The sequence below is a fragment of the Ambystoma mexicanum genome, chromosome 11 (assembly GCF_040938575.1).
Source record: "Ambystoma mexicanum isolate Mex_15411 chromosome 11, UKY_AmexF1_1, whole genome shotgun sequence".
NCBI classification, from domain to species: domain Eukaryota; kingdom Metazoa; phylum Chordata; class Amphibia; order Caudata; family Ambystomatidae; genus Ambystoma; species Ambystoma mexicanum.
In genome coordinates this window covers 213,088,270-213,376,627 of record NC_090934.1, presented here as the reverse complement: position 1 = coordinate 213,376,627, position 288,358 = coordinate 213,088,270, and the positions used below count along the sequence as shown (strand labels likewise).

Genomic DNA, 288,358 nt, shown 5'->3' with positions numbered 1-288,358 from the left:
CTCATTCATCAAAATGCAGACAGCAGACAAATATACTTCAAAATCTCCTACCCTTCCATTTTCCACATCCTCAGAAATTGTATCTCCATCATCACCATCTGAATGGCCACCCACTTCCTAAAACTCAACCCATCAAAAATGGAATACCTCCTCATCTGCCCTCCCAGGCATAAACCAGACCTCACGCCCGATATCAAAGAACTCACTATGGTCAACCTTCCCATAGCAATAACATTTAGAGCCTCCACCAGCCCACGTGCAGGCCCGTTCTCTACACTCCCTCCGCCTCTCCCTTCTGCCTCCCGGCCCTCCCTCTGTCCCTGATTGGCTAGGTTCTTCCTTTCGTGTTAATTTGGTGTTCGTCGCTACCTGCGTGTGCTTTCTTCCAACCCAGGCAACGTGATTAGTAACTGTGCCCCCGAGATCCTCCTGAGCACTTGGTATTTTGTGTGGAAATAGCACTTAGAGCCGCCACCAGCCCGCGTGCAGGCCCATTCTCTGCGCTCCACTTGCCTCTCCACCCGCCTCCCGGCCCTCCCTCTGCCCCTGATTGGCTAGGTTCTTCCTTCCGTGTTAATTTGGTCTGGTATTCAGGTTGCATTTATAGGCCTCTCTCCCACCATATAGGTCTCTCAAATCTAGCTGTGCCTTGTTTGAAATTAGCACTGTCTGGTACGCAGGTTGCATTGATAGGCCTCTCTCCCATCATGCAGGTCTTCAAATGTAGCTGTGCCTTGTTTGAAACTGTACTGCCTGGTATTCAGGTTGCATTGATAGGCCTCTCTCCCACCATACAGGTCTCTCAAATCTAGCTGTGCCTTGTTTGAAATTTGCACTGTCTGGTACTCGGGTTGCATTGATAGTATTCTCTCCCACTATACAGGTCTCTCAAATCTAGTTGTGCCTTGTGTGAAATTGCACTGTCTGGTACTCAGGTTGCATTGATAGGCCTCTCTCCCACCATACCGGTCTCTCAAATCTAGCTGTGCCTTGTTTGAAACTGTACTGTCTGGTATTCAGGTTGCATTGATAGGCTTCTCTCCCACTATACAGGTCTCTAAAATCTAGTTGTGCCGTGTTTGCAATTGCACTGTCTGGTACTCAGGTTGCATTGATAGGCCTCTCTCCCACTATACAGGTCTCTCAAACTTAGCTGTGCCTTGTTTGAAACTGTACTGTCTGCTATTCAGGTTGCATTGATAGGCCTCTCTCCCACTATACAGGTCTCTCATGTCTAGCTGTGTCTTGTTTGAAATTGCACTGTCTGGTACTCAGGTTGCATTGATAGGCCTCTCTCCCACTATACAGGTCTCTCAGGTCTAGCTGTGACCTATCCGAATTATCTGATATTCACGTTGCATTGGTAGGCATTTTAAGTTACACCCATTAGGACAATTCTGTAGTTACTAGGTATACCCCTCTTAACACCACATAGGTGGTTCTCTGACGTGAACCTCTCCCAGGGAGACCCACATTAAGGACAGCCACTGGAATACCCCGATGATATAACCCCAGCAAATCTCCCTTGCCTTACCCGAGACAGCGACTGTACCAACCAACAATAGTAGCTGACAAGATCTCCAGCAGACTTAACCCAAACTGCCACCAGACAACTCCCGACACCCAGTACCAGACCACAAACAGATGGACCAAAGCCAAAACAACTCTGCATCAACTAACACAAATAAAGACCAACAAAAAATGCTCAAGCTCAAAATGCTGCACAAACGACTAGGACTAAAGGAAAGACAAAGAGCAGAAAGAACAAACACAACTAAACACCACCAAAGACTCACAACTGCACAACACACTCCCACAGACAGGAATGACAATCAAACCAATGCCGAGAGAAGAGTGAAATCACTCTACCTAACCCCATACCTCGTAAACAACCAGTCACCAGAACAAGCCGACCCAAAGCGCAAATCGACAACAACAACAGACAACCAAACACAACCACGCAGAAGAAGAACAGACAATGCCAGAAGCAACAAGAACATAATCGACGCAATAACACCTTACATCGCCAAAACTAGAGGAACTTCCACCCAACGCCCACTAAATTCGGAAGAAGAACCTGATGAAAAGAGAAACCCAAGACTGAACCTAGAAGAACTTTTCGACAACACAGACACATCTGTACCAACACCTCTACTAGAGAACGACCTGGAAGAAAACCTTAACACCAATCAGAGGACAACACCAACAATAAAGCACAAATCAAACCACACTTTTAAACTCCACTGCACCCTAATAAACACAAGATCCATGTCAAAACATTCAACTGAGAACTTTGACCTTCTCTGCGACAACGGCATTGACATCCTATTCATCACAGAAACATGGGTGGATGACAACTACAAAATCACACTTCAAAGCTGCCTCCCAACCAACTTCTAATGCCTTCAGCTAAACAGGAAAAATTAAAAAGGAGGCGGCCTCGCAGTAGCCTTCAAAAGACACCTGAAAATAAAAACAGACAAACTTCTCAACGTCATCAACTGTGAAACCATGGTCAAATATCTATCAGCAAACCCAAAAACGAACATCACTTTCGTTCTGGTGTACAGACCACCGATATACGATGCAACATTCGTTGACAACTTCATAGAAGCCATCACCAATTTAGCCATAAAACAAGAACATCTAATAATACTGGGGGACTTCAACTTCTGGTTTGAAGAAAAACACGCCAACTCCCAAAACTCATCAGTGGACAGCTAACAACCATGAAACTATGACAGCTGGTCAAAGGTGCAACACACTCGGCAGGAGACAACATTGACACAATCTTCCCCAAGGACAAACTCATCACCACGGCACCACAGATACAAATACTGGGAGCGACCATCTCATCATCCCCTTTGTGATCACAAAACAACCCAAGACCGCATCCATCACAAAAAGGAACTGGAAAACCATCAAAGCAAGCAACCTAATGGAACAACTGGAGATGACCAAACCCTCAACTACAGACCTAGAGCTGGCTGACCTAGACAGGAAAGCGGAACTACTCCACAAATGGATTGAGGATACAATTGAAAACATCCCCCCAGAAAAACCATTCACCACCTCAAAAAAAAGGGCGATGGCCAAATGGTTCACCCCACTACTAAGCACCATGAAAAAGGACAAGAAGATGGAATTGGAATGGAGGAAAGAATATAACCAAGACAAGAAAACTGTTCCAGAAACAAATCCGCACCTACAAGAAGGATATAAAAAAGGCAAAGAGAAGGCATTATGATCACAGAATCACCAATGCCTTTGACACACAAAAAGAAATGTTCAATATCATTAAAGAAATGAGAAACCCACCGGGCTGTGACAACACTCCAACCCCCTCAGAGAACCTCTGCAACGACTTGGCAGACCATTTCAAGAGTAAATCAGCGACATCCGGCAAATCATACAAAACAGATCAACCAACCATAACACTCAACCAACCGGACCTAAAGAAGAACCACAGCACAAACTCCAAAATGTTCCTGAAATGTTTGCAGAGGCTTTCGTCAAACTGGTTAAACACAGCAAGAAAGCAGGATCACTCATGGGTACCTGCCCCCCTGACATCCACAATTCAATCCTCGCACAAGGAACGCAATCAAAATACTACAGAAACCTCATAAATCTCTCACTCGCAAAAGGAACAGTACCAAGACCCTTCAAAGCAGCATATATCAAACCACTCATAAAAAACAAAAGTGGCGACATCGAAGACCTCTCCAACTACAGACCAATTTCAAACATTCCATACCCGGCAAATCTCCTAGAAACCTACATATACAAATTAACCTAAAACATGTAGAAAAACACCACCTGCTAGACCAAGCACAAGCCGGTTTCAGACCCGCAAGAGGAACAGAATCGGCACTACTATTCATCTGGGATGACCTAAAAACAAACACATACTCCAACACAACCTCAGCTTTGATTCTGCTCGACCTCTCCACAGCCTTCGACACAGTTAGCCATGACACCCTAACCAAAAGATGGGAAGACATAGGTATAACGTACATGGCACTACTCTGGATTAAATCATTCCTAGCAGACAGAACAGAAACTGTATGGCTAAAACCCTTCAAATCCACTCCACGAGTTAACGCCTGTGGAGTACCGCAAGGATCCTCACTATCACCACTATACTTCAACATCTACCAAAGACCAGTAATCAGAATCTTCAAAAAATACAACATTGTATGCTACAATTACACAGATGACACTCAAATAATCTAGAAAATCGAAGACACTCAAGCCGATCACCCAACCCTAATCGAGTGTCTAAAAGAAGTCTTTAACTGGATGAGCGCCAACAACTTGAAAATCAACCGAGGAAAGAAAGAAATCATGATTATATCCAATAACCAAGAGAACAAAACCTAGTTACCGTGGCCAACAGAAATGGGAACTGCGCCAACCCCATCTAAGGTAGTAAAAAATTTCGGAGTCATGATGAACAACACCCTAACCTTAGAACCACAAATAAATGCAATAGTCAAGAACTGCTTCTTCCTCCTTCACACAACTAGAAGAATCCTACCTTTCCTCTCCTTCACCCACAAAACGCTCACAATCGTCGCCCTCATCATGTCAAGAATCAACTACAAAAAAACCTCTATCTCGGGATGGCAGAATACCTCATGAAGAAACTACAACGCATCCAAAATACAGCAGCCAGACTTCTCCTCATACTATCCAGAAGAGACCACATCACACCAGCCCTAATAATACTACACTGGCTCCCAATTAAACATTGCATCACCTTCAAAACAATGTGCATAACACATAGGGCAATCAGCGGACAGGGAGCAGAATTCCTACAAAAGAAAATAACAATCTACAAGCCAACGAGACCTCTCAGATCAAGCAATGAAATGCGCATGGAACAAAAACCGTACCTCAAGAAAAAACTAGGAGGCTCCTATTTCTCTCACCTGGCTGCAAAAACCTGGAACAACATCCCGAAAGATATAAGAAACACCAAAGAACACCTACAATTCAGAAAACTACTAAAAACCTGGCTCTTCAACACCACAAATTCAAACTGAAAAACTAAAACAATCAAACAGGAAACACAAAGAACAGGATGACAGATTTTAGGATGACACTGACCAAACACCCAGAACCGACCAAGGGAAACCCCCCACATTACAAAGAGATGATGCTAGATCGAATAGGACACAAGCAACACCCCATGAAGACAGAATCAGCACCCCTAGCCAACCCTACACTACAACCTCACCCACTCCTTAAACGCTACCAGATACCATATTTGAATAAGAGTTGAGTGAATGTTAGCAGCTGCCACACTTGAACTAAGTTGTAGACATAGGCATGGACAAGGCCAGGATAGAGTTGTGAATGATGACAGTTGCCGCACCTGAAAGTAGGTGCAAGCGCTAGCACATGCCAGGCAAATAGCGCACGGTGAGCGGTAGGCTGCATGAACAGATGACTATACTGTGAATGCCAACCACTGCTAAGTCTGGATGAAGTGGCTTTGACCGACCAATGCCACATACTGACTGGAATGGGAAGGCTATCGTGGCTAGATTTGGATGGAATCATAAACACCTGCCTACCCCGCATACAGACAGGTTTTACAGAGATAGGCAAGACCAAACTTGGACACGGTTGTGAATGTGAGTGGGCGTCATGTGTGGAAGGGACTGTGGGGTGTCGGCACATCCCAGATCTTTATGGAGGTGAGGAGACGCTCGCGTGCCTCACAAAGAGAGGAAATATGGAAGTCTAGTGTTTCGCTTCCTAACAGCTATGCCAACCAACCAATCCACTAACAATTTTCAACCCTCTGCATAAACCCCTCAAACTCTGACCAAACACAACCACAAGCCTATAAATGCAATAATCCGCACAAACCTCACCACACTGCAACAACAAAACAAACCACACATAGACTTGCACAACAGTACATGACGTCTGCCGACCGGAAAACACCCCAAGCCCAGCCAACGGGGTTAACTGGGTTGAGGCTGGCACCAACAGCACATCACTGCTCTCTTGCACTTTTCCAGCTTACCTCCACTAACTCACCCACCTTCCCTTCTTTTTTTCAGAGCCGCCAGAGCACCAGGGGACGACTCAGGTGGTGATAGTGTGCGGTACAAATATTCTTTAACATTAACGTTAACATCTCCTTCTAGTTAAGTCCCTAAGCTTCACCATCAACCAGCGGCTATCCATTACAGACCACTTAGCTGCTGCCACCAAAGCATGCAACCTACAGCTACACCCCCTACGCAAGATAAGACATATCCTTCTCCTTGACAACTTTTGTACTGTGTCCAGGCTCTAGTTCTCTCCAAGCTAGACTATGGAAATGCAATCCTAGTGGTCTCCCCAACAACACCCTGGCACACCTGCCAGTTATTTAGAACACAGCAGCAAGATTCCTCCTACACCTACCCAAACACTCACATATCACCACAGCATTTTCCCAACTCCGCTTGCTAACTACACTGCAAAGATTTCCTTTCAAAGAACTGTACATCGAATTTAACGCCAAACACTGCAACCCCCCCTACGGAAATCTATCCCCCACACAAACACTTGAAAAGCCAACCAAAAATCTTCTCCACATTCGATTCTGCAAGAGAACTTGAACCCAAACCAGGCCTTCACCTAATGGGCACCCAGAGCCTGTAACGCCATCCCGCCTTACATCCACATCTACCCTTTCATTTTCACCTTCAGCAAAATTCTTAAAATGTACCACTTTCCTCTATGAAATCCAGCCAGATCTCTTCCACACTATACATTATATCTCCTGCTCTTTCTACCTTGATCTTGAAAAACACAGTACCTTCTTTTCACCTCCTCACTTTGAACTTTGTAAAGCATTTCGAAACCCTCTGAGTAGGCCGAGTGCCGTTTAAATGCTTGAATAAAATATAGTAAAGTGTGCCTGTTAGAGTGGTGTAGGAGATAATCAGAAGCACGGGGTTTTGCTGTCTTTAACTGTATGTATGCCAGAGGGAAACGTCATCAAGGATTGTCAAAGGCATGTTTGAACAGGAGTGTCTTCAGTGGTCTCCTGAATAGGAGATGATTGGCAAAGGACCTTAAGAAGATAGGGAGGTTGTTCCACAGGGATGCACCTCCAGTATTCAAAAGTCACCCACCATGTTTTTTTTTCTTAGTAAGAACTGGTACAAGGGAGAAGGAGTTGGTTGATCCTAAAGACCTGTTCGCCAATACTTGGTGATTTCTCATTGATGTATAATTGACCTCCACCCCAACAAGGTATTGCCTGTGTGCTCTGCTCATTACTTCACTCCCTTCCACACTCGTCTCGCTTTCCTCCACAGATTACTTGCTGCCCACTGTGCTCTCCCTAATGGCTTTTACCTCACTCCTTACCATCCGTTCCGCTCCAGAGAACCAAAATTGAGCTGCACGTCACTGGGTTGTGTTGCTCACTCATGCTCAGCCCGTTCCTGCCCTACCCCCCCCGAATACCTGAGTGTTCGTACAGCTGTGGTCTCAATGAGTACTCAGGTTGTTCTGCTGAGGCACTGAAAGGTGGCCAGAAAAGCCTCAGCATTCATCCAGACCATAGCCAGACTCCAACAGCTCTGAAGTTTTCTGGCAATGGGTCAGGGACAGAAAGGAAGGAGCAGGAGATTGGGTTCAAAGACCAGAAGGTGCAGATTGCAATGAAGAATGCAGCCCAATCAGACAAATAAGGAAGGGGAGGAGGACTTTGAGATCAGGGATGCAAACAGACCGCAGTCGGATACACGTAAAGCCGAGGTTTCAACTGCAAAACGAGAAGATAAGTAAACAATGGTGTTGCTTAAAGGATACCAGGAAAATGGGATTTGAAACCTATTGTCTTTCTTTTCGAAACACAAGGATGATTCTCTTCCAGATATATCAAAGAATTGGGGTTGTAAATTCTATATGCACGGAATGTGGGAAACTAGGGGGGGAGGGAAACCTAATTTTAACCCCAAACATATCTATGAGGAAAAAAAGTGTGAGTTAAGAAGGGACATGAAACTGCGACAGCTGGCAGGGAAACCAGACAGCGTGCCCTTAATAAGAAAACGAAGGCAAAGATATAGGAACTAGATTAAATCGCATAAGGCGATCATGGCTCAAAACGATGCAGAACGAATGAGGCTCTCTCGAACAAAGACTCTCGAAGTTTATGGTCTCTAGTAAATAAAACAAGTGACATCCAGAAGGCGCTTAGTGCAAGTGCGGTAACAGAGGAGGCATGGATATCCTTCTTCGGGGCCCTTTATGAGAGTTTCCCAAACCGGATTCCACCTGTCGCCCTACCCCAGACAAAAACAGTTTGGGACCTAAACATAACAAGGGCAGAAATAATAGCTCCAATTAAAAAAGCAAGTAATTCGAGAGCCCCGGGGACCCACGGCCTCTCAAACTTCATGCTTAAGCAGGCCCTTGAAGAATGGGGGGCGTTTTGCATCAGCCTTTTCACAGTGATTGGGGCCTGGGGGAGATTCCTTATTCTTGGAAACAGTCTGTGGTGATTCCCATTTTCGTGAAGGGTTCTTGGGTGGATCCAAAGAACTACCGCCTGATTGCCCTTCTTGACATTTTGGTTAAGATCTATGCAGCTTTACTCCTGTCCAGATTGAAGCGCTGGGTGACCGACTCAGGGCAATTTGACAATAGACAATCTGCATTTGTCAAGGGGGTTAGGTGCAGCCTAAATGTATTCCTATTGGGCATTCTCAAGGCAAGAGCATTTTTCAAGCGTAAGAAAATGTACATTGCCTTGGTTGACTTTGCACAAGCATTTGATAGCATAGATCGCAATTTGCTGTGGACAAAACTATCTCAAAGGAAATGCCTGTTGTACCTCCTATCCCCAATCATGGCCCTATACATGGAAACCTCAATCCAAATAGAGCTAAACTGTGAGGGACTGCTCTCTAAAGAAATGATCACCATGAAAGGTCTAAAGCAAGGCTGCCCTTTAGCATCAGACCTCTTTAAACTGTTCATATCTGACATGAAGGATACAGTGAGCGAGAAAACGTCTTACACCCCAAAAGATTAATGGCGAATCACTAGGGCGGATGCTGTACGCTGATGATCTGATCTTATTAGATCAGCCGGAGATTGGCCTGCAACGTAAACTAAATTTACTACACAAGTATGTGCAGTCCAATGGCCTTAAAATCAATGCCTCAAAATCGGCCATTCTGATTCTCCAGAATGTATGGGGAAGAAAAAAAAGAAATAGAAATTCAAAGTTCAAGTGGCGCCTTGCAAATGATGAGATCTGCCAGGCAACAAAAGTAAGGTACTTGAGCATCGAATTTATCCAAGCCTTTGTGATGCCCACAGATACTTCTACAAGCAGTAAATGTGCCCAGAATTGACATACAGTGCAGAGGCTTCACTATGGATTCCCTGGGAAATTTGGACAAAAGTGGAGGGTACCTTTTGGAGGAAAATCTCATATCTCCCTCAGTGTGTCCCAGTTTGTATAATAAAGCATGAGCTGGGCCTACGGTCCTTGTGCGCAATAGTAGTGTGGAACTCCTGTGGAACTAATGATGGGGAATTCTCTGGCTCAGTTTGATATCCTGAAAGGAAAGGAAGACAAAAGGGTAGACTGTGCTTTGGATCTGTGGTCCAAGCGATGTTCCGACATCCTCTGAAATGCAGAGATATCGATATAGTATTTAAAATCTAACACAGAGACTGCCAAAAAAAATAAAATTGGCTGAGGTATTGGATTTTGACTGAATCAACAAAAAAAATCCAAATTTGACCTATATGCCTGCATAGCTACAGAAACCAAAGCCCAAACAGGGTACCAAACTACTTGATTACATTTCCTGCTCCAACACACCGAAATGTATTTCTGAGATTTATATCTAACTTTTTCCAGACTAAGGAAGTTATCAATGCTCGCGAACAAGTGGGGGGAGATAACCTTGCATGCCGTCTATGCAGCGGGCCGAGAGAAACACTGAAACATGTGATGCTCCTTTGCCCCTGATCAAAGATTAGAGAACGAAGTACTTGGGTTCCTTTGTGGGCGCTTTTCAGACAACAAATGCTGATGATTGTTGGCTAGAATTATGTGAGGGGAACAATCTCCGTTTGATATTCGCCCCTAACAAAACTGCTGGAAGAAGTATGGTCCGAAGGTAAAAATGGCCCCGTAGATGAAGATATCCTCCGAAGAATAGTGTCTAAAAGAATACTGTATAGAGGTTGTGATAAAGATGCTGTAAACCTCCCTTTGATTACCTACCAAAAAAGTTAAGATGATCAAGGTTTTGTGATATTGTGTGTTTAGTGTTGCTAAACGCAAAGAATATTTTAAGTATCTCGATTGATTTTAATGCACGAAATCTATAACTTACTATTTGCTTTTCACTCTTTTTTTTTTCTTCTTTTTTTTTTTCTTTTGTAATTTTCTTTTTCGATTTCTTCTTTTGAAACTGTATTTTTTACGAACATGTGGTAAAGGTTTGAAATACACCATGTGCCAAATAAAAAAAATAAAAAAGTATGTACGAAATTATGCATGCCCGCATTGCCTTTCAAAGTGCAATTCACCATATCCATTCCCAGAGGTGTCGCTAGGGGGAATTTGAGGGGGCTAGAGCCCTGGGTCTTTTGGTTGTAGCTAGCCCTGAGTCCCGACAGTCCTGACATTAGCATAGCCCTGGATCTTTTGCAGACCTAGCAACACCCCTGTCCATCCCATTAACCATCACAGCCCTCAGTGTGTAAAGCACAATAGCCATCCCACCATCCACAACTGCCCTCAAACATGAGACGCATTATAGCCATTCTGCTAACCACTGCTGCTCCCATCATGTGAAGTGCCCGCAGCCATCCACTAACTACAATTGCTCCCAGCATTTAAGCACTGCAGCTAATCGGCTCATCCATAACTGCACCAGTGTATCACAGCCATTCCAAAAACCAGAATGGCCTACTGCATGTAAAGCATTATTAAAGTAACAAAGGTCAGGGTATGACCACTTCTTAGTGCGCTTAGGCCCTGATAATATATAGTGTTTGACGTGCTGCGTCACTAGAATGTTGAGGTTCAACCCTTAGCCTCACATATAATATACAGTAAGCTGGTTATATTAGTTAATTGAGCTCGCCCCTGAAATTATCATGGCACACTTTTACTTCCAAAAACAGGCATATATTCAGGGACGTCATTTCACCAAAATGCCAAGGGTAGCAGAAGTGACAGCACACGACCCTTGACCTCCCCGGTGACATCACAGAAGTGATGGAATTCAACGCGGCCGCAAGTGATATCACAGGAAGTGATGCAATTTGACCCCACCCCAAGTGACATCACAGGAAGTGATGCCATTTGAAACCACCCCAAAATGACATCACAGAAAGTGGTGGCACACAACCTTTCACCATTCGTCATCAGAGGAAGTGGCATCACATAGCATAGTTCTTCGGTACACTAAGAAAAATGTGGATACGATACCACTGTAATGTGACATACATTTCATAGAAAATCAAAGATTGTCTGGGAAAACTGCTCTTCATACTCAGAACCTATCACATGTGGAGTTCCTCAGGGAGCTTGTTTGTCCCTGGCTCTTTTTTACATCTTCTGTCGTCCTTTATGTGATCTTTTGGAATCTTCTGGGCTATACTTTACAAACTATGCCGATGACACTCAACTTGTTTTTAAGCTGAGTGGGGACCACAGAAAGGATTCCGACTTTGTTATGTCTGTCTATGACAGAATTCGAATCTGGATGAATGGAAATGGAATGTGCCTCAGTAGTGAAAAGACTGAGCTTCTCATTTTTGGCTCACCGCAAGCGAGGGAAAAACCTGGAACTGCCTATGGCAATTTTAATACTGATCAGCATCTGATAAAAACTGTCAACAGGTTGAAAACATTAGGCGTTGTAATTGAAGCCTGTTACCAATGTCGCAATAAGTGTACACTTTTACTTAAGGCTTGATTAAGCCCTATATTTCAGATAACAATTGCACTATGGCAACGCCTTGTTATTGGGCGCCAGTAAACAATGCCTGATAAAATACCAGCATATTCGGAACCATGCTGTTCGAATAATCAAGCAAAAGGCAAAATCTGGTCATGTCAGTGAGGCAAGGAGGGAACTACACTGGCTAAGGGTTGAAGACCGTGTGATGTTCATATCCATGACACTCACACACAAGTGTTTGTATGGAAAAGCTCTGGCCTACCTTAAGTCCAAAGTTGTGCCCTACATTCCAACCCGCACTCTAAGATTTGAGGCTCAAGGGCTCATTGCGACTAACCTCCACAGGATATGATATGATAGCTTATTTATAACGCACTTAATACCCAGAGGTTTCTAAGCGTGGATCCAGGGATCGAACCTGTGGTGCTGCGTGTCGTATTGCTTCCAAGGTGAGCACGTTGCTCCTGAGCTATCCTCCCGAGACAAAGGATCATCTTACAGAAGAAAATTGCACTGGCCTCCGAAATCCAGGTTAGAGTTCAAAATCGATACTTTGACTCAGAGGTGTTTGTTCGGTGAGGATCCTATTTACTTGAAAAGACGCATCAATGTTCAGAAATCTGTCTGGACCACCATATCTAAAGATCCTAAGAGATTGATATGTCCTAGATCTAAATGAGCCAAAGGGAAAGAGAGGTCTTACCCCGTGTGGGCTGCTGTAGCTTGCAACAACTGCCAACAGATCGTCGTTGCGAAGGAAATCTTCCTGCTTTTAAAAAAGCATTGAAAACATTTGTATTCTCTTAAATTGCCAATGCAGCGTTCCTTTCTCTCTTCCTTTTATTCTTTTTACGATCTGTCCTCTCTGCGCCCTGCTGCCTGCGGGCTGCGCTGCATACGAAACAAATAATAACAATAACAATAATAATATAATAAATGAGAATGGATCATCATATGTGGCATTACTATTTATTTATTGGATATTTGCAAGACACCTACACAACAAATGGTGTTTCAAGGCACCACAAGACAAAAACAAAAGTGGGGCAGAAAGATAACAATAACGGTCCTATTAGGCCTTGTGGCATTCGGATCGTGCGAGAGCAATAACAAGTGCGAGGGCGGGTGCTGGTCTGCGCGACAAGCAAAGTGCTAGGATGGGAAGGGAAGTGCAGTGTAAGAGGAGAGAGTGCAAGTGAAAAAGGGGGATGGAGGAGGGGAAGAGGGTCACAGGGGCTGTGCGGGTGGTAAGGGAAGGCCAGGAGGGCAAGTGCCTGGGATTGCAGGGGGTGAGGGTCAAAATGCTAAGTGCACAGAGGGGGGTGGACTGGGCGGGGGGGTCCCTGGTGCCCTGTAGAACTCAGAGGGAACCAGGCAGCCAGTCACTGCGGCAGACAGGGGTGTTAGCAGGGCAGAGCGAGAGGGAAGGAAGAAGAGAAAAGGAAGGTCTTGAGGAGCTTTCTGGAATTTAAGGAGCTCTAGGTCAAGCCTGAGAGGGGCAGGATGATCGCTCCAGAGGGAGACTCCTGCAGAGGAGAGAGATCTATCCCCCACACTCTGCTTAGAGAAGCATCTGATCTGCAGAGAGTTGGAGCTAGAAGGCCAAAGGGCTCCAGCAGGTAGGTATTTTGGGAGAGAGAGTTGGATGTAGTGGGGTCCCCGGGGGCAGTGAACTACCAGCAGGCCTGACCTGCAGGGAGTTCAGGAGCCTACCGGCAGCGAAATCACTGAAGCACCAGCATTGTTAACAACGGTGCCGGTTCTTCAGTAGTTCCCATTCCATGGAGTCCTATAGGACCAGTAACACAGGGATATCAGGGGCTGGTAACAGTAAGGGGAGTATGCTGGTAACCCGCCGGTAGCACCGGTGCGTTAACGGCAGACTCATAATGAGATTCATTGTCTTGAAGAGTGAGAGATCCTACTTTGAAAAGAAGCCATTCCAATTTCCAAGATGAGGACTTTGTTATTGACAGTACTTTCTTAATTTTGGACATTGATTTGATACATCCGGAATTGATCCAGGGAAAGGGGATTCAACCCTGGTTACAAGAAAGTACATTTATATCTTTGGATATAAATGTCATTTTATGAAGTATGAACAGCCAAATAAACCCTGTATGATTTTGTTGTATGTATAAGTGTGGGGAACAGAAATCCTTGGACGTTTGGTCGTTTTCCTTTAGCCTTAGTTTGATAGGTAGGGACACCCTTGTTAGATTAGGGAAAGTTAGGCGTTTGTCTCATCGTTATTGAGTAATAAAATGGCAACTTGTGAGAAAACGCTATCTACTTGTCATTTCTGAACCCTCACATTACCTTCAGCATTTTGTTCTGATTTGACAATTTACCTTCAGGGTTACCTCTCAGTAGGAGGTGTTGTGTTGTACTGTTTGCAGTTTTTTCATGAATTTCATTATTCCTGCAAAAAACAGCCAGCCGTCTCTGATATTCATCTCTTCAAAACCTGCAGCTAAGTTTAAAATGTATTTGATTAGTGCCTTGGCAAATACCGCCACCTGATCTTCTTCCTGTATCCAAATGTAAAGTATGGCTACCTTACACAACTAGGCTAAATGCAAAATATGTCGACCTTACACAATTAGGCTAAATGTAGGTCTTAACATTGCGAATCCACTGTCAACCTGCATGCTTGGAGTGACTACTGCAGGGATCTATAACCTGATGTTCTGGATGACGACGCCCTAAAGCAGTTTTGTGCTTTTTAAAATAACATATGAAAACAGTTGTACAAGCATTTCTCCAGCTGGTTTTTACACAAAGCTTTCAGAAAATAATGAAAAATACAGTTTACCAGCCAATGGGTCATTAACTTAATGCACTGATTCCACCAATGCAAGGCATGCATTGAGAAGATATAACAAATGCGTAAATATGGACAACCTTTAACATACTGTGGCCCAAAAATAGCATCTCTCGGATGACAGCATATTACAATCTATAAATGATCATTTACAGTTTATAGCGTCAAGCTGTTTTTCTTACACATGAACGGGACAATACAGTTCACCTGCAGAGTGAACGCTGTACTACCATACGTTTATGCAACCATAACTCTACGGAACAAAGCAGCCAGACAAACTCATGTTCTTACTCCAACCGTGGAACCCATTTTCTTACTCTTTCAAAGAGCTGAAATTGCTTCAAGAGGAACAAACATTAATCCTTAAATCGCTATACATCATCCAAAAGGGCCATGTTAAGAAAGGCCCTTGATATGCGGCAGCCAGCATACAGATCCACATGCCCACCAGAGACCAAAGACCAGTCTCTCAAAACCTGCTTTCCACTCCCCAGTACCACATCCACAATCATGAAGGATGCTCATTTGTGGTACTCAGTGCAAACATGTGAACACCACCATCTAGAGACATCAGAAATGGAACCTCTTCTCATTGCTTCAGCTACAAACGGAAACCCAACTTCTTGGAACACTATGGCCCTCATTATAAGTTTGCCGGACTGGCAAACTACAAGTCTGTCGGTAAGGGCAATGAACTACCAGCAGGCCCGACCTGCTGGTAGTTCTGGCCCCTACTACCGGCAGATTTTTCACTGAAGCACCAGCACTGTTACTAACAATGGGATATCCAGCGGCAGAAAAGGTAAAGCGATTCTGCCGTTAACACGCCGGTACCACTGGCGGGTTACCGGCAGACTCGTAATGAGGGCCTTATATGCCTTTAGTTAAAACTAAACTACCTCCTTGGCCCACCTCCTCACCAGGAAGGATACTGCAATATCTGGTCATTCCTGGTTGCGATTGGTCCTGATATCAATTTACAATACTTTCGTGCTTGGCGTCAATCATTGCCCTAACTTGCGGAAGTCATATCCCACTGCTAGCTTCGTATACATCGTATCCAAGCTAGAGCCAATTCTAGTTTACAGGACCCTGCTTTCGTCACTACTAAAAAAGGTAGGATGTCAACTGCTGGTTTGAGGTTTGCACCCCTCACATCAACTGCAAATTCCTGTGAATACTCAAATATTTGTTCTATACTGTTGTGCTGTTCCTGTATGACATCAAACAATCCTGCATGACATCCTTGAATGTCAGACAGCACTGTGATACGATGTCGCAATGTGAACTCCGTTTTTTTCAGTTAATCGATTTCTGATAACCAGCATCTATATGGTTCACATGCATCTACTTTTGCTTGCTTGGCCTTAACACGTACGACAGAAACAATGTGAAACACAGAGCAGACTGTACATAAATAACAATATGTTTTCGGTGGGGGGCGACAATTGGAAAGCGCATAGAGCGTAACCACTAACAGCAATATCCACAAAATGATGGAATTCCTTGAAGTAGCCCCAAGCATTTAAGGAGAGAGGGCATCCCATGCCTATGCAATCATTTCAAAAACCTGGTGGCGCTATAACCGATGAGGGGGGAAGCAAACTGCATCAAAACATTGCACACACTCAATTCTGATCTCAAGCTATAACCGATGAGGGGGAAGCAAACTGCATCGAAACATTGCACGCACTCAATTCTGATCTCAAGCTATAACCGATGAGGGGGAAGTAAACTGCATCAAAACATTGCACACACTCAATTCTGATCTCAAGCTATAACCGATGAGGGGGGAAGCAAACTGCATCAAAACATTGCACGCACTCAATTCTGATCTCAAGCTATAACCGATGAGGGGGAAGCAAACTGCATCGAAACATTGCACGCACTCAATTCTGATCTCAAGCTATAACCGATGAGGGGGAAGTAAACTGCATCAAAACATTGATCTCGAGCTATAACCGATGAGGGGGAAGCAAACTGCATCAAAACATTGCACACACTCAATTCTGATCTCAAGTTAGAAAGCAGGTCGCTTTTGGTGGAACACACCAAGCAGGTTGACCCAAACGGGGATTCAGAAAGGAGGATGCTTGCGCATGACTGTTGCCGATTGTGCAGCACATGATATGCCATCCTACAAGCCTCTCTGAAGCCTGGTCTCTCTCATGCACCTTGCCTCATGCCAGGATACATTACACCAAAAATGATGTACGTACCAGGCACCAGCTTTCCCAAACACATTGTGCAGGATTGGGATATTTATCACCCGCTATCTCTCCTTCCATCTGCCCTCCTGGCAAAAAGTTCTATGGAAGCATTTCCCAATAAGCCACGGATATACGAACACCAGTGCTCTCCATCTCCCTTGTAATTTCAGGGGTAAACTGCGAAGGCCTCGCTCTATGTTTCCGGATCCCGCGCCACTATTCTACCGCTTCAGGTTTATGTGCAAAACAAATTGAGTATGTTGTTTTCTTGTACCGATAATCAGGTCCCTGGAAGTGCCCATAAGCTGGTCTAGCAACACCCGCCTCCGAGTCTGGGCGGACATCCTGGAAGGGACTCGGGTCAAACCCGCTAATCAGAGACCAACACTGCTTGCCCCTGCGCAGTGTGCCTCGGTTTCAATTTATCCATAAACCCCCCGCCCCCACCCCATTGCATCAGTGTGATTGGAGGACACGGGTCGCAATGGATTGGATAGGGGTCGCAAGCTAAGAGGTGGGGGTTGCAACGTCTTTGCATATATACACAACAAAACAAACTGGGGGGTACAAATAATCCCAACAAAAAATATAAAACAACAGATCCATGGGAACCTGCCCCCAGGTTCCACCCTCAGAGGCCCATGCATCTATTTGGAATAGTGCTGCAGAGAAGTGCTATAGCAAGGAACTCTTATTACTGCCTAATTTGAAGAGGAACTTAAAGGTACACTACATGTTTAATTTGCATGAATTGTTGTCCTTCCTCCCTTCTCCCCTCCGCAGCTAGCAAGGTGGTCAGTGAACTTGGTGAGAGGGGAAAAGAAGCTGGGCAGTGTGGATAATATTAGTGCCATCATCACCAGACCTAAAACACTCCCCAGCCCATCTAGTGGTTAATGCCTTCAAGTCCACTCACTTTGATTTACAACCAGAAGGTGTGCTGGCGGCCACACCTCATTGCAGAGACTATACATGTTTGCCTCTCTGTCACATGACTTGGTCACACAGGGTGTGTAAGGCTGAGCCGTGCAGTGGCAACAATGTTGCAGTCAACTTCGAATGCCTTAACTGAGGTTCGCATCTCTGTCCCCAGCCCAGTCAGTGTGGTGTCTGTACCTTCAATGGCACACACCCAGCGGAGTGACGTAACTCTGCCACGTGTGCGTCATAAATGCGGCGGTCCTGGGATCGCCAGTGTGACCGTGGGGCCCGGGCGATTCACGTGCATTTTGTGTGCTGGGGGGACTCACAGGGCACCTTCTACTTTGGGGAAGAGGTTGTGAGATCGATCCGACACGCGAACCTGCATGGCTGAGGTGGTGAGGTTTCTTGAAGGTCTTTTCTCTGGAAATCCATGCCGCAGAGTCGGCGAGTTCAATGCGGACAGCCACCATTTTGCCTACACGTGGTGGAGAAGGTTGCGTCTCCCTTTGGGATTGCGCATGCACCACCCATGTCAATTTCTGGACTCCCCTTAAACAGGGGGTGATATTCAGTTGCTGGAAACTTGATTTGAAGAGATTTCTGGATTTTCTCTCTTCATTATTGATGTGAGAAGAGGGGTGAGGCTCATGGAGGTTTTGTTTTTCCTTAGTCCCATCCATCTCAATTTTTGGAAACTTTGCTTGTGTGCTGGGGAGGATCTTCCTGGCTGGTTGGACATTAGTGGAGGGGTTGCCTTTTACAGGAAGCCCGAAGGTGGAGTGTTGGCTACCATAGCACTCTCAATTTTTGGGTTCAGTCTGCTTGGAGGAGGGCCATTGTGAGTTGCAGCCCACAACTCCACGTGGGGTGCTTGTGCGCTCACCACCATGGGTGGCCAGGAGAATGGTGCAGGAGCACAGGTGCCAGCAGGGCCTAAGGCCCAAGTGAGTGCGCATGCGCCAAGACAGCAAGGGGCGCTTGCACCAATGCCTGAATTTGATGTTTCTGGGGCCTCGTTGAGCCTTAGACTGAGGTGGAGACTCTGGATAGACCATCTGGACATGTATTTGCGGGCCATGGGTGAGACTGATGATGACAGTAAGGTGGCCACGCTTCTATTCTCGACAGGCCTGGCAGTGCACAACATGTTTCATTTTCTGCAGCCAGTGGATGTATCATACGCAGAAGCCAAGAACACTTTGCGCGAACATTTCATGCCACTAGCCAACGCAGACTACAAACGTTTTGTCATGCGTAGCACCAAACAAAAAGATGATGAGTCTCTGGACACGTTCTATGGCCGTCTCCAGCAGATGTCAATATCGTGTGCCTGGGACAACGCTAAGGCCATGACCAGAACACAACTCATTCAAGGCTGTTCGTATGGCAAGCTGAGAAGGCAGGTGGTACGAGAACCTGGCCTCATGTTGCCTTGCATACTGGAGCTGGGGTGGTGACATGAAGTGTCTGAAGTGAGGGTGTCGAAAACGGATGCGGCCATTCGGTCGGGGAAGATGGGGGTGTTGGGTGCTGTGGGCCGAGGTCAAGGAGGAAGAGGTGCCCGAGTAGTGGTCAGTGAGACAGAGGGGGCAGGACTCTGGAGTTAGGCCTCAAGTGCGGATTTGATCTCCCGCACCCAGCGGAATTCCCTGTCCAAGGGAAGGCATGTGGATGCTGTGTGACACTTGATCACTGTGCCCGTATATGCAGGGCATCAGTGCCAGTGGTGGTGCACAGGAGCCGGTATGGGCAGGTTTCTTTCGGCAAAAAAGCCCACCCAACCTCTCTCAGGTGGACCAAGGGGAAGATGGACTAACTCAGGAAGTGGAGGAGGAGGACCAGGAAGAAAATATTTTCTTCATCTCCAGCGTCAGTGCACTGCGGGCCAAAACCAGAAGGCAACCGCAGTGTTTGGTACAGGTCAATGAGTCAACAGTACCTGTGGTGGTGGATACAGGGGCATCAGTGAACATAAAGACAAGAGCGCATTATGATCCCATGTTGGTGCCACCCACGCTACAGAAGCTGAGAATGTGTTTGGCATTGAGTAGCCCATTCTATTGGCTGGAGCGTTTGTGGCAAAAGTGGAGCATGGAAGGACATCCATCAAAGTTATTTTCTATGTAATAAGTGGAAGCAGCAATACTCTCCTGAGCTGTGCAGCGGCCAAAGCATTGGGCATTGTAAGGTTTGCGTATGCGGCGTATGTTGAGGATGTGCAAGGACTTCTCATGAAATACAGTAATCTGTTTGAGGGGATAGGCTGCATGACTGGCAAACCTGTGAGGCTTCACTTCGAAAAATCTATTCTGCCAATAGCACTCAAGCACCACAGAATCCCATTCCATCTGCGGGTCCAGGTGGATAAGGAGTTGGCAAATCTGGTCTCTGGACATTATAGAGAAGGTGGATAGACCTATGCCATGGGTGTCCCCTATAGTCATTGCGTGGAAGCCAAAATAGCCTGATTCGGTGAGGATCTGTGTGGATATGAGGCTCCCGAACAAGGCAATAAAGCGAGAGACACACCTCATGCCCACGATCAATTACATCATCACGGAACTGCAAGGGGCTCAGTTCTTTTCAAAACTCGACCTGCGTGCTGGCTCTCATTAAGTGGTGTTAAACCTGGACCTGAGATATATCACCACTATTACTATGCACCACGGCCTGTACCGTTACAAATGCCTACGCTTTGGTGTGTCATCAGCAGCGGAAGTGTTCCAGAACATCATCTGAGGGGCCCCAGCGGATCTGGAGGGCATTCTCAACATCAGTGATGACATTCTGGTGTTTGCTAAGACAGAGGCTGAACATATGGAACGGTTGGTGAAGACTTTGGAGCGGCTACAGGCGCTGGGGGTGATTTTCAACAAAGAGAAATGTGAATTCCTGAAGAGAAAGATCAAATTCTTCAGGTTTGTCTTCAAGGAAGGGGGTGTTCCCCCTGATCCCCAGATGGTCAAGGACATCATGAAAGCAAGGCCCCCAGAGAATTTGACTGAAGTCCGAAGCTTTCGGTGGATGGTCACCTACTGCAGCCGTTTCATCCGGAATCTGGCCTCCAGATTGGAGCCCCTGAGAAGCCTCACTAGGAAGGACTCGACATGGCAGTGGGGCCCGCTAAAACAAGCAGCGTTTTAAGATGTGAAAGGGGCACTAAAAGCAGAAGACACCATGGCGTTTTTTGATCCATCGTTGTCATCGGACGTGGTGGTGGACGCCAGCCGGTTTGGTCTGGGTGCAGTCCTTACCCAGATGGACACACAAGGCGAGATCAGACTGATTTCCTATGCGAGCAGGGCCCTGCCTGAGATGGAGCAGCGCTACTCACAGGTTGAGCATGAGGCACTGGCGGTCTTGTGGGGGAGTCGGCACTTTCAAATCTACATGCTTGGCCGGCTGGTGATGGTGGTGATTGCTATAGATTGAGGGAGAGCCCAATTACTCACTCCAATAGGGTGATCCTCTACCTTGATTTTGGGATATGAAATCTTTCATTAACAGAAAGGTAGAAGCGAGGAGTTATCAACAGTTATTCCTTCAAGAACAAACATATTCAAACTATTTTATTAAGATACAGAAAACTTTAAAATCCTCATTAGATGAGATCACAATATATAATACTTCTTAAAAAGAACTCTAAGACAACATATACAATTATATGTGACACTACAAATCTTCTGTATTAGAAGAAGCAAGAGATATAACATGAGTATATGGTTTGAGTAACTCAGAAATTGCTCTAGAAAACCAAACATAACAGCCCTGTTTTTGTAATTAATTTACAGGTTCTCATGAAAAAAGGAACAGTAGTGTTCTCATGGAAATCGAGAAACCAGTCTAAAATTTTGGACAGTGAACTGAACGAAGGGACCTAGCACACTGGTATATTCAGGTAATTTTTATGCCTAAATGTAACCCGGACAACTTAATTGTGTCCCAAGTAATATAAGCATTCTTTGCTGATACTTTGTTCCTTTTCCCGTATTTTATCAACAGTTGTACCTAATAACTAGTGAACAAGACTTCAATGAAAGAAGAATTTATAGTGATTACAACTCTATTTCTGGACATGCATACTCCTGATGAAAGTCCCATAAGAATAGAGATGACTGAAACATGTTGAGTTAATCTTTTTGAACAATAACCAAGCGTGAAAAATTGATTTGGAGATCTCATATAGATAGATGGATTCATTCCTTCACATAAAATTCCGTTTTAAACATTGGATGTATCTCAACATCTTCTTTTAATACAGAAGATTTGTAGTGTCACATATAATTGTATATGTTGTCTTAGAGTTATTTTTAAGAACTATTATATATTGCGACCTCATCTAATGAGAATTTTAAACCTTTCTGTATCTTAATAAAATTGTTTGAATACGTCATTGCTAATGGTTTGTTCTTGAAGGAATAACTGTTGATAACTCCTCGCTTCTACCTTTCTGTTAATGAAAGATGGTGGTGACGGACCACAAGCCTCTGCTTCCAATCAGGGAGGCAGGCAGGAGGTATTCCCAGAGGAGGGGGTGGGGGAAGCCTGCACATCTCAGTGACTATGTGTTAGACCCCTGAACTGGTGTGCACGGTCCACGGGCTGAGCATAAACTTGTGGGGCTGGGTGGAAAGTAAATAAATGGGGTTCTGTTAAGTTTGCAGTGGGATCGCCAGTGTGACTGTGGAGCATGGACAGTAAACACTGCGTCGCGTGTGTTTTGTGAGCTGGGGGGCGCAAAGGGCCGAATGGGCACACCGGCAACCTTTTACAGTCAGCCTCACTCCAGAAAACTTGAAATGTTATTACTTTGCAGTGCACGTAGCTGCTGCCTCGGTATAGAGGATGGCCAAAAAGACTTCAGGGGCCGAATCCGGCCAGCGGGACTTATGTTTGCTATCCCTTTGTACTTTTGGGTACAGGTGTGGCAGGGGTGAGTATGGTGAACAAAATAACAGGGTGGTTATGCCAGGGTTCAGGGGAGTGGTGGTGCCACCATATTTAAATTTTCATTACAGAACATTCCATCAAGAATGTGTGTGGTGCCGCATTGGTGGGTACTCCTTCTAACTGTTTAAGGTGGGCGGTGTCCAGATTTGTTGAAATATTTTGGTAGCCAGGTTTTCCTTTTCAGGCAAACAATAGTTGAAATCTCACAGTGGGATGAGATGTTGGTGGTTGACTGTGAGGTTAGCTACTGCATCCCCGAGGATATCTGCAAATGAGGGGTTGCTTGGGGGTTGTTCTGGAGTTTAAGAAAAGTGTGAGTTTGTACATGTGAAAGGTTGGGTGGTGTATTAAGCAGGAGTCACAGTCCAAGGAGGTGTCAGAAGATACTACTTTTGCATCAATGTGGTCTTTGTGCATATGAATGATGCATCCTCCTCTCTTGTTGGTGCAGTTGATTAACTTAATCTTGTTTTCCAGTGGGATGACTTCAAGTAATTCAACAGAGTAGTTGTCTGATAGTCAGAATTCAGTGGGATGGAGTATATCCATGTTATTTTCGTAGAGAGAGTCATGAATGTCTGTGCTGTTTTTGGATAAGGAGTTGGAGTTGATGAGTGGCCAGTTAGGTCTGTGGTGGTTATGGGTCCTTTTGGTTGGTTGTGGGATGTTTGTCTGGGTTGTGTGGAAGTTGTGGCAATGTCATTGCTAGTGGCAGCTGGTGAATTTTTTAAGTGGAGGGGAACAAATATTTCCCCCATATATGCCTTAGCGACCGAGCATAGCGAGGTAGCCCAAACGAATTTATGGGGGTTTGGGGTGGTTCTCCCACTGAGAATTATTTTTAAATAATGGGTTAAAATGGTGAATTTTCCATAATTCTTTTTTAAAAATTGGGTAAAATTAGGTAAAAAGGCTGACAGTTTGCAATTGGTTTTGTAGGGTAACTCATGAAAAAAATACAATTGATGCAAGTCACCAACATGCACAGGAGCATACCTCCACCATGTTTTCATGATGCCTTTGACATGTTTTTATACGTGCAAGTATAAAAACATGTTCACGCTGGCTGCGCCCATTCATTTCCAGACTGGCTGCACCAATATATGCCAGTATTCAGATAAAGAACATACTCATGTTCGCTTTGCGCATGATGTCAGTAATGATCCTATAAAACAATGGGCCTCATCACGAGTTGGGCGATATCTCGGCGGTATTACTACCGGGATACCGCCCGCACTAATAGCGTTACCAACACCCGGTCCGGCGCTTTTAGCACCGGATCAAGGGTTGGGCAGTAATGGGTATTCCCCATTGGACCCAATGGTGCATTTTTGGCGCAATTAGCGCACGCTAATAGCGCTACGCTAATTTCACCCGAAAATGGGAATTTATCTGGCACATTTACCCCCAGCTTGAAGCTTGGGGTAACTGCTGCCAGACTCGTGATTGGGTGGACCCTTAAATGCTGTGGTAATAGCGTTACCGCCGCATTTAAGGGCTATCGGCCAACGTGATGACCCTGAATATGTCCACGCTGGTTCTGCCAATTTATGGCAGTACCCCCACAACATACTCCTTTTACCAAAACGCCCGTCTAACTACATAATTACACTTATCATGCTTGCTTTATTGAAGATCCAAAATGATATGCCACAATGGGAAATGGCTAGACTACCTGCACCAAAATGCCAGTCCAGCCACGTAATAACAATTATCATGCTTGCTTTATCAAAGATGGCCAATACAAAATGTAATGCAACAGTAAGTAATGGCTAGACGGGCTACATTACAATGCCAGTCTAGCTACATAATAACAATGATCATGCTTAATTTATCAAAGATGCCCAATACAAAATGTTATACCATATTGAGAAATGGGTAGACCAGTTGCAAAAGAATGCCAGTCCGGCCACAAAGTAACACTTTTGATGCTTGCGTTATCACAGATGCCCTGAAAAAAATGACATATGTGCCCACTGAAGGGCCAGCGCCTCACAGTCACACATAATAATTTTAAAACATGTATGTGAATATGGGCTATGTAAAGCACTTTGGGTCAAAGCGCTACATAAATATAAAATTATTATAATCACATTCATTATGAATGTGATTGTGTGTGTGTGTGTGTGAGGCACTGGGATCCAAGGGGACATTATAGCGTTTTTTACTGGGCATACATGCAGTCCCCTAGTCAGCATTTCCAATGAACCATGCAAGGATGGGGAAGCAAAATGCCCCCAGCCTTGCATGGTTCATTGAGCATGGAGGGCTGGGGAACAGAACTGTTAAAGGGAACCCTGTTTCCCTTTGACAGGTGTCAGCCCAGCAGTGCTCCCTCAGCTGGAAAAAACAGCCTAGGGAGTGCTCAGTGTTTCGCTGGGCTGGCTCCTCGGCTCCTCCATAATGGCCGCCCCTGGCCATTGGATTTCTTATGTGCATTGAATTCCTCTATGAAGAGGCTAATGAGGTTCCTCTTTAGGATGAGATCATAGCTCTTAGTCCAGTGGATTTTGCTTCGAGGACAGTGTTGAATGGTGTGGTCGGTGGCTTGATGAACATTTCTTCAGATTGCTGGGTATCGACCAGTTGGGGGTTGTTTTTTGTGTTGTGGCTTGAACTGAGGGTCTATGTTTGATGATCGTTGATGGCAGGAGTTTCTTCTCTCTCTTTGGTGGGAGTCTAACTGCTTCAGATTGTTAACTGTGCATTTTGAGATTATGAGGTGGGCGGTCTTGCCGCAGGGTCAATGGTATCAGTGCTGCTGTTTCTTGTCGATGGTTTGGTCAGCATTTCTTGTGATATTTGCTGTCCATTTTAATTCCTGAGTGGGGAAGAGTTATGTTCTTAGCGGCCATGAGTCAGTTACGGCCCCCAAAAGAAGAACGAAACCCCAACGCTGGAATGTTCGCACAATGTGCCCATGTGCATCTATTCCATGGTAAGAAACTCCCTGCTTCCAGGAACCTTAGTACAGCCAACCGAAGTTAGGTTCTTCGCTGGAAACCCTTGTTCAGATGTCTGCAACTTCTATCTGGACTAACTTTGAAGATTCAAGTGTTTAATGACGTGGATTTAAGTTTCGAATCTACTAATCAATCCTGCCCTGATGAAGAAACCAGGGGAAGCCATTCTGTTGTAACACGGTAAAACCGCAATGGAGCACCAGAAATGTGACTGCAGCAGTTGCTTTCGTAATTCGCTTTTGTGTAAGGTGGTTTGAGCAGGACCAGAGACAGTGCCAGGTAATCTGGGTTCTGGTGGGTGAGGCACATCCAAGAGTGCTTGATTACTAAGCCGTTATCAATGTTTCTTTTCTCTTGACAGCTCCTATGACGTGGTGCCTTGAAGTTTCTCCCAGGGCTAATTCCTAAGATGACCTTGACCGGGGAGGGGGGCCCAGCCCAGTGTGTGAACTCGTGGCCCAAGATGAGACATTCCTCCACGGGTTTGGATGCACATTTTTCTAGACTCACGAGACCAGACTGTCACCTGCCGGACTAAGATCTGACATACACCTGTCTCTACTGGGACCATGCTTTCTTTAAGTCCACGCTCTGACTACCCTTGTCCTTCCACATCGAATCTCATTATTTCATCACTTTAACAGTCAAATTATGCTTTATTTAAGATTTTTTCCTTGCATGTAAAACATTTTCTAATTAAACCACTAAAATATTACCATAATTAAACATACATTAGAACAATAAACGTAGTGATACACAGTCCAGGCTATTCTTTTCATCCAACCACGGTTAGTAAACACATGCCCGGAGTGTGTCTCTGCAGTTCGTAAACATCTTGAATTCACTTTCTAGTCTTCTTATGTCTTCCTTCTGGCTAGCCTAGCAAGCTAGTACCTGCCCTGATTTGCATTGTCAAGCAGGAAGATCACCACCTTTCTTGTCTGGTAGATGGTGCTTTCCTTCTGCAGTTCTTCAACCAAGCCCCGTGTTCTCTGTGGTAGTATTGTTTGTTATTATTAACATTATATATTTGAATAGCGTGAATTTAGCTTGGGAGCAATGGGGCGTTGTACAGGTCATAAGTATTAAGGTAGCACCTTAATACTTTGAGCTAATTGGCCATCCAACCTTCACGATTCGGTCTGCCCCAGAATACCTTAGTTTTGAAACCAGGGGGCTTTCTTTTGTTGCACCTGGCTTCATTCTGGACATTATACAAGCAAACCTTTTGCATATAGATACTGGTGCTCAGGGAAAGGAGATCTTCCAGAGAGAGCTCTGGCGCCCATGTTGGTTCTAGCTGCATGCCCACTAAATAGAGTTTTAAAAAATCTCAACGCTTTCTCTATCCCTTCTGAAAGCTGTGAAAGGAGCCGCCCTTTTTAGATTTTTTAAACATACTTCCAAGAGTTGTATTCCTATGTCCAACAGCAAGTGGTTTATTCCCAGGAAATGCAGGTTCCTGGTGCTATGCTTTAGCCAGCGAGGGGCTTTGGCAGTTCTAGATTCCTAAATGTTCTCCCCTTGTTAAAGAGCTAATCAGGTGATGGAGTTTCTAATGGCAGTGCCAAACTCCACTTTACGCATTGGAACTTTTGCCAGCTGATAGTAAATTGCTAGCCTTGAAGTGGAACTTGGCTGGCCGGTCATTGATCTCAAGCAATTACCTTCCTTGGAGTTAATTTTCCCAACCAACCTGGTGCACCAGAGCTCCCTGACATGAAGCATAGCTGTGTTTGATTTCATTTTGTAGATCTGCGCAGAGTTGAACAAAGCCTTGCCTATCTGTCCTTAGCCTCAAAGCATCAAATGTCTTACCCTAAAGTTGTTTGTATTGGTGGTCCAACTCTTGCTTGGATGGAATGTTGCACCAAGTGCTTCTATGTGTATCCTTGGACAACCTCTGCATCTCCTATATGCCATGTCCTTGTGGTGTTTAGACTGAGGCTGTTTTTCATGCGATCATTGATCATGCTGCTCGTTCTTGATCACAGACCACGCTCAGTCTCCTACGGGAAGACCCCGTCGTCTGCATAAGAAGGTAGAAGTTAGTTTTCCTACTATTTTACAGGAGTTGTTTCCTTATATGTTTATTACTTGTATTGCGCTCCAGACATGAGGGTATTCAGGCGCAAGGCATAAGGATACTCACAGCTTGGTTACAACATGTAAAATACATTTAGGTATAGGTGTCTGCCAATTGGTTACATGCAGGCACATTGAGATTAAGATATATACAGGCAGGCACATTGAAAGCAGGAGTGTGTACATGCATGGTTTCACAAGGTAGGTTGGTGCATGTGTTGTGGGGAGAGGTGCTGGGCATATTCGTCAGGATGTCTGGTGGGTGACTGTGTGCAGAATGGTCAGTAGATTTCGCGATCGTTTGGGATTGTTTGGTCTTCAGAGGGACAGGCCTAGATGTCGGCATCTTTGAGCCAACTGGTGATGCTCTGGCGGAATTTCTGACCGGATTGATTGATTCTTAGAGGGGATGGTAGCGAGTTCCAGAGGAGGGCTGCTTTGACCTGGAAGCTGCTGTCTCTGATTTTGGCAAGTTTGTATCTGGGGACCTAGAGGTAGTTGGTATTGACTAGACTTGTCTAGTGATTCTTGTGGCAGGCTTCCGAGTGAGCCTGTCAGATAGGTAGCGGGGTGCTGCATTATTCAAGCATTTGTGGGTGAGATAGGCAACTTTTAGTTTTATTTTATTGTGTGTGGAGAACCAGTTGTTGGCTCTTCTAGTATTAGAGATATGTTCTCTCTTGGGGATTCCTAGGGCTGCTCTCAGCGCGTTATTTTGTAGGAGTTGGATTTTTTTAATGGTTTGTTTGTTGGCTCCTATCTATAGAGCGTTGCAGTAGTCAAGCCTGGATAGGATGAAAGCTCTGGCTAGGGTAATGCAACTGTCGTGTGACAGGAAGGCTTTAACTGCTCTAATCAACTTGCATGTATATGCCATGGACGAGGCCAAGGCACTGACCTGCTTGTTGAAGGAGAGCGTGGAATCCAAATAGAAACCCAGAGTTTTAACCTCCTTGGTGACAGTAATAATGTTATTGTCTATGTTGAAGGCTGAGTATTCGGGGTGAGCTTTTTGAGGGTTGAGGGAGTGCCCATGATGATGATCTCAGTTTTGTCATCATTCAGGCATAGACCATGGGTGGCCATCCATCCCTGGATGATGAGATATATCCTGTTCACCAAGGCCAAATCCTTGTTCTAATCACTGGTAAGCGATAGGAGAATCTGTGTGGCATCTGCATAGTTAGTGTAGGTGACACCCAGAAGGTCCAGATCATTGAAAAGGGGCTTGGTTAAGATATTGTAGAGGGTGGGTGAGACGCAAGATCCCTGGGGCACTCCACACGTGATGGGGATGGGGTTGGCTGCTGCCATAGGTGAGAAAACTCTCATAGTCCTGTTATTTAAGAACGATTGTAGCCACGCTATGGCTTCTGTGGAGAAGTGAGCTGCCGAGTCCAGGTTGTTACATAGGACCTTGTGGTCGACCAGGTCGAAGGCAGCTGATAAATCCAGGAGTAAAAGGAGGGCTGCTTTCCCTTTATCCCTGAGTTCATCTATCTGTGACTTGAGGTCTATTAAGGCTGTCTCTGTCTCGTGTTGGGGCAGAAAGCCTGATTGCCTAGTTCCTAGTAGAGAGTTAGTTTCCAGATATTTTTTCATCTGGGAGTATGCTATTTTGTCTAAGATCTTTAATAGAAAAGGTACTGTAGTAATCGGGCGGTAGTTGGTGGGTATTAGTGGATCTAGGGACTGCTTCTTCAATAGAGGAAGTACCCATGATTCTTTGAGGTTGGATGGGATGGTATTGGTTGAGAAAGAGGAGTTGATAAGTTTTGTGATAAAGGGGGCCAGGTCTCTGGCTGCATCCTGTAGCTGTTGAGCGGGGCTAGGTCGCCTTGACAATTGTTGGATTTAAGTGATAGTATAGAGTTTTCTGTTTCTTTTATGGTGACTTTGGAGAACTTAAATCTGGGGCGATTGGTAGAGTTACTTGGTTGCTCTAGGTTGATGCTAGTGGGCTTGTTGCCGGAGAGTGTGGCTTTTTTCCTGGCAATTTTTATTTGTGGTGTTGTGACTTTGTTGGCTAGAGCTTGCTGTATGTTGGAGCACCAGTGTTTGTCTTTGATGCAGTTGTCTGGCACAGGGATGGGGGCTTCTAGCTCTTTGAGGATGACAAAGAGTTATTTCGTGCTAGAGTTAGCTTGGGCAATTCTAGCATTGTAGGTTTTGCGTTTAGCTAGGATGATTTTTTTTTTGTATAAGGCTGTGATGGCGCTGAGGTTGGCTTTATTTTCAACAGATGGTTGTGTTCATAAGGATGTCTCACAATGCCTTTTTTTGTTGCATAAGGATTTTAGGTATTGGGTGTACCAGGTATTGAGATGGGCTTTGGGTTTGCTTTGTCTAAGTTTGAGTGGTGCAATAGCGTCTAGAGCTGTGGTCATGATGTGGTTGAATTCCTTGACCATAGCTTCGGGGTCCAGGTTTTCCAGGATACCGTTAAGTGTAGGGAGGATGAGGGGTAGCAGTTTGTCGCGGGTGATGTTTTTTTTTTTGTTCCGGGTGGGAATGGCAGGAGCTAGAGGTATAGATGCCAAGGTAGGTTTGGCAGTATTCAGGGTAAAGGTTATGAGGTGATGATCTGTCCAAATCTGGGGGGATATGGCGGATATAAAGGCGTTGCAGTTGTAGTCTGCTACCCAATCCAGGGTTCTGCCTTTGTTATGTGAAGGGGTGAGCACTCTCTGGGTAAATCCTTGTTCCGCTAGGATATTAGCCACATTAGATACGTGTGTGTCTTTGGGGTCGTTATAGCCCAGGTTTATGTCATCAAGTAGTAGGACTTGAGAGGAGTTTTTTAGATTATTCAAGATGATATTTGATATGTCATCTTCAAAAGTCCCAATGGGGCCTGGAGGTCTATAGATCAGGTATATCGTGAGAATTTGGGTGCTGTTTATGTTTAGTTTGGCTGTCATGACATCACATGAGTTGATTTCATTAAATTCTGTCAATTATAAGGGTGCAAGCAACAGCAGTAATATGCTTCCTTGTATTGCAGCCCAGTGCAATGTGCAATTCGGGAGTTGGTTTGCCTTTCTGCGCCTATCTCGCCAACCTTTTATGTTCTTAGACATAGCCATAATGAGCTTCAACAGGCCATCTCACACTAGGAGCTTTGGCAGTTTCAGCCACAGGACCTACCTGCATAACAAGTCAAATGGCCTGTCAAATTCATGAAATAGGTGTAGATTCTCTTCTCCGGGTCAGGGTATTGTTCAATTATCCATCTGCAGGACCATGTCAATAGTGACAAGGCCAGTCTGGAAGCCTGCTTAAATTACTAGCACCACTTGATGATATCAAGCCAATATTCTAGTTGCTGCAGGAGCCCTTTAGCATTATTGATTTGATTGATTTGATCATTTTTACATTTCTAACGATCATACCCCGTAAGGTCTGTGCAGAGTCTGCATCGGGGCACAGTTGGTAATCGATGAGTAGTGGTCGCAGACTGCATGAAATTAGAGGCTTGGTATCTGTGTATTAGATGGTGAAATTACAGAAAAAGATACGTTTTCAATTTCTTCCTAATTGTACTAATTGTAAGAGCATTATTCTTACTGTCCATATCTGGTGATGTAATAGGCATCTAGGTACTGAGTCTATTTTGAAAATTGCAGCAGAAGTTCTATCCTAGCAAGAGTCAGGACGGGACACACCATTACAGATAAATAGCATTACCCTTATGAGGAACAGTGTCTGCCACTCACTGTATCTTTGATGACCTCATTGATCAGACCATCAGTTGAAGCCTCTTTTCCTCATTTCTGGGAATGTGTAATGTTCTCCAACTTTCTCCCTGGGGGCTTCCTACTGTGCCTTATGCCTTTGCAGACTTACTTTGATTTGACTTTGACACAGCTTTGCCCAACTTCCCTCAACAAATATATTGTTACCTTATGGGTGACTCCATTCCTTTTGCTATCAAGGCCCAAAAAATTACCTGCGATTCCCTTAGCACTTTCCAGAAATTGGTTGCAAGGATCTTCTTTAAATTTGTGTCCCTTCACCCTTAGGAATTCGTTATACTCCACCTGCCGCTATGCTTTAGCTGTTCTTTTACTGCCGTTTTCCATTCTTGGCAGACACCCCCCATACCCAGGGATCTCAGAGCCCTTAAATTAAAGTGCTTATCTAGTGAAAAGAAGCTGTGCAATACTAGAACTCAGTACAGGTGGTTATGATGTCCATGAGAGACATATTGTTTCGCTAAGGATTGTAACAAATTGGTTCAAAGACCATTGATAGTAGTACGTTATTCCAGAGTTAGAGAGGGAAATCAAGAGGCATATTAAATTCTGTAGAAAGATACACTATTCATTTGTAAACATACAGTGTGCATTCTACTAATACTTGAGGAAGATGTTCCCCAAATGCAGTCTTGCAGAACAGTCAACATCCTCCAGCATTAAGTCGGTATTAGTGTTCACACCACCAATGCTTTGCCCAGTTGATTTATAACAGCATAGCTGTATTTGTTCTCTAACATACCTATGTAAATAATTGTTGGCTCTCATGACCCCCTAAATTAATCAGATTGAATGGCCTTCACAGGTCTTTAAAGGTGGTCTCAACAAGCATCTGGAAGCTACATATGCCTCCCTGACGTCTGCAAGTTTATCTAAACCTCTTTCATGCTCCAGCTTGGGGTATTGCGACTTATGTTTACCTGCAAACAACCTGACCCTGCTTTATAATAATTCATAATTGGCTCATTGTCAGCCTCTGCTTTCTTCTTCTACTCTCCTCCCACCCACACCCATACCCTTCTTAACCCTCTGAAGTGGTGAAGCTGCCACGCAGGATGGTACAAATAGCCAATTAATAAAAATGAATGAATCTCTGCCCTCATTTTCGTATTGGGACACGTTTGTTTACTTAGGCTGAGTTTTCTGCCCACAAGGGCCTGTCCCTACCCTTTCTAGACCCTGGCCTCAGCTTTTTTGCTTGTCTCTGCCTCTGCACCTGTTCACTCCTGTGAAAGACAGTTTGGAATTGATAATTGTAGGTACTCCCCTTGCACATTGCTGCATTATAATAGTGAGGAGATACTGCAAACGGCCATGTTTAAACACTATTCCTTGCTTGTGCGAGGTGAGGATTTAGTCTTTACTGCACATGTCTTTGCAATGAGGGCTCTTCGCTTAGAGTGTAGTTATGCTCGCCTTACCATCTCTCACTTCTGATGTGTTTCCCTTTTGGCATATGCAAGTGTGTTTTAGGCTCCAGCTTTCTTAGGAAAAGTGGCACTAGCAGACAGTCGTCATCATACTGTAAGTGTTCTCGCCTGCCTCAGAGCGTGTGTGAACTTTGAGGAGTATATTTACTGTCACTACATTTATAATGGTATGCTGTCCCCCCTGATAACACTATCTAACATGAAATAACGCAGCTGGTATCAAAGGCTTGTATAGTCGGGCTTTGTTCCCTGTTAGCAACATTGTTTCAGTATGATGCCTTGCCCTGTCTGGACCACCCCTTCCATTGAAATGCATTTGTTTCTTTGGATATAAGAGAACGCTGCACGGGGCGGGGGTTCTCACTTGCACCGAAGCCTCATACTGCTGTTGGTTTGTTTTTGTTCTGTTTTTGCTTTTACTTATACATTGTTCACCAATCCACCGGAATCGTCAATGGTAATTTTTCCACAAATTTGGTGCCTAGACGTCAGATTTCTGCTGCTCTGCGGCCAGGTCCAAGAGCCACCGAGCAATCTTCCCATGGGCCCAGGAGAGATGATTTCATCGGAGGGGAGGGCTGGTCAGAGCGACTGGAGACTCAAGGAGGGTGGACAGAGCAGATGCGGAAGAAAGAACCAACTGAAAAATCCTGGTTTGGTGAACACAGGTAATTGTGTCAGTGTATTGTTATGTGCTGTAATGTGCTGTTTGAAATGGGAGGGGGTAAATGTTTGTCTCCGAAATCTGAACTCTGAAATCTGTTGTGATTATCCAAGCATACAGGAGGGCAAGTAACCTGCCAGTAGAACTGTTTATCTGAATAAGGAAGAGGAAAAGCGGATGGTCACCGCAGTTTAAAAGCAGCACAACCATGCTTCCCACGGGCTTAAGAGAACATGAGACTGATGCGCTGGTCAGAGTAGAGTAGTATCGATCAGGGATAAGGAAGAATGTGTTCTGTATGAGTGCGAACAAATATTTTGGATGAGAGACCCATGGTTGTCTTGTCGAAACCTGTACCTCGATACTTGAAACCCTAAATGTGCAACTCAGTTGCGACCCTGCTTTATATTTCCCACTCTCTTCTATCCTAGTACGAGATCTGTACCAGGCTTTATTTCTACTGATTGTGTGTCTTGTCTTTGACCCTTACCTATTCATGTCTCTGAAAAAGCTGAAAACCTCTCTGCATTGTAGGTAGTGTAATGGGGATATAGGATGTGAACCAGCAGTCATCTGAAATCTGAACAACACTTGAGAGTGTCACTGAAATATCTGTATGGGGAGAGGAATGGAGGTTAGGTGGTGATACATGAGCTTATGATTAGACATGGCAGAGCGGTCAGTTAATGAGCCGTACCCACGCCGCCAGCTACGGGACACGGTAGTGTCCTGATGCAGACAGGGTTAGGAGCCGACCTGGATCCGTAGTAAGTCATACCTTGTCTTATCCCTGTGAGAATGGGTTCAGGGCAATATAGACATGGGCCACTTCCTCCTAAAGGAAGTCCATAACACACCATGTTTACTCACTATTAGCAGAAAGCAAGCAAGTACCTGGAAACACTTGTGTACAGGTGCGTTATAAATGCCATATCATATCCTAAATGGCAAAAATATACATAGAGTGAGTCACCTAGACACTTCCCCCAGAAGACACACTTGACCTTGACCGAATAATGTATCTACTCAAGGTGCTAGAAAAGAAAGACATGCGTGTACTCCAATGCCAATGGGAAGTTATCTTGATTAGTATACTGAAGCTACTAAGAGACAGACTAAGTCCAAGACAGAGGCCTTGAATGATACTCAAGAAAAGCTCTAGGAGCAAGTTAAATCCCTGAAAACCGAGTGCTCTATCCTGCAAGTACTGGCCCATAAAGCCAGGAACAAACGATTATATCCTGTGATCCAAGGGGAGCTCCAATTAAAGGAAAGTCCTGAAGATATTTTGGATATTCACAACCCTGTTGCTTTAAATGTTACACCCGAACAACAACCGGGTAGCCCAGACTCTACCCAACCTACAACCTATCATCAGTCCACCCCAATAAACCCTATGGTTGGCCTGTTCTCCCCTGAAATACAAGGTCAGATTTCTAAACTTGTTTAGCCTTCCTCAGTCATGTTTGTAGGTTTTCCCGAATTTGACTGCCAATACATGTACTGGTGCTTTCCCACCTAGACAACTTCTGCGAGGAGACGATACTTTGGTTACAGTACATGAGCCCTGGTGCGCTACTGATTTGTTAAATATTGTTAAGAGATTTCCAAAGATACGAGAAGATCCCGTGCAAGCAAAACGAGAGAGAAAATCAAGGGTTGAGCGGTGCTTGTCATCTGATGCCCTAAATTAAGCTGCTCTTGGGAACCTGTGTTGCACCCAGGTCCACCTCTTCCCATACAGGGACTCAGTCTCTAGACTACAGCACTGGGCCATTTTCTTTCCGGGTCTTTAGCCGTTTGGCATCTCAAAGAGAATTCATTTTACCCTCCTCTCCAACAACCCTGCTCCTCTGGGGGTGCCATTTTATGGCTCCTTTACAAACATCACCCTGGCATACTTTCACTCAGCTCCCCCAAAGTCACACACTCAAAAATCACTATCAAACCAGAATTAATCAGCTCTTGGGGTTCTCCTGTCTCACCATGAAAGTTTCTTGACTTTTCATGAAAGTTTCCTTTATACAAATCTGCACTCTCTGGTACTTTGTGAGGCCAGAGATTCGAATTGCCATAAGGGCCAGTTGCTAGAGAAAAAATACCTCATCCAAAGAGCATCCAGTTCCGACCAACCACTCACTCTGAGGAGAAGAGGGCTCCTCCCATCCAGGCTCACCTCCACTGCGGGGGCATTCACTAGGTGGCAGCTGACAATCATGCCCCCTGGCATCCTTCAACATTCTTTCCAGAATCACACACAAGGGTGTTTCCCCCCCCCCCTCGGGGCTTCACTTGACAGCCAGCCTCTATGAAGTAAACAACGCCCTGCGCCTTTCAGTGAGATACAAACAGCAGCCACGCGTTCACACACACAAGATCAATGTCTCCCTCACAGTGATCAAAGCACACGGTCCGCAGAAGAGGGCAGTCTCCATCTCCCCCACACCTGGGCTGGACTCTGCCCTCAAGCAGGGGGTGCCCTCCTCCTTCTCTCCTGCCAGGCGCAAGCTCTCTTCACCATCCCATCTGCGTTGGCATTTCTGCCTGGTGGTCCTTATTGGTCCCACATGTCAAAAAGCCCTGCTGACTGTGCTGAGATAGGTTATTTATAAGGCGCTTAATACCGAGGGGTTTCTAAGCGCGGACCCAGGGATCGAACCTGTGTTGCTCCGTGTCGTCTTGCTTACAAGGCGAGCACGTTGCCCCTGAGCTACCCTCCCCTGACGTGATCTGCCTGACCTTCTGCGCCATTCGCAACGCTGATGGGTCCACTGGCACTGATGGACATTTGTTGAGAGATTTTGGTGAATGTCAGATTATTTAGGGCCAAACTGTAATCTCCTTCACTCTGACTCATCCTTGACGCCGCCATCTTCCTCTGTTCTCCATCACTATCTGTTGCCCATGTCCTGGGCACTATCTTGACCTAAGATTCCACAGCTATCTTGATCCTTCTCAGGTGTGTGGCCCATTGAGATGCCCCTCGGACCATCTAGGCTTCCACTCATCCAAAGCCCCCTGCCTTATGTATTTACTGTAGACTGGCTCTGCATTTTGTAGGCACTGCCATACGGGTACAACCTGGCCATAAGATGTCAACAGCTCATACATAGTGCTAGTACATGGTGATATTAGGACAGTGCCTGGCAAATGCCTATCTAATTACCATGCAAGCGCCAAGGCTGTTGGATTTGCCAATGCTTGTTTTAAAAGGATTTCGGAGCCAGGAACAGATGCAAGGACACACATACTGTTTTTAAATCATGATGTCAAAGGTAACGTTAGTTAAGACAGTTTTCTTACATCAGGAGCTGGTTTAGCTAGTTTATAGCTGTTGTAAAGATATCACATTACAGAAGGTTGTTCAGAAAGTCAAGAGGGCAACTCCGAGATGCCAGGGAATGTGGTTGGGGTGGAGAAGGCAGTTTTTGGTGGAGACAGTCAAGTAGTAAGTGAGAATGCACATAGGGACTGTGGGATTGGTAAAAAAAAAAACTAAACAACACCCACAGGCTGTTCGTCCTTCCTCACATCTCATTCTTCCCCTGTCTTGATATGATATGATAGTCTAAGTACAGACCCGGGATCGAACCTGTGTTGCTGCTTCATCTTGCTTCCAAGATGAGCACGTTGCCCCTGTGCTATCCTCCCGTCTTCTCTTACCACGACAATAGTTTCAGCTTATACGCAGCGCTTTCTGCTCCACCTAATAACCACAACTAATAATAACTAGTTGCTCACAATGAAAGGGAGCAGGGAATAGAAAAACAAAAAAACGCAACATCCGATGAGCGTCGGTATGTGTGTGCTGACCCAGTATGGCACATCACAGTGCACATGTCTTCGTAAGAATGCAACCAGTTAAAAGTGCTGCATCATGAAGGAATATAAGGCATGTGATTCTCACTTATCTATGCACAAAAGAGAATCATACCACGGTTCAAAGGTCAGCAGCGGTATTCGTTTTTTGTATTTGCATTTGGGCAAATATAGTGTGAGCCGGGCTTGGGAGCAACAGAGCCCTGTGCACTGTTAGTTGACAATTGAAATCAATCAAAATCGCCTTATTTCAGCAGTTTAGCCATAAAAGCATAGAAATACATGCATACATGTTGACAATCGCAATACGTGTGTAAACCGGCCCCAAACGTGACGCGTTCCTGCTGTGGATCTGGGAGATCCCCACAATCATGCGTGGTTTGCTCCTGGACGGAGCGCCTGAGAGCGATAGGCGTTGCTTACGTACTCCCTGAAGTGCAGGGTCTCCAGGTCCTTACTGAACAGAAAGAACGTTGAAGCCATCCTTATTGACAGACCCAATGGCGCAGAATATTATGCATTACAAATGTGAACGTGTCGCATTATCTAATGCTTCCTAATCAGCAGTCACGCCCCACTGAGCATGATGTTGTAAACACCATGCAGAGCATTTGGTTAGACCGGTTATAAATGTCATCATAAGCAGGAATAAACGCCATCTTAGATATTAGCAGCCATATTGAAAAGTAAGGCCTAAACGCGGCGCAGCAACAAACATCACAGGCCGCGAACATCAGGAAAGGAATCGATGTGTCCCGGGCACGGATGAGAAAGGCTAGAGCCACAGAGATCCATAAACCCTTCATTCTCTTAAAAGTTGGCAGCCTTCGTGCTCTGGGAAGAATGTGCCCTGCAGGGCCACAGGAGGAGGGCTCAGCGTCTCTGTACGAGACAATCCCACGAGAAGGGTGGCACAGGCCTCCGACCCCCACCAGTCCCAGCTCAAGGCTTTTTTGCCTTCACTTCTGGGTCACGTGATTTGTGCTGGGAGGTGCGGGAGGGATGAAATGAAAGCCCTGAACGAGGGTGATATGATATAATATGGCATTTATAACACGCCTATACACAAGTGTTTCAAGACTTTGGAGAGGTGCCGGCCTGTCTGGGATTGGGTGAATTCTGTGAGTTAGTATGACCTTAGCTTTTTCCCTTGGGTCCCTGTCTGCTTGTACCAGGTGCACTGCTACATAGCTAGAGATGGATTGTTTACTTAGTACATAATTGCCAATTAGCTGCCACCTCATGACCAATGACGAATGCAGCATCACCCACGTGGACGAAGATGGACAGAAGGGTTTGGGACCAATGGCTTGGCATCCCCTATGGAGCAGACGCCCTATGTATAGTGTCTCACCAACCAGCCGCGCTGGGTTCTACTGTATGTAATGCTGTCACTGATGGCGCTATGTACCTTCTTAATGTGCTGCTCATGCAGATTTTGTCAGACTATTCGGCGGCAGAAGAGCTCTTTGCTGGTGCACTCCTATTTTTTAGGAATAAAATACTTGTTATCCTTGCAACAGGTGTCTGGGTGGTTTTTCCCTAGCGTTTTGTATCTTTTCTGGTGTGAGCGTTCAGGGGGTTTCTCACATTTGGTGACCCTGATGTGAACCCAGCGCCCCCCGCAACGACAGAGGCTTCCAGGCTGCCTCTCTGAAGGGGCTGCACCCACCTGCAGCAACCAGTCCCAAGCAGGCAACCCACAGACCTGTGCAGGAGCTGTTTTCACAGAATTCCTATCTGCTCTTTGGAGCGGGGCACACTCCTGGGAGAGTGCAGGCTGTTATTGGGACCCCCTGACGGAGGAGCTCGGGTGAATAGGCAGACGTCAGTACCCCCTTGCAAGGGATAACAATGAAGGGTATAGTGTGTGGGGGAGTGTGGTGTGCATGAGTGAAGGATGCGTGTGGTAAGGCTCGTGGCAAGATTCTGTTTGTATTGTTATTTTTTATTGATAATTTAAGAGGATTATATGGAGGAAAAGCAGGAGTGTGGGAACCTTTGCGAGTGAGGGAAGATGATTGCGCCATTTGATTTGTGTTAAGGAGATAAAAAATAGGAGTTCCGTATAATTAGTGGGCTCGGTTGAAGTAGAGTTTGTTGCTTTAGCTTGTTATTTTAGCTTGTTATTTTAGTGTAGTACAATCTTTGTGCAAAAGGTGTAGTGCAGAGGTGGGCCAGTGTCGATAGCTTGCTTTGGAAGCATGTAGTGTGATAGTGTGTGTGTGTGTGTGTGTGTTTGGGTGCGCGTGCTTGGGTGCGTGCGTGTGTGTGTGTGTGTGTGTGTGTGTGTGTGTGTGTGTGCGCATTCACGTGTGGAGAGGGGTTCAACAGAAGTGTTGACAGAGGTGATGGGGAGGCGGGGACAGTGGACTGGTAGTGACTTCGGTGATGAAAGTATTTGCACCGCATAATTGTAAAGGTTGGGGTTTTGAACGCGCAGATTGTGAGGATGGGAACCCCATTGGAGTATATGTATAGTGCATTACCATTTTACAGAGACAAGAGAGAGAAGTATCACAAACAATGGGTGGTAGAGACACAAGGGGGATGTCCCGTAGCTGGCCAGTGCAGGCCACCCATAATAGAGGGATATTGGAGCACATGAACACGTTCTTAAAGGCTAAATATAAATGTAAACATCTTCAGAAAAGGAAAGAAATATTAGATCTGTGGAAGATGATGGAGGATGTGGAAGACCCTGAATGAGTGGGTAAAAAACACTGAAGGGGTCTCCTTAGATGCAGTGTCCTTAACAACACAGGAGAACAGGGCTGCACACTCACATACAAGGCTTCACCTTCTCACCACTCGTCCAGCCACGGGGTATACAAACCCGACATATGTGCCAACCCTGGCTACTGCCCCATCTCCCTACAGATCAATGCTGAGTGCTATCCTGCCCCAGGATAATACGGTTCGGAAGGAATAAGAAGAGGCACTGGAGGCTAGACGGGTAGAATTGGCCTGATTGAGGGTGACAAAGGAAGATGGAGGAAAGCAGGGGAGTGGGTTGGATGAATGGAGGGAGGAAGACATTTTGTTCAGGTTAGATAGTACAGCTATAAAGGATGTGCACATTGAGAAGGAGGGGGTGCCGGCCGAGCGGAGAGCATGGGATACAAGACAGTGAGGTCTTACAGGGACACAGACCGAGAGTTAAAGGAAGATGAATGGGATACAATGGACGAGATTGAAGACAATGAAGGGGATGCGCAGCAGGCGCTAGATGTTGCACCACGGGTGGAATGCTTGTGGGGAGAACAGCTAAGAAATAGGTTTGGCCGGCTGGCAGAAGCAAGGAAAAAGGGAAGTGTCGGACATAAAGGAGGCAAGGGTACAGGCACCCATATGCCATTGTTGCGCAAAGGTCTAGGTAGGGTACACTATGTGCCCTGCGAGCAAATGGATAAGAATAACTTGATTAAGCTGCTCCCGCCCATTACTGGCAGAGCTGCGAAGTTGATTTATGCCTTTGAGAAACAGACAGCGGGGATCCCCTTGGCCGTGGGGTATATGACAAGCCTACTTGTTGAGATTTTGGGGGTTTAGGCTAAAGATGTATGGGTTAAAGCCGGGTATCTGAGAGTAAAGTTAGACGATGATGCACACAATGGCGCGCCCTTCAACAATGTCAGGGCTCAGGTGTGGGATACACTGTGGCAAAAGTACCCTGACATGTCAGACCTACAGTCTATCATGCAGAATACCATGGGGGACGATGAAGGCCCCACACAATACATTATGAAGGTTCAGAAGATGTGGTGCGTGGAGACGGGGACCAGTGGGACCGGTCACTTCCTTTTTTTACTATTGTTATTAAAAGGGGTTTGCCCAAGGAAGTTCAGAAGGCGCTCAACAAAATAGAAGCCAAAGGGTGCCCCGAGATTCAAATTCTAATCATACACCATTGTAAGAGAATAAAGGAGCGAGAAAAGGAAACTGCTCAAAGACTACAGGCCGAGGAAGCAAAACTAGTACAGAAAAAGGTAGCTAAAATAGCAGCTGAAGTGGTGGTGTACAGGAGGAGCCAAGTGACTCTACCGAAAGTCCCACCCCCATTTTGGTTTAATGTTGGAAACTGGAAATTGCAACATGCGCAACGCCACTGATGGTATCTATACTGTGAAGAGTCCTTCAAACAAGGTATCCATTGAGAAAACCCTATATGATGTACCCACGAAGAAATGACAGTCTTCTGAAGGAAGTTCCGGAAGAACTGTGAAGATGAATGAAAGAGAAGACTGGTGACGTCACATGAAGCGGAAATGACACACCCTGAAAAGATGCCAATGAAGAAGGTGAATAGACCTTATAGAATCTGATGGCGAAGTAAAGAGTTGAGCAACATATCATGAGCAAAATGAAGATTGCACTTGCGGAGAGCGCTGAAGAAAATGAAAAGTTGTATTATAATTGTAAAGATGCAGTAAGGCAAGTAGACTTACTAATCATGAGGCTGGCTATACGTAGTGAATAGACTGTAGGCCGTGCCACCAGAATATATATAAGTGTGTTTAGAATCTGGATGTTCCACAACTCATTTTATCAAACTTGGACCCCGTGAATAGAAGGGCTGAAAGCGTGGCGTGGAACAAGAAAACAGCTGATGCTGAAGGAAGATTCGAGAAGGCTTGTCTGGCTCAGTGTCAAGGGTTGGGGCAGCCAAGAACCTGGTTATCTATTCGGGAAAATACAATGAATGTGAGAAGCGAGCCATGGCCCTGTTGAGGTGTAATGGAAAAACACTAGAAGTGCCAGGTTTTATTCATTTAGTGGTGTTAAATGTGAAGAAGGTCTCCTGTCACATGGTCAGATGAAAATAGACCTTGGGCAAGCTACACCAAGACCAGAAGATAAGGCCATGCTCACATTCCCTTTTATTCTCAGGCACAGTGATCCTTTGCAAGGCCGAGTTCAAAGGACTAACTGAATGGCAGACCGCAGGAGTGATGATGGATGTTGGGCTAATTGGGTGGGCAGGCATGGTCAAGTCCAACCCTCCAGCACCTGGGGTACCAGCTTGCGTGCTGCTAGCGAATGGAATATTCCAGAAGGGTACAAGTGTGCCAACCAATTATAGAGGGCCACATAGCAAAGAGCCCTATGGTTTGAAAGCCAATGAAACGATGTGAATTTTTATGACACGGAAGATGACTTGCACTGGGGGTGGGCATAGGTGTCCACCTGACCTTAGAGACCCAATCACGATCCATATCCCATGGAAAGTATACTTAGATGTTCCCTTAAAGCCAATCACAAACCCCAGAAGGTTTTGCTTATTTTGCCATGTAGTATGACGTCAGTGATGATGCGTTTTTGCTATACAAGTATATTTTTTCATGTGAATCGTTGAGAGACTCGAGCAAACGTCTTTTGATGTCCGTTGTACTCCCTGTTTTAGATACTTGTTTACTTGTTAATTAAACAGCTTAATGTTTTGCCAACTTCCTGAGTCAGTCTGATTATTGATGCACGAGTAAGATCTGCATCCCCATCCATCCCAGATAGCGCTACCTCGTCCTAAAGGGCCTTCGGGTTCACTGGTATCATCAAATACGCAACGGGGGTGGCGGAACAAACCTCTGCACCTCCAGTTGTGAGAATAGCAGTGTTTTGGCCAGGATGTGGACAAGGACAGTGGGGAGCTCAACCTCAGTACCCCTATCTGGAGTGGCAGCAAGGAGGTCAGCAATGCAGGAGGGGTGGGTTCAGAAAGGGAAGAATGGGATTTGGAGGGATAGAGCTTCGTGGAGTAGGCATAGAGGCATAGGACCCTTTCAATGCTGAAGCAGCAGGAAGTGGGGGGATTTTGCAAGAGAATGTAGGAGCAAGCAGGAGACAGGATACAACCCGTATAGTAACTATTGCCCACCTCCCCAGCTGCAACCGCAGGTACAGCTACCAAGGCCAACCTCCATACCCTATGAGATACATCAGGCCTACACTAAACTACCACCACGAACCCCAGGGACAAAAGTACAGACTCCTCAGGTGACACAACCACTGATGCCCCACCAGAACACCATGTACTGAAATAACCTGCCAAAAAACGATGTAGTGCCGAACGGCACTGTTGTACCCTATTGGGGAGTGAGTGTGGTGGAGAATAACCCTTTTAGGTTCCATTACCCCAACACATATCCTGATAAGGACAACCAACAGAAAGCTATTGCGTGCCCAGTCCTGTCCTGTCCATGACAGTCCACCCTGACAAGGAACCCTTGGTGAGCACTGAGATAGGTAACAAGCAATTCATCTTCATGGTTGACACCGGTGCTACTAAATCCGGCATCAGTAAGGGAAACCTCCCACTATCAGGTGAAACTCTTGACACACAGGACTTCTGTGGGACTGTTGCCACGGTTCCCTTCACATTAGAAGTGGATATCAAAATAGGAGGAAAAGTGGTATGTGCACCCCTGTTGTATTCTGAGAGTTCCCCGATAAATTTGTTGGGGCGAGACCTATTAAGCAAATTTAACATGACAATTTCCCTCACAGACCAAGGAATAGTGTGTGCTACTCCGGGCATGTGTGTCATAGGAGCAATGGGCATACAATATGCAAGAGTAGGCATGGCAGTGGTTCAGGGTATTACATTGGACCTAGATATATTTGTGTATGGCATAACAGTGCTTCTTGTGTCAGTGCCCCAAATTGGTAAAGCTGTTGATGAGTGTCATTGGACATCATTTTCCGGTCTGTGGTAACCCCTGAATTAGTGGCAGGAACAATAATGTCTGTAGATTTACACGGCCCAGTGCTGTCGGCTAAGAGGATTGTTGTAATTGAGACTGACTCTGAGGCGTGCAAGTGGTGCACAGTGTTGTGTATTGACCCCAATGCCTCTCAGAGAAGTAACTGATGCAGATTTGTTTTAGGATTGACCAGGTGATGTTGAGATTGTGCTAGCAATTTTGATTCCCTGGGACATCATGGTGCAGTATCGAAAGGTGCAATGTCCTCTGATGGCTCTCATAGCCCCGCCCCCATTCACTGAGACAGACTTAGAGCAGGTCCCTGAGAGGCTTTGGACAACAAATGCCTATGATGTGGGTCTTTTACAAGGAGTGACCCTGGTTTGAATAACACTCAAACCAGGCACTGTGTTGCCCCGGGTGAGGCAGTATCCTTTATCAAGTGAGGCAGAGGAGGGGATATGGCACACTATCGTTGGCCTACTAAATCAGGGGATAATCGTAACATCTACCTCCCCATGCCACATGGCTATATACCCAATATAAAAAGGCAATGGGGGAGCTGGGGAATGATTCAGAATTTGCTCCCTCTTAACGACATTGTAGAGGCATAATTTCCAGTGGTCCCGAACCCTGCGACAATACTTTGTAACATCCCCAAAGAGGTGACTCACTTTACTGTGGTAGATCTTAACAATGCCCTCTTTTCTGCACCCCGACTCACAATACCTCACTACGCTTACGCATGGAGGGTGCATTTTGAACAGACAATACTGACTCAAGGGTACTGCGAGTCCCCGAGCATTTTTAACAGTATACTGCATGCTGATTTAGGCAATATTCAAGTGCCTAGTACCATTATTCATTATGTTGATGATTTACTAGTGTGCAGTATCAGCGAACACCAATGCAGGAAGGACTCTATAACACTCCTACAGCCCGAAAGGCATACAAGGTTGATGAGGTTTTATGTGATTTTACCGATAGACATTACAGAGTGGTACAATTCATTGTGGTTAAAAACTGAAAAACATAGTTTTAAAAAAATGTGGTGGGTTTCACATCCTAAACCCCCTATTTTTCCAGCCTTATAACACCACCCTAGCCCCAGCCCGAGCCATTTTAACCTCTTACCCCATTACCCTTTATATACGTATTTAATCTTTTCGTTTTTTTCCGTTTTATAGTCCGCTCTGCTATGTATCACTCTGTAATGTTTGGGATAGATTGACTGGGTACTGGTAGATAAGGCTTAATTAGAGTACTGCCTCCAGGAGGTACTCTATTTGGGTCAGTTGATATCGGGAAATGGCAAATTAATCATTCCTGATCGCACCACCTCTCTGTGTGTCACCCTGCTGCCCAATACAGTCAAGGAAATGCAAACGTTCTTGGGGCTATGCAATTATTGTAGGGCATGGATACTTGACTATGCAGCATACACCAGGCTTCTGTTACAGGACCTCAAGTAAGCACAGAAAGATAACAACAAAGTAGTATGGGTAGAGGACATGCTCACCAATTTCAATGACCTCAATGAGGTCATATCCGCTGCACCAGTGCTAGCAATCCCAGACTACACACAAGAGTTTTATTTATTCTCCCACTCCAACGAGCAACTGATGACTGTGGTGCTAACACAGAAGAGTACTATGGGCCACAAGCCATTGGCCTATTACAGTGGTATGCTAGATTCATGCAATGCCAGTTTGCATGTGAACAAGCAATTGCTGCTGCAGGATTTCCCATTGAGAAGAGCTGTACTATCGTTATGGTATGCTCCGTAACGTTGTACGTCAAGCATGCAGTTTTTGCCATTTTAGAGCATCCTGCTGGCCACACAGCGAGCATCTGCTTACAGAGTTATTCTATCAAGCCCAAACACCCACATAGTGTGCTGCAAAACCATCAACCCTGCCACCTTTAGGACAGAAATGTGCTCTGATGAAGACTTGGCCAACCATGGCTGTGTGACTTTTGAGGGAGAAGGAGATGATATTCCCAAGGCCCATGATAAACCACTCGAGGGGGCGATGTCATCTTCATTGACGGGTCAGCCACAATTGACCAGGACACTGGCTTATGGCAGACTGGTGTAGCAGTGGTTCGCCTGGTAGATGGGGAGTGAGACACTAGTACAGAAGAGATTACCAATGCATTTTTGGCTGAAGCAGCCAAACCCATAGCGCTTATTGAAGCGCTACAAGCAGCCAAGGGGTGCCACGTGACTATTTACTCAGACTCACCATATGTCACTACGACAGTGCATGCAGGCCTTGTTCGGTGGAAGAAAAGAGAGCTGATTGGTCTCCATTTCAACATGCCACATTATTAGACAAACCTATTTATGCACTATCCCAACCATCTGTAGTGGCAGTCGTAAAAAGCACTGCTCACACTAACAACACATACGAGATCTCACTCAATAACGCTGCCGCAGATGTGGCAGCAAAAATGGCAGCGTATCTTCCAGTGCCACAGGTCTCGGAGTATCCTGTATTGACACAAAACACCTAACCATTACCAACACTGTACAGTAATTGTAATTGGTTATTTGTGACATGCTTAATACTCAGAGGTTTCTAGGCAAAGCGCGGACCCGGGGATCGAACCTGTGTTCCTCTGAGTCGTCTTGCTTCCAAGGTGAGCACATTGCCCCTGAGCTATCCTCCCGGCCCTGTGCCTTACCAATCGCAGAGCTAATTGAGTTACACGGACGAACACCACAAGAAGAGAAGGAGCTTTAGGTGGAAAGGGGATGCAAACAGACCCTGACCAATTTTTTTTGTTGTGGAGGCAAGAGATATCTGGGAAAGCGGTTAAGCCACATGAGCTATTATTAGTCGCATTCGACGAGTTACACTATCTATCACACATTTCCAAGCAGCACATTGCAGCAGACATACAGGTGGGCTGGTTGGTCCCCAACCTACAGGAAAACCTAACTAAAATGGTTGTGCATTGTACTACCTGTCAAAGCTACAATATGGTGCTTACATTGAGAACAATCAGAGGCACCTGGCGCCGCCCTACTCGGCCATTCCACAAACCTTACATTGATTATGCAGACATGGGTGGAAGATGCAATGGATTGCATTACCTTATTGTGGTTGTGTGCCCCTGCTCATGATGGGTGGCGGCAAGACCTTGTACAAATCCAGATGCTAAGTGTGCCACCAAATTGTTAGTGTGGGAAGTTTTTCCTCGTTGGGGTATGTGCGATGTACTGATGTCAGATAATGGTGAGCCCTTCTTTAATGAACTCTTTAAGGAGATCTCAGCATTACTGGGCATCAAGCAATCGGATGTGCAGTATTTACCACCCCATGCTAATGGGATCGTGGAATGGATCAATGGCCTATTAAAAAGCAAGCTGTCGAAGCTGTGCACCACATTAGAGAAAAATTGGGTGCACTGTTTGCCACTTGCGTTATTCAGTTTGCTCACGGAGCCCTGCAAGGATCACCACTTATCACTCCATGAGGTGGTAATGGGGCACCACATGCATGCACCTCTCTCTCCTGTTAGACGAGCATCAAACGCTCACAGGGCTGTGTCCATTTTGGGGGAGTTGTTTCACAACTATCTGTCCACTTTAACAAAGGCCATAAAATTTGTCTCCCAACAGATGGCACCTTCCCGGACTGAGGAAGCAACCGGCACTGCAACGCACATGCTAGCAATGTCACCTTCTCTGCAGTTGTTCCCCATTGGTTGTATCTATGTTAGAAATGCTGTGCGCTGGTGCAGTGAGCCAAGATATAATGTCTCTTTTCAGGTCATATACGCCACTCACCTTGCTATTAAAGTTAAAGAGCTGTGTTATTGGGTGCATTTGTCTGATGTTCACAAAGCACCCCAAGGTCCTGAGCCCCCGCTAACATAGTGAAGTGTCACACATCTCTACCACCCTAAGCCCCCCTCAGACTTATGCCCCTTTGAAATGTATGAGGAAATATACTCCAATAACCCCTCACGTGCCCTACACAAAGTCGCTATGCATTACATTTGCACAAGGGGTGTACTACCACACTCTCCCATTCTCTCTCTCTCTCTCTCTCTCTCTCTCTCTCTCTCTCTCTCTATATATATATATATATATATATATATATATATTCCCATCACTCTCTCTGCATCTATATATTTCTGCCTCTCTCTTGTGTTAAAAACATTCATTTTCAGGTATTTTTTGGAATGCACCCAACTGGTTCTGATCATTCCATTTATAATAAGAAAAGTAACATGTATGGTACCTTGTCAAAGTTTTCCTATTCATATTTATGTGATGTGCATTATATTGATGGGTTGTTTGCCATGTCCATGTTTGTATAGGGTATTTATCTAGGATGCACTTTTATATCTGGAGGACATTTAAAAAGGGGGGGGAGTGTTAATACAAATGCTACTATTAACAGTTCTATTCACTATGTAAATATCACCAAGAGTACAGACCTAAATGTGTCCACTTTTTCTCTAACACCGTGGCCATGGATACCCATATCAATGACTAGGTCAAATGTAATAACACTGTCAATGGTACCAATGAACCCAATGCTTTTATCAGCACACGTTTTGACTCCACCAGCTTTTTTTTAATGTATATAAAAATGTTCTAGCATGTATGAAGAGGCAAGTTAAAAGGCACAAGTATCATGAGTACCGTGGACTTGGTTTAGATACAATAGAAGACGTGCACCATCCAGAACTCTCAAATAGTTAGTACACAATCATGTGCTTGGTGTGAATGAGGAGGGTGAATGGTAGTTGTTATGTGTGTTCACTGGTACACACACGTCGGGAGCCCCCAAGGTCTTAATACCACAAGAATTACCTATTTTGGAGGGTCAATGCCTAGTTCATCTGGCACTATGTAGGCTGTGAGGCACCTTCCAGGTGCAGAGTGCACGACTAGAAGTTATGGACCCTGATCAGCTGCAATACACCCACAACCCTAAAAGCATCCAGTATTTGAGAGACTATACCTAAAATTTCAAGGAGTAAAGTACGTGGCAAGCAAGTGGCAAGAAACATCTATGAGCTGCATGGCACGAGGGCTAGTGGGGTTCGGAAATTATGTGTTGGCTCGAGTGAAAAGAGCATTCACGCCATTCTGGAACTAACATATCACAAAATTGACATTGATCAAAGCAATGGAAAAACCAGTGAAAGTGCAAACGCAAGAGACTTATGAGGTATGCTTTTACAGTGAATTAGCTGTTTTCGTAGGGGCCAACCAAGGATGCAATTAAACCTTGCTTATTCCAAACCTAAAAAAAAGGCACTGCTACAGAACCAGACTTCTACTGGGTGTGTGGACGGCAGGCATTCTTGCACCTCCCGCCATCATGGAGGTGCTAGTGCTCAATGGCCACATTGCACTCAGCACTTCTGATGACCACTGAAGACCACCTAGCAGTGGGATTGAAGAACTTGCTCACCCCAACCCCAGGTCCAACAATAGGGGGTCTACCAGAAGCCTGTTGCAGCCCCCTATTTTTTGCATCTTACCTGGAAAAGAAAAGAACAAGAAGTTGCACAGAAAAAGAAGATCGAATTACCTGTCTCAAGACTCTTCTGAACTTCTCAAAGAAATACCCAATGAATACAGACTGTTTAGCAAAGAAGATACCTTTTTTGCAGCACTATTACTGCCTTGGGTTCAGATGTCTGCAAATACCAAATGGCTACAAATTTTGCATTGGGAGGTCATACAGCTGGTGAACGGCACGGAAAAAGGACTCAACAGTATCAAGGTCTAGATATGTGCAATAAGACTAATGACCCTCTAAAACCGATATGTCCTCGACCTGCTCACAATGATGGAAGGAGGGGTTTGACGCAAGACTGGAGATTCTTGCTTCAAATTCGTGCCCCCAAACAACACAGAGAATGGCTACCTGGCACAAATAATAGGAGCACTGTTAACCTCGGATCCCACATGCAAACTGAAGCTGGCATACCAAAGGATGATTGATATGATGACCTTTTCTCCTGGGCACCATCCTGGACCCCCCCCCCCCGCACTATCACTACAACTCCACTTGTCCATGAGTATTATACAGAGCACTCTGTTGATTTAACAGGTGATGGGGGATGTATATATATTTGACTTGCATTCCTGAGGAGTATGCCCAATCTGGCCAGAGCTTGCAGCACATATGCAGAGCATGGGTTCCAAAGGAAGGATCACCAGCTTACTTAGAAACTGAGAGCTTGGAGGAGGAACATTGGACATTTAATAATGGGCATAGTGGGGAGTTTGAAAGAGGGGAATGTTGGGGAGGGGCGATGACCACCCCACACCCCCAAGTGGTTAAGGATAAGGCAAAGGCTGTGAGATGTAATGTAAGAGACCTTTACACAATCACATTATTGCATGCTTTGTAGATGTAGTGCACATGCAGGAACAAACACTATCTTAGATATTAACAGCCATAGAGAAACGTAAGACCTAAACACGGAGCAGCAACAAGCATCACAGGCCGCGAACATGAGGAAAGGAATAGGTTGTACCCTGGGCACTGATGTGAAAGGCCAGAGCCGCAGAGATCCATAAACCCTTAATTGTCTTAAATGTTGGCAGCCTTTGTGCTCTAGGAAGAATGTGCCCTGCAAGGCCGGGGGAGGAGGGCAGAGCATCTCTGTATGATACAATACCCCAAAAGAAGGAGGGCACAGGCCTCCAACCCCCATCAGTCCCAACTCTACGTTATAGCACCCACATGCCTCACCTTAAGACCTCTGAATTCCAAGGTACCAGCCAGCCACAGACCACTGATCATAAACCTGTTAGACCCCTAATCGATCAAGGAAGATCAGAAATCATGGCTTTCTTGCCTTCACTTCTGGGCCACGTGATTTGTGCTGCAAGGTGCACAGAGGGACAAAATGATAGCCCAGAACCGAGGTTGAAGACCTTGGAGAGGTGCTGGCCTGTCTGGGATGGTGTTTTTTTTGAGTTAGTATGACCTCAGATGTTTCCATTGGGCCCCTGTCTGTTTGAAGCAGGTGCACTACTACATAGCGATGTATTGTTTACTTTGTACATAATTGCCAATTAGCTGCCAACTCATGACTGATGACGAATAAAGCACCACTCACATGGAAGAAGATGGACAGAAGGGCAGGGACCAATAACCTGGCATCCCCTATTGAGCAGGCGGCCTATATATAGGGTTTCAGTAAGCAGCCACGTGGGGTTCACTGATGACGCTATGCACCTTAATGTGCTGCTCGTACAGATTTTGCCAGAATGTTCGGCGGCAGCACAGCTGTTTGCTGGTGCACTCCTATTATTTAGGAATAAGATACTTGGCTTGGCCTTTCTCCCTAGCGGATTGTATTTTTCCCGGCATGAGCATTCAGGGGGTTCCCTACAGCACAATTAGTGGACTGTAGGATGTATCTGCACCTGGGAGCCTCATCACAGCATTTGAATCCTATTACCATCACCCCATTCTTGAGAGAACTACATTGGCTGCCTGTTAAGCAGCACATCTCTTTCAAACGTCGATGTTTTGGTTCTGCTCCTGCCTAAAATAGGATCCAATAGTACCATTCCACCAGAGACCTCTGGTCCGCAGGACATCTGCAACTAACGGTTCCCGCCTCCAAGTGTCATACCGGAGGCGACAGAAGAGCTTCTGTGAAGAACACTCAACATCCACCAAGCTTACTCCCCCGTTACAATTCAGGAAACATTGAAAGACCTGAGTATATATCCCTCCCTAAACTGTTCTGCCTGCACAATCCCCATTTCTCCTGCCTTGCCTTCGCAGCACCTAACAAGTTATATTATTATAAATAAAACAAATATACAAATAACCAAACAAACCATTTGCACAGGGTGGAAACATTCTTGATATGACACATTTTGGCGGCAGTGCATAAAATGTTCACCTACGTGGAAACCGCCATGTTGCGGATAATATGGGAGGTTCTGTGAGTTTTTACCACACAATTTCTCACCTGCCAATTTTCCTGCAAAACCTAGGGGGAGACCGCTGGTGCCCCATTCTATCCACCCTCCTCCCCATCCAAGATTGCCTCACCAAAAGCTACCATTTGCTTTTTTGTGGTAAAATGTAGTAAAAAAGTGTGGTACATTTGTTTTCGCTGATACTTGTTTGGTAAAAAGGATTGCTACCTTTGCAAAGGCAAGGATTTGCAATGATTGGATTTTAAGGTGCTGTTGCACAGAAGCCCACGTTGTAAATCATTTTATTTGTTTATTTATAATTGTGAATTGTTTCATGCTTTCATCAATGTTCAGCGTGTCCTGCACCATGTTGCTGCCTCAATGTAGAGGTGTCAGTGCTGTCCTCTTGGTGCGCTGATGGCAGATTCTGTCCATGGGCAAACTGCACTGTAACATATTCAACCTTTTCACCTAGAATGGCGGCCCGCATATGTAGGCCATTGACCGATATTTCCGGCAGTTTTATTTTATAGAATGTATTGTCACATAAAATGCAAATTGGCATCAGTTTACCGTGGGTGTGGACAATGCCCACTACCTTTTTATGGTAGTATTGGATAAGCAACCTCCCTCAGCAGCTAAACAGTGAAAGAAATAGTGGGTGCTCGCCCAATTTAAGGGGTGTTAGAGGTCTCTACTAGGCGAAGGTGTGCAAGGTTCCTCTTTTGTTGTATTATAAATTACCTAAATGTAGGCATTCTTGGAAATGGGGATGATTGTGAAATTAATATTACATGAGAACAGAGTTTCTTGGAGAGATGCATTAAACACCTTCATGGGTTCCATTGTGACCATAGGAAGAAGAGATGGTAACAATCAAGCCTGTTCATTCAGACCACGTTTCACTGGGGCTAAACGGTATGCCCATTATTATAATTGCTCATTTATGACTGGCTTAATACCAGGAGGGGTTTCTAAGCCGGGATCCGAACCTGTGTTGTGCTAGGCTGTTTTGCTTCCAAGACAAAGACAAACGCATTTCCACTGAGATATCCTTCCTCGCATTGTCGGCCTTGTAATGTCCAACCCTGAGTGCTTTATTAGTTTCTCATTGACAAAGCATTTCACGAAAAAGAACGCTATAGAGTGCCTATGCCCACCAATTCGGAGACACACTTGCGATGAGCACAAAGGAACTAATGACTGTGGCCTTTTCTGGTACTCTCTACTGGCACTATTGACAGATAACAGATGCTTATTGGTTGAAGGTTCCCGCTGGATGTTCCCAGTCTCTGGATGCGCTGCGACAGTCCAGGAGATGAAGAAGTGGGTCTTGTTGGTTCCTTGGGTACCTCGGATTGGTAACTGGCTGGTGTCTAGAGGTTCCATGTAATAATGTCGCCACAAAAATATCGCCATGCAAAAATATCGCCGAAAAATGGTCGTTTTTTGTGGCGACATTATTGCATGGAACCCCGCAACCCCCAAATGTTTTTTTTAAAAAAAAATAATTTTTCTTCATTTTTCGACCCTATTGCCACAAATATGGTCACCCAAATAATATCACTACGACATTTTCCCGGCGATATTATTTACGGCGACCATATATGTGGCGATATTAATACCTGATACCTGTCTACAGATACCTGGCTGCGCTGCCCGTCAGATTCTGACTTGGAAGAGTTCACTGATCAGTGGTGGTTCCTCAGGATCACTCTTCAGGACTCATTCCCAGGTTGGACAAGTTAGGAATGCACACCCCCTGTTTAAGTGGGGGCTGAGTGCAAGCCTAGCTCCTATTCAAAGGGGTGCAGCATTCAAACCTTTGGTAGCCAAACAATCACTAGATGCTGCGACATTCAACTTTTATGTGCTATTTCCTAGATTCTTTCTCCAGACGTGGATTTAAGACTGAACTCAGACCCCATTAATCAAACAGGTCAGGCCTGGTTCAGCCTCGCCCTCTAAAGCTAGCAGGAGCCATGACCATGTATGGAATAATTGACCAGTTACACCATGTAGAGGCAATCGTTAGAAGTACAAACTGTCAATTAAAAGTTCTAAGGCAAGTAGCTCCTCTAGTTACCAAAGAAAACCAGATTAAACTAGTTAGAGCCATAATACTTCCGCAATCAGATTATTGTAATGCTCTACTTAGTGGAGCCAACAATGAAAACATTAAGACATTTCTGAAAGTTAAAAATGCGGCCGTTCGAGTAGTTTATAAACTGGGCCGAAATGGAGGGAGCTGCAATGGCTCCCTGTCTCCGCACGAATATCTTTTAAAGTTTTGACAGCCTGCCATAAATGCATCTTTGGCTTTGCCCCCCAATACCTTAAAGAAAACGTAAGTACCCACAAGCCAAACAGAAATCTCTGATCGGCCCAGGCCCCCTACCTCAAAGTTGACTGAATAAAAAAATGTGGAACAACTTGCCAGAGAGTCTTTGCAAGGAGGAAGATCTCCTGGTTTTTAGAAAACTGTTAAAAACTAGACTGTTTGAATGAAAACACCTCCACACTGAATGCTATTGTTTGTTTTCCATCTGTGTAGCGCCTGGATGCACACAGGCTTTGGCGCTTAATAAATGAAATAGCATAACATAACTTGTGGGACTCAACGTTAGGCCATTGGACTCAGGAATGTACTTATGCAGGGTTTCCATATTGGGACATCCCTTAAATACAGCATGCTATGCCCTGCTATAGTCCTCAAGGGCTACCACTAACCACTGGAGCTTTTAGGGCTAGCTGTGAGAAGAGACTCACCCTGGGAACAGGGCACTTAATGGACACACTATCCTGGGGGCTTACGCCTCTCAAAGGATGATTTGGGATTTGTGACGCCTCTCAAAGGATGATTTGGGATTTGTGACGACAATGAAAATCTAAATGGGGTCTCATCAGGGGCAAAGTCAGTAAGCCAATCAGGAACAAATCAGAACATAAAGCACCAGCCTAACCCCAGAGGTACAGATTTAGACTCCAACATCAAAAACACCAACACTATGACTTCATTCCAATCTGAGCCCAACTGTCTCATGCAATTGTGAGGTCTTGGAAAGTATGAAATCTTCTCTAGAGTGAAATGGCAACTCTCCCATCACGAGGGAGGAGTTTTACAGCAATAACTGTAGAATGGCGTTAACACCAAATCCCGTGAGACGGATTGGGTGTTATCGGCCCGGGGCCCGAGTTAAAGGCCTGAGCGAAGCAAGTGCTTTCAACAAGGGCTCCCAGGCCGATAAGACCCGATCCGGCAACCCAGAGAGGATCTTAAGGCTATTACACCACGGGTTTCCAATCTTATAACCCAGGGTGTTAAGAAAAATGTATTTTCATTCAATGAACTGGAGACGCGCAGCGTCTCGTTCATTGTATGAAAATACTAGCACAAGATGGCATGAATGGGTCTGGAGGCAGGGCTCCATAAGGAGCCCCACTTCCATTTTCATGGCGTACATGGAGCGGCAACAGAATTGTGGTGTCGACGGCAGAGGGTACCGCCGCCAAAGAAAAGAGGTAAGTGGGGCAGAGCAATGGGGGGAATGGTAAAAATAAAATATAAGGCTGGGTGGGGTGGGGGAAACCAGTCTTCATGTTCCATGGAACGAAGGCTGAGATTAGCAGTTTCAGCCCACGATCCAAGGGTCCTGATAGGCTGCTTTGCTCGGGCCTTTAACTCGTGCACCAAGGGGTGATAAAAACTCGATCCATCACACCAGAGAGGGGCTTTAGACTATTAGCACTCTGGGTTTGCAGTCCAGAAATCCGGAGTGTTAATACAACTGTATTTTCATTCAACTAACAGGATGCGCGCAGCTTCCCGTTCATTGAATGAAAATACTGGCACAAGATGGCCACCATGGATCTGGAAGGCGGGGCTCCATTTCCATTTTGGCCACGGAGCGGCAACAGCGATAGCAGAGAGTGCCATCGCCACCAGAGAAAAGAGGTAAGTGGGGCAGAGGGGTGGGGGGAAAAGTAAAAATAAAATATAAGCAGGATGGGGTGGAGATGGCGGTGCGGGGGTGGGAGAAGCAGCCTTCAGGTTCCACGGAACGCGGGATGAGATTAACAGTTTCAGCCCCCGATCCAAGGAACTTGATTGGCTGCTCCACTCGCCCTGAGTGCTAATATACAGGCAGAATGTGCAGCATCACCCCTGGCCCGGATTAGCAGTCAAGACATTGGGCCTCATTACACGGTATGCGGTAACCACGGCGCTATTAGCGCCATGGTTGCCGCCGGTATTTTACTGTGTCCACCTTGGTGGATGGCGGAATATCTGCCCTACTCCAAGGTGAGCGGAGGCGGTAATTCCCATTCACCAGGGCACTTCCACATTCCCATTTTTGCCACCATATGGCTCAATGGGAATGGGGAAGGAGCTAATTACGGTACCGCAAATTGCGGTACCGTAATTAGCACCAAGGTCCCTTTGCGGGCCCGTTCCTTAATGGCTGGTAAAACCAGCCGTGGAGGTCGGGTCCCGCAAAGGGACCTCGTAGTAAGGTGGTAAGGGTTTACCGGTACCGGTGCCCTTACCGGTACCGGTAAACCCTTACCGCATTCCGTGTAATGAGGCCCATTGTAAGACTAATAGAAGGTAGCTCTTTGATCACAGTGTCTTTCCTGCCACAAGGCTATCATTCACTCATGACTGGAGGCCATGCACTGCAGTGGGTTGCATCGGGAAACAGAAGAAGGCCAATGCCTCTCCCTTGGAGAGCACACTCCTTTTCAGTGATCTTTAACTCGCTCTCAACATCCTCTGAGAAAATGTTTACTAGGAAGTCCCATAATTAGTCAGGCTGGACAGTACCAATTGGACTGGGTTCAGCTCTACGCAGCAGACAGGACAGGTCACCTGCGGAGACTATAATATTACAAAAACAAAGGTTATATCAGGTTGTTGAATTCAGCCCGCAATAACCTTTTAGTGGACCAACAGTATGAAAATGTGTAATCGTGTTTTTTTCTGAATTCATCTAGGTCCTATTTCCTGTTCTTCCACTGACTTCTCCCCACCAACTGACTCTTCTCCCTGCCCACCTGAGTCTTTCTTCACATGCATCCACTGACCACTCGCACAGTCCATCCATTGACTTCTCCCCGTGCTTTAAATGGCATCCATTGGCCCCTCTCCTCCTCTATGGATTGAACACCTCTATTTCACCCTTCACCCTTTCACCCCTCACAGTCAACTCATTCGCACGTATCCCTGTCCATCAGTTGGCCCCTCTCCCTCCCTGACCATCCATTGTCTATACTCTGTGTCCATTTAATGATCTCTAACTCTGTCCATCGATTGACTTCTCTTCATTCCCAGTCATTCACCCCAATTCATCCTATCCCTTTCTCTGTCATTCCCTTGACACGCCCATCACCCCATCAGATGTTTAAATCTTGCCATTGCAACCTGATTTCTTTGCCACAGTTACCCATTCCTAGTCCACCCACTTATAGTGGCCTAGCTTGTCCTTGCTGGGCACAGGGACCCCTCCTGAACTTTCCTTCCATAGTGTGCCCTATTGATCTTCAGTGATTTCTGCTGCCCCATGCAGTGGCAGTAGCCACATCTTCCCTTTCCCTCCACAGTGTTTCCTCTCGTCCTCTCCATCAAGAGTGACCCCTCCCTGGCTTGGATCTGTGTTATTTGGCCGTGGCATAATTCTTTGCGGCGGAAATGAGCATAGTCAATTTTGCAGCAATACCAATTTTGCCACAGCCAAAATCCACACATCTGCGCCCCCTCAACCCTAATACATCCCCACCCTCCCCCACTTACCTTTTGCTCATCCGCTTCCTACTGACCCTGCGGCGTCAGTTCAGTCCCTCTTATGTGTGTCGGATCCGACGCGGCAGGGTCCGCGTTTCTCTTTTCTTTTCCTGTCCCCCGCCTTCAATCTTCAGGAAGCAGGGGACACCCCTGCTATCCCCCAAAGTCATCAATACCGAACATGGGGAGCGGGGGACAGCCCCGTAACCCCTGCTCCCCATGTTCGGTAGTGATTATCTAATTTGAGCTATTTTAATTGATCGAATGGTACTGGTTGAATTCGGCCAGATGTACCATTCGATCAATTAAAATCTATCAAATCGGGTAATACCCCTAGCTTGTCTATACACAGACAATGCTCGCGGACCGGTCTACATACAGTGGCCTTTCCCTGGCCTATACATCCATAGTGATCCATCCTGTACTCTCAGCCACGATGATCTCTCCTGCACATCTCCCTTGCATTTGCTTTAGGAATAGGAGCGTGCTAGAGTGAGATTTGACAAGGTGCTATTTAGAGACTGACTTGTTTTCAAATGACAGTCCTGCGGTTTCAGGACAAGGCTGTCTATGGGAACGTCTATGGTAAGGGACCTCTGGTCGCCATGCGAGCCCCTTGCAGAGGGGATGTACAATTTACCCCAAAGAGAGCCAGGGTTTCGGCTTCAAGCTCGTCATCAGGAGAAGACTGGTGACGGCTTTCTTGGTCATCCATTCAATCTGATTCTCTGCTTGTGGCTATCCCAGAGACGGTCCAGTGGATGAGTATATTGACCATTCCGATACAGTCGGGCCTTTGTTGAAGATTGCGGATTTGGCAGAAGAGGGTAGGTCACCGAAGAATCTCTGGATTCAGGAACAGTGAGTACCTGAGTGCAAGGAACGTCATTACGAGTTCGGTGGTAATTGGGCAATACATTTTCCGAATTACCACCAAACTCGATTACCGTTACCGCCACTTGGTCTCGAGGATTTACTGCCGGATAACAAGTGGTGGTACGGCACTGTTAATCCACCGTTTCAAAGACCATAGGGGGATTTCTGAATTACCACCAGCAGTTATTCCGGCGGCGGCAATTCTGCCGATTTTGCCAATATTTGGCGGTAACATGGAGGAATTACCTCCAGCTTTTTCCTGGAGTAAAATCCTCTACCTTACCACCAACATAGTAGTACAGCAGTGTGGTAATGCAGTGGTAATGCGGTGGTAACAGAATTACCGCTGTATTACTGAAATATTTACCTGTACTGTCCTACTTGTAATGATGCCCCCTGATTTTTGGGGGGATGCAAATGCTTTCCCTTAACTAGAAAGGAGGATGGGGATTTTGTTATAAAATAACCCCCACGTTTTATGAATGATCAGGTGAAGGGAGACACAGAAGGGCTTCTCTTTGTAGATGGCACTGTTGAGGCAACTGAAACAGTTGTTTCCATGCTTCACACTGTAGAAAATGTGCAGTCTTCCCTCAACTGTGCTTTCCCAACTCGTGTGCGTCCGGCTTTTCCATAATGATCCAGATGGAAGGCAACTCAAGGCCCTGGATCAGAGGAATCCGGGGGTCTATGTACAGAAGCAGGCCAGCCCACGTAGCAGGCCAGCCCACGTAGCAGGCCAGCGCATGTATGTGTCTCCAGCGGAGACAGAACAAAACAGGACGGGGATCCAGGCGAGGAGATGAAGCCGTTTCAGAAGCCCGCAGGCCTTTTTCATTCTCTTTCCCCAGACATTAGAGCCAAGGGTCACATACTGCTTTTCTGGATAAATAGGTTACTTGCCTGAAAGGATCTTGGATCCTGGATACGGTGTGGGGGCATCGCATAGAGTTTGTGTTTGTTCCAAGTCTAAAGGTTCCCTGTTCTCCGTTGCAGGTCTCCTTGGCCCAGTGCCATTTGATTCATCAGGGAATTGTGCAGTTGTGGATCAACAAGGCCATATAACAGGGCACGGGGGCCAAGCGCAACTTTTTCAGCAACTTATTTTTAGAATGAAGAAAGGAGAAATCCTTACCAACGGTATTAAATCCGAGATCCCTAAATCGGTTTATCGGGTGCAGACAGTTCAAGATGGAGACAGCGGTGTTGCCGTCAATTTTCTTGTTCTCACTATGGTAAAGCTATGGAGAAAAGTGCTGATAACGCATGTGCTATGTGCCAGGACCAAAAGATTACCCATACAGGAAATGCATAATGTATGGAAACATTTGATTCATTCTTGCAGGGTCCTTTGCAGTCTGGTGTTTCACGAATAAGCTCTTTCTGTTCAAATCAGTTTAAGGATAAACAACTGTTCTGCAGTCCATTATATCTACAAGATCCAAGGGACTGATGGATCCCGCAAAGGCCTTTTGGGAGTTCGGTCTTCCCAGACAGTTGATGGTTCAGGCAGAGTTCATTCTGGGTTCCTTCAACAAGGTGGCAAACGGGTGCTCCCAGAATTGAAAGGATCCATCAGACTGGCGCCTGCAGAGGCACATCTTTCATGGAATCCGGGAAACGTGGGCCCCATTCCAGAGAAGTCTCTGTGTCCCATCTCAACTCCCAGCTGCCAGAGGTCTTCAGTTGGAAACCAGACCCAATGGCTCTAGCAAGAGATGCTTTCTCACAGGAATTGGCTTGGGAGGATAGCTTAGGGGCAACGTGCTCGCCTTGGAAGCAAGAAAACACAGAGCCACACAGGTTTGATCTCTGGGTCCGTGCTTAGAAACCTCTGGGTATTAGGCGTGTTATAAATAACCTATCATATCAATTATGTCCAGGCAGCCTGTATACCTTTCCCCCATTCTTTTTGATGCCTCATGTCCTGTAACAGGTTCAGTCACAAAAGGCAATGGTGGTTCTCGGCACTCACTTTTGGCCTTCTTTGACATGGTATCCTCGAGTGCTCGACCTGCCAGCGACTGTCCGATCATACTTCCATCTTTCTCACTGGTCCGGCAGGGGAACTTCACCTGTTGCTGTTGAACAACATTCTGATTCTCATGGCATGGCTGGTGTCAGGGATTTATTTTATTTATTTATTTATTGTGCATTTGTAAGGCGCTTATACATCAAGTAAATTGTGAGGAACTTTGGGAATGAAAGGCAAATATAACAATGAAAGAGAGAGGCGGTCCTACTAGGCCTTGCGAGCATTCAGAACATGCAAGTGCAGAGAGAGAAGGGATGAGGGAGGGGTGGGGGGTAAGTACTAGGAGTACCACAGAGGGAAGTGCTAGGGATTGGTGGGTGTCCTCAGGGATTTTACATGCCCTGCTTGTTAAACCATCCAGAGCACCTAGTACCATCCAGTTCTGTGGAACTGCCTGGAAAATCTGGGTTAGTTGGTGCCCCCCCCCCCAAGTGCACACCCCTAGGAGGCATTGGTGGCGGAGGTGATCAATTTCTGAACCCACTTTTCAGAAACATCCTCTTATCGTACAGTGACTCGTTCTGCCTTTTCAAGAATCTACACACCAAAGGGTGTTGCCCTATCCTTGAACGTACCCAGATGTCAATCCCTCCTATGGCGAAGTAGTCTGAGATTTGGGATGTTATCTTGAGTAGTCACTCTTCGAGAACATCTGTCTCTCAGATCTTTGTCTGCAAATGAGTGACCCCAATGTAGTTAGTGGCTTTCTGGGTCTCTGATATATGGTGCTTGGATCAGGAGGGCAGAGTGTGTATACCCTCGTGTGTCTCTTCTCACTTGTTGCATCATACTAAAACCTCCTAAAAAATGATTGAGTTTCCAGCTTTTCCCAAAAAGCCTCGATCGTGTGTGACTCGTCGCCCAAGGCTGTAAGAATTACTGACAGATGTTTTGCGAACTTCTGTGGATGGCATTATTTTTTCTCTCCTTTCAGAAACCTTTTGCCTTGGCTCGAAGGGTTAACGGGGTGATGAATGAAGTGTGGGTTGATGTGCATAGGTTTGAAAAAAACACTTGCTGGACTGATTGTGCACACTGTTCTTATCAGTACACGTGTATTCTAATACATATATTGGGCCTCATTAGGACCCTGGCGGATTTCGCGGTGCTAAATGCACCGCGAAGCACGGCGGAAAGCCGTCGATAGCGCCATGGGGGTTGGCGGATTTACCGCCCCATTCCGACCTTGGCGGAGCGGTAAATCCCCAATCCCCATTCTGCCCTTCCCCATTCCCATTCTTGCCCCATAGGGTATAATGGGAGTGGGGAAGGAGTTAATTACGCCACCGTAAAATACGGTGGCGTAATTAACAACGAGGTCCCGTAGCGCCATGGTTTTCTCCGCCTGGTAAAACCAGGCGGAGAAAACCTCCATGGCGCTAAGGGAACTCGTAGTACGGCGGACGGGTCCGCCGCGATTAGCGCTGGCGGAAACCCACTCCGCCAGGGTCCTAATGAGGCCCATTGTCTTGTTATAAAATCAGCAACAAATTGATTCATTGTAAGAAAGTATGAACATTGTTTACATTATCAATGTACCCTTCCAATGCAACTGTAAAGAAACGGCCACCAGGAGTTTCGCACATTACTGTGCTTAATTGCTCGATACAAATTGCATGCTCCTTTAGAGACAATTAATCTGAAAAATGGTTTATAATTCTTGACACAGATAACAGGGACGTGATTTCACCAAAATGCCAGGGGTAGTGGAAGTGACATCACACGACCCTTGACCTCTGATGACATTACAGGAAGTGAAGTAATTTGACCCTACCCCGAAGTGACATCCAGGGAAGCAATGGAACACAACCTTTCACCCCTAGACAAAAAAGGAATAGCATTGTTCCTAAGTGCACTACGAAAAATATGGTTACAATATCACTGTAATGTGATGTACATTCCATACAACAATGGATCAACATAGGTATCCTTAATATCAATGTGGATAGGCCCATATTACCAAATTACTGTGAATGCAAGCAGATGTCCAAGGCCAAATGATAATGATGTATTATAAAGCACTGATGCTTAAGTGTTTTATATAGAACAAATATACATACAATATCACCCAAACTGTGTTGGTACTCATTTATCAACCTCAGAAGGATGAACGGCTGTGTTGGCCTTGTTGGGATTCAAACCTGCAGATCACTCAGACATCACAGCAGCAAGCGCTCAACCTCCTGAGCTATCTTACCGGCTATAGCTAGCTTACCAGCTATAGTAAAATGAGCAAGTCAGAAAGAAAATTACACTGGTAACTGAGATTTAACCACAGGCCAGTTCATCTGCAAGTCTGGTGCAAAGTTGACCAAATGTCAAGCCTGCGCGGATCTACTTTTCAGGCTTCAGGGGTTGGCAAAATACATACCATTGGGAGGGTTCATAACTGTGTGTTAAAGAATTTAGAGTAGCGCAGGGAAAGCAGCGCACTCACACGGCATCCCATACTCTGGGCACTTGTTACATCCTACATGCAAACAACATGCCATGGAGATAGGAAAGATAGACACATTGCAACAAAGCATAAATTGTGGCAGAATGAAATCAAGGGTCACTTTATGTGCTATGGTCAATCATTTCTACACTCTAGACGAGCTTTTAGGCACAAGGATTTCGTCAAGTGACCGAGGGCACCGAGATGGAATGTGTTGTGATGATCGTAACAGAGACAACAGCAGAAAAAAACATGCTGTAACAACAACTTGTGAAAAGCAAAATATGTCGCCCGAAATGGATGCTTATTCTACTCTAAATGCTTTTTGGAGGTTTTTGTCTGCATTGTGAATTTGAGGTGTTTAAGAACAAACTAAGGGTCTCGTCACTAGTTGGGCGGTAGCCCTTAAATGTGGCGTAATGCTATTACTGCTGCATTTAATGGCTGGCCCTATTATGAATTGGGGGGAAAGTTTGGAGTTGTAGCTCCGGCTTTTTGCTGGAGGTAAAAATCCAGCTTTCCCCCATTTTCATCTATTTATTTTGCTATTACCACCAGCCCTAATTGCGCTGGCGCTAATAGCACCATGAAACCCACAATGAGTCCAAAGGACCCAATGGGGAATGGGAAATAACCATTAGCATGCTACTCATGATCCGGCACTAATAGCGCCCAACCGAGTAACGGTAACGCTATTTGTGCTAGCGGTATCCCGGCGGTATGAGTCTGGCAGTATCCCGGCAGTATTACCGCCGGGATACCGCCAAACTCATGATGAGGGTCTAAATCAGTGACTCACCCCCTGAAGTGTGCCTGAAATACACTATTAATGAGTCTAGCAATTATTGAATAGAATTCTAGAAAGACAAATTATTTGTTATTCCTATTCTTTCTTATTTAGGGTTACTGTTCAAAGTGATACATTTGTGGGACCCCCTGTTTTTTTAAAAGAAGCCTGAACAAGAAATCCAGCCACTCTAGGAACAAAGAGCCACATGATACTGGCCATAGCCCAGGATCTTCAATTTGTGCCACCCCTGATGACCCCAAAATGACGTCCCTGACAGATAATAATAGCAATCAAGTTGTATGAAATTCGACATAAGAGTAATTTGGCACTTCCATTTTAAATTTTGTTTACAAAGCGATTGATTGAAGTCTGTGATTAACTTCCATGAAATATGGCATAAGAATCATTTGGCATTTGCACTTCAAATTGTATTTATAAAAAGACATGTAGTAAATCAGACCTACCATACAGCAACACTTTGACATTGGTGTTGAATGAACATAGACACTGTTGTTAACAAGCTCAGGATGAGGAGCCAAAGAATAATTTTAAAGGGTTGAAACCTGGATCTTGACGTTTGGTTGATGTAGTGTTATACTAAGAAGCCAGCATCAATAACATTTCAATATTGTTGCAACTCTTATTCCATTGTGAAAAATTGTACTCCAGTTTTTGGGTGCTTAGGGCTCGATTCACAGAGCATTTCCCTATGGGATTGCGCCATTATAAAATGCTCCTGTTAATCAGGCCCTTAGTATTTTATTGTTTAGTTACAACAGTCACCCTATTATTTAACAATCTCCCTGATTTTGAAATGATTCATTTAGCTTTGTCTGTTTTTGCTCATTAAAAATTAATTCAAAACAATAAATTATACAGTTTCAAAAACAGTGACATTTGTGTTTGTACATATAATCATGGATCATAATACAGAAGAAACACATTTAAAATAAGAAAAAAGATTTCTTTTTAAATTAATTTACAATTTGGCTTCTGTGTGGGATGGTGGGGTTTATTCCAGTTGATCTTTTTCCTGACGGCCTCCTCTTGCTTTGTGAAGAAGAGGGCAATGTTCTCTCTAATTTCCAGCTTGTGTTATATTTCCAAGTAATTGGTAACATTGTTGAGGGTTTTGAACAGTTTGGAGGATTTGTATATGGCTTTCGTGCTACCTTCCTGCGGGGTACTCCTCTGGAGTGGACAAACAAGGGGGGGTCCCTGGAGTGTCTCTCTACCGGCCTATATCCCGGGTTAGAGTATCAACCAGAGTCTTTAGCTCACCATCCTTTCACAGAAGAGAAATGTCCACTACATATCAGTCTTTATCATGCCCAAGGGCAGTCCAACACCGAAATGCCAGGCAATTCGCTTCTGAACAAGAGTACCAACAGCCACCCCAGACACGTGTTTCAGCCTGGTTGGACCTCGTCAGTGAGATGGAGCTCTGCCTCACTAAGAACAGTGAGCAAGGGTTCCACGTCTGGATTACCCTAGTAATTTAGGGTGAAAAATCCAAAGCTACTTAATATGCACAAACAAGGCGGGTCTTGGGAGTGGCTCTCTACCGGCCTATATCGCAGGTTAGCGTCTCAACCAGAGTCTTTAGCTCACCATCCTTTCACAGAAAAGAAATGTCCACTACATATCAGTCTTTGTCCTCTGGAGTGGATCATGCTGGTGATTGTATCCTTGGTGTATCATTGGTGTTATACTATGTCCTTTATAGGTTTTGACCAGCTTTTTTCATTATGTTCAAATCAAGGGCAACCATGTATTTACTGCTGTGAGACTAGTATAGAGGAGGTCCCAAATACAGGCCGCACTCCAACCGTCCATTTTCAAGTACCAGGAACGTTCACACCGAGATATGTGACGTATGATCAGCAAATAAACCAGCAGAGAGCCGCAGTGGGGCTCTGTCCAGTACCTATCAGAAGAACGAAGCCTATCGAAGTACCAGTACCGAGGAAACCATGGACAGTAAGGTACCCATTGAGAAAGCCATATCAACAAATGAGATAAACCGAAGACCGCCTGAGTACAGTCCCTGAAGAAACCAAAAAGGTCCTAATGGAAGACGAATGGTGACATCACGAGAACCCAGACTGACTCACCTATAGAAGAAATGACGACCAGAAAGTAATGCAAAGAGACGAAACGCCATGAACAAGGATATCGTGAACTTAGAGTGTGAAGGAGATGTCAAATGTAAGAAGGCTAAGCTGTAAGCATGGCAACGATATTTGACCAGTTTACACGTGTACATATGCTTGGAACCGCAAGAAAGCTAAGAGAATTGTGTGGCTTGCTATGCTTAGTATAGGGATAGTGCAGCAAGCGCCACATACATATCTACCGCAAATAAAGCACTTTATATGAAGTATACTTCCACTTCGCACAAAAAGCAGAATCAACAAAAATTACTAAGGCCATTCAAGAAAAGTTTCACATTACACAAAATCAGGAGCTGAGCGGCAGAAATGAAACTTAGCAGAGGCAACTCGTGCCTAGGGAGCCAAGGTCTTATCCATCAAAATGAACGAGCAGTAGCTACAATTAACTGAAGGAAGGACCAGAATATGCTGCTTTGAAGGGGAAATATAAGAAGGCGAAGGCAGGTGGTGGGTGAACATAAAATCAAATACACAAAGTGTTGAAGAAAAGGCAAATCCACGGTGTCTGAATCACGTGACCAGCGAACGAACAGAGTAAGACCCCCACACCTACGCATGGCTGTGAGTCAGGAGAAGATAGACAGAAGATGCAGTCTTGAGGCCAACCACAGCAAAATAATTGACACATAGCTACTAAAGTGATGATTGATTAGAGGAAGGCCAGGTGAGTTCAGCGGCACCCTCACCTGGCTGACCATTCTGCGTGCTGCTAAGCAAAGTGAAAAAGTATGCATGGGGTTGGTGCCAAGTACTCTAGGGTCCTATAGTTAGTAGGACCAATGGGACGTCGTATTTTTAGTGACGTCTGCAGTAGTCATTTTTAAAGGAAGGGCTTAGATTCCCACCTGACAGTGTTTACCCAATCCCCTCACTCCGTTACCATATACAGATATAGTACCTATAGTAAAGTTACCTTTTCTGAACCAATAGAATTGCATGTCAACTTTTGAGTGTTACACATCAATGATGATGAGTTTTCAGTATAAATGTTAGGATTTTTATGAAGTTCATAGGAGTTGAAGCGAGAAGGAAGATCGCACCATTGGTGATATTCATGACTCCCCGTTTTTTGTACTTGTCATTAAACTTACTCCCTTTGCCAAATCGTTGAGTTGTCCTTATTGATTGGTGTTGAAGTATATATCTGCACCCCCATCCATCTCACGGGTGCTGCTATCTTGTCTTAAAGTGCTTCTGAGCAAACTCCGACTCTATGGCCCGGTCCGGGGTCTCGTAGCACACTTGGTAGCAGAGATTGATGGTTATCGATTAGCGATTAGACAAAGACACCCATTGACAGTCGCATAAGGTAACTCTAGGTCATCGGCAATATCGCAAGTCCTTTGCCATTCGGCTGAGTAGACCGTGAAGCACCCTGTAGACAGTGGTAGAGTAAAAATATAATCTGCAGAATGAGGTCTGAAGGGACCCCTGTTCCCCACATAACCCCTTCCCACTCCTACGGGCAGCTGAGCGGGAGAACGGCCGGAGAAGGCAATGACGAAGGCGGTGATGCTGAGCATCCAGAGAGGAAACATGCAAACGGTGAGTGAAAAAGACTAATGCTTTGCCAAAAGTGCATGCTTTAGAACAAGTGAGGGAAAAGGTAACAGAGGGAGGCGGGAAAAACAAAATATAGTCAGAAGTAGAGAAGAATGTATAATTATATATATATAGGGAAGGAAATAATGACTCAAGAATAATTAAGTAAACAGAGAGAAGATACCGGGGAGGACACCCGAGAAGAGAGAGGTTACCGGGGAGAACACCCGAGAAGTGAGAGGATTCGGCTAATTCCTATGCTTTTAATACAAGCGGCTAGAAGAAACTTGTATCCAGAGTCCCAAATAAAAGGGGAACGAATAGGCCACCACATCGACTAAAGGCGCCGTGAAAGGGATAAGTTTAAACTCCATGTCGGGGTAATTTTAGAGGCAGAGGTACATGTGACCAGCTGGAGTTCGTCTAGTCTGTTAATGTCTGTCTTGTGTGTTATTTGTTGTGACATCATAGGATGGAAAGTTTTCCTTCGAGGAACTAGCATAAAAACTGCGTGATTGCATATTTGGCATTTTGTAGAAGGTAACCTGATGTTTATTGAGCAAAATAGAAGATATCAAATGTTGTGGGAAAATCGGGATTGGAGCTTGTGGTGATTGGTGCTCGCTCATATTGTTGGAAATTGTTTAAGTCACGTAAAGCATTGACCAGTTATATATATAAGGGAAAGGGAACAGATTTAAGCATGGAAGACATAACTCCATTAGCATACATGTGCAAACAGTTGCCGAAACATGCACCCAAGCTGAAAAAGTACAGTGCAGAATGGGTTAAAGGAACCGCCCACAAAATGTTTATGCCTTGGCCATAGGGCGGGTCATTATCTAAAGCTAAAGCAATTTTGGAACTTATGACTACATACTGGCACGCCACATACACGAGCAAAATGTTAGACAAACACCTAGCTAGTCTAGAGTTGTGGAAAATGTATCAACAAGACAAGGAAGAGGAACCACCATCAGACTGGATACTTAATGTATGCACAGAGGGGGGTGTGACACCCTCGGCACCACCCACCCCGGCTGAAACAAAAATTGAGAATGATAAGGAGGAAGAGTTATACCCGCTCAGGGAACTTAAAGCAGCCACGGGGTGTAGCAACCCAGCATATGAGTCAGCTACACAAAGTAGTGACAAAACTCCAGATAAAGATAGAGATAGAGATATCACCTCCAAAGTCCCGAGGGACAAGGAGAAACACGATGACGAGAGAAGAGACCAGACACAGACAAGTACATCTCTCGACAAGGAGATAGAAGGAAAAAGATGGAACGGAAGCAAGGATAGAACTGATGAGATAGCACTCGCACAGAACGGATGGATAGGAGGGCAGATTTTATTTAAACTTGACGGCAAGGACATTGATGACTCGAAACAAAAGGAGAAGTTAGACGATGTACAGAGGAAAGAGAGGAAAAAATAAAAAGGATTGAGAGATGAAAGAATAAACAAAAGAGATAGACAGAGATGAGAACAGTTATATCGCGAAGAGCAAGAAAGGCAACGCTATCGCAAACCGAAAGCAGCCACTGAACAAGACAGACAAGAGCATCGAAGGTTAGAGGAAGAAAAAAGGATACGAGAGAAAAGAATAAAGAGAAGAAGGGATGAGGAGATCCAAAGGGCAATCGAACGTAGGGACGAAAAGAAAAAGGAGGAAGATAGGGTCAGAGAGGAAGTGAGGAAGCGCAGAGAGTTTGATGATGATATAGAACATAAGCAAAGACAGAGAGCACGTGATCTTGAATATCTGGAAAGAGAGATTAAAAAACTGGAGCCATTAGTAGACTGGGAAGACATAGAAGAATTATTTCCTGGGTACGATTCAGTACCAGGCACATCTAGAACAGATATCGAGGATGGCTTCGACACCAGAAGCATCGGAGAAACGATCAATAGGTTATATGATGAAATGGGGCTAGAACAAGAACCCATGGGGAGGGAGAAAACAAGCACCTTGGAAGCACTCAGCTTTATGACACTGAGGATGTCTCCCGAAGCAGTGGGAATAGAGAACTTTCCCTAGATAGATTGGAAATAAGCAGGAGCAAAGAGGATGCAAGAAGTTGCACAAGTTGGGGGCAGGCAATATCTGACACTGAAAGAGAGGAGCGTGAAGAAACAGAGAAGGAGAGAAGACACGAAAAGAGAGTCTCAGGAGGGAAAGGGATAAGATGGTCAGACTCTAGGGGATCTACACCGAGGGCATCAGAAATTGCCACACAGTCAGATTGGCACGAAGAGGTATCTCACGGTCAGAGGGGGGTGTCGCCACCACCCTACATGAGCCGACTAAGGTCATTGCCTTGTAGACGCAATGTAGAAATGTTTTGCCTGCAATAGACAGAAGAGCAATGAGAGAGGAGGGAGAGGACTATGCGTCCCAATTTCCGTTGCTTGAGAAAGGTGGAGCAAGACCACAATATATTCCATGGCCACACATGGATCGGGCAAACCTGAAAAACAAGCTTCCAATGTTAACATCGGGAGCCGGGAAATGGATACACGAGCTTGAAAAAATGAGGGAAGGGAAGACATTAGCTACTGGGGATATGAAAGGGATCTTAATCGCCATATTTGGTGATAGAGCAGAAGATGTGTGGACACGGGCGGGTTACCCTGGTGTGACCACAGTTAATACCGCGCATGACGGAGCTCCATTTAACAATTGCAGAGCCGCGGTATGGAAAGCACTACTAGTGCTATACCCAGATACTTCCGATATGGGAGCTATCATGACATGTAAAATGAAGGAGTCGGAAGACCCGTTAATTTACATACAGAATTTTCAAGACGACTGCGTACCCGAGACTCGGGAATCTTAGGGGAAATCTATACCCGTGTTCTACCATATATTGTGCCAAGGGCTGCCAGAACATGTACAGAAACAGCTCAAGAAATTGGTGGGAATCGAGGGCAAGCCATGGTCAGAAATACAGTTGACCATCGCACACTATTGCAGACTACTGCAAGAAAAGAATTGCAAAAAGGAAGCTGCACGAAAGGGTGAAGAGGCAAAATGAGTGCAGAAGAAATTATCAAAATATGCTCTTGAAGGAGCCATGATAACTAACACAGCTGAGTTGAGCATGCCACAAGTTAATAATCCACAGCAGAATAATCAGGGCAATACTTGGTTTTACCCCAGGGGAAGAAGATTGCGAGGGAGAGGATGGCAGAGCAATCAGGGAGGTTTACAGAATAATCAAGGGGGTTTTCAAAATATGCAAAATGGCAATCAAGATATGTCTAATGGGCAAGTGATCAGACCACCACCAGTTTGTTGGTAGTGTGGGATGACAGGGCATTTAGCATGCACATGCAGGAATCAAGGCATGATGCAGAACGGCCAAGGGATAGGAGCAGGTATGGCGAATCCACCTGCATTCTTACAGCAGGGAGTTGCACAAAATCACACAGTGCAACAACAGATGCCAGGAGCACAACAAGGCTTACAGCCTCAGAATTCGGTGAGTTTTCCACAAGGACAGTCCCAACAGTAACCGATGCAAATGTCACAGACAGTGAGCACAGGTACCCTGGTATGAGGAGTAACACTGGCGATGGGGGAAGTCCATTCGCCCAAGGTGGGAAAAAATTATATATGGACTAAGACAGCTCACTGGGAACCCTGATGTGTTCTATCCTATCAGTGACACCAGACCCTCACCGGGAACCAAGGGTGGATGTCATTATAGGGGATAAAGAATATTCCTTCTTAGTTGACACGGGTGCAACACGTTTGTGTATACGTGAAGGCACATTTTCCAAGTCCGGAGATGCTATAAATACTCAGAGTTGCACAGGAGCTCCAAGTCGTGTTCCCTTTACAAATGCACTTCCAGGAGAGTTCTCTATAGGAGAATGTGAGATGAATGTGCCTCTATTATATTCACAACAAACCCCAATAAACATTTTGGGTTGAGATCTAATGACAAAACTAAATATGACAATCTCGTTCACGGAGGAGGGCATAGTATGCTCCACTCCAGGAATGCACTATTCAAACGTATGCAAAATGATTAGAGCATATGCAGGACACACAGCCATGAGAGCCATTCCATTCAAGCCAGAAATATTTGCATATGGAATGTGCGTGCTAATGGCAGGGCTGCCAGGCCTTGCTGAAAAAAGTATGAGGACACCAGATGAATTTTTGTTCAGGCCAAGAATACCTATGCACGTGGAAAGGGGACAAGTATTTCCGTTGGTGATACACACAGCTGCAATATGAGGAAAAGTGGTTTTGATCGATGGTTATGATGATGAAGGCCAACAATGGTTCACAGTAATCGCCATTGAAGAGGGGTATAAATTAACTGATGTCACTGATGACGATCTGTTTGATGAACAAGCAGACGAAGGAGAAACAACAGTGGAGGTGAGCCTCACCTTTTGGGTGAAAATGATCAAAATAAGTGCCTCAGAGAATGATGTTAGCACAGAACCGCCCCGAATATTACAAGAATGACATGGCCAAGGTGCCTGTCTTAGTGTGGCCGACAGGACCGTATGACGTAGGCCTATTGAAAGGAGTCAGAGAATTGAAGATTAAACTGAAGCCAGGAGCAATTGTACCAAAAGCACGACAATATCCCATGTCCAGAGGGGCAGATGAAGGGATATTTAAGACAATTTCGGCTATGATGGAGCAAGGCATCTTAGTGACGTCAGAGTGATCATGCAATACTGCGGTTTACCCTATCAAAAAATCAAAAGGGGGTTGTGGAGGCTAATTCTAGATCTAAGGCACGATTCTGTCCAGCTATTGACTACATTGGCTGAGAAAGGATATAAGGTTGACAAAGCGAAGTTACAGTATTGTCAACGAGAAGTACTCTACATAGGTCAGCTGATCCCACACGAGGGAAAAGAGTTACCCCAGAAAGAGCTGAAGCAATACAAACACAGCCAAGCCACACACAGTAAAGCAGATGCAGAGTTTCTTAGGCCTTTGCAATTATGTCAGGGCATGGGTCTTCGACTACAGCTCCTATACCAAGCCATTGCTTCAGGCCCTAGATAAGGCACAAGTGACGAAAGAAAAGATTGAATGGTCTGAGACCATGGAGGAAGGATTTGCTGAGCTCAAAAGAGCCATTTGCACGGCACCAGCTTTAGGAATCCCCAATTATTCAGAGGAATTTTACCTGTTCTCACACACGAATGGCAGCGTTATGACAGCAGTACTGAAGCAGAGAACCACATTGGGGTACAAACCCCTGGCATACTATGGTGGAAATTTGGACCCAGTGATGAGAGGCCATTTTCCGTGTGAACAAAGTTTAGCTGCCACAGCGTTCATCATCAAGAAGGCTACTACCATTGTAATGGGATGCTCCATGACGTTGTTTGTTGAGCACTTGCTATTTGCTATCCTAGATAAGCCTAAAGGCACACTGACATCTCAGAGAGCTTCTACTTATGAAGTGATCATATCGAATCCCTCAATCAAGATAGTTTGATGCAAAATAGTGAACCCAGCTATGTTCATAGCAGAGCCAGTCACTGAATGAGAGCCAATACGTGACTGTGCTAATTATGAAGAATTCTATGATGAAATTCCCAGAGTGAAAGAGAATGCACTGGCAGGAGGAGAAATTATTTTCATTGACGGAACTTCGAGAATTGATCAAAACGATGGACAAAGACATACAGGCGTTGCTGTAATAAAGCACACAGCAAACTGAGAGTTTCAAGTGCTTCTAAGTGCATGAACACTGTCTCATTATTCAGCACAAGCTGCAGAATTATTGGCGTTGATACTCACGATTGAGAATCACGTGGATCAGGAAGTAACGGTGTATAGTGACTGCGCCTATGTGACGTCAACAGAGCAGGAAGGCTTAGTGATGTCAGAGTCATCATGCAATACTGCGGTTTACCCTATCAAAAAATCAAAAGGGGGGTTGTGGAGGCTAATTCAAGATCTAAGACTGATAAATGATATTGTTGAGGCCGAGTTCCCTTTAGTCCCGAACCCGGCTACAAGTCTATGTAATATACCTGTTGAGGCAAAATATTTCACGGTGATTGACTTGAAAAATGAATTTTTCTCAATCCCGTTGCACTGTGACTCACAAGATCTGATATCATTAACGTTCAGAAAGATGCATCTGAAAATCAGGAGGCTACCCTAGGGGTACTGTGAGTCTCCTTCTATCTTTAACAGAGTCCTGCACATAGACCTAAGCAATATTACATTGGAGAGTGTTGTCTTGCAATATGTGGACGACATATTAATTTGTTGCACGACAGAGGAGCAATGCAGGCACGATTCTGTCCAGCTATTGACTACATTGTCTGAGAAAGGATATAAGGTTGACAAAGTGAAATTACAGTATTGTCAACAAGAGGTACTCTACATGGGTTAGCTGATCTCACATGAGGGGAAAAGAGTTACCCCAGAAAGAGCTGAAGCAAAACTAAACACAGCCACGCCACACATGGTAAAACAGATGCAGAGTTTCTTAGGCCTTAGCAATTATGTCAGGGCATGGGTTTTCGACTACAGCTCCTACACCAAGCCATTGCTTCAGGCCCTAAAGAAGGACCAAGTGACGAAAGCAAAGATTGAATGGTCTGAGACCATGGAGGAAGGATTTGTTGATCTGAAAAGAGCCATTTGCACGGCACCAGTTTTAGGAATCCCCAATTATGCAGAGGAATGTTACCTGTTCTCACACAGGAATGGCAGCGTTATGACGGCAGTACTCACGCAGAGAACCACATTGGGGTACAAGCCCCTGACATACTATCGTGGAAATTCGGACCCAGTGATGAGAGGCCATTTTCCGTGCGAACAAAGTTTAGCTGCCACAGCGTTCGTCATCGAGAACGCTACTACCATTGTAATGGGATGCTCCATGATGTTGTTCGTTGAGCACTCGCTATTTGCTATCCTAGAGAAGCCTAAAGACACATTGACATCTCAGAGAGCTTCTGCTTATGAAGTGATCATATCGAATCCCTCAATCAAGATAGTTTGACGCAAAATAATGAACCCAGCTATGTTCATAGCAGAGCCATTCACTGAAGGAGAGCCAATACGTGACTGTGCTAATTATGAAGAATTCTATGATGAAATTCCCAGAGTGAAAGAGAATGCACTGGCAGGAGGAGAAATTATTTTGATTGACGGTTCTTCAAGAATCGATCAAAACGATGGACAAAGATATACAGGCGTTGCTGTAATGAAGCACACAGCAAACAGAGAGTTACGAGTGCTTCTCAGTGCACGAATACCGTCTCATTATTCAGCACAAGCTGCAGAATTATTGGCGTTGATACTCGCGATTGAGAATCACGTGGATCAGGAAGTAACGGTGTACAGTGACTCCGCCTATGTGACGTCAACAGTGCACACAGGCTTAGTGCGCTGGAAACAGAGGGGCTACCTCCGAACGGACGGCACGCCAGTACAGCATGCAGCCTTGTTAGACAGACTGATTAAGGCACTACAACTCCCAGTGGGCATAGCGGTCGTGAAATCCGCCGCCCACACGAAGGGGACAGATTTTATCTCACAAGGAAATCAAGCAGCAGACACGGAAGCCAAGCGTATGGCATGCAAGAATGAGACGATCATGGATATGGAAGTTATCAAATCTAATGAAAGAATGAGTGTTGCACGAAGTACACCTGAAGGTTACAACGATATGGAGCAAACACAATTGATGGAACTCCAAGGGGAGGCACCACAGGAGGAGAAAAATGTATGGAAGCAGCAAGGGTGTTCTTTAAACCGCTCTGACAGCTTGTGGTGAGAGGACAGTACTGGTAAACTAGTAATGCCGATAGCCCTGTTAAAATTAGCGCTGGAGCAGATACACTACCCAGCACACATGACAAAAGAGAACCTAGCTGCAACGCTCGTGGAAGACTGGTTCATACCGAACTTAGCGAAGCATGTTGCACTTTTTCTGGTGAACTGTATAATTTGCCAACAGTTCATACTTGCATACTTTCTCACTTTGCTTAGCAGCACGCACAATGGTCGGCCAGGTGCAGGCTGCACCTCAACTCACCTGGCATTCCTCCAATCAATCATCACTTTAGTGGCTATGTCAATTATATCGCGGTGGTTGGCCTTGAGACTGCATCTTCTGTCTATATATCTTCTCCTGGATCACAGCCATGCGTAGGCGTGGGGGTCTTGCTCTGTTCGTTCGGCTGGTCACATGATTCAGACACCGTGGATTTGCCTTTTCTTCAACACTTTGTGTATTTGATTTTATGTTCACCCACCACCTGCCTTCGCCTTCTTATCTTGCCCCTTCAAAGCAGCATATTCTGGTCCTTGCTTCAGTTAATTGTAGCTACTGCTCGTTCATTTTGGCTTTCACAATGGGTACCTTACTGTCCATCGTTCTTCTGATAGGTACTGGGCAGAGCCCCACTGCGGCTCTCTGCTGGTTTATTTGCTGATCATACGTCACTTATCTCGGTGTGAACGTTCCTGGTACTTCAAAATAGATGGTTGGAGTGCGCCCTGTATTTGGGACCTCCTCTACACCCCCCCCTCTGGGCGATTCATTGACCACTTTCACCTCCTTCTTTGGATCCATCTTCTTTGGTTCCTCTGTATTCACCTTCACTTCATCGCCTGGGTCCATTCTTCCTTCATCTTCTGGGTCTATACATGATGGTCTGAAGAAATGTCTCTTTGGAGTCCATATTTTTATGATTCCTTTTAAGCTTCCTGCTGTTCTCACGTGTTCATCTTTATTCCATGTCATCAGTTGACACTGTCCATTTGGGCTGCAGTAAACCCATCTTCCCACATAATTTCTATCTTCATCCCTATGGCTTTTTTCGCAGTTTTCTGGCATTGGGAGATTATCATCTTGATAACACAGAATCCTAGCAGTATCATCACTAACAGAGCTCCTAGAAACTTGAATGCATCTGCCCTCCATTGTGGAACCCATGAGACTAGTGATCCAAACCAGCTGGCATCATCAACTTCGTCCATCTCATCAATCATCTGGTTCTGCAGTTTTGTCAGCAAACCTATGGCTTCTGTTAGAGTTCCATTTTCCTCATCGTGAGAAGGTATAATTGTGCAACATGATTCTCTGATTTTTGCACAAACTCCTCCATCCATGGCTGTGATCATGTCAAGCACATATCTGTTCTGGAGAGTCATCAGTCGGACTGCTCTTAACTCCTCCTTGATCGCGTTGAATCCTTTATGGTTGTGTTGATGGTCTGCAGTAGCTCCTATCTGGTTATCTGCAACCATTTAGTATTTGCTAAAACTTGAAATCTTGGCATGAAAATTGTTGTGAACACTGATGAGTTGAGGCTAAATAGCCTGTGTTCATATGGGATTGCATATGGGATTGCACGAAAAGCTTCTTCTGATTTGGCCGAAAAGTAATTCTCCCTTTTCATTCGGTTCAACAGTTCCACAGATCTCTTATTCATCAGGTGAGCATCTGCTTTCGGGAAACTGTCAATGTTCAAGTCACTCTTCGGGATCACCAACGCTGGAACGTGGACATTCACTATTGTGCATATACCTCCCCAGTTTCTCGGAGTCTGATGTATGCTTTGGATGCACATGCCCAATAATGATCCATAAACACTGCAGTTTTGTGCATCATTCCTGAAGCATCAAAGATTTGTCCACAGTTCTGATTCTCTCCCATCTTCCTTGTGCCATTATTCCTGAAACACAATTTTGAGCTCTCCAGTGGTACTATCTGCAAGGGTCCTCCTCTGTCTTCGACCCATGTCAGCAGTTTTACATGCCTTGGCCATAATGGCTTGTATATCCTTTGTGAATTTTCAATTTCTTCCTTGCAGGCTCTGAGGACCATCCATGCCCTGCAAATTACTACTCCTTACTCCCATCTGTCTGGTGTTCTTGAGTTTATCCATGGACATTTAGCTTCTTGTTCACTTCCCATCTGATTTCTGCTCCTTTCACTCCAGGTTTCTTGTACCTGATCACATGATTCCTAGTATGAGCGCTGTCTCTTGTCTTTATGTCTTGAACATAATCATCTTCATCAGGATCAGTTTTTTCAGTTGCCCATTTCAGTGAAGCATCACTACCCATGAACTGGCCTCTGGTTTTGCACATTGCTACATGCGAAAGACAGTGTGCTGTCTGGACATCAATTTCTACAGCTTCGAAGATCTTGGACTTCCCCATGCAGTATGGAAGGAGTGCACAAACAAAGCATTCCCCTTCTGAACTTCGTCTTCCAACTTCCTTTATGTGTTGGTACCAAATGTTGTTTCCCAAATGTGCTGTGCTGTGCTGTCCAAGTAATCGTTTAGTTTGTTGTTGTCTCAGTGCATGCTTCTCTTGATTCTTAAAGTTTTCATGTAGTTTACTATAACTACATCCCTGAATGCATCTATATGGCTCTTTCTTACTGGAGGATTCTCAGGTATCCTGGTTTATGGTGCAGGCCTCCTCATCTGTGCCATTTGAGTCGACGGAAGTCTGGCAGTTCTTTCCTTGTTCTCATGTGTCTTTTTCTTTCTGGTTAAAAATGTCCGCATCCACTCTGGCTTGGGTTCAGTATATGGCTGTACTGTAGAACTTGTACTTGTCCCTTTAACTGGAACATATATGCTTGGCAATGTTGCCTCTGTGGGTTTATTCTTCAGCTCCTTTTGTTTCTTCTGGAGTTCAGTTTTGTCCATTTGTCTTTGCACTTCACTTATCGTGGAACTTCTCACAGTAGGCAGTCTTTTCTTCTCTACGGCTTTGAATTGTGGCTCTGCAGTCATTGACACTAGGCCTGATGTATGTGCATTCAATGTTTGCATGTGTGTGATTGTCAGTAACTGTTTCTCATTCATACTCTGCTGACCCTGTCTCCGGCCTTTTGATTTGCTTGTTACCACAAGTGTGTGTGTGTCATTGCTAATCACATCCATCTCAAGTTCACTCACTCCATTATCAGATCTCCTAGGAACTGGAATTATCATAAAGGGCCTGGGTGCTTTTGTGGGTGTCATTCGCACATCATTAGGTGGATGTACTGGGTTTGGAACGCTTCGTACACCAATAAAAAATGCAGTTCTGATCGTTAATGACAGTAAGATGATGATGAATATAATACACAAATACATTATGCCCCTGTAGTTTAGGCGGCAGCATTTACGTCCAGGCAACTGTGACCATTGCCCCTCCTGCGGGAGGACTAGAGTACTGTTCTGGACCCACATCTTGATAATCTGTAAAAATGTGTTAACTTTTAATACAAATTCTAAATAATATTGTCTCTGGATCTTGTTTGTTATATTTGTGAGCTGTAGAGCTTAAACAGTTGTCTCTCCTTGTCAGACCACTGGATTTTTCTATTAGTTCTGGAAACAGTTTTCTTGTTTAGGCTATGAGGAGTGTCAAAATCAAGCAATCATTTAACAAGTCCCTTTACTGTGCATGTTCAAAATGTATCAGCTCCTAGTCTATGCCTCTGATCTGCTTCATTCCCGAAGACATGCTGTGTCCTTGACAGTACAACAAATAAAAACAAAAATAAAACAAATGATAATGCTCTCTCGATCTGTCCCTCGGCGGAAAGTTTAAAATCTTCTCAAATAGTTCTGCTGATGGTGAGAAAGTTCTATTTGCATCACAATACCATGCAGGAGCATGCCCATCTGTGTGGAAGTTGCTGGGTCTCTGATGTATGTGAGGACGTCAACATCGATCAGTCTCCCCACAAGCTCTGGAAAATCCTCGATTAGGCGGAAGAACACATTGCTTGCCAACCTGCTGTCTTCTGGTGACAGGGACATTTGTCCTGTCGTTGCTGGAATTTGGGACTGTTTGCTTTTCACTTCACTGTGAACAGTGTCTGCAATTTCCGTTTGCGTGGAGAGCCACTTGTATAACTATGCTATTTAGGATGATGCTCAGACATTCTGTATTTGCTGGATCTCAAAGAAAAGTGAATACATCTGTCGTTCTCCCGACAAGTTCTGGACACTCTTCGATTAGGCGAAAGAACAATACATTGATAAGCTAATTCGCTTCCTTCTCCGCTTGGGACATTTGGCTTTTCCTCGCTGTACTCAGGAAGTAGGAGGAACTTCTTGGCAATCACAGTGAGCAATCCCCTTATAGTCTTTTCATTTTCAGGATCTTGAAGAAAGTCAGTGACACTGGTGAGCCTCCCCACCACTGACGGGTACGATCTTAGCACTAGATCAAAGTATGTCACCACATCTTTGGTGATGTCACTACTGTGGGACACCATAAGTGATTCCGAAAAAGGTTATTGTGCGGAAAGGGTCAGGATATTGTTTTTCTTTCCAGCTTATGTGTCCTCGATCAAAATTCCGTATGTTCTCTTTTCCTCATTAACGCTTCAGTGTGCCTCAGTCCAACGTTTAAATTCGGCAGGCTATGTTGTGGTTTATAAATGCAATTTTCTTCTTCACCCTGCAACTAGGATGCACAGAGTTTTCGTTTTTATGTCCTTATCCTCCTTTTTGCTCAGAGGAATGTCCAAAGTAAAACCACAACTTTTGCACAAAAGCTCTTTGTTTTTGCTTTGCTACTGCTCATGCGTCCTTCTTCCTCGTCATGGATCTCGTCTGCACGTGCTGTGGTTCTTCCCCGTTGTCTGTAGTCTCTTCATGCTGGGTTGCAGGCAGAGGGTCTTCTCCGATGTATGGCTTGATGTCACCCAAAAAGATCCAAGCTCTTCTTCCTTGTAGTTTTACAGCAGAGGTAGTGCAGTCTTCCACTGTAAAGGGACTGTTAAACCTTGGCTCGTCCCACCTTTTCCTCATATGGTTTTTTACCAACACGGTGTCTCCAGGGAAACTGATGGAACACAAAGTCCCTGAGCTGTGCTTTCAGTAATATCTCCTTCTGTGTTCTGTGCTGCCCTGCACCTTTTTCGTCCTCACCTTTTACGACCTCAACGCACCTGGTCCGTGCGTTGAGGTCGTAAGGAGAGGCTCCCAGTGACATGGTGCCTACATGCATTGTAGTGCAGTTGGCAGTGCAATGCTAATGCTGTGCGAGGTCTATTAACACGGTCGACTTCGGTGGTGGTGCCTGGCCGATGGTATTAGGATATTGGGATCTAGTGCATACTCTAGAGCCCAGTAGGAGTGCGTTTTTGTGGGCAATCATGCCACCAGCCGTGCCTCAGCAAAATGCCTGCAGGACATGGGTTCTGCAAAGTGATTCTGCAAAATGACACATTAATGGCATCTACGAGTGAGCATTTGGGTGCCCAAAACGACCCGTGCTGAACGAGTGCTGTCATTTATGCAAGAGAGTAGTGCGAGCCAGCATACGATGTTGCATTATCGTGCTTGCACCCCCGTATAAATATTACTGCCGAGCTTCGCACACTCATGATTGCTCATGGGGCATGGCGCCAAAGGGGTGCTGCGGTTGAGGGGCATCGCGGTGAGGCGGTCTACGGGATGTAAACCCTGTGTTAATCACGCCCTGGACTACTCTCAATCCCGGGTGCACTTTGTTGAACCATAGTTTTTCCTACCATCATTCATGATTGTGCTCTTACGTGTAGTGTTTTGCCTCATCATCACAGAGGTGGATACTTACCTTGTATTATCACTGAATAGAATCACTCTTGTCCGTTGTCTATGACTCTCGTGCTTATCAAGCGTGTTGTAAACTAATTGCAAAATCACCAAGAATTTTTTGTGTTGTTTGAAATAAATGTATATGTTCAGAACCACACAACCGCGTATAGGATCTCTCATCCTGATTATTTTTTTATATTTACACTGGTAAAGATTTCTTGAGTATCAGAGTTGCACATGCTGATTCTAGAGTTGCAAGAGTTTGATGTTGCTTCGATTGTGGCAGCTTTGTAGCATTTTGATATTTTGCTGAACTCATTTTTCAGAGAGTCGGTGGGATCCTTTAGCTAAATGAGCTGGGCTTGTCGTTTCTGAGTGCCCAGTTCCAGGAGGTCTGGGGTAAACCAAGAGTTAGAATGTCTGACTGTTTTAGATTTGTGTGGGGCTAGGGGGGCTAAGGTGTTCACTGCATTTGAGAAGATTCAGGTATAAGTTGCCACTAATGTGTTCGGGGTGGATTCGAATGGGGTCTGGAGTTCTGTGGTGTTAAGCAGGGGGAGGATTTTGTCTCTAGTGAGTGAGCTTCCACAAGCTTTGTTTTACAGCAGGAGGTAGAGGGTTAGGTGTGGCTTTGGCTTTGGAGGGCTGTGAGATGGAGAAGAGGATGGTGTGGTGGTCTGACCAAGGACAGGGAATGTTGGCACTGATGGAGATCTTGCAGATGAGAAAGGCTTAAGATTGTTCTTCAGGGTACACTTGGTTGCCATGAGGGCTTTGGTGAGAGAAAGTATTAGAAAAGTAAAGATTTGACACCTTGTTTATAAGACTCAACTTTCAGGTTGGTGGGGTGGTGTCATCGTTTTTTGGTTCTGCCGTTTTCGGGTTCCACCTAAAGATTATTGTGCCAGAAATTAAATATGATCCATCCAGAATTGGTTCATGAAGTGATATTGCTGGTTGAAACCCCAAACTTGAGGATGGCACACAGGTGTGGCCCTTTGATTTTGGACAGGTTATGGCTTTCCTATGACATCGCTTCCAGCTGTGTCAAAGGTTGTGCCTTTCGAGTGCGCTGCCTCCGCCCAACAGAAAATCTAGAAGCATGCATTTATGCACAGAGATGTAGTTTGCATTGGTAACAACATTTTATTTTATTACAAAACTTAGGATTCCTAGGAGAATGTGTGGCTTGAAGCCAAAACACTGCAAAAAGAGCAAGAAGAAAGCATGGACTCCAAACCCTGATTCCCCACTTGATCAAAGTATGACCCTGCGCAAATTATTCAACCTAACAGGTTTTATTTTCCATGACTGTAAACATTGGGATCACCTAGAAGAAATGATGTTAAGTGTTCACTAACCTAACAGCCTTACGCTTATATGGTTTAACAGACTACAGGTCTGAAGCCTTTGGCTCTTCAGGTGTTTTTGACTACAGCTCCCATGAGTGCTAACCGTTGTCTATTCAGACTAGGGCTAATGGGAGTTGAAATCCTAAACATCCAAAGGCAGCAGACCCATTGACTACAGTGTGCTTCCATATGTAATAATATTGACCATTTATGTAGTGCACACCATGGCCTAAATTGACCCTAAACTGAGCTCAATCACTGAATTGTCACTTGTGAGCCATGGTCTCTCCTATCAGAAAAGTGACATAAATTATATTCTATATTTGTAGTGGGAGTGGAGACTTGCCTAGGAAATGATAATTGTCTGGGTATTGTTTGATTCGTTCACATGTCGCACCGGATTCGCTGCAGGTGATGTTATAACAAACCCTTCCCAACTTCTCTGTAAACCAGTGGTATGCAAACATTGTCATGTTGTGCATAGCTTGAGGAAACATATGTTAATGTACAGCCTAATGTGATTCGATGATATGCAGCCGGAAGAGCGCTTTTCTAGCCGTGTACTTTTAATGAACAAAATGCATTCTGAGTTGTAGTCTTTGTTCATAATAATGATAATAATAATAATAATAATAATAATAATAATAATAATAATAATAATAATAATAATAATAATAATACATTTCAATTGAGCACATTTGACTTAAGCACTTGAAACCAATGATTTGTAAAAGAAAACCCCCAGGACTGGAAAAGTGGTATCCCATTGGTATAGACTCATCTGGTTACCCTAGCCGATAACCCACCCAATGTCCCCAGTAACAAAGAAACAAATATGCTATTGTAATCAATGTGCAATACTGCAAGTGCACATAACAAGCAAGACACATATGTAAGGTGTGTTTGTGGATGGAATCACACAACTAACACAAGTGGTCATATGGTGCAGAAGAAACAGAATTATTGCTCCAGCTTCCCCAAAGAAACTATCATTGGCAAATTAAACACTTCTGGCTTTTGTGTAGGCATAGGATAAGCATTTTCCAAGCACTGTCACATGGTATAACCCGGTCATAAAATGGGTTTAGTTGGCAAATGGTGTGAGCACATGGCCATTTAATGGCATGTCTGGCACATGCACATCTAATACCTATACAGAAGTCAAAGATTTTAGCTATGCAATTTTTAATAGGAAATCAGTGCAAGGAACAGAAGTGAGGGCCCCCATATTGCTTATAAATCAAGGGGCAAAAGTACATGTTTATGACACCAGAGCTCGTTTACAGCTGCAATTAAGCCATACACTCTCATAAGACAGCTTAGAAATAATATTGGAGCCCCAACGTTTGATGTTACTGTAGAGGAGGTGCTAGACCCCTCTCACTCATAACCTGAATGCAGACAACCTAATAAGTTGATCAATGGTTCCAGTACTGCATAAATCAGAATTATAGTGTTTTAAGGTGACATACATTTTTGGGGTCAAAATGTCCCAGGGGCTGGAGGGCGTCTCAGGTATTATACGTATCACGGATATCTAAAAATATAGTCTGAGAACTGAACAGAAATCCAGTTAAGCACAGAAGTAAATAACAAACTCTCCCTTTGATAGCTGCACAGAACATTCAGGCTAGACAGGCTCAGATAGAATCTAAGATGGATGCTGAAACAAAATGGCTTCTGGACCAGATGTTAAAATAGATGACTCATTGTGAATCCAGAATGTTCTTTGGCAGTAATTCACTGTAGGCAATTATGTGGTGGGATATATTTAGAATTTCTTGGCAGCAATTCTGACAATGATGGGTTGTGGGGCCGGTTAACAGTCTGGGAAGCTACCAATTAGACAGAACAGATGCTTAAACTTAAGCAAATATGATGAGCTCATGACATTTCCCACATTATCGCCTTCCAAGTGAAGTTAGTAGGTCTAGACAATCTGTTTCTTGGCAAGTGATGAAGGATTTATAATAAACGTCGGTAGGATCGAACACAAATTTAATTAGCCTATGTGTCAGTCAAATGAGGCTTGCCAAGAGCAGTCATGTGGGCTTGATGAGTGACAGTTAAGCCGACCAATAATAGAATAGATAGGGGTTTGCTTTTAGTTGAAGGAACCAATTAAAATGTATTCTGCAATAAAATGTAATGTTACATCAGCCTTAGAAAGGTATAACAGGCAGTTGATTCAAGAGCTTAGTGCTGCCCTTTCTGATGTCTTTGAAAGTGTAATAAAGATGACTTGTGAAACGAGCCTGGGCGTCCGTCTCCCTCCTTGTCCAGTGTCTTGTCCCTGCTGCCTGACCCACAGATGTCAAGTGCCCAGGGATGGCATTGGGCCCTCCAGCTCACTTGGCGACCACAAAGGGACCCTGAAGACTTTTTCTTCCAGGGACAAAGAATCCAGGTCTGTGCATGCTGGCAGACATGGGACGATGCCTGGGGAGTGTGGCAGGGTAAGTAGATTAATCTGCAGTGTGTCCCCACCTTACTAGAAGATGTCTCCGCATGACTGTCAGCATGTGATGATGGCGTACTTTGACACCTGTGGATTAGGGTATGTATTATGGGAGACTGTGGTAAGGAGGGGTTAAATAAACATGTATTCTGTATTTTTAAGGGGTTTGTGGTAGTGTAGAAAAGCAATGGGGTAGTTTAAGATAAGTCATAAAGTACATGAAGGTAACAGGGGTTGTTTCAGTGTGTGACGGGGAAATGTCAAAGATACTTGATAGAGTGTTAAGGAGAGACATATAGCACCTAGAAGCCTGGCAGCCCACGTTCAAGGTAACATAGTCATTTCAAAATCCAAGTGGATAAAAATAGGCTACACATAGATAGATCTGTGAAAGGAAATGACTTTAACTCCCTTTGCGGGGTATTTTAAGGGCAAGCGATAGCAGCGAGTGGCGCTGAAGAGATATCTGTTGAAGCCAGCTTGTCTGTCTGTTTGTCTGTGTTTTGTTTTGAAGATAAGTGTAAAGAAGTGACAATGAATTGTATAAAATAGAGACAGGTCAAGAAATTACATTATTTATTTAAGGAAAATTATTTGCACCGATCCAAATATGGGCAGGGATAAGTGAAACAAATAAGTAGGAGTAGGCCATTAATGAGGGCACTCAAATGTGTTATTTTTGAAATGCTATGAAGAAAGACTCAGGCAAAAAAGTGAGTTTTCAGCCAAATTGTGCGGCTGCATTGCTCCCCTGCCGCAGGCAGGGGCAGACAGATAGAGGGTTAGTTCCTGCATAGTTGACATTCTTAGCCAGCCAAGAAACTTCAAACGATAGAAATCCGTGTAGGGCTTCATGCAAACGAACAGCACAGAAGTTACAATATGAAAAAGATTAGTTGTGCTTTAAAACAGGCAGCTACACAGTTACAAAGGAAATAATTTAAGGGGGATTAATCAAATTGAAACATAAAACTGACATCAAATCCTGGTTGTTCAGCTCCAAACCAAGAGAATATGATGTATTACACATTTCCTAAGCAAAATTTCAAAGAGATATGGCTATTTGCCTCCTTGCAACGTGCGTAGCTTGGAGGAAAGCCAGCATATACAGTGAAATGTGTTTTCCGTGCTGCTGGAATGCAGCTAGAATGTCTGACTCAAGGTTGAAGAGATAACAAATGACAGACTGGTTTATGGCTGAGACAGAACAGGGATAGTTCTTTGAGTTAATCTAACGGAGGCATCTTGCGCAGGACAAACAGCAATGTGCGGTTGTTTTATTATTGAGCACACACTAAGAAGCACCCCTAAATTGTTGATTTTATGTGGGGCAAATAACCATCCCTTGTTGAGGAGGGATGGGGCATTTTAGAACGAGCATAGATCCTGGAACATGCACAGGCCAATTATGCAAACTAGAAGGAGAGAAGAAAAATATTATTTTTGTTAAAATGGTCTCCAGTGCGCTATGAAAAGAAAAGACAGATTGCAAAATGAAAACACAGAACGGTGCTTTAGGTAACCAGGATGGTGAAAATGCTGGCAATTGGTAATGGAGAGAAGGCATAGTATATGTATTGCAATACAATGTAGAGGCATGGGGTGTTATGCATGAAGGTTATAGACTATGCACCAAATATTTAGAGCACATTGGAAGGGTGCTAAGAAGGAGAACAATGATTCCCTCGCCATACACACAAGTTGAGAAAGTGATGCAGAGAGTAGAAAATGTAATTATGAGTGCAATGTACAGTAAAATGCAGGTTAGTGTATTAATGGATGACATTAAAGTAAGCACAGTGAATATTTATGGGGAATCCCAAGGATAGGCGAGACAAAAAAACACTTTGGGAATACATGGGAAATGCATGTGAAAATGAAAGAAATGTGCATTCAGCAAAAGGAAGCAGTGGTCAATGAGAGGAAGTGTTCACAAAACACTAAGGCTAAAGGTACATATAGAGCAAGTAAAGGACACAGTATATTTAAACAGTTGAATTGAGAAAACATTAGGTTGAAAAGGTATTTTTTGTAGAAGCAGACATCCTGATGGTCTAGCTTCTAAGAATAAGGAAGGCATTATTTAGGGGATTTTGTAAGAGTTGTTTAAATGAAAATATATTTATGAAAAAAGTGCAAGCAGGAAAGTGCAAGCAGGCTGAGGCCCTCACAGGGAAGGATGAGGGAAGCTTGCACAATTATTGGAGAAAGAAATAGAGATGATTAAAGATAGAATCTCTGTTATGATATGCTTACAAAAAGAGGGAGCGTGGTATACAAATGTGCTTGTTTATATTCAGGAGCACTGAATATTTGAAGCGTGCAAGCAGAGGCGTAAACAGTGGCAGTATTTCACCACAGTTTTTATCAGGGACTGTTTGAAGTAGGTACAGAAACGCAGGAAGGTGTTAGATGATGGGAAGGTATCCAGTTTATTATTCGAAAACATATTTTCGAAATGCCATTTTGTCGAAAACAAAATGGCAGAATTTTTTTTTCAAATGTTTTTATTTTTATCTTATGTTTTATTTTTGTTTCGTTAGTAAAACAAAGTGTCAATTATAAGAAAAAGCAGATTGGGGGAACCTTCCCCCATTTAAAAAATAAAATAAAAAAACATTTGAAAATTGTTTTTTTCATGCAATTTTGTGACGACACAATGACATTCGAATATATGGCGTTCAAAGAAATCACTATAAACCGATGGGAATTATCAGAAGATTGAGGGTTCTTTGGAGTTATAAATTAAGTTTTTTTGTTGATGGATTATCAGTCTCTATAGGAGAGTGTACCATGACTGATCTTTGTTATATTTGTGACAGACACCAGTTAAATATTTTGGGAAGGAAGTGGATGGCAAAACTTAACATGATGATCTTATTTACTTGATTAAGGGATAGTGTGTTCCACTTTTGGGATAAACCATTTGAACGCAGATAGATTTATATTGGCATGCAAAGGGCAAGTGGCTCTGTGAGGTGTTTAAGTAGAACCAGAGGTCTTTTTTTATCATGAGGTCAGCATTTTGTTAAACATGGTTATATTAATATTTGATGAATTTTCGTTTAGACCACGGACACCTATGGATAAAGAGGTGGGACAGATAATCCCTTTGAAATTAAAAGCAGCCATATATATATATATATTTTATTTTAGATTGGAAGAAATGAGAGTGGCTCACATGGTCGGGCTGAAGCATGAAACTGTCTCAGGCAACAATGAAAAAGTGGCCAGCAGTTGTAAATGGATATTCATTCCTTTAGTCACACACTGGGCCTCATTATAACTATGGCGGTACGGTAACAGCGGTGCCGGTAAGCTACCGGCACCGTTGCTACCGTACCGCCATAGTAAGAGTTGTACTCGCAGATGCCTGACAGCCTTCCAGGTCTGACCTGGCAGGCCGTGCAGCACCCGCGAGCACAGCTCATCAGATGCACCGGCACCGTTATTAATGGTGCCGGTGCATCCGAGCTCCCCATTCCCATTGAGCCCTATGGGGCTATGGGGCTCAAATGGGAATGGGGATCTACCGGTACCAGCACCCGCGAAAGGGCAATTATCAGGTCTGCTTAACTCAGCATGACTCGGTAATTGCCTATTCGCGGGTGCCGGACCCGGATGCAACTCCAGCGGCAGCCGTGCCGGTTTTACCGCCAGGGTTGTAATGAGGCCCAATAGTACCCAAAGGGGTGCTTTCTGTTAAAATGTAAGTAAATTGTGATATATTCGGCAACAATGGTCAAACTTACTAAATGCATAGTTAAGTAACTCATCAAACTGGTCCACATTGGCCAAAATGGTGGCCCATTTTGACTGGCCCACACTAGCATTTTACATTTTTGGAACAGGCATTGCCCTATAGGCCAGGCCGAGCCTGGCGCCTCATCCATTATGGAGGAGCTAAGGAGCCAGCCCAGTGAAACAGTGAGCACTCCCTCAGCTGCTTTTTCCAGCTGATGGAGTGCTCCTGGGCTGGCTGAACTGTCAAAGGGAAACTCTGTTTCCCTTTGACAGTTCAGTTTAGTTCCCCAGCCGCACATGCTCACTGAGCCATGCAACTGCTTGGGCGTTTTGCTTCGCCAGCATTGCATAACTCATTGAAAATTCTGGCTGGGGCACTGCATGTCTGTATGTCCGAGGAGGAGCTCCTGCGCCTCCTCGCACATACGGACAGAGCAGCCTGGAGCAGGGCATTTCAGCACCCACACGCAGGGCAATGCAGAAGGTACGTTTATGTTCATTGTTTTTATTTAACATGTGTATGGATGCGTATATGCTTATGTTATGAATGACTGTATGGTGATGGATGCTCGCGTGAATGATAGAGTGATTTCTGTATGAATGTGCAGCGCCTTGCATACACACATATTAATGTTGATGTGTTAGGCCAGTGGGGCCCAGGGGACAGGGATGGTATCTTTTTACTGGACATCTATTATAGATATTCAGTAAAAAATGTCATGCCTGCCCCCTGGGCCGCCCAGCACCAATTGCAAACTGTTTGGCTATTTACCCATTTTTTTGTTAAAAGTCTGCTCTACAATGCAACATTTTAACCCATTATTGAAAAAGAATTCACAGGGGGAAACCCCCCCCGAGTTCCCCTTATTGGTTCTGGCTCCCTCACTCTGCTTGGTCACTATGGCATTTTTGGGGGAAATAGTTATGCCCCTCCACTTAAAAAAATCACCAGCCGCCACTGGCCCTCAGACTGAGTTGGAAACGGAATGTGGGGAACCCAGGGACTATGGTGGGAGCACAATGGGCGGGAACCATGGGATAGTGGTGGGAGCAGAGTGGGGAGAGCCCAAGATGTGTGATGGGGTGGGGAGAAACCAAGGACTGGTTAGGAGTGTGATGAGGGAGCCCAGCGACTGTGATGGGAGCAGGTGGCGTTGCGCAATATATACTTTCCATTTGGCATTTCTGGGGGGTCCAGACCTGCCCAAATTTTGCTAAGGGGGGCCCCGGCCAAAAAAGTTTGAAGACCACTGGCTTAGAGAAAGTGCCAAGTGTTCTGTGGGCCAAAGGCACTTATGGTATGGATCTAGTGAAATGAACATGGGACCAAAATAAAATTAAAGGCATGCAAGGGACTATAATATGACAAATAGGAAGGTTTGTGTTGTGATTAAACTAATTATTGTAAGATAATAATAAACAGTTGGCCCTAACAGCACAGGAATAAGGAACTGAAAACTAAAAAAGATTGATGATAAATTCAGGGAGTGAAATAAAAATAAATAAATAAAGAATTAATGAATGATGGGATAGTAAAGCAGCGAAAAGCACAAATGAATAAGATATTCAGATTTATATCACAAAGAGCACAATTGAGGATGCTGGCTATAAATGAATAGTGTAGTGTATTTTAATAAAAGAGACAATGTGATTAATGAAGGGCCAAAGGGATATGGTTGGCCAAGATCGTTCTGATTATATGAGAGATCTTTTTTATAGAACTAGACCAAAGAACATTTGGGAGTAAGTAACAGAAACATTAATTTGAATGTATATGATGATGGTGATTTATGTTTTACAGACGAAATCCTTTCTTGAGCATGGGAGGAGTGTCTATATGGCCTTAGCAAGGAATAGCAAATATAATGGGAATAATCATTATATCGCGACAGAGTTAAGTATTAGTGAAACAATTAGAGTTAGAAGAAGTAAGTTTCACGCTGCAAGTGTGTGAACACAGTGTTGATCATTAATAGGAGTAAGAGGACCCAGGTAAGTACAGAAAAAAGTCAGTAAGGGATACAGTCTTTGCAAATATGTAGCATTTTCCTAAGATAGGCGCAAACATTTGTGAGCATAGAATAGCATGAATATGCAAGTATGATCATATCTAACGACAAGGACATAGAAGACTTTGAATAAAAGGTGGAGTAACTCTTTTAAAATCTTGAAAAATTGTGAAATGCCAAAATGGTATACTTGCAAAGGTATAGAAATATTTAGCATAGGCAAACAATGTATTTCTTATCTGTCACATTTGTATACGTTTAAATAGGAATAGTTCTGCGTTCCAAATAACAGGGGTAGATAAGTGTAGGTCAAGCAGCGGGCGGCAAGCGGTGCATAGCATAATATGCCAATTATATCTCAACAGAATAAAAAGCACAGCAAGGAAAGAAGATGCCCACAGTCCTATCCAGCCAGATGGAGGGCTTCAAAAAAATACAGAGAAGAACGTTCAGCATAGCAGGAAGATCTAAAGACAGGCATAATTACTACACTAATGATAAAATGATTTTTGATGTGCACCAACAGGGTTTGGGGACAAAAAAGTAGGCCTACGTGTCAGTGGGCTGAGAGTGTCAAGAAATGACAACAGATATTTTTGACTAACAGCAAGGAGAAAGGGTCTACGCTAGGGAGAATCCTGACCACCTTGCCAGACTTAAACATGACTTTGCCTCTATTTTGGTTTTCTACAGAGAGCAAGAACACACACCAGCGTTGTCTTCTTCAGCTGCGGATGCAGCAAGAAGACAGAAGAAGGACTATGAAGAAGGCATCCTTTTTTTGTGTTGTAAATTTGTTATGTTGTCTGTTTGTCGTTTATTTTTTTATGTTAAAGGAAGAGACCAAAAATGACTCTTTGGTCTGAGAATATCGTAGTTAGGAGAAAAATGTGTCCTTTAAAAAGATATGTAGTTTTTTGAAGAAAAGGAAGCCCATAAGAAAATAAGGGCAATGCCAGACACAGGTGGATGTATTTATTGCACAAATTCAGATCATAAGCCGGGTTCTGATATCATACAGCATGTATTTAAATATAAGTTAAAGATGGATGAAAGGAAAGAAAGGATCAGCCATCTTGTTATGATAGAAATTAAGACAAATGCGGTGGAGATTGTTTAGAAGGCAGGAGTGTTTGAAAGAAACACGCAGGTAGATTTTTAAGGATTGGGTTTGAGGAGGAAGTACTGATGATAGAGACATACTTATTTTTCAAAGAGAACTCATTCAGTTTTATATTGCAGATGGACGGGAGAGACCTTTACACCAAGAGAATTGGCGGCAATCGATCCTGCAAGCAAAGAGAAAAGATTGAGGGACCCAGCCAGATGCCCAGTGATTGTGACAGGGATGCTTAGGTACACTGAATATGGGGGAGGGTGAACATTGGGTGTAGTGGTCCTGTATTGAATAGTTATCTAAATACAGGTCAGCACGGGGACTGTAGAGGAGGTGCTTGACCCCCCCCTCTTAAAATGAATGTAGACAATCTAATAAATTGATCAATGGTTCCAGTATTGCAAAAATCAGAATTATAGTGTTTTAGGGCGACATATATTTTTGGGGGTCAGAATGTCCCAGGGGGTGGAGGGCGTCTCAGGTATTATATGTACATCATGAATATCTAAAAATATAGTCTGAGGACTGAACCAAAACCGAGTTATGCACAAAAAGTAAATAACAAACTCACCATTTGGTATCTGCAGAGAACATTCAGGCTAGACAGGCTCAGATAGAATCTAAGATGGATGCTGAAACAAAATGTCTTCTGGACCAGATGTTAAAATAGATGGCACATTCATTGTGAATCCAGAATGTTCTTTGGCAGCAGTTCACTGTAGGCAATTATTTGGTGGGATATATTTAGAATTACTTGGCAGCAATTCTGACAGTGATGGGTCAGGGGCCAGTTAAAAGTCTAGTAAGCTACCAATTAGACAGAACAACTGCTTACACTTGCAACAAATATGATGAGCTCAGTGTCGCCTACCAAGAGAAGTTGGCAGGTCTAGATGATCTGTTTCTTGGCAGGCAATGAAGGATTTATAGTAAAAATGTAATTAGCCTATGTTTCAGTCAAATGAGGCTTGTCAAGAGAAGTCATGGGGGCTTGGTGAGTGGCAGTTAAGCCAACCAATAATAGAATAGACAGATGTTTGCTTTTATTTGAAGGAACCAATTAAAATGTATTGTGCAATAAAATGTAATGTTACATCAGCCTGAGAAAGGTATAAAAGCCAGTTGATTCAAGAGCTTAGTGCTGCCATTTCTGATGTCTTTGAAAGTGTGATAATGATGACTTTCGAAACTAGTTCAGGCATCTGTCTCCCTCCTTGTCCAGTGTCTTGTCTCTGCTGCCTGACCCACAGATGTCAAGTGCCTAGGGAGGGCATTGGACCCTATAGTTCATTACTGCCTAACTGAGCTAACTGAAAGAGATCCCAGGAGCGCGTGTTATGGTTGGGTAGGGAGGGGGGGGAATGGGTTTAAGGATCAGCATGCCCATGGTTGGTCAATTGGTCGCTAAAAACCAAACAACATCCACGAGCTGTGAATCAAATCCATTCCATCTGTTCTACATTTACAATTGTTTTGTTTTATAGGTGGTGCAAAACCACCACCTAGTAATCAAAACTAAAAAATGGGTTTAGTGGGGCACAAGCAGCATTAGCACAAGCTTCCTCTCATTCATTACCTTTACAGCCTGGGCATGGGCAGCATAAGTGCAAGCTTCACTCATACCGATTAGATATACAACAAACAGCGGAAGTGCAAGCCTGACCCACACTAACTGTCTGCTGGTGTGATGGGCAAACAATGTTTACCTGCAGCCAGACAAACAACCTCTGCCTTTGCCTCCGAAACGTTTATGCTTCATCGATGCAGAGTGATTTTTCCAGCCAGGGTGGATCTCAGATTCTGGGGTGGCTGTACTTTGCATGAGTATTTGGAGCCCGAGGCCCGTTTTCCCTGTGAGTTAGTAAAGCATTAAGATTGAAACACTAACTTTTACTTCATCTGGAGCCGGCATAAGGATTGCAGAGCAGGAGTAGTGTGGTCACATTTTATTAGAACTGATGATAAGTATGCCTACATTAGAGCTCAAAGTAAAAGGGGGCCAACGGGAGTGGAGTACAAGTACTTTTATTTTTTGCAGTTAACAGTTCCACTACTTTTCACAATCATTTTCACCATTCTAAACTGCTCTTTCTGAAGTTAAAGCAGCCGGAATTAAGTCCTATCCGGCTTTATCTGAAATATCGGAAGCTGGAGGCGGGTTCTGCTAACACTAAGAAATTACATCTCACAACACGCCAAGGTCTTATCTCAGGTTAAAAGCTTAGATGTTACAGTTGATAGAGGTCCAGACCATTTCCACAGGATTTTATTTTGACATTCGGGGGCTACATGGGATTTGCTCCAGCATGCCACTGGTCAAGTGTGCAGTCACAGTAGGAGCCTGAGTGACTAGTGACTTGGACTACTGTAATGCACTCCTTTGGGATACTTCAGGACCACAGACTATTCATCCCTCAGACTGTGTCAGACAAGAGGAGATAAAAGAATGTCAGTCTTGGGATGCAAGCTTTGTAATAAATTACCAAATTCTAGGCATGTCAGCAGACATTTTTCAAGTGGCATGCCCCTGTTAAAGCACCTGCTGTTCAGGTGGGTGTCAGGTATGGCTGCCAGTAAAGCTAAGATCAACGAGTAGAGGCAATTGATTTCCCAAACGCCATATATAAATGTTCTGAGGGACTGACCAGCTGAGAAAAATCTATGGAAATTCAATACAGAGATAGAACCTCCTTCTTTTGCCCATTCACCCACTTGGCTGTCAACCTGGCACACCCACAACCCCATGAAACATGTGGCATGATTTATTGTGGACTGTCTAAGCATCCACCTCTGACATCTGCCTGCAACCTGAAGTTACAGATTTGAATGGGGCAATAAAATTGAGCAGTAATACTAACACTTGCTATAGTGTTGAGATGTGGGAGCCACCCACAATGTAGCTGTGCTCTAGCACCTTGAAGGGTTTTTTGTGCTAGATGGAATAATGATCACAGACCAAATAATCGGACCGACTCAAAGTACTACTACGGCAAAGTACTACTTTATTCACATTTAATAAAGCGGGCAGAAGTGACAAGCATCGGACTGATGCATGCACACACACCCAGTAATTTGATAACATACAGGTCTTATACCCCAATATGCGTCATCTATGATGTCATTATATGTGGCAAATCATAAATCTTATTAAGGGATGGGATTGGTTTAAGGGAACATGTTTATATATAGAATACATATGGGTTAGTACATCATTGGCTGCCCCTTATCTGTAGGATGTCCCTCAAACTACCTCTAAACATACATAGTACTGATTATAGCAGACAAAATGGCATTGGATTGGTCTATGCAATGAACCCGGGGTGGGGGTCCTTAAATCAGTAACACATCATGCATGGATGGGATGCAGAATAACTCTTACACCAAATAAGACCGACTCAGGAAGTTGGCAAAAAGTCTCCTCTGATTGTTTTATTATCAATTGTCTAAAACTGGGAGTTACAACAGACATCAACGGATGTTCGCTTAAGTTCTCTCAAAGCATTTCATTTAAAAAAAACTTTTATATACCAAAAATTCATCATACGTGATGTCATACTACGTGGCAAATAAGAGAAACCTACGGGGGTTGTGATACGCTCAAAGGGAAAATCTAAGTATACTTTCTATATAGGGATGGGTTGTGATTGGGTCTCTACAGTCAGGTGGACAATTTATGCCCACCCCTCATGCAAGTCATCTTCATCAGTTCTTAGGTACACGGTATATTACTGGCTCTCAAAATATACATCCTTTTCGTTATATGGTCTGCTATAATTGGTTGGCACGCTCGTACCATTCTGGAACATTTGGCTCACTAGAAGCACATAAGCTGGTACCCCAGGTGCCAGTGGGTGGACTTTGACCATGTCTCCCCACCCAATTAGCCCAACCTCTCTCATTGTTCATGCCTTCTGCCCTTCAGATTGTCTTTGAACTTGGCCTTGCAAAGTATCCTTGCTCCTGGAAATAAAAGGGAGTACAGGCACACGCTATCTCAAGTCCAGAGCAGCATGCCTACCTTCTATTTCCATCCTTAGCACACGTGACAGGAGACCGTATTTCGGCCTGTTTTGCAGCATTTAATTGTCTTTAATTAACAAACTTGACACTCATAATGTTCTTTCTTTGTACCTTAACACGAGACGATTCAGCGTCTCATGGTTACTGTTCTTTTAAGATAGATACCCAGCTCTTGGCTACTTCATACTTTGACACCAGTCCAGACAGTTCTTCCAGGCCTTCCCATGCTTTTAGCATTATGTCGCTGTGACACAGCTTTTCCCATCCTTCCTTCTTTATGGGTCCAAGCTTACCAAACATGTGACACTGATGTCCAGTTTCTATATAATGGCAGCACTGCCTACAGTCTATTTACTACGTATAGCCAGCCTTTATGATTACTAAGTCTACTTGCGTTGCTGCATCTGTACAATTATTAAATGATTTGCATTTTCGGCAGTGCTCTTCACACGTGCAATCTTCATTCCGCATATGAAAGTTTACTAAATTCTTGATTTTGTCATCAGATTCCATAAAGTGTATATGTCTACTTTAGCCACTCTTCTCAGTGTGTCACGCTTGCTTCTTGTGATGTCACCAACTTCTCTTTCTTTCATCTTCATATCCATCTGTTTATCTCCTCCAAGAGATTGTCATCTCTATGGGGATACATCATATAGGGTTTTCTCAATTGATACCTTTTCTTGAAGGCACTCCGTGGAATAGGCACCATCACTGGGGTGGTGCATGCCGCGACTTCTGGCTTCCAACATCTAGGAAGGATGGGGGCGGGACTTCAAGCAGAGGCGTTCAGCTGCTCCTCTGCAGAAACATTGTATAGCAGGTTGTCCCTTAGACCCACGGATTGGTTAGCATGTTACCCAACCATGGACTTTTGGCTCTTTAGCAGCACGTACGTGAAACAAAACTTAGGTGCTTGAATCCCATCAGACTACTCCCCATTTTCCCAATCAGGCCATCATCTCTCATTGGTCGGTCATAAGCCAATATCTCTGTCTGAGGCTCTAATGAATAGCCCTTGTCTTCGACTTCTGAGTCATATATGAAGAGACCACACGTGTTCATTTCAGCCTCCTATTTACTGCTATTTGATTCAAGATGCAGGGTGCTGTTGCTCCTCTTGGCCTCTAGAGACTTGCTCAATGTACCTTGCAGAGACTTCATACACTTTTAATTGTCCAATACTTTGGCCATTGCAGATGTTTTCTTCTTCTTTAATAATATAAGAGAAATGTCTCCTTCGTTCATAGCTTATCCTGGTTAACTCCCTTTGTGCCTTGCAATTATTCTATAAAAAAGCACCCTTGGTCCTAGGCCAACATAGCCTTGCTGTTGTTTTACACACAGAGCTTTCCAGCCTTTTCCGATTCTACAACCTTGGTCTGTCTCCGAGATAGCTTGGTTGAATTTGACGTTAGCCAGCGTCCATTTTCCTATCATGGCCGTCCTTGCCACGTTATATACCCCTCTACGGAAAGCCTCTATATCCTTTCTACCTTGAGTTACTGCGTATTTACAGTATTGACCAGTAAGTTACTTCATCTTCTTTGTATTCACAATTACTTCAGCATTGGGTACATGTTTCTCTTGGTGCTTCAGTTACATTGTTAATCTTAAGCATTTTAATATTGTTTGAGTATAGGTTTATAAATCTTCCTGACATTACTCTGCCCTTATCAGATTTTACTTCAACGTTCCAATATGTCCATAGGCTTGTGCTGACATCCTTCCATACAGAATCCTTCCACACTTTCAGTGTGAGGGTACATTCTGTATGGCAATCTGAGTGCATAAGGTCTCTCGTGCACTCAATGCGGTATAGGACCAATACACGGGACCCCACTATTCCAATATTATGGAGGTGAGGGGACGGGACCTAGTGTCAACGCATCCACCTGCTCCTCTACACAGCGCTAGTGCAAAATGTGATGCAACATGTCATCAGTGGGAAATGGAAACTGACGAAAACGAAAATGTCCAATTTCAACATGCACATTTCCCAGCAATTATATGTTATAAGGGGAGTGCCGGTGTCTCCCCTGCATATAATAGCAGGGAAATGTTCAGAAGATTTTTTTTTAGTCTACATTTTCGTTTTCGGCATTACAAATGTGCAGTGATCACATAGATGCCAATGTGATATGTGATAGTATCATTATTATTGATACACCTGTATTTATGGAGTGGTCGCTCCATGGAAGACTGCTGAAGTGTTTAGTGTTATGCTACTGTGTAACATTTAAGTGTGGCCACGGAGCAACTCGGGAATTTAAAGCTACAGAACAAAAAAAGCTGCTAAACAATGTATTCACTGATAAAAGAACATGAGCTCACTTGTAGGGAGAGGGCCTTGAAAGCTTTTTGGCTGCCTTTTTGCAACCTTTGACAGTAAATTACCTCGTTTGGCTGCATATGAACTCGACGTGGACCATCTCTTATCTTGAATGTATGCTGAACTTGTCCAATGGAAACTGTTTTTGAAAAAAATACAAATAAGGGAGTAAAAGATATGCTTACTTAAACCACTTTTTCCTGTCGCTTCCCATCCATGATGGCCCATTTTGCCCACCCAATTCACAATGACCACTTCTGCCCACTCCAGTCACCCTCTACCCATACTCTCCATCACAGAGACACCCCACTGTCATTTCTACTTACAACGACCCCCGTACTGCCCATCCAGAGTGGCCACTCTGGCCATTTCTATCCACAGTGACCCATTCCACACTCCCCTTCCACAGTGACCCATTCTGCCCACTCCATCTACAGTGACACTTCCAGCCCTCTCCATCCCTACCCATACTCTCTACGCCCTGCACCGTGCCTCTATTGTGCACGTATTACTGTTGCTGGAAGCCAGAGTCTGAGAGAGCATCCATTCATCCATTTCAAGCCTTGGAAAGCAAACCGGCATAGTTCCGCCCACAAACACAAAGCCCTAGATAAACCTAGGGACCAGCACATTGCACGCGCGCTTCGGTTGAGTGTTTTGGCAAATGCAGTTTTCACTGAGCCATGCGCCCTGCCTCTATTGTGCACGTATCGCTGTTGCTGGAAGCCGGAGCCCGAGATAGCATCCATTCATCCATTTCAAGCCTTGGAAAGTGGTACGATTCACTACACTTCCTACTATTACTCATTGTTTTGCAACTACTGTGCGGATACCAACTGAGACTCTGTTTATACTTTTCTATACAGAACCGGCGTAGCTAGCCCACAAACACCCAGAAGCCCTTGATAAGCCAGGGGCTGCGCGCATCGCGTGAGTACTTTGTCGAGTGCTGTTTCGCTGTTCCTCTATTCTGCTGTTCTGCGGAGCAGCCTGCAGCCCTAGCCAAAGCCTCTTGCTCACGACTCACAAAGATCATTCTTTTGAGATCGATTCAATCAGGAAAAACCCAGAGTGAACAAAGGAGAGGGGGAGGGCAGAGAGAAAATGTTTTTTGTTAAACATATAAAATCCCCAAACAAGCATGTCTTTATACACTCTGGAGGCTGCGCTGTCAAATACGGAAAGGAGCGCAACACACAATGACCGAAGAATGAAACACGGCAAAACTGCACGTTCTAAATCATTATCCTCAGATTTAAGAACAATCTAGCAGGCCTTGACGAAAATCCTGGCTGAGCCCGACGGTCCAAGGGAAGAGACTACTCTGCTCTGTGCATCCAACAAATTGACTGCTCAAACGAATGCGGATCTACTGAAAGGTGTGAAATTGAAGACTCAAACTGCTACCCATACATCAGATGAAGACATCCTGGCTTGCCCACTCCCAAAGTGGCACCCCTGCGATTCTTATGGATAATACTGAAACAAAACCTGTGGAAGGGGAAATAATCAGTCACGCGGCAAGGACAATAGCCATGATACACGAAGGAAAAGACACAACAAACCCATGTTTGTAATCAAAAGTCACTAAATGTAATACACTGAATTTTTCGTTGAATGATTCTACCCATATAACGGACGGTTTTAGAATCAGGAACGCTAAAAGAATTTAAACCGATGCCGCTCCTTACCAAACTGATCACACCAATGAAGAAGCCCGCGCTGCATGGGCTAATGAGTATTCCCCTGTGCGACATACAAGCACTGCTTACGGTGCTAGAAACACAGCTGAGATCCCTGATACTGCATACATGTACATTGTGGCACACTCCCATACTATATCCAAATAAAATAAACCGCTCTGCAAACTACATAGTACCTTCTGACACATCCTTTAATAAAGCCACGCTGAGGCCATCATTTGGGTTAAGACACACGCCCATTCCTGCGTACGAGATCACCCTATCTGCTATGAATAACAGGCTGTACAACTTGACCAGACTATATGAAACGCTAGAGAAAAATACTCAAGTCCAAACTGACGCTATAAACGAGATTGCGGTGAAACTAGATAAACTGTTAGCTGATGTCCATGACCAAAGGAACATTACAGCTAAGAAACGTTGTGACAAGAATTCAACTATGTCTGACAAGATGCCTTTCCCAAGCATACTCGCAACGCTGGCACCAGCGGTAGATATTGATCTGAGACCTATACCCAATGATGGTGAGAGAGTGGATGAGGTGATTGCTATTGGAGATAGTCAAGACACAAGAAGACACAAGAAAAGATTTAGCTCATAATGAGCTAAACAAAGATTTGGTCTTCAAAGTTTTACTCGACAAAAGCGCAAAAAGAAACTAGCTAAAATCAAATCTAATTAACAAACAAATCAAAAAATCAAGTAAATACAAAAAAAACTAACAGCTCAAAAACAAAAACAATCATTACCTACACACTGTGATGAGATTTAACACCACAACCCTATTATAGAAAACCCAGAAGATGATATGAACTTAAATGAGATCCACCAAAATACCAACAATCAGTCGGAAGCTACACATACAAACCAATAAGACATGATAGATGAAGAAATCAAGAACCTCTCAACGTACTTGATAACGATGATACAACAAAAGAGTGATGCTGAATCCACCTGCGAGAAAGTAACCAGCGCGAAGGATAACATCAAAGATGATGACCGATCCACTAGAGCTACCAGAGCATGGCTAAACAAAGGGACCTGAAACGATAGGCACTTTCTAACATTAGAACAAAATAGAACCTGTAAATATAGGAACAGTAACATCTTGTCAGAAGACATTTACAATGAAGAAGGCGCTCCATCACACTGCAGAAACCCACCAAAACGAGTTGAGAAAACACAGTAACGTGAACCTGAACGACAAAGCAACAAAAGCAAATACCATTCTACTAATATAAACCGCTCTGACAATCTCGTCGTAACTATGATGGAAAGAGATAGGCTTGATCCCTATGCAAATAGAACCACAATATTAACTAGCTTTCAATCCAATACCCAACATAAAGCTAGTTGAATCGAGACACATCAAGGCGATATACATTAGCAACACAAAGAAAATGGACACTGCCACATTAATAATTCCATCACAAATCATCAGAGAGAGAATATGGAGCACAAAAGATCTTTTAGCCAAGCAGGCCCATGATTTACACATCAAACGTACATGTACAACTATCACAAATAATTATTCCAAACCTACGCGAGAGGAAAAAGATAATGATGAACGAAAATACAGGGGTCGTGAACTGCTCATAAATTGTGAGGGAACAAGAGGCAATTTAAAACACAAAGTATTCTGTGAGTCTACCAAACCATCCCACACACAACGAAATGGGCAACGCTTAAAATCGAAATTTGACAAACCAACCATCATGCTTGCTATTAGAGCCAAGCCTACTTGAAAATAGCCATCTGGAACTATCAGGGATTCGGCCATTTACTTAAAATAAACCAAAATATCCCCTTAGATAAATATGACATCATTTTATTACAAGAAACTTGGATTTCCTCCAAAGCAGTTTCACCGGATTATGAAATATGCTGGATCCCAGCCACTAAACAAGCCAAAGGTAGACCTATGGGTGGCTTATTAGAGCTCATAAGAATTGATGCAGGATCAAATTAACTCCTTGGTTAAATCCCCATCCCTGCATCCAACTATTGAAATTAGAATTACCAGTTTCAGTCAATTGATTGCCCACTCAAATGGCCATCTTAAACTTATACCGGAACTCTGCCGTAATATCCGATGATGAATTTCTTAAACATGTTATCTCGATGTTAGATATAGAACAAAATTATTCAACTATGCTAATCGCAGGTGATTTAAACATACGATAACTTCTGCAAAACTGTACTTTAAGATCATCAATAAGCAATAGATGGTTAAATCTAATGGAAGAAAGAAATCTTACGTTCTTGAATGGGACCATCCAGGGCGATAACTTAACAGCTATATTAGACTACGTCTTTATATCAACACAAGATCTTAACCAAGTGCAAGTGAATACCTTTTCGGTTATATCCACTGAAGACAGTCATCATAATCTGTTGGAAATCACCTGGAAGAAAAGACTGGGTTCAATAAAGAAAATATTACAAAAACGAATTAATGGCAGAATTAGATTAAACTGGACTAGTGCCAAACTGAAACAATTGTGAAAGATGATGTTGAATGATGCGATGCCTCACATAATCTAGAAGAAAGAAAGATCACAGAAGACTCCTCTTACAACCACTTTCTAGCAATGTTCAAGGAAAATCCCCAAAGGGGCCTTCGGTCTCAAATAACCCATAAGCACTTATATGATACGACAATCAAATACCTAAAAGCCAAAATTAGGAGAGAACTAAAAACTTGAAAGTAACCTCTATAGAAACTATCATCTAAAATAAAAAGTGTCTGTAAACATCTAATAAAGCAAAACAAAACATCTAAAACCAAGGCTGAGAATGCGAATATGATGAAAGCAATATCGAATAAATCAAGTGCACATATCTGGCATCTGCTAAAATCGGCTAATAACAATGCAAATCCTTCACTTCTGTTGAACACAATAAGCGAGATTGAAAAAATGCAATAGCATAATGGACCTCAAATTTGATAAAATTGATATCATGATCCAAATCAAAAAACGTAGCTCCTCTCGCGCCTGGTGCATCAGGCATCCCTGGTGCCTGATGGGAAAACGAATGTAGCATTAAAAGCACACCCAGAGCAATGGTCAGAGATTTGGAATATAATATATCAATCAATCGCACAAACTGTGTCTATACCATCTTCATGACAGCAATCCATTCGCATATCCTTTTTTAAAAAGGTGATATGAAAGATCCCTTAAATTATAGGCCTCTTGCTCTACTAGATTCTCCAGGCAAAATATATGCCAGACTAGTGCTCAGCGACATACAAAAATGGCTAAACACAACTCAAAGATAGGCCTTTCATCAAGCTGGTCTCATCCCTGGTGTAGGAACAGCCACCAACTTAACAGCAATCTCAGCATTAAAAGAACAACCATTGAAAACAAAACAACCACTATTTCTTGCTTTCATCGACTTCAAACAAGCGTTTCACTCTATATCACAGCCATCATTATGGGAAAAACTAACTAAAACAGAATGCCCGAATTACATCTTAAATATTATACAGCAGCTATATACCAACACGTCCATTAGAGTCAAGCTGGATCAGAAAGGCCTATTATCGCAATCCATTCAGACGTATCGTGGCCTAAAGCAGGGATGCATACTCGCAGCCACACTATTTAACTTTTACACCAGTGACATTGGCAAAGAGCTAAATTCTGTCAGATCCTTTCCACCCAAAATAGGCACATATATCATTGAGTGGCTTCTATAGGCAGACGATTTGTCCTTGCAGATCAAACTCCCATTGGTCTCCAGAGACAATTAAAGGGTTCCACAGAAGAATGCATGGAAAAACAAACTTAAGATGAACACGAAGAAAACGAATATTCTGAGACTACAGTAGAAAAGGGGGAACTACAATATCTCTGAATTCAAGTGGTTTATTGACTCCACACAACTGATGAGTGCAGGAGTAAATATTAATAAAAACAAAACAGATGCTCCTTATAAGCTGGAAATAAAACAAAAAACCCAATCACTAAGTTTGCAAAGCAAGATCATCTATGCCAAATAAGGTACATTTTTGCTCATCCCTGTGTTCATATACTATAAGCAGAAAGATATACCAACTATAACCTAAGTTTTGATGCACTACAAGCAGAACGTTATACCAACTATAGCCTATGGTGCACAATCCAAATTCCTGCAATACCAACCAGATTGGGACTACATAGAAGGAACCTTTAGGAAATCTCTGTTATCTGTGCCAACTAGTTACCCAATCGCTATTATACACTATGAATTGATCCTAATCTCACTAAAGGCCAAAGTACGGTGGAACACATTGGCTCATTATAGGAAATATTCAATGAAAGAATAATTTGGAAATACTCTGATTCCCATCGTTTGCCACATCAGTGAACAATAATGACTATAAACATCTTAACTGCTGGAGAGATCATTGTAAGTAGATAATGGAAAGAGCTGATATTGATGAAACCATATTAACAACCAACCCTGATCGAGCAAAGAGGAAACTCTGGAACCACGATTGGATTGCAACGCTAACAATGTGTAGAAATACTGAGAATACGCCTAAACGTATGGTCAACCAGATCAGTTTTGGCTGTAAGATACAAAGATGGCGAGTATAGTGCGGGATGCAGATTCTGCAACTCTGAAACCGAGAGTAAAACATTAGAACATTTTCTGGCGCATTGTAAAAATCTGTCTGACCTTTGTACGACATACTTTTATACATTTTTTAACGAATACTCCACCTTAGACCAAAGGCAAATACGGACCTTCAGAATCAATGCAGGCCATAGACCACTAAATTTGGCGACAATAACATTTTTAGAAGAACTGAAATCGCAATAATGAAAGACTTACAAAATGGAATACTTTGCAATTGAGAAAGAATGATGTGTCATTGTATTTGAGTGTTGTATATTGATTTTAACTGCGGTACATGTGTTAATTGTAATGGTTTTAGTATTGATTACTTATAATGATCAAGCTCATGAACTGTGAAAGGTTTTAATGTAAATCCAAAATGCAATTAAAAAAAGTTTTAAAAAATTAACAGTGATACCTGCTGACCTTTCTATCCCCATGAGCCCCCATGCTCTCTATCCACAGTGACCCCTACTGCCCTATCTAATGACAAGGACCTCATATACCTCATCCACAGTAACCACTCCTGTCCTCTCTATCAACAGTGACCCGCTCCTCTTTCTGTCACCAGGGTTCGTATCTCTCCAGGACTGAAATCTCTGCACTGGCTCCCAGTAGCTGCGAGGATTAAGTTCAAAACCCTCTGCATTGTCCACAAGGCCTTCTGGGGCCAGGAGCCTCAATACCTAAAACTCTCTCTTCCTAAATATCTTCCTTCTTGAGCTCTTTGCTCATCCGCCTCCAACTCCCTCAGGGTCAGTCGCTTCTCCAAGCAACAAGTTGGTGGTAGATCACTTTCTTCGGCCGGGGCCTCCCTCTGTAACAGCCTCCCTGCCCCCCTGAAACTTGAGGAGAACCATTTCTGGTTCTGGAAGCACTGCAAAACCTTTCTCTTTGCTTCTGCTTTTTCTCCTCCTCTCCCCTGCTGATTTTCCTGGCTGACACTGAAACTGCACTGGTTTACCTGGCGACCCTCTGATCTCGGGCCCAGGTCCTCCCCTCCGCCAGTTGCACACCTGCACTAACCTCCTGGAAACCCTCGCACTTGGGGACTGTTCTCTGTATCCCTACAGTCTTACCACGAGCACTTGACACCTGATGACTGCACTTACCATTCTCCCTTGCACTTGCCACCTGCTTGCCGTACTTATTTTTGTTATTTATTCAATTATCCCATTTATTGCACTGTCCCCTTCCCCCCTGCACTTCCCCTCCACCTTCCCATGCACTTGCATGATCTGAATGACACAAGGCCTAGTAGGATCGTTGTCTGTCTTCCCTCTGTTCCCCCCCTTGCCTCGTTGCGCCTTGAAACACTTGTGAATAGGCGCGTTATAAATGCCATATCATAGCATATCCATTTAATCCCCATCCCAGAGTGACCCCTCCTGCCCTATCTAATTACAAGGACCCAGTGACCACTCCTGCTCTTTCTATTCACAATGACAACTATTGCCGTTTATATACACAGGGCACCCCTTACTCCCCATTCCACAGTGACCTCTCCTGCCAATTCTATTCACAGTGATCCTTGCTTCCCTTTCTATCCACAAGAACCCCCTACAATTCATCCACAGTAACCACTCCTTTCCTCTCTATCCACAGGGACACCCCCCGTAGTCCCCAACCATAGTGACCCCCCCCTGCCCATTCTATCCACAGTGACCCGTAACCACTCCTTTCCTCTCTATCCACAGACACCCCCCATAGTCCCCAACCACAGTGACCCCTCCTGCTCTTTCTATCCACAGTGGTCCCTTTTGCCCTTTCTACCCATAGGGACCCTCATGAACCTCATCCACAGTCACCCCCTCCTCCCATCCTCTCTATCCACAATGACCCCCCTCCCGTCCTCTCTATCCACAGTGCACCCTGCTGCCCTTTCTATCCACGGGGACCGCCAAATACCCCATCCACAGTGACACCCCACCCTCTCTCCCCACATGAACCCTCCCTGACCTCTCCATCCACAGTGACCCCCTCCCGTCTTCTCTATCCACAGTGAACCTCCTCCACCCCGCTCCCCCCCACCTCTCTATCCACAGGGAACCTCCCAGGGCTCTCCATCCACATGGAGCCCAAAAACCCCATCCACAGTGACCCCTCCCGTCCTCTCTATCCACATTGAATCTCCTTCACCCCTCCCACGCCCCCCCCCCCCCCCCGAACTCCCCTCTATCCACAGGGGCCCTCCCTGGCCTCTCCGTCCCCAGGGAGCCCACAAACCCCATCCACAGCGACCCCCTGCCGTTCTCTCTATCCACACTGACCCCCTCCCGTCCTCTCTATCCACAGTGAACCCCGCTGCCCTTTCTAAGCCCGGGGACCCCCATACACCCCGTCCACAGTGACCCGCGCTGCCCTCTTGTGCTCACCCTCCACACAGAGCCCTCCCCGGCCTGTCATCCCGCAGTGACTCAGGCCCGCTCGCCCGGGGTGTGCGTGTGATGGCGCCCTGCCCTTCTGAGCTGCCCCGCAGTGCCGTGCGCGGGATTCCTGTCATTATTCGGCGAGGTATGCACCCTGCGACTCCCGTCACACCGCATGCTTTCTTCTCCTTTCGCCATTGGGCAGTGCGGCTGTGTTACGCCAGAGAGACCCACATGACGGCCGTGCTTGAGACATTGTAAACAGTTGGGGCGTCCGAGTGGAACAGAGAAGAGCTGAGAGCGGCACAGCGAGCCTGGGACAGGTGAGCGTCTCACACTCATAACACCCCCACTAAAAGCTCAGGAGCCTGATGCGCCTGCTGCGGACATGCGGGTGGGTAGCTGAAAGGTCGGGAGCAGCTCCTCCTTTCATCATTTCCGAGTAGATAAAGCTAGTACCACTGAATTAGCTACGATTAGCACCTATTCTATGAACTGTTACTGAGTGGTTATGTCTATCCACCGGACTTGTAGATTTGTGGTTAAAAGAGCGCGACCTTGTGGTGGCAACACCACCCCCTACCCCACACATCCATGTATCATACACAGAACCCCCACTCCCAGGAGCCAGGGTTTAGACCACGGCTTCACATTTCATCAAGTACATCTGTAGATTCTGGGCAATACATTTATCAATGTATGTCTCCAACCGAACATAGTGCTGTAAGAAAAACAAAAACTGTCCCACCACAGGGCCCTCGTTGGTCCCCGTTTAATCCGGCGGCATCCATCAGTACATCTCGCGATACTATTAGACAGCACATTTTGCCCAGGCTGTCCCTGCTACACAAATCGTCTCAGTCAAGCACTCTGCTGCTCCTTGAAGACAGATCGGCGCTTTACCAAACACCTTGAAAATGAATGTCACTGTTTCGTCAAGCTATGTTGTAATATTTTCATGTTCCCAGTATTACATAACATGTTGTCTATATACGCATGTATGTCACATAACTCGCTGTTGTATTGGATTGCGTTCAGGTGTCGAGAATTGTGCTGTTATTGAGTGTCGTGGCTGCGGCTCACTGCTTAGCCAATGGGAGATGCCCTCTGTTCGCAGTCTCGTGACACAGAAACATAGTCATGTCATTCTGGACATTAAAGGTACAGGGCGCACACGTGACAGGCTGACTTTACTGACACCCTCGGGCTATCAGCTACCTCTCATAGAATTTAGCAACGTTCCTATCCCCTCCTTGCCGTTTTACTCGGAACGCCCTATCATCGGCATCATGCTGTCAAACAGCTATGAGTAGCTTTTCAGTGGACGTTTGGTGTTTCAGCTCCCCGCTAGCAGCCTATCCCGCCATAATCTAACGCGACTAGCCACTTTGCTGCTTTCCTTTGACTGGTTTTCACACCTGTAAGGCAAGGGAGAGACCTCAACCATCTTGTTGAAATGGTCCACCACCAGGCCTGGCATATCTTCTGCCGACCCTGCATGTGTACCACAAGCATGGTTGATCGCGCCTTGAAGCACGTGCGTGTAGGAACGTTATGAATGCCATATCATATCCTGAATCCTGGCAGTGGGGCCTGCGCAGTGGGGCCTGCGAGGACACCTTTGAAACGCGCCAACCGCTGACCTTCAGCTGGGCCTGCGGACAGCGGTGGGATGTGGCCAGGGCAGCAGTCTTCCTTGCACTCAAGGTAGATCTTCCTGTGAAATCTTACCAATATATTTCCATTACATCTATCAATATCGTCTTGCTAAACTCTACTTCCCAGCAACTGAGGGCAGAGGGCCCGATTACAAGTTGGCGGTATAAAACATTACCTTTTCTGGGTGTTGTACCACTCTGCTAAATTCAGAGGGCCTCATTACAAGTGTGGCAGTAAGGCAACAACGGCGCCGGTATCGCTACCGCACTGTTGCTACCGTACCGCCATACTAGCAGTTCTGCTCGTGGGTGCCCTTGCAGCCACCAGGTCTGACTTGGTGGCCGTACCGGCAACTGCGAGCAGAAGATGATGGTAGCACCGGTACCGTTATTAACGGTACCGGTGCTACCACCCACCCCATTCCCATTGAGACCTATGGGGCTCAAATGGGAATGGGGATGTACCGGGCCCGGCACCCACGAAAGGGCAATTACCGGGTCCGGCTGGGCCGGAATAGCCCAGTAATTGCCCATTTGCGGGTGCCGGACCCGGATGCGAGTTTTGAGGTAGCCTTGTTGGTAAAACCGGCAAGGCTACCTCCAACCTCGTAATGAGGCCCAGAGTTATCTTATTGCCGCCTGCTTTGGTGTGCAGGTAGTTATCTCGACACAAAATCTGCTCCGTACATGGTAATTACCGAACCCCAGGGAGTTATATGGTAATCACGAATAATGTAAAGGTTTGCACGACTTGGAATGGTGAGGACCTTTCTGGGCACCCGGTAATTACCGCATGTGGTAACACTCAATGGGTTTGGTGTTATTGCTGGAGGGAGTACCTGCAAAGTCATAATCTGGTCTCATACGCCAGAAACAGCGCGCAAAAACAAAGGAAATGGCAGAAATAAAAATGTATGGGCCACATTTAGAGTTTGGCTCTCGTGCTTCAGGAAATACTGCATGTGGTAACAGGAAGGGTCTGTATGATTCAGTCATGAGAGCCCCACAGGTATTCCCCATGTCGCACCTCCATGGAACTCAATGGAGAAAATCCATGTCACCACACGCGGTCATCCTGCATACAGTGAGGCCTCATTTGGTAACACTTTTGTGTGGAGGATATTTCCTCCACACAAAAGCACAGTTTCCATGATTTTCAACTTGGTGGAGTGGTGGAGCTGTCAAACATGCAGTATTGTTATGTTATGTTAAAGGTTTTTATACCGTGCACTGTTGCCGCCTGTGTAGTTTCTTGGTGCTCTGGTGGATCTGTAAAGCAAGGAGGGAGTGGGTGGGGGGTGGGGGGGAGTTAGCAGCACAGAGCGGGAGAAAAGAGCACGAGAGCTGTGATGTGCTGTTGGCAGTTCGTTGACACCGTTCGCTGAGCGTAGGTGTGTTTTTTGGTTGGAAGCCGCCATGTGCTGTTGGGTGAGGCAGTGTGTGGTTTGTTTCGTTGTTGAGAAATACTATATGTTTTACGGTTAACTACAAACTCACATGCGTGTAAAGCTTGGGTACATTTGACTCAATAGACGTGCCACCATATTCAGAGGCAGTGGACGACTGTGCCAGCGGTAGAAAGAACAGCACCCTTGGGTGGGGTGGTAGAGAGGAGCAGAGCAACACAATCATTGGAATACGGCCAAAAGAGGTGGGGATTGCAGGATTGGCAAAATGCGGGTGGCTGGAAGGGTCTTTTGTGTTTGGTTTTTATGAAGTGCAAGCCTGTCTGAGCGGCAACAGAGCGCTGTTCGTGGGCATGCCTTATTTGTCACATGCCCCACTGGTGATGCATGCTCCAGGGGGGGTGGCTGAATTCCTGCTCTCCCAAGTGAGCTAGGGAACTTGGGGCTTCACTGCTTTCATGAATTGCCGCCATTTTTATTTTATTTAATAAGTATATGGTTTGAAAAACCAAACCTTTACCCTTTTAGCAGAAAAGAGAGAACCCCCCCCATCAATTTACAAAAAAATATTTTGAGAGGGGGAGCAACAAAGAACACAGGAAGAACAAAGGAAACAGAGAAAAGAGAAAACTAAAGAAAAACAAAGCAATCATCCGAGTAGAACAAAACAAATCTAACCAAAAAACAGAGGAAAAAAACATAGCCCAAGTTGGTTCGTAATAGATTCTGGTCTATAAGTCTCTTAATATCGTTAGTACCTCGGATCTTGGCTCTGTAGATTGTCCCCCAAATCATTCTGCTGAACCTTTAATCAACTGTGCATTTAGCCAGCATTTCAATCGAAATATTGAAAAATTGCAGAGAAAGCCAAGATCATGGATCATTTCTCTCCCACAATCATCGTTGTCCACCAATCTGCTGCCTCGAGTGTGCTATATTCTGAGAAAATGTTTCCCAAAAATGGTGTGTGTTGGTTCCTTAGTGCTGGGCAAAATACCACCAAATGTTCAAGAGTTTCCTTAGAACCTGCACACAGCCTACATGAAAAAGTTCCTCTCTGCCAGCAGTTTTCTTACCTCTGTGATTTACTTTGTGGGGTATAAGTTTAATCGGAAGCGCATAAACTGGCAGAGAAGCTGGTTGTTCGGGAATTTGTCCCGGTAAATTGGGAGACAGCCCCTTGCCCTTACTTCGGTGGTATACCCGCCATATAATTTACACTGGTCTTTCGTCTCCACTGAAGCAATCCAATCTTGGTCCATCAATTTCTTGACTAGTAGTGGAGTTTCCAAAAGGTCATCTATTGTAAGGTTCACACTTGAAGGGTGAATCATTAACCCAATATGGCCCTTGGGTCTCAAGCAAGGCCAGTAGGGTCGAGGCATGTCTATAGACTTCAACCGGGGTGCAGACCCAGGACAAGACCGGCTTGTGCCCTCAGATCTGGCTTGAATCTGCGGATATGCCATCAACACTGGGGTATAGAGGCCATGCCATGGGCAAAGTGGCCACTGGGCATGGCTGCAAAGGCTACAAAGGCTAGTGGTAGACACAAACCTGCCATGACTTGTCTCAGGAGGATAGATCAGGGGCAAAGTGCTAGCCTTGGAAGCAAGACGACACAGAACACCACAGGTTCAAGCCCCGGGTCTGCACTTAGAAACCTCTGGGTATTAAGTCCGTTATACATAACCTATCATATCATGACAGTTGGGGCACAGTGTCTTTATGCCATGGGCCAAGTGGCCACTGGACATGGCCGTAGTATTTACACAATGACCACACCCGGTGGCTGCCCAAGTCCCAAGAGATACTGATAGCCTTTCAGATCTTAATTTTCATTCGTAATTAGTACTTTAGACATCGAAATTCAATTCTAAAACCGTTCTTTTAGACAAAGTATTAACATATGCGTCAAAACAAAGCTCACAGTACATTTTTAAACTTCAGTAAGCAATCAAAAAATAATAAAAAATACAATGAGATATTCATCTTTGAACTCTAAAGATGGTCTGTCTCTACAGGTTCAGATCTGTAGATCCTTCTTCAAGGAGAGAGTTCTAAATCCAACAGATAACAGGATTTCAGTCCTAAATGGGTTCTTAGGTATCCTCAATCCTAATTAGACCAATTGATCCCTACACAAATTGAAAACATATACATCTGTGTTTACTTTTAAACAGCATTATTGTAATAACTTATGTATAAGGAGAATGATATGAATTTTTACTTACCTAATCTTTTAACAACAGAGAGCATTATGGGTAGCATAATGGGAGATAAATCCAGGTACAAGGAACATAGGAGTGAAATGCCTAGTGGAGATTTAGTACTGCCCAAGGTTCTATGCCACCGCCCCACAACATCTGGAGATAGAGGGTGGACGGGGGCAGGGGGGATGATTTTGGTGCACATCTTTATATATTAGCAGCTTTTAACTAAATACACGTCTACAAATTACGCCAGATAACAGGTGTGAGGTGTTAATACTTGCCCACAGCTGTGATCACCTGGACAGCAGCGGAGCACAGCATTGATGTTGAGGGACGTGAAGAGGTTTAAGGAAGGCCCATTAGAAGGACAGTGCCACCATCAATGTGGGGCCAACAAATATTGTACAGGAAGGGAGCCGAAAGGCTGAATGAGACAAAGTAACATTAGAAAGTCATTCTGGACTCTTTTCTTTAGATAAGAGGCAAGGACTGAAAGCCAGTCCTGAGCTTTTTCATGGACATAGTAAGTACGAGTTATAAATACTCACTCATAGATGGATGTAGTTTTACTTTAAAATGATCCATACACTCCTTGATGTTCCTGAGACAGCTAGTCACGTGGGACACGTAAACTGTGGAGGACACCCCTAAATAGTGAGAGGTGCCATTGGCATATTGATGGGTGGCGATGCCCTGCTCTTTCAGCAGGTCTCCCGTGGAAATCTAACTAGATGTTAAAGGGCGCAGGTGACACTTCTATCCCCTGGGAGACGCCGCAGGGTAGTGGAGCTCAGGAGGACTGAGATAGCATTATCCTGATGGACTAGGGCCTCTCCACTCAAGAAGAAATCTAACTAGATGTTAAAGGGCGCAGGTGACACTTCTATCCCCTGGGAGACGCTGCAGGGTAGTGGAGCTCAGGAGGACTGAGATAGCATTATCCTGATGGACTAGGGCCTCTCCACTGAAGAAGAAATCTAACTAGATGTTAAAGGGCGCAGGTGACACTTCTATCCCCTGGGAGACGCTGCAGGGTAGTGGAGCTCAGGAGGACTGAGATAGCATTATCCTGATGGACTAGGGCCTCTCCGGTCAAGAAGAAATCTAACTAGATGTTAAAGGGCGCAGGTGACACTTCTATCCCCTGGGGGATGCCGCATGGTAGTGGAGCTCAGGAGGACTGAGATAGCATTATCCTGATGGACTAGGGCCTCTCCGGTCAAGAAGAAATCGAACTAGATGTTAAAGGGCGCAGGTGACACTTCCATCCCCTGGGAGACGCCGCAGGGTAGTGGAGCTCAGGAGGACTGAGATAGCATTATCCTGATGGACTAGGGCCTCTCCGGTCAAGAAGAAATCTAACTAGATGTTAAAGGGCGCAGGTGACACTTCTATCCCCTGGGGATGCCGCAGGGTAGTGGAGCTCAGGAGGACTGAGATAGCATTATCCTGATGGACTAGGGCCTCTCCGGTCAAGACGAAATCTAACTAGATGTTAAAGGGCGCAGGTGACACTTCTATCCCCTGGGAGACGCCGCAGTGTAGTGGAGCTCAGGAGGACTGAGATAGCATTATCCTGATGGACTAGGGCCTCTCCGGTCAAGAAGAAATCTAACTAGATGTTAAAGGGCGCAGGTGACACTTCTATCCCCTGGGAGACGTCGCAGGGTAGTGGAGCTCAGAAGGACTGAGATAGCATTATCCTGATGGACTAGGGCCTCACCGGTCAAGAAGTATTGAAATAGTCCTAGTGCTTGGTAACCTATAACCTTTCTGTGCTCTAAATTGGAGCGGAAGATGCCAGGGTCCACCGTGTGAAATGCTGCGGAGAGATGTGGAAGTGCCCGGAGACCAGCACCTCCCCCGTCCAAGATTTTCAGAGCATCATCCACTACAGGAAGTTATGCAGACTCACCAAGTTGTGCACTAACCAATTTGGCTTCGTCTATGCAGAGAAAGCCAAATTGGTTAGTGCACAGAAGATTATTTCGGCCACGTGACAATTAATTGGAGAGGCCCTAGTGGCCTCTAAAGTTGTGCCAAATATAAGATGTAGAAAAAATAGGGCAAAAGTTATTTATCAGAGTTGTCAAGGTGGGATTTCTTTACAATAAAGATTCCTTTGCGCAGATTTAAGAGAAGGAAACGTATATTGGCCTAGGGGGAATTAATGATGAAAGCCAACCAATCAAAGAGCTGCAGAGGCCGCAAGTTCCTTTATGAACTGTGGATCAGAATGTCATCAGTGTAAGATTTAGGTCACATGTCAGCGTCATGTTATGGTAGGTGATAGTATGAAAGGTTAGTCCCAGACAAAAGTGGTTAACAGAGAAGGCCCCTTTTTTAGCAGTGGGTTGTTGGTGACAATCATGTTTTGATAGTAGAAGTTTTGTCAATGGAAAAAATGATATACTTGAAACAAGTTTCACTGAGCGAGAGCGGGTCTGGAGGGCAGGGGGTTGAAGCATAGTTTTACCATCTGAAATAGTGAGCGAGAAGCTGTATCCCTTTAATGGCTGGATTTGGCGGTACTGATTGGGAGCTTCTAGGCCCGCCATGGAGCAGATACATATTCTTTTACAGTAAGGGACTTGCTGCGGTTCATGGATCAGGCGTCCTGCTAGCACTGGTGTTTTGGGAGATTAGTGGTGCAAAGTCAGTACGGTAAGGTAACAGAGCCGAAGATGGTGATCAGTTTGTCAGGAGATAAATTGTCTAGAAAAATCAAGTGCAAATGATTGAGATGATCCAGTAGGAGAGAAGATGGCAGGTTATCAGAGGAGTGAGCCGGTCTCTTAGACGGTTTAATTTGAAGCAGAGTCTAGAGAGAAGGGATAGGCCGGGAGAAAGCAAGAAGACTGTGGTCTCTCCAGGAAACCGAAATAGAGGGATCACAGACTGGGATTAAATCAGAGACTACCAAAAAGGTCATGAGTATTGCTAAGGTGGTGTGTTGGACAAGTATTCCCTTGTCAAATCACAAAGAGTCAAGATATCAGAACGTCGGGAGACCATTATGGGGGTGTTAAAGTCTCCCAGAAAAACAAAATAGTTGTGCAGATATTCTAACAAAGCTGAAAAAAGTCTCAAACACATAGGAGGAAATTGGATCAAGTGAGTGAGGGTGAAATATAGGATGTGAAGTTGCTGTGCATGAAGGAAGCAGATACACTTGCACATAAATGGATTAAAAACAGGCAAAGGTGTAAGTGGTAATCATGGAACATGCCCATAAAGATTTAGATGCCACCCACCTGCTGTCATGCATGAAAAGATGGTCAATGCGTACGATTGACCAGGCACAAGAGCGGAACATGAAACATAGGAGCAGAGGAAGGTGAACAACATGGCTCAGTGATGAAAAGGATGTCAGGAGTGAGGCGGGACAGACGGTCAGAAATAGCAGGAGCATTAGAAACATCTGAGAGCATATTGCAGAGGATGCACTTGGCTCTGCACACTCTCTACTCACCAGCTATCCTGTAACTGCTACCCCTGTTTCCCCCCTTGGTTGCTTGTAGATCCCTTAATGTCATATTGTTCCCCTCCCCTGCTGTTAGCTCCCCACTAGCTTGTATTGAACCCTTGAAACCTGCTTCCATCGCTGTGTACTTTCCCCTATGACTTGTAAAGCTCTCCAGCGCATCCGAAGCTAGGTCCGCGCTCAATAAATACAATAATAATAATCCTAATAATAATTATAATAATAATAATGCATCGAAGAAGACCAGCGAGCAGACATATGGTCCAGTCAATATGGAATAGCGGGATAGACACTACCTTGCTGGCATGTATGGAATTAGGTGTAGAGAAGGATTTCTTACAAGTAGGCCTTTTGGTAATTGTCACAGTAATTGACTAGGCTGAAGAGAGATCAGTCTTCCAGAAGTCAGGTCACATTCTGCTCCATGGGATGTGGGTGAAGAGATTTACTGTAGAACGACAAGGCTAGTCTTGAAAGCTGGCAAGGAACTGGTGCAGTGGATCAGTCTATTGCAACAGATGGGGGGAGAAAGGCAGCACAGGAAAGACAAGAGCCGGTCCTCAGCCCAGTAAAAAGAAGTCAAAAGTGTTAAGAGGAGCTGGAAACAATGCCCTAATGAGTAGTACCGCCAGCTTTCACGTCATGTTGCCTTAGTCAAGTGACGTCTTGCACCAATGAGGTGCAGGTGAACATCTTTCAATAGGAGCTAAGACACAGGTCAAGAAGGGAGCCAGAACACTTGCATAGTGGGCGAGTCCATTGAAGGGAGTGGGGGGGTCAGCTCAGGAAAGACAAAGCTCCAAACTACACCTTTGTAAGATGGCAAAAGCGGCCTCCAAGATTCTGTACTTGACACGATTGCGTCTTACATTTCAGACCGCGTATTCTCGATATCCTGCAGCACAAACACAGCTGATCCCACAGACCTCCCAGTGGGGATGTCCCAAGGTTCCATTCTTGGCCCACTACCCTTTATCCTCTACACCTCATCTCTTGGTAAACTCATCTGTCAGTTCTCCAACTACCTACTCAGTGACAACCTGCAGCCCTTCCCCGTTGTCACGCAATCTGTCCTTTTGTATCTCTATTTAGCTTATAACCATCTGCCACATAATGGCACTTTGAAGTCTTATGTTCATCTCCTCAATGATGGAAGTCATGGACGTACTAGAACATCATGCTCACCCCTTCCTACCTCCCGTATAACCATTCCCAGGGGCCTTCTAGTCTGGCCTTGTCGCTCTCTTGGATAGAAATCTTAAACTTCAACATTGTATCACCTCTACTCGGACCGCGCAACCTACTGAAGATCAGGAAAATCTCCACATCCACTAAGGCTCTCATCACAACCCTTGTACCCAGTAACTCGCCCACTGCCAGGCCTCCTCTAAGCCTTCTTCTGGACTCTTTCACCCCCTTAACAAAATCTCAACTTTTCAACCTCCTCTCCATACGTCTACTCCTGCTCCTCTCCAGCTTCTACCCCCGCCTGCATTACGGCTGGCTACCCACCCTTCACTATGCTCTCCTCAAATCCTTTCTATTGGTCTTTAAATCATTGTATGACCTAACATGCACCACAGTCTGGCCCTCTCCATCCTTCTACTTGCTGCCATTCCTTTTATCTCCATAATTCTCATCACTGAAACTCTCTCTGCTGATATCACAAACATCACTACTGTTCTGCTTTCAAATCTGCCCTTAACCTCCTCTGCTCTCCTTTGAAAGGGACCCTGCCCTTTCAACCCCATCCTCAGGGATCAAAATAAAGATTTGATGAGCAGGAGCTAAAAGCAGCCCCTGGGTATCTGGCATCGCAGAGTGAGCAGGAGCTACCCTGGGAATGAGGAGCTAGTAACTAGTGTACTGCAAATCTAACTTCTACATGAGGTACAAACAACACCTTTATGTTGATTATAAATCTCCCATCATGCCCTTAACTATATCCCAATACACCATCATACACATTCCCCAAAACATTGAGTTAATCTCAAATATGTATGTGTGTATGACACTAAATGACCTAAGAGTCAAAAGTAGCTCCTGGTGGCTGTTGGATGTCAGCCCAATCAGGCTCTAGTAGGCGATATCCAGGCGCTAAATAGCGCCCAGCAATTTGGAAGCCTGCATCCTCCGCCCTGTTGTACATACTATTCATCCTACGATCACATTGCATATCATTATCTGACTGTCCGCAGTCTATGTTCTCACAAGGATCTCCCCACTCCCCCACATGGATCATTAGCTGATCAATTATCACTTTGGCGTATAGAGCTTGCTCCACGCTTAGTATTAGTCCTCATTTAATGCATTTCTGATCTTAGCACTCTCCTCCTGGTTCAGCAAAATGCAAACACAAAGGGTTACTGTTCATCCGGGTAGCCGTGTCACGCCATTGGGCGATGGAGTCGCTGTGCATTCCCTGTTTGACTTGGATAAAGGTATAGTTCCCTGCCGGGCTCTCAGGTTTGTGACCCTCCCACACCCTAGGGATCACTGCCTATGGTTTATCCCAATTAACAGGAGAGAAACCAAGAACCTGTTTAGAGGGCAATGGTGTAAAAGAGTAATGGATGCAGTGAAAACCCTCGTGTATCTGAGTTGGAATTGTTGGAGTCCAATCATGTTTTGTAGTTAGCCTGGCACACATTACTCCAGAGGAGAAAAAGAAGAGCACCCACTGCCATTGTTGGTCGTGAAGGAGTGACTAGGAGAGGTCAAGTTCACATCACTGAGGCTAAAGGGGCTACTTACACCTGTGTGAGTTTAGCCATGCCTTGATCTGGGGCGTGGATGGCGTGCCGGTATGGCTGTCGGAAGTGAACCATCGGGATGCACCATCAACATTGATCAAAGATGGAATTCTTGAAATAGACAGCCTCACAGCTTAGACATAAACACAAGTATCCCTCAGTATCGAGGGGCCAGGATGGGCTTACGCGGAGCTTTGCCATTCTAACAGTTAGGTGGAGGGTCAAGGTGGGGAAGGATGGGAATAGCTGTGGCTTGCAATCTAACCATCGCTACATTTATAGACTGCAAGGCCTTTCATAGGATTTCTGGTCTTGGGACCATTCTATGAATGACGTCTTGAACAGGATGGTTTTCATCAAAGACTTTTTGCACATCACGGGCAGCAACACATTGCACAAGCATTGGCAAAGCCCACAGTTTAGGCTTTTGTGTAGGCATGGGATCTGCATTTTCGAGGCACAGTCATAATGGTACTGAGTGGCCTCAACATTGCAACCGTTGTCAACTAGTTCTAGTACCTAGGCATATTTTGGCGGTGGCTAGCAAATATCTATTTAATGCTTATGCAAGAGCCAAAAGAGTTGTCTTTGCCAAAGCTTGCTTTTAACAGGGATTCAGTGCAAGGCGTCACATGCAGCTTATAAATGAAATGGCAGAAGACACACTTAGTTAAGACAGGTTTATCACACCTGGAGCTGGTTTTAGCTGGTTTATAGCTGCAATTAAGACATTACCTTTCAGAAGGCTGCTCAGAAAACACAGAGCTAGACTCAAAGAGCTGCCGGAAGATGTATACCTCCCTGCGGTGGTAGGTGATGCTTTACAAATACACAAGTAGCTCAACAGAGCACGTCCCCATCTGTACCCGCGCTTTCTCTAGGATTGTTCACTTGTGTCTGCCCCAAACTTGAATTCAATGACTGTATCTCCACCACATTTGTGGGGTGATTACTCTTTGTCTTTACAGTCCATTCCCCGAAAAGAACATCTTAAAAATTACTTATGAGCCTCGCCCTCCGCCCCCCCCAGCGTCAAACTGTCACTATTCGTCCTAGGACTACCCTTCCATGCCCACTACCCCTCTGACGGTCTCCGTCATATTGCCATGATTAACACCCATAGCAAGAAGGACACTCTTGAGATCCGCCACTCCCCTGTGTTCAGGCTCCTATCTCTTGAAATCTGCCACACCCTGTATTCAGGATCCTATCTTTGGAGATCCACCACCCCCTCTGTTTAGGCTCCTATCTCTTGAGATATGCCACCCCCCCTGTATTCAGGCTCCTATCTCTTGAGATCCCCCACCCCTGTGTTCAGGCTCCTATCTCTTGAGATCCGCCACCCCCTGTGTTCAGGCGCCTATCCCTTGAGATCCGCCACCCCCCTGTGTTCAGGCTCCTATCTCTTGAGATCCGACACCCCCCTGTGTTCAAGCTTCTATCCATTGAGGTCCGCCACCACCCTGTGTGTTCAGGCTCCTATCTCTTGAGATCCACCACCCCCTGTGTTCAGGCTCCTATCTCTTGAGATCCGCCACCCCACTGTGTTCAGGCTCCTATCTCTTGAGATCCACCACCCCCTGTTTTCAGGCTCCTATCTCTTGCGCTCCGCCACCCCCTGTGTTCAGGCTCCTATCTCTTGAGATCCGCCCCCCCCCCCTGTGTTCAGGCTCCTACATCTTGAGATCTGCCACTCCCCTGTGTTCAGGCTCCTATCTCTTGAGATCCGCCACCCCTCTGTGTTCAGGCTCCTATCTCTTGAGAACCGCCACCCCCTGTTTTCAGGCTCCTATCTCTTGCGCTCCGCCACCCCCTGTGTCCAGGCTCCTATCTCTTGAGATCCACCAACCCCCTGTGTTCAGGCTCCTATCTCTTGAGAACCGCCACCCCCCTGTGTCCAGGCTCCTATCTCTTGAGATCCGCCCCCCCCTGTGTTCAGACTCCTACATCTTGAGATCTGCCACTCCCCTGTGTTCAGGCTCCTATCTTTGGAGATCCACCACCCCCCCTGTTCAGGCTCCTATCTCTTGAGATCCGCCCCCCCCCCTGTGTTCAGGCTCGTACATCTTGAGATCTGCCACTCCCCTGTGTTCAGGCTCCTATCTCTTGAGATCCGCCACCCCTCTGTGTTCAGGCTCCTATCTCCTGAGATCCGCCACCCCCCTTGTTCAAGCTTCTATCTATTGAGGTCCGCCACCCCCCTGTGTTCAGGCTCCTATCTCTTGAGATCCACCAACGCCCTGTGTTCAGGCTCCTATCTCTTGAGAACCGCCACCCCCCTGTGTCCAGGCTCCTATCTCTTGAGATCCGCCCCCCCCTGTGTTCAGGCTCCTACATCTTGAGATCTGCCACTCCCCTGTGTTCAGGCTCCTATCTTTGGAGATCCACCACCCCCCCTGTTCAGGCACCTATCTCTTGAGATCCGCCACACCCCTGTGTTCAGGCTCCTATCTCTTGAGATCTGCCACACCCCTGTGTCCAGGCTCCTATCTCTTGAGAACCGCCACCCCCCTGAGATCAGGGCACTCCCATGGCCTCATCGCTCAGCCCGCCCCGTTGCTTGGGCTGTGGCGTCCCACCATGATCTGCAGCAAAGCTCTTTTGGAGCGCTGCTAACTCTCCATTTGCATGGGAATCCGTACCCTCTTTTCTCTAACAGGAACATACAAGCATACTAAATGTTTACTGATTCCCAGCTGTTTTACATTACACACTGGTAACTCCTAAAGAGGGATTAAATATGTGTATGACCCTTAATGCCACCCGCACTGTTCAGTTGGCGTGTCCAGACCAGTGGAATGAGCGTCCCTTTCCACAAAGAGGATTGTTGATATAGTTCTGTGTAATGTGAAGATCAAAGGCGAATTGCTAGCTATGAAGAATGACAAGAAAAAATTCTATTTTTAAATTGACAATATATATTTACTTGAATAAAAATACACCAGTCGGAATGAGAACTATACTTCTACCCCCTAAAAAATCCCTTTACTCCCAACTTCCCAAAGTAGTGAAGATGTCATCACTTGATCCAAGTCAAGATAAGAGTCTAGCGACTGATACTGAAGATGCTGGCATAGCAGCAAGGCTGGCGAACCCAAGCAGGGCTGGCCTTAGGGCAGTGCGGGCCAGGCGACCTCACGCGGCACCATGCCCCACCAGGGCGCCATTAGCCCCCCACCCCGCCAGCTCAGAGGAGTCTTTTAAGAGCTCCCCCGAGCTGGCATAGTGGGAGAAGGCGCGGCAGGTGCTCTTTTGTTATCACACGCGTCCACGGCGACGGGGCGCGTGTAATAACATCAGCACCCTATTGCGATGAATATCTCCCCACTCTGACGCAGGAGGGAGGTGGTTTTCATTGGAATAGGGCGAATTAGCACCCTATTCTAGTGATTAACTGCCAGGCGCAGGAGTGGGGAGAGATAGAAAAAAAAGTGGCGCGCCTGCCCCTCACCCTGTTGACCAGGGGCGTCCAGGGCGCCGCTGCCACTAAGGCCGGCCCTGAACCGTACCATAGGCCATTTGCGTAGCCGAGAAAACACAGCACCATGCCCAGGATCCAGAGGACTCCTTGAAAGAACACTAGGAAGGAAAAGGTACAGCTGAGGGTACTGTTATAGAAAAATACCGATTTAACTTAATTAGTGGTTTAAGCGAATGGTCAGAATCTGTGAAAGTGCTCAGGTTTATTGGTATTTTATCGTGAGTTGGGGTGGTTTCAATGAAAAAGCCTTGGGGAGTGCTTATTAAAAAAGGGTTGGTTACCACAAAGAAGGGTCTTCATTTACCAGCTGAGGCTCTGAGATTATTTTCTTCCATTAAATAGTTCACTGCATCAGAAAGATACCTCAGCAAGTTCAGCACTTGCGTTGGGATGATCTGCAGTTTGGAAGTATGACTTCCCACAGGTCTGACTGAGGCTCTTTATCTTTCAGAGGTAAGAAATGGACCAGCATCGAAAGGATTAATAAAACGTCTTCTATTAGAGCACCTGCAATCAGCTTGATGCACTATTAAAAATGTGCTCCTATTATTTGATAGGATCCCGTACAAAGTACCAGCTTTTGTGAGTGGTGCTTCGCCAATTTTGAGGGTAATTTAGGGTTATAAGCATACTCGAGTCACATGAGGTCAAAGGGGCAGAGAAAAGTGGCAAGGGTCTTTAGATGACATTGAAGGGAAGGGAAGAGAGAGGAGAGCTCTGAGGTACTTCACCAACAAGAAGTCCAAGGCGAGAAGAGAGAGGGGCTGGAGAGACTTTTAAGACCAGTCTTTGAAGAAGATGCTCTCCCATACAAGGATATATCTCAGACTCTGCTTAAATGATGCTAGGGAGGTGAGCAGACTAAGAGCAGCCATCTTAATTGGCCGAGTCCCACTCCTCATCCCAGATAGTGATTAGCAATGCATCAGTACTGCGGTTCGCATGAAGTCCTGCTTGGGATGGGGCGACAAGATTGAGAGTTTTGGCAAAAATGCAGAAGTTGGTCATGTAGGTCTCGTACAACAAGCTGAGACGTAAACTATGGGTTAGATCCGGGACTGTAACTGAAATGCTTTAAACGTTTCGAGTGAGGATCTGGCGTATTACGTGAGAGGATGTGCAATGAGCTTGACTATGACCAATTAAAGCAAAGCACTCAAATCAGAGAGGAAGAAAGACAAGGGTTGAAGTCAACATGCCCATGGCTAGAGTCGAAGGGCTTGTTTTTGCTGAGAACCTAAATTCCCTCTGGTGGGTGGGGCCTAGTGCGTGAAATTGACTTGGCTCCACTGAAGGTAAATCATAATATCAGAATTTTATAAAGTGCTGCTACAAGCCATACCACCCCCTACTTTCCAAGTACTGTAATATATGCCGTTAATATGATTAGAACGCATTTTAATGGTCCTCAATTAATAAACCTCTTCATGATGAAATTCTTAGTTGGCACGGATGGTATTCGAACCTGTGATTGCAGACTGCACATGGATATCTGGGGAAAGCACTTACCTTGCAGAGCTGTTTCCTGCTTACAACGTGCAAGAAAGGCCTTCATAAGGGGAAGGGGAGTACAAAGGGAAGCAACAGATGACTGTTTGGCAGAAAGCTGTTTTTGCATAATGGGGGTTTTAACAGAGGAGGTGTCGCAAGGATCACGAAAAGATCACAAATTCTCACATTAAAACCCAGAATCGGACACATTATAGATACGGCATCATCAATCAGTGTGCAGTGGTAATGCAACGTTCTTTTTAGGTCTTTGCTCACTCTTAGGTGCCACTTTAGTAACACCTCGAGTATGTTATGTTACGTTAAAGTCATTTTTTACTCCACCCATCACATCATAGTGTTGTTACAGTGACATGACATGCCATGATTGCTAAAGATTGTCCGGATAGTAGTGAATTGTGTCCCGGATGAGGTGAACCACACCATGTTGGAAAGTAAAAGGGGAGAGGAAAGAAGAAGCTCCAGTAGGATAGGCATGAGATAGACAAATGGAAAGGTGTAAGGGGATTGAGGGGGAAGGCGTATGCGTGTGGTAGTAGGGGTCCATGTGTAATCATTGGTATCCAAATATTGTTGATTGGAAAGAAAGGGAGTGAAACACGGGCGTGATGCAGAGCAAATTTCCACCAGGACAGTTTCTAGTACAGTGTTTTTGTGGTACTTGAATTAATCGCATGGTTGTGTGATGGACTCGAGTTGTGCTCAAGCGTGCCCTTGAAGTGTGGAGGCCTCTTCGCAAGAAATGTTCCACCCTGTAAACCAGGATGACAATCTGGTAGAGTCAAGCTGTCCGGCAGAAATGCTACTACCAAAAGTGTACCGTGTTATATCCAAAAAATATTGGCATGGACAGTGGTATATGGAAAATGCAGATGAATGTACATCAGCCTTAGTGATAGGTCATTATTCCCTCCTTTTGGATGTTTGTGGCATTGTGATTTTCTGGAAGATGAACATTCTGTGTGTGCCTTAGTTGCAATTGGGTGCCTGTGTTGTCAATTTCATGGACATCATCCCAGTCAGCCCATTCATGATGGAACTGTATTTGTTTATCTCTACCTTTTTGTTGGAAATATGCGTTAGGTATTTCATTATTATTATCATGTCTGATGTTGTGAACTTTATTGTTGCCTTTTAGTCATGGCATGACGTTTATTGTGGCACTTGGAGCTGTTTGACATATGACAGCCAAACCCATTGGCTTTGCCAACGTTTGTTAACGACAATTCCCGCTCCACCTCACTGTATGTTCTGTAACAACACTATTCCAAGTCCACCAACCACAAGACCCTGAGCCTGTATGGGGATCTGCATGTTGTTACTTCCCCAAGGCGCTAACTGGCCTGTGGGGTAACAGGGCAATGCCCAAAGTGCAGGTCCAACATGCTACCATGGGGCACCTTTTTGAGGCAAAGTGGGTCAGTTTAATGAGTTACTTTGCTGTGCAGTTAGTCATTTTGAGCAGTGTTACTCAAAAATATTCTTAAAAATGCACAATTAACAAAACATTTTAACAAACAATTCCCCTTGGATACTATTTAAGCAGTCTCTCACAAAGTGAACGAATTTTCATTTGTGACTGAGGGCCACTTTTGCATTGGTTCCAAGTGAATTTTATGTCCCAGTCCGACCCTGACGTCCCCCGATCCTGCCCTGTCCTTCGCTGACTTATGAACCTTGGTCAAAGACTTGGCCCTCGGTTGCTTTTGAGCCATCTGGAACCAGTCTTACAGCTTGTCTATATCACACCTTATTCTCCAACACCTCTGGCCTCTCCTCCCACTCACAGCATTTTGTACCATCATACTGGGACATACCTTAAAGAACTGTTCTTCTGCAGTGTAACTCAGGATCTCATTAAAGAGTGCTGGGCCTGGAGCTGCCACCTTTACATCTCTCTGGTAGGAGAACCACCCGCCAGGTACAGAGGGCACACAGTAGAGCACTATGTGGAGGATATCGGAAAGGGGCAAGGCCAGGGTAAATTGGGCAGGTGGGAGAATTGTACCTAAGCTTCTAAATTCTCGTTTCTGAAAACAGTTTTCTTTAGGCAACAGAGTCAAGCACCACTATTTTGGGTTACAAGAAACAGGTGTGCAACCCCCCAGGCAATGAGGATTACTGAAGAGGGAGGGGCTGTGATTTGTGAACAGGGCGACCTGTCACTTACAAATGCAAAGGTAGAATTTGCCTGCAGGCAGATGGTGCAAATTAATGGCAGAAAATCTGAAGAGGCTATTCTGGGCCGGGGCGGGGTCTACTGTGGAAGGAAGTGAATGTGGATTGGCAGTGTCACTCAGCACCACTGCACACTTTGTGACTGCAGAGGACTCATGTCTATGGGATCTAATTGTGAACTGGGGGTTAATGTTGGTTGTGAGGAGACATGCATCAGGTCATCTTCCAATATTCTATTCACTGGGACTGCTCACTGAAGACCTATGTGTGATTTTGGGCAGTTAGGTGTGGTATTGTGGTTGTGCATTGAGAGCTTCTCTTTAAAAAAAAAAGAAATGTAACATTTAATAAAAAATAAATACAATTTTTAAAAAAGACAATATTTCGTAGTCAGGTTCAATACATAACATCAATGGATGGACATTAAAGAGTGCTTGATTATGAACTCTGAATTAGTCCAATTTGCAGATCTCACGGAAAGTCATCAATTGAACAAATCCTATTTGTTCAACAATGGGCTCCTAAAATGCAACAACGACGGATGCACAACAGAACCTTATTTGGATTTTATACCCCAAGGCACGTAATGGACATATTCTGTCCTCGTCCGGGATGCCTTCCCAGGCACCATTTATTGTTCGAATTGGTAAATGGTCTAATTTCAAATTTCAATAATATCTTCTGATATCTTTGCCGGATACCTCTAAAGGTGTGACCAGCAAGCTGTTGTATGACTCATTTTAGGTTTTTCAAATTCGTAATGTTATTAGTGTTGCAGAATTCCCCTGGCTAATTCTGCAAAACTCATAATGAGAGCCAGTGTCCGAAAAGAATATTTTATCTTAGCAATTCAATTGAACTCCTCCACTAATAGATTCCCCGTAGTGCTTGGGACGGACGTCTGTAAAGCAAAGAATGTGCATTAACACCAGGGAGTATCCTCTCTAAACTGTACTTACCTGTTCTAAAGGAATTTCTGCCCTTGTATTCTAATGCTTGACCTGTAAATATGAATGACACATTTTTCTGCTTTTCATCACTTTCTGTAAATCTTTTTGCATTAAACATTTTATCCCATACAAACAGTGACGGGGATTTTAACTTTTTTGAGGTTTGTATGATTTTCGATCCATGAGTTTAAAAAAAATAAAAAAGCCTTATTTCTCATCCTTGAAATCTGTGCTCGGTCCCTTTGTGAATTAATGTATTATTCCAATTGGGAAACGCTTTGAATCTTAGACCGCAGAACTGGTAGTCATTTGCTTCCTGTATTGTATGTGATTAAATATACCATTTCAATTGCAGGTTCTCAGGTTTTTAGTAAAAGGAATTATCTTAGTCTCAGACATAGGATTGTATACTCACTGTGTTCATTGATCATTTAGGCATGAATGAATCAGGACATTTACTTGTATAAGGCAGAGTTGGCAGTGAGACATTTTTTATACCACTATTTTGGAGGATTCAGCTAAAGGTACCCCATGAAATGAAATACAACCATAACATGGGGCTTTTTCCAAGTTTGCAGGTGTGGGTAAAGCATGGCTGTAATTCCGTTGCCGCACTTTTATTGGGGTTAATGGAATTACCGTCATTTCTCCTGCCCCGCCAAATTATAATTCTTTGCAGAGTTACTGCTGGTGGAATTACATGGTAAAGCCACCAATTTTGGAGGTAACATGGCGGATTCACCTCCAGTGTGTTGCTGTAGGCAAACCCTCCACTTTACCTACACAAATCCGCTGATTTACCATGCGGTAATTCCACCAGCTTTAAATACATCAAAACTCCTCATGTACTCCTATAGACTCCACAAATGGGGAATTACACTGCTCCCACCACTTGTAATCCTGTGGTACACCCACAGCATCAAATAGTGGTAACAGTAACCGATTTGGACAGTAATTTGGTGTATTTACAACTGAATTACCACCAAACTCGGAATAAGGCTGAATGTCTGTTATAAATTACCCCGGTGAGCCCTGGTGTGTGTCCAGAAAAAGGTAGTGCATTGACGTTATTGGGCTCTATACATACAGTCACTGACCTGTGTGCATTTAGACATAGAAAATTCCTCGCCATCGAAGGCAGAATTTGGGCAAGATATCAGCTGTGGGTTGGCCAAAGGGAGATCCCACCTAAAGATTGAATGGGATATGGGTTTCATCAGCATACATGTGAATGCTAAGTTGAAAGTGGCTGATGGCACTAATCAGTGGTTGCTTATAGAAGACTGGAGAACACATGGAATGATGATGGCCACTGGGGTTACCAAGAGGAACAAATAGTTGGATTTGAGCAGTAAAGGCTTTGATTGACCTGGTCTATATGAGTGCACTCCCAACGCTAAACCGATTTATGAGGTGGCAGAGAAGAACCGCATGGTCTCTGGTGTCAAAGGTAGCGTAAATGTTAAATGCTACGAAAGTAACTGTAGGAAACCAACCCTACTCTTCAGTAATGTCCCCCTGATGGTCATTGGGGTCTTGCCTCTATGTCGAATCTTCTGTAATTCCTGCTCGGTAGTCATAGGGTGTAGCCTTTATCACCCTACTTCAGTGATTCCTCCCAGCCATTCTCCAGGATGGACACGGTGACAAGATAGATAGCCACTAGGGACGTGACCACATTTACTAAGATTTATACGACTTTTACACTGCATGGTAGACAGCAAATTGGCCTGTAGTTTGCTTGTGCTTCAGGGTATGCAGACCCGTTTTATTGATGGAGTGATCCTGTGATGCTTTAGGCAGGACAGAAGGTCTCATAAAGACAACGACAAGTATATGAAATGAACAATGATTTCTGATATTGTGGGATCACCTCTTTTCAAGGCATTGCCATGGCATGGTCTGTAGGTGAAAGGATAAGTTGGGGTAGGACATTGGTGGGATCAGTGTTGACAATGTGAGGATGACACAGTTTGCCATAGTTGTTGAATATGATCTACAGTGAAACAAAGAAAGTGATGGCCGGTAGGTTTAGAATTAACTATATGCAAAGCAGACTTGGTCCGACCCCAAAAGGGGCAGTCCAGAACGAACTGCTAGTTCAAAAAGATTACTTCTTTGTTCCAGTATAACCATGGCCCTTCTGATGGTTATTTTGAAAGAAAGGAAAAGGGAAGTATGACAGGAACCTAAAAAGGGTGTTGGGGTGAAGGCTCATTGTGAAAAGTGAATAGGGATACCATGTCTCACCCAAGGACGTCCTCTCCCCACTCTCCAAGTCTCCTCCACCCAGGTGATCCAAGAGCGATGGCCTTTCCCTGGCCACCTGAGCAGAGAATATCGGAAAAAAGGAAATGAGTACGCCCTCAGGTGCCTCACATACCCTTCCCCTATACATAATGCACCCGCACATGGGGCACATGCTGATGGCTTCTCGGGGAGTTCAGGTTGCAAATGTATTGGAATCGAAGGCCAATCCCATACAGAAGTTGTGGTTATAAACGGTTCTTCCTGCCAGGTTTTGAATGGTGAAAATCTGTGACTGGCATGTATTTACCGCCTGCAAAAATTATGGAAAATTGGGAAAGTCGGTCCCGATAATAGTTTCCTCTGGTAGACCTGGGATAATGGCTGAAGGGAAATTGGTGGTTGTTCCTTGCACTCGAATGGGTATAGCCACTTTGGGTTAAACATCTTGGTCTCTGTGGACACAGGTAATTAACTAACGATGCACCTTTCAATCTCTCAGGTGGTACTAGATCTGCTCATACTGCTGTTTGTTTGCTAGCAGAATCTACTGGGGCCTGAAGTGGGATTTTATTTACAAGAATTGGTTCATAAGTGGACTTAGATGATGTTGCACAGAAATAAATGCTTTGCTGGGAAGCTGATGTATGTTTATCCTGCCTAAATGAGGAGTATTCCTCCTAGATGATCTCTTCCTCGCCGGGAAGGATGAACACTGGCTTCCGATACGCGAACACATAATTTTAAAGACCTTATCTATTACACATAGATGCCTTTCCAACTCAGCCGCAACCTACCCCTCGCAGAGGATCACTAAAACCCACTCAGACAGACCCCTTAGGTCGGCCTATACCAATGGGCTTTTGCTACCGAAATTCAAACGGACTAAAGCAGCTGGGGAAAGCTTTCCTACCTTTGTAGCTAGGCAATGGAACGCACTTATCCCGGGACTGAGAGCGGAACAATCATACTGGGTGTTCAGGAGAACACTGAAAACCTGGCTGTTCGCTAAACTTTGTAGGCGTGGGCTTCCCTCCTCAGACTTTCCTGTTTTGTACTATTTTGACCTCCCAAGTCTCTGTGTAACTGGTTGTAACAGCTCCTTGATGCCTCCCGCTTAGTGCGCTAAATACATAACCATGGCCTTTCTGAGAGTTATTTTGAAACAAAGGAAAAGGAAAGGGTTGACAGTAACCTACAAAGGCTGTTGGGACTGAAGGTTCATTGTGAAAAGGGAATGGGGGATACCATGTCTCACCCAAGGATGTCCTCTCCCCACTCCCGAAGTCTCCTCGACCCAGATGATCCTCCCTCTCATCTCGACCCACAGGGTCAGGATCCAGGAACAATGGCCCTTCCCTGGCCACCTGAGCCGAGGATATTGGGAACAAGGAAGTGAGGGCGCCCTCGGGTTCCTCACACTGCGAACATTGAAAATAATTTCAAATATGTAAAGACACAAAGATAAGTATTTTCAATATGTAAAGAAGTTAACAATTGAATTTTTTTTTAATAATGAGCTGACCACTACGAACATCTTTGTGTGGACGGATTAGTAGAGTTGCAACTATTTTAGGCTTGGAAAAGGTAAACTTAGTTCTGACTTTAGATACTGACAACCTTGAATTGTTTGAGGGTCAACTTGGAATGGTGACTGATTCCAGGGTTCGAAATTGAGGAGAGCGGGGAGCTATTTAGCTCCTGCTTTTTGCCTAGAAGAGCCCGGTTAGCTTGACACCAACAGATAGCAGGAGCTACCTTTGGCTCCCCAGGCCAACCTATACCACAAACACATATGTGAGTTTAACTTTGTGTGTTTGGGGCAACCTATAAATAAACATGAGTGCACATCACTGCCACATTTACAGCATAAGGATTCATAAATATTAGAACACATTATATGTTTAAATCGTATGTGTAAGTTAGATTTGTGGAATGCTATTTACTAGCTCCTCGTTCCCCATTGGTAGCTCCTGGTCACTGGTTAATGCTGGATACCCAGGAGTGGCCTTCAGCTCCTGTTTATCCAGTCTTAATTTCGAGCCCTGTAATTCCATAAAATACGTTATCAAACGCCTGTGGAATCCTTTCCCCTTGGCATCCTCACTGTCTTCCCCAAATCTCCATCTGGCAAATCTTCCAACCTCTCCATACCACACTAGCCCAAGAGTGTGCAACATGCTGAACATGTTATGTGGTGTATGTATTCATATGTCCTTGCCTGAAAGTCTAGATAGGGAGTATGATATGTCAACTAAGGACAGTCCTTTGGAACATGTGGACGTGATAAGGAAACATGATATTCGCTTGCCAGTAGCTCTACATTTTGAGAGATATAATTCTGGTGATTGCAAATTGCTTACATTTGCTGGCATTCTATATATGGGGAACTATTTTGGAGGTGGCAACATGGAGATGCTGTTACATAAAGCAGAAGCATGTTGGATTTTGACAGATTAAATGTGGGTCAGCGGTTGGCTATTTTTCTGCATAAATGAATAGTTGTTACAGTACATTGGGCCTTATTACGAGTAAGGCGGTAAGTGGAAAAATTGTTGGTAAAGGAATTACCGCCACTTTTACCATCTGCCGAATTTTGCTTTCCAGTAAATTGACGCTAATTCTATGGGTGGAATTACAGCCAGTGCAATTACCACAACAACCCAGCAGAATTGCGGCCAGAAACACAAATGGTATTTCCACCTTATTGCAAGTGAAAATACAGCTGAATTACCACCAAAATACTGCTGTACTCATAATGAGACCCATTAATTCGTTTCATAGCCTTTATCCACATCCCAAGTTTGGGTTTTCTCCACATCTGCTATGAAATTCGGGTATCTTTTTTATTTTTAAATTGGCGTGTCCCTCTACCTCAATTTCTAGAGCTGTTGTGGTCCGTATCCGACTGTGTTTTTAACAGTTAATGTTATTTGATTTGTAATTCATTTTTCACAAACTTTTCTTCACCTGTGTTATTTTTTATTTTTTTTATTTTTCTATTCTTCCCTTTTTGTTTTGTGATTTTAGCATTAAGATTTTGATATTCAGCCTGCATTTCCAAGAGAGACTGAACATGGTTTAGAACGGTTGAATAGTCAGTTTACAGTCACTGAGGCATTTTGTGTTTTCTGTTAATTAATTAGATCAGCAAATGATACGATATGATATGATAGTTTATTTATATTGCGCCTATACACAATGTGTTTCAAAGCGCTTCAAGGCAAGGGAGGGAACAAGGGAAAATACAATGTCATTCTTACAGGCCATGAACAGTAAGGATGTGAAATTAACTACTCGGCCTGACGACATTTCAGGTAGTGCAAGAGCTAAGACATAGATAAGGAAGCGAGGGGGAGAGTTGGAAGGAAATGGAAACAGACAGGTGACTTCCGTACTAGGCCTGACAACATTTCTGGTAGAGCTGGAGAAAAACAAGAGGTGAGGGAGAGGGGTGCAGAAAGGTAGGGGAGGAACAAAACAAGCGACTATCATACTAGGCCTGACGACATTTCATATAGTGATGGAGTGGGTGGGGGTGGTGGGGAGGAACAAACCAGTAAGGGGAGTGGGGAGGAGAAAGACGAGGTTGCTATCATACTATATCCAGGGACAATTCTGATAGAGTAAGTGCATAGAAGAAAGTAAGGGGAGGAGATAGGAAAAGGGAGAAAGGAAAGGAGGAGAGAACAGAGAGTTAGCAGTCAAAAGAGTGGAGAAGCAAGAGGGGAGAGTGAATACAATTGCAGAAGTCAGTAGTAACACATAATTTTGCAAGCCAGGATACAAGATGGAGATGGGAACAGCATGATTCAGGGCCACCATGAGTACAAGATGCAAAGAAAGTCCAGCATGAGAGTTGAGAAAGGGTGACGCACCGTGAATGAATGAAGTCCATAAAAGTCAAATCCAGCATTGGCCACAAGACGGTGATGGTGAAACCAGAAATTATCAGAACAGACTCCTGCAGAAATAGGCTTGAGGGGGCGAGGGTGGAGCAGGGTAGAAGAATCAAGCAAAACAGGCAACACCTGCGTGCAAGAATGGTGGGGGCACAAGGGAACATCATGGGGGGACCAGAGTGGGTGGGTATAGCCTGTAGAGACAGAGGAAGTAACACATGTTGGTGCATGCTTACCTGCTGTCTGAGCAGAGGGTCAGGCCCTGGGTCCTCATGGTCCGAACAGGAATTTCCCTTTTCTTAGTCTGCCCTTCACTTCAGACGCCCGGGTGAGAGACGCCCTTGATCTAATATTTAGGAGCAGGAAGGAAGAGGCAGAGCTAAGAAGGTGGGTGGTGCTTAGGCCAGGTGACTTAGAACCACTTGCACCTGCTCCCCATCTGCCTTGTGGCAAATAATACCTTGTGGCAAATAAGGCACAAATGGTTCTCTCTTGACCTACATAGCTCGGCTGTATGGCATGCTTGTTTTCTTGTTATCGAACAGCTGGGTGTGGTATGTTTGCTGAACCAGGATGTGAACATTAACATGCATGTTTTTTTTTCATTTGTTTGGGTTTTGATATTCTAATTGATGTGGCTTTTGACAATGTTTATTTTAATCTGCACCATGGGATGGATTCGGTTGCAGTCGGTATTCACTTTTCATGGTATGTTTATTTAAAGGTTTCATGATGAATATCGGCCTCATTACGAGTTTGACAGCAATTCAGTGGTAAATCCATCAATTACCGTCGCTGCCCATTTGTCCTGTGGTCCGTGGAGTTACCATGGGATTACAAGTGGTGGTAATTTATAGAGTCCCTAGGAGTCCATGGGGCTTTTTGATGGATTTACCGTGGGTGGAATTACTGTGCAGTAAATCGGCCTATTTTTTTTTTAAGGTAAAGTGGAGGATTTACCTCCAGCAACAAGCTAATGGTGAATCTGCCACTTTTCCTCGAAAAATTGGCAGATTTACTGCACAGTAATTACACACACGGTAAATCTACCAAAATTAAGATTTGGAGGTGCTGGAAAAGTGGCGGTAATGGAATTACCGCAACCTTTCTCCTGCATGACCAAACTTGTAATGAGGCTTTGTTTATTTCACTAGTGGCCGTGAAAAAGCACCTTTCGTGGCATGAAACATGTTGCCACTTTTTTAATAGACGTCCCTTGGCATGCGGAACATGCAACTGAGTACTCTTTTCCTTAAGTGGTGTTACTGTCCAATCTGCGGGCCACCTTCGGAGTCTGCACAGCAGACACACCTCCAGCCCACAAACTGCTCCTTGGCTGTGCAGAGCCTGCTCTCAGTGTCTGCATTCTGACCCTTGGCGAGTAAGAAACTCTTTGCTGTCCGTATGTGTAGAATTGGGGCAGTAAGCAACTTTTTATCGCTGGCTAGTAACTTGCAGCTTGATATTTCTACCCCTGCTGGATATGGCTTGGATTTTGTCTTGAAAGCAGGCTCAGTGCTTGCTACTTGGATCTAGAGTGGCTGTGAGTGCATCTTAAATGTGGGTGAATCACTGGTTTGCCTTGTGATCACAAGCAATTTACTGGAGGAGGCACAGCTTTATCATCTTTATGCATATGCTGCCTTCTGCACCTCAATCCTAATCCCTCTGCAAATGCCTGTGGGAAGGGGGGTGTCTGTAGCATGTGAGAATGGGCTACAAGTTCAATAATCACTATGTTGCATCACATGTACTTGCTGTCACTTCCTATGCCAGTGCCTCCAGATTCCTGAGGTACATCTGACAGCACAAAAGTTATTTTGGGAGGTTGGCATCACCTCTACACTGTTTTGCTAAACATTTTCTTGGGCAACGCTAGCTGTCTGGCAGGTGATGTGGATCAATGACCAGACAAACAGAAAACATACGCGCAATGTGGTTATTTAGGAAATTATAACAGAGCATGAGTCAAATAATAAATGGGATAAACAGGAAGTGCTACTGAAACTTAGCAGGATATGTCCAGTGATTTGTATCTAGAATTTGCAGGTCAACTAAAAGTTCAAAGATGTCTTTCCTGCAGCCATAGAATGCACTGGGGATTCCTTCCAGGGTCAACAGGTTATCATAAACAAATGAGTCTTTAAGAAAAGTCTCTGGTTTCCCAGTCTTTGGGCTTTGCCTTCTCCTGGGGTTAGTGGATAGTCCTCAGCCATGCTAGATTTCACAGGGATGTGTCCCTTTGCATTCTCCTACTCTTTCTTGTCCTACTCTTACTTTTTTCTTGTCCTCCCCTTGGATGCCTAGGTGTTTTGCACCTCAGGGTTCAGTTGTACCGTGGGAGCCTCTGAATCTAGCGTATAGGGAGTGAGGGTTCCGGCGACTTGTTCTGGTAGGTCCCAAAGACCTGGATGTGGATTTGGGCAGCATGTAAGACAGGAGGGGAGCTAACTACTCTAACTCGGCCTCCTAGGGTTGCTTTCTCTTTCTCCGCAACTTGTACTCCACTCCTCTTATTCTTAAATTCCCTCAACTAGAACAGTCCCAGCTCTTCTTGTAACCATTTCTGGCTATCCCCCCACTATGTCATGTTGTAAGTCCTGCCCAAATTCTCGCCGTCCTGCTCTCCATTCCTCCACTTCCTTTATAACTCCTCCTCCTCCCTTTCCTCCAGTTCCTTCTACCTTCATAACTACCTCTGATTGCTGTATTCTCCTTTCCACTATTTACTGTCTTCCTTGACTTCTTGTTTCATATTTTAGCCACTTTCCTTTTTGCAGATGCAAATATCTAAATGCCCACCATCTTGTCCAGCATCTTCACCCCTTTGGGCACCCTTTAAAATGTAAGTTGCCAAGGTGTTTGCTGTCCCTCCCACCTTCCTCACCCCTCTGGGCACCACGCATCAACTCAATGCCCCTCAAACTCAAAACTGTCTCTTGCACCTCCTTCACGTCCCGGAAATCTTCTTCACCCCTTTTCTCAATGATCTTTCCCAATTCACAACTACCTCTCGCACCTTCTTCACCTCCTTCAGCCCCACCCCTGTCCTCAATGACCGGCTCCATCCCCATCCTATCTTTTGCACCTTTCTTCACCCCTCTGGGAATCTTTCTTTATTTTCCTTTGCCACCATTCCCTTTTTCATTACCAGCAGATCAGGTTCTCTTGGCTCCTTGGTTTGGACTCCTGGTTCTGTCCACCACCTCCCTGGCTCCAATGTGGCCCAGCCTCCTGAACTCTGCTGCTCCCTCCAAGTAATCCTTCTGCACTTTCTGCCAAAACCACAACTGCCTTTTGTCTCTGGCCTCCAGTTCCTACTCCAAATGCTTCAGATCTCTTGCCATTTTACAGGGCTTTTGCCTCACCTACCAGCTTTTCTCTATCAAAGGGAGACTAAGATGGGGTAGATGGGATGAAGTTTGACTGTTGGTCACTGCCCCTCAGGGTGGCTTACAACCCTAGTGTAGGACTTGTGATTGGCTTATCCCTTTCCTTGGGCACGGCCCACTACCTGCTAGCCACTCCCTGACCATGCCTTCCTATCATTCTATGAATTAATGGAATTTAGGTGTGCAGGGGGTGGTATAGGGGACTTGGGAGTCATGGAAACCTGCCTGCCATCTTCATAAATAGCTCCTCAGGTCACTGGTAAAGGGACAAGCCAGTGGGACCCACCCATGAGGATGGTTCCAGTGCTGTGGTGGGTCATGAGGCTGACAAGTCCCACTTGGTCCACGGAGCAATGAAGTGTGAAATGACCAATTGCAAGACCTCGATCATTGGCCCCTATATTGTAATCTTGTAAAACTAAATGTGTAGCTTGTAGTATCCTTATGTTGTCATCGGAGAAACAAAGATATGTACTGTGAACTAGTTTCCTTGAGGTTGAGGGCAAAGTCCTGCTGTTGTGGCAGAAGGTTTGGATTTTGTGGTAGCAGAAGTGATTGTGCTACAGACAGGTGGACCATACCAGAGCACTGGATGCCTGTGTCCGATTAGGCGTTATTATATTGTGCTTGCGTTGAATTTCTATAAGACTATGGGTCAGGGGGTGAAATGGAAGCAAGCAAGCGAACATCCTTGGAAAATGCCAAAAAAAAGGTATCACCCATGGTTATTCACAAGACATAAATGATCCCTATGGAGATTATATGAGATGACTAGCATATAGCTCCAGTGCGGGACTCCCCATTTCCTGAAGATGAAACACAATAGGCCTCCCACTATAGGCCACTATAGGCCTCCCTCCCACTGCCAATCTGCAGTCCTGTGCACCAGCCAGGTGTCCAGTGGAGATGCACAGCCCCTGACCAATTCCCCAATAACACAGTGCCATTGCAATTCCACAACGCTGGAGGAATGGCGCTCCTCCTTGTTTCCTCAGGCAGAACACTGCAGGTGTGTTGACTGTGAACATTCCAACTGTCCTGTGGAAGTCTTGTGTCTTATAGTGATGGAAGGTACGTGCTTAGGGCCAGGGAGATTGCCTTGAGTAGTGCATGTTTATGTGTGGAGATCCCTCTTGTTGCACCTCTAGTTATGCACCTCAGGATTATCCAGTGGAGAAACCCATACGCACGCCAAAGAGCCCAATCTGCAGCTGATTGAGTGACTTTGATCCCAATTCACTGCAGCTGCCACTGGATTACTGTCATGGTTAAACAAGGCTTGTGGATCGCTTGGAAACAAGATGGTGTGTGATTCAATATCTTTGGGCAGCACAGACAAGTTGAAGAAGATCTCTCTCTGAAGTAGTAAGGCGTAGGATACTCTTCCAGCAGGAAGGTCCCGGATCTATCTAGAATCAAGAGAGTTCTTGAAATTCCCAGCCTGGGACATGGGGTAGGAGAGTTTCAGCCCTGTATTACAAATATAATATCCTGTGACGCTTGTTTACAAAGCTAAAAAAAGAACACAGAAATGTTCAAATGTACTGCGCGATGGCGTGGGTGCGCATGAGAGAACCTCCTGACCCCTACCTGCATGCCTGAAACTCAGGACAAAACTACACAAGTTCCCAGGCATGCTACTGGGACCCTGGCCCATTTGTCTCTTGCAATGCTGTAATGCCCCAATTCCCTTCCTTCTCTTTGCAGCTCTCATGATAACTCTATCCTTTCTGCTTCTGCCAGGTGAACATAAGGTCAAAGGTCACCAAGATGTCGCTGCTCTTTGGAATGTTGTTACTCTGCAGCTCCATTCATGCAGGTGAGTGACCAAGTCCCTGTGGGAGTGTCCTGTCCCATTGTGAATTGGCTTGCCCCAGTAGAGCAATTAGGGCTCCGGTTGATCTTTAATATCACAAAATGAGTAATCAGGCTCCAGTACATTTAATCAGGGATCCCAGAATGATTGATAGTACCGCAGGATACATGATCATGCCACTGTCTTATACAAATAGGAAAGCAGTGTGAATGAGGGTGCCGCTCCCCAGAGAAGGCATTCTACCAGCTGTCTGGATGCCCACATTTCTGTAATAGCAATGCATTCTAGCCATTGTCTGTCACAAAGAATAAAGGAGTGAAAGAGAGTGCAGGGACACACCTCATAAAAGCGCAACAGTCCTAGATAGGGTGTCTACTCTTCCAAGCCTCCAACCCCACAGAATGGCAGCACTAATTTGCACACCACAAGCGGAGTTCTCTTCACTTCCAGGAAGACCTTATTGGCTTGTGCTAACCAATGACTACTAGCGGTATCCAGAAGTGGAGACAGCCTGATACACAAGCACCCAAGATGTGATCCCAAAAGTAGAAAAAATAGCATCATGTCACAGCATTCAGAGATCTTTGAAGATGGACGATGGGCCACCTTTCCATAGTAATGAAGTGAACCTTGAGAGGCTAGGAATACAATATATTTGAATCCCCTCTGTCTGGCCGCTTGCAAATGGTGATGCTGAGCACTCCACGAGCACCCTGAAGAATGTGAGCAGGATTGCACATGAAGGAGGACAAATGTAGGGGTTAAGCTGTTTCAATGTATTTGAAATGATAGATTACACCTCACACCTCAGCATGGTGTGCACCCAGCATGCTCCCAGCAAGGAGAACAGTGAGATTTAACATTGCTGGTCACAGTTCATCACCACAAGCACTCCCCTCGACGGAAACCATAGAAACCATTTGTGATAAGGCGGTGGAAAGGAAGGAAGATCAGAGCCAGGACAAGGCCTATAGCAAGAAGCCAATCAGACCTTGGGGGATGAGGTCATAATGGAGGGAGGGAGGTTACAGCCTGGGAGAGACAGATAACTGGGCCAATGATAATGCTCTAGAACAAGAAAGGTTCCAAAAATATCATCCTGATGCAGGCTTCTGGTGTTTGTTTTTGAATTAGAGAGAAGAGTTGGAGGAGGGCCCAGGGCCTGAGGAGGAGGTGACCTATGAGTGGGCCTATTGACCTGCGGCCATAACGAAGCAGTGGTTCAAGTTGCACCCGTTGTGCCCCGTTCTGTTGTAACCCGTTTATAGAGACTTGATAAGAAATGTATACAAGAGAAGAAATTAGCCATGAGAGAGTTGCTGCTGACAGTCCTAACGGCACCAGATACCCAGCTGGAGGCGTCTGTCATCCGAGAACCTCATCGAAGGAGCCGTCGGGTCCGCGGCTCCCCTCCGTAGGCCCCACCTTCCTGGAGGAGGAGCCACGGCGCAAGCCTCTCCTGCGGACTGACGTGCCGGCAGGGAGAGGGGGCCCGACTCTGCGAGCGAATCACAAGCGTCAGGCGAAGAAACAGCTGACAGCTTGACAGAGCCCTGAAAATAAAGTCATCCTCCGAGCGAGCGGAAGAAGGAGGAGCGCTCGCAGCTGCTGTAAGTCACTGAGGAGGGAGCCGGAAGCCAAGGTGAGCATCGAGTGAATGAAAGGAAGAGTGGATGAACAGAAAGGCAAACAACCGTGCTAATGGTTGGCCGTGAAGCCTTTCCAACAGGGGCTGAGCCCTAAGGAGGCTGGAACACAACCAGCACCAATGGGGGCGTGAACTGGAGACCTCCATTCTGGAGAGCAATAGAGAAACAAATAGAGAGGATTGAAAGACAATTTGAGACTTTAAGGAGTTGAAGATGAGTGATCCCTAGGAAAACAGTTTCCACAGAGTAAAAAATAGAGTCCCATCTCCTGGAGAAAACTCCCGAACACTGTTAGCCTCAACAGAATGGTTCGTGACTACAAGTAAACAGAATCTTTGTTTTTTTTTTAAGTATGGAAAAGGGAACGGCACGTTGTCCCCCTTTTTCCCAGAATTAAAGAACCCTGTTGTTTCTACAAATAAAAGTCAGTAAGTCTGAAGTGTTGAAGGCTGGTTTTCTCATTTCCTGGTCCCTACACCATGAAACAACTACATACTTCCCAAGTTATCAGAAAAAGAGCAACGCCATCTGGCATCCCCTCCCGGGCCAACACATACGGCTTTCCAGGGCAGCTTTGGATGGAGGATTCAAGTTAGGATGAAACTCCTGTGGATCTCCCAGGTACCATCTTTAGCTGACTATTATTTTGAGTTTAAAGTCTTATCTCTGGAATGGTCTTCCTTGAGAAACGCAACTCAAACAATAGCCAGGTCCAAGAAAAAAACTCTTGAAGAGCGAAGTAATATTTTATTAGGTCAGGGGTTTGCAACCTGAGGCTCGCCATACATTTAGGACTACCAAGCTCTTGTTCACTCACCATGGACTATGCTATATAGGGATTGTGGGAGTTGTAGTCCAGAGCATCAGGAGAGCTAAAGGTTACAGACTCCTGAACCAGGCCAATAACCTCTTGGACACCAATTCAGTGCTTTGTGCTTATCTTCCATTAATTTGGCCACCTGGTTGTGCTATCATGTAAGTTTGATTAGTGTGTGTTGTTTTAGCTTGCATACTATAAATGATTTTTATTGCAAAGAGAAAAGGATTTGTGTATGTAAAGAGAAAAATGTACATGATTACAATAGCAAAATAACAACACAAAAAAACAAATAAAGGCAAGGAAGAGAATGTTTTGTGATTGTAGTCTTTTGTGGTAATTTCGCCCTTTCTATTGGAGTTTGAGCTAGAGGGGTCGCATAATTAAGTAGCCTTGGTGTAAGTATAAATCTGGGTTGTTATTTGTGTTTTCCAGACACTGATTAAGTCTGTGGAGACGAAACATGCCTGTTTGGCGCTTCCCAGACTGCAACATTAAATACTGTATTACACTTACACAAAGTCCCAGTGATGGACCATTTATTATTTCACCTTTTCAAGAGGGGAACATTGTGAGTGAATATATCAATTTGTCAAGTGTCCCATCAACGGGAGGCCAAAGTTATGAAGGGGGGCCCGAAAGTTGTATTTCATATTCTAACTACAATAGGTAATTCTTGCCCTCACCAACAGCAAACACTGCTGGACAGATTCACACCAAGCTTGTGCGAGAAGCCTGGTGTCGGCCAACTGCCTTTGCAACGTGACTCATACAGCCCTCCCACATCGTTATGTGGGCAGCCTCTGTTTTGGCCCACACTAGTAAACATGGGACGTTGGGCTAGGGATGGGGGCAGGGACTACGAGTGTCACGTGGGTTCAGGGTTTTGACAGTTGAAACGTAACTCTAGAGAAATAAAGAAGCGTTAGAAACTCTCTCTGTGTCCGTGTTCATGGCCTTATTTTGTTCTGCCTCCCCACCCTGTTTGATGAGCCCTGAGATATTGTTGCAGGAAGACTCTCACAAACAACAAGAAAGTGGATGCCAATGAGCCAAAAAGAGTTTGTGATATTACGGGTGATCTGTGAACCCACGTAGCACTCAAGCTAAGATTGGTAAATGGGTTTGATTGGGTACAGATGTAGGGCACTCTGGGCATGTTTGCTGTACCAGGGAAATGCCCCACCACCGGGTAAACTAGTCATAGTCTCATGCCATGGCCAGTGGGCTCTGTGGGTGAATTTGCTGTACCTGGGACATGATCGCTTGCCAAGTCCTGCGCATCGTACCCACTGTGTATGGCTGCTGACTATGCCCATTGCTCACTAAGGGTGTTTTCGCTGTACACGTGGCATGACTTACCAGCATGGCCAGAGGCAGAGCTTCCTCTGGCCGTGGCGGCATCCCTTGACCTTTGTGCATTGCAGGGTGGTTCACTTAGTCCCGTGCATATCGGATGTCCATACCCCCGGCAAAGTGACTGCGAAGCATGGACAAGCTGCTAGACTATATTATTCAAACCCAAAGAATTCTCTACAAGCGGTAATGGCTAATCTTTAGTTAAAATGACCTTATGGTTGGTAGGCAAAACCGAAAAACCCAGTTATTGTTGATCATGCAACAATAATGCCCCCCCCCCATCCGTGCATTGTTTATGACACTTTTTAATATAATACTTATGGTTTGTTTTAGGTCTGTTCAGAGGTGTTCCTCAAAACAGAACAAAAACTCATGAGTATTCATCAAAGTTTCGTGTGACGTCATTAGCTGTGCATGGTGGGTCGGGAGTTATGGCTGCTTTGCTGAACATGAAGAGCGAATTTCCGTGTTTTTTTTTTTAGTTTTTCTGTTGCAGTCACAGTGTTGTTTTATCGAAAGGGTTTTCACTGATATGTAACATAATCTCTTAAAATTATCCCCCTTGCGGAATCCAAAATCAGGGACTCACAAGTCTCCACGCTCATCACCCTGCACTGTGTCTGGTGATGTCCCTCCACTTCTTCCCAGACCCTAATTGGCTATTTCTGTTCTGTGCAGTGATCCTTCTCACCATCACATTACACATGTCATCAGATCATTTGCCCCACACCATTCTCCGTTCTACCACTAAGCGCCTGGCCACACCATTACAGATGTTCTACAATAGGAGCCTACAACCTGTGGCTCTCTATTTGTTCTGGACTACCTCTGCCATGATCTCTCACAGTTGACCATGCTGATTAAGGCTGATGGGAGTTGCAGTCCAAAACATCTGGAGAGTCAAAGATTGCAGATCCTTCTGGCTTCCACTACATTTCCTGTGTCCTTGGGAGCTCCCATTTTGCTCCATATTGCATTGTCTTGGTTGATGTCAGAACATGTGCAATGAGACATCACAATGCTTAAAGGGTCATGTGTCCCTGGTTATGGCGTTCTTCTGAGTGGAGGATGCTCGCGGGAAGACACTGCTTCTGCCTTGAGGCTCCAGATAGAGAACCTCAGGAAGGCACGATGCTAGACAGAGAATACGGCATTGGAATCATTCACTTAGATAGACATTAGCCTGCTTGTTTATTTTCTGGCCATTTCCTGACTTAACATTAAGTAACCTCTGTTGGGTATGTGGCGTGATTTTGTTTCCTCTTCTCAACTAACACTTAAAAGTAACACTGTTTTTATCTCCTTGTATTTCAGGGATCACATGTGATGGTAAATATCAGACTTCACCACTGCCATCGCCGCCCACTACAAAGAGCACAAAGAGCACCTGTTGTGCACCCTTTTCTGTGGCTGAAGACTGAAGGACTTAAGCTTGTTCTCTAAGTGGCAGAGGGCTGAAGTCCGCAATGTGACTTAAGGCTGATCTATCTGCGACTGAGGGCTGATGTCCGCGAAGTGACTGAAGGCTGATGTATCTGTCTCTGATGTGCATGAAGGCTTATCCCTCTGCCTCCGACTGAGGACTGATGTTTCTGATGTGTACGAAGGCTTATCCCTCTGCCAGTGACTGATGTCTATGATGTGCATGCAGGCTTCTCCCTCTGCCAGTGACTGAGGGCTGATGTCTATAATGTGCGTGAAGGCTTACCCCTCTGCCAGTGACTGAGGGCTGATGTCTATGATGTGTGTGAAGGCTTAACCCTCTGCCAGTGACTGAGGGCTGATGTCTATGATGTGCATGAAGGCTTATCCCTCTGCCAGTGACTGAGGGCCGATGTCTATTATGTGCATGAAGGCTTATCCCTCTGTTAGTGACTGAGGACTGAAGTCTATAATGTGCGTGAAGGCTTAACTCTCTGCCTGTGACTGAGTGGTGAAGTCCATGATGTGCATGGAGGCTTAACTCTCTGCTAGTGATTGAGGGCTGATGTCTATGATGTGCATGAAGGCTAATCCCTCTGCCTGCGAGTGAGGACTGGATGTCTCTGATGTGCATGAAGGCTTATCCCTCTGCCTGCGACTAAAGGCTGATATCTCTGATGTGCACGAAGGCATATCTCTCTACCAGTGACTGAGGGCTAATGACTATGATGTTCATGAAGGCTTATCCCGCTGCCTGCGACTGAGGGCTGATGTCTATGATGTGCAAGAAGGCGTATCCCTCTACCTGCGACTGAGGTCTGATATCTATGATGTGAATGAAGGGTTATCCCTCTGCCTGTGACTGAGGGCTGATGTCTATGATGTGAATGAAGGCTTATCCCTCTGCCTGTGACTGGGGGCTGATGACTATGATGTGCATGAAGGCTTATTCCTCTGCCTGCGACTGAGGGCTGATCTGTCTGCCAGTAACTGAGGGCTGATGTCTATAATGTGCATGAAGACTTATCCCTCTGCCAGTGACTGGGGGCTGATGTCTAATATGTGCGTGAAGTCTTATCCCTCTGCCTGTGACTGAGGGCTGATGTCTATGATGTGCATGAAGACTTATCCCTCTGCCAGTGACTGGGGGCTGATGTCTAATATGTGCATGAAGGCCAATCCCTCTGCCTGCGACTGAGGGCTGATGTCTATGATGTGCATGAAGGCTTAACCCTCTGCTAATGACTGAGGGCTGATGTATATGATGTGCATGAAGGCCAATCCCTCTGCCTGCGATTGAGGGCTGATGTCTATAATGTGCATGAATGCTTATCCCTCTGCCAGTGACTGAGGGCTGATGACTATGATGTTCATGAAGGCTTATCCCTCTGCCTGCGACTGAGGGCTGTCTATGATGTGCATGAAGTCTTATCCCTCTGCCTGCGACTCAGGGCTGATGTCTATAATGTGCATGAAGGCATATCTCTCTGCCTACTACTGAGGGCTGATGTCTATGATGTGCATGAAGGCTTATCCCTCTTCCAGTGACTGGGGGCTGATGTCTATGATGTGCGTGAAGTCTTATCCCTCTGCATGTGACTGAGGGCTGATGTCTATGATGTGCATGAAGGCTTATCCCTCTGCTAGTGACTGAGGGCTGATGTATATGATGTGCATGAAGGCCAATCCCTCTGCCTGCGACTGAATGCTGATGTCTATGATGTGCATGCAGGCTTATCCCTCTGCATGTGACTGGGGCTGGTGTATATAATGTGCATGAAGGCGTATCCCTCTGCCAGTGACTGAGGGCTGAGGTATATAATGTGCATGAAGGCTTATCTGTCCGCCAGTGACTGCGGGCTGATGACCATGATGTACCTGAAGGCTTATCCCTCTGCCAATGACTGAGGCCTGATGTCCATGATGTAAATGAAGGCTTAACCCTCTGCCAGTGACTGAGGGCTGATGTCTTTGATGTGCGCGAAGTCTTATCCCTCTACCAGTGACTGAGGGTCGATGTCTATGATGTGCGTGAAGGCTTATCCCTCTGCTAGTGACTGAGGACTGAAGTCTATAATGTGTGTGAAGGCTTAACTCTCTGTCTGCGACTGAGTGGTGAAGTCTATGATGTGCATGAAGGCTTAACTCTCTGCTAGTGACTGAGGGCTGATGTCTATGATGTGCATGAAGGCTAATCCCTCTGCCTGCGAGTGAAGACTGGATGTCTATGATGTGTATGAAGGCTTATCCCTCTGCCAGTGACTGAGGGCTGATGTCTATGATGTGCATGAAGTCTTATCTCTCTGCCAGTGACTGAGGGCTGATGTCTATAATGTGCATGAAGGCTTATCCCTCTGCTTGCGACTGAGGGCTGATGTCTATGATGTGCATGAAGGCTTATCCCTCTGCCTGCGACTGAGGGCTGATGTCTATGATGTGCATGAAGGATTATCCCTCTGCCAGTGACTGAGGGCTGATGTATATGATGTGCATGAAGGCTTATCCCTCTTCCTGCGACTGAAGGCTGATGTCTATGATGTGCATGAAGTCTTATCCCTCTGCCTGTGACTGAGGGCTGATGTCTATAATGTACATGAAGGCTTAACTCTCTGCCTGTGATTGAGGGGTGAAGTCTGCAATGTAACTGAAAGCTGTTATCTGCAACGTGAGTGAAAACTGACCCCTCTGTCTGTAACTAAGGGCTGAAGTCCTCAACATTAGTGAAGACCGATCTATCTTTGACTGAGAGCTGAAGACCACAATTTGACTGAAGGCTGATCTCCCTGTGACTGAGTGCTGATGTCTGTGATGTGACTAAAGGTTGAGCTGTCTGTGACTGAGGAATAAGACTGAAGGCTGTTCTCTCTTTCTATGACTGAGGGGTGAAGTCCTTAATGTGAGGATAAAGGCTGAATCCTTCAATGTGAATTTAGCCCTCTATCTTTGGCTGAAGGCTAAAGTTCTCATTGCGAATGTAAACTGGTCTCTCTGTCGGGGCTTAGGACTGAAAGCAGATATTTCTGTCTGTGAATGACGGCTGAAATCCTAAAAGTAACTGATGACCGAGCAGGCTAATCGTTCTGCATGTGACTAAGGACTGAAGTCCTCAATATGACTGAAGGCTAATCTCCATCTAGGAATGAGGAAAGTAACTGAAGGCTGATCTCTCTGTGACTAGGAGCTGATACCTGAAATGTTACTGAGGGATGACCTCTGTCTGTGACTGAGGGCCAAAAGATCTCAATGTGAATGAAGACTGACCCGTCTGCCTGTGGGTGAGGGCTGAGGTCCCCAGTGTGACTGAAGGCTGATCTCTCTGTCTGTGAAGGAGGGCTGAAGTCCAATGTGTGACCAAACACTGAGCTATCTGGCTGTGAATAAAAGCAGACATCTCTGTCTGTGACTGAGGGCTGTGCACTCAGTATGAAACTAAGGCCTTAGCTCTCAGTCCATGATTTCAGACTGTGGTCCCTATCTGTGACTGATGTATGCCTTCTCGATGACAGAGGGCAAATCCCTTCTGCTGATGCCTGATCTTTCTGAAACTGAAGACTGCCATCTTTCTGTGACTGAGGACTGATCAGCATGTAACTGAGGGCCCAACTCAGTGCCTGGTAGTGTGGGTTGCTATGTCTGTCTGTGATGGGTGGCCTGATTTCTTTGAAAATAAGGGCTGAAATACCGCTGGTCAGCACTCAAGAGAACCTCTCAACCCTCACTTTGCCTAATGGTTTAGTCCAAAGATGAACATTTTGGGGCAGATCCCCAAAAATGATTTCAAGCGAAAAAAGCGCAGAGGAATGTGGTTTTCCATTTACTCTCATCGCAGAAAAGCACGGCTCCCCTATTCTCAAAGGTGACCTTGGCATTTATGGGGTGCCAGACAGTAGTGCAAAGATGCGCTGGCCAGCTGCCTTTCCTGCCTTTCCCCACACTAATGTATGACTGGATCCCAGCAACCACGTGACTGCTTGGAGCTCATTTCACATAGGCCTGACACTGTGCAATGCAGTTAAAGAAGACAAATTCATTTCTATCCTTATTCAGGGATAGAATTGCAAGTGGGAGAGCAGCGATTCCGACTCCTGCTTTCCCACGTCAAAGACAATTTTCAGAAATGAACCTCTTATGCATTGCGCACTCCTCTGCTCCGAGTCTAAACAGAGGATGGGGAAGGCTTTTAATTTGTGTGCTTTTCAAGGCACATCCCATATGTGAATTTGGGATGCGCATTGAAATGTGCAGAAACACCCTCTTATTTTTGCAAAAGCGCAAAGGGAGAAAAAAAAGGGCATCTCAATATGCACCCCTAAAATGCACTCATTCAAATGCCCTTGGTGGAATGGGGTGCACCAAGCGCATCTCCTCATTTGTGCCAAAAACGTTTTGAGAATCTGCCCATTTCTTCATGTTATTACTATTATTATTATTATGTTATTTATTGAGCGCGGACCTAGTTTCGAGAAGCAACGGAGCGCTTTACAGAGATGTACAGCAATACAGATACACAACAGAGCACTTTACAGAGGTAAATAACAGGACAGATGCCTAACAAAGCGCTTCACAGATTTATACAACAGTACAGATGCATAATAAGGCACTTTTAAGAGGTAACAACAGAACAGATATACAGCGGGGGTAGGATACAGAGGGGCACAGAGCAGGGGTACAGCTGTACGGGGTGGCGAGAAGGAGAGAGGTGGTCTGTGTCGAGCAAGTCAGGTGGAGTTGGGGCAGCGCGATGGCCTAGGTGTTGAGGAAGAGAGACTCCTTGTAGAGGTGGGTCTCGAGTTCTTTTCTGAATTATAGGAGAGTGGGGGCGGGTCTGAAGCTGACGGGGCGCACTTCATGTGACTGCCTAAAATAGTTATTGTATGGAATTGCAACATAGAGTTCAAGTTGGACCAGCATTGTAATGACGAAGGAATCTTGTTGCAACTCTGAAAGGTTGAGAGGAAGGTGTCTATGAATTAGGGCCATTCTTCCTGTATATGCCTGTAGTGAGGGCTTTTTGCATAGTGTGACCGTCTTGGGATGATGTTGTTTTCCCGATGCGCTCCCATTGTCTGGGACTTTCTAGTCCATATTCCTATCTTTGCCTGAGGACTGAGGTTCCTGTCTGTGGCTTGGGAATGATCTCACTGCGACAAAACGCTAAACTCTACGGTTCACAGTGACTGCTGACCTCTCCGTCGGTGACTGATAGCAGAACTCTGTGAGTGAGTGATAGTTGATCTCCTTTGCCCAGTGTCACTGTCATTGATTGTAGACTGGTCTACCCACCCGTGACTGAGAGTTAATCGCCATCTCGGTAAGTGAGGGCCGAGGTTCTCGCCTGGCATTGACCGCTTTCCTCATTGTCAGTGACTGAGGTTGGAGCTCGCTGTCTGAGACTGAGTTACTCTCCCCGACTGTGATTGATGGCTTATTTCACTTCTGTGTGGAGGAGAACTGATCTCCCTGTCTCTGTGCTTGTTTGTGACTGAGAGATGTGTTCCTTGATCTCCCTGCCCTATGGTTTTTTTTTGCAAATGATGACTGATCTCCCTGCCCCTATTAGTGACTTAGGACTGATTACCCTGTCTCAGGGCCCATGTTTGTGATTGAACTACAATACCCCCAGTATTACAGTTTTTCCTCCCTGGTCTTTCTGTTTACTCCTTTTCCTTTCTCTCCATTTCTCTGACACTACATTTAATGATATTGGTATTTCTGAATGCTTTTCAAATGTTCCATCTTTAGGCAGAAGAAAGTGGGCCTCATTACGAGTGTGTTGGTCCGGACAAAATGCCGGAATAAATGCTGGTAATACTGGCTGCGGTATTTCTACCAGTATTTCTACCAGACCGGCACACTTCAAGTTTGCCGGTAGGGGCAGTGAACTCCCGGAAGATCCGGCCCCTACTGGCAATAATTGCTGCAATCACCAGACACCGGTACTGCAGGTGCCGGTGATTGCGGCAAACCCATTCCATGGAGTCCTTATTGACTCCATTGAATGGGAACTTGCCGCCGTTGCTGGCACCGATATCGCGTGCCAGTAAAGGTAAGGTGGGTTTGCCGGTAACCTGCTGGTATTAAAGGCCGGTGACCGGCATACCCGTAATGACACCAAGTGACTGGTGCAGGCTCTATGCTGGCTCGAGATTTAATGCAATGGGGTTGGGAGGCGGGGTCTGATTATTTATATTTTGCTTTTATTGTCCAGACACTCATTATTATTATTTTTTCTTACAGATTACATCACAGGTAAGTTCAAGTCTCTTCCATACTTTGTGTTTGGGGGCTATAGCTCACGGCAAAGAAACCGTAAAGATAGGTGTGGTAGTGTGATATAAGAATATGGTGGGAATAGGGGAACGAGTAAACGGGCGGTGTGGCATAGAGAACCAATCAAAGACAGATCCAGTGGGCCTGCCTTTGTTTTATGCCAAACGCAGCCCCGTGTGGCAGCCCCAGGCATTGAATGCCCAATGTGGAGACTTGTATGCCAAGTACCCCTTCATCAGGACAGCCTCACATTCCCGGGTGCTGCCGTATGTCCAAGACCACTTGGAACTACGGCACTTGTATGCCTGATGCAGCCTCAGTTGCCTGCCAACACCCATCACGTATGCATGCACACCCTCACATGTCCAGGCACATATGTCCCAGTGAAGTCTCACTTGCCAAGGTAGCATCACCCTAGCTTCGGTGCCTGGGAAATGTCCTACTATGCGGATTCAGATATTAGTTGCTAGGCACAGCCTTGCATGCTAGGTAGAGCCTCAGAGGCTATCGCACCGCCTCAACATGCTGAAATGCAGCTTCAGATGGTCCTTTACTTGCATAACATATTAGGTGACGCGTCATAGGCACAGGTGCCGAAACAAAGCTGCAGCTACAGTAAGTCCAGCTACAGCAGCATAGCCCCGGGAGCAACTCCACATGTCCAAATACAGCCATGATTGCTGTTAAAAACTCACCCCTCTTCTCATACTTTCTCTTCCCCCTCTCCTGTTAAAGAGCCTTGAAAATATCGTTAATCGATATTCAAGAATGCTATATAAATATATATATTTTTTAAATAAAAATGTCATGTGTTACAGTTCTTAACAAACTGTTGACATTTCATGCTTACTCATATTACATATACATCTGTACAAAATCATAAACCAAATAAAACAGTTGCACACTTGACATTTCCCAAGATACATGACATTTAACCCCTTAATCTTCCCCCAATAATCATGCTGGTGACGCTACTTTCCAACCTTTACCCCTTCCAGCTTAAAGCCTCCCTGGCTTTAATTCAAAGATTTTTCCACCAACTTCCAGATATTAAAAAACGCAATCTGCAGTGCTGTACTCTCCGAGTTTAGGCAATACTGCCAGAAATCTAGGGCCTTGATGCTATCCGTAACATGGACAGATTTCTAAAAAAATCTAATGTATACATGTCCAAGATTTTTACTAGTTGTCATATTGTGTCTATTAGTCTCAGGAGCACTCCTACAAAGCCTGCATATTCTATTCACCATATACAACCCCATCCGCAGGCCTCTGGCAGTCAATGTCGCGAGTTGATTAAGACGTAATACCACACACCGTGGCAATTCAGGAGATGGACAGACCTTCGGATACCATTGCGTTTTCCCATTCCTTATGGATAAACTTATTATCTCTTTATATGACTTCAGCAAGTGTAAATACTGACAGTTCCCATACCAGTCATATAAACATACTTCTTTTACAAAATGGTCCTTTAACTGGTGGAACTCATCATGCCACTCAGGTTTCCAGTCTATTTCTTTAAAAGTTTCCTCATTAGTTATCTCATAATCCCTTAACGATCCTGGCATCACGCTATTCATAGCGATCCGCCTCTGGCTTAGCATGGACATAATGGGTTATTTTTCATTTTTGTATAAGACACCACGCCTACAAAGGAGTTGTCCTTTTAGCAAGGTCATCCCAATTCCAGCCATATTGCGGCTATGGGAATACATTAGGGGAAATTCAGAATTTGCCTCCAAAATGTCCTTTCCAACAAATCCAACACATCCAACCAGCCATAATCCCCCAACTCCAATGCAACGACTTCCAGGCCATATAAAACGGCTGGATAAAAAGATAGTTTATACAGCATTCGTCTCCCTAGTAATAGATGGTATCCAGCTTTCTGTGTCGCTATCACTGTAACAATGTTGCTAAGTACCATTGCTTTCATTTGTTTAGCAATTACCATGGACTCAGCCCCTCAAATTGAACGGATCTGGATACCCAGGTAGCAATAACTTGCCACTTGCTCTAGACTGACCCCCAATATAGGCACAGAACACGTCTTACGTCTTTTCCACCCAACATACATATATTTAGTTTGGTCCCAATTCAGTGCTAATCCGTTCTCTTGAGTATATTCTGTTAGTTCATTCACTGTTCTTTGCATTCTAACATAAGTATGATCGACTGGCACTATGTTGTCTGCATAAACAACCAGATTACATGTCTATTTCCAATCTTTGGAGGGCAGTTCTGCCATGCATAGATTGAATAGCATGGGTGCCAGCATATTGGGTGCAAGAACCCAAGCTACTCAATTTCAGACACGCGCTAGTTTTTTCATCCAGCTGCCTGACGAGGGTCAGTGGATGCAAAAACAGAGGGGAACTAGGTGCACACCTTGTGGTAGATGGAAGGTTCAAAGTTCAAGGTGCACGGGAGGAAATAAGGCCTTGGCACAAAGGCCCAATATACACATGAAAAAGGAAGAAAAGGAACCTATTACGGATTCCTCCCGTCCCATGCACACTATCAGGGAACCACCAAAAAGGTGGTAAAGAGACTTACTTTATGAATTACAAACAGTTCAGTGAGATGAAATCAAACCAAATTTGTCATTTACTATTGAAAGTATTACTTCTACACAGAAATTGTAAAAGCACACCAATGGTTTTAATTAGCGATAACATTCGATGTAGAAATAGACAAAGCACACATTCATTATTGACAGTATTGACGGCTTTACGCGTTTCAAGGGATAACGCTCTTCTTCAGAAGCCTGGACTGTATTTGCTTGTTAGTTGAAACTCATTACAATAGAAGTGTAGACAAGCAGCAACAAGATAAAAGAAAAGAGAAGAAAAGAAATACTTTTCATTAGACAATTAACCATGATGATTCTGTAAAAGTCAAGAGATTCAGCAATGTATGTTCTCACATAGGTTTATGTATCCATAGTGAATGTTCCAAAGCATTAATTATTTTTGCAAACAGAGACAGTCTTTTCCAATAAAAAAAATGGCTTCAAGTGTCAGTAGGCCAAGCTCCTCTCTGATTAGGCAATTAGGGACCCCACTGGGTAATCTGAGAACACGTTTCCAGAAGGTGCCCTATAGATGGGCCCAATTAAAATTCCCATTAATTAGCTTAATCTTTGCCCCAAAAAATTAGGGTTGGGAGAATCCTAACTACCACGACCACACTGTCTCTTCCAACAGATATCATGCAAAAGGCTCAGTGGTGGATGGGGGGCTGCAAACTCTCTCTCGCTCTCTCTGCTAGTGTGCACGTTTTCTCACAAATCGAGGTCTTCCTACTTTCATAAGCAACTTTGCAAGTCATGTGCCCCATAAGATCTGAAAATCCGACCCGATTTCCTTTTCCACCTTATTCTACACACCCTGTGGCAAAGTTACAGAGGCAGGGGGGTCTTGCAACTCAAGGAGTGGCTGTATGGAGTGCTCTATTTACCAGTCTGAATACTTCCTCTGTCAGCCTTCATCGCAGCTAACCCCCCCTTGAGTTCCTTGAACGTCTAAAGACACCCGTCTTTTCTATCATTTCTGTCAACAATGGTGTGGGTGGTCTTTCCATCAGCACTAGAAAGCTCCTCCCAATGACCCGATCACTCTGTGGGTTTCATCTGCGCTTCGGCCAATCCTTTGCCGCCCTGACGCGCTATATCTAAACCACACATGCTGACCCTGCTCTAGCACTACTTGGTAGTGGAGAAACCAGAGACTTCAGTATCCTTACTCCTACTACTAAGTGCAAAGAATGCAGGACCCAGTCCGGCCCCCTCCCCTCATCTGCTATTCCCGGATTACTATTGCACACAGTGTACAATATATCTATTGGGGTGAGAAACAGAGAGCGAGGAAGATGGCGAGACATTGGCAGAACACGGCATAGCAAGGCATGACGAGGCATACAAATGCCTTTTCATGCCTTGCTATACCATATCACAACTTTACTCTTTGAGCCCCTTAGTAACCAGCCCGCCATTCTTCTTTCCATCTTACACTGCACAAATCAAGTAGCCACTCATTTGGTGCAGGTGAAGAATAGAGTATGCCACCTTTCATGCACACAGTAACACCATTCGAACTCTACACCTCTCCCTCTAGCTTATCACACACAGCTTTCCAGCAAGCCTCAACCAATCTCAGCTCTCAGGGAAAACCTTGTTAGGAACAAACTGAGCAGGATTCCTATGCCTGAACCCCCTTCTGGAAACACGTACCCCAAGTACTCTCACCACAACTTACCTAGAAACAGTCCATGACACAAAACACTGGTTCTTCTGGTCTGTACGCATCAACACTTCGAGTTTTGCACCTTCCCTCTCCATCTCCTCCCAATAGCTGGGCCCCTCGCCCTCCTTCAAGGTTGACAGCCCAGTGAGGTCCAAAATAGCAAAGGTTGCTCTATGTACGTCCACATGCCATCACACTACTGCACAATAATACTTAACCATTTATATAGAACACACGACAGACTGCTTCACTTCTCGCGGCATCTCAATGTCTAGGGCTTTTTCTGCCAGATGGCCAAAATTTGCCTATAATGTACGCAGTTCAACCACCCATTTAACGTGTCAAAATAAAAAATGGAGTGTTCAGCTATTTTCTAGGCACAAAAAGCAATCGACTAAATCTTGAACTTAAATCGATCTAATGTCTTAATTTGCAGGAGACCCTTTAAGCAGCAGGGGATATTTTACACCCAACTCCATTGTTCCTATCTCACCACCCTATGAAGGATGCACGGCTGAGTTAACTCTGCTGATATTCACACCTGGCAGGTTACAAACATGCTTATGTAGTTAACATCTTGAGGGAGCAAACCAGGAGGCCAGCAGGCACAGGCAGTGGAATGGGTCTGAATCAATCCACAGCAGATTGAGGTTGCATCGAAGTCCTGCGGGCAAGAGGGAAACAGGGAAAAAGAGCCAGGGAAGGAGGAATGAGGGTGGGTGAGAAACCAGTGGGTTGGAAGCCGAAAGGGGGCCTGAACGTGAGCAGGAAGATGGGCAAGAAGGTCCCCGGAGTGTAGAGTTGTGGTCTAAATTAGCCTGCAAAAAGGTCCCAGAGTGTAGATTTGTGGTCTATGTTAGCCTGCAAGAAGGTCCCCGGAGTGTAGAGTTGTGGTCTACGTTAGCCTGCAAGAAGGTCCCCGGAGTGTAGAGTTGCGGTCTACATCAGCCTGCAAAAAGGTCCCAGAGTGTAGATTTGTGGTCTATGTTAGCCTGCAAGAAGGTCCCCGGAGTGTAGAGTTGTGGTCTACATTAGCCTGCAAAAAGGTCCCAGAGTGTAGATTTGTGGTCTACGTTAGCCTGCAAGAAGGTCCCCGGAGTGTAGAGTTGTGGTCTACGTTAGCCTGCAAGAAGGTCTCCGGAGTGTAGAGTTGTGGTCTACGTTAGCCTGCTAGCGTGTCAGCTGGTTGTGTGCCTTAGGCACCACGCAAGTGTTTGTGTAATCTAAGTTTTTGTCTCCTCGTCTTTATTCAAATCTCGACTTCCAAAAGGTTTGCTTTATTGCTGCTACCCTGATGTCTAAACTCGTCATTTATTTCCCTGCCTTTCATAGTGGCGAGAAATTGTTCCTCGTGCGACCCGAATGCCATTTGTCTCAAAGCCACGAGCTACTTTTGGTGCGTCTGCATGGACGGATATGTGGGAGATGGGCTGCGATGCACCAACATCAGCCACTGCTCAGACAGCAGCTGCTGCCCACCCACGTACACCTGGGACCCCACACATCATTGTTGCTCCAGCACCAACTTCTGTGCCGATCCAAGCCTCAACTCCTGTGGCCCTAAGGAGACATGCGAGATGGTCTACGACCACTACATCTGTACCGGAAGTGAGCGAAACAACTCTCCCTTGTTGAACTGCAATGGTCAGACATGCTCAGCGGGCCAGGACTGTAAGAGGTATGCAGATGGCAGCGTGAGGTGCATGGACCCGTGCAGGGAACACTATGATTGGGACAGCTACTGGAGAGCAGATAACCACAGCACAGGAGACAGACTTTCCGATGACCGCAATTTTCACGGCTGGGTCCATTTTGTTGGCCAAAGTGGCAGCCGCATGCCGGAGCAGTGCGTGAAATCCTTGCAGTGCGGGACAGGGAGCCCTGTCATTCTCAAGGGAGGGCACCCTACTATGGAAGAAGGGATTGTGCTACGGCATGGCGCCTATGGAAGCAAGTGTTCAACCACTGCACAGATTTACGTCAAAGCCTGTCCAGGAAACTTCTTTACTTATAAATTCATGGGGTTATTCTTCCCCGGATTTGGCTATTGCACCGGTAAGTGATTCTGAGCTGCATCAGTAAGATATTTTCTCACCCCCTCCCAAAATTTCAAAGTACTGTCAATTTTAGAGACTTAAAATGTTGCACCAAAGTCTTGGCGCTCTCTATGATCGGCTTCCAACATTGATATTGAACCAAAATCTCTAAAGCAGGGATACGCATGCCTCAATTCTATCTGAATTGGAAAGAAATACCACAAAGGTCCCTCTGGGAGTGACTCATTTCAATAAGCAAATATGTTTTCTGGGGTACAGAGTTTGTGCAATGTCTTCAACATCTGAGGCGTTGCCCACAAGTCAAGGTGAAATGCGTGCATGCGTTGCAGGCATGGGAAACCAGCTGGATTCCGCTCTAGCACAGTTTTGTGCCAGATAAAGTGAATCAAGTCATGGCCCTCCTCCAGAAAGGTCGCCCTGGAATCAGTTTGGGGAAATGTAGGCTCTCTTTGTTTCTGCCTCGTGCCCACTGTTCTCGAAGCCTCAGGGGTCTGTCTTCCGGAGGGACACGCACGCATCCTTAGTTGGAAAGAGTAGGAAATCAACACCTTAGAAACGACGGTGGGCTAAGATTGGAGGGCATCCATATTCTCTTCTGCCGCCGTGTGGCTTGTACTGAAGCCTGCACCGGAAGAGGGGTGCTATGCCCGGCATAACCTACCTCTCCTCTGCCTGCTAGCTAACATGTTTCCCATGTCTCTAACCTGCTTCTGTCCCTCACTTCCTCTGCATCCACTCTAGCACTCGAGCACAGCTGGCCGTACCACCTACCTGCACTTAAACATGGCCCAATGTTTGTTGTGCTTAATCTATGTGTGTCCACTTATGTATTGTCCCCAGTGACTGTTCTGTTTACTCCCCTCCACAACCTGGTCAGGATGTCCCTCCAACTCACCCCATTGTAAGAAGCACACTGCTTCCTGTCAATCTGATTTTTTATCTGTTGTACGTTCTTTTGTGATCAAAAGAGCATTGCTCCTCCTGCACATAAATAAATAAATAAATAAATAAATAAAAAATAATCTTGGAATAATGAGCAGCCCAGGTGGCGGTGAGATCAACTACATTGGGTGTGCACATGAAAGAGCACCATGTAACTGCAGTCCAACTTATTCGTAGATTATGGCAATTTGGATCACTCTATATCAGGGACCTGCAACCTGTGGTTCTCCAGATGTTTTGAACTAAAACTCCCATCAGACCTATCCAGGATAGTCAATGGTGGCGGGTCATGGGAGACATAGTCATAAATATCTGGAACGCTGCAGGTTGCCAAATAAAAATGAGAGCTGTCTTGTCCGATTCTAAATCGTCCAGTTTACTACAAAATGCCCTGACAGGAAGGGAGGGGTCTGTTTCATGTGGTTTCACGGCTACCGTGGATAGTTGACTTCTTGGAACAAATGTTGCCTATGCGCTATAAGATTACCGAGAAGGTTAACTCTTTTATTTTCCTCAGATCCCAACACGGTAGCAGTGCCAGCTTGCTCTCCAGGTTGTGCTCAGGATGAGGAGTGCCTTTGGGCGATGGACAGCTGGGGATGTTACTGCAAAGCCGGCGTGACTGTACCCCCAGGTAAAGTAGGAGCTGGAGCAGTGGGGCACATTTCATGAGTAGGAAGGCCTCTCACATCTCAAGGAGAAACTCCCTTTTTATAACTCAGCTTCACTGGTTCATTAATGCGTGTCATCCTATTTCCTCTCGCCCAATCAAGCACCTGTGGTATCCCACTGATACAAGCATTTCCCAATCTTCATGAGCCACATACATTCCCCCTTTAGGATATCTGCTCCTTCTATTGCCTACATTCCCCCTTTAGGATATCTGCTCCTTCTATTGCCTACATTCCCCCTTTAGGATATCTGCTCCTTCTATTGCCTACATTCCCCCTCTAGGATATCTGCTCCTTCTATTGCCTACATTCCCCCTTTAGGATATCTGCTCCTTCTATTGCCTACATTCCCCCTTTAGGATATCTGCTCCTTCTATTGCCTACATTCCCCCTTTAGGATATCTGCTACTTCTATTGCCTACATTCCCCCTTTAGGATATCTGCTTCTTCTATTGCCTACATTCCCCCTTTAGGATATCTGCTTCTTCTATTGCCTACATTCCCCCTTTAGGATATCTGCTTCTTCTATTGCCTACATTCCCCCTTTAGGATATCTGCTCCTTCCATTGCCTACATTCCCCCTTTAGGATATCTGCTCCTTCTATTGCCTACATTCCCCCTTTAGGATATCTGCTCCTTCTATTGCCTACATTCCCCCTTTAGGATATCTGCTCCTTCCATTGCCTACATTCCCCCTTTGGGATATCTGCTCCTTCTATTGCCTACCTCCCCCCTTTAGGATATCTGCTCCTTCCATTGCCTACATTCCCCCTTTGGGATATTTGCTCCTTCTATTGCCTCTCTTCCCCCCACTTTCTACTTCACATCTGAAGGCGCAGGTCTGGTTACCCCCGGTGTGGGCACAATACATACTCTGGACCTATCTCAGTGCCCTGTTTATGTAACACAAACACATGTCACCCATGACACACGCGCAATATAACACATACACAGTCACCTATGACAGTAACTTCTGCCAGTACAATCCCACACACACATTCATAGTTAGACCTCAAATGTGACCCTCTTAGTATGAGTACCCAAACACAGGGTCACAACTCACAGAGGTCCCTGTTGGTACCATTAAACAAACTGGTATCACGTCTTAGAGGAGACGCTCCAGGTACAAAAACCTACACGCAAAGGCAGGCGTCAGTGGGAATCCTGCAGGTGCACCCACACATGAGAAGTATGCTGGTACAAATACAGACACACATGGGCGCATCTCACGGAGGACCACACCGCACAAACAGGTGCACACATCACAAGGAATCCGCTGCTACAAACACACATTATTATTATTATTATTATTATTATTATTATTATTTGTGTTTCGTTCATTTAAAATCTTTTCATAATGTATAGTTTATACATACACATGAACATATCAAACTGTAAAATTCCTTACACTTTTTTAAGAACACTTACTCAATCGAAAGAGCGAAAGAAAGAAAATAACAAATCACATGTACTGAGGACCAAACCATTTTTCTCTAAAATGATCTAACCTCGAAGAGCATTGTTGGTTGCCTGGCTTGTTTTGTCTACTTTCTTACTTGATTACAATGATTTTGGTTTATGGTTTGTTTCCACTTCATCCGCATCTAGTTAACACTGTTTTAAACGCTTTTCTATACATTTCCATAGCCGATAAAGTGCGATGTGCGTACAACAGGAATCAGTATTTAAACAGTAGTTCCAAAATTCAAGCGATTTGATCGAATCATAATGATGCCTAAAACACACATATAAGAGCTACTCACTTCGCCACATTCTGTGAAAACGTGTCTCGCTGTTTCTGGCTCATCAACCTGCTTGCATATTCGACAAAATCTGTCCGTACACTGATTTGCAGCTGTGCTCCTTGAATTTCTCTTAACGGTAGCTGATTAGTTCTTAATTGCAAAATCAGTCTTTGAATTGCAGGATCAGGACCCTGGAGTAAATATAGCAGAGTTCTTTTATATTGGTGTACTACAATGGAGATGTGTGGAAAGTTCTTTAATGAACAGAGGTGTAAATAGTCGGAACACCAAACCCACTTATCCAATCTTCTTCTGAAGGCTCCTTTCAACACTACGTAGCTTTTACCCAGAGTACAATTGGGTATCCATTTCATCTCCTTGTAGAGTTTAGTTGCTCATAGTTTTTTCCTCTTACAACTTTCTCAGTGCTACATTGTGCTTCCATCTTTCCCAATAATGGGCACTTCCGAGAGACTTTGGATTTAATATACAACTTGCCTCGTCTTAGCAACGCCATTCCTCTCAATGAGATAAGCCCAAACTCTAAAAGCAGGTACTGCCTGGCAGCGAGAATTACCGGAATATGGAACAATGCTGAGCCCACCAACTAACTCCCTATATCAACCTATGGGTGAATCGTCAAAAACACAATCAGCTATCACTTTGACTCAGTTCAAGCATAACATGTGTAATATACTCACTCGGATAGGCTCCTCCCCGGAAAAGCTATGGGAGGGGCCAGGCATTGCTAAGCGTGAATTATACACTGCGGATTGGGCAGAAACTGCTGATTTACTGGGCAATCTAGAGCTGTACAGAGAGTATGCAAGGTGTAAAAGAAAGCGAGAGGTCAACCTCATGTATGCGTCTTTATTCCCTTGCCCAAAGATTCGAGCCATTCACTTGCGTTTCCGCCTAAATCAGTTTGCAACCTTGGAAAGGAGCTCAAAGTGGGATAAGTCAATAATTCATAACAACTGTAGATTTTGTAAGTCCAATACAGTTGAAACACTGAAACATATCATTCTGACCTACACTGGTTTTGGGCAGTCGCGGCTGCGCTACCCAGGTGAAGTGCTAGTGACTGATATGTTCTGGCTCTGGCTTACATGGGGAAATTCGATCAAATTGATTTTACGGCTGAATGCATTCTTATGTGTTTTTTTGGGACAAAATTCATTATTATTACCTTCTGTATAATTGATAAAATGTAATATTTCTTTTATGGTATTACGATTGTATTTTCTTTGTATTTTCTTTTGTACTTGTGAAATGTGTACTTTTGTAGAGAAAAACACAATAAATAAAAATATTATATATTTCTTTTAAAAGCAGGTTCTCCATTGGGGTGGACGATGGAAATCCTAACATTTTTCACCAAAAGAAGCCCTCTAGTTTATTCTGCCATGTGCAATCCTTCATGGCAAGGGCTTCTGACCCATAAAGTATTGAAGGGCAAAAAGATTGTTTATATAATATCAATATCCCCTCCAGGGAGTAACCCGCATATTGTCTGGCAAACCTACGCACCAAGTATGTAAGCTGACATGCTTTCAACATTTTCATTTCTATAATTCTGTTATAGTTAGCCGTGTTGCTAATTTCAAGTCTCAGGTATGGATAGTTCTCTGTATAAGCCAAGGTTCCAATTGCTGTGCTCATTTTGACCTTGTGCACTTTTCTACCTATTACCAGCATAACACAGGTTTTTTTCGGAATTTATAGTCAAATCATTTTCCACAGCATAATCACTTAGCGCATGTATCATTCTCTTCAGTCCCGTAGATGTCAGATCGAAAAGAACTAAGTATAACATTGCATCTATTGAAGTTTTACCTAATTTATGGGGACAGTTTACAGTTTTACCCAAACGCTGTGGTAGATCGGCTATATATAGGTTGAACAACAGGGGAACCTGCACACATCCTTGCTTGACTCCCCTGTTTAACAATACTGGTGCTGACAACAAACCCTCATTATTTAAACGAACTCTGGCACTTGTGTTCTCATGTAGCGCAATTACTTTTTATAACAGCCATCCTGGACAGCCCAATTTCCCCATTTTTTGCCATAGAGTTGCTCGATTTACCTGGTCGAATGCAGAGTTAAAGTAAACATAGGTAATATATAGAAAAGTTCCATCTCTAAATCGAGCCTCATGTATCAATCAGAGAGTCTAACAGCAGATGTTAGGTACTGTTGCCGAAACTGGGCGTTAACCTGTCTGAAAAGGGCAGAATATGTTTCCTAAATCAACCCAACTCAGTAATTCATGTAGTACAAAGGAAGCAAAGAGTTTATGTGTGACGTCCAACATGGACAGCGGTCGATAGTTGCTCAGTGTCAATCGATCTCCCTTTTGGTACACAGGTACGAAAATGGATTGCTGCCATGATTCAGGGACATCACACTCATTGCATACCACACTCATTGCTCTACCACACAGGCACCATCCTGGTCCAGGGTCCGCAACCTAACCTCCTTCTCTTTTACTGGATCCTGCCACCTCTCATTAACTTCCTTCCTTCTCCTGCATCTCCCCCTACTAGTCTATCTCTTCCTCCTCCGACAGTCTACCACGCCCCTGTACCCCACCTCAGAAAACTTTCAAAGACAGAGACCTTCTCCATCTGGTGACTCTTAACGCCCTCTCAGCCAACAAACACTCTGCAGACATCTCCCTCCTTCTTGAAGACATTGACCTTAATATTCTCATTCTAACTGAGTCATGGTTCAATGCCAGCTCAGTCACTGCTTTTGACTCCCTCCGCCCTGATGGCTTCAAGATCCTTTCCAAGCCCGACCCCACCGTACTGGCAGTCAGGTTGCCTTAAACTTCCTTGAGTGGGTTCCTTCATCCATCTTACCCACCCAGCTCTACTCTTCCTTTGAGAGCCTAGTGTGCAAGTTGGTCATCTAACCCTCCTCCACCCTGACCATTACCACCATTTACCAGCCTCCAGGCTCTACCACCCTGTTCCTCTCTGAATGGGCAGATTTCTGTTCTTCCTTACTTTCATCCACCTCCAGTCTCCTCCTTTTGGGTGACTTCAACATCCAATCGGACTCCCCTGTCAATGCTTCCACTCTCTTCATTGACCTCCGCACCGCTCTATCACTCTCCATTCTCCCCTCTGGCCCAACCCACTTGGTTGGTCAAACTCTGGACGCCCTCATCCACTCTGACCTCCCTCTCTCTTCCCCACTTGTCACCCCTCTTTCCTGGTCAGACCATTCTCTCCTTTCCTCCCACTTAGGCACCTGGAGCCCTCTGACCACGCCTTCTAAAGCCCTGCCAACCTCGTTCATCAACAATTGCCCAATGAAACAGAGTGTCAGCTGCTGCCTTTGCCTCCACTTTCATCCCCCTTCCCCTACTTCTGACTCTACCACTGATTCTGATCTCAGCAAACTCCACCTTGCCATAACCAATACTCTCGATACCCTTGCCCCAGTCATGAGAATCCACCTGAAACCTGCCTTTAAGCGTAACATCTGGTATGACTCCTATCTTGCAGCCCTGAAACGAAAGTGCAGAGCGGCAGAACGGAAGTGGCAAACCTCAGGCTCATCCTCTGACAAACTGGTCTGCCATCTACTACAAATGCAATACATACTCTCCATCCATGCCAAGAAAAGAGCCTACTTACAGGCAAGGGGCTCTGGTGCTTCCAACAACACGGCGGAACTTTTCAAGATCTACAGGGAACTAGCCAACCCTTTGCAGCCTCCTCCTCCCCGTCTCCCTCCCAGACTCTCTGCAACTCACTGGCCACTCATTTTGCCTCCAAAACTCAGGACATCCTAAACTCCCCCCAATCCTTCCCACACCCCCTGGCTTCCCCTTGCCCCTCTCCCTCTGCCATCTACCCTCTCCTCCTTCTCACCCATCAGACCTGATGAAGTTACCAGAGTTGTATGCGCCATGAAGGTCTCTTCCAAACAGGTTTCCCCTTTCTTATCCAAAAACAATCAAGGACAACATTGGCTCTCTTGCCCCCTCACTCGCTTATTTCTGCAATCACTCCTTTGACACTGGTTTGTTCCCCTCGCCCCTCAAGCACTATCTTGTGTGCCCCCTCCTGAAAAAACCTTGACAGACCCCACCTGTCCTGCCAACTACTGCCCTATCTCCATCACCCTCTTCCTGTGGAAACTGCTGAAGAAGCTGGCGTTGCCCCAACTCAACTCACACAGCGAACTTGTTGGTGGTCTTCACAACCATCAATCTAGATTCCAAGCATCCAGAGGCACAGAAACTGCTCTTTTCCGAACACCCGTGAAGAACTGCTTGCATCTCTTGACTCTAACTCCCCAGCTGTCCTCATCCTACTTGATCTCTCCTCTGCATTTGACACGATCAACCATTCCATCCTCATACAAAGACTCCATGATACCCTGGGTATCTGGGATCGGGCACTGGACTGGTTGACATCCTTCCTAACTGACCACTCATCCCAAGTCATCCTGGGCTCCTTTTCCTCTCCTACATTCTTCGCCACCTGTGGTGTCCCCCAAGGTTCTATCCTCTCCTCTTGGCTCTTTAACATCTACCTTGCTCTGTTGGCACGCCTCATCTCTTCCTTTTCTCCCAACTTGCAGTGTTATGCTGTCAGGCTGGTAATATCCACATCCAACGCAGGAGCTGCTTTTAAAAAACAAGGTTGCTTGTGCAGTCATTAACTTTAATAGCCTTTAAATATCATGTTTTCATGACTTAATCTCTGATGAATGAGTTTGCCATGTAAAAACACTGGCTTCACAACACGACGTCTTTTAATCCTTGCACTTCAGAGGAGAAAATAACAGAAGATAAGGCTAACTTTGGCAGTTCATTTAGATTAATTACATAAAAATTACTTAGCTTATTTTTTGCTTTAGAAGACCTCTCAGCATTTTCTTCCACAGGGAAAATTAATTTCTTTAGAGTAGATGTAACTTGAATGAGTTGTTTCTTTTTCTTTTAATGTTGAAGATATTTTCTTAAGAGTTTTCCAAGGCCCAAAACATAGGAGATAAACAGAAACATGACCAGCTCAGGAAACTAAACTAATGAAAGGCAGTTTAGAATGTTGGGAGTTACACCATTGTCAACCTGCCACCCAATCAGAACTCCTGCCTCTGCCCTCCATCTTGGCTTGGGGTATCTGCAGTACTCTGAATATGGAAGTTAAGGCCCAACCATTTTAACAGTGAAAGGACTATATTTAGTTTTTAAACCTAACAATGAAATAAACAAGAACATAAGGATACTAATTCTTTAATTACCACCTATTTACTATGGAACCTGACAGTACCCCCTCTCCAAGCCCTCCCTCCCGGACCAGGCTTGAAAGGATACTTCCTATGAAATTTGGCGAAAAAAATTGGAGCATGGACATCACTAGCAAATTCGCAAGAGCGTTCCTCAGGCCCAAAAACTTTCCAGTCTATTAAATACTGAAGTTTTCCACGACTTCTTCTAGAGTCCAAAATTGCTCTGACCTCAAATTCTTCAGATTGATTCTCCACTAAAACTGGACTAGGAGGAACTCCTAATATAGTTCCATCAACAAATGGTTTTAACTGACTAATGTGAAATGTTGGATGTACTTTTAAATTTTCGGGAAGTTTCACTCTAACTGCAACTGGATTTATCACAGTCTCAATCTCAAAAGGACCTATAAATCTTGGACTAAATTTAGTTCGACCCTTGATTTTCAAATTCTTGGTAGACAACCAGACTTTATTCCCAACACAAAATTCTGGCCCAGGCTTGCGTTTAACATCAGTAAATCTTTTATAACTAGCCTTACTCAATTGAAGTGCCTTGACTGCTCGTACCAAATTTTCCTTCATAGCCTGTAATCTAATCTCAACTGCTGGTCTACCAATGTCTTTCTCTATCTGTTCTCTAAGGAAACGAGGATGGAAACCACGACTACAGAAAAAAGGTGACATAGAAGTAGAATCCTTCATAGAATTATTATATGCAAATTCTGCTATCCAAATTAGATCTACCCAACTGTCTCCTGCTTGCAAGTAACATCTTAAGTACTTTTCCAACTCTTGATTAACACGTTCCACTTGACCATTAGTCTCGGGATGATATCCAGATGTTAATTTAACTTCCACACCAAGACTTCTACAAAAGGCCCTCCAAAATTTTGAAATAAACTGAGAACCTCTATCGGAAATCACCTGACTAGGTAAACCATGCAGCCGAACAATGCCTTGAGAAAAATGCTGTGCCAAACTTTCTGCAGTAACTTCCCCTTTAATTGGAATAAAATGACTTTCTTTAGTAAGTACATCAACAACAACCAAAATTGTAGAACAACCCTGATCCTTAGGGAGATCAACTATAAAATCCATAGAAATAGTATGCCACGGATGCGGCTGAATTGGAAGAGGTTCTAATAAACCCGTTGGTTTACCCACATGTGACTTGGCTCTAATACAAGTCTCACAAGTCTTAACAAAGTTTAAAATGTCACTTCTCATTGTAACCCACCGAAATTCCCTCCTGACCAACTCTAAAGTTTTTCTAAACCCTGGATGACCTGAGAGTTTTGATTCATGACAATCAATCAAAATTTTTTCACGGAGCTTCTCTGAAGGAAGATATAATCTAGTGTCGAAATATGGTAAACCATTTTTAATTTTTCTCACTGGGTCCTGTCTCACCCATTCATCCATTTGTTCAGAAGTCATACAGTCTTGAATTTCTTTGGAAAAACTTCCTTCATCAAAAACTCCCGCCACAATAAAATGTTCAGAGGAAATCACAGGTTGTTGATTAATCTCCTTCAATTGTTCACTACCAGGAAACTGACGAGACAAAGCATCTGCCTTTCCATTTTGACTTCCAGGTTTAAAAGTAATTACAAAATCATAATCTGAAAAGAATAATGACCATCTTAATTGTCTGGGTGTTAAAGTTTTAGCTGATTTTAAAAATAAAAGATTTCGGTGATCAGTCAAAACTGTCACAGTGTGTCTAGCTCCATTTAAATAATGGCGCCATTCCTCAAAGGCTGCCTTGATCGCTAAAAGCTCACGATCCATGATGGTATAATTGATTTCAGCTGAAGAAAATTTTTTGGAAAAATAAGCAACTGGATGCAATTGTCCAGTGTTTTCATGCCTTTGAGATAAAACCGCTCCCATAGCCAGATTGGAGGCGTCTGCCTCAACAAAAAAAGGCTTAGAAGGATCAGGATGTAAAAGCACAGGTCCTTTAATGAAACGATCTTTCAAAACCTGAAAAGCCTCTTCAGCTTCTTCACTCCAAATGAATTTTACTCCTTTCTTAAGAAGTTTAGTAATAGGAGTAATGATTTGAGAGAATCCTTCGATAAATCTCCTATAAAAATTGGCAAAGCCCAAAAAACTCTGCACCTCCTTAACTTTAGTCGGAGATGGCCAGTCTTTGACAGCCTTAATCTTCTTTAAATCCATCTCCAACCCACCAGGAGTAATCACAAAACCAAGGAATTCAACTGAAGAAGTATGAAATTGGCTTTTTTCCAATTTTGCAAATAAATGGTTTTCTCTCAATTTTTGTAGGACCAATTTTACATGACTTTGATGTTGTTTCAAATCTTGTGAATAAATCAAAATATCATCGATGTAGACTACAACAAAAATGTCCAGAAACTCACGTAGAACTTCATTAATAAAAAACTGAAATGAAGCTGGGGCATTACATAATCCGAAAGGCATCACTAAATATTCAAATAATCCATACTTAGTCTTGAAAGCTGTCTTCCATTCATCTCCCTCTTTTACTCTAACAAGATGATAAGCACCTCTCAAATCCAATTTAGAAAATATTTCAGCTCCTTGTATCTGATCTAACATAACTGAAATTAAAGGAAGTGGATATCTGTTTTTGATGGTTACCTTATTTAGAGCTCTATAATCAATACAAGTCCTCAATGTTCCCTCTTTTTTAGGCACAAAAAATAAAGGAGATGCCACCGGGGACTTGGAATGTCTAATGAAACCCTTTGCTAAATTTTCAGTTATATACTCCTTAAGGTAATCGTTTTCCTTTTCAGTAAGTGCATAAACCCTGCTACAAGGTAAAGTGGCTCCTGGTTCAAGTTCTATCTTACAATCAAATGGTCTATGAGGAGGAAGACCACCTGCCACTACCTCATCAAAGACATCACTGAATTCTTTGTAGCAATCAGGTAACTCTCCCATAACAGCTCCAATAGTATGAGAGTGAAAAAGAGCTCCAACCTCTCCTAAGAACCTTGCACCCTTAACATCATCAATCTGAGTATCTTCAAGGGATTTACCTTCAAAACAATGTTCCTTACAAAAATTGGAATTTAATTCAATCACCCTTCTGCCCCAATCAATCAAAGGATTATGATGTGTAAGCCAGGGCATGCCTAAAATAATCTTCAATTGTGGAGCATCGATAATCTCAAAAATCAACTCCTCTCCATGGTTCCCTGCCATAATCATAAGTAAGGGAGAAGTTTCATGTGTGATTGGTCCTGAAGTTAATTCTGATCCATCCACTGAACTAACCTGCTCAGATAAAACCTTCTTCACTAAGGGAATACCTAAACTCTTTGCTACTCCCCAATCCATAAAATTCCCAGTTGCTCCTGAATCAATAATCACAGGACCACTACCCACCAATTTCTTTTCAAAAATCAAGGATACATTAATTGTTATGTGAGGAACTGCCGCCTGAAGAGTATTGGCTACTTGATGATTCTTGCCGTCAGGATTTTGTACTTTCTTTGGAGTGTAAGGGCAGTTCCCAAGAAAATGTCCACTCCTTCCGCAATAAAGACAGAGATTATTATTTCTTCGCCTATCTCTTTCCTCCTTAGAAAGAGGTCCTCTAATTCTTCCTGAACTTTCTGAATTTTTTGACCTAAAATCTCTATTTACAAACTCCAGCCTAGGTCTATCAAATCTAGGATTAGATTTATTCTCTTGTTTATTGTCTCCCCTCCTACGCTCCAATCTTCTTTCATAGAGGCGAAAATCTAACTGTACAACTAAATCCATCAAGGCGTCACAAGAAGTTGGTCTATTTACCACCCCAGACAAGGCGTCTTTCAATTCATCCCTTAAACCTCTGTAAAAAAGGGATGCTCTCTTCTCTTCTGGCCAGTTACTTTCAACAACTAGAGTCTTAAATTGGGTAATATAACTTACTAACTCTCGATTCCCCTGTTTTAACTCAAGCAGTTCACCATCAACTTGTAAGGATTCCTGACGTTTATCAAATAACTTACTGAACTCCTCCTTAAATAATTTAAAATCATACAAAGCTAAATCTTTTTGTGTAACCAACACTCCTGCCCAACTACAGCCTCCCCTGAAAGATAAGATATCATAAATGTTATCTTTGACATATCAGAAGAAAACACTTCCGGCCTACTTAAAAAATGTAATTCACATTGAGTGAAAAATGTTTGAAATCTTTTAGCCTCACCAGAAAAACGTTCAGGTGGTTCCAGAGGCACCGGTAAAATTAAAGACTTTAAACCTCCAATTGCTCCTAACCCAGAATCTCCTCTCTGTCTAGAACCTTCCCTTTCCAGAACTGGAGGTTCCAAAATCTGTTCTTCTCTCCTACCTACCAACCTTTCTTCTGACATTTCCTGAATATGTGTTACCTTAATATTTAACTCCTCAATCTTTTTATTTAAAAGGACATTCTCATTTATAGAAACCCTTAATTCTTCCCTCAACTCCTTAATCATATCCCCCAAGGCTTCCATAATTATTCTGGGAAGCGGTCTCAGCAGCTCAGGCGAAGTTAACTACTTGGGCCTTTCATTCTGTCAGGCTGGTAATATCCACATCCAACGCAGGAGCTGCTTTTAAAAAACAAGCTTGCCTGTGCAGTCATTAACTTTAATAGCCTTTAAATATCATGTTTTCATGACTTAATCTCTGATGAATGAGTTTGCCATGTAAAAACACTGGCTTCACAACACGACGTCTTTTAATCCTTGCACTTCAGAGGAGAAAATAACAGAAGATAAGGCTAACTTTGGCAGTTCATTTAGATTAATTACATAAAAAGTACTTAGCTTATTTTTTGCTTTAGAAGACCTCTCAGCATTTTCTTCCACAGGGACAATTAATTTCTTTAGAGTAGATGTAACTTGAATGAGTTGTTTCTTTTTCTTTTAGTGTTGAAGATATTTTCTTAAGAGTTTTCCAAGGCCCAAAACATAGGAGATAAACAGAAACATGACCAGCTCAGGAAACTAAACTAATGAAAGGCAGTTTAGAATGTTGGGAGTCACACCATTGTCAACCTGCCACCCAATCAGAACTCCTGCCTCTGCCCTCCATCTTGGCTTGGGGTATCTGCAGTACTCTGAATATGGAAGTTAAGGCCCAACCATTTTAACAGTGAAAGGACTATATTTAGTTTTTAAACCTAACAATAAAATAACAAAGAACATAAGGATAATAATTCTTTAATTACCACCTATTTACTATGGAACCTGACATATGCAGACGACACACAACTCTTTCTCAAAGTTCCTTCTGACCCCCTTGCACATTCCATCATCCCTGACTGCTTATCTGCCATCCAGTACTAGTGCACCTCCAACGATCTCTGCCACAATGCCTGTAAAACTGAGATCCTTCCCATTGGGACCACTGCACCCTCTTTCTTCCCTTCACTCTGGCCTTCCTCCATGAGCTCTCCCCATGCTCCTTCTTCTAAAGCCAGAAACCTTGGAGTCATCTTCGACTCCTCTCTCTCCTTCCTCCCTCACACTCAGGACATTGCAAAGACGTCTCACTTTCAGATATTCCTTCTAAAAGGAATTCTTCCTTTTCTCGCTTTCCCCCAGATGCTCAATGTTACCAAGCCCCGTTTCTCTCTAGACTTGACTATTTCAATAGCCTCCTCCTGAATCTACCTTATTCTACTATAAGACCTCTAGGGCTAATTCAGAATAGGGCAGCAAGAATTATCCTTGGCCTTAAGCCCAGGGACCGCATCTCTTCTACCCTACAAGTCTTCAATTCACTGGCTCCCGGTTGCTGCACAGATTAAACTCAAATCCCTCTGCATCATCCACAAGGCTGTCTGGGCCCGGGGTCCTTACTATCTTCAGCTTTATCTCACTAAATACCCTCCAGACCTCTACGTTCATCTGGCACCAACTCTCTGTGTGTAAAGCACTTTGCTAAACAGAGAGCCGGAGGTTGATCGCTTTCCTCAGCTGGCTTCCTACTATGGAACAGCTTCCCCCTCCCTCTACGCCTTGAGCAGGACTTCCTTAAATTCTGGAAGCTCCTCAAGACCTTCCTCTTTACCTCCTCCCTCCCATCTCCACTCCTATGCTAAGCTCACAGTTGCTGTGATTGGTATCCTGGGTCCTGATGCATCCTCAGGGCCCCGGACCTCCCAAACCCAATCGCTCCAGTTTCTGTCTTCTCTCAGCACTTCCCTGGCACTCCCTCCACCTGGAGGCTCGAAAATTACACACAACATGGCTCCTGGCCGTGTAGCACTTACCTCTCCATGCACTTCGTCTGTTGCTCACTAAAGAGCACGAATACTCCAGCACCTTCCCCATCTGCCGTTTCCTTGCTGCACTTGCACGTTCTGAATTACTCACAAGTCACAGTAGGTTTGTCCTTCTCCTTTCCTCTCCTCTGTTGTGTATTCAATATGGATCTATCCCTTGTTCCCTCTCTTGCCCTGTACGCGCTTTGAAACAAGATGTACTTGCTGTATAAGCACCTAACAAGCGAACAATAAAAAAAAAAAAAAACTTTCTTAAATAAAAGGTACAGAACACAGGCCCACCTTTCCAGATATTTTTTGAGTACTACGTTGACTAAACCATTTGCGTCTGGAGCTCTAGAGATTTTCAACTTTGCTATTGCCTCAGCAATATCTGCCGAGCCAATAGTAAGAGGCCAACTCTCTGTTTCATTAATGCTTTGAGATGATGAGCGGACCTGCAGGAACATCTTGGAGCTTATATGGTTCACCCATACTCTTTCAGTAATTGGATTAACTATTTGTGCTGGTTTGTGTCCTTCTGCTAGAGATAACGCTTGCCATAATGAACAAGTATTCTGGGCCTTAATCGTCGCTATAATTCGCTGATAATTTACATTGGCAATGCACACTTTGTACCTCTTTAACCAGTTCCTATATTGGTTTTTCCTTTTCTAATCTTTTCAAGCGCTACAGACTACAGAGCAGCTGATGTTATTAATGCTCCTGATGTCCCTTTGCAGTGCCTGCTTCTCATCCCTTATTACAATGTCGAAGGTTTTTTTACGCTGTTTACCAGATAAAATACACAGTTTACCTCTTAGCCCTCCCTCACTATATGCCATCCGTTTTAGCAAAACTCTGATCTAATTTGTTTTAAAATTATTTCATTTTATCAAGATCGTATCGTCAATAATGGAGATTCTTGCGCAGGCTTTGTCTATGTTCTCTTTCAACCAATATAAACGATTGCCTGCTTGATTCACTTCAACTTCTCCTACATCATAAAATCTTTCATGCTTTTCACCAATGTTAAAACTGAGGGAGAGGATTGAATGATCACTGTATCTATTAGGTGTTTTCTGCAGTTCAATGATTTGTTCCAACACTGCATTATTCCCAAAATAGTGATCCAATGTTATTGACCTTGTTCCGTCGTGCCTATTGTACTTACCCAGGAATTCACTTTTGGTTCACCTGTCTAACAGTACTAATTCCCACTCTTTGAGAAAATTTGATTTCCTAGTGCATTAGAAGTCTTGTCTTTCATACTACTCCTCACCATAACATTATCGTAAAGGGTAATCTGAACTCTATCCTGACATCTTGCATTCAATTCTCATCCTCAGCTAAACAACATAATTCTCAACCAAGTTGAACCACTGAGCTAACACCATATCTCTATAATCAAAAATATCATCTGCAACACGGTCCCCTGGGGCTTCATAGATGTTGATGATCAACTTTTGCTTATTTGCTTTACCCAACCCTCCCACCACCTCAACCACCAGTACGTTTGTTTCCATTCTTATCATCAGGGACAATTCTGATGGAATTAAATTCATTTTTGAACCCGACTAAGAACCCTCCTTTATCCCTTTCTTTGTGCACAACCGATGGAAATGGTACCCATCAAGATGGATAGGATAGATCAACTAAGTCTCTTGGAACATAAAAATATTGTGTTCCAACAGTATATCCAGAGAACATCTGTTAACAAATGCGAATGACCCCTCATGTTCCAATATGCTATTTTTCTTTTATTTTTTTTATTTTTATTTGTTTGGTTGATAAAATCAACATTTCAAATTTTACGACAAGTACAAAACAATACAATACAATATAGTGTGTTTACAAAATATAAAATCATCTTACATACTATTTACATGAATATCATGACCACACAACAGAGCAGAGAATAACAACATATAAATCCATTACAGGTCATTTCACCTCCAAAAGCCAAACAAATTAATAATAAATGATGAAGTTGGAGAGCAGAGTACAGTACTACTGTGAATCAGGAAAAATTGCATCCAGAAATTGTACAGTGGCTATCTTTACTGAAAGGGAAGTCGTTGTAAAGATACATTGCCACATATTTTTCTGGGTATACACATTCTGATTCTCAAAGAAATTTTTGAAACACTTCTTTCGCGTAATAGATAATAGTGGGCAATGGATTAGGCAATGTTCTAATGTTTCCCTTTGGACAGGATCTTTACAAAACCGACATTGATTTTCAGCATATGAGATTTGCTTCCTACGTGCCAAAATATCTACGGTTGGCCAGACGTTCAAGCGGAAGCGAAGAAATATTTGTCGAAGCTTTGAACAAGGAGCTTCGGCCAAATAGTCAGCCATGACTCTAAAGCGTTTATGACCAAATAAGCTTCGATCAAAGTCCTTATATTTTAGGCATTGGTTTTGTGTCATACCCCAGTCATGTTGATGAATTTGCAGTTTTGCTCGGGCTTCATTAGATAAAAGCAAATCTAGTTCAACAGGGGCATCAGATAAAGCATTCATAGTAAAGTCACACCACTTCCGAGAGAATGTTTGATTTTGCATAAGTAAATGTGTTGCCACCTTACCCAGTATGTCTAAACGCTCCAATGATAGCAGACATTTTCGAAAGAAGGCGCAATATTTCCAGGTGACATAGGAAACCATTGATAAAGAACCTAATTCAAAACGAATTAAAGGTAAGGGTGTACACATGGGTAGGTGTAGAACTTGCTTCCAGAAAGAAGATTCTAGTTTGTCACACCATGCTACAGGTTTAGGAGCATTGAAAATGCTATTTTACATTTTCAATGTGTAGGACCACTGTGGGGCGGCCATTGACTTTGTAACCATTCCCAACCTCGTACATCATCATATTTTTGGGTGTTAGATAGAGAGGTCTTTGGTTTCTCGGTAGACTTGACTTTGTGTTGGCTCTTGCACTTTTGACAACAAGGTGTCGCTGGTGAGACATTTATTACTTTATCGAACACATACCCCATATAACTTAGGGATATCTGATCAGTATGTATTAATTTATGTACGGCGATCAGCAAGGGACGAGAGTGAGTGGCCTACCTGCAGTTACACGATCCCCAGCCGGGGTAGAAGTTATGTGACAGCCAGTATTTTGCAATACCCTTCCAAGTAAGGGTCGTACCCACTCCAGCCCAGCCCAGAAGAAGACTGTATGGCCGAAACATTTGTTGGCTTTCTTCCATTGCATTGAATACTTCAGGCAAAATGTTAATTGACTTATGTGTATGCGCAGTATGGTTGTGAAACAAGTCCTTCATTCAATTTACTGCTGGTCACCCTTGGCATAGGGTCCAAACCTTCACCACCGCCCGCAGCATCCACACCAGAGCTAATACTTGGTGTTTACATTTTCCTTTAGCCTTTTTTTAGCCCTATCCCATATAGAACATTGACAAGCGTTTTGGGGTGCCAGTCCTATGCCATACTTGCCCTTACTATGTATTAATGTTGCTGTTTCTGGTAAAAGACTATGGGCCTCATCACGAGTCTGGCGGTAACCCTTAAAGGCGGCGGTAGTGCTTTTACCGCTGCATTTAAGGGTCCACCAGATCATGGACTTGGCGGATTTGCCCCCAGCTCTGAGCTGGGAGCAAATCCACAGCAAATTTGCCAATTTTCAGTGCTATTACCGCCGGCGGGAAATCCGCCGGCGGTAATTGCGTGAAAATTCACCATTGGGCCCAATGGAGAATGAGGAATTCCTGAATGGGCCCAATGGGGAATGGGAACCAACCGTTCCGCCAAACCCATGATCCAGCGCTAATAGCGCTGGGGGTTTTGGCGGTAGCGCTAATAGCCCCAGCGGTAATAGCGCCGGGGCTACCACCCAACTCGTGATGAGGCCCTAAATATCCTACAGTTTTTATCTATATTGCTTGTTAATGGCTCAATAAAGTCAAAATCGCTTGAGTTCAAGATTCTTAATGTAGGTATTCTTCGAAATAACTTCAGCAATTCAGACCGGTTAATACATTTCTTGGAATTAGCCTTTGCGTCTGGGGCAATCGTTAAAATTCTTGAATCAAGTGCTGGTAATTCAGGTGCCTCCTTAGTATTGCCATTTTCGTTTACCTTCTCTAATTGTCCTACGGAGACAACACAAGACGAGTAATTCCTTTCCTCAATTTCTTCGCTCTCCATCATTGTGGCATTTCCTCTGGTTTTATCTTTAACCAACCAACTGGTTAAGGTTCCAGCGGGCCAGAGGGACCTACGCTTACGGCGTGCGTCCCTCTTGCATGTCTTTTTAGATTTCATTTCTGGGACTGCCTCCATTGTGGAGTTTAAGGGTTGGTTGGTTGTGAGGTTATTAAATCGGGTAGCCTGTGTTAATTGTTTAGTTACTGCATGCAGTTGGCGTTTTTTCATGCGCCTCTCCTTTCGTGTAGGATAGTAAAACGTACGGTGACCAGCCGTCTCGGTTTTCCCGGGACAGTCCGGGGAAATCTCCCTCCGTCCTGGGAGTTTTTTGATTTTGCAAACCCCTTTTGGGGTTTGCAAAAGAGGCTGCCTATGGTCCCTATTTTTGCCGATTTCGAAAATCCCGAAATTGGGTCCCAGCGCACCTCTTACTGCGTGAAATGCTTTTCACGCCCCCATTTCCTCCCGCTTCCCCTCCCCGCCCACTCTCCTCGAAGGTGAGCACACCACCTCCTCGCCCACCGCAACAGGCCAGCATCGTAGAAGTAGGACTACATTTTTATTTATATTTATGACAGTCCTGCTTCCATGTCTATGGCCTGTCCAGATTTATTTTTAAAAATCCGTCATCCTAGTAAAACGGAGAGACTATAGTATCTTCCGCAATGTTATTTCTGTCCTGTGCAGTTTCAATTACAGGCACTGGTGAAATTGGGCACGCTGGTGGATTCTCACTGCTATTTAAGCATCACATGAAGTAATGTCATTTGACCCCACCCCGAAGTGACATTATGGGTCAGAACATGACCTTTCAGTCCTTTAATGAGTCTAGCAATTATTGTATAGAATTCCAGGAAGAGAAATTAATTGTTATTCCTATTCTTTCTTATTTAGGGTCACTGCTCAAAGTGTTACACTTGTGGAACCGCCTGTATTCTTTGAGAGGCCTCAAAATACATTCCAGTAACTCCAAAAACAAAGGGCCACATGGCACTGGCCACAGCCCAGGAGTTTCAATGTAAAAAAAAGAAGAAAAAAAGACAATAAAATACATTTTTCTATTTTTTTTTCACGGATAGCAAGTTGCGACCCCTGGCGAGCCTCAAATGACGTCCCTGCATCGTCAGTATGTGCATCAGATTCATAGCACATATTTGGGCTCTCTAATTGGTGCTGTTGTATGCCAGTCACAGCTACATTTTGCAGTTCTGAGACAAAGTCTTGCAACCCTCTTGGATTTAAGGCGCGTTCTCTTGTTTTTTGTGTGCGAGGTTGCCGGGAATAACACACTGCAGTAAAGAATTGTTGTCAACATCGTTAAATGAGTGATTTGAATACTCACGTTGTTCCACAGATTTGTCTTGTGGAACTGCAGACTTTTGCTTTTTGCCCCTTCCTCTTTCGTCTGTTTCCGTGCCAGGCCAGAAAAAAGGCTGCTATGTTTCCTTGTCTCTGTGCCACCAGGCGACGGTGATTGTGCTGTAATAGAAATGCGTTCCCTCCTCCCCCTCGTAGCATTCGCTCACTTGATTGATCTGTGGACGCAGCTACAGCAGCGGAAGGTCGTTTGCCTACTTCCCTTTTGCCGTATGGTTTTGTTGCAAAGTATACATCTGGACACATTTATAGTTTCTCAGGAGATTTATTGTGAAGTCTCCGGCAGGCTACCGCAGTCCGGCCTCAGCGCTGCCTCCGCTCACGTTCTGCCTTTCTGCATTCCGAGCACGGGAGAATGCAGGGAAGCGAAACGTTCGCAGGCCCAACACAACATGATGTGTGATGTAATGATTACACTGTAACATCTCCCTTCCTAATACATAACTGAAGAAATTAAAGAAAGAGGAAAGAAAGAAGGAAGAAAGAAAGAAAGAAACCAAAGCTTTAAAATCACACATTAATCAAAACATGTACCTGAAAATAAATAGCGAACAATTTCTAGAGCAGACTATACATAGTGATGTACTCATCCCTTCTAATATTCATAAAAACCACTGCTGAAATAAAGGATACACCCTGGCTGTTTGTGGCAACAGCGTAGCGTCCCAGTTCACATAATTGTCCCTGATATGTGGACAACAGTCAATAATAAATGAACCCTTCCTTATAATTGGGTACAACTCTCCTGGATCTTGAACACCTTTCGCCGTTACCGCTGGAAACCCCACAGTTCTCTCCTTTTAATTCTTTTCCACATCTTCTTTCCCTTCCTCTCTCATCCACACTTTGTCTGCATTTGACAAAGTTATTGCCAGTACATTTTAATTCCTTTTTACCTGCCACAGTGATGTCATCACACGACCACTTGTCTCCGTTTTCCAAAACTACTGATTTTTTTAGACGCTTGACAACTTTCTGAGGAGCCCGAAACTTAGACTCTCCCTTCAAAACCTTTCTCGGTTCCTTTATTCTAATCCAATCCCCAGCTTTGGTATCATTTTCCTTCACACAGTTACGCTGGTCATAGTACCTTTTGTATTGATCTTGTCTTTTCCTAACCCTCTCCATGATCTCATCCATGTTAATGTCAACATTCTTCCCTGTCGACATCCAAGCTGGTTTGAGTCTATTGTTAGCCGTTCTACCCCTCATCAAGGTGAACGGTTCTATTCCAGTGACTGAGTGAGGTGTGACCTTATATGTATCTAATGCTTCTTTAAGAGTATCTTTCCATGGTAGATCATTTGCTATTGCCAGTTGAATCGTTCCTTTTATAAAGCGATTCATCCTTTCTACAAGACCATTGCTCATTGGATGGTACAAAGCTGTGGTATTATGCTTGATGGCTCTATCATTTAAAAACTTTTGCATCTCTTGCGACACGAACTGGGTGCCATTATCCGAAACTAGCTCTTGTGGATCACCCTCTCTACTAAAGATTTCTTCCAAAAATCTTGTAATTTTATATGTCGACACAGATTCTTCCAAGATTCCACATTCGATCCACTTTGATGTGTAATCAACTAAAACTACCAAATATATCTTCATGGGTTCTAACACTTCATATGGGCCAGCAATATCAATAGCTAGTTTAGACCATACTGCATTAGGCACATTTACAGGTTGAAGAGGTGTGGTTCTTATTAGTCTGCTTTTATCACTGGCTGCACAAGCAGAACATTCCTTAACCAGTGACTCCACATCACCCCACATACTGGGCCACCAATATGTTCCTCTGACTCTCCTTTTCGTCAAATCTCTGCCAATATGTCCTTCATGGGCAATGTCCATGATTTTTCTCCTCAACGTAACTGGTGGCACAATATGGTCACCACGATATACATATAGGTCATCATATGATATTTCGTCTTTGATCTTTTCCCATAGCTTAACATTATCTTGTACATTCTTCCATCCATCCGCTACAGCCTTTTTTAGCATCTCTTGTTCAGGATCTGAATTGGCGGCTGCCACCCATTCTTCTTTATCGAAACCAGGATGAATCTGTGCAATAATGGAATCCGTATTCTGATCCTCACTCAAACTCTCATCATTTGGCACTTCAAGATATTCATCAGTACAAGGCAACCGGGAAAAACAGTCAGCAACTTTGTTAGACCTGCCTGGGGTATATTTTATAACCACATTGTACTGCATAATGATCAAAGTCCATCTTCTAATTCGAGGTGATGTTAAATGAGAGTTCTTGGGATTGAGCACATGGATGAGAGGTTTGTGATCTGTTTTCAATTCAATGGGAACTCCCCAAATTAGCCCTTTGAAGTGTTCTAAGATCCATTTGACGCCTAGTGCTTCTTTTTCAATAGTAGAATAATTTCTCTCTGCTCCCTTTAAAGTTCTCGAAGCAAAAGCTATCGGGACAAGTAAACCATCATGGAATTGTTCCAGAGCTCCACCCAAACCAACATTACTTGCATCAACCGACAACACAGTTCTGGCACCAGGGTTGAACATCTTGAGTGTGGGTGCCTTATTAATCAAATTCTTTATATTGTCTAATTCCTTCTTACATTCCACTGACCAATCAAATTTCGTGCCTTTGGTCATCATATTCCTCATGTGAACAGTTTTTTCTGCATAATGGTCAACGAATTTGGAGTAATATTCAGTGAGACCAAGTAGACTTCTAAGCTGATCTTTATTCGTAGGATCAGGGATCTTCAGGATAGTGTTTATCAGAGCTTCCTTGGGACTTATGCCCTCTTCACTGATACAGTGGCCTAAATACGTAACCTCTTTCCTTTTGATTTTGCATTTCTCTATTTTTAGAGTCAGACCCCTTTGTTGAATTATCTGCAGGACTCCTAACAGTTTGGCATCATGATCTTCTTCACTCATGGCTGATATTAAGATGTCATCCTGAAAATAATGTACACCTTTTAGACCCGCAAACAGGTGCTGCATCAGTCTCTGGAATACGGCAGCTGCCGATGCTAAACCAAATGGCATCCTTTTATATCGATAAGCCCCCAACGGTGTTATAAATGATGTGAGGTGCCTAGATTCATCATCTAGTACAATCTGGTGATATGCTGATGACAGGTCTAGAGTCGAGAAGAATTTTGCTGGTTCCATCGTTGTTAACATCTCTCCAATGTTGGGTAACGGATGTCGGTCAACCCATATGTTGTTGTTGAGGTCTCTTAAGTCTACACACATCCTGATTGTCCCATCAGGCTTCCTCACAATGACAATTGGAGAAAGCCACTCTGAGCTTTCAATCGGCTCAATAATATTATGAGAGCATAATTTATCCAACTCCTTCTGAAGGGCTTCCCTTGTACCAATGGGGATATTTCGTACTCTATGCACAACTGGTTCAGCTCCTCTCTTCAATATTATACGATGCTTAAATCCTTTCAAAGCTCCTATGTTGTCATTGAAAACTTTGGGAAAGCTTTTCACTAAAGCTTCAGCAGAGTCACAAGTAGTACTCACTACACTCATTATTGGTTCTTCCTCTCCGGGATGTATTCTAATCCCTAGTGACGCTTGTTCCCACCAGCCAACTATTGAGTAACCCTCTTTGGCAACATACAGTTTACAAAAGGTCTTCCTCCCTTTGAAACACAACTTTACCCAGGCGTATCCAATTATGTCTATGGGTGTTTTCCCATAGCCTGTGGCTTTGACGGTAGGCGTATGAAGCTTTCTCATGTCCATATTCAGCACATTTCTAAAAGTGTTTGCATCAACCATGGTATAAGGTGATCCTGTGTCAACCATCACTTGCAACATAGTATCATCTATTGTCATCGACACCCATGAGCCCATAGCATTCCCAGTTGTGGCAATGGTAAGTATATGCACTCTATCTTCTAGACAACTGGTAATCGCGACCAGATCATTCGACGTAGAGGCTTCTTCTATTCTCCCCACTGATGCCATAGATCCTCTGTTCCATTGGCCATTGCTTCTCATATTATTATAGCGTGAATTGAATCTGCCTCTGCCTCTCACATTGCGGCAAACTTTACCAAAATGGCCCACATATCCACATTTGTAACACTCCACGGAATGAGCCGGGCATTCTTTCTCAATGTTTACATGTTTCGCCCAACCACATTTAAAGCATTTGTTCTGTGATCTTTGAAATGACTCTCTGTTTTGTCTCCAATTTGAGGTAAAATCTGACTTTACTATCTTTTTCACCGCGGCAACAAGTGTTTCTTCATCACCTTCGTATTTCCCTTCACTGTTGACATGTACAGATTTAACATCAACACTGTCGTTCTTGTTCTGAATCTCCTTCATACACTTCTCTCCCAGTTCGAAAGTCCGCGCAATTTCAATGGCTTGTTCTAAAGATGGGTTCTTAGCTTGCCAAAGACGTTGCTGTATACGGTTGTCGGCCACATGTAGTACTAATTGGTCCCTCATATACTCATCAGCCACACCAGTGAATTCACATGTCGAAATGAGTCCTCTAAGGGCTGCGATATAATCGTCAACAGATTCACTTTTGCCTTGTTTCCTGGATAGAAATCTATATCTTTCTAGAACAATGTTTGTCTTGTTGCCGAAATGTTTGTTCAATTTTAACAAAGCAATCTCGTATTTCCTTGAAGTGGAGGCAGAGTCCCCAGCCCCAAGTTCATTATAACTAGGTTCTGGCAAAGTCCTGAAAATTCTTAAGGCCTCTGCCCCTATGCAATTCAGCAGAGTAGCTTCTTTCACGTCGTCATTGTATTTTGCACCACCTACTGCTCTTAGATAAACTTGGAAGCTGTCTAGCCATTGTTCCCAGGGACTCGTCAGATTTCCAGGCAAGGGTAGGAATTTCATTGGGGCCACCACACTCTGCATGGCTGCTGGTGTTATATATCTACAGGTTTTTTTTTCTGGTCTGTCTTTTGTTTTTATGTCCTCTATTTGTTTGCTTCTCTCCTTTTTTCTCTTCCCTTTTTTTTTTTTTTTTTTTTTTTAAAACATTTTCAAGTTCATTGTGTAGTCTCCATTACTCTTTTATAACCATTACTGCAAACTCCTAGAGCCAGGACAATGGAACTCACTCCAGCTTTGTAGCAAATGTCTAATTATGACTCTTTCCTCGCCGCTAATGTCTTTAATAATGTCACTCTTGCTGAAACCACCTTATGCACAACCATCAAACATTACGTTTTCACGGAGGCGCTTGTATCCATTTGTTTGTATGGTTGCCATGGTGTTTCTACCGAAAATACTCAATATGGAGGCACGTCCACTCACGTCGTTAGGTCCTTTACTCTAATAAACCAAGCACAGCTTGCTCAGATAGCCGTTGGCAGCCCACGCGCACACTTAAAAATTGCCACTGTGAATTGTAGGGTACCAGGACAACTATATGTACTTCCTTCAGTCCCCCGTACCTCTTCACATCACTATCGCCATCTCGAGGTGTCCGATGTCAAACTTCTCGTATAGATTCACAGGGAAACACCGTAATCATAGGATAATGTGCGCATCCAGTCGGAGACTTCTTCCTTCCACACACACTAGGGAACGATCCTCGTCGCCATTGTTGCAAAGTATACATCTGGACACATTTATAGTTTCTCAGGAGATTTATTGTGAAGTCTCCGGCAGGCTACCGCAGTCCGGCCTCAGCGCTGCCTCCGCTCACGTTCTGCCTTTCTGCATTCCGAGCACGGGAGAATGCAGGGAAGCGAAACGTTCGCAGGCCCAACACAACATGATGTGTGATGTAATGATTACACTGTAACAGGTTTCACGTTTCTCAAATTATATATTTTAAGTTTGTTACTTTCCCCGGCATTATTATGGCAATCGGGCACACGCAGGCTCGAAAGGCAAACGTTCCTCAATTGGAAAACGTTCTGTTTTCAAACGCAAGACTTAACAAAGCGTTTGACAGTTCAGTTCACGCTTACCTGTCAAAGTTAGTACCTCGGTCCAGGTAACGGACCACAACAGACCACCTGTGCAAGCCCCCCCCACCCTCCCCCCCCGGCCACAGCGCCACTCTCCGTGCCGCCAATGCAGTCCCATAGTCACTGCAGGGCAGTTGAACAATGGCTCCTCCTGTGATGCTGTGTCTTGGCAGACCATGGTTCAATGCTTCCTTTTCTTCCTCCTGGCTGCTGTGTAAGAGTCCAACCACACATAGGTGTGGCAACTTCCAGAAAGCCCTTCTGGTATAACCATAAACATGAGGTGCCCTGCTGTTACAATACCACCCACGCAGGGCAACTACCCCTGTTGGCTGGGTTTGTGGTGAAGCGTTGTTCCTTATACAATTCCACATCGTTTCACCAATCTGCACCAAATTTTGCACGGTCACATGTTAGGACCCTCCGGACAATACAGGCTAAATAACATTTGGACACCCCACCCCCATTCCATAGATTTCATCACAAGTCAAAATGTGTTTGGGGGTTTGTGGCTTGGCAAAGCGTTATTCCGTATAAACATCCACACCGTTTCACCAACCTGCACCAAATTTTGCATAGTTGCCTGTTAGGACCTTACGGACATTACCGGCTACATGACATGTGGACGTCACCCCTTTCCCCAGATTTCAGCACAAGTAAAAATTTGTTTTCAGGTTTGTGACTTGGCGAAGTGTTGGTCCTTAAACAATTCCACACCGTTTCACCAATCAGCACCACATTTTGCATGGTTACCTGTTAGGATCCCCCAGACATGACTGGCTACATAACATTTGGACACCTCACCCCTTTCCCTAGATTTCACACATGAGACGGTTGCCTGAAATCGGCGAAACAGCGATGTGGTCAAAGAAGGACCGATCCTCAACCCGAGAAAGCACAGTTTCTGGAATATTTACATCGCAACTAACTGCATCACTCCAGGGTGAGGCAACAGGTGGGGAGAGAGCACAATAGGACCCAGTATGCAGCAGCACACCAACTCTCGCCTCTCCCCAATGTCTTTTCCAGGCTATGTCAACCAGCCACACACGCCCATTCTCAGTGCATTTTACCTCAGAGTGCAAGGCACATCAAGCGATAAGGGAATCGAAGAGCGACCTACAGGATCATTGATTTGCAACAATTGATGAGTGTTGTCATGTCTGTCCACAGAACCCGTTCAAAGAACAAGTACTTTTTGCAAGTGTTTTATAAGAATTAATGCCTAAGGGGGGCTCCAAGTTTCTATTTCCTCAATGTGCGTAATCTTATTTTTCTCCTAACTTTTCTCATCCAAATAAGTTGCAAAGTTCTCAAGTAATACTCATTTGTGTATCCAAATCTCAATTTTCGGTCAATACAAATGATCCCTTTCCTGCTGTAACTGCCAAAAGTATTCAACCAGTCATAGTCATTTCGTAGAAGTTCAATTTGGACCTTAATTTCAGTGTTGAAGGACCATCTTTGCACTGTATAAGGTTCAAAGTTCCTCTCCCCGTGACTTCAACTGTGGGCCTCATTACAAGTTTGCCGGTCTGGAAACAAGGGTGCCGGTAAGCTCACCGGCACCCTTGTTTACGGACCAGCAAACTATGGGGTTGCCTGCCGTGGCCGCTGTCCCAGACAGGTCTGACCAATACAGGGTGCAATGGCCACGGTAGGTAGACTCTTCACGAAAGCACTGGCACTGTTAACAACAGTGCTGGTGCTTCCGAGTCCCCACTCCCTAGGACTCTATGGGAATGGGGACTTACATTTTACTGGCATCTTGCTTCCCGGGCCGCAGGACTTGTAATCTCCCGGTGGCACCAAGAAGTCAGGCACCGGTACAATTTTACGAGTCTGGCGGCAACCCGCTGGTAACACCGGAAGGGTTACCGCTGGACTCGTAATGAGGCCCCAAATGGTGTGTAAAAATGGCCAAACTGACTATTTTGTGGAAAGCAAACTTTACTCCGACCCATTCTTGCAAGTTTGATATGGTCTGGGAGCCCATAAAACAGGGAAATGTGCAGCCACAACTGGGATGTCCATGTAGGTACTTCAGCATTTTTATTTATACATGAGTGATTTGCCAGAGTATTTGAGAGACTTAATGCAGGATGTGCTACACTTCCAATACAGAAAATCTTCAAAGATTTTCACCATTCCTTGATATGGACAAGTCAGAATTTATTAAAAAGACCAAGCACAGGAAACACCCATCAGCAACTACCGGAAGATACGGTGGACTCCTACAGATGGCTTCAAGCAGCGCTGACTGAGTACTTCACGCCACACCAAATGTGGACTATGGATGCCACATTTCCCACAGCACGACACAGAACAAGGGTGAAGCAAGGGACACTTTCGTAATGCGCCTTAGGATAAGGATAACGCATTGCACATTTAATAACACGAATGAGAGGCGCTGCTTTCTCAGATCATTGCAGGATGTGAATCAACACCATGCAGGAAACACCTACTCCAAAAGCCCAGGACGCTGGAAGAAATCTTAAGGTTGGCAGGCTCGGACACAGCAGTGGAACATCAGGCAGAAGCCATGAATAAACTAAAGATACCCGGCCCAAACCCAGCAGTGATCAACAAGATGGTGACCAATCACCAGCCAGGACTAACAGATCAATTCTGTTTCAGATGTGGGTACGAGATTCCACATGAGGGAACATGCGCAGCCATCGGCCAGCTATGTACAGCATGCTGAGCTGAAAACCACATCACTGAAACACCCCGACAAGACAATATGAGGATATCCCCAGGAGAGAGGACATAAAACAGGAAGAAAGAATGACAGCCGATCCCATCGCCCATCAACTTCTCGCCAACCAAGATGGTCAAGACGACACATACGATACCTGGTGGAGCAGTCACCGTCAGACAGTGGGTCAAGCTCGTCCATAGAAGAACCAAGGCCCAAAAGCTACCTCTACCCACTGGGAAACCAGACAGCCAAGGAACAAGCCTGGCTCTATTACTGCAAATAAACTACCTGCAAGCAGAGTTCCTAGTTGAAACAGTGGGCAACCATCACCTCAGGCCCTGGGCCCCTCACCTCTAACTAGAAGAGGTATACATATATCCCTACCGATCGAAGACACCCCTACTGTATAAAGGATATTTCGAAGCTAACTGTAAATATAAGCCACAGTCCAAAAGACTCCCAATACATGGTCTGGAGGCTGTGGCACAATGCGGCTGCATCTTGAGCTTCAAGGCGGCACTGGGGATAGGCCTCATACACGCATTATATCGATTTATGGCCCACAACTATATGGACAATACAGAAAGAATGGGACAGCTTTTCCCTTCACTGTTCAAAGGACTTAGAAAACTTAAAAACAAACAAAAACAACTACATATAGACTCATCACTTTGCCCCGTTGCCCAACATTATCAGGGCATTCCAGTGAATATACAACATCAGGTGGAGGAAGAACTATACAAGCTCCCAGCACACAACATCATTGAGCCTGTAGTAGGTCCCACACCATGGGTATCATCCATTGTTCCCATTTCAAAAAAAGGGATCAAACTCCATCAGTGTATGTGTGGACATGCAAAGACCAAACCAGGCCACATAGAGAGAAAGACATCCGGCCTCTGTATCACAGATATGATATACCTACTGAATGGGGCGTAAGTCTTCTCAAAGCTGGATTTAACAAGGGCAATCATCAGTTGGAGCTGAGTGAAGAGTCAAGATTCATCACAACCTTCATAACCCCATGGGTTTATACAGGTATATAAGACTCCGTTTTTGGGTGTTGTTTGCAGCAGAGATCTTTCAGGCCGAGATCCACAACGTAATCACAATGTAAGTATAGCAACGATATCCTGGTATTCTGGAAGGACCAAGAACAGCATGACAACACACTAGCAAGGGTATGCATGGCCCTAGAAGCAGGCCACCTCACGCTTAATGAAGAGAATTGTGAGTTTAGAAAAAGAACGCTCTGATTCTTTGAACACATCTTCTCAGCACAGTGAATGATGCCAGACACAGAAAAGGTAGCAGCCCTAAATGAAACACCTCCACCCACCAATGCATCAGAGCTGCGATCATTGCAAGATGGGGACTGCAGCTGCAGGATTACTGCTTCGAAATAATACATTGCCCAGGGAAAGAAGACAATCCAGCCGATTTCTTGTTGAGACACCCGCTGGATCAATACATCCACTACGTGGAACATGAGGCAGCACTGAATGTTGTGGACAGTCTATTGATTGCACAGGAGTTTGAAAATGATCAGGCATTTCATATCATATTGGGGTGCCTAAAAACAGGGTGTTGGAAACACACAAGGCTGGTGGTGGAGAGTACAACACAAGAGGTCCAGAGTGACATCAGGAGTTTACTACTAATGAGGGATGAGGAAGGACCGCTGCTGAAGGGCACAAAAATCATCATCCCGGAGGCTCTTTGTTGCCCAATAGTGGAGCGACACATGAAGGGCATCGAGGCATAGTGTCAACAAAAATGCAATTAAGACAAAAGATCTGGTTCCCACAGCTAGACAACCACATGGAGGAAGTACTTAAAGGGTGCCCCACTTGCAGCATCATAAAAACTCACACTCACCCGGAACCACTACAAATGACGGAATTACCGGAAAAGGTGTGGGACGAGATAGCAGTTTACTATGTCAATATGTTTTAGTTGTTATGCATGAATATTCACGATTCCTGGAAGCACAAGTAGTGTGATCCACAGCGGCTAATCCCGGCCTTCAACAGAATGTTCACAGCATATGGCATACCAAGTGTAGTAAAGTTGGAAAAAGGACCCAAATTACTAGCCAAGACTTCTGAACATTTGCAGAACACATGGGGTTCAAACACCAAAGAGTTACCCCACTATGGCCGCAGGCTAACGGGACAGTCAAAAGATTCATGAGCAACATAAAACGAATACTTCAGATTGCACACCTGAAAGGGACACCTTTTGAACAGCTGCTCTACCAACTGTTAATAGGCTATAGAAACACACCTCATAGCACAGCGGGAAAGGCCCCGTCGGAGGTCATGTTTGGATGAAACATAAGAACCTGGATACCTCATCATCCAAACCCTGAAGAGAAGTAGCAAGAACATGAGACAATGAGAGCATGTGGCAAAACTGCCAAAGAGAAAATGAAGACGTATGCAGATGTCAAAAGACGGGTCAGCACGTCGAAGCTAGAGGCAGGAGACATGGTGCTTGTATGACAACCAAGTACCTGCAAGCACTCATCAGCAATTCTAGCTGAACCCCTGATGATAACCCAAGTGAAAGGGTCCATGGTAATAGCAGATGATGGATGACACCAAGTAACAAGTGCTTCCTCACACTTTAAAAGTATGACAGGAAGGATGGGGAAGTAGTCAAAATACAGGAACACAGATCGCAAGGAGTTCAATGCCTCTTATGAAGGAGATGGAGAAGAGTCAGCAAGTGACACCTAGGAGGTTCGGGGAAGGCACAACACCGAGATAGTGTACGAAGACCGCACTGAGTGACCACAGCAGGTGAGGACTCGACCACTGAGACTCATTAAAGAAATGTGATAAGTAGTGACTCAGTATTTATAAAGGGAGAGGTTGTAGTATTGTGAAGCCAAGGTGGGTATCACGTGAGGAGTGCAAGTTGAAGAGGGAGGGCACTCCATGGGATGTAAGGTGGAGGAAGGGGAGGAGCTGGGGAGTACAAGACAGGAGTATGAGGAATAAAGTCATCCTCCATACTTCTTTGTGTCAGTGTCCTTCTTGTGTGGAAGGCACCATGTGGGATATGTGTGGGTAGACCTTGGAAGTCCTAAGTTCCACGATATTATAGTGTTTAATGTGGTTTTCTGTGCTGAGATCAGACAATCCCTGCCCAACACTGTTCCATGCTTTCTGTCACTAGAACCGAAAGCTAAGGCATTGAGGGGGAAATGCTAAGGATGCACAGCACAAGATGAAAACAACATTGAAGAACACTTTGCTCCTAACTTGAAGTCTAAGTATGCCTTGGGCTTTCTCTTGCAGGTCCTATTCATGCAACAGTGTCCTGTGGGGGTAACAAGCTGATGGCATCCTTAAGCCGGTGCAAGCTTGAGGCGCTGGGGCTCCAAAGCAGTACTGCGCACTTTGCTGATCCGGCCTGTGTGGGACAGAGAGGCTACGGGGGGACCTTAAGCACCATCAATGTGGTCTCCGGCTTCATGCAGTGTGGAACCAGTGCAGTGGTGAGCTTGGGAATTAGGTGTAGTGTGATATCTCATTAGCAAACTGGATTTGTGCCCACATATGCAGTGGAATGTAGCATTGTGTTTAACCTGATCAGATTTTGCGTGTGCTGTCGACGACCTAGGAGTTATGGAATGTGGAAATACATGTGTATAAGGAAGGCGAAGTCTAGCCATTTGGGTTGATTCATAGTATATGTAAAATAAAGCTACTCAGTGTGGTGGGGTATGTCTGGGCATGGAAAAGTAGTTTCCTGTGCTAGAGTTGATTGGGCAAATGGGATGTTGTTGGATTTGGTAGATTGTGGTATGGGGTGGCATGATGTGTACTGGCCTCTCATGGAAATCTCAACAACACCTTCCACCCTGTGAGTGCAGTGATGTTCAATCCCTGACTCATTCCAGCATGCCTACCACACTGTAGTGATGGTGTGGGTTGTTTACCAATCAAGCACCATGCCATCAGTCTCACCAGTCCTTAAGATTCCCCCTAACAGGGAATCAATTACCAAAAGAGTACTGGAGTAGACAGCTGTTATAGGCAAACAACGCTTAACCTGGGAGAACTCTAGGACTATGGGTTCATGAAGCCTGCTGGGATGTGTGCAGGAGGAAGCATTATGGAGAACCTAGCACTCATTCAGGTATAGTTGAATGATTGGTTAGATGGGGTTTTGGATGTACAGTGGCTTATGGTTTAGTAGGGTCAATGTGTTGGGTTTGGATGGCAATTTTTGGGAAGGTGTGAATTTGGTGAAGTTTGAATATCTGGACTCTGGCTGAATGGATGTAGTAATATGTGGTGTTGAAGGATATTGTATAGTGGGAAGTGATGTGTTGGGTCAGAGATGTGATGTGGCTGGGGAAAAGCCAATCTGTCTGATCATACGCTCCTCCTTCCTTCTCCAGAGAACAAATGAAATGCAAGTCTCATTCTCCAACGTCATCAAGCTGACCGCAGCAAATGGCCATGCTGAGGACAACATGAACATCTCTGTGTCCTGCAACCGAACCCTCAACATGCAGCTGAGCTCTGAGCTATCTGGAAATGCTGTTGAGAGGTACTTTCCTATTGGTGTGCCTTGAAGCAGGAGGGAAGGGTATGTACATGTAGCTCAAGTTAGGATCTCTGGCTTGGATGCTGGTATCATACATCCATCAAACTCAGGAGTTGAACACAACTACTGCAGAGGGGCTTGTGCACTCATTGCTCTGCATGGTCTTCTACAGCTATTCAGGTTTCACCATTGAATATGAGTTATAGCCAGAGCTAAACCCTTTGGTCCATCGAGTCTTAAATTCCCCAAAACACAGAGAGATTGTTGCAGTCAGGGAACACATCTGTTGTGGAATCTTTGTATTCCAGTGCCCACCCTGCATGTGCCTCCCACATAGGTTACTAGAACATACAGAGAATCCAGGTTCTAACCAGCTTTTCCCATATTGGAATGTTGCCATGCAGAGGGTCCAGCCTGACTTTCTTTTCCAGACATGAATTATACTTATGGCATTTATCCAGGGTCTATCCAGACTGTGAATGCCAGGTACGCTACTTTGCTACAGGAAATCAAGGACCCCAAAAGCCTTTACCTCCCTCAAATGCAAAAATAATCCAGGAGACCCATGTCCAACAACCCTGTTCCTTTCAAGCATGCTATCATCCTCAGACAGGGAATCTAAGACCCTCACTAGCAGCCAGTCCCTCTCAAGCATGCTATCATACCCATGCAAGGCACAGAGAACCCTGAAACATCCTGTACCTCTCAATCATGCTATCAAGAAGGCACCTAGACCCTCTGCAACCAGCCAGTCCCTCTCAACCATGCCACCGTATCCATAGAAGGCATTGAGAGCCCCACAACCATCCTGTCCCCTTCAAGCATGTTATCATAACCATGCAAGGTATCTAAACGCCCCCAACTAGTCTGTCCCTCTCAAGCACGATATCATGTCCATACACAGCATCTAGACCCCCCTGAAACAACCTGTTTTCCTGATAGGTTATTTAGCTGCCCATGAAATCTGTCTTTTGTTGCACCATCCCACAAAAAAATCGAACAGTTTAATACCCCTTTGTTAGGACCTGTGATATGGCTTGTAAAATCTCCCACTCACTTTACAAAATCTCCATCCTAGGTACTGTGGATTGTGATGAACCGGAGGGCGTCCTCACTTCTTTTCCCCCAGTATCCTCCTCTCAGGTGGCCAGGGAAAGGACATCACTTTTGGATTCCGACCGTGGGGGGGGATATGGGAGGGAGGATCACCTGGGTGGATGGATCTTGGTCGAGTGGGGAGAGGACATCCTTGGGTGAGACATGGTATCCCCCATTCTCTTTTCAAAATGAACCTTCTGTCCCAACAGCCTTTGTAGGTTACTGTCAACCTTTTCCCTTTCTCCCCTACAAAATTTCCCTCAAAAATACCACTTTAATACTGGGACAAAAAGAAGACCAACTAGGAGGACACATCCTCATTTGGATAATGCAAACCTCCCTAAACACCATGCTTCTACTGAGATGAAGAAGAGGGATATGGAGGAGTTCAGTTGGAGCAGCTAGGCATGTGCCTTTAACTTTGGCCAGGCAACTGGACTAAATGACCTTCACCTGTGTTCACTGTGTAAGCCCAACTGATATACAGTGAGGGCTACACAGAGAGTGACAGACACAGCAGGCTGGAGCTTGCTGCCGACTGGAGCTGGAGAGAGGCGGGCCGGAGAGCCGGGAGTGGGAGGCATGGGTGCTGGAAGCTGTGTTGAGCAAGGACAAGGGACGACAGGGCCGAGGCAGGCCCAGAGAAGATCTGGAAGACCTGCACACCTTCCGTGTCGGGCGCAATCAGGAGCTGTGGGGCCCCGAAGCATTCCAGTCACCATGAACCTCCCGGAGGGCCTGCAGTGCTTTCTTCGACCTCCGCGAAGGAAGAGCAGAGTTATTGGAAGCCGAACTCAGGAAGAGGAGCGCAACAAAGCCAACTGAAGCTGCCGATTGAATCCGGTGAGTGTAAACAGGAAAACTTATACCGGGGGAACTCAGGGAACCTGAAGCAAGAATTCTTTGCATATCAAAAGAACTGGAAATTGTCTTAAGAACTTCTGAATGTTGAAACGAGTGCTTTAAAATCTCTAACAAACTGAAAGTAGTTTCAAACACTTTTGAACTCCGAAACAGTTGATTTTGAATGGCGAACGAATTGAGAGACATTGGCCCTCATTACAAGTTTGTCAAGAAACAATGGTGCTGGTAAGCTTGCCAGCACTGTTGTTTCCGGACCGGAAAACTACATGTTCTGCGAGCGGGTGCCGTCCCGCCCACCAGGTCAGACCTGGTGGGCCGAAGGGCACCCGCCCACAGAGTTTCACGGAAGCACCGGCACCATTGTAAACGGTGCCGTTGCTTCCGTAGTCCCCATTTCCGTGGAGTCGAATGGGACTCCACTGGAATGGGGATTGACAGAATTGCCAGGCCGGATTTACCGGACCACCAGGGCTAATCCGGCAAGTCCGGCGCTGGTAAATCACTACGGGTCCGCCTGCAGCGTGCCGGTTTTACCGGCTTGGTTACCCGCCAGATTCGAATGAGCCCCATTATAAGCATTACTGAATGTCGTACAGAGCCAAAGCAAGTGATGAACTTTTCTAAATGTAATGAAGCATTTCTGAATGCCACACAGAGCCAAAGCAAGTAATGAGCATGTTTGAATGGGATGAAAGCAAGGTGATACAAGTGACAAATACCAATGAGAGAATTAGTTGAGGTACAAGTGTTGGTAAAGCCAATAGAAGCCCAAGAAGGGTGTGAGAGGAGAAACAAGAATCGACACAAGCAAAGTGTACAAGGAACTGCAGGTTAAGAGGAAACGTGTATTGGCAAGAGCCAGAACAGTAAAGAAAGTTAAACAAAGTGAATAGTGGCCAAACTAGCCACGGTAAAGGGTTGCAAGAATATCATCCTAATGAAAAGAACAATCTTCTCTGTGAAGAGAAAGCAGCGGACGTTTATTGATGAAAATCAGATGAGAAAGGGTAACGGTTGCGTGAACTGTAATGGGCGGACCCTGTGGGCTGACAATTGCCCCTAGACTGAGTGGCCCTTTTGAAAGAAGCCCATGAAAGTGATTATAAGGAAGCTTGTGTTTTGCCACAGTTGCTCAAATGATTTCGAAGTCAAGAGACAGAACTATTTTGGGGAACCAGTGAAAAGTATTGATGACAAGAGAATTGGGAAGTGTCCCAAGGAACTGCGTTGTTTTGAAAAGCTGGAAGATTTGAACTCTTGGGGAAAGGAACCCCAATACTTTGTGAACTGTTATGGACTTGGGGAAGGGGAGCTGATTACATACCAAGAGCTGGAAGAAGCTTAGAACCTTTTTTTTACACTATTAATTGTGATGCTGACATCCTTACACATTGTATGCCTTTATTGTGAGGGCAAGTATAGGTGTTGGACACAGACTGACTTTTGATTTGGACTTCATGACGCAGACTATCCTTAGTTTCTTTAGGTAGGGAAGTCCCACCTTAGCATAGGGCAAGTTAGGCCTTATTCCATCCTGACATTTACGTTAAAATAAAGTTTTATAAAGAAAACTTGAGCCTGTGTCTTACTCATGATGCCTTCACAGGAGGTTGTCCATCTTTGCTTAGGCTCTTTGAGATACTTGTTCAACCCTAATGAAAATGTAAAATGAAAATGTACCCGGTGTTTGTTTGAGTCAGTACAACTCTCTGTTGCAGGACATCAATAAACTCTGGAAACCACTGGGGGGCAATACTAACAGATGGCTACAGGTAGCAGGTTGTTGAGAAATGCACTTTATCAGCGTTGTAACTTGATTGAGTAATGGTCTTTTTTTGATGCCTCTAAAAGTACCAGAGTTCAGTCTAATCAAAGAGTGGGATTTGTGTCCCATTTGCAGGTAAGTTTCATTTTGCTTTATTGCTTTTACTGACCCCTCTCTGCCCACCATCCCTGAAATAAGGTAATGTGCCAACTACTTAAACTCAGCACCCAAGCAAATGAGTCCTCTTAATCTTCATGACCATTTGAAGTGTTAGAAACCTGTAACAATATCTTTTGATATCTCTTTTGGTTCTACCTGCAGTGCTCTGGCCGTGATGGTGCCAAATCTGGGGCAACTCACTCTCAAGCTGTCCCTTTTTAAGAACGTCCAGTTCACAGAGCCATTTCAACAGGATGAGCTTGCTGTGCCCCGTGGCCTACCTGTTTACGTTGGGGCATATATCCAGGATGCCATTGGCGTGCCTGCTGTTGTCCTGATGAGAAATTGCTTCGCGACTTCATCGGGTAACTCTGAGGACACCAAAAAACATTTCTTCATCCGAAACAGGTATGAATCAAACATACGTTTTGCCTCTGTGCCTGAAGGAACACACCAAGACTCTTCCTTTCAAGCTGAAATATGCAAGGTAGACAGTTTAATGTGTGTTTCTGATTTCTCTGGCAACACTGGGAAGAGAGGTATGGAATTAAATTCTGGGTGAGATCACTTAGAGGGGAATCAACAGGGGTTCAAGTGTGATGTCCCTGATCTAATAGTTGTTTTAAGTCTTTGAGTAACACAACTGTCTCCGCGTGCTCTTACGTGGTGGAATATTGATTTATATGGTCTATAGAAGAGAGGGGTTGGTGTGGGATTTACCTTCAGAGGTACTTAGATTATAAAAAGGTGACCTTAGTTTGATTGGTCACTCTCGGTTCGAGGGAAAGAAGTGCTATTGTTTTCTCGGGTGAAGTGTTATGATAAATGATTACCTTGATTTTGCCTGTTAAATAGTTAGAAGGGGTATTTGTTTCTGCAATGTCTATTGGACAGATCAGAGACGTAGTGTTCTAAGAGATGCCCTTTGAATCGTTTGGATGGGTGTCTCTGGTCTATTTGATAAACAGTCCAGTGGGGTGAGGAGTATCTGGTTTGTGTATTGAGCAGTCTGTAGAACGTGGTCTCCCTTGTTTGTCATTTGGAACAGTTCACACTCATGGATATGTATGGTTTCTTAGGTGAGCTAGCATCACGGATGGTGTGGGTCTGGTTTGTCTGCTGAACAGTGCAGAGTCCTGAGGCAGGGAGAGAGGAAGCGGGATGGATGGAGGGAGTGAAGAAGGGTGGGTGGGAGGGGGAAATGGAGCGAGAGAGAGAGAGGAAGAGAGGAAGACAGACACATGTCTTTCTAGCCATGTTACAGTCTCTATTATGTGCTGGGATTATCCCTGTTCATATTTACCCTCTCCACTCTAACATGGTATTTTGGAAATGCTAAATGCTGAGTTACGTTCTTATTTGTTTGGTATGCTATGCACCATGTTTTTGCTACTTACTTGTCTTATGTTACCCTATGCAATCTATGCTATGCACTGCCCTGCTTTGAAATGCTATGCTTTCTTAGGTTTGGTGTGGTGTACACATAAGTGGCATTCACATCAGCAAAAGGGCCCTAACACCCAAAGTACACCTCTAAATCTAAGCTTGTAAGTAGACTCTACACTCCTGTTGGACCTAAGAACTCCCTACTTCTCTTTTTTTTTATCATTGGAGATCTTAGGTGCAGGACTGGTTGAGAATGGTAGACAAAGTTGGATTATGCAGATTACCTCCCAGAAGAGCCCAGCCTTAGCCCAAGAGTACTGCTGACTCCGACACCAATACTTGCTTCCCCATAAAGCTCATAGAAGGCCTCAAGCTCTTCCATGCAGCACAGTCCAGGAAACAGAGACACAATTCCGAAGCCACCACCATTTTAAAGTGCCTGCAGTTCTTCCTAGCTGTCCTGTCTATAGAAATTCGCAGCCTGTGGCTATTTGGAGCCTAGGGAGTAAGCGGAAGAGTGTTCTCTCTACTGTTCCCATTATGCATTGTTTCAGGGCCTCTGGAGTAAGTTGAAGGTTGTTTTCCCTCCTATTTCCTTGCACACGGTTTCAACAAACCCAGTCTAACAATGACACCCTGGCATTACAGAAAGAAGGCTCACAGCCTGAGCCAAAGACATATATGCATATGGCCCATCCCTCTCTACTTACCTTTTTGCTCTGTCTACTTTGACATTTTACACAGTCTATCCTGGACTTGGCCACGGGTCTTGGAAGTCACAGAATTATTAATATGGTGCTTTTTCTGTGTGAGATATTGAGCATTCTCCTGGGGAATTAAACCAGACATGCTTCAAGGGTACGCTTGAACACATTCATAGTCCATCACACAGCCACGCACTACTTTTTAGTAATACCTATTTATCACTCTGAAACTACTGTGAGGGATCAGAAATGTGAGGGCGGACAACTTGGTAAAGGTTTTTCCACATGTAGCCATCTTATTTACTCAAAAGGGTGTGACAAACGGTATCAGGTAATATTATCCCCATATATATGGTCGCCGTAAATAATATCGCCGGGAAAAGGTAGTGGCGATATTATATGGGTGACCATATATATGGGGACAGGGGCAAAAAAGAAAAACAAAAAGGTTTGGGGGTTGCAGGGGTGTCCCCCGCATGTTCTATGCAATAATGTTGCCACAAAAAAACGGCATTTTTTCGGTGATATTTTTGCATGGCGAGATTTTTGTGGCGACATTATTACATGGAACCTGACAAACACCTCACTATTCCTAACCTAAAGAGGATTTCCCTACCTATCAAAATAAAGACTAAAGGAAAACACTCTAATAAAAGGAATCTGTCCCTCACACTTAGACATACATAAAACTCATAAAGGTAGAATATGGCAATTAAGGTTTACCGAAAATAACAATTATACTCAACATGAACTTGATAACATTATATCCCTATAGCCGGGGGTCGGATCACCTTCCCCAGATTCAAAGCAGGATTTTCAATCAAAGTTCCAAATAAGAAAGTTTACCTTTTGTATAGCCACGTTCTTTTTACTCCAAAAGTCTTTCGCTTGGCACTTGACAGCGTTTCCACAATAGGAAAAGAAAAGTATTTTCTCCTCAAAATGATGATCAATATCACAATGTGACTTCTCTTTCTTAGAAAATAAGGAATTCAACAATTCTTCTTGATTCACAACAATAGTTTGTCAGAATGGCTTTCTCCTTGAAAACAACATACTTCCACAATTCTTCTGGTTTCACTTCACAACAATAGTTTGTCAGAATGGCTTTCTCCTTGAAAATGAAATACTTCAAACAATAGTTTTGTTCAAGATGGTTTTTACCACAGTTCATCAAAGACAACAGCGGTCTTGTACTTCCTTTCCTTCACAACCTTCAACCACAACGTAGTACTTCAATGTCTTCTTCCTGGTCCACTAACTTGCCAGGACTACCATTTACAATCCCTGTCCTGGTCCCCTGCCAGGACGAAAACTCATAACACTGCTACAAAACGGTTACCAGTCATTTGGTTGAAAAAAAAAGGTGGACAGGACAAATGGTCGACACCATTTGGTCGAAAGCCAAATGGTCGAATGTTTTTTTTTTTCTATTTTCACTTTTTTTTTTTTTTTTTTGGGGGGTCCCCCCTCAACTCCCTTTTTTTTCAAAAAAACCCGTTTTTCCCTAAACGAAAACCTAAAAAATATATATATAAATAAAAAAAAAATTCGACCATTTGTCTTTCGACCAAATGTCTTTCGACCAAATGACTGGACAGCCTACAACACTGCTACAAGCACTCTGTGGGAAGGCTTGCTTCACACTTTTAATATAAGCCCTTGACTTTCAATGACATTAATATTCACAACTTCATCCGTGAAGACACAATACACATTGGTGCTGTTTGTTCCACTGATTTATCTGCCATAGGCAATGCAGGTTATTTTACTCTCCCCTTGATAGTTCTTATAAGGAAGGCTTCTCTCCTGCCACTCTATCTCTCACTTTCACATCATACTACTGCTGACAATATCTCTTTATCACATTGGCCTTTCTTTGGCTTAGGCACTGCTTGGTGGTGGGTGGACTAACTATGGCCTCTTCCTCACTCTGGGAAAATGTGTTACCATCTCTTTGTAATGTTGTTACCTTGTTACATTGCTAATGTGGGCTATATGCTTGCCAAATATTGCCTCTGCTTTACTTTGGAAATAAGAGTTGATATCTTGCTGCAATATTGCCCCCTTTTCGTTTTGCATTAGTTCAGCATTCAAAATAATCACTAGCGGTCTGTGTTAGACTATAGAGCGTTCTGGGGTTACCTACTACAGACAAACTCACCGGTTTCTTCACACGTGTGTGTTCAAACCGCTGCTGCTGCCTCAGCTGTGGACAGCCTCTGTCGCTTTCCCGTGGTACGCGCCGCTTGTAAAAGGAGCTTAGCATGCTCCTCCAGAACTCCAGTGCTTGCCAGCCACTGGGACCAGGTGCATAAAAGTGCCATCTACTTGGCTCTTCCAAAATATCTTTTGCGGCGCCTCCAGCTGCTGCAAAATTCGGCTGCCAGTGTTGTTCATTGCCCTCCCTGGGATGTCCATATGACCCCTCCATTGCAGCATCTCCATAGGCTCCCTGTTAAGCAACGTATTAGGTTCAAGGCACTGTGCATAGTACACAAGGCCTTCGACGGATTAGGTGCCGAATTGCTTCTGAATATATTTGGTTTGTATATACCTTCCAGGCCTCTTTGTTCACAAGATCTGAAGACTATACAGCCGCTGAGGGTCAGGCTTGCCCGTATGGGTGGGCGTGTTTTCTCGGTGGCTGCTGCAAAAGGCTGGAACCAGCTTCCTTTCCTTCTGCGTAGCACTGAATCTCATTCATTGTTCCGTCGAGCACTTAAGATTTTCCTGTTTTAGATCTTTGCCTGTGGATTGGACAGACCTCCCTTAGCTTAGCGGCAAGATGCCTTTATGCTTATGCTGCGCTCTACAAGTTTTATTAAGATAAAATAAGCTCTCCTCTCCCACAGGACAGCCAATCTGAATACTGCTTCCCGCTGCATGACCTCTGCAGCTCGGGGGTTCTACTCCCAAGACCCTCTCAGGACCGAACTCCACTTCCACAACAGCGGCGGCTCTGGCATGTTGAGTTTTTTGCTTCTGCTGCTGCAACTGAGGCCCACTACTGCTCCACCTTCTTGTTCTAATGGCCTGCACCGGAGGGAGCCTTAAATACCTAAATGTCCGGCTCAGGTGTGGGTCATTAAGATCATTTAACTGCACACTGCAGTTCATTGCCTCTGAGCCCCTCTTCCTCGTCCCATTAATTAGAGCAGTGTGGGACTTGACGTCCACAATGTTCTGCTTCCTTTTTGTTTCACAAATACAATCTTCAACTTTAATTCATTGACTCTGTTTAGTAAACACACCTTTAGGGAGGATTGTGGAGAGGTTAATGATTTGTTTGGACTAAAAGGGGAATAATATTCATCAGAAGCCAAGGGATTAAGGCTCTGCTTTTTATATATATCACTCCCATGTTGATCGTAACCGTTCTTACTATTACCAAAGTGGGTAGTTTTAAAAAGGAAAGCCTCACTTTGACGACAAGCCATGAGATATTCCGGCATCATGGACATCTCCCCTTCTGACGAAGATGAATACTGCGTCTCTCCTAACCGAGTCATCCTGTTTCCTTGGGTCTCTTCTCCTCCCAGGAGATCCTCCCGGCTAATACCACCCCCAGGGTTAGGATCAGGTAGCGGCTGCCCTCCCCTGGACACCTGGGATGAGACTTTAGGCAGGGTTTCTATGAGGACTCCGCAGGATTCATCACACTTCCCTCATGTATATATTCCCTTCCTCTTCAGATACCTTGGAATTGACCCTTCTAATTTTCTGCAATCCGCTTCTAAGATCTACTTTGGCTCTAACTAAATGCACCCAAGCAATCACAACTACTAGCATTCTTCCTTTAAACTTACCTCCATTTAAGCCCCCTGTTTGTGTTCTCTGAAGCTACTAACCCCCACTGCATCAGCTCTACTTTTACTGTTCTATACAGACTACGGTCAGAATTCCCAGGTGGGGGCACCATTCACCAAGTTCCAGACAAGCCTCTGGGAAGAGACCACTACAGCAGTGATTTGGCACAATGTGAAAGATCTATAACATGACATGTTCCATTACATTGCTTTGCATTCCATTCACTTTTCTTCTGATTTTCTGTGGCAAACTGAGCATAGGATACCAATTCTAGATACTTTGGGCTCTATCAGAGCCTTTGCGGTATCCCAGCAGTAAGCCGCTAGGATACCGCCAACGCAAATAGCGTTACTGCTACTCGGTACGGCACTATTAGCTTTTGGATCGCGAGTAGCAGAGCAGCGGTAAGTTCCCATTCTCCATTGGGTCTATTGTACCCAATGGGGTTGGGGGCGCTATGAGCGCCGGTGCAATTAGTGCTGACAAACAGACAGAAAGTGGAGTATTTTACCTTTAACAAAAAGCTGGAGGTAAAACTCCAAACTTTCTGCCTGACTCATGATTTGGCCAGCCAAAATGCGGCGGTAATAGCGTTACTGCTGCATTTAAGGGCTGAGGCCAAACTCGTGATGAGACCATTTGTGTTTTAGCAGGTATGACACTTGGAACATCTGCCTTTTTCCCTTCTTCCCCTTACCTCTTTCCCTTTTGCATCCCCCATAATCACCTTTGGATGTCCAACTCGTGGTTCTGGCACTTCTGAATGGTATTTCCCGGTCCCCGCCATAAGGAGAAGACTTCCATGGGCCTGTGCAGTCATTGGAGCCTTTATGTCCTGCTTCTTTTCCTTTCCAACGCCTCACCGTGCGCAATGGCCCTAAATCCAGCTCCACCTGCCACAGCCCACCCTCACCGCATTCTATTGATCACGAGACTTGGAACACCATATTGATAGCTCTCCCCAGGGCAGCCTTGTCCAGGCAGCTGGTGAAGGGCTGAGGCAAAGGGTGCCTTCCTTTGGGCACCTACCTCACCCGTTTGCCGTTTCGCCAAGTCTTGCCCTCAGAACCTGGAGCTATGACCAGGTAGGAAACAAAGTAATTGCTGTAATGCTGCATTTTTGATTCTCGGTGTTGTTTTGTTCCACCATGTTGCATTATCTTCCCAAAGTGTTTCTAAGTTAGGTCCGTGTTTTTGATTCTCGCTGTTGTTTTGTACCACCACATAGCACTTTCTTCCCACAGTGCTTCTGGGATTGGTCTGCTTTTTTGATTCTCGCTGTTGCTTTGTTTCACCACATTGCATTATCTTCCTACAGTGCTTCCCATCCGTATCCTGCTACTGTTTTCCACTGCCATACTTGCTTTTCTTCCCTTAGGGTCAAGGGTGAGGGTTCCCCAAATGTTTATTGCTACTGTTCTCCACTGCCATACTGCATAGTACGAATCATAACCGTTTCACACACGGAAATGGCTTCTTACATGCATATCTCTCAATAAACACTACTCGATTAAACACACCCAAAACACGTGGCCCAGGCATTCATATAATCTGAGTCTTCTGACTATCCCACTCCCCTGAAAATGTGCCACAGCACCCATTCCCTCACACGATAACTACGGGTTGCTGCTAGAGACCCAGCCACACCCTACCCACCTTTGTGCTGGCTAAAAATGCACACACGCATTTTATAAATCCTTTCTTCGCCTCTTACATCTCTGACTATGATCTTCCAATGGGCGTTCAACCCCACAGCGCTTTGAGGCCAATGGCAGAAGTCGCTATATAAGTGACATATAACATGACATACGCTCCCCTATTACCACAGACATCCTCTCACCCCTGCCCCTTGACCCTTTCCAATTGTTTGTTAATTTCTATCCTACTTTCATGGCACCTATCCCCTAGCTCTTTGCCCTTTTCCTTTCACCTACAAACGAAAGTCTGGCTATCTCTGTCAGAAGCACAATACACCTCTATTTATGCAAGCCTCTGCACCATGACACCACTACAGTGGTGTTGGATGCAGTACAACAGCTTTTTAACATGACATAATATTTGGTTAACAGTGACCACATGGAATGGTTGTTCTTGTTTGATTCTTGAACATAATCACAGGTCTACCTGGTTCATTTGGTGAACCATTAACAAGGACTATGGGGGTCTTGTTTGTGGAACAGTCTAGAGAGGTGAATGTATTTGGTTCATTTGGTGAACAGTTACTAGGCAAGGGAGGTTCTGGTTTATGGGCAAACAGTTCTGAAGTGTGGGTGTCTGAATGGTCCCTCGATCAGTGTGGATGGTGAGTGTCTCTGGCTGTCCTGTTTTGTCAATTCAACAGCAAGAAGGGTGAGATGCCTCTTTGTTGTGTGATCAAAGTACCAGGGGGATGGGTGTCACTGGTCTGTGCGAGGAATGGTCACATGGCTACCCTCTGTTCTCGGGCCCAGGTCTCCTCCCTGCGAGTTGCACACTCACCTGCACTGCCCCCCCTGGTAACCCTTGCACTCTGGGGCTGTTCCGTATACCACAGCCCCTACTAGCACTTGACACTTGATGTCTGCACTTACCCTTGCACCCGACACCACCTGCCCGCACTTCCTATTATCATTCCTATTTATTGTTCTAGTTATTACTGTTATTCTATGTTCTGCACTTCCCCTCCCCATTCTCCCTTGCACTTCTCCCCTTCCCCACCTCCCCTGCACTCGCGTAATCTCAATGTCACCTGGCCTAATAAGATTGTTGTCTCTGTCTTCCCTCTGTTCCCCTCCCTTGCCTCGTCCCGCCTTGAAACACTTGTGTATAGGTGTGTTATAAATGCCATATCATATCATATCATATCAATGGTCTGGATGCTTAAGGGTCTCAGGTTTGTCTGATGGACAGTTTGAAGTGGCTAATGCATTGAGTTTGTCTATTGAACAAATTGGAGAAGTGAATGTCCCTGGTTGTCTCTTTAATTGTTCAGATGGCTTTTGTCCCCACTCTGTCTGATAAACGGTCCATGGGGTGGATATGAATAGGAGTTTTATGAAGCGATTGTTCGATATTGGCATCATGGTGCTAGAACTAGAAAGGACAAATGAGGGGGCACAAAACCATGGGATGGGAAAGATTTTCATAGATGGTTGGGGTCTCTCATTTGTCTGGTGAGCCGTTTGGAGGGATGGGTTTGTCTGGTGTTTTTGGAGAGTTTGCTGGCCAATTGCAATAGCTGGGTGTCTCTTGTTTGCGTGATGATGAATCCAGTGGGAGTGGTGCTTTTGGCGAATATGAGGAAAATTCAGGTCGGGGAGGTGTCTCTGCTTTATCTTTGGGTTGTCCAATTAACAGTTTACCAAATGTGGTGTGCCTCTGTTAGTAGATTAGTGCTCCATGTATGCGGCTGTCTATTGAACCATTGAGAGCGATCCGTGATCTGTCTGTCCAATGTACTGTTTGTAATGAAGAAGATGCTTGGTTTCTCTGATGGATAGTTGAGATAATGAGATGTTTTGAGAATGACCACGGACCAGCCAATGAAGGTGGACATCTTCGGTAGTATCCCTGTTAAACAGTTGTAATGCATGGGCATCCCTAGTATGTCACTTGGACCATTCGTAGAGCCGATATCTCTGGTTTGTCCCATTGAGTAGTTGAGTTATTGAGAGTGATGTACCTCTGTTCGCCTGCTGTAAAATGCTTATATGGAAGGCTTAATGCTCTTTCTGCTGTGTCTCTTGAATGAAAGAGGGATATGTGTTTGCTTTCTTCTAGGTGAATGAGAGAGTAATGCTGTCCTATACAATGCAAAGAAAGCTATTCCGAACATTTAATAATGTAGAGTTTATGGAGACATTAAATAAAAGGTGGAGATGTCACTAGTTTCCTAGGATAACTGAGAGGGGTGTCTGATTTGGTTTCTATAGTGAGTGAGTGATTTGGCAGGATGCAGTTTGGTCTACTAGAGGCAGTGTACCCGAAAACAGCCCTCTTAATTCCACAGCTAACAACTCATCCTAGTTCTCCTAGATCTAGTCCCAGTTCACTGCTCAATGGTTCTTTTTAACTTTCTGCATCTGTCTACTATGCTTTTCACCTGGTGAATTGTACTTTGCTTTCACTGCAGGTGCCCAGATTCTGCTGACCTTTCTGTCCAAATGGAGGGACAGACAGAGCCGTATCAGGCAGGATTCAAGACCCTGCTGTTTCAAGAGTCCTGGGGATTTGAGAATATGCACCTACATTGTGCCCTCCAGCTTTGCACTTCAGCAAACAAAAGCGACTGTACCCCTGTGAGTATCTGAGATGTTCGAAAGGTTACATTCTCACAGGCAGAACAGCGGCAGAGCCTGGCATAGTTCTCTATGCTCAAAGTACAGTCAGTGCACTGAAACACCACAAATCCTAGGAGAAGAGCGACAGCCAAAAGGGAACAATTGTTCTAGGCAAGCAAGGGCGAGTGGAATGAGGGGGAGCAACAAAGCAGGGTACATGTTGGAGTTTGTGTGGAAGGTTCCTTCATAAAATGGTCTCGGTGTACCGGGTGAGCCTTTCCTACCCTCAAGTTCTATTTCTCTACGGGTCAGCAGAATATTGCCCCTTTTCATGCCACCTACAAGTGGTTTGCTTGCAGTAGGGATTAAGCCACAGCCTTGGTAATGGAACACAGTACTGTCACATCACCTATGAGTTTTTCTATATGTGTTCTTGGTGCAACATTGAAGTAATTTCTCTACATTATATATGAAGCCATCGACCTCAAAACCCTGTGCTACCCTCACAACAAATTGAAAGCTATCACCCACACAAACAACAGACAAGAGAACCAAATTCTCCAAAGCATTCCACTCTGCAAACTAACCTACACATCCCCAGAGCCTGGAATTCCCAACCACTCCACATCGCACAGCCATCATCACTTTCCGAAAAAGCCTCAAAACATACCTCTTCCCCCTCACCTAATAGCAGCCCACCTCCCCTGCCTTCCTCTGCCTATCCCGACCTTTCCATGCTGATCTGAACATTCTGTAACTGCATCTTCACCTCCTCCCCACTGAATTTCGTAAGGCCCTCCAAGACCCTCTGGATAGGACCAGCGCTGGACCAAAATGCAAATACAAAAACCTATATATATATATATATATATATATATATATATACTAAACGGACCGCGGTAGCGGCTGTGCAGTTATGGTTAAGTTGCTTGGTTAAGTTTTTACATAGGAAGAGCACTTTTTGGGCGGCTTATAACTTTGCTCCCCCTGGACAAATCCTCACCAAACTTTGGAAAATATGTATATGGCCCACTCTGTATTCTATTGCAAGGGGGGGGGGCAAAGTTATAGAGGGGTCCCACATTTCCTTTTTTCCATATACTTAATTGAGAAAAAAGTTGCTCACGCCTACAGCCCAAAGGAGCGGCAGCTTGGTCCCGAAAGCATGCTTTTTGCGTGCAAATGTTGTGGAAATCCGTCCAGTGTTTTTTTTTTTTAAACAACCAAAAAGTAGGTCAAAAACATGTTGTAATTTCTGGGTTCAGTCCGCGAACCCATTTCCCTGTTCGGTCCACGGGCAGGGCTCAGATTGGCTTAGAAGGCAACGTGGTATCCGCAGACATCAGATGCACCCACTGATTGGATGGTGAAAAGACTGAAGTGCGTCAGATTTTTGGAAACGCCCGCCATCTTGGATTCGTGGATGGCAGCCGGTGTCCGCGAACATCGGGGTAAAAACATATAAAAAATACAACATTGCACTTGTAAAACTTATCAAATAAGGAGCTGAGGGGTGAGGAGGATGGGATGGGATATGCCTGCAAGAAGCAATGTCCTGTGAAGTTCATGGACATCTCTGCATTACAGGGTTGGTGAAAAGCAGTTCTCGGATGGCTTATAACTTTGGCGCCACTTAATGAAACTGCAATTACATTCTTGACCTGATCCCAAATGAGTTTGCAAAGTTTGGTGGGATTCTGTCAAAAGGGGGCAAAATTAGAGGGTGGGTCCCAAAATAATGTAAAGGCTTATAAATGAGGTGCCGTTTGACAAAGCTACACTTAAGTTGGCAATATGATAATTGATCTAGATATAAATGTTTTTGCGAAGTTTGGTGGGATTTTGTCAAGAGGGGCAAAATTAGAGGGGTGGTCCCAAAATATTGTAAAGGCTTATAAATCTGGTGCCATTTGACAAATCTACACAAAGGTGTGCAAAAAGATTATAGATCTAGATATACTTTTTTTGCAAAGTTTGGTGGGCTTTTGTCAAGAGGGGGCCAAAATTAGAGGGGGGTCCCAAAATATTGTAAAGGCGTATAAATCCTGTTCCATTTGACAAATCTACACAAAGGTGTGCAAAATGATTATAGATCTAGATATAAATGTTTTTGCAAAGTCTGGTGGGATTCTGTCATGAGGTGGCAAAATTAGAGGTAGGATCTGAAAGTATTATGAAGGCTTATAAATGTGGTGCCATTTGACAAATCCACACTTAAGTTGGCAATCTGATAATTGATCTAGATATAAATGTTTTTGCAAAGTTTGGTGGGATTTTGTCAAGAGGGGGCAGAATTAGAGGGGTGGTCCCAAAATATTGTAAAGGCTTATAAATGAGGTGCCATTTGATGAATCTACAAAAAGGTGTGCAAAAAGATTACAGATCTAGATATAAATGTTTTTGCAAAGTCTGGTGGGATTCTGTCATGAGGGGGCAAAATTAGAGGGGGGATCCGAAAATATTGTGAAGGCTTATAAATGTGGTGCAATTTCACAAATGTACATGAAAGTTTGCAAAAAGATTTTCGAACTAGATATAAATGTTTTTGTAAAGTCTGAATTGATTTTGTCAAGCGGGGGCTAAGTTACATGACTATTGTATGTGCATACATTTGACACTTTTGAAAAAATAAAACATGGGTGAATTTCCAGGAAACTTGTGTACGGAGCATTGGCAAGGACCTTAAAGCATGGTTTTGCAAATGTGCCCGTGTTTTATTTTTTGACAAGTGTCATAATGTAGGTACAAAAAATAGTGATATACCTTTGGTGACTGAGGTGTAGCCTGTGGCCATGGGCAGTGGCCACATAATCTGGGTCATAGAATAAGTTCATGATCTGGACAATCTGGCTACTGGCCATGACCACTAGGGACAACACATGGGGTTAAAGTGGCCATGTCCACCTGCGACCGGCTTTGTGGTAAAGTTATTCGAAAGTGGGATAGCTTTGAAAGGTAAGAAAAATGTGCTTGCGGTAATATGGTCATAGGGTTCTCTTTTCGCCTTCTTCAGGCTGCCATGGAAAGCGAAGAGGGGCACTGTATGGAACCCTGCCATCCCTTTCCATGGTGGCCACTTTGGAAAAGGATTTTCCATCCTACAACGGGCACCCCGGGTTCCTGCTTTGGGAACCTGGGGTGCTAATGGCCTTCATCCCCCATTGCAGGGGCTGGAATGGAGGGATAATGGTCCAGAGACCTCGTTATCTACCCTCGCTTTACTTGGGCTGATAACTTGGGCTGCGGGGCTGGTATCCACTGTTCCAGTCCCTGGAACGGGGGATGAACGCCACAATATTCCCATTAGCATAACACAACATGCTAATGGAAATGTTGGAAAATCTTATTGTTTCTTTGTACTTTGCTGAGAAATGTAAAGTAGATGGAGTCTAAGGTTTTTTTTAGTTCTATTTTTTAACTGTGAAAGGTGGTTCCTAAAGGAGCATTACTTTTGTTGTTTTTTGATGTGTATATTTTTTTGGCAGGAGAGGTTAGTTAGAACGAAAGGTGGGGAGGGAAAAGAGGGAAGAGGCACCAAGCACTAATATGGAGGGACAAGTGAACAGGGGACGATGTTTTACATGTGTTACTTCTAAGGTAGGGGGCAGTGTTTCTCATGCTCCTTGATTACTGCTTCAAAAGGACCTCGAAAATGCTTCCCTCTGCAGAATGATGTGTTGTAGTATATACAGAGGGCGGTTGTCATAAAAAATATGGATCACCAGCATCTTTTATTGCCTGCAAGGTAGCTGGTGGTATTATGTGTCCCAAAGAAGTAGGCTGTGTGGTTACAGTATTGGTTGAGGAAGATGAGGTGAAGGAAGACAGCCTCCTACTTGTTAAGAAAGGAACAACCTTTTGGAGAGCATTGCAGTTATTGGGTTTGGCATGCCAACACATGTAGGTGGTCCCGTAGGAGTACTGTCCGGTGAGTCTGCAACTGTAATTGCACTCAGCGCATTTCACTTTGGCAGCATTTGTGATGTCATCTTTGATGTTTTGGGTGTTAGCCTTCGCAGTGCACGGTGGTGGTGCGAGATTTGGTTGCTTAGCTTACCATAACTGGCGAATTTCTGAGGTTTTCCGGTTTTACTTGTAACCATAACGTCCCTTTAAACGTTTTTCACAATGAATATGAATATATATATATATATTATGTGCAGTAAACATCTCCCTGTATAAGCAGGGCCTCTGTGTACCATAACTATAACTAAAACCTATTAATGGCAAACTTTCAGTATTGGTAATGAACCCAAATATCAGCTACATTCATTTGGTACATCGGAAACCTGTCCAACTAAATGGGACAATCAATACAAACATGTTTGTGCCCCCTAATATAAGTGCAGGAAGCAGTCCAGAGTCCACAGTGAAAATGGCTCTACAACAAGTTGAGGGCGGGACTCAAGGGCTTCCAGGCGACCAAGATCCGGGAATTGCACTCATCTTGGAATTCACAGACTTAAGCTCCCTGTTACCTGAAAGTGTTATAAGTAACAGTCCCTCTCACTTAACTCACCTCTAGGACCTAGGTGTTTGTGGGGTAGGGAGGAAACATGCCTCCCAACATGTGGCCCTTTATACACAATGCTCATTTATTTTACTGCAGCTGTCGCAATCACAACATCATTTTGTCATATATGTATGCTGAAACTTATAAATGAAGGTTCTGACATCGGTCAACCCATGCAGTGAATCATAATTTGATATATTATGTTGAAAGCTGTCGACAAAGAATGTCCCAATATTGCGACTGCCCAATAGTCGTGATAAATACGTTTCTCCATAATTTAAATAATCAGTGCAGATCTTAACGGGTGGTATGAGTTCTTTAATTCAAATTATATTTGACATGTTGTTTTTCCATTCTTATTAAATATTGGTTTTCCCACAAGATTTTGATACAATCCAATTTTTATATCCTTAGTTTCATTCAGTATAATCCAGTTTGGTAGCTGGTACAAATCTTAGTCTCTGTTCACTTTTCATTCAAAGTAATCAAAATTTTGAAACGATACAAAACTTAACCTCAACACAAGTTTCGCCACTGTGGCTCCAGTGGGTCATCAGGTTTATATTATTCACAAATTTAAAGTGTCTATGGAACCGAAAATAAATACATTTAATAAAGGAACACAAATCAGTGTCACTAAATTCTGATGATCATAATTTTTTCATTCATTCATTTTCGCTTTATTTTGATAAAAAATAAATTACCATGAAAGCCAACATGTACATAGACATAAGGAGACACAATCAAGGTTAATAACACCAAGAACTACACATTTTGCCAAATTAATAAAACAAAATACAGATTGCAAATACTAATATAAAAACAATTATTGATCAGTGCCAATCCGAAAAGGAAATTGCTCATGTGCATACAGTATATGAAGACTTTGGTTTTGAAAGGCATCAATCATGAGTGTCCATACATCTGTTTGGGCCCTCAAATCAGGCGGTCATTCTTTAAGACATAGACTAGCATAGGCTGGAGAACACATACAAAAATATGATTGCAGTTATGGAAGAATAGTGATATCTGTTGCTACAATTAGGTGAAAGCCATCTCGGCTTTTGTCTTCCCTTTGAATATTACTAAATTGAACACCTCAATATGGTATATACATTCAAGACTCACCCTTGTTGTTTGCTGTCCAGTTGGGGTTGAATTGAGAGAGTTGTCTCTTCTATGTAACGCCTTGTAATGGGGAATTGTTTGTAAACATTGATATTTTTTATATTAGAATTGTCCCTTAAAATGTAGGTGAGCTAGATCTAAGGATGCATTACATGATAAGAAACAGCTTTGATTTACCTGAATGTATTAAATAGTCATGGATACAATTGTCTTCGACTATGAATGCCAAAGGATCGTCGTTCCGAAATGGCCACCATTTGTTTTGCTACATCACGCCGGTATGCGCAAAAACGTCATCACGTCCAACCCCAGCACGGGCATCTTGTTGTATAGGCACTTGTTTTTAAATCTATTTGTTTGTTTTTGTGTTAGTAATTCTTGTCTTTATTCACTATTTTGTGGATCTACTCATTATATGTGTTGAACTATGATACTACAATGGTATAAAATCACATTACATTTAGTTGATTCCCATGTATATTGTTATTGCCCTCATTTCTAATGGTAGCTCAATACTGTAGGGTCTATCTCATATGCAAAAAAAGGGGAAAATAATCATTCTTAATAACAGGTGGCTCATTAATAGGAGATCTGTGTAGTGTATATTCTTAATAATACACTTCATAGATAATTATACATTTCATTATCTTGATTTAAGCCGGATGTACATTTGTCCATTAGGATGATCCATCTAGCCCCTTTCCATTGTAATAATAATTCTCTGTCTCCACCTCTAGTTAATAAATCCCCTCTTTCTAGTCTCAGAAACGTGATTGCTTCTAATGATTCATGTTGATGTTCTGTATAGAAATGATTTGCTATCAGGTATTTGGAATCTTTGTTTTTGATAGCTCTGAAGTACTCCATTATCCTTAACTTCAGTGGATGCATGGTGCTACCTATATTGAATTTATTGCAGGTGCACTGTATGTCATGAATAACAAATCTTGTGTTACAGTTAATAAATTGCAATATTTTCTTAGTTTTCCCATTTGGTAACAGGATATTTTCTTTACCATTCGTCATTTGGGGACATATTTTGCAACTGCCACATTTTTGGTTACCCTTGATTGGTTTAAGATTCCACATTGTTCACAGGTCTCTTGGTTCTTTTATTGGTTTAACCCTTTAAGTGCCAGGCTATTATGCAAGTCTATGCAAAAAGGACAAGCATACTCATCCTTGGCACTTTAAGAAAGCTCAGGCTAATCTGATTTTTAATGGTAGGTGACTTTCCGTACGTTAATGCTGGTTCCTCATCTAAGTATGTGTATATGTCTTGCTGTAACTTGAGTATATTCCAGTGTTTACTGAGAATGTTCTGTATCATGTGCATCTGAGTTGTATGCTGTAATAAATTGTAGTTTTCCTGTTGTTTTTTTGTTAGGACTTGTGCTTTATTGATGAGTAGATCTGATCCCTCCTTCATATTGACTCTAGTCATTGCTTTTTATAGGTCTTTTTTGATTGTATCCTCTCTGCCTGAATTTCTCCACTGTTTTCTTCACATGGATCAAGTATTCCTGAGTAATGCCACCATTCTTTTTAATTCTAAGCATCTCTCCATAAGGAATATTTATTATGATGTGCTTGGGTGATTACTGTTTGCATGAAAGATGCTGTTTCCTGCCGTTGGTTTTATATATAGAGTGGTTTGGATGATGTTATTTTCACATAGAATTCCACATCCCAAAACATTTTTCTTTCTGTACCTTCATTCATTGTAAGTTGGATATTGTAATCATTAGTATTGAGGTTTCAAATATAGAAGAAGGGATGCTTTGTCTCCATCCCAAATCATGAGAATGTCATCTATATAACATCCCCAACAGATAACATTCTTATTCTATTTAAATGCTGTGTGTTTCCAGTCATGCTCAATTTCAAATTTCCCCATAGAGTGATTGGCATAGTATGGGGCAAATCTGGACCCCATGGCTGTTTCTTGTTGTTGCTAATAAATCTGGTAATTGGAGCAAAAGACGTTAAGTGTGAATTTAACCACTGTTATGAGCATTTTGTTTTAGGTTTCATACAATATTAATATGGATTTTAGAAAATATTATGTTGTTCAAATACCCATAGTGTTTTGAATACTTGTGTAGAGAGATGTTACGTCTGATGTCACAAATCTGTAGTTTGTTTCCCAAGCAACTCCAGGCTAGTGGTTGTAGATGTATATCAATGTATTGTGAAATTCTTTTGGCTAAAGATCCTATTACATTGATTATTGGCCTGCATGGTGGGAATTAAGTAAATATTTTGCGGATTTTGGTAAAAAAGTATATGGTTGCCACTATTGGAAATTTTGTGTTCATATAATTATATTCGTCTTCTGTTAACAGACCTTCATCATGCCAATTTCTACTTGTTTGCCATTCCCAGGTCAGATCTGGAAGTGGGTTGTATGTCAGTTTTTGTAGCATTTGGTGTTATTTAAATATTGTGGGCTTCATGTACATAATCTTCTCTTTTCATAATAACAATTATTCCGCCTCTATCAGCCATTTTAGCGATTACATCTGGGTTGTTTTCCAGCTCCTTAAGCACTTGTTTCTCACTTATGGCCACATTTTTGTGTATTTTCGATTTTTTTGTTGGGTAGATAATTTTGACATAGGTCTTTTGATACATCTTATAAAAGAGAACAATCACATTATCGACTGGTAATATTGGAGTCAATTCTCAATGGGGTTTCAATGTTGTTTTCTCTAATAAATTCATTACAATTTCTTGTTCTTCTGTAAATAGGTCAACTGTGTATTCTTCCTCCATTTGTTGCAAATTCTATATAGTGACAGTATCCTCTGTGTATTCAACTGTTAGTTCTGATGATGTAGATTGTATTTCCGTTGTGGTTATTTTCTTGGGTGCAGTTTCAAAAAATGTGCTGATACTGTTTTTTAAGTAATGAATGGAGTGGGGCACTTGTGGTTCATCATATGTACACAATAAAAAGAACCACTCGAGATGCATAATATCATGATACAGTGTATAATGCCATCAACCATTCCACAGGTTTAACTCATTTATATAGCCCAGGATCACATGAGCAGGGCAATCCTTACTGAAGTTCAACAAGCTCTGAAAAATGCACCTTTTAATTTTCAATTTCTTAGTAGTGATTTAGAACCAATCGAAAAAGGCTGATGGTTGATGCTATAGTAGTAAATATAGTAGACAAAGCACCAGCTGTTATTTTTGCTGTGCTTCTGCTGAATCGTCTGATCCTCCTGCGGGATCACTCGAGCACACATCAGGCTTCAGTTTCCTATGTGGATAGGCTAGTAATAAGCCTTTTATTTCCCTGGCTTAGTACAAAGAGAGGATAGGTTAGAATCCCCTGTCAAACATAAGCTGTACATGCTTAGTGTTTCTGTCACTGCCAGTGTCACTTGAGGACATGGGCAGAGGGGGAAAGAAGGGCTTCACAGAATGGGTATCGACAGGAGATGAAGGTACAGATGCCCTTTCCTTTGTGTCTAGTTCCCTTCTCCCTCTCCCGATCTGGGAGAACACCACACCGGCAAGTTGACACCATCCCTGCTTTCCTGGCCCTACCCACCTGCTTAACAGATCTTCCTTGGGCAGCAGATGCCTGCAATAGGGCAGAACAGGACACACATAGGGACAGAGAGCTAATCTCCAGCCTGCATCCTGTCTTAGTTTTTCAGTCCCATTGCTTTTGATTTGCAGAACTACTTCCAATCAAACCGAGTTTATGTAATGGGTGGTCTAAAAGGTTTCTGATCCTCCTACCAAGACTGTCACCTCACCAACCCCAATATATATATACCATAATTGGACAAAGAAGCTCAGAAATTTAGAGATCAGACATGAAGATCATCAGTGCAATGAGATTGTGTAAGTGGCAGAGGTGCTCTACACAAATCCCACATAACATTACATAATGGACTCAGCCATATTTTGGTGCTGATCCTTCCAACTGTGAAGTAAATCACTAGTGATACAGAAGCGAGAGCCTTTTGAAACTGAAGCTGCAAGCGTAAGGCAGAACAGCCTATGTGGCAACCTGTTCCTATGGGGGCCTGTAGGGACGCATCAGCCAGTCAAATAAAGATCAATCAGACTCCTAAAAAGCAGAGCAGGCCGCCAAGGGGAGACTCTCAATAAAGTTACAGCGATATTCAGTGATTCACTCACATGCTGAAGCACATACAGGAAGCTCCAAAGGCTGGTTCATCAAACATAGGAAGGACACTGGTAAGATGACACGCCTAAAGCGCAGGGGGCATTCTGTGTCCAAAGAACCATAAATTGTAAAGGTGCTCTAGATTGACAGTACAAAGTGATGTGCCAGGAAGGTGCCAGGCCTAGGAGATACTGCAGTAGAGTTAGGCTCGTCAAAGGGCAAAGCTCTGCAAACCCCTACTTCTTGCTCTTGGTATGGAGCATGATCATGTGTAGTAAAAATACACCCACAATATGTCTGTTTGTTCATATTTTTGGCCCTTACATTTTGAAATGGTCCCATCACAAGAAACAAATTAATACAGCAAGCAGTTTAAAGTTCTTCATAATGAAAGGCTCACCAGAGTTTTGGCATAGCAGGCAACATTTCTCATTGGGTCAATTTATCTGCACATCAATGTGATTACCTATTTTCCCTTCCTCTTGCTAGTTAGTCTCTTTTTCGTTTTCTTTCTTTAGCTCACAATTATTGTGTGCTTGTTTCTTTGATTTCTATACTGCCTTGCACTCCTTTCTGTTTTTATCCATTTTCATTGCTTTCTCTTTTTTTGGTCCCATTCTTAATCTGGCTCATGTTTTTCCTGCTCGCTCAAGCTTCCAGACCCTCCAACCTTCTTTCTTCTTCTCCCTTGCACTCTTTTCTGTTTTTATTCATGTTCATTGTTTTCTTTTTTTGGTCCAATTCTTGATCTGGCTCATGTTTCTCCTGCTCGCTCAAGCTTCCAGACCCTCCAACCTTCTTTCTTCTTCTCCCTTGTACTCCTTTGTTTCCTTCGGCTTCACTACCTCCCCTCTATTTCCCTGGCCTTTTCCTTCTCACACATTCCCCTTACTTTTCTATTGACAATCACTCTATTTTTCTGCTTCCCTTCCTCCCTTCATTCTTATCTTTCTTATTTCTCTTTCACTCCTTATATCTCCCACAGAGATCAGTTCTTAACGTCACTGTTTTCCTTTATGTATTTCCTTCTCTGTCTTTGTGTTTCTGTTTCATGGTTTGCATAATTGTCTCCCTCTTTTCGCTTTCTGTATCTCTGCCTTTTTCTCGTACCTCTCGCCTCCCTCTTCCCCTCACTTTTCCCATTGCTGCCTTTGTTTTTAGTTCTTTTGCCCTTCTGTTTTTATCATTTGTTTAGTCTGTGCATTGACACTGTTGATGTTTGGTTTTCGCCATAGGCATAGATTGGGTTGGGTACGTAGTTATCATTGTAGGGCAGGGTGTTCAGGAATGTTAATACACAACTTAGGCTGGCAGATAAGTTGCTATTCTTGCCACGGGCTCCAGCTCAGCTCCGTTTCACCACTATAATGTGAGTTGCCAGTCATCAAACGTTTTTTTCTTTTATGTAGGTTTGCCCTGCCCTTGATGCCCCGGCTGACTTCACCAACCTGCTGACGATTGGGCCCATTCGTAGGGCAGGTAATCAGTTCTTATTAGTTACGTTCAGATGTGTTTTCAGAGTCTCTTTTTCAAAACAGTTACCGATTCTTTTGATGGGGGTTTACAAGTGACTAAGCTGCCAGTGACTGCAACAAAACTACTGGGCTCCAGATGGACCCTGAGCATACAGCCAGCCCTTTCTTGCCCTCCACCTTTATGCTACTCTCTATTTAGAGGCAACCACTTCAAACAAATCTCTGATTGGACAATGTTTAGCTCTCCTCACTTTCTCACCACTCTCTTATGGAGATCCCCTACTCCCTTACCACTCTCTACTCAGGACCCTTTACTTACCCTCATTACATAGTACCTCAACTCCATACTTATCACTGATTGCATCCTTTCATCTCTGCATACTTCTCTCATGAAAACCCATCAACGCCACATAACAGAAAGGGTGTAAATGAAGGTAACTTTCTATATAAAATCATCAATGTATTATTTCAATAAACTTATGAAGCCGCCTAAGCTGGCTGGCTTGTCACCGTAATTCCCATGTTCCACAATACCAAACATATAAACCTCAGTGTTGGGTGGGAGTTTCTGGAAAAACACAAAAATCACTACATCAAGATACAATTATAATAAAATACATAGAATACATAATTCTTCCTAATTAGTCGGCCCAATAAAGTGCAGAGTGCAAATTCATATATACACAATGCATCAAAACTGTCGCTCTTACTCATCAACATGACAAAGTGACGCATCTAATGGACAGATGCCTGCTGGATTCATCCCAAATTATGCAATAAATCGCAAAGAAATACAGAGCACAAAATTCCCACATATAATACGTATACTTTTTGTAAACTGGTGTTCATTAAAGTCATCCAGAATCCTAAAACATCAGTCTACAAGTTGAGACAGCTTCTTGTAATCATGTGTTGTCTTCATGGTTGAGCTCTCGAAGAGGCGCTAAAGTAGTCTCCCCTTCCCTGGTTTCAACAACTGTGGTATCCTTACTGGGGAAATGTTTTCATCAGGACTGACTTGCAATTATCTACAAACAGAATACCAAATCTCAGTGTTAGATGATAGTGGAGCAGATGACTTAAGGAACATTGTAAAAGCTCCAAAATGAGTGATTGCTTACTTATCTAACTTTGAAGGATACGCCCAGGGCTGTCTCGGCTTCTTCTGCTCAAAAGCACCTAGGAGGGTAAACAACAGAAAGGCTTGTAAACATCCACCCTATCTCTGTTATGCACCTTATATAGTCATGATAGACTTAAAATACTCACTGTTTATTGAGCATCTTCTCACATGATCACATGGACGTTGCTCATATTCCCCGGTTTCCAAGACAAATACTCTGTGAACGACATAAATATAAAACTGCAGCTATAGTTTAGGAGGCCCTGTCAATGTCTGCACAATGTGTACCCCCCATTCAAATGACCATTCATATCTGGATATCCGCAAATGGTTTATGCCTTTAGAAATTGGCACTAACGCAGCAGCACCGTCCTCAAATCTCATCGTTTCACGGTGTATGCTGTACATTTCCCTATTGCAGAGTGAGCCGGAAGCTATGAACGTTCCAATAAATCACAAGACCCAGAGTGTGTCACGCTCCAATATGTACAAACCGGCTGAAAGACTAGACCGATATCCTTGGTTTCAGTACGTCGGGAACAGGTATGCAGAAAGGCATGTTCATTGTCTGTGGGTTCCCTTTGAAATGAACTCCCCCATGTCATCCCATCCATTATCACTAGAATATGTGAACACACCTTAATACTCACAACTTAAAGCCTGGTATAATCCTGATCTACAATCTATATGTGGAGTATCAAGGAATCAACCTTCAACAGACGTACAAAGACATCTCCCTTCAAAAGTAATCTTGAACATGGAGTTGAGATGGACAATGGTTCAAACCATCAATGAAGCTCTCCAAGGTATGCATGCAATATTGTTCTCTATCAGAGAGCATTATCCTGTTGAATCGATATTTAACTGCATTGACCCACCATGCAAAATCATCTTGGCTATGTCCCATTGCCAAACAATGTTCTATCAATGGAGCTGTACCTGATTTTGTTCGTATCTTGGATCTATGCTTAATGATGCAGGTTCTCATTTTTCTGGTTGTTTTGCCCACATAGATATTCAAACATGGACATTGTACAACATATATTATGTTGCTACTTTTTCAGGTACTGTGAGAATTAAGCTGCCACTCCTCGCCATTGGAAAGGAAGCTTAATTTGGTCTCAGTGAATTTACAAGCCAAATAACTACCACATGGATAGTGCCCCTTCACTGGCGGTAAACCCAAATTTGATTATACATTCTGAGATTGTTTCACGGCTGGTCTGCTTTAACCAAATGTTGTAAAAGCAAACAACAAGGGCCCACATTCAGGGTTTTTGAGTTGTAGAATGTCCCAATTTTTAAGATATTTTTTTTATGGCATTGCAATGGGGGCACACATGGTAACGCAGACTGTTTTGCGGGCATCATTGCTGGATTCTACTTTCTCTAATAGAATGGATATATCTTGATTGTGGGCTTTTTTTTTCTCGGATAAATTGACACATGTGCGTATAACCCCTTTTACATACATTTTCTTCAAGCCCGCTCACCATCACCCCTTAATTCTTGATTTACCAACGTAGAAACCATCTTTTCTTTGGGTTCAATACCCAATTCAGCTTGTGGTTCCACACTCCAACACCCTTCTGATTGGTGACTCCCACATCCAGATCTACTTGGGACCGCTTAGCCCAACAAACATCTCTGCTTATTTCACTGGCAAGAGATTTAGGAGTAAGAGAATACTATGACGGTCCCCTGCCACTATAGTTCAGAGAAGAGATAGGGGTGAGTGAGAACAGTTAGGGGCCTATGTGATGGTTTAGAGAGCACCAAGAGCCCAAGAGCCTAAGAAGTCTGAAAGATCCCTAGTGCATGAGAGCATCATTGAGATGGTTTAGAGAGCACCAAGAGCCTAAGAAGTCTGAAAGTTCCCTAGAGCATGAGAGCATCATTGAGATGGTTTAGAGAGCACCAACAGCCTAAGAAGTCTGAAAGTTCCCTAGAGCATGAGAGCATCATTGAGATGGTTTAGAGAGCACCAAGAGCCTAAGAAGTCTGAAAGTTCCCCAGAGCATGAGAGCATCATTGAGATGGTTTAGAGAGCACCAAGATCCTAAGAAGTCTGAAAGTTCCCCAGAGCATGAGAGCATCAATGAGATGGTTTAGAGAGCACCAAGAGCCTAAGAAGTCTGAAAGTTCCCTAGAGCATGAGAGCATCAATGAGATGGTTTAGAGAGCACCAAGAGCCTAAGAAGTCTGAAAGTTCCCTAGAGCATGAGAGCATCATTGAGATGTTTTAGAGAGAACCAAGAGCCTTAGAAACCTGAAAGTACCCTGAGAGGGGAATTAAACTTTCAGAAACGGGCCGAGAGAGACTGAGAAATCTGAATGTATGTAAACCCAAGAAGGATTGAGAATTGTAAAAAGACTTGGGAAGACTCTACTAAAATGAATAGAGGCTGGCGATATCGAAAAAGCAGTAAACAGGTTACAGATTGGACTCTGAGAGGCTAGGTAATCCTGACAGAGTGAGGAGAACCCTAACACATTGCAGGAAACCTAGCCTCCTAATATAATGCAGAACCTCACTTTGATATGAAATAAGTATGTCCTTGCTTTATTAATACCAAGTGGAATTTGAGGGATCTGCTATTTTTCTCCTGGTAATGTATCTATGAAGCAGTCTATTGTAAAGTGTGAGCAGTGCAAGCCTAGGAGTTCCTATGACTAAAAGGAATATATACATTCTCCTGGGATTTCTATAGGATATAAATGGTTATTTGAAGTTTCCCCCACCCACTTGATGGCACTCACTAATGGGACACATTTTGTTTCTGAGTAGGGACAAGTGGTATTACAGTAACTGCTCCACGCCTTTTGTGCAGCCTCAGTTCTGCAGCAGCCAGATTCTTTTGAGAAGCAACTTTTGGACTCTATTGCTTGGCTATCGCACAGTGATGTCTGAAATGCATTCGGATGGGGAAATCCACTTGGCGGCTTATCTTCCTAGGATGCAAAGGGCACCAAATCACAAGCACTCCGCATGACAGAATCACCGGCCCTCATGCCAGGCACTGCACCACACGGGCGCCTTCTTCGCCGCAGTTCGTAGGTGGAATGAGCCACAGAGGTTAATGTGAAAGAGAGAACATAAGCGCTGTGTGCAGAGCGGGGACAAATAACAATGCTGGGAGCATCGGCGGGAGACAGAATGAAAAGGCGAGAGGGAGACAGAGGTGAAGCGGACCACTTTAGAGAAAGTATAGCCAGAGGGATGGAGATACAACACACAAAAGAAAGCATGGGATGGAAATCTGATCACTGTCAGGAGGGTCTACAAACTGAAGCTGAGCAAGAACCAAAATCAAACTAGTTACCAAGGAGTTTCCTGTTGTCCTTTGTCACTTTGAATTGTCAGCTCGAGCTTAGCCCCGCCCGCCCACCCCCTGCCCCCTTCCCCCGAATTTCCTTTCTTTTCGTCTATCATGCTGGCAGCCCTCTTGAAGTGGAGCTTTCTCCTGTGTAACTTTTTTCTTCCATCTTTCCCATAACTTCCAAGAACATCCTTTTGTCTTTCGCTGTCTGGTCTTTATAGTTTCCCTGTTTCCTAATCCTTGCTGCCTGACCCATTCTGAGTTGTGTTGGAAACTGGCTAAGAAATATATGAATCCATTTTGGAGCATGTACAAAGCCCGCCAGATCCTAAGAATTGTTCATACCATGTCCACTTTATCTACAAGATACTGCAGTTGTTGCCTCTTTATTTGAGACTCGAACATTTTCTGGACTTTGAATGCCACCTACCCATGTACCATTCTTGTGTCATATACTGCTGCCCTCCTCAATACCTTCTCTGTAGGTTATAACAATGAGATGTGAAAGCATTGTTTTGGCAGCTTGGGGTGCATTGCTACTGGGTTGACCGACCTCCCTCTGGATCTTAATGGCCCAATAAATATAGGGGTAAAATTGGAGAAATGCCCTGGCCATTTCAGGTACTTAGTTGGTACTCATACTTCCTGCCACACCTCGTATCTTAGACACTTGAGCCTGCACATTTTCTATAGGTGACCTTCGCTTCCTGCAGATACTATATAACTTCTTTCAATGCTTCATGCCTTTTGAAATAGTAACTAGTTTCTTGGGCCTCGATTAACAATTTACCAATTGCAAACATGTTGGGATGATAACCGAAGTTTGCAAAGAATGGAGAGAATTTCGAAGAGACGCACCTGAGATTATTAAATGAAAATTCCGCCAATGGCAACCAATGTGCGTAGTCATTCTGAAATTCAGATACAAAACAACACAAACATTGCTCCAATGCTCTGGTTCTTACTCGGATCAGTGCTGCCCTGATTGCACTTCCCCCTTGCCTCTCCTTGGCACTTCCCCCTCTCCCTCCTGCACTTTCACAATCTGCATGACACAAGGCCTAGTAAAATCGTTTGTTTTGTCCTCCCTCTGTCTTCCCTCGCTTGTCTTGTTGCACCTAGAAACACTTGTGTACAGGCGGTTATAAATGACTCATCATATCATATCATATCAACCTCTCAGTTTGCCCATGTGACTGGGAATGATGAGGATGTGGTTTATAGTGATAATATCGAATTCAAAAATGTCGAAAGTCATAATTTCGAAAAAATGATGTAAAAAAAAATTCTAATTTCTTTTTCACTTCGTTTTTTATTCGAAAAGGGGGGGTTCAACCCAAACTTTTTTTTTTACTCGCGAAACCCCCAAAAAAATATATAAATAAAAAAATAAAGAATTTGATATTTATTTTTTCGACATTATTTTTTTCGAAATTATTTTCCTTCGACATTTTTTTGCGATATTATGACTGAACACCTGAGGATGTGTTGTTAGTAACATGCCGAGCCTGACATACTGGCCCTCATTACAAGGTGACGGTAATGCCTTTGCGCCCTATTCCGAGGTCCCTTTGCGGGTCCTTCCCTTAGCACCTGGTTTTACCAGGCATTAAGGACGGGACCCACAAATGGATACCGGGGTCAATAACGGTACTGCAAATTGCGGTACCGTTATTGATGCCTTCCCCATTCCCATTGAGCCCTATCGGGGCTCAAATGGGAATGGGGAATGCCTTTACAAATGGGGACTTACCGGTCCCGCCAAGGTCGGACTGGACCGGTAAGTCCCCATACCACCAAGTCGGTGGCGGTACCGGTATTGGTGCTAGTCATGGCGCTAACAGCACCATGACTAGCACCAACCTCGGAATGAGGGCCACTGTGTTCCCAACATTCACCACAAACTGTGCTCCTCTATCTGAGATTATCATCTCTGGTAGTCGATTCAGCTGAGGCATTTTCTAATGTAAGTGGTGCATGGTACACATTTCAATAACATAGCATAAATCAGAGAACTGCTCACTGCTGCTATAGAGACAGTGCAGTGAAGAACGGAGGGAGTGTGTGTGCAATTCTAGTAGGACCAAGATGGCGAGCTGCCTCATTACAGGTTTGGTGGTATCCCGCTGGTAAATCATGTGGGATACTACTAAATGGTAATACTGTTACCGCCACAGGGTCTGCCGGAATTACTGGCAGATAACAAGTGTCAGTAAGTGTGGGACTGCATGGGGGGGATTGCTGATATTACTGGCACCGGTAACGCCAGTACCGGTAATACCAGCTGTTGTTTGCCGATGGGGTGTATGACTAAGCACCAGCTCTTGGCTGACGGTAAATTAGTCCTCCCCACCCCCCACCAGCAAACTCGTCATTTTCCGGTGCGGAAACGTGCCAGTAAACCTTATTGCCAGCACGTTATTTCCACATCTGCACCTGCTGCATTAGGAGTGAAGGATGTGCAATTAAATTTGACACAGCTCACCGCGTGAAGCCCTGGCAGCAAAGACAATTCCCAAAGGGGGAAATTATCCCACCAAACTGTAAATCCTAACTGAAAGCCCAGCCTCACCTACAGTGAGAGAGTGGTGTGATGGGAGTTTAGAGTGGCAGTGAGGGAGTAGTTGAAGGTACAGGAGGAGTTGGAGGTGCAATAGGAGTTAGATGTGCCAGAGAAGTTAAAGGAACAGAGTAGGGGAGAAACCATGCATGACTGGAGGAGATGAACAACGAGGAGGCGAGAAGGAAACAGGAGTGGTTAGAGGAGGTGAAGAAAGGGAGAAACAGAAACGCTCCAGTATAGAGGATGTCAAAGAAGTTTGAAGGAGGATGGAGAGGTAGCTGGAGGATAGGAGAGCAAGCAGGAAGTAAGCAAAGGGAACCATGGAAGTCTCTTGCAGGCATTGGGAGATTTTCAGACAGACAGTAAGACCATGTAAGCCTATTTGTTGTCTGTGAGAAGAGGAAGGAAGAACAAGCATGTAGTTCAATGTCGCGGTGGTCAGACAGCAGGCAGTTTGATGGTTAGAGACAAGCTCTAGCAACAGGCATGTTAGGCATCAGTGAGGCGTGACTCAGCAAGGAAGGGAGTAAAACGGGTTGGGTGGTCATTGACTCAGGATGCTCAAGCATGCAGGTGAACCAAAATAAGGTACTAGGCACCCCTCCTGGCCTTCCTCATATATGGAAAATGCTGTGGGACCTGCTCAAGAAGAGCATATGAACCCAGAGCTGCAGAAAGAGCACCTGAGAGAACTTGGAAATGTTAGGCACCCAGTAGCATCATGGGAAAATACATCACCCACCAACACATCATTCAATGGAGCAACTCTCTATAAGAGAGTGTGTGACCCCGGGGATAAACCCAGAAAGACATTTGGATAACCATTTTGAACTAAGAAGACCTTTTGTCATTCTGATTTGAGTTGTACAACATTGTACACAGGCTTTTTGAAACCAATCCCTCATGTGAGTACTTTGTGGAGACGACTCGCTATGTGACAGCAATTTTCCCCTCCCCAGGAACTGTCTCTCAGTCCCTAGTTGTAGGTTCGACAGTGGTCTTGTACCCTAGGCCTGGACACAATACTCAAAGCTGATCATGGATTCCCCTAAGTACTACATCTCCTGGTTTCACCACTTTCTGCTATATTCACCTATATTCACGAAGTCACTGAGGATATAACACATCTCTGGTTTCAACACCCTCTGTAGAGTCCATACATTCTATGCTTTGAGCAGGCCTCGATCCAGGGAATCCCACTCCGACAGTGGATATTCTTTGTTGTCAATGTTTCACTGTCTTGGGGGGTTGTGTGTCCACAGCTTCTCATCTTTGATTCATGAGGGATACCCCCTTGCTTCGGGACTCTCAGGTCCTGTGTGCGCCTTCCTGCCAGGCCGGGATAATGGTAGCCGTGAGGGATGCATGTTGCATGCTACCAAGAATCTGGCCAACTGAGCTTTCCAAACTGGCTGGGTCAGCAGGGGGGGTAGGATGACCCAAAATGTCCATTCATAGGCTGGTCAGCAAACCTTCTCTGAAGAATGGATCAGGTAGCCCTCTCCTTCTCTCCGTCTTGGGTGCTCCCATCATTGTCTGCCTCCCCAACAAATCACAATGGTCTTGTACCCAAGGGGATCTTTCCTTCACCTCTTGCCCTCTCCTCGCCATTGTCTTTCTCCTTCACTTTCTCCTGTGCCTCTTCGATACCTTGCCATGTGCTTGCCACCCTTCTTTCACTCTGTACTCACAGGCTTATGATGGGCCAGCTCAATCTCTGCAACTCATCCACTCTGCCCTATACTGAGGTTTTCCCTTCATCTCCATTCACTTCTCTCGACCAGTTATGTTCTTTGCCCCTTCTAAGTATCTTACCTCCTCAAGGTCCTCCACCTCCGTCTTCCTGATGTCTCCATTAAACCCCTTCTCAAAATGCTCCTCATTCTCCCTCCTGATATTTCCTCAAACTGCCTCTTCAACATGTTCCTCCTCTCTCCTCCTGGTATCCTGTCCAAACACCCTCTAATGCATTCCTCCTCTTCTCTTCCCTTACCTATTCTTCCTGCTACCTCCCTCTTACCACTGTTCCTACCATCTCCTCCTTGTGCACCACTGCAGTTCTCCTTTCCCTTCTTCTAATCATCATTCTCCAGGCTTCGCCTTCATGCTCCACCTTTTTCGGTGTCTACCACTAACACTCGCTGATACTCAATCTCCTCCCAAAGACACGCCACGCCCTTATCTCACAGCTCATGCTTTGTATGGGGGCCTGGCCCTGCCCACAGAGACTGCCCCTGCTTAAATGCTCTCAGGTGTGCTTTATAATTATGTTTTAAATCCGACTAGTGTGGTTGTGTCAGTTGGCCAGCTTTTTGCCTCAACTGCCCCACCTCTAACTTTGCAGAGGTGTGGCCCAAGCCGGAGCCTTGTTTAAGGGTGGCTTCATTCTTGTATTTCGTTATCTGCCTCAAACTGGGCTGCTTGTTTGGGGCTCTGCCCCTCGGGTCTGCTCACAGCAGCACTTTGGTCGTATGATATATGATATGATGTGATTTGGTATTTATAATGCGCCTGCACGCAAGTGTTTACTGAATCTGAATGGAATGCAGGTTTCTCCGTGCGCCGTTGCCAACATTGCGGTATCACTGCAGCGTGTACCCTTGCTAGCACGCAGCATCAATTTTCTTATGGCAGTATTCTCAGGGTCGAACTGGACATAGTTGACTTTCCCTCATTGGTGGAACTGTTAATACACACTCTGGGCTGTTAGGTAGGCTGCAATGTCTCACAAGCAGTGGGGGGGACCAGGACCACTTTATGGGGCAAACTTTGGGAGCAATGATGCCCACAGGTTTCAATGTGGATTGATGACCTTACCTATGTTTGGGGTTTCTGTAAAGGGGTTAGGTCATGTTGTGGACCAATGTGATGAGGCTCTGCCAAATGGCTCCCTACACAGCCTCCAGCCCCAACATTGCACAGCTAGTGGAAATAGCCAGCCTATTGGCCACCCCACCCTTTAACAAAACAGTCTGCAACACATATCTCCCCATGTTCTAGAAGCTCCCCCTAGGATTGTGATGGTATTTCTCCCTAGAGCTACTGTTTTCAGATAGGTGTGGGGTGGAGGGCGGGAGGCCGATTGCAAACCCTCACAATCATGTGGCTTTTTCCAAATGCCCCATCCAACACTTCACTCTTGGGTTAGGGCTGTTGATGGTCCCTCCACTCTTCCTTTTCTCCCAATTGCTTTTGTGACTTTAGTGACTTTGCCAGAACCAGGTATAAAACTGGAGACGGTCAGTCCCTAAGGCGGCGCTCAAGTGAACTCTTCGGGCAAACCAGCCTTAATGGAAGCCTATGCCTAACATTGCTGCATGCTTGTGCAGAAATTGAGTTAGGCTTTTAGATAGACCTCCTGCTCCCTGTGAACACGTTTCAAGCATTTGATTTTGAATATTTATAACGCACTCAGAACGGGCCGAACCATATAAAGGCGCAGCTGACACATAAACAGGTCACCAAAAAACAGCACAAGCAACGGGAGCCACACCGCCGTTCAGCCCACGTTTCCTTATTTGAAAAGGAAGGTTTTGAGGGCTCTACGTAATTGGTATAATGACTCGAGGGCTCTGATGTCTCGAGGGGTGCTATTCCACAGCCTCGGCCCAAAAACTGCAAACCTTCTATCTCCCCTTTAAGGGGGAAATGGTCTGTAGCAACTGATCTCTGGATGGAAGCAGTCTGCAAGGCTGACAACAACCAATGTTGCCCCTCAGATAGCCAGGGGCAAGTCCATTCAAACATTTAAAAAATCAGGCATGCCACCTTAAATTTAATTCTGTCCTCTATGGCCAGCCGTTGGAGTGATCGGCGAGAGATCGATACATGAGCGGATCTGCCCAGCCGACAGCCCATTCTAACAGCCACATTTTTTGCTTTTCGGAGCCTTTGCAGCTGTTTGCATTCACCATGACCCCCGCCACAATAGCATTGTCTTCGGCTGGAATAAAAGGCAGGACTTGGCGCAACAGTCTCAGGGAATTAAAAATGGTCTATTCCTTGGCGCTTACCTGGCCCTCACTTCCCCAGGTTGCCCAGCCAGATACAGCCTATATTTTTAATTTTGGAGGCAAACCTGAGCTCTGCGCCAAGGTGACTGGGGGAAAAGGAGCCATTTGCTGCAGAAAGAAGATGTTTGGTTCCAAACAGCACCAGCTCAGTTTTAATTGGATTGAGCTGGAACTGATTTTCTGACATCCACCTACTGACATCATCAAGATACTTTATTACCATGAGAAAAGATTCCTCAATATTCCCGATTTTAATGAAAATCTGTGTGTCATCAGCGTATGAGTGATGACTCCTCAAAATATACATCAACGGCAGCAGGTACAACTTAAAAAGTAGAGGTGACAATGAGGACCCTTGTGGTACTCAGCATCAGAGTTTCAGGCCCTCATTCCGAGTTTGGAGGTAATCATGGCGCTATTTGCGCCATGACTACCTCCAGTACCGGTACCGAGTCCGCTTTGGTTCAATGGGGATTTACCGGTCTATTCCGACCTTTGCGGGACCGGTAAGTCCCCATTGACAAAGCCATTCCCCATTCCCATTTCAGCCCCCATCGGGTTCAATGGGACGGGGGAAGGCGCTAATAACCGTACCGCAAATTGCGGTACCGTTATTAGCTCTGAAGTCCCTTAACGGGCCCCGTCCATAACACCTGGTAAAAGGGATCTCGGAATAGGGCACAAAGGGATTACCGGCACCAATGTCCTTAACGGTGCCCGGTATCCGGTATCCCTTTGCACCCAACTCGGAATGAGGGCCGCAGGCATCAACTGCTCCTGGTGAATTACATCTGCTTAACAGCCATCTGTCTAGTTCCTTGGTCTAACAAGACTAGCCCCAGAGGTCCCTCTAGTTCCCTGGGCAGGAACTATGTCCTTCTTTTCCTAGGGTCAACATATCCCTTTCTCTAACCTGTGTCTTCTTGTGATTCTGGTTGTACCCACCAAGCTTTCTCTTCAGTCCCATGCTTGACTATACTGTGGGGGGCTGTGCCCATTAGTTCGGGTGGTATGATATTGGGACAGGTTTTAGCAATGAGTCCTCACATCACGCATGTGTAGCCCTTATCAGGGGGTATGTTGACACTGGCAGCACCACTTTCCTGGACTCGGGTCTGCCAGGCAGTCGGCCCAGGGGACTGCAATGAAGGGTGGATGTACCAGAAGGCTCCTCTCTGATCACAGGAAATTGTGGTATCCACACTAGGTGCCGGCAAGGAAATGGTGCCAGCATTCTCAACTCTTGTCACATGTCCTGTTGTCCTACATTGTTGAGCTCGCTGATAGCCGGTGGCAGTTTTAATTGCTACCTCCAGAGTTGGTTGGTGGATAGGTTGCTGGAGATTTGCAGGTAGCGAGTTCATGAATTGCTGCCTAACCGGCTGCTCCTTTACATTTGCCACTGTCACCCTTCCTAGCCATTGGTCCCAATTGTATTGAATTTGGTATTTCATTTGTTAGGTAGCCTCCTGGGGCATCACCCATGCCTCAAGAAGCTACTGCACATGGTATACCATGCCATAGTCAAGTTGTTGTAAAATTCAATTCTGTAAGGTTAAGTAAGGCCTCTGTGCATTGTACTGGGAAAAACACTCCACTATTCATTCATAGTCCTGAAGAATACCATGGGGGTCCTCTCCTGGAGCAAAGCTCTGCAGCATGACTAATGGTAAAAAAAAAGGGTTCGGGCAGATTGGGCCATGGCCTCCTTCAGATGACCTAGAATGGCCAGCTGTCCTGTTGCCATTTTATCTAGTTAGGCCTGTATTTATGGCTCCCCATTCTGGATCTGGTTGGTTCCATTGAGTTTTATTGTATAGGGTTTCATTCTTCAGCTGTTGGTATCAACAGGGAACTGGCACCCCCCTGGCGACCCAGTCTGATCGTCCATGTGGTCTTCCTGGGTTAGTTCTGATACTTGAAACTACCGTAGCCGGGGTAAAAACTGGGAGAACCATTTGAATGTAGACTTAGGTCAATGGTCCAAATAGGCACATGCTCTTTCTTCAGTGGGGCCGGCTCATTGGGAGTTATTTCAATAAGTTTCCTTGTAGACATTTTATGATGGTGTCTGCTTCATAGGTTTTCCCAGTGCATCTAAGTCCCCACTTTTTCCAAAAGGCCATAGGGAACAGGACAGCTGTTTATCACGTAGTTCTCCACAGAGCTTTAAAGGTTTGCAGAATTCCCACACTCCAAGCTGGTGCTGCTATTGTTAGAACTCTGGTCATCATCACTGGATGTGAAACCACTGTGGAACTGTTGAATGCAGGGAGAACAAGGGATTCAGGGACCTTGGGTTGGGGATTGGCTCTTCTTGGAGGAACGATGAGTGCATGGGTGAATTATTTTACTTCCACTTTCCGAAGTGACCCTTAAGAACACGAATTCAGTGGGCCAGACTTAATAGAATCCTCAGTGGGTTGGGCCTAACAGTATTATCCTCGTTGATCCCAATTCTGACATTATCTGTCACAAAGCTGAGCGGGATTAACAATAGACAGACACATAGATGAGCGAAAACTTAAAGATTTATTAAGGAAATTCCACTTTGGTCAACTACAGTACTGATTATATTAACCCTTTTCCATTTTCTCAGGAACTTTCCTTCAGTCCCTTGCTCTGGGTTCAACAGGGATCTTATACCCTAAGCACAGACAGGATACCAAAAGTGTAGGATGGTTTCCTCTAAGCATTAATTTATCTGGGCTTTCGCCATTCTCTTCCACCTCTCCTTTAAATGGGGTGGTCAACTAACATAAATAGGACTCGAAAATGGGCCATCTTTGCCTTAGGATGAACTAAAGAAAAGTCTGTGGAAAACATTAACGTCTATGATTTCAATACAGTACCTAGATCTAGTTTTTGCTTTACGTAATCCTCAACCCAGGAGGTTCCATCCCCAACAGATATTTGTTTCTCTCAATCACTTAAAGTCTTGGGTCTGTCCACAATTCTTAGTCTTCTTTCTGTAGACTCAGGCCCTCAGTTTCTTGTCCTGAACTTTTCCCAAAGACCCATCACCTGGGGATCTCAGCACTAGTGCACTGACACCTTAGGTTGGGATAACAGCAGAATCTAGGGCTGGAACCCACCAGGATGGTTCCAAACTATTCCACCAAGATTCTGGCAAATTGAGCTTAACAACCAGCTGGATCGGAGTGGTGCTGTAAACTAACAGGCCCTAAAATGTCCAATCCCTGTATGCTGGCTAGGTACATTTCTCTGAAGCTTGCGTCAGGATGTCCCCATCTGCTATCTGTCTTGCGTTTCGGGCTATGGTCTACAGTACCCCATTCTCGTCTACCTCCTCAATGAATTAGAATGGTCTCATACCTAAGTGAATCTTTCGTAAACCTACTGTACTTGCCACTGTCTCTCTCCTTTTTCTCCTCCTGTGCCTTCTCGATATCTTGCCACGCCCTTGTGCATTGTCCCTCCCTTAGTCTGTCCTTTCAGGTGTACAGGTGCCTGTGTCTTCTCTTCAACTCACCCATTCCCCTCTCTGCTATTTCTACTCTGCTCCTGCTTCTCTTCCCCAGTTCTTTCTTCTGCCACCTTACGAGTGTCTTCTCCTCAAGCTTTCTTACCTCCTTTATCTTGATGTTTCCTCCAAATCCTTTCTCAATGGATTCCTCCTTTATCCCTCCGGTTGTCCCTCCATCTGCATCCTCAAGATGTTCCTCCTCTGACCTCTTGGTATCTTCTCCAACCAGCTCTACACTCCTCCCATTACTCTTCCTCCTGGCACCTCCCATTGTAGGCTGTACTCTTCGCCACCTCGTCCCTGTTCTCCACCTCACTTCTCATCGCTCTCATTCTGGCCACCGCTCTAGCCTTCGCCTTCCTGCTGCATCTCCACCTCTGTCCGCCTCTAACTCTCACCAGTGTTTCCGCTCCTTCCCAAAGTACCCCACTTCTCTCTCAGCTCATGACTTAAGTAGTGGCTTAGCCATGCCCCCTGGGCACCACCCCTGCCTAATTGCTCTCAAGTGTGCATTATAATTATGCCTTTAATCTGACTGATCTATTTGTGTTAGATTGTGGGTTTTCTGTTGGTCTGACTGCCTGCCTCTAACTTCATGGAGGTGCATTCAGAGCCTCAATTAAGGCTAACCACCAGTTCAGAATAGAAAACACCTGGTAATTCGCTGTGCCCTTAAATTGAGTAAAATGAAAATGACAAAATCAAATTTTAAGCTTCTTGGTATTAAAATTTTGTATTTTCACAGATTTAAAAAAAGGAGGTATTAACTTGTCAATGCATAGTTAATCTTCAAATAAACATTTGTGCACCTATCAATGTACTGTTACTCCACTTTGTTTTTGGGTTGAATCACAGTTGCACAATTATTTGAAAATTGAAAATATGTACTTTGCATCCATTTACGTTTCCTTTAAGTATTCAAATGCCTGTTACATCACATGTTTGAGTTGTTTCAGGAAGTTACTTCAAAGTTCAAATAATGAAGATTGATAATAATGCCCTTGATATATGTTGGTTCACATATATTGTTGCTAGCAATTATTTTGAAAATTGTATTGGTGCCCTCGACACATGTTTCTCCAGACAGAGTAATCTGGTTCCTCGGGAGGGTATTTTAGAAAGAACGGTAGCTGTAAAGATAATACACCGTGTAAGTTCTAAGTTTTGTGTTGGTTAAAGTTAAGTTGAATAAAGTAAGGAGAAGAGAGAAAGAGTTGGAAGAGGGACATACATCATTATGTAACTTGATTGAGTGTCTCAAGGATGAAAGATAGGGGCAAAAGATACTCACAATTTTAATTTGGAATGCTCATTCTTGTAAGGTATGGGTAACCTTTACTCTCTTTGTGCTGACTCTAGTCCAGTAAGGGGTTTTAGAGTATAGTCGCTCATACTGCAGTGTCTTCCCTTGTTCCTTGTTCTATTGGTTCAGAAAAATATAAATAAATGGAGAAGAAGAGACCTTATTATTACTTGAATAAATGTTAAGGTTTGCTAAGCTTCAAAATTGTGTGGTCTTACCTTAATGGGTATTGTAAAGCCAAGTCCTTGCTGATAAAGGTGTACGGGGATGGCCTGATATCCATGCTGGTTCGTTTTGTGTGGCCAAGATGGCCACTATTTATACCAACGCGGTGATGTCACTACGTTGTAACATTGTCACGAGTTTATAGCGTGACGTGATGACGTCATCGCATACAGCGCCATCTTGGAATGGGGCCGTGGTTTAGCAGGTGTTAGTAAATAGTTCATTGCCGTTTGTAATTAAAAGGAATCATTTTAAAATAATGAAAGGGTTGTTTGAATCCTGTGACATTATGAAAGCAGAAAGAAGAGTATTGGGAAATATGGGAGAGGATAATAATTAATATAGATCCAGATACATAATTTGTGTTAAAATTCAAAGTGTGTTATTTTGGGTGGACAAGATGATGAACCAGAAAAAAACCTGGTTAGAGTACTGAGAGTTAATGTGGTCATGTGTACTTATAAAGAAAATAAGGGCTAGCTAAACATACATTGTAATGGAACAGATCTTGGGTGAAAACATTAAATAGACAATAGTGGAGAATATGGTGAAATTGGAAAGCAAAAAACGTATTGGTCATATGACAATTCTTTATACACAGTTTAAATGTAATGGGATAGTTCATTATCAGAGTTTAAACAAACATGGCAGCAGTCTGTCAAACATATACATTTGGCTTCACATTGGCGCAATATATTTTCTTGGTTGCTACCTCTTGCCGGTTAGCTATTTTTTCAATCCCAAAAAACAAGATAGCCTTTGGATCATCTGTAGCATGATCTTGAAAAAAGTGATTGGCAAGTGGGTATTTAATGTCCTTATTTCTCAAAGTTCTTAGATGTTCTGATATACGTGTTTTCAAATGTCTGATTGTGCTGCCTATATACATTTTCTGACATGTACATGTTATTCCATATATCACAAAGGTTGAGTTGGAATTGATGAAGTCTTTGATGTGGTATTTTTGTCCACTGGGTAGGGTTATGGTGGTTTTAGAATTGACTGAATAATTGCATACTGAACAGGATCCTCACTTGTAGTTACCTTTTAAGTTAGGCATTTTGGATTCCCACGTGGGGTCTCCTTGGAGCTGTGTACAGTGGTTTGGTTATGGGCAGAGCAGCACTCCACAGTAATTTAAAATCAAATTTTGTTAATGCATCTTGTGAACTGTGAGGTAGTTTGGGGGCAATGGTGCCACAATGTTTCATGTGGATTGACGTCTTTCCTAAGTTTTGGGTATCCCTAAAGGGTTTAGAGGGATGGTGTGGGCCAATGTGATGAACCCCTACCAAAAGGCTGGGGCATGATGAAATGGGGCAGGATTTCTACAGTGGCATACTGCTAGGCATATATTGGGAAGAGGCATACTGCTGGGCATATATTGGGAAGAGGCAAATGTATTTACAGTGGGACCATAACACATTCTGTGTATTGCAGCAGTTATCAAAATTTTAAAATGAATTCAGCTGAGCCAGCATGAACATGTTTCTCAGTTCAAAACGTGCATGCTCTGGGCACTGCAAGCATTAACATTTGTTCTATTCATGCCTTGGAGAATGTGGCTGTGATCTGGAGGTGTACTTCCAGTGATGGCAACTAGGTGGCATTGTGCAATGTGTGACTTGGCTCAAATGGATTATCCAACTTCTTACAGTGGCAACATTGGCATATATTCAGCACATGTAGCATGACAATGTTTTTTCACAGTTGCATACTGGCATATATTATGCACAAGTAACATAAAAAGGTATTTGCAGTGGCAATATTGGCATATGTTGGGCACTGGCCGTATGGAAATGTGTTTTACTGGAAATGCTGGAATTTATTGAGACCAGGGGCACAAATTTAGAGGTACAAGCTAAAAGCCATCCGTAGAAAGTCACTTGCGACCTCAATTCTACACATACACAAAGCACATCATTTCTTATTCTCCAAGAATCAGTTATCACTAGCCAACATCTAGTGGTGAGTGTAAATCAAATTGTGCAAGCTGTTAAGACAGTCATTGTGGTTTCTTCTTAGGACGCAGTGAGCATGAAAATGCTTTGCAAAATGCACCTCTGTGCTATTGGAGGCCTGGCAACTATTTGAGGTTTTCATGTATTGCCCTACGCAATCAACTGTTAATTGTATGTCTTTTTTAACCCATGATCAGTAGCCTAATCCTATGCATGGTGGAAACCTTTGAGCACTTGAGCTGGCCCTTTCTTTACAATGAAGGTCCTGCAAATCTTTAAAGATACTTTTGTTAGTTAGAGCCAGTGTAGGTAGTTTATTGACTGACCACTCCCAGTATCCTTTCCCTCAGAAGCACTATACATTTTGCAGGTGTTTTTCAATCTTGGTCATCTTTATGAATTTGTGTTTTTATATTTATGTGGAAAAAGATCAAGTTAGTGTTGTCTATCTCTGCTAGAGGAGACTGAAAAGGATCTGATCTTCAGCACCGAGAACAGCACCTGAAGATAAGTAACCAATCTGGTAGCAGGAGCACGAGAGACAGAGAAGCTGACTCTCTATATGGCCTACTTCTGTCCCCTCACCTCTTTAACGCAATCATCTTCGGCTCCCCTCATCTCAACATCTTTCTTCTACTTGTGGCCACTCACATCTGCACTCTTTTTCCAGGGTGCCCCACATCTCAACCCCTCCCAAGATGTGGGCCTGTGCACTCATTGTTGACGGGGGCCTTTTATCTTCACACGCTTGCGAAGATGGCCCTGCATCCCTCTCTACTCCAGCACTCTTTCCTTCGCCATGTTCTCAGTACTTTATTTTGTGAATAGGTCCCTGAGTACATCCTGCCTTTTTGTCTAGGGAAAGTATCTTTTAGTTGATCATAAATGTGTAGATGCTCAAATAAATAAAATCTGAGGGTTTGGGAACAGCAGAAATGCCATTCCAATAAATAAATTGTGACTGGAGGTGTGTGAGATTTCAGTGGCATCTCTGGGTATTTCTAGAGTGGCTATGCATCAAATTGCATTTTACAGATTAAGAAATGTTTAATGTGTGAGACTACAATCCAAAAAGTGCTATACTCTTTAAATCTTAATCTACATCCTATACATGACACATTACTAGTGTGGGAAACAGCATCACCACAAGAGGGGTATTTGTAATGCATCAGATGTAGGAATCTACCATTCTAGAGCACAATCTCTTTACCTGCTTGTCTATGGCTCTGATACATACCGCTTCTTCATGTCTGCCTCTTTGCTTCACTGCCTCATCTAGACATGCACTCTCTCTTTCCCTGCAGGAGTGTCCGACTTGGTGCCGAAGGTGACCTGTGACCTGGAGGGCATTGAGGTGTCCATCCCTCAGTCTGTTCTGGATGGTCTGGGATACAACACCATTACCCTGCCGCAGACCCAAGATTCACACTGCGTGGGATCCCCAGGGAGTGAGATCCCAGCCCTTGTTTCCATAAGCACACGCTTTCTGAATGGAGAGTGCGGTCTTCAATTTACAGTAAGCAGCATGGAGAGTGGTGTATCAAGAGGAAGGGGAAGAGGGTCCTTGGGTTAATTTAATTTTACAAAATCTTGTACCAAACAATGTGGAAATATTGCTCAATGAAGGATGCAACAAATTCAGGCCCACACCAGAATCACGTGGTCCCGTGGTGTGAGATCTTGCTGGGTAGGTGGTAAATTTATGACTGTTAAGAAGTGGTCACACACAGTCCACAACATTAACTTCAAACACTGATAGTTTGCATAATAATTTGCAGAGTTTTGAAGATGTTGGTGAAATTATGGTATTATGGTATTATGCCAGAACATCAATCCATTAATGCATGTCCACATCAGGTCATGTTAGTCAATTACAAAACCTGTATTAGAGAGGTCAAGTATGTAGAAAAAGTAAATGCAGATTGTTTTTTAACAGGAAATCTTCAACATAAAGTAAGAACATTATAATGCGAAAGAAACAAAAGAATGAAAAACCAGTACTAGTTTGTTGACCTGAAACAATCAGCAGTTGTTCTAATGTGGTTAGGGCAATTTCTTTATGAGGATTTTGTCTAAAATGCTTAAGTCCTGTAAGCATTTTGGGCTGCATGCAATAGTATTCCTCAGTAGTCAAAAGGCCATCTTCAATGCAGTGTTAGGTAATTCTTCAGCGTTTCTGAAATTATATATAAAAGTTTGGACTACACTATATATTGTGTTTAATGAAACTTGTAGAGCGCACACACACCTTGTTGCTAAATGTACAGTAGGACGGACACACAGCCAAAGAGTGGAAAAGCCACATCCCTCTAGAAATAAGGAAGTATTCTGCTCTAGGTGGAAACTCAAACAGATATCTTGAGTCTGAGATAGCGAAGATGGGGGGTATTAAAGATGTAAGGGTCTTAAAAAAAAGGGTTCAGTTTTCGCAGGAGGAATGATCACTGGAGCTACATTGGACCAGCAAGGGGTTCTAGCAGGCCTTCATCTACTAAATGAATCCATCAAGAACAGAGGGCCAATTCTGTAGATAGATTTGTGTGTCGGATGCAGTGCTTTAAGGCAAACCATGCACTGCACCGTGAGCCACTGAAGAAATGTGGGGATACTTTCCCTAGTCTCCAAAGGATCATGGCTGCTGTATTTAGGATTCTTTTATGGTGCACTATATCTGGTTTTAGCAGGCCCTGCTGGACTGCGTTGTTGTGATCAATCCTTGCAGCAGAAATGAAGACAATGACAAAGTAGGAGCTGCATTGAATGCATGTAGTAATTTGTTTGTGATTGATATGTAACCAATAATGTGTTCAGCCAGGTCAAGATCAATCTGAAAAATTGGAAGCGTTTCCTCAGAATTTTGCATATTTCTGCTATCCTTCTGCTGTATGGTGCGGTGAGGCACACTTTAGCTTTGCTGCCGGATTCCTGACATGTTTAAATATGTAATTCATTCCCATCATGCACTTTTGCTTTATCAATAGACGACTTTTTGAATTACATCCTGTTTGTATTGTGAGGAATCTGAGGAGCCTCCTCACTTCTTTCCCCAATATATCCTCCTCCCAGGTAGCCAGGGAAAAGCCGTCACTTTCGGATCCTTACCCTGGGGGCGAATATGCCAGGGAGGATCACCTGGGTGGAGGAGACCTGGGGAGTAGGGATGAGGCATCTTTGGGTGAGACATGGTATCCCCCATTTCTCTTTTATAAGGTGTCATATGTACCCCACGCTTTTATAGGGTATTACCAATCTCTTCCCTATTATTCCAGAAAACACTCTCCAAAAACACACCAGCCAGGTATTGAGATGAGGAAGAGACAACCCAGAGTGATACATCCTTCCTTTATTTACTCAGACATACACATCACCCAGTGCGTCAAAGCAGTCTGAATGACTCAGGGACGCTGTGGTGTGAACCGCATCATAGTTTATGTAGGTCAGATCACTCGCGAGTGAGCGAGGAGCCGTGTAGCCAATCGGAATGCTGTTCCAGCTTAAAATACAGATGATTGATAACTACGATAACCTGAAGGCAGAAATAAATGAATTAAAGAATTTTGTGAATGCCAAACTGTGAATGAAGTGAAACTGACAAGGCCAAGGAAGGGCCAGGAAAGCAGTGAACTTTGAAAGTGTGAACAACCATTGAACAGGCTGCAAATTACCAGCAGTAGAGTAAGCTGTTAGTTTGAGGTTGCTTTATTCAATGTGACTGATTGGAGGGGAATAAAACTATTTTTTAATACCGAATCTAAACAAAGCAAGTGTGATTGAATACCAATTGGAATGAAAGCAGTTGGTAAATTTCCCTGATAAAAAGGAACACTCAAGAGAACAAGCATTGCCAAGTGCCATAAGAATAAAAGGAACTGTGTAAATTGAAAGAATAAGCAGTGGCAAAAGCTTTGTGAAGATTGGTAATATAACAAGTGAATAGTGGGAAAATGAGTATTGAGAAAGCTGCAAGAGGATAAGTCCAATACCACTGTGAAACTGAAACGGGTAGTGTAACTGTGAAGAAGAACCAAGTAAGCTGTGTCGTTGCATGACCTGTAATGGGTGGACCATATGGCCCGACAACAGCGCCTAGACCGAATACACTCATCGAAAGAAAAGCCACTAAACTCATCTATAAGTTTGTGATCGAATGTCAAGGAAAACTTGTGAATTTTGAACTTAAGGAATTGAACTTTCTGATATTGGTGAAATTGGTGAAAGACACAGAAGCCAGAAAAGCTGGAAAGTATTTCAAGGAATTGTGGTGGTTTTTCAACATTGAGAGACTTGAAAACTTGGGGAAGAGAAACCCTCTTTTTTGGTAAAGTGAACTATCCTGATTCCTGAGGTAGGGAGAAGCCCTTTCCAACCAAATGCTGGAAGAAGCTCTGAACTTTTATTTGAACACTTCTCATTTTGATGCTGACCTCCCTACACATTAGGTGCAAGTAGATGTGAGGGCAAGTATAGGTTTTGGACACAGACAGACATTTACATTGGACTTCCTAACCCAGACTATCATTAGTTTCAGTTAGGAAGGGATATCCCACCTTAGCATAGGGCAAGTTAGGCCCTCTTGTCCCAACCCTCTTTTGATTTGAATACAAGTTTTTAGCCCAACCCTTACTCAGTTGTCTATGTCTACTTTCTGATGCCTTCACAGTATCCTCTATGTCAATTTACACAGCATCTTCTGAAATTAAAGGGCCTCCTAGTATAGTGTGCAGTTGAACTATTTTGAGGATGTAAGATGGCATTTGTAGCAGTTTTTGTCACAGTGCATCTTTGTGTTGAGTTTATTCACATGGACATGGAATTCCAGTTTTTAGAAGGAGGAAAGCATTGTACCGAACGTTTTAAATCAACTTGAACTCTGCTGGTGCAGGAAGGAAAAAAACAGAAGACAGTCTTTCTCTGTCTATGCCCTAAGACTCTGGAACCTCCTCTCCTTCAAATTCTGACTTGCACCTCACTTCTACAGTTCAAGATGGAGCCCAAGACCCTCCTCTACAGGAAATGGCTCCTACCTAACCCCTAGATACATACACCATCCACGCACCACCTTACCTCAGACTGGGTGATCTTATCCCCACTGTTTCCTCCTATGGTAACTTGTAGATCCATTGCGGACTATTGCTCTCCCTCCCCTGTTTCTATGCTCCCCAACCTTATGTATCCCCCTATGAATGTAAAGCACTCCTTTGTTTCCCGAAGCTAGGTCGGTGATCACTATATACCCAAATAATAATAATAATAATGTAATAATAATAATAATAATAACGGTAACATAATAGTAGGTGATAAAATGGTAGCCAACATGACGCCAAATTTACATTCAGGGAGTATCAAGAAGATGGGTTTTTAGGAACAGCGAAATGAGGAAAGAGTAGAAGTAGAAGTTACTGACAATGGAAGAGTGTTGCAGAGTTTAGGAGGGAGAAGCACAAATTAGAGGAATAATGAGAAGAGAGGAATGTGTATGAACGAGAGGAAGTGTGGTTATTTGTAACATGCAAGAGGAACGAAAGGAAGATACATTCACAAGAAAAGGAAAAGAAGAATCCACATCACTCGAAAAAAAGGACGAGTCAAAATTTCAAATGCTGTTGCTTGAAAAAGATGAAGTAAAAAGAGGATAAGAAATAGAAGAAAGACAATGAGCAGATGGCGTCAGAAGGGTTAGTGTCACAAATTAAATCAAGGAAATAGCCAGTGATATGAGAAGGAAGGGCAGAGTGTTGATATGAATGAGAAGAGCAGGTAAAATGAGTGGGTGAGAGATGTTATGTTATGTTATTTGGAATTTGTATAGCGCCTTTTACCATTGGCATGATTCCAAAGCGCTGTGGGTTGAACACCCTTGGGGACTACAGTCCAGGTCAATAGAGAGAGTAATGTAGTAAAACGTACTTGGGTGCACTCAGTATGTGTGCAGTCGGTGTGCAACAGGCTGTGTGTAGCTGTATACTAGTGCTAGGTGTGATGCAGTGGTTGTGTAAGATCAGTAGAATGTGTGCAGCAAGACCAATGGACTAGGGTATCTGCATTCTTCTGTTATGTGTGCAGCTAGGTCGATTTCGAGGGCTATACCTGCATTCTAAAGACTGTTGAGGTGAACTTGTAGGTGTGTGAGTATGTGTGCAGCTAGGCCGAATTAATCGAAGGTTGTAGCTCCAGTCCATTGTTTGTTGGTGCAGAGGCAAGAGTTAGCATAGAGGTTTGAGTGCCTGTGTGTTTTTCAGGGAGACCTTGTTCCTGTTGAGCTTCCACTGCATGTCAAAGGGGTGGTATCTCCCTGTTCCTTGTTGGGTCAAATTGTTTTGGCGAAGACTGATGGGTGGTGACAGGCAGATATGTCCCAAAGCTCATGTTGTTACTGTATAGGTGCTAGTGACGTCCTCGGTCAGCAGTTCTGCTAAATGAAATCCCTGATAGATAGTTCTACTAGGACATTCCCAGAGAGTTGGGATTAGCCAGAAATAATTGCTAGAATGTTCCTTGCTATATAATTCTCTTCAGTGTTTTCCAGATGTGTACGATTAGCCAGCAAGGGCATTTTCTGGGCTGATAGTGTAGTGCATAATTGCAGGGCAATGATCAAGTTCATAAGTGCTATTAGTGCTTAGGTTGCTAGTTGTACTAGATAGATTACCGGTAGGTGGTTCTGCTATATACATTCACTGGTAGGTGTGATTAGCAGAATAACTGCGACAGGCCCCCCGGTATCTAGATTCGCTCTTGGATTTCCAGGTGCGTAGGATTAGCAGGCATGTGCCTTCTTGGACTAATTGCGTAGTGCATAATTGAATCGCCTTGATGAAGCTCATGAGTGTTATTGGTGCTTGCGTTACGAGTCTAGCACAGTCAGCCCTGATTAATGGCAATAGATAACTCTAGGCCTCAGAGCGTACGGAATTGCTGCGGAGGTGATGAATAAATTCTGTCAAGTTCATGGGTGCTGCTACGATTCGGGTTTCAGGTCTCGACAAAGGCTCCAGGTAGTGGGGTTAGTTATCGTCAGGCCTGAGGGTCTATGACAGGGTCTGTGCTCAACGGGGTACCACGCCAGGTGTCAATCATGGTGGTAGGTCGGGTGATTCACTGCAATCCCTTATGTGTTATTAGACGAAGAGCCAGGTTTTGTGTGCCTTCCGGAAAGCCATGTCGTCTTTGCTGTGTCTAATGCGGGGAGGCAGTGAGTTCCACAATGTTGGCACTAGGGTTGAGTAGGCTGACCATCCGGTTCTGGTGAAATTGGAGGTAGCGACCATTAGGAGGAGGGCAATGCTTGACCTAAGGGTGCAAGTCGGTGGTAAGGTGTAATCTTTTCTTGAAGGAATTTGGGGCCCGCTTTGTGCACCACTCAGTGGTTAATACATAGGAATTTGAAGGTGGACCTGTGTCTAAATGGGAGCCAGTGCAGGGTGGGGAGAGCCGGTGAGATGTGGTCCCTTCATCCCAATGTGAGAAGCAGTATGGCAACTGAGTTTTGTACTCTTTGGAGTTTGTTTAACTGATAAGCCAGTGCACCCAGGTTTAGGGAGTTTGTATAGTTCAGTCTGGACATGGCAATGACATAATTGCAGTCAGTCTGTTTGGGTAGGTCAGGTAAGGGAAGCTACACTTCAGGGTCCTATAGTGGAAATGACAGGCTTTTGATGCATTGTTGATGTGGTGAGACAGAGTTAGGTCCGATTCCATTGTGCAGCCAAGGGGTTGACAGCGGTGGTGGTTGTGGGGGGGAGGCCGAGTGAGGGTGCCATGGAGTTAGTTAGGGGAATAGAGCAGATTTTCAGCATACCATGATCTCCCTTTTACCTGGGTTCAGCAGGAGATGGTTAGTCGTCATCCAGTGGTCAATGCCTGAGAGACATGCTACTGGGTCAGGGAGGGGTGGGTGGTCGATTTAGGAATTCTGAGGATGATTTTTTGTCATCCGCATAGTTATAGCAAGTGAGGTTGTGTGAGTGGATTATCCTGAGCAGGGGGGTCAAGTAAAGGTTGAAGAGAAGGGGGGATATGGGTTATTTGCTGTCTATTAGAGAGAAATTAGGCGATTAAGGAGAGAGCTGAATCACATATTCCTAGGGCGTGCAGTCTGTCAAGGAGGATCATGTGGTTGTAGGTGTCAAACACTGCGGAGAGGTCCGGAAGAATAAGAGATGCTCATACTCCTGAGTCTGCTTTCACTTTGAGGTAATCCCGGATAGAGATCAGCGTGGTTTCTGTTCCATGCCGTGGACGGAAGCCTGACTGTGCGGGGTCTAGGAGATTGTTAGATTCCACTAAAGCATTGAGCTGTGAGTAAGCAGTGCTGTCGATGAGTTTTGCCAGGAATCTAGTGTAGAAGATTGGCCCTTTGTTTGTTTGTTTGTTTGTTTGTTTGTTTAGTATTTATTATGCGCACCGGACCCTGGGGTATAAGGGCGCAGAAGGTAAGAAGATGTACAGCTTAGAGCACGGTTACAGGTTACAGGTTACAATGGTCATAGGTTACAGGCGAATAATACATGTGGCAGGTAACAGGCAGGTGGGAACAAATTCATGCATTCATTTAACATTTGTTGTTGTCAACCAGTTGATCACATTTTGCCTGAATTTGGTAAAAGATTGTTCTAGCCTCGCAGTGATAGGTAGTTCATTCCACAATTGAGCAGCTTTGACTGGGAAGCTAGCTCCGCCTATGGTGGCGAGTTTAAATCGGGGTACTTGGAGGCGATTGGTGTTGGCTAGTCTTGTTTGTCTAGTGGAGTGTGTTCTGGTGAATCTGTCCTTTAAGTATTGTGGGGCTTTATTATAAAGTGATTTGTATGTGAGGGATGTGGTTTTGAGTCCGATTTTCTCGTGGGTGGAAAGCCATTTATGTTTCCTTCTTTTTTCTGAGATGTGTTCTCTCTTGGGAATGTTCAATGCTGCTTGGACGGCATTGTTTTGCTGTATCTGAATTTTGTTAATGGTGGATTTAGCAGCTCCTATGTACAATGCATTACAGTCTAGTTTGGAGATGATTAGGGCTCTGGCTAATGTTAGACAACTGTGCTGAGATAAGTATTGTTTTCCTGCTCTGATTAGTTTACATGTTTAAGCTGTTGATGAGGCTAGGGAATTTACTTGTTTGGAGAATGATAAGGTGGAGTCAAGGTAAATACCTGACGTTTTTACTTCTTTGGCTACTTGTATACAGTTCTCATCGATGATGAAGGAGGAGTAGTTTGTATTTAGTGTATTAACGAGGGAAGCGGTGCCTAGGATAAGTAGCTCGGTTTTATCATCGTTCAGGCATAAGCCATGAGTTGCCATCCATCCCTGAACGATGCTGTACATTTTCATTCACTAGTGCTAAGTCCTTTTCGTAGTCCCCTGTGAGTGGGAGGGGGATCTGGGTATCGTCAGCGTAGTTAGTATATGCGATACCTAGGTGGTCCAAGTCATCAAACAGGGGCTTAGTGAACATGTTATATAGCGTTGGTGAAACGCAAGATCCCTGTGGCCCGCCGCAGGTGATGGGGATGGGGTCTGCAGCTGCAGTAGCTGAAAAGACCCTCATGGTGCGGTCGCTAAGGAATGATTGGATCCACACTATAACCTCAGTGGAGAAGTGTGCTGCTGTATCTAAGTGGTTACACAAGACTTTATGATCTACTAAGTCAAATGCGGCAGATAAATCTAATAGGAGGAGAAGTGCTGGTTTTCCAGAATCTCGTACTTTATCTATTTGGGCTTTTAGATCAATCAATGCAGTTTCTGTGCCGTGTAGTGGACGGAAACCGGATTGACCGGAGCCTAGTAGTTGGTTTTGTTCCAGGAAGTTCTGGATTTGGATGTATGCCACCTTGTCCAGAATCTTCAATAGGAACGGTACTGTAGTAATAGGTCTATAATTAGTGGGAATAGCCGGGTCTAAAGTTGCCTTTTTAAGGAGTGGGAGCACCCAGGACTCTTTTAGGTTGCTCAGGATGGTACCCGTGGTAAAGGAGGCATTAATCAACTTTGTGATGAACGGTGCTAGGTCTCGTGCAGCATCTTTGATGAGTTGTACTGGGCAAAGGTCTCCTTTGCAATTGGACGGTTTTAGAACAAGTATTACTTTCTCCACCTCTAGTATAGAGACTTTGGAGAAGTGGAATTGGGTGGTTGGTTTATGGTTGGAAAGCGTCTTAGTAGAGGGTAATGTGGCAGATGCTAAGGTCTCTCGTTTTAGTTCTATTTTCTTTTGGAGGTTTAGGACTATATTGGATAATGCATGCTGGATTTCAGAGCACCATTTTTTATCTTTAAGGCAGTTATCTTGAGGCTTTATGGGATTTTCCAGTTCTCTGCGTATGGAGAACAATTCTTTTGTGCTTGAATTAGCTTGTGTAATTCTGTTGTTGTAAGTCTCTTGTTTAGCTGAGATGATTTCTTTTTTATATTGAGATGAAATGTTAATTAATTTCAGTTTATTTTCCGCAGTGGGGTGAGCTTTCCACATATTTTCCCATTTCCTTTTTTCTAATCTAAGATTTTTTAGGAGAGGGGTGAACCAGTTATTCAGGTGGCTCTGTGGTTTACCGTTTCTAAGCTTAAGTGGAGCGATATCATCAAGGGTTTTGTTCATAATATTATTAAAATTCTTCCACTAATTCGTTGGGGTTTAGGTTGTTAGGTAGAGCGTTCAAAGCGGGCATGATACCGGGGAGTAGTTTGTCTAGTGTCATATTTTTTTTGTTTCTGGTAAGTGCAGGTGGTGCACATGGTTGTTGCAGTTTAGGAGTTGTAGTGTCCAGTGAGAATGAAATTAGATGGTGATCTGTCCATATTTGGGGTGAGATAGTGAGGGTGGAGATTTTGCAGTTATGATCAGCAATGCAATCTAGGGTTCTCCCTTTGATATGCGTAGGCTCAAACACTCTTTGGGTGTAACCCAGTTCAGTCAGAATATTGGAAGCTGCTATGGCTTGTGGGTCATTGATATCATTGAAGCCAATGTTAAGGTCACCAAGTAATATTGATTGGGTGGTGTCCTTGAGATTTTCTGAAAGGGTGGTAGATAAGTCTTCTATGAAAGTCTTGATGGGACCAGGAGGTCTATATATCAAGTGGAGGTTAAGAGTTTGAGAATTAGCTGTGGGAGTCTTAGTGGACATTATCTTTGTTGATTGGTATTAGAGGGTTGAGAGGTGCTTTCTTAAGCAGAGGTTTGACATGCACAGTTTAGAAGGAGTCTGGAAGTTGCCGGAGGTGAGGGAGTCATTGAGAATGAACCTTCGCCAATTATCTTTTACAGCTGGAGGTGAAAATTTCTTTGAGGAGCTAGGCGGGACAAGTGTCAAGGGGTGAGTCTGATGGTCAGGTGACGGATTATAATTATAATTAATTATAATTATAATTGTTCTTTTATAACACGCTTAATACCAACGAGTGGTTTCTAAGCACGGGATCGGGATTAAAACCTGTGTTGCGCTGTGTTGTTTTGCTTCCAAGATTAACGTGTTGCCCCTGAGCTATCCTTCCCCCCCAGTAGTAGTTTCCCAAACTCCTGGCTCAAAATAGGGTTGAAGGAGCAGAAGGAAGTGTTCTGGGGGGGGCTAGGGGTTTCAGTCTGGTAGTGCGGGTGGACAAGAAAGAGAGTTTGGCATTGAGGGTGGCCATCCTGTCTAGGGCTGTTATATTGTGGGAGCATTCAGACAGGGAGTTGCAGAGCATTTGTGAGGAGGCAGTCAGGGCTGAGGTGCAGTGCGGGTGCAGGAATTCTGTGATGATCCTGTGGTGCTCTTTGCGGCTGCTATGGCAGATAAGGAACCTTTTATTATAATATGCTTTTTTGGCCTTTCAGATCTCTGATTTGTAGTTTCTGTGATGGGCGGCGATTACTGATTTGCTTTTTAGGGTTTTGGAAGCTTGTCATTTGCGCTCAAGGGAGAGGTGATGGGTTTTTAGAGTCCGCAGGTGGGGAGTGAACCATTTGGGGGTCGGTCCTTTGAGGGAGCACACTTAGAAGGGGTTAGGGGGATAAGAGAGTCATGTAGCCAGGAATCAAGGAGCTCTATGGGTAAGTATCTAGCTGTAGTCAGTAGTGATGGGGTGTGTGCTTGGCAACACCTCAGCCAGGTCTGGTAGTACCTTGACCTTGTTCCACCACTGAACTGAGGTGTAGGGTTAGAGGATGGCTTGGGGGGTGGCGGTGCTGTGAGGATGGAGAAAGGTATGGCAGAGTGGTCTGTTCAGATGAGGGGTTGGGGTGGATGTGGAGATGAGATCAGATGAGCTTAAAATGGCATTAAGGGTGTGGCCAGCAGTATGTGTTGGTCCTCTGATATGCTGGGTGAGGTTGAGTGCCTCTAGGCTGTCGACCAGGGGTAGAGTCATGGAGTTGTTGGGGAGGTTGAACCAGATGTTGAAGTCTCCCAGTAGGGTGAGTGCCGGGTGGTCAACTAGAATGGCTGCTAGTGAGTCGCACAGGCTGTTGGCAGAGTGGCTGTCATAGCCCGGGTGCCTGTATACTACTAGGAAGCTATATGAGAGGGTAGGCAAGAGAGAAAGTTTGACTAGGAGGGAAGCTGTGCTCGGTAGTGTTTCAGTGTAGTTAATAGAGATGTAAGGTTTGTGCAGGATGGCTAATCCGGCTCCTCTGGAAGGTCTGTTGTGGATGATGGGAGAGTAGTAAGGTTTGGAATGCTTCTTGAGCGATAGGTTTTAGGTTGTCCAAAACCAGGTTTCGGTGATGAAGATAAGATCGGGGGTTCTCAGAGGTTAGGAGATCATAGATGCCATGTTTGTTATTGGCTACAGAGTGAGAATTGAAAAGGAAGCAGGTGAGTTTGTGAGAGGTCGTGTGGTTGTGTTTTTCTGGGATCCGGGGTAAGCCAGGTTGGGGTGGTTGGGGTAGTCAGAAGGCGGGGGGATACTGTAATGGGTGCCTAGAGCAGAGGTCTTCAAACTGTGGGGTGCGCCCCCCCAGGGGGGCGCGGCCGCCTCCTAGGGGGGGCGCCAGAGCCCAGCATGAAATGTGTAAAAAAAAAAATTTTTTTTTTTTTTTTAGATTGGAGGAAATGGGAGGGGGCAGCTCACATGGACCATAAAACGGTTTTAGGCACCAATGAAAACATGGCCAGCAGTTGCAAATGGATATTCAGTCCTTTAGTCACAGACTGTTTGAATAGTACCCAATGGGTTGTTTTTTATTCAAATGTAAACAAATTATGATATTTAAAGAATATTTATTCAGCAACAATGGTCAAAACTACTTGCTGCATAGTGAAGCAACTCCTCAAACTGGCCCACATTGGCCAAAAACGTGGCCCATTTTCATTGTCCTACACTAGCATTTTGCATTTTTGGTACAGTCACCGCCCTATTGCCCTATAGGCCAGTCCAAGCCTGCCGACTCATCCATAATGGGTGAGGAGGCGTCCACCCACTGGCCACCTATTATGACCCACTGGTCACCTATTATGGAGGAGCCGAGGAGCCAGCGCAGTGAAACACTGAGCACTCCCTCAGCTGCTTTATCCAGCTGAGGGAGTGCTCCTGGGCCGGCTGAACTGTCAAAGGGAAACACTGTTTGCCTTTGACAGTTCATTTCCCCAGCCGCACATGACCTCTGAGCCGTGCAACGTTGGGGGTCTTTTCCTTCGCCAGCCTTGCATAGCTCATTGGAAATGCTGGCTGGGGCACTGCATGTATGTATGTGCGAGGGGGTGCTCCTGCGCCTCCTCGCACATACGGGCAGAGCAACCTGGAGCGGGGCATTTTAGCAACCATGCACAGGCCCCTGCAGAAGGTAAGTTTATGGCGATTTATTTTTTATTTAAATGTGTATGTGTGTGTTTATGTTTGTGTTATGGGACTGTGGTGGGAGCAGGAAGGGCGGTAGCACTGGGAAAATGTTGGGAGTAGGGTGGGGGAGAGCCCAGGGTCTGTACTGGGAGTAGGGTGCAGTGACGGCACGCAAAGGTTCATAGCGATTTCTACATACTGTCCATCCGGCACTTTTAGGGGGGCCCGGCCTGCCCAAACTTGGCTCAGGGGGGACCCGAGCCAAAATAGTTTGAAGACCACTGGCCTAGAGGGTCGTGGGTGGCTAGGGACTGGGAAGAGAGGGTGGGCGGTCGCGTTTTTTCAACTCAGTAGTGGCGTGGGATGGGCAATTTGGTTGGTAGCTATAGGCGTGGAGGTTTGAGGCGTGGTGGGGGTAGATCAGAAGTGTCTGGCTAGGTGTTGTTACGGGATGTGCACAAGGGCTGGGAAAGGGGGGGAGGATGAGGGTTGAAGGAGAAAGAAGGGGGATGCTGTCTTCAAGGAGGGTGGTGGGAGGCAGGGATGGAAGAGGGGATGTGGTGGTGGGGGTAGGAGAGGGGAGGTGGATCGAGAGATGCAGGGCCAATGAGGCATGCAGAGTTGAGGGCGAGGGTCGTCATCTACCTCTGAGTTTTGTGCTTTTACGTGCTGAAGGAGTGTGCGAGAGGATGGGGGAATCAGCAGGGAAGGGGGTTGAGGTGATGATTCGGGAAAGGGCAAGACGCGCCAAGCTCAGTGAGGGGTAAGGGGTTTCCGGGGTAGGCCTATTGGGGGTGGTCGGCGTTATGGAGATATGGTGGTAGGGGTACGCTGTCCATTGATCACCCGTTTTGTTTTGCAGCACATTTTACTGCTGATCTTTTACCAGAAATAACCATCGAAAAATGTGGGGAGGGGGTGGGTAAAGGGATATAAGGTATAGGGGCGTGGGGACTAGATTGTAAATAGGTGGGAAGGGGGCTTGAGGGATAATCCCCCCAACAAAAACAAATCAAAATTCGATGAGATCTTGCAGCAATAAAACGGTAGTAAACATGGCGCTGAAAAAAAAAGGGAAGTGGAATGACATAGAACTGTTGGTAGGTAGGTGGGTGGGCAATGCTTGCCAAGGGAGGTGTGGTCGGGGTGTGTGAGGCGGAGATAGAGCCGGATAGTGTAGGAATTGGGCATAAGCTGTCACAGCTCCCTCGGGATTCCACTGGGTTAGTTGTGGCGAGAGTGTGCGTGAGGAAGGGTGTCTGTTTGGAGGGTACTGGAGGATAGGAGGGGCAGTTGGGCTGAGGGGAGCACCCCTTGTGTGAGAGATGGGCTGAGGCCGATGTGTGGTGGTCTGTGTAGCTCTCTGTAGCTGAGGGGTGAAGGACAGAGGTGCAGCAAAAGAGGTGCAGGGGTATTTCCGAAAGTAAGCACAAGGGTTGAGCTGGTGGAGGGGCCCTGTTTTTCAGAGCACCAGCAAGCTCCTCTGGTCCGAGAGTTGGATGCTGGGCGGTGGGATGCTTTGAGAGGGGGAAGGCCTTCTGCCTGGGTGAGTGGAGAGGGGAGGTGAGAGATAGGGAGGCAATGGGCAGGTGTTTATGAGAACAGTGCAGGGATCCGTTGATTCTGGGTGTGCCAGAAGAAAGAAAAAGGAGATACAGAGGGACTAAGGAATCACTATCATCACATGGATGATAAAGTTCCAGAAGGATGATAGACAATTTAAAAAGAAAGATGGTAGGGCTCAGGTAAATGAACACAGTGGCAGTATAAACAAGACAACATTAGAAGAGAAATGTACTAGGATAAAGGGTCCAAGAAGAATAAAAGAGAATGGCATTACCACCGCCAGTACCTGATAAATGAGTAGAATGAGAGAAGAAAGTTGAGGAAGTGATCAAAGCAGTGGGGGTAAATGTATTTAAGGGAAATATGCAGCTTTTGTGTAAGAGCGAGGAATCAAAATTAAGGTGGATGAAAGGATCAAGAGTGGGGGACTTTTTGGTACAATGAGAGCATGTATTTCAGAGGGCAATTAGAACGGAAGGAGAAATGCAGGGTGGAATAGATGGATTGTTAGCATTTGATTTGAAGCTGGGAACTATTTTGCTCCTGTTTGTACCCTAGAAAAGCATGGTTAGCTTGACACCAGGAGTTTTCAGGTGCTACAGTTGACCAACTTATGCAATAAAAACAAACCTATATGTCATTTAGCCTGTGTGTTAGGGACTGTGAACAACGGAACATTGGAACCCATTTATAAGACATTTAAAGCATAATAGGTCATATCAAATGGACAGAAAATGAATAGTTATTATCTAATGTTGAAGTCAGATTTGCGACACTATGTACTAGCTCTTTGTTCCCCAGAGGTAGATCTGGCTTACTGGGTGAGGCCTGATACCCAGGAGCTGCTTTTAGCTCTGGCTCATCCAAATATAATTTCGATCCCTGAAAATAATGTATAAATTATCGCTCATCTTCACTTCAGATTACAAAAACGTTCTCCTGGTAAATTATCTGTTTTTCCATTTGAGGATTAGGACATTGCTGGTTATGTTCCATCTCAAAGTAGCTCATTTAGAAATTCACATGTGACGGTTAATAGTGCGCCACCAAAGCCTTTGTTTTTGATGAAATAGCAGGCTATTCACTGGAAAGATTTGATTAGATAATGTGAATCTGGAGTAGTTTCAGCATCTTTTTTTGTTTAGTTCCAAAAAGCGAACTGAATGATGTGTTTGGTATTTGTTCTATGGCTTGTACACCTTCCTCATGCTGCATATCAACATAAAGTAAAACCACATAAAAGGTGACAAGCTTGTATTCTGATTTCCAAGAGATTTCTGGCAGCTTTCTGAGGACGTTCGTAGTCTCTTGAATATCTGATTTTTGGTTCTCTACCAGTGGAGGAGCTACACCTTGACCAGTGAGTACTTATAGGTGTTCTCTGTGGTGACTATATCAGTAATCCTAGGTCTACAGGGTGGAAAGGTATGAGTGTCCTTACAGATTTTTGCCAGCAGGTAAAATGTTGCCTTAACAAATTGTCAGTTTAATAGATATGTCTTTTCTGTCTTGATTAATGATTTGAAATGCTGGCCATTCATTACGTTTATGCCATAACCACAATGAAACAATGATTTTGTTCTTTATGTTTTATCTCTCTAATTCATTCTGTTAGAAGCACATCAAATGTGTGAAACACATATGTAATTTGACTTAAATGTTGTGGACTATTTATGATGAATTCATAACTACTTCCAAAATGTGATCATCACCCTATAATTAAGATGAAATCAATTTGCATTGGCTTTTCTCAACATTCTGTTGCTGATAAGTTGTGACTCGCTGGACAGATCTGTATAAAGTTTCCCAAAAAATGTCTGGCATGTCACCCTCTTCAAGTCTCTGGTCTCGTCCCTGCTGACTTTGTGGTCTTGCAACTTGACTTTCCACCCTTCCTCAGTGATCCAGACTGCTTCGGGCTGCTAGGATGACACAGGGACCACCCTGGGGCCCTTCCCCCCCAGAAACTTACAGGAAGAGAACTTGGAGACCAGCTTCCCGAATTAACGTGACATGGAGACAGCGCAAGCGCTGGCTGGGAAAGCTGGGTGTTGCATGGTCAGCGAAATCAAGACACATCAGTTCGTAGATGAGATGTTTTCTGTCAACATGAACCAAGATAGAGAGGCAACTGAGGCTACATAGTTAAGGCAGAGCAGCAGTGGCTGGGAGGAGGCCGAAACCCAGGTAAGGCAGAGCAACTGAGTCTGGGGAAGGCAGCAAAGGCACAGGTAAGGCAGAGGCAGGGAGAAAGTAACATGAGGAAAAGAAGCCCAGGAAGGATGGAAGCACTGGCAGAACTGGACAAGGAAAGGCAGAAAAAGGTGGAGAGCAGAATCCTTCAGGGTCCATCACAGGGAAAAAAGGATCCACACCATATGGAGCGTATTGAGACGCATCCGTTAGTGGACTACGCACGCTTTAAATAGCCTGCTGCTCACGCATTGTGTTTATCGCCGCAGGTGTCATCCCCATGGCAACAGGGAACACTGCATAAATCCAGCTGGCTTCGGGAACCGAAACGGACAAGCCGACATGGCAGCGCCCATCATGGATGCGCCAGAGCCATGATTGCCTTCTGGACACTGTCCCATGTCACCGGCCGGTCCATGCCACCAGCCGGTCCCACTGTGCCGCAACCGCCCACAAGGGTCATCCTCCAAGTAATCACATAAAAGTGTTGCGGCCCGCAGCTGTGACAGGCTCGAGGCCCACTACCTAGCTCCCCTCTTAAGGCACTAACCTTCCAAGAAAAATGCAGGTGAAAACTCTGGACCAAACAAGGAGCATGAACAGCCGATGCAGACTCCCAAGAGCGGTCACCTGCGGAATAGCCCAGCCAGTCAATCAGATAAAATGGACGACCCCACCGGTACTTGGAGTCGCAAATCTCCTGCACTTCATTTGTTCACTGCAAACCATTGACATCCAGAGGGGAAGGAGACTTAGGAGAATGTCCATAGGAGTCCTTTGGGTACGGTTTCAACAGAGAGATGTGAAAAACAGGGTGAACACGCAAGGCAGCAGACATGGGTAGCCAGATGGCCACAGGAGAGATTCGAGCCATTATACGAAAAGGCCCCAAAAACCAGGGAGCCAACTTGACAGGCATATTCCGAACCGGCAGATCTCTGCTGGAGAGCCAGACTAGGTCCCGACCTGAAAGGTGGGTGCGACATAGAGCTTGCAGTCATGACCAGTCTTCGAGTCAACGCAGGAGCTGCCGAGCCCCACAGACCCATCAAGGTGTAGCGCACTCAACTATCCGGAATTACAGCTGAGCTTGACACCCTGGGGGGAAAGGGGAAATGGAGAAAAAAAACTCAGACACAGGATCTCCAAACCCCTTCAGGCATCTGCATGGGAGAGAGATTAATTCACTGTTAACTCACTGTTACCTTCGACCCCTTGCAATATATTTCTGTCCCAACCTTAATTCTATAAAAAACCATTACCTGAAAACACCTCTGCTTTAGCCGAGAGGAAATGACCTTGGTTTACCTTGTCTTTCTCATACCTTAGATTTCCCACTACCACCTTGAATGAGGGTGTGCAACCAAACTTAAACTTTACTCAAAACTAGAAAAGTGCCCCACTTTTCAATGTTACCAGCTAGGAAAATGTTCAGGTCATAAGCTGAAAGAAAAAATGATTTACTCCACTAGAAAGGGCACATCAAATCCTGGACACAAAATGGTTTCAGTCTGCACAAGGAACTTAGTGTTCAATGGGGTTTGAGACTGATCTTGACCTTGACATCACCACCAGCCTCTGCAGGAGCGTGCTCTCTCATCCACTCATCATGGTGTGAACTGGCACATAACATTGGGCCTCATTACGACCCTGGCGCTAAGTGAAAAACGATGGCGGTAAATGGTTACCGCCATCGTTTTCCGCCAGGTCCGATCATGACTCGTGACCGTAAACTACGATGCCAATAGCGGCATCGTAGTTAACGCTGCCGCTAACTGCGCTAAGGGTGCGCGCATGCGACCGCCCACACCGTACTTAGCGTCATGGCGGAAAGGTACGCAAATGCCGACCCAAGCGGACATGCACCTAACGCCATCACCGAGGCCGCTAAGTACCTTACCGCCATGGTGCAAATAACGCCATCGCGAACCAACCGTAAAGGGCCATGTCAAGTGAATGCAGCTGCCACAGGTGCACAGAAACAGCACAGGTGAAGGCAATACAGACTCAGGGGAGTACAAAAAGAGCACACCCCACCCCTACCCACACCCAGTCACACTCCACAATGATGCCAATACGACTAGCAATGTTGGGGCTGGAGGACCTGATAGCAATGCATGTGCTACTACAACAGCAACAACAACAACAACTACTACAACAACAACAACTACAACAACAACAACAACAACAACAACAACAACAGGCAGCACAGAGGAGACGCAGGAGGAGAAGGAGGGCAAGGCAGGCCCAGCAAGCCCCACCTGCACAGCCAGTGCCACCACGCAGGCAGCCCCCAATACCACGCATCAGAGCCAATCCATTCAACCTCACTGCTGAGCAGATCCACACCCTGTACCGTTTGGACCGGGACACCATCACCGCCATCGTAGACATGACACACAACGACATCGTCAGCATGATAGAAAGTCCAACCGCCATCCCCCCCCTACTGAAGGTAGTGGCTGTACTCCACTTCCTGGCCACAGGCAGCTACCAGCACACAGTGGGGCACCTGCATGGCATTTCACAACCATTATTCTCGCAAACACTCATCCAAGTGCTCGATGCCCTCCTCAAGCACACAGACAACCACATCTCATTACCACGGACTGGCCAGGAGATAGCTAACACCAAAGTGGGTTTCCATGCACTAGCCGGCATACCCGGTTGCATTGGTGCCATCGACTGCACCCATGTGGAATTGGTGGTTCCACGTGCCGTGGAGGTACCGTACCGCAACCGGAAACAGTTCCACTCAATCAACGTGCAAATGGTCTGTGACTCCAACAAGATCATCACACATTGTTGTGCCCGATTCCCCGGATCAACCCATGATTCCATGGTCCTGAGGAACTCCACAATACCACGCTACATGGAGCGACATGCAGGCCCAAGATCCTGGCTACTCGGTGAGTCCAATGTAATGGAAGTGGGCAGGTGAATGACGTACCGATGCATACTCCACCTGGCTGAAAAGCGGGGGGGGGATGCATACTCCACCTGGCTGAAAGGGGGGGGGGATGCATACTCCACCTGGCTGAAAGGGGGGGGGGATGCATACTCCACCTGGCTGAAAGGGGGGGGGGATGCATACTCCACCTGGCTGAAAGGGGGGGGGGGGGATGCATACTCCACCTGGCTGTGAGTAACACGGAGAACGGAGACAGAGGATGGGCACTCACAATGCACACAACCCCTCTGCATACATTGGGTGATGGCATGCAAAACAGGCCATGGAAGCCATGAGCATATACAGGTAGCATTGTGTGAATAAATTAGGTCATGTAGATGTGAGCCAAATTAACAGTTGGATGCAAGCCATGATGGAACATCATGTTCTTGATCAGACAACATGACTGACACATACATTCTCGCCTACATACAGGTGATGCAGGCTATCCCCTGAAGAGTTGGCTCCTTACACCAGTCCGGAACCCGCAGAACCAGCACGAGGAGGACTTCAACCGTGCACATACACGTACTCGTGTGGTCATAGAGCAGACATTCGGCCTATTGAAGGCACGGTTCCGAAGCCTCAGTAGGTCTGGTGGGGCACTCCTGTATGGCCATGAGAAGGTGGCAAAGATCGTCATGGCATGTGTAATGCTACACAATATGTGCGTCAGGCAGAATGTGCCCCTGCCCCCTGACGCAGAACTACAACCACCTGACGATGAGGATGAGGAGGGAGCAGATGGGGCGGCACCCCATGGAGGAGGCGATGCACAGGAGGGGCGTGCAATGCGCCAAACTATCATCGACCACTGCTTCTAGCACACATGGCTGGTGTGTGTCACATGGTGACTGCACTTGGGGCACTGTGTGGCACCGGGACATGCACACTGTGGACTGTACACCAATAAAGCACACATGCGCAAAGAAAAATTCAACACACTCTGGGTTTTTTTTCAAGGTAAAAGTGTATTCAAGCCATGGAACGTCGTGACCCACCACCTCCCACCTCCCCCCTGCACACACCCCCCCCCAACTCCCCCCTTAACTCCCCAACACACCTCCCCGCCACCCCCCTGCACACCCCAACACACCCACTACCCTCTCCACCCTCCCCCCCCCCTGGAATCCCAACAAAGGTGTGAGTTAGTCTGTGCAGCAGTGTCTGAAGTAGGATTCCTACACTGTCCGGCCACTATTGGCAGCCCCCTCCACTGGCCCCCGGGGCACCCCTGCCTGTGCTGCGGAGGTTCCTCCCCGATCGGCGGATGGGGCTGCTCGGTGTCGAGCTGGCAACCGAGGAGGATCCTGCCTGCTCATTTGGACGCATGTCCCGAATTGTCTGCACAAGGTCAGTGATGGCGTGCCGCACAGCAGCAAGTTCCGCGCAGATGTCCTTTGTGGAGGACTCTATAGCGCCCTTCACTGTCTCAGCACATTTCTCCATTGCTGCACTTGACCCCCCACATTCTGCAACATGTTCTTCGAGCAGCGAGGAAAGTTGCTGCTGCCGGGTGACAATCGCCTCCAGGGAATGGTTGGTATTCTGGCCCATGGCTAATGGCAGTGGTATACCCATTGGGCTGATCACCCCCTGCAGCGGGGATGGAGTGGCTGGCCAATCGTCATCCTCTGGCTGACCCTGTGTGGCATCCGCATGCGGGCTGCTTAGGGACAGGTAGGGGGAATGAGGGTGGGCTGTGGGGCTTCTGACATCACTCTCCTCAAAGATCCCTGCTTCGCTATCGGAGGAGGCTGCAATGGCAGCAGTTTCCCCTATAGTGCTGCTTGCAGCAGAGGCTGTGCCTTCTGTGGGCATGATTTGTGTGATGTCTGCTGCTGCTGCTGCTGCTTCTTCTGTACTGCCTGCTGGGGTGGCTGTCTGTGCCCTGTCCTGTTTTCCTTGCATGGATTTTGGCTGCTGTGGGGTTTTCCTCGGGACGGCAGAGGTGGAGGGTTGTGGTGTTGGCACAGTTGTCCTGGCCCTCTTGGTGGGTGTGGAGGCAGTGGTGTCCTCTTCCTCAAGGTCGGAATTTGAGCCTGTGGTGGGACAAAGGAGGGAGAGTGTTATTGATGGGTCTGCGGACATTGGCCGGGCATTGTGGCGACTGGCATCTTATCAGTTGGTACATGTGGCACATTTCATGCAGGGGAAAAAAGTTGTCTCCCTTTTGCGTGGAAGTAGCATGGAGGTATGTGGGTGCCTGCAGTTAGGGTGTGCATACTGCATGTGTACAGGGTGCAGATCGGATGTATCTGTGGGCAGTCTCCTGCTGATGTGTAGCATTTACACTATGGGCCAACATTGTACTTCACATGAATGGACTTAGGTGAGATTTGCATGCCTTGATTTGAGCCACCTACCTGCATCGCCTGATGTCGGGGCTCCTCTCTCCATTCCTCCTACTCCTTCAATGCTCTGCATTCCGATTGTGGAGGCACAGATTTCCTCCCATGGCTGCAATTTAATAGGGGACTCCGATCCTCCCCCAGTTGCCATTGCCTGGTTCATGTTTGCTGATAGTATGCTCCTGACTCTGAGCCGGAGATCGTCCCACCGCTTGCGGCACTGTGTGACATTGCGGGGTGTTGTTCCCACGGCACTGACCCGCTGAGCTACCAGTGCCCATATGGCCTTCTTCTTGGATATGGCCGGTCTTGTCATTTGGTTGGAGAATACCACTGCGGCGTTCTCCTGGAGGGTCTCCGCTAGCATGGTAAGCTCCTCTCTGGAGAAGCGGTCTTGCAGCTGGCGGTCACAGGCTTTTTTCACCACTTTAGGCATTTTCCTGCAGGTAGAAGGTTGAAGCTGGTATTTGCGGGGTCTCAGGCTCGGATGTCCAGTGGTTGGGGAGGATGGCAATGGATTGTGTTTTTAAAGATGGCCGACGGGCTGCTTCCCGTTCCGGCGCGATGACGCTATTTCCGGTTTGGCCTTTTACGGCCGCCGCTAATTACGGTGGCCGTAAATTACGGTGGCCGCTACTTACGTTGGCGGAAGGGCACCTTGCTCGCTTAGCGATGCCGGTAGGGGCCTTTTCCGCCATGGCGTTAATTGCATTACCGCCATGGCGTAATGCTAGTGCGCGATGGGTCATGATGTGGCGCTCTTTACGCCATCGTCCCACGGCGTAAACGCTCATTACGCCATGGCGGTAATGACGGGCGATTACCGCCAGGGTCATAATGAGGCCCATTGTGTCCAATTTTACCTGTGGCTGAATAACTTGAGTTTATCAAATGTGTCACTGAGAACCACTGTTTACTCCTTTGGTCATGTGGAACTGATTGTGAGGGCGCAGGAAGGAAAGTCCTCTCTCAGTTCTTTAGTCCAGAGCGCCTAAATATGTTTTTTATTGTTTGAAGTGTCTTTACACAGCTACTTGCGGTACTGCACTTGTCACGCTATCACCAAATGAAGATTTGTAAGAGTTTCCCTCCAAATTGATTGCAGTTTCCACTGTCACGCACACACCGCGCATGCCCCAAGGAAAATAAACTTCCCCTCGGAACTCGAGCTGGACTGTTAATAAACAGCTGTCACTGCGCGCACATAATTGACTGGGAAAAGAAGTCCAAAGGATTCAATTTTTAAACAAGGTATCAGAAGGAATTTATTATGCCTGATACATTATTTCAACCTGTGAGTTAATCATGATTTAATCCGCACTACAAACATTGTTTACATAGCAGGAAAATTAAGAATATACAATTAAATACAATTCATCCAAAATGACAGTCAATCATATACTCGTACGTCCACACGCAGCCATCATACATCCATACATACATACCAAACAACAATATATATATGATACAAAATATAAAAAGTCATAGCTAGCAATTTTTTGTTTTTGCATTTTTAAAGTGCAATCAATGTACAAGACCACTATAGTTGAAAAAGTGATCTAATCTTGGGGTGGGTCATCTGCAATTTCTCAACCGGTTTCGACGTACTTACATTATTTTAGTAATGTCTTCATCAGGAGATGAATATATACTCTTATAATGAACAGTAAAAGGCTACTGTTCAAAATGGAAAAGGCTTCTGGGACCAAAGTTTCTGAACCGAAGGCTTCTAAAACACGAGCATCCCGAGGCTGGAATTCACATCCAATCATATGATGTCACAATGGTGGCATGAAGGGCAAGTCAGTCATATGTCCCAAAGGTATCTTGTACCCGAAAATGGTGGTCCAAGTGGGGTTTCAAAACGGCACTGGCAGTGCGGGCTTCGTTTTTAGCTTGAAATGCGTTGTTACGCAGAGACCATCCAGCAGCACAATGGACCAACAAAAGCAATCCGAGGTCTCTCGTCAGGCGTGGGGGCGTGTCTGACCGGTGTCAGTACGCAGATTACCAGCGCACATAAAACAAGGTGAAAAATATGAATACATGTCACGCTGACAATAAAATAGAAAACGTTTACCTTGTCAAAAAGAGGAAGGACGCCAGAAAGGAATTCCAAATTCCACTACCTCACTGCTGAGGGCGTGTTGCTGCTGAGGAACACACAAACAGGATCTCTACCTCTGTTGAACTCTGGTGGCACACAACGCTGCTGCAGGCAAAGTTAGTCAGCTGGAGCGGCTTCCGGGAACATCTGACAAGGCAAGAAGTACTACGTTAGAGAGAGTTTCGGGGTCCCGTGATCCTCTCTACCAAAACAACTCGGGCAACACACGCACACTGAAGTCAGAGTCTTTAACTCCTTATTAACCAGAAAACTCACGTGCACTGAGGTCTAAGCATTTAACTCATTAGGCTCCTGAGAAGTCACAAACTGATTTGCCTAGGCTGAAAGTAGTCCATTGAAGTTTAAATGGATTGAACAGAGAAGAGTACTTAGCTTATAAGTTGAAATTCATAGGAAACAATGGTTCTTCTTTCCTCCAAGTTGGTCTGCTCATTTCAGGATGAGACTTATTCAAGGTTTCTTGTCTTTCAAAGGTTCAAATGATTCCTCTGGAGAATCTTGGGCCTAAATTCAACAGCACACAAAGAACATGACCTTCACACAAGTTCTTAAATGAAAGGCAGTTTAGAATGTGTGCCTCAGTCCTTTGTTTTACTTTCCACCAATCACGACTCATGTTCCTTCCCTCCATCTTGGCTTGGGCTTCCACCAGCATTCTACAACCTAAAGTTAAGACCCAAACAAATGCAAATAGACTTAACTAGTAGCAGCTATAATAAACATTATAAATTCACTAAACACCAGGCAGGTAAAACTGTCTACCCTGTCAGGTCCTAAAAGAGCCTATTTTCCCAGGGACCAGAAACAGTCATCCACGACTTCTGTAGCTGTCCCAAACTCTGGAGTTCCAGTGCGATCTGTTTTTGGACTTGAGACAAGTGTAGAACCAAGGTGTCAGCCGATGGAACAGCCCTCTGTATGGGAAGAGACATGGGCAGAATCTTAGGGTGCCCACCATAGGTACAATAGAACGGGCTCGTATTGATGGAAGAGTGACAGGCGTTGTTATAAGCAACCTCAGCAGTGTCCATAAACTCAGCCCAATTAGACTGCAAGGCATTCGCATAGCAATGTAAGTATTCTTCCAAGGTCTTATTAGTTCTCTCTGTCTGACCGTTACTTTGCAGATGGTATCTCGAACTCAGAGCATGATGGATACCTAGTAAACTGCAGAGAGCTTTCCAAAAACGGGAGCTGAATTGGGGATCATATGTCCGATAAGATATTCTCCTCGGAAGCCCACGTAATTGGTACACTTCATGAAGAATAACACAGGCCATTTGTGCAGCTGTAGGAATTGCTGGAAGAGGGACAAAGTGTGTCAATTTAGGGAATCAGTCCACGATGACCATAACACAAGTATTTCCTTCAGACACTGGGGGTTTAACGATGAAATCGGTAGCCATGGTGTGCCAGGGGTAAGGTGGCCTCTTCAGCGGTTGAAAGAGGCCGATCGGGTGTCTTATACTGGTTTTACTTTGGGCACAGACCGGACACTGAAGGACATATTGATGTACCTGCTGACGTATTCCAGGCCACCAGAATCGTCGAGAGATCAAATCTAAGGTAGTCTTGATACCCCAATGACCGGCATTCCCGGAATCATGAAGACAAGACAAGAGACCAGGAAAGAGGGCCTTAGTGGGTATGTACGACTGACGACTGTTGGTACATCCGGGAGTCCAAAAGAATTCCAGTTTACGATGATCCATACATACTACCACTTGATGCATACCTCCCAACAGATGATGTCTCCACTCTTGGAACACCTTTTTTATGGCCAATATTTCTTTTTCGATTACTGAATAGTTCTTTTCACAGGGAGTTAGATTCCTGGAGAAATAAGCAATGGGATGTTCCACTAAGGTTCCAAGATCCAGTTGCAACAGAACAACCCCAAAAGCATTGTCTGAAGCATCTGCTTCAACGATAAAGGTTACGTGTGTCATCCGCATTTTGAAGGATGGGTGCTTTGGTAAAGGAGGTTTTAAGAGCCAAGAAGACCATGTTCACAGTACCATCCTATTTCAATCTTGCCTTGGATCTGAGGAGACGGGTGATGTCAGCCGTAAAATGGAAATAACCTGGGATAAAGAGCTAATAAAAGGTAGCAAAACCCAAAAACCGTTGAGTGGCATTTATGTCTCCGGGAAAAGGCCAATCCAAAACCGTGTTGATCTTACATGGATCCATGTGGACACCAGAGGGACTGATTATGTATCCCAGGGATTCGATTTGTCCTTGGTGAAAATCACATTTCTCTGCTTTGACATACAGGTGGTTGGCAGCCAAGCGTGACAGAAACATGATTGTTCAGTACATGATGGGGAAAAAACCAAGATGTCATCTAAGTAGACCCACACTGAGATACCGATCAGATCAGAAACCACAGAATCCATAAAGCATTGAAAAATAGCATGTACATTGCAAGGACCCAACAGCATTACATGGTACTCCATATTTCCCAACGGTGTTCTAAATGCCATTTTCCACTCATGGCCGTCTCTGATCTGCACCAGGTTATAAGCACCATGAAGGTCTAATTTAGAGAAAAACACTGATGCTTGGAGAGATTCCTGAATGTCACGGATCAGGGGCAGCGGATAACGGTCTTTCACCATGATGTCATTTAGTGAGCGGTACTCTATGCAAGGGCAAAGTGTGCCCTCCTTTTTAGGTACAAAAACAAGGGTCTCGTTGATGTAATTCCCAGATGCCCCACAGTCGAGTAAAGCAGTAGTGGAGATGGTGACTATGGTTCTCCATAAGCGAACATCAAGAGACAAAAGAGTTGATGGAGATATGGGTAAAACGGTTGTAGCTAGAAGGTTTTCTTGTTTGATAATTGGGCTTGTTGCTACCTTCTGTACCTGAAAAAAACCCTTTAGTGTCCAGCCAGTTTAGCAGGTCATAAAGGACAGGTCCCAAGGAAGTGGTCATTACCACCACAATAAAGACACAGGGCCTCATTACAAGTTTTACGGTCTGAAAATAAGGGTGCCTGTAAGCTCACCGGCACCCTTGTTTCTGGATCGGCAAACTAAAAGTCTGCCTGCCAGAGCCGCTGTGCCTGACAGGTCTGACCCTGCTGGGCACAGTGGTCACGGTAGGCAGACTTGTCACAGGAGCACCCAGCTGCATAGGTTTATTTGTAGTTTCTTTATCCTGTTGAGTCCCAGGGTTAACGGGACCGAACGAAAAACACCCTCGCCTCATCTCTTCTTCTTATGGCGTCGTTCAGCCAGGTGATGGTCGATCTTGATCACATGATCTATTAAACCTTGTAGTGTCTCTGGTTCTGCACTAATTCATCTTTATACACTTCTCGGAGGCCTCTTCGGAACAGCGTCCACTGTGTAACCTCCAGCCACAGTGAGTCAGCAGCTAATTGTCAAAAACGGCTTAGGTAGATCACTAGATCTGAGTGTCCTTGTTTTAGATCCATTAATTGATTCTGAGCTGTAGCATCAAGGTCGGGTGACTGGAGTACTGCCAAAAAGGCCTTTTTGAACTCCCCAAAATCCTCCTTGTTAGTAGAGATGTACAGGGCAGCCCAGGCAAATGCACTGCCAGTTAGATTGCTCACAATGAACCAGATCTTTGCCTTGTCATGCTGAAAATGTTGCGGACAGAAGCTGAACTGTACCTTGCAGAACTCCAACTATTTACGAGGTTCCCTATCATACATTAGTGATAACACATGAGCGACAGCGCTTTCTGCAGAAGCCACTGCCGGACCTTGATGTATCGCGCCCGCAGCAGAGTATTCTCTTGTTTCAGGGCCACAAACTCCAATTTTAAGACCCGAAGTTCATCCTGTAGCTACTGGACCGCTTCCAAGGTATCAGTAATTTGCGTGCTTCTCAATCTGTCATCTTATTTAAACTATTTCCTATAAAATCAACCCTGTGATTTTCTTTTTACAAACTATAACATATTTAACGGATACCATCAGTTCATCTCTTATTAGCATTGTTAATACACAATGTAATATGAATCCACATAATAATATACCTTCTGTGAGATCTACTGATCCATATATTCGCTTAACTTAAATATATATTAATATTTTCATTTCATTTCTTATTTACTTTATTAAAACTGCCATAGAATATAGGTCAACCTGTTAATATATTGTTCATACAATTCTGCTAAATTACTGTCATACTGAATTACCGTTACTGTTAGTTGGTCCTGTGAGTTACCACAGGATTATAAGTGGTGGTAATTCCCCATGTGGGGTTCATAAGACTCCATGGGAATTTTTGACAGATTTACCGCCAGTAGAATTACTGGGCAGTAAATCCAGCATTTTGTGGAGGTAAAGTGGAGGACTGAATCAGTGGATATGCAACACAGTAATTCTGCTGGTGGTAAATCTTCAAACTTTGGCGCGGTGGGAAAAATGGTGGTAATTCCATTATTGCCCAAAAAAGTGTCAGTAACGGAATTCCCACCCCTTTTTTCCCACACTGCCATGACTTGTGATAAGACCCTTAATATATTTGTAATATTCTTGCAATGATTCTTTTGTCTGCTGATATTTTGCATTAATGTACAAGTCTCATATTCAAGCTTTATATTTCAACTGTTTCAAATTGGTAACCAGGGTGGCCTTGTTTTCAAATCCAAAATCAATTTCACTAAGAAACATTTTCTTATTCTGTGCAAAATTCATTATTCCAGATTCCTCGATTTATCCATATACTTCCTTAGGAACAAATTAATATTTTATTGGTCTGTGTTTTAATCCTTAAATAATTGGTACTTCTTATTTTAATCACAGCACTTAGGGCAAACAGAACCAGCTGAACTCTCGCTAACAGACAATTTTTAGGTACTCCCAGACATGGATGCAATCATTTGCCTTTAATCTTTTTCATTCTTTTTACAGGACTGTGGAAAAAATGAACATACCGTATATTATTGAAGGGAGTCATTTCTGTAGATATAGCATTTGTATAGAGATAAGTGAAAAGCCTTGCATTTGCCAATTTACTCTTCTCAGCAGAGCCCCTAATATTTCCTTTTTTTATACTTCTTTCTAATACCATTGAAAGTATCACTAATTTCCATACCAAGATAGTTGATTTCATTCACCAATTCAAGTTTATGGCTCGCCATGTAAAACGAGTAAAGTTTAGATTGATTCGCCAGAGTCTTGTTGGTAAAGATCATAATTTTAGTTTTCTCCATATTAACAATGAAATGATTTTTATCTGCATACTTATACGTTCTTAAATATATACATACATATACAGTAAGTTAAGGGCTCTCTGTAAAACCAACGGAAAATAATACCAAATACAATACTTGTCTGTGTACGAAGACCAAGCAATATTGCATTTTTCCCAGCTTAGCTGGTACCTAATGTGCTGTTTGTGAGATAAATAGACATTAAATAGATTTGGTGCAAGCATGCAATCCTGTATAAAGCCTTTAAAGGTTTTTGTTTTTCGAGTAAAATTATCTCTCATATTCAACCTAACATAGACATTAGTAAGTGAGTGTAGAAAATCTACATACGCAATCTAATCCTCCTCTATAAAACTTGGGAATAAGGCCACTCCTGCCATTGTACGATTGATGTCCTTTTGTGCAGCGCTTTGCCATATAAATCTCAATGAAAGAAATGCAAGAGAAAGTCATGGGAACCAAAATAGAGACAAAGGGGTAAGGAAATGAACAAAAAGGAAAGGGTGAGAGGTGGAATATGGGATAGAAACGGAAAGCCAGAGGACAGAAAAAGACAAACAGAAATAAGTAGAGAGGCAGAAAATCAATGAGGAAGAATAAGAGAGGTTAAAAAGAGTGAGGGCAAATTCCTGTATAACAGATACATAGGAGGTCTATTTTTCAACATAGTTGTTCAAGTCAAGGACAAGAGAATCAATAGACTTTGATTTGTCGACCAACTTTCCCTATACCTTATCTGAAACATGTGTAAAATTGGGTTGTCAGATAAAAACGACCTCTATATTTTCCTTAATATTAGAAAGGTACAACCTTTTTCTCAAGGAATCTAGAAGTGCTATCGTCCTATATGAAGATGGGTCAATTCTGTTCCCTTTTTTGTAAATAGGCACCAGAAATGCTTCTTGCCAAGAGTCTTGTACAATACCCTTGGCCAAGTACAGAATTCCCTGTTTGCCAGATAGTGTATGGACAATGAAATGGGACTATCTTAAAATGCTGCAGCAATGTAGGAATCCCACACAACTTCCTTAATGGGCATTAGTGTCCTCTTAGTTTTGGCTTCCAAAATATAGTTGATACTTTTCCAGAAGGCTTTTGAATCCTTCTTAGTTAACATTTTACATTTTATGCACATTAATTGTGCATCCATTGTTTGGAGGCGTTTTATTCCCTATAACATTATGCAATTAAAAAGAATTCTGTATGATACTGTTTTTCTACCATTCATTCTCTTTGCTTCTTAGCTGTAGCAATTTTATTTCTTTAAGACATCATGTTTTCTTTTCAAATTATCTCCCCACTTCCCTCAAGAAATTGGGTGGTACGATTGTGTCAAGGATGAGTCAACATAAAGTCAGGTTCTCTACAAGTATCCAACACCTTTTTAGGTTAATGTCCAAATCATACAGTTCTCAGCCTGTTCTTACAAGCCTTGTCGCTCCCTGGGACCTAATATTCTGCAAAGTAATATCTAATGAGATGGTCAACTAAGGGGTTTCCACATCTTAACAAGTACTTTTCCCCCTTGGTATCCTAAACTAAAATGTAAATGTTCCAAAGGGGAGTCAATCAAATATTTCACAAAACCTAGTCTTAAGTGTCCTACCTTAATCTAATGTAACAAAACAGAAATATTCTCCGGAAAAGGCTCTTCCAAGTTTTAGTGTATTTTGGACCATTCTTTAGTCTGCCTGCTTTCATCAGCAATCTATGGGGCTTTCCCAGTTTGCAGGCTTCTCTGGGTTCTGGAGTCAGGCCTCTATTCAGCTGCTTCTGGTAAATTAGCAGTTAATTTCCCACAGAGCTCCTTGTGGGCTGGGTGGCTTCCTCCTGGATATCTGATACTTTCAAATCTTAAAGAGATCTTGGTTTCCTCAACCTTCACTTCATGTCTTTCAAAGACCCTGGGTTTCTCAGCATTCACTCTAGGTCTCTTCCCGGCCTTGAATTTCTCAGCATTCACTTCAGGTCTCTCCCCGACCTTGAGTTTCACAGCATTCACTTAAGGTCACTCGCAGAAGCAGGGTTTCTCAGCATTCACTTTAGGTCTCACCCCGACCTTGAGTTTCTCTGCATTAACTTCACATCTCTCACAGACCTTGGGTTTCTCAGCCTTAATTTTAGGTCTCTCCCAGAATTAGGGTTTCTCAGAATTCAATTAAGGTATCTCTCCGAACTTGTGTTTCTCAGAATTCACTACAGGTCTCTTGCGTAGACCTCGGTTTCTCGGCATTCAATTTAGATCTCTCCCAGTACTTTGGTTTCTCAGCATTCGTTCCTGATACCTTCCACATCTGGGGTTTGTCTGAGTCCCCTTGCCAGGGTTTGCTAGTGGAAAGCCTCTGGCTATGACTTTCCAACTACCCCAACAGACTTTGGCTGCTCTGCTGTACCCCTCTGGTGAATCTCTCCTCCCAGAGTTTTCAGGTATGAGCAGCTCCAAGTCTCTCCTTTCAAGCACTCCAGACCTGTATTACCGACCTCAATGCAGCTGGCTTCTCAGTGTTCCTTCTTAGTACTGTCTTTCTCCAGGCAGCAGTCCTCTCTACATTACCCACTTCGGCAATCTACCTTTGTATCAAGGGGATGCATGTATTTATCTCTTCTGTATTCTCTTTGCCATACATTCACTTTGACACGTTTACCTCTTCATACATTAACTTCTTCTGTCTTTCACTTCCTGTTACATTCACTTCATTTTTACAGGGGGAGACCCCATTTAACCTCTCTTCTTTTCTAACCCATTTTCTTCCCCCTACTCCTCCTTGACCCCAACCCTAACCTTACAGCTAACCTTACCATATCCATTGTCACCTTCAATATGGAGACAAAGCAAAGGTAAGAAGAAGTAAATGCATGAAGAAGTAAATGTCTGACAAAGTGAATGTGGAAGAGGTGAGTGCAGAAGAATTATTCTGGGTGAAGAAAAGGGGGGATATCGTATTAAGAGAGCAACATCCAGCAGGTCTGTTCTCTCCAGGATTCCCTCCTCTGCTGCAATTTCCCAGCATTTTCTATACACCCTATCTGAGGAGTGTTTTCTAAAGTTCTGTTTCACAGGTTATTTCCCTTGTGGTTTTGCATTCTTTTTTGGGATTAGTTTTCTATTCTATTCTATTCTATTCTATTCTATTTAACAAAGTGCTAGCTCGCCCCTTTGACTCTTTATTCCTCCCAAAATGGCATTATTAGTCACAGACTGGTATTGGTTCATTACCTATGGTTTCTATTATTGTTAATGAGCAGCTGCAATGTTTTGAATACATCTGCAGCATGCAGCGCCATTTTGGCCTCTCAGGTTTGATACTTGACACACGCTAAAGCGTGGAGTGCGTGATCACCTGTCTGCCTGTTTTGCTATGGGTAAGTTAGTGGTGTCATTCTAACGAGGTTGAATAACACCACATGTTTGCGCACAGTCCTCTGCTAACTATTGACAATACAAGTTTTGATCCATGGATCTTATCTAAATATTAGGTTGCACAGCCCCTTATTTTGCTCGGGGGGACTCTGAATTTTTAATGCCGACATGCCCATTCAAGGATTAAAGTTCCACTGTACAAATACAAATATAACTTATTAATACCCGGCGGGGGGCGGAGGGGAGACGGTAATCGCACCGCTCTAAGCCCCCGCACGGCTGGAGGCCGCCATCTTCCCCTGCCTGGGAACCAGGTAAGTGGTCCTCCTCTCCCCTATCCACAGAATTCCTCTGAACCCCCACCCCCACTTACCTTCTTTCCAGTCCATTTCAGGAGCGGACTGGCTGGGAACACTTCTGTCCCCAGTGCATCCACTGCCGATCTGCGACAGGCCGTCATAAAAAGGGAGAAAGGACTACACGAAGTCCCTTCTCTCCTTTCCATGGCGGCCATTTTCTTTGTTCACTTTTTTTAATGACTGTCATGGAAAGATAGAAGGGACTACGTTTAGTCCGTTCTCCTGTTTCCATGGTGGGCATTTTTTTGTTTACTTTTTTCTATTGTTTTCAATGGCTGCCAAGGAAAGTTAAGTGGAATTTGTTTTCCCTTCCCCAGCGGGCATTTCTTTTCTTTTCTTTTCTGGTCTGAAACGCCAAAGCGTTTTGGAACCGAAATAAAATGGTTTTAGTACTCTGGTCTTACGGGCCAGGGAACTAATATCAACAAGCCTCTCACAGGGGGGGCATTACCACTTCGGGTAGTGCCCCGGGGGCTTCGTTATGTTCACTCGGGCCTGTAACTATGGGCCCCGGGGCATTGCCTGAAGTGGTAATGCCCCCCTGCTCGGGGTTAATTTCTTAAATAAATGCTGTGTGTAAATGATTAAAGAAATGTGTTTTAGCTGCCAACAGCATCTTTATAACATATACCTTTTAAGGGCTGATGGGGACCGAAAAAACGGATCAACATGTGATTCCATCTCTGCCCTTCCTTATAATGAATTTTTCTCTCTGACTGTCTCTGGTCGCCTTTCTTTCTTGCTCTAGCTCCCTTTCTCTCCTTCTCTATTTACAACTTTTCCCCACTTAGGCCTTCTCTATTCACACTCCCTCTGTCTGCCTTTTACTCACTTATTTTGGTCTCTCTCACTTCTTTGTGTATCTGACCCATGTTCCCTTATTCGCTGGCTCAGGCACTTTTTGTTTTTCTCTCTCCTTCTGTCTCCCGCTCCTCTGTGCTGTGTTGTGATGCCCTCACTCTTTCTAACATCTCTTATTCTTGCTCATCTATTTTCTGCCTCTCTCCTTATTTTTGTTTGTCTTTTTCTCTCCTCTGGTTTTCTCTTTCTATGCCATATTCCACTGCTCATTCTTTCCTTTTTCTTCATTTCCTTACTGCTTTATCTCTATTTTGGTCCCCCTGACTGTCTCTTGCATTTCATTGAGATTTCAGCTGTAGAATGCAACGTTAAATACATCTGTAGTTCAAATAGGATTTGAAAATAAAATTGTTGCTAGGGAAGGGGAATCACGAATATCAAGAGGAAGAGCAGTCTAGTGTTTAGGGGTCAAAAGTGAAAGTGAGCTAAAACGAGATTGACCACAGGGAGGTTTAGGAACAGTGAGAAGTAATTAAGATTTAGAGTGAGATGAATGTTCTAAGGAAACCAAGGATGAGAGGTTGGGTGGTGCGAGTCCTTAGTCGCATTTGTATGCAACGCAGAGGGATTGAAAAAGGCAAAAATCAAAGGAAAGCTAGATAGAAAGTAGAGAAGAGGAGACAGAGGCGTGGAGAGAAAGGTGGAAGAGAAGTCAGATGGCCGAATTTAAATATGATGAAGAGGAGTAGGTTGATAAGTAGGTAGCCCAATTAGGAGAGCAGAACAGTAATCAAGTTGTGAGAAAACGAGGAAGGCTGAAAGAAGATGCTTAATTCCGTGAAAGGAAAGCAAGGGGTTTCTAGATATGGTAGAGGAAGCGTCTGAAATTGCTGAGAGCTATTTATCTCCTCCTTTTACAACGGTGAGTCTGGTTAGCTTTAGACCAACAGCTACCAGGAACTCCATTTGGCTACTGAGGCAAACTTGTGCCATGCTACCTATGTGGCATTAACTTTCTGTATCTGAGGATGAGTGTAAAGAGCTATTAGAGAAATCTAGAAGAAAGTTAAAGCATAATGAATTGTATACCGCATTTCACATGCAAGTTAGATTTGCAGCACACTAGTTGCTAGCTCCTGGTTCTTTAGGGGTAGCTCGAGCCTACTAGGTGATGGCCGATACCCAGGAGCAAGTTTGAGCTCCTGCTCATGAAATCTTAATTCCGACCCCTGAGAGATAAAAACGACAGGTACAGGGATGTGAAAAGAGCATGAGAGTAGCGTTAAAGAGGACAGCAAGATTCCGAGTAGAGGAGGAACTAGGAAGGGAGGAGGGAAGGAAGAGGCTATGAGTAGGATTAGGAAGTAGAGCAGGACAATAAAGAACTTCGGTTTAGCGGATTCAGGGGGCAAAAATCAGATATCATCCACGCTTCTTTCCCTCTTCTTTTTATTACATCCCTATATTTCTCCCTTTTTGTTATTTTTCATTATATGTCCCCTCTTATCTCGCTTACTCTTCTCTCTCTAGCCTGGCCCCTAAATCTCAATCATCCATCGCTTCATGTTTTTTCTTACCCTGTTGCTCTGCCTCTGTTTGCCCCTCCCCCTAAATCACTTTCTAACCCTTCCATCCTGCTCTCTCAAACAGGGAAATAACGATCAAGTGACCATTTCAAGCACCCTCCGTTTGGCAGTCCAGCATGATGGCTCAATATCCAACATGAGCCAGGCGATACCCTTCTCCTGCAGCTTTCAGCTGAAGAAATTTGGGTAGGTCCCTCGAGAACCTGTGTGTCTGTGTGCTGTGTGTGTGCTCACCTTTGGCCTTGTGGGTCGTTAGACAGCTAGTTCTTCCCTTTTCTCACTGGGGCATGTCATTGTGTAGCTTAGTTCTCTGCTAGTCCTAGGTCATTGGCACTTTAGTATGCAATGTCCTGGGCTCGGATGCATGGTTCTTTCATCTTCTTACAGTCGTGGGTGTCGGGTGTCTGTGGTAGTTTACCTAAGTCCTTCTCATGGCCAGAGTCTCTGCTACTTAAGTTCTGGTCCTTCTGTGTCTCCTTCTTTCACAAAGTTTGTGATGCTTTTGTTTTCTTCTGGCTTCGGCCCTGTGAAATGTTTCTTTTCTTCAAGCCCCAGGTTTGTCATTTTTGTTCAGTTCCCTTTTCACCCTTTTCTGTATCTGTCTAATTCAGTTCCAACCTTGTCTTCTGCTACTTTAGTTCAGTTCCCTCCTTATCTTCTGCTACTTTAGTTCAGTTCCCTCCTTATCTTCTGCTACTTTAGTTCAGTTCCCTCCTTGTCTTCTGCTCTTTAGTTCAGTTTTCTCTTTCTCTTTGTTTTGGCTGGTGGTGCTTTAGTTCGATGTTTATGCCCCTCCTTCATCTTTCCCAAGGTTTGCGGTGATGTAATGGTCTTCTGGCTTTGTGTCTGTGGGCCGTAGATTTGTCGCAGTTTAGTCCAATTCTCGTTTGGTTCTGAGCCTGTAGTACTTTCCTGCAGTTCCTTCTGACACCCTCTGAGTTTGGGATTGTTTAACTAAGTTCTCCCCTGGCCCTGGTTCTGTGGTTATTATGTGTAATACCCTACATCCCTTCTGGACTTTAGTTCAGTTCTACTAGGATATACCTGTTGTATTTGGTAATGCCCCTTTTCATAGCATGCTGGTTTCATCGAATCACATTCCACTCTAAGTACGTTGCTGCATTTTGCTGCAAATTTGCAGATTGGGGGTAGGTTTGGGTATTTACAACGGTGTGGAGGGGAAGGGCGCATGCAGGAATCTGTCCCCACACCCGTGCTAAAATGTGGTAAAACAACGAATTTGGTGAAATGGGATCCAATGAAATTCCTGCGATTAAATCACACAGGACCTTGTCATTTAGATCAATTCCCATGTGGCCCTGTGTCTGTGGTATTTATTAGGTTGCATCCCTTCTGTTTCTGGGCTCGTGGTACTTTAGTTCAGTACTCGCCTAGTTTTAGGTCTGCAGTGCTTCAGTCATGTGTCTTCTGACTCTGGGTCTATGGTACTTCAGTACAGATTTTGCCTGGCTATAGGTCAGTGGTATTTAAGCCTTTTCTCTTCTGGCCCTTGGTCTTTATTTCAGTTTTCAATCAGCCATGGGTCTGTAGTACTTTCGTTGAGGTTTCACCTGCTCATAGGTTTGTAATATTTTAGTCATTTGGATATTTATTTCAGATCTTGCTTGGTCATGAGTCTGTAGTATGTTAGTTTGCTTCTCTTCCGGCCTGGATGTGTGGTACTTTAGTTCACATCTCTCCTGGTTGTGGGTCGGAGGCCTTTCCGTCATGTCTCTTCTGGCCCTGGGTCTGTGCTACCTTAGTTCCTTTCCACCACATGGCTCTGTGGTTCTTTAGTTTGCTTGGTGCTTTATAGGTTTCTTCTGGATCTGTTATCTTCACTCAATACATCACATTCTCTCTCATTTTGTAGAGTGTCCAGCATTGTGGTGGCATCACGAGGTGACAGATACACGGCTGGAATATCAGTGTACTCTGATGCTGCTTACACAGTTCCCGACCCCCACCTGGCGGCTGCAAATTTTGTCCCGGGCAGTACACTGTACGTGAAGGTGGCGTTGACCAGTCCCAGTGATCCCCTTGTTGCTTTGGTGCTGTATTCTTGCAATGCTACCATCACTTTACCAGCTATCACAGAGATTCACCTCATCGAACACGGGTGAGTGCTAGCATGAAAGAGCTGAGGTAGGAGCGGCGCTTTGAAGTTTCGGGATTGACAAGAAGGGCCTTCAGACTGGAGTTGGGCGCATGGTTGTGGAGAGGGTGGCATGGCTGTGGACGATTATTGCTGCTGCTTTAGCATGGCGGATTGTCTTAGTAAGTTCTGAGAGTTCAGCGTTACTAGCTGACTTTTTGGCATGGGGTTTAAGTTATTGGGTTTGGGTTTTATAGTCACTCTCAGAATGCAGACTGCTTGTTTAGGTCCCCATTTCAGTGGGTCTCCTGCCCTTAAAGCCACTGGCACTACAAATTCTACCGACATTTCCTAATCTGTATGTCTGCCTTGCCCTTGCACGTGTACTTTGTTTCCTTCCTTATGTTGGAAGCTCAACCTGGAGCAAAGGTCTGGGAACTTAACTAGAGCTGGAACGAACAACAAGCACAGCAACTGCTCACAGTCTGCAACGTTTCACTTCCTGCAGCACACCGGTTGCCGAATCGCTGATTACAACGATCATAGAGAATGGGAACTCCAGCCAAGCGCGCTTTTCCTTTGAGGTTTCTGAAGATTTACATCGCGCAGAAGAATTTTCCCTGTACTGCCAAGTCTTCTTGTGTGTCAAGAGCGGTGGAGACTGTCTGAGAGTGAGTATCCCTGGGTGTGACCTTCAGATCTCCTCCATAAAACGGTCCCCTGATCCTTCTCCTTCATTGCTGCTCCATTAGGTACTAGAGCGATCTAGGTATTGGGTCTATTGTTTGACCAACAATTGGTCGAATTGTTTTAGCTCGAATTGTTTTGCTTGAATGCCCCTTCCCCCCCCCCCAAATATAGATGGAGAATTGAATCAGGGTTAGGAGATACTGGTGGTTAAAAGAATGACATAGAATTATTTCAATTTTAAAAAGATTTGGGCAAAAACATTCGAGCGAAACAAATTCGGCCAAAAAAAAAACAGCATTAGACATACATTTGGTATCTATTTCCATCCCTCTTGTTCTAACAGTCTTTCTTCGAGAGCCACCTCTGGTCTATACGGCAGAAGGCATTTTCCTTCCTCCCCCCGCCAGAGCTTTATCTGTCCCACAATGGAGAAGGCCACCTCCATAGCCCTCAACCTAGAGGTCCATACTGTGGAGATGTGTCCCCATCCCTCACACTACACTACTCTCCTTCCACCCTCATCGCAGTCAACTGGTGCGATGTTACAGCCAACATTGAACCTTTTTTCCTTTTCTGTTGCTAGTCACAGAACCGTAAGAGAAGATCGGCCTTGAGCAATGACGGAGCGGAAGACTGGGTTGTGTCCCACAGCACGTACCGGCGCATACGTGAGTAATGTTAATAATTATAACAATGATTCACAAGTCCCTTCACTGTGAGTGTCAGTGGGTATTACTGCTCTAGTGTTAAAAAGGAAGGACGTGTAATCAACCCAGTTGGATCAGTTGGATCAGTTGGTTCTGAAGCCAGGCACGGCTGCTGAAGCCAATTCAGTTCCGAGTGATGCCCCTGAAGTCACAGCGTGATTGGGTACAGATGTCCTAGAAGGCGGTACAGGACAGACAAGTGGATCATATTCCCATCACAGGCCTCTTTCACTGTTGGTTTGATTTGGACAGTACATTCTCACAGTCTCCGGGCCTCATTATGGGTTTTGCGGAATCACCTCTGTTAAAGCCACCAAACTGAATTACAGCTATCACATGCTGTAACAATGTGGTAATGGTCCATGTGATTTAGCATCCTGCGGACTCACTGGTTTGCCCCATTTTGGGGTTCCTAGTGGAATCCACTGGCGTCATGCGGTATAACTGCATTTTTTAATACAATACTACCAGGATCAAATCACCACCATTACCACATGTATGTGGAGGTAATTACCTCTATTCAAATGCAGGTGTTTTTTCTATGTTTTGGTACCAAAACCCACCTGTCTTCATAAAAACAACAGGAGCACACCTGGAAATATAGGACATGTCTTTTTTGTGGCTGGTGCTTGACACGGGTGGCATAATGCACACATTGGCTACACAAAAAGCCTTCAATGAGAGCAATGGAATTAGGCAATGTGACAGTTTGTTGCTCTATTTCAGGAGCAGATGGCCCTCCCCTGTAGACACACCCTACCTAGCACCATCAACCACGTCCAAAGGAAAACCAGAGTGAATAGTCTCAGATGGGTGCAAGCTCTGTAGTCACACCATACCTAGCACCATCACCCATGTGCAAATAAACACCAGAGTGTATAGTTTCAGATGGGTGCAAGCTCAGTAGAAACTCCCTACCTAGCACCATCAACCACGTCCAAAGGAAAACCAGAGTGAATAATTTCAAATGGGTGCAAGCTCTGTAGCCATGCCATACCTATCACCATCACCCACTTCCAAAGAAACACCAGAGTGAATAGATTCAGATGGGTGCAAGCTCTGTAGACACACCATACCAATCACCTATGTCCAAATAAACACAGGAGTGAATAGTTTCTCATGGGTGAAAGCTCTGTAGACACACCATACCTAGCACCATCAACCACGTCCAAGGAAAAACCAGAGTGAATAGTTTCAGACAGGTGCAATCTCTGTAGACACGCCCTATCTAGCACCGTCAACCCCGTCCAGAGGAAAACCAGAGTGAATAGTTTCAGATGGGTGCAAGCTCTATAGGCACACCATACGTAGCACCATCAACCACGTCCAAAGAAAAACCAGAGTGAATAGATATAGATGGGTTCAAGCTCTGTAGACACGCCCTACCTAGTACCATCAGCCACTTCCAAAGAAAAACCAGAGTGAATATAAATGGGTGCAAGCTCTGTAGACACACCCTACCTAGCACCGTCAACCACGACCAAAGTAAAACCATACTGAATAGTTTCAGATGGGTGCAAGCTCTGTAGATACGCCCTACAAAGCACCATCAACCACGTCCAAAGGAAAACCAGAGAGAATAGTTTCAGACAGTGGTCGAAGTGGGCAGGAGCGGTCGGGAGCGGTGCTCCTCTACTTCTTTAATTAAGTTTTACCATTCTTATACTTTTATTTTAAAAAGAAACCGTTCCGGAACGGTTTGGTTTTAAAATAAAAGTGTAGGAAGAGGTTGGAACTTGCACTTTCAGTGCACTGCACAGGACATTTCCTCAAAGAGAAGGTATATGTGTTTTGTGGTTTTTATTGTGCATGGGAGAGAGTGCGGCGATGGGGTCTGTGGGGAGCCGTGCAGGCCAGTAGCGAACATAGTTCCACTACTTCTTTTCACATACTTCGACCACTGTTTTCAGATGGGCGCAAGTTCTGTAGACACGCACTACCTAGCACCATCAACCACGTCCAAAGGAAAACCAGAGTGAATAGTTTCAGAAGGGTACAAGCTGTGTAGACATGCCCTTCCTAGCACCGTCAACCACATCCAAAGGAAAACCAGAGTGAATAGTTTCAGATGGGTGCAAGCTCCGCAGACCCAACATACCTATCACCATCACCCACGTCCAAATAAACACAGGAGTGATTAGCTTCAGATGGGTGCAAGCTCTGTAGACACGCCCTACCTAGCACCATCAACCACGTTCAAAGGAAAACCAGAGTGAATAGTTTCAGATGGGCGCAAGCTCTGTAGACACGCCCTACCTAGCATCGTCAACCACGTCCAAAGGAAAACCAGAGTGAACAGTTTCAGATGGGTGCAAGCTCTGTAGACATGCCCTACCTAGCATAGTCAAACACGCCCAAAGGAAAACCAGAGTGAATAGTTTCAGATGGGTGCAAGCTCTGTAGGTACGCCCTACCAAGCACCATCACCCACATCCAAAGAAAAACCAGAGTGAATAGTTTCAGATGGGTGCAAGCTCTGTAGACACGACCTACCAAGCACCATCAACTACGTCCAAAGAAAATCCAGAGTGAATAGTTTCAGACAGGTGCAAGCTCTGTAGACACGCCCTACATAGTGCCATCAACCACGTCCAAAGGAAAACCAGAGTGAATAGTTTCAGATGGGTGCAAGCTCTATAGACACACCACACCTAGCACCATCAACCATGGCCAAAGAAAAACTAGAGTGAATAGTTTCAGATGGGTGCAAGCTCTATAGACATGCCCTACCTAACACCATCAAACCCGCCCAAAGGAAAACTGGAGTGAATAGTTTCAAATGGGTGCAAGCTCTATAGCCACACCATATGTAGCACCATCAACCACGTCCAAAGAAAAACCAGAGTGAATAGGTATAGATGGGTGCAAGCTCTGTAGACACACCCTTCCTAGCACCATCAACCACGTCCAAAGAAAAACCAGAGTGAATAGATATAGATGGGCGCAAGCTCTGTAGACACGCCCTACCTAGCACCATCAACCACGTCCAAAGGAAAACCAGAGTGAACAGTTTCAGATGGGTGGACGCTCTGGATATGCACCCTACCTAGCACCATCACCACTTCTAAAGAAAAACCAGAATGAATAGTTTCAGATGGTTGCAAGCTCTATAGGCACGCCATACCTAGTACCATCAACCACGTCCAAAGAAAAACTAGAGTGAATAGTTTCAGATGGGTGCAAGCTCTATAGGCACACCCTACTTAGTACCATCAACCACGTCCAAAGAAAAACTAGAGTGAATAGTTTCAGATGGGTGAAAGCTCTGTAGACACGTCCTACCTATCACCATCAGCCACATCCAAAAGAAAACCAAAGTCAATAGTTTCAGATGGGTGCAAGCTCTGTAGACATGCCCTACCTAGCATAGTCAACCACGTCCAAAGGAAAACCAGAGTGAATAGTTTCAGATGGGTGCCAGCTCTATAGACACACCATACGTAGCACCATCAATCACGTCCAAAGGAAAACGAGGGTGAATAGTTTCCGATGGGCGCTGTTTTGCGCCGCGTCTTTGCCGCCACAGATTGTGGTGATGCATACTTTGGATGAAACAACCCTTTATTGGCCCAGGGAGATTAACAGCAGCATTCAGATGCCGACTGGTCTACAAGGAAATCGGGAGATTTCTCGACAGCTGCATATATTAGGAGCGCTTCAGGCAGTGTGCCTCGAATTACTATGCATATGTAATTAAAGAGGATGCATTATATGAAAAATAAATGTTATAAATCTTTTTCCCTGGAAAAGGTAGTAACCAATAACTTCTTCGTCGAAGAAGATATGCTACTTGCCTGATATTAAAGGTGATTTTGCTGCTTTGGTGGGAAGTATTATGCTGTATTTGGCGAGCCACACCGTGTTGTAAAAGCCTGGATCCCACGTCAAAGGCCCTTGCCATTTAGGCAGGGCTGATTACCATCCGGTATGGCTCAGCAAACACACCTTTATGGCCTAAATACAATCGCGCATTATGTAGCACCTAACATAATTGATACCTGGAACATCCAGATGCAACAAAACATTTTTCGCTGACCAGGTTACAGTGCAATGGATTAAGGATTGAGGATGGATTAAGGAAGGAAAGAGAGTAAAAATACCATCAATGCTAAAGAAAATACCAATATTCAAGCTAATGCTCTCAGATTAATAATAGAAAACCACAACAGGTGCATTGACTCGCTGAGTCATCATATCAACTTGCAACATTATGAAGTTACACTGTTTTACAAACAACAAATGACATACAACATGTGTCTACAATGGTTAATTCAAGGCTACAAATGAAACCACTCCAAGTTAAGGATTAGCTTTGCATCATACAGTAGCTAGCACGGTCACTAAACAGGCATTTGTGCACGTGGGAGTGATTTTTGTATACGCACATTTAATGGAAACTAGGCTTCTGAACAGCACAAATATTGTGTAGGTTTGCCCCAGAGTCGTTTATCAAATATAAAAGAGAGGCAATAGAAAATGTGAAGGTGTGGTATCCTGTTAAAAATGACAGGCTATCCAGATGCTAAGGATCGCCTCGCATAGGATGGCACAAGGTTATGTGGATCCAGTTCGTGAATTTCATGGTGCCCCTCACGCCTAAAAGCAGGCACTATCCAGTCTTGTGAGCTGGAACATGCCCTGGGGAGCAGGGGGGACTGACCTATGAGGGACGGTGGAGATGTCCTGGTAGGCCTCTGCACCCTGGGCCTATTTTGTGTGTTCAAATCTTTAATTTCCAAATGTTCTCAGAGGAAAAGGGTTGGGCTTGCTGAAAATGTGTAATATGGGGCCACTTTGAGAATGATTTCCAGGGCCCCTTTTGGTTCCCAGTCCACCCCTGAGGATGCAGCCGCTGGGAGATCTGCTAGCACATTTTGTTGGTACTCATGCTGGGAAATTCACATTTTCTACTAGGGTATTTTTTTTTGTAAAATCAGTGACATTCTCAGTGGAAGTCTAATGGAACACACATTGGTTTTACTATTAGGAGTTGTGGATGTTCAGGATGCCTACACACTAACTTTTTCCCCAGAGCAAACCAATAGCAAATCTTTTGGCGGGTCCTGGGATTTTGATTGCCGTCTGGTGGGAACATTCTGATGTCCTCCCATGTATGGAATGTATGTATGTGCTGAGTTGTATGTATGTCCTGAGTTTTATGCAGCAGAGACCTAGCAAGGCGTTATAGTAGTAAAGGAAAAAAGTATAATATTGAGGGTATAATTGGAAGGATATGGAGAGAGGGATGCAGAGGCTTGCGGGGAGAGGATTCAGGGAGTTAGGGAGGAAAACTGAACATAGCAATCATTCATGTATTTGTTGATCAACAACTGTACTCCCATTGAACCTATATCTGTGGGACCCTGGCGTAATCTGTCCTTCTAAACTCCCTGGATCTGAATCAGCAAATGCCTCTTTTGCTTTTTCTGAGAGAGGAAGCAAAGTCCGCTCTTTAATGCCCCCAGAAAACACAAAAACCAGCAAAGTCATTCAGCAACTCCTTCTACGCGTTTCTAGTCTTTTTCAATGACAATATTTACCAGCTTTAGAAAACAACCCAGAATACACGTTTTCCGTCTTTTTCTTTAGGATATGACACTCACGATGAAAGTCACTTACCTTGATTTTCAATAAATTTTAGTTTGCTTTAACGGGATAAAATCGACCAAACTGTCGCCCTCTGTCTATCGAGCGAAGCTAAGTTCCATACATTTTGAAAGGTTTATGGATCGTTTTTTTTCCCTCTGTTGATGGTGAGGAGAATTAAGAATTCACATCTTTACATACAATGCAAATTCTTCCTGTACTGAAATAAATCAGGTGATAGCCGTTCTAGGCTTTATGTCATCAAAGTCTCAGAGGATGTCTTAATGCATATGTCAAGGTCAGTATCCTGACCATAGCCAAAAAAGTGATGGGTGGAAGGTTTTGAATAAATCTATGCAACTGGCACTGCTCTGGGCAACCTTCCACTCCACTGTTTTTTAGGCCGTATGCGCCATTGAAAAAAGAGGTCCAGTCATATGCAAATCAGTCAGGTACTGCCAGAATTGGGTGCAACCCAGCCCAAACTGCTAATCCAGGTCCCTCCTGCACAGAAACACAAGTAACCCCAGACATGTTTCGGCCTTGTTGGGCATCATCAGCGAGGAGCAGCTTGGTTCCCTATGCGCAACAAGCATGTCTGGGTGTACCCTCTCGCACAGGGAGACAAACTATAAGCAAAAAAGTGATGGGTGGAAGGTTTTGAATACATCTGAACCACTGGCACTGCTCTGTGCAACCTTCCATACCACCGTCTTTCAGCCTGTCTGCACCATTGCAAAAAGGGTCCCTGTCAGGTCCCAGCTTCTGATCCTGCAAAGGTTGAAGAGGAACCCTACTAACCACTATGAGGTTGTGGATTCAGCGAGTTTTAGTGACTACTGCTGAGCCCACAACACTGGGGGTAAAGGGGTAGTGGATTAAACAATAAATGACAGGACTTTGCTCATGGCTCTCTCCCTTGGATCTCCAATCGTGAACTGTATACCTAGAAACCAAATACATAGGGTTAATAACTTAACTTCTTACCTCCTGCTCTCCCGTCTCCTCCATTAGAACTACTCCCAACAGGTTACCTGTCTGACTCCTCTTAGAGTTCGAAGGCACCTCCGAATCCTCTTACTATCTTCACTGAACAGACTATTTGTTCTGTGCCCTGGTACTTCTCTCTATGAAGGGTTTAGCTAGAGGGATTCACTGGATGTCTCGCTAGTGTTCTTCACTCTTGTCTAGTTATGTGTTTGTAGTTGTGTTCTTGAATCGCTTTTGACTTTTTAAATCAATTTAATATGCTGTCTCTTTCAGGTAGTTGTCCTGGTCTATTGCAGAGTTCTGATTTAGTCTTCTTTTTTGAACTATTATATGTTTGTTCATTTTCTTCCTGTGAGATTGCTCTACTTTTCTGGATTATCTGAATTATTTGTGCCTGCTGCTAGTTTGAGCCTCTGCACGCCGCACAGCCGCACACTGCGTTCTCTGCGCTTGATCTCCTCTTCAACTCAGCCTCCAATTCACCACCATGCCGCACTCTTCTGGCTTTCACTCACTAAAAGCCTTTTATTCAAGTAAACATTCACAGCGCAGCCGAGTTTTCATATGCTTTCAGTTCACTTTGTTCACCACCCACCGCGCTCCGATAAACATCTCCCGCCAGGTTGCTTGGATACACTTTCTGCTGCGAGGCGTGAACACGTCCAATGCACTAAGAGGTTCTTTCCTCTAACATCTAGTCCTCACCACTCTCATATTCAGGAGCGCGATATCAGAAGCAGAAAACAAGCTCCGGCTCACACCGATCTTCTGAGTTACCAGCTCCCACCACAGTTAACTTTACACACACAAGACTTTAAGCACTTTTACATTATTTACAGCTCAAATCTACTAGTTTTTAAAATTTACTAACTTTTTTAGTCCTAAATAGAGTTCTGTTAGAGATTAACTAATACATTACATACACTTAGCTTTTAGATTCTTGTCGAATAACTTCTTCTATGCCGTCTTTCGGAAATTACTGTTTATTTGAAGTTTTGTGTCTTGAATGAAAGGCAGCGTAGAATTCCACCAAACATTCTAAGTTGACTTTCTTAAGCCTCCAACCAATCAGACTCAAGGGATGTTTCCTCCATTTTGGAAAGGGGCAATTCCAGTCTCCTGATTAAACTTCCTTTAAGGAATCATTGTTGTCTCATCAAACACTCAAACACACTCCAATTACATTTTCCCTACTTCTAATAAGCAAAACACCTCCCAACCTTGTGCACCATGTTCCCCTTCCTGGAATATTTTCCCAGAGGACCCTGACAGTCCCGCCATATGAGAATCAGTCAGGTACTGCCACCAATGGAAGCAGCCCAGCCCAAACTGCTAGGCCAGGTTCATTCTGGTAGGCCAGGTCCCTTCTGCACAGAAACACAAGCAACCCCAGACATATTTAAGCCTCATCAGTGAGGAGCAGCTTGGTTTCCTATTGTACAGTGAGCAAGTGTCCTGACCTTGTCAAGAGGCGATGGGAGCCCCTCTCAGCCTGGGGTGGGCGGCCTACCAGGAAAAAATCCAGAGCCAGTCCTTCCCCTGAGGTGGATGGTGGCAGGAGAGATCATCCACATTCTAGCCTACCCCCCAGTGCCAGCTTATTTATGTGCAGTACCCATTTGCAGCCCTCCATGCCAATGAATGCAAGTGCTGGGCCAGCATTTTCTTCTATTTTCAGGAATACCTAGATGTTAGGAAAAGAGCATCAGCAAAAAGAGGAAGCAGCAGCACCCCAAAACACGGAATGCTGTTGCTGTGCAAGAGAAAGAGAGACACCAAGGAGCAAACAGGAGACCAGCACTGCTGTAGAAAGCCCAGTAAAAGCAGCAGGGGATACGCTGACAGGGACAGGCGAACACCAACATGAGGAGCTGGAGCTCCTATGAGGCTCACCCCTCAGCCGTGCACTGCACGCCAGCCACGGTCCGCCAGGAAGGGAACCGGCACGGCCCCAGACAACCAGGAAGATCAATACCACCAAAATGAACTTACCTTAGCAGTGGCCAAGCCAGGCCCCCACTAACATGAACTGGCACACTGTTTAGGTGTCACTGATGATCCACGGTGACCCCGCACAGAGAAAGAGGCAAGTCCTATTGAGCCTTATAAAGTTTTTGCTGTATGTAACACTTCCCTGGTGGGAAAGGCAGAGCCAGATTGGACAGGGTAAGTAGACCAACCAGAACACAGGGAAGGTTTAAAACCAACAGGATGTTGAGGGTTGTTCGGATGAGGTTAGAGGACGCGGTTGCAGACCGAGAGACCAGCAGGAGGAAGGATATTTAGAGAAGAGTGTGGAGGCGATTTTTGGAGCAGGTGAGGCATTGGTTAGTGAGTGCAAGTGTTACTGCATTGTTAGACTGTGTGTAGAATAGTAGCGAGTGTGGTTAGGTGAGGAAGTGTACGGAGTGACTGTGAAAGGTTTGTGTGAGTGAAAGGGGGGTGTCTGAGTAGATTGCGGGTGGAATGGTAGTAATAGTGTAGAGGAGAGAGACAATGGTGTGTAGGACGGAGTAGTAATATGGAGGAGGGAATAGTAGTGTGGAGGGAGGAGTTGTGTGTAGGAGGGAGTAGTCATGTCAAGGAGGGAGTAACAGTATAGAGGAGAGAGTAATACAGTCATGGAAAAAGTTATAACATCACAGGTTGGAAGTGAGGCTAAGAAGGATTGAGAGACATCGGCAGGATAGAAGAGGAAGACGTTGGGATTAGGGGCAGTGAGAGGTGGGTGGAGTTGGAAGGAGAAAAGTAGTGAGAGAAAAACATCAGGCAAAGGAAGATGTATGCATGATAGAAAGAACTCTCCGAGCAGAGAGTCTGTAAGGCACATTCCAATACCTTTTTTTATAATATGTATTTATAAAAATCACAGGAAAGCAATTTTGTCACAAAAATGCTTACACAATGTAACATTGATAACAGAGCGTAGGGCATGGGTCCTTGACATGGGGTGAGAGAATGTGACTTGAAGCCCAGATGTTGAAGTGGAAGGTGGAAACATACTCCAGGGACGAGAACAGGACAGAAAAACATAGGAACGGGATGGTGGAGGAATTGCTAAATTAAAGATTGAGGAGTGATTGAAAGGTGCTGTAGGGTTGTCAGTGAGGGTAGGGAGAGAGAGAAGCAGGGTGAAGGAGTAATGTAGAGTGCTAGGGAACAGGATCTTCAGAAAGGAGTAGGGCTTTGAGGTTGGATTTAAATAGTGGTAGAGTTGGAGTAGTACAGAGAAGGAGAGGAAGAGCATTCCAGAGGACAAGAGGAGAAGGAGAGAACAAGGAGGTGAGCATAGAATGATTGCAGTGAGCAAGGGGGAGAGTAGGAAGTGAGATGAGCAGATAGAGAGGGTGGGGTAAATCCATGGATAGTTTTGAAGATGAGAAAGTTATACTTAGCTCTTTGTTTCGTAGATAGCCAGCCAGTCTGGTGATGGGCAGAGGATGTAGAGGTAAGGTTAGAAAGGTCGAAATGTGTGCAGACTGCGAAGTCGAGGACATTGTCCATAGATGAAAACGCATAGTTGGCAAGGCCATAGAGGAGACTGGCACAGTAGTCGGATCTAGAAAGGACTAAGGAGGAGATTAGCTGTTTAGCAGAATTGAAAGGAAGAGGTTGATATTTCTGATATTAATATTGAGGAATTTGAGTCTGGCTGCAGTGGCAGCTTTGAAGATGAAGAGCGAGAAGTTGTGAGATAGGTCGAAGATGACACCAAGATTACGAGCAGAAGCCGAGTACGGAAGGTAGTCAGAAGTGAAGATGAGAGGAAGAGAGTCTGTTTGAGTGGTAAGTAGACAACTTCAGTCTTTGGATAGTTGAGCATGAGCGAGTGAGACAGCATCCAATATTAGCGAGACCTTTTGGGGTTTTTGACAACAGCTCCCCAGATAAGAAGGGAAAAGAGAAGAAGATGTGACTGTCATCAGCAAAGAGTAGATTGGAGAAGCCATGCAAGGAGATTAGGGCACCAAGAGCTGAAGTATAGAGAGTGAAGTGAAGTGGACCAAGGACCGACCCTTGGGAAACTCCACAAAAAGGGGATGAGTGGGGAGGTAAGGCTTTCCAGGACATCTGAAAGTGTCTGGGGGCAAGGTATCAAGCAAACCAAGCAAGAGCTTAATATCTGATGCCAAAGAGAGAGATTGCAGAGAGAAGGTCAGAATGGTTGACAGAATCAAAGGTAGCAGAGAGGTCGAAAAGAATAAGAATAGTTCAACAGTTCACATGACGTGTGGAAGAGTTGAAGTTGCTGACATTGAGGAAAGCTGCCTCGGGGGAAAGCATAGGTCGGATGCCAGATTGAAGAGAGTCCAAGAGTTTGTGAGTATCAAGGAACTCAGCGAGTGATTGATTACTATTGGCTCTAGGATTTTGCAATAGTGTATTGGAGAGACACAGGATGAAAGTTGGCAGGACAGTTGGAATCGAGGCATGGTTTCTTAAGAAGAGGGGTGGCAGTGGCTGACTTGTAGGATGAGGAGAAAGTAGCATTATCAAAAGAGGAGTTGAAGAGGCAAGTAATATGTAGAGCAACACTAGGAACTATTTGCTTCACAATGTGCAGGAACAGTGGGGACACACAAAGTGTTAGCCATGAGGAGTCAGGCAAAGATGTCATCAGGGTTGGTGAGTGCAAAGGAAGACATAGTAGTGGGAGAGGAGGGTGGAAGTTACTAAGGAGTTACTTTAGAATTACTAATCATTGGATAGAGCATGAACAGTATAGGAAGTACCTGAGGGAGTTTAGATAGAAAAGGCAAACTGCCTTCAGGTCTTCACCACCACCTGAAGTCAGAACATAGATAGTACGGGTCAATAATCAGTATTTACTAGCCTGGGGTTCAAGGATGCCTAAGCTAGGTAGGAGGTGCTTTTCATGGTGAGAGAGAGTGGGACAGCCATCGGGCCCATTGAAATCTTAATAAAAACCCTTGAACCTGTTTCTTCAGCCATCTGTGACATACCTTTTCTAAATGTATCAAATGTTGAGGGTAGGGTAGGGATATTCTTTGAATATCCTGTAGGTGGCTTAGGCTGATATGTGTCACTCACTGTAATGGTACGTGCAGACATCACAAGGCTCTGGGTGTACCAGATACTGTTAATCCCTAAAGATAGGAAAATACTCCCCCCTCCCAAAAAAAGCCATTATTCTTCCAACAAGAAAATAGGAAACAACAAACACATAGAAGCCTGTCCCTTGCTTCAACCCACACAGCCCTACGTATAATTTCGGATCAGCAGTTCCAGCAGAGCAGTGCTATGGTAAGGAACTCTAATATTATTAAAGTCTGACTTGAAGAGGAACTTCAAAGTAAAAAAAACAATTTTAAATTTAAATGACTTACTAGCAGCAAAGAAGTGTGGGTTACAAAAAAAGAAATCAGTTTTAGAGTTAAAATATAATTTTACTTTGTCTAAAATACCACCCTTGGGAATTGCTTTTTTTATTACTCCCTAAAAATCATTTTACTTCCACATTAAAAAAATAGGGAGTAAAATACTCTTACTTCAGACTCTCATCTGGATTCCTGAATGCAGCTATATCATTTCATGTCTTTAAACATGTTTTTACTTTTTTTGTAAATTCAAATAGCAAAGCCAATATCTCTGTCTCCTTTCTCTAACTTCCTCCTCGTAACTCTCTGTAGGATTTCAGTAGCTGGTACTCTGTGCGATCTTACACCGCTATGGTTCCACACCCCACTGTCTTTGCTGGGCATTGAGATTGTAGCCTATAACAAAAATGGAAGGCAAGGCCAGGCCAGGGTGTAGGGCTCAAGGAGTGATGTTACGAGTCTCATACGGGCACCTGAAGTTGCTTCAGCTACACCCATTCGGCTTGACTGTGGCTCCAAGTCTTGGGATCACCAGAAGTAAACTGGTAGCCGACCATGCCCTCATTTGGATCCAGAGGGAAATCTGTTGGAAAGAGTCTGTCCACTTCCATGATGCAGGGTTCTTTCCGATGGATTCTGAACATTCACCGCATGATGCAGTGCTGGGCTAGAAAGCGCAGTGGTGCCCCGGTTTCTGTGCCTAATCAGCATCCTGCTGTGAATTTGTTTAGATCTCCGCCATGCTGTTCTGTTTTCCCGTGCCTAACGCAGGATCATTCTGTGAATGGGCTTAGACCGCCACGTGCTCATATGCATGCATGGCGAGATTGGAAATGGCGCCATAATGAAAAAACGCGGTGGCCACCCCTACAGCGGATTTCTATGGCTAGGATTCCTTGCATGGGGCATAAAGAGAAACAGAGCAGATTTCCACCATGTATCCTGTCCATGTAATAAACCCCAATGGAAAAGGTACAGTAGCATTAAAAAAAAAAGCAGAACGTGTGTTTCCATGGATTTGCATGCATCTGTGACATCTTCCCCATTGATCAAAATGAGGCCCAATCTTGGGTGCTGTAGATGCCCCCTGGGTAAGGAAAAGCACACTCTCAAGTCAGCAGAGTTCTTGATTGCTGCCAATGTCCCATTATTAATTCTTAAAAGTGTCTTTTTTTTTATCTCCACCTGTTTGCAGGATCCTAACCATCTTGGAAAGACACCAACTTCTCTGGACTGGACAGTTAACCCACCTGAAATTCTTTGGTCTTCTTCTATATTTTCCTCGACCTGCCGCCATCAAGTCTACCCACGGCGGCGTATGTATCCTGGGCTTCCTGTGGTGCGAGACCTTTACAGCTTTGTTCCAGTAATTCTTAAGACAAGCCAGAACTCTTTCGACCGTTCACCCATCCTCTTTTAATGCAGTCACAAAGTGAGAGCGCGTCAATACTTAGAGACACCGACCTGTGTAGATCTTGCAGCGAATGGCTGTTTGGAAGGCTATCAGAGATCGCAGACATCACAAATACTCCCCTGTTTGGTGTTGGAACTCAGTGACCCTTCACAGTTGTGTGTCACATTTCTCGGACGCTCTCCCCGGTGTGTATAAGCCTCAATGTTCCTTTAGCAAGAGGTCATATCTCTCAGACCCTCCTCAGTCGAGTCATATTACTCCCAAGCCCTCTGCAGTTTGATTATAGCACTTTGAGGCTCTCCCTCATTGTGCCAAAATACTCACAGAGCCTCCCCAATTTAATACTAACCCTCAAAAACCATAAATAATGAGATCACATCTCTCTCAGAATCTCTCCCAGGTTTGGTCATATCCTACAACGACTATCAAAAGTGGGATCACACCAACCACAAGCCCTTCCCAGCATGGCATTTTCTTCAAATAGTCATCATATTGAGGTCATGTTTATCTAACATTCTTCAGCTCTCATGGATGTGTGTGTGTGTGTGTGTGTGGGTGCGTGTGCGTGTGTTCCATGCAGACCATTCCCAGTGTGCTTCTGTCCCTCAGAGGTCCTCTTCATTGACAACATACGCCCTGCAGATTATTGCCAGTGTGATTGCATCCTTCACATCTCAAGACCCTCTCCAAACGGACAATACCCTTCACAGAAAGCCCAAGTATAGTAGTGTCACCAGGATACATGCATGGTTCTCAACCACTCTTCATTGAGGTTGCACACCTCAAGACCTTCTCCCGAAGGATGTCGCCAGTGTGATCCTACATTTTATTAACCCTAACCAGAGTGGTATAAATCTCCAAACAGCCACTCCGTGTGTGGTGATACCCTCCATAGTCCTTCCTCCGTGAAGTCGAACTGCCAACACAACCTCTTCAGTAAGGCTTTATTCCCAGAAAAGCCTCCACAATGTGTGATCGTTTTAATGACAGAGGACCTGCTTTGTTGAAATATCACCATCTCTCCACCATCCTGGCGATCTTCTCATAAACCCTCTCATGTGTGGCCAGACCTATCGCATGCTCTTCCCAGTGTGATAATAACTGTTCACAACCATCACCCCACCTCTGTGCGATCTGTAGCCTAACTGCCTCTTCAGTGTGGTTACATTGTTGTATTCGTCGCAGACTCACCCTTGCACGGGCACACCCCTCACAGTCCTCTCCACTGTGGAGAAGCAGGTGCGTGGGAGAAGAACACCTGACTCCTTAGGTGCCCGGGAGAAGGCCTTGGTTAGCTACTGCTCTGGTAGAAGTACAATAAGAGAAATCTAGGTTTCTTAATCAGCCCCTAATGGTGTGGAGTGAAAAGGCAGCAAGAAGGGGTGCTATTTCTGTGGTGCCAGAAACAATGTAGCCATATTTTACAGATTCATTTGTTGACTTGTAAACATGTTATCATAGAGGGCTTTGGTGCACCCCAGTGCCAGCAAGGAGTGTTTCTGTACTAGGCATCAGTAGCAGTGAGTGATTCCGTACAAATCAGTACTGGTTGATAGTGGGTACACAGTCAGAAGGGCGTCTGTATCAGGAAGTGCCTGCAGGGAGATCTTTAGTATAAAGCAGTGCTTGGCGGAATAGAACCCCATACCACGCTGTGCCATCTAGGAGTCCCTCTGCATCCGAAAGTGCAAGCAGGGAGTCCTGGCAACAGTGCCACTCCATACCATGCAGTGCCAAGCAGGTGTGCTTCTGTATCATGCAATACCAGCAGAGAGTCCTTCTCTGCCATACATTACCAGTTGGAAGTGCTTTTGTGCAATTCGGTGTCAATGTACTAGTGCACACAGGGTTTCTCCTATGCAGAAGCAGCAGGAAGCACTGCTGTACAATGTGACCCAAGCAGACCAGTGCCAAGAGGGAATGCTTCCTACAGGAAGGGCAAGTAGAAGTGTCTGTTCCATGCAGTTCTACCTCGGGAGTTGATGTGACTGGCAGTGCCAGCAGGGGTGATTGTGTGCCTGGTGTGATATTTCTGTCATTGGCAGAGCGAGCAGGCAGCCTATGTGTCGGGGGCAGCAGTGCTGGTCAACCAAAGCATGATGTCTAGATGAGGGCACTTAGGAAGTGACACACTAATAATAAGGGCGGTATTGGGCAGGGTGGCTGTGTCTGTCGCTGCTTTCTTTAATTAAAGATGCTAATATATTCTGTTTCATGCTGTCACGTCCTTTTTTGATTATTCGCAAATTCCTATTTTATATACTTTCTTCCAGCAGACTAAGGTCGGCATACCGTTGGGGGCAGAGTATACCACTCTGTGGGCAAGCCTAGCTCCTCTGATACTGCCCCTGCGATGATTTGAAACAGTATAAAAGCATATTAACATAACATATTTAGAGTGCTCATCTAGGGCCAGCGCACGTCACAAAGGTTCCTGAGAT

At 44.6% G+C, this 288,358-nt stretch overlaps 1 protein-coding gene and 1 long non-coding RNA gene across 4 annotated transcripts; both read left to right on the top strand.

Moving 5' to 3' along the window:
• Positions 1-107,233: 107,233 nt before the first annotated feature.
• Positions 107,234-149,587, top strand: LOC138503274 (uncharacterized). 3 transcript variants are annotated; one of them, XR_011279596.1, is made up of 4 exons: positions 107,234-107,425; positions 138,019-138,094; positions 143,231-143,245; positions 149,576-149,587. It is a non-coding gene; the product is annotated as an uncharacterized lncRNA (long non-coding RNA). The 3 variants fall into 3 exon arrangements; XR_011279597.1 differs by lacking the exons at positions 143,231-143,245; positions 149,576-149,587 and adding an exon at positions 139,226-140,891; XR_011279595.1 differs by lacking the exon at positions 149,576-149,587 and having other exon boundaries at positions 107,235-107,425; positions 143,231-143,619.
• A 5,070-nt stretch (positions 149,588-154,657) lies between these two features.
• LOC138503273 (uromodulin-like) lies at positions 154,658-288,127 on the top strand. The gene is made up of 13 exons (XM_069622876.1): positions 154,658-155,910; positions 157,372-157,488; positions 188,284-188,483; positions 189,393-189,544; positions 193,590-193,835; positions 203,439-203,604; positions 214,790-214,859; positions 234,155-234,366; positions 269,161-269,282; positions 270,970-271,215; positions 271,700-271,862; positions 272,465-272,549; positions 285,699-288,127. Exons 1-13 carry the CDS (start codon positions 155,262-155,264, stop codon positions 285,704-285,706), a joined length of 2,436 nt encoding a protein of 811 aa, XP_069478977.1. The 5' UTR covers positions 154,658-155,261; the 3' UTR covers positions 285,707-288,127.
• Positions 288,128-288,358: the final 231 nt, after the last annotated feature.

Coding starts and splice junctions, on each gene's coding strand:
- LOC138503273 (XM_069622876.1), top strand. CDS start 155,262: ATGGACGGATATGTGGGAGATGGGCTGCGATGCACCAACATCAGCCAC. Junction 193,836..203,438: donor CATTTCTTCATCCGAAACAG/GTATGAATCAAA, acceptor CTTTCACTGCAG/GTGCCCAGATTCTGCTGACC. Junction 203,605..214,789: donor ACAAAAGCGACTGTACCCCT/GTGAGTATCTGA, acceptor TCTTTTATGTAG/GTTTGCCCTGCCCTTGATGC.